This window comes from Agelaius phoeniceus, chromosome 1, assembly GCF_051311805.1.
Source record: "Agelaius phoeniceus isolate bAgePho1 chromosome 1, bAgePho1.hap1, whole genome shotgun sequence".
NCBI lineage: Eukaryota > Metazoa > Chordata > Aves > Passeriformes > Icteridae > Agelaius > Agelaius phoeniceus.
Window position 1 is genome coordinate 5,634,086 of NC_135265.1, and position 288,358 is coordinate 5,922,443.

Below are 288,358 nucleotides of genomic sequence, written 5' to 3' on the forward strand. Positions count from 1 at the left end.
ACTGGAAAAGCAGGTCAGTGCTGACAAATATCTTAAACGTGGGTTTGGCTTTATTTGGCTAAAGTAATTGGTTCTGCTGGGGTTCCAGCTCTTGACCTGAGGACATCATGGAGAATGTTTTCCACCTGGTAATTTGTTTCTCAGTTAATCAGCCTCACAGTTAAAGCTTACCTCTTCATTTGAATTAGCTTTAGTCACTGGTTCTTGACACACCTTTAATGCTACAATAAAATTTTATTTAGCACCTTCAATGAAGATGTTACTCACTATCACCTCTGTATTTATTATTTTCATGTGAGTGGAAGGAGCTCTTAAAACCTCTCACACAGGCATTTTCTCAACAATCAAGCAACGCTTTGGCTCTTGTCAACATCTTCCTAATCTGACAAACCAATAACCCAGCTGAGTTTGGCATGGTTGTTATAGCCAGGATGGTATGCAGCCAATATTCACCTCCTTGGGTGGAGCTGAAGAACAGGAGCCAACAGCTGGGAGCTTAATTGGATGTGCCAAGGAAGGGGTTAACATGTTCATCCATCAGGCAACAGCTGAAAGGGATAAACAATCAGGAAACAAACTATTTATAAGGCAGGAGAGGAGTGGGTAGGTCGGGTGCATTTGAGTGGTGATTTATTTTATTTTTTGTTTGGTTTTTTTTTTTTTTTTTGGGGGGGGGGATGTTGGTAGGATTTTTGGGGTGTTTTTGTGGATTTTTTTTATAATTTGTTTTTGGGCTGATTGTTTGGGTTTTTTGTTGTTGTTTCCTTGTTTTTAAATTGTTTTGGGGAGGGAAGGTTGGTGGCTTTTGTTTGTTTGGTTGGTTCTTGTTGTTGGAATAAGGATTAGAGTTTGTTGGTACCTGTGCTCTGAACCAGCAATAGCATTCATATCTACCAAGGTAGCAGTGCATGTATAGGAATATTTCTCTATTTTTAGAGACATTTTTGCTGTGTTTGTTGAAAGCCAGGCTTTCTATGTCTGTGAATTTGAAGAGTTTATCCTTGATTTTTTTTTTTTTTCTAAAGGAATGGCTGCAATTGTTTGCCTGTTTTATGGGATGGGTTTTGTTGTTGTACTTTTCTTTGTCTTTAGTATTCTATTTGTGTGAAAAGGCACATTTGGAGTTGTGGTATGTTTTTGGGGTGGGACTGACAGGAGTGATTTACCTGTTTCCATTTTTACTAGAAAAGTAATTAAATAGCTACCCTATGTGTAAAAGAAAATGGGGCCCATTGTCACAGCATTGAGAAGTTCCTGCCAGTATGTCACCTATGTTTGCTCTTCAACTTTTCTTTCAGTTTAACCAATGTGGAAATTAGGTTCTGTTTATCCTTTTTGTTTTTTCTACATGAACATGAGTACAGAAGGGGCTAAGGAGTGAAAATCAGTTAGAAAAAGCAATATGTGAGAATTAAAAGGTGGTGGGAAGTCCTTTTCCAGCTTCCATTCTTGCTGTTGGACTTCACAATGCCCTGAAAAGAAGGGGCTGTTTCAGGTCTCCTAACTCTTTTGGAGACCAGAGTCAAATGTTAACATTTTGTGTTATTTTCTGTGGATGGCTGTTTTTGTGCTGAGTAGAGCAATTCCCCTCAAAAATCCAGCAGAAGCCCTAATCCTATCCCATTTGCAGCCCCTCCCAAATCAATGCTTGAAAATAGACAAAAGAGTAAATAAAACAAACTCTCTGAGAGAGCACTCAAATATTGCAGAGGAGGAAAAAAATTGGACTTTGCTTCATGCTGAGGAGCATATTTAATACTCAGTCAGGGTCTGACCTGCACTCAGAGGGATCAGCTTGGAAAAGCAAGATGTGGTGGCTCAGTGTGTCGTTGATGTGCTTTGATGGGACATTTCCAGTCAAGGGCATCTGTTTCTTAAGGGCTCTGTTTGTCAGGGGAAGGATATTGCATTAAAGGTGAAATATGAAGAGCTGATGGTCTTGAGTAGATATAGGCTTGTATAAAATCTTCTCCCAAGAGGTAAAACAAATATTTGAAAGACTCCTCCATTTTTAATAGGTTGAATTTCTGGATGCTTGGAGAACCTGGTGACTTCAATGTAACTTTTCTCAGGAGGTAACTGGGCCTGCCACATTAGCTGCCAGATGTAGCCTAGTCTAAAATTACTTTCTGCATAGCAATGAGGGAGAAATTGGTGGTGGGATGTGATGGAAATATAAAAGTAGGAGTTGGGAGTAAGTAGGAGAGGGTGAGGAGTTTGCAGGCTGCTGGCAAACAAACCAAAGAGAGCAGCAGAAAGCCCAAAGATGTGATGGTTCATGTGTGACTCTTCACCTCTCAGACAGAACATGCAGCTGATTTTGTGCTTGGGGAGAGTTAATTTTCTTCTAGTTAGTAACTAGTATGGGACTGAGTTTTAGATTTAGTTTTAGATGTGCTGAACACAGTGTTGGCAATCAAGAGATGCTCTGGATATTGCTGAGCAGCACCTGCACAGCACCAAGGCCTTCCCTGCTTCTTGTACTGCCATACTGCTGAGGGGTCTGGGGGTGCATGACAAGCTGGGAGGAGACACAGCTGGGACATCTGACCCCCAGTGACCAAAGAGATATTCCAAACCACATGATATTATGCCCACTAAATAAAATGGGGGGATGTTTGGGGTGATGGCATTTGTCTTCCCAAGTCACCACTATGTGTGATGGGGCCCTGCTCTCCTGAAGATGGCTGAACACCTGCCTGCCTGTGGAAGTGTTCAATGAATTCCTTGTTTTGCTTTGCTTATGTGTGTGGCTTTTGCTTTATCTTTTAAACTGTCTTTATCTCCACCCATGAGTTTTCTCACTTTTTCTCTTCTGATTCTCTCCCTGATCCTGCTGGTGGGGGAGTGACTGCCTGGGATTAAACCACAGCAGACTTGCTGTCATGCTCAATGTGCAGCTCGAAGGGTTAGAGACAATGAGAGATTTGATTGAGATGTGCTAGATTGATTTAATAGCTGTTATTGCTATTTAGCTATTAATTGGCAGGCTCCTGTGCTTGCCATGGGGCTCACTTGTCTGGCTGTGCATTAGAGCCTCATTAGTGGCTCCTTTTTACAATTGCTGGTCAAGGTACTCTGCTGTGCCTGGGCACATATTGATAAGAGCCCTGGTGATGGTAACAGCCCTGCCTGGGCTGGCAGATGGCCAGGGCATCACTGGTGTGTCTGTGCTGCTGAGCTGGACAGGCTGGGGCTCCGAGTGTGAACTCCAGCCAAAGGGACTGTGAGCTGTGGATGAGCCCATGCTGGAGCAGGTTATTGCCTGAAGGAGGCTGTGATCCTGTGGAGATCATCACACCTGTGAAGAACTGCAGCCTGTGGGCAGGATCTCTGTTGGAGAAGTTTGTGGGGAGCTGTTTCCCATGGGTGGAACACCACTCTGGAGGAGGAGGGGAAGCAGAGATGCCCCTGAAACCTGTGGTGAAGATGATGGTGAGGAGCAGTTCCCTGCAGCTGTGGAGGAGTATGCACATTACAGGAATCACTGTACCAGGAGCCACATGGACCAGTGGAGCAAAAGCATTAAAACAACCAGTGGAAGAGCAGAGAGACCTGGCCTGAGATGGGTGTGGTGCCCAGTAACTCAGCACAACACACCATTCCTCCTGTCCTGAGTGGGCACTGTGACTGATGGAGCACAAAGCCATGGACTAAATGAACACAAAGAACCTTTTGGTGCAGACCTTGTTAAGGAAACTACTCTGACCATTGCTAAGACTCTCTGGCCTATGTTCCCACCACCAGAGGCTTTTACTGCTGGGACTGAGGCCTCTTCACAGCAGAGGGCTCCAGTGATATGATGGGGGCTCTGCTTGGCTCCCTACATACCCTTCTCATGTGCATTCAGACCAGATTTCATGCCCTTTGTGTGAAGAATTGGAAGTTCATGACCTTTCTTCTTGGGCTCTGGTCATTCAGATACCTCATCTGTTTATTGCTTTAGGATGGGAAAGGAAGTCAAGATTAAGTTGTGTTGGGTATTTTATCACCTGACCATGATGCCAATGATATGGAACAAGGAGTGGAATGTGCTGTTTGCCTGGGGCAAATTTTCTTCATGGTAACTAGTATGGGACTATTTGGATTTGTGCTGAAAACTGGTTTTGTAACATGGAGGTGTTTTTGTTATTGCTGAGCAGGGCTTGCACAGACCCAAGGCCTTTTCCGCTTCTCATAGTGCCTTGCTGGTGAGGGGAGTGGGAAAACTTGGAGGTAACACAGCCAGGACAGTTGACCCTAACAGACCAAGGGATTCCAGACCATATGGCATCATGCTCAGTGTATGAAGTGGGGGGGAATGAAGAATAATGGGGGGGATAGTGAGTGGGATGATTTTTGTCTTCCCAAGTGACCATTATGTGTGATGGAGCCCTGCTTTCCTGGGGATCACTAAACACCTGCCTGCCTATGGGGAGTGTGGAATTAATTCCTTGTTTTGCTTGGCTTATGTGTGTGGCTCTTGTTTTTTCTCTTAAACTGTCTTTTTCACAACCCATGAACTTTCTCACATCTGTTCTTCCAATTCTCTCTGTGATGCCACTGGTAGGGGAGTAAGCAAGTGGCTGTGTGATGTTTACTTGCTCCCTCTCCTCTCCCTGATAACAAGCATAAGGATAAGAGCAAATGGCCTCAACTTGCATCAGGGTAGGTTTAGATTGGATATTTGGAGAAAATCCTTCACAAAAGGGACATTCAGATGTTGGAACACATTCCCCGGAGAAGGGGTGAAGTCACCCTCATTTGGAAGGGTTTGAAAAATATGTGGCTATGTCACATAGGGACAGGATTTAGTGGTGGACCTGGCAGTATTAGGTTAATAGCTGCTGGGATTGATGATTTTGGAGATCTTTTCCTACTTAAATGATTCTTTGCAGTATTGGGCTAAGAATTTCAGAGCTAAAAGAGCTCGAGGGCAGCTCAAGCTGATCAGCTTGAAGATGCTAAAAAATAATAATGATAATCCCTGAATTCAGTCATAGAATCACAGAACCATTAACGTTGGAAAAGCCCTCTAAGATCATGGAGTCCAACTGACCCATGGTCATTTCCCTGTCTGTCCTTATGCTGTTGTCTTTTCAGAAGAAAATATTGTCACATCTTTATGCTCTGTGGGCACTTCTGCAAATAAAATAACATGGATAGTATAGTGAGAGCTGAGTAGACTACAAACCCTGGATTTAAAACTTAATTTAAGGATGAAAGGATCAATGAGAAGCATCTGAGAAAGAAGCACCACATCATCTTTGTCCTTCAGTGCCCTTACAGGAAACTCTACAAGAAAAGGAACAGGAGAAGAGCACAGTTTAATTTGCCTCAGATTGGTCAGGTTTCTTCAGAAATTCTGAGTCACTTAACCACTTGTGACCACAATTTGCCCAAGATCTGACCTGTGTGAGCATCAATAGCCTAGAGCAGTCCCAAGGAAGTCCCCAGGCCTGTTTCTGTGCTGAAAAACACTGTGGTCATTATTGCTTAGGTCTTTGTACCCTAAGCACTTCCCAGAAGCTGAAATGGTGGAGTCTGAATACAAACTAATAGGCATTGAAATGAATAAGGAGATTCAAATTAAAGAATAAAAAGGAAATGGTTCATGACTCATGTAAAATATTAAGTAAATGTAGTGGAAGGAAGTTTGCTTTTAATTAGTGTTAAAATGGAGCAGGGAGGGCATGATGGACTGCAGTGAAAAAAGAGAGTTCAGGGTATTAAATACAGAAAATTATCACTTGGTATTTCCCTGCAGTCCTTGTGGGGATTTTCTTATTAGCTGTGTCTCAAAGATGCTTCTTAAGGCTTGTTTCAGACTACAGGTTGCAGGTGTTTGAAACCAATCAATCAACCAGCTTACTCTGACTCTGTCAGAGATGATTTTAGTTCTGATGTTCTCTTAGAGAGGTGGAAGGGGTAAAAAGATTTTTGTGTCTTGAAGTCATGCTTTTGGCACAAAAAAGAGGGAATAAATTTGGACTTTACACTTTGCAAAGGCTCAGAGTGTGACTATCCTCTTTTAGGAGGCTTTATCTGATGTAGGGAAAGGGGATGCTTGGATATCTTTGCTTCCTCCAAAAAGCACAAAAGCTCTTCTGGAAACTCAAGCTAATCAGGAAATCCCATGTAAACGCTTTTCCCCTGCTAATGAAGCTGTGCTCCTCTGCTCTCTGAACTGCCTAATAACCAAATATTTGTGCTGGCCACAGGTGGCAAAAGCATGGTAATGGGTCATAATTCAGCCCAGCCCAACATAACCTTTTTTCCCCTATGAATTAAAATGCAGCTGTCTTCTGTTTAGACATAAAGTGGCCTAATTTTGGAGGGATTGAGAGGTGAGCTGTTTCAGGGAGAGGAAAATTAATTTTACTTTAATGATGCGAGCTGTTATGTCTATCAGAGCATTGAAGGCTTTCTTTACACTTGGACACAGCCGTTGACAGAGGCACTGCCAGCCTGTAAATTTTTTTCCCCCCCCCATTAAATTAGATAAGCTCACTTTAGGGTTCTATCTTTGAGTCTGATTGAACAAATGTAGCAATTTATCCAGGCGTTACAGGATTTCCCCGTGGATGCTTGATGAGAGCCGCTCCATGAGGATGATACACTTAATTAAAAGGCAGAAGCTGAAGACTGATACAGATGTATCCTGACACAGCAGCTGGGTTTGTGTCAGGGTCTCTTTGCTTATTGGAAGTGAAGTGGGGGGGGATGAGGAGGAATCAGGGCTCTCATTAGAGGGAGGAATAAAGCCAGATCCCAGAGTGTGTTATACAATGAAGTTTTAACATCATTCCCTGCTGTGATTCAGTGTGGGATCCACACAGGGTGTTTGGCAGAGTGGGTTTGTTCCTTAGCATGATGTGGTGGGGTCCCAGCCCTGCTGGTTTGGTTATTCCCTCTCAGTGAGGCTGAAAAACCATCAGTGAAGGGAGTTTGTGGGTGTCCTCCTTGAAGGGAAATCAATATGGGGTGTCCAAACCTCTTTTGCTTGGGTAATAAAAGAGCAATGTGTTGGTGACTGCCCTTTTTCATCCCACATGCCCCCAAATCTCCCATCTTTGGGCAGGAAAAGCCTTTGATATTCTGGCCTCTCCTTTTATTTCAAAGGAAATTAAAACAAATGACAGTATTTTTCTTTCCCAGTAGAGGGAAGTGTTGGCTAAACTGAATTTTATGCACTACAGCCTCATGGCACCTCGTGCTAAAGGAGCTTCTATCAGCACTTATCCCAGGTGGTAAAAGGGTTTATAAAAAGTCCAGGTCTGTAGAAAGCAAAAGCATTTCACTGAGTGCTAGCAAGGTGGGAGGGCATGGAGAAACCTTTCAAATTGTAAAGGAAAACACTACTACATTTTTTCCAAATTGAATTTTACAAGAAAAAAACACAACCTTTTTTTTTACTTGTTTCAATAAAAAAAAAAAAATACACAATACATTTTAAACTAAAAGTTTTTCGGAAGCTCAGGCTTTCATGAACTGCATATTTTTCAGACTCTTTATTCCCTTAAAAAGGCAGTGACAAATGTCACTGGGATAAAAGAAAGTTTCTATGAGCATCTTTGTGAGACCAAATGGATTTTTTGCAACCAGTACTGCTGTCTATAACCCCTTTAAGAATGCAGTGCTCACTTAGTGGAGAAAAAGGCTTTTTTTTTTTTTTTTGGAGAGAAGTGAAGAGAAAGATGACACCAACTGATCTCCCATAGTTTTTTGCTTTTTTTTTTTTTGCTGTTGGTACTTACTCCCACCTCACATGCACCTTTATTACGTTTCTGCTGACTTGCCTGAACTTTTTCAGACATTCAAGTCTGAGTGTCTTGTAAGCCAGCATTACCTGACTGCTTCTTGCAGAGAGGAAGATTTTGGCAAGGCAGCACAGGTTTAATATTTTTTTTCTCTGATTAGCTGGTCTATGGGGCTGCAATTAGCAAGGCTACTTTGTGATTAGTGTTTGCACTAGGAGGCCTCCTGTGCCAAGGGTGTTCCCCACTTGCTGTGGGATTTGGAGATGCTGCCTTCATTGTGTGCTCCTGGATTGCATTTCTGTGTCTTCTGAAGGGAGGCAATTTAAAAAGAGGAACCCAAAGAGCATATAAATGCTTGAAAAGTAGGGGAAAGGATTCTTTTTTTAGGGGGGTAGAAAATGGGGGGACCATATCAGTCCTGCTCCTGGCATGGAGGAAATTTTAAGGGTGGCTTTCCTTCTCTTGTACTTCTTCCTACCTTTTATTAATCTGATTTATTGCCTTTGTAAATATTGCTGTTTTTTCTGTAAGCTGAGTTCAGACTGAGCTGATTTCATTATCACAGGATTGAGGATTTTCTAGTATTATGAGTAATTTCTGTATTTGTAAAGACACATGAAACAGATGGGTCATCCTGGTGCTTCAATGAGGTTTTAGCAGTGTTTCCTCCCTCTGTAAAAAAAGCAGTAGAGTTAACAATTTACAGAAGAATTCTCTTATAGACTGCAAAAGAAAGACAAGAAATTATTCAGAACCAGGACATTAGGTGAAATTTTGTAGCTTTTCCCTCCTTTCCCTGGCTGTGTTACTGAATCTGTGACACTGAGATGCTGCCTGCTCTTCACCTTGAGATCACTGCTATTGCAGCTCTGAAGGAAGAAGGGAGGACAGAGGATTTACATACATAAATTGTGAGTGGAGTAAGAATGGGATGGAAGAGAATATAAAAACATTTTCATATATAATAGTATAAAATTTTTATTTATGTAAAATATATTTATTATAAAATATAAAAATGTTCTACATAAAATATAAATATATTTAATCTATATTAAATAAAAATATATTCTAATATAAATATATTTTATATTATATGTTAAGATATATATTTAAATATACATCTATTTATATTTTTCATGTAAAATAAAAATTCCCTCAAACTTTCTATTCAGCCCCAAAACACACACCAACACAGAGCACTGTGCTGCAGTCTGTGAATCACAGAATCACTGAGGCTGGAAAAGACCTCCAAGATCACTGAGTCCAACCATTAAATTTACTCCTCCTTCATAGGAAGCAGCTGTAGGTTCATGTGTCTTCTCTCTGTATAAGCCTTACTATGTCATGATAATATTTTTTAGCTTTTTGGGGCAAGAAACTCCATTTTTTGATGTCATGGCTCTGTGGTAGGAGTTTCTGAAGGTCTGGATACTCCCCCACCAGGGATGCTGGTTCTGCTGCCCAGGAACTGGGAGTGTTTCTGGGTGCAGAGAGCACGGATAGGGTGGGACCATCCTGTGACCATCCCAGTGTGGAGGATTTCCAGCAGAGCTCTGCTGCTGGCATGAGCAGAGTGACCCCAGCACCCATCTTTGCACATCTTTCTCACTCTGTTGTGAATTCTGTTTTTGGTTGAATTTGAATAAGATGTTGTAAATCCACTAAATATCACTGAAGAGATGTCGTTGCTCTTGCAATTTAGAGGTGTCCTGCAGAGATGTGTTGGCACAGTGGCTGAGATGCCAAGGAGTCACCATTTCCCTTTATGGGGTTAAAGATGTACCTACCCCATGATCTCTTTGTGTCCTCATGAGAACCTGCCTCCCTTTGAGCAGCAACTCTTCAGCCTCATGTTGAGAGGTTAACATTTGAGGATTTTTCTTCCCTTGTCTTCTGCCTCTTGCATCTTTCTGTGCTGCTCTAAGCTTTCATAGGCTCTGTTTCCCAGGTCCATTTTTTTCTGCCTTTTTTGGTCTTCATGCCCTTCCATCTCCCATTGTTTGTCATCTTTTTCCAGTGTCTGACCTCTACTCCCTCTTCTCAGCTCCTTCTCTCTTCTTCCTCACCCAGCTCTTTCCTATGATACACTCCATCATTTCCTGCATTTCCAGAATCTCTGCACATTTTCCATCCCTCAGTTGATAATTCCCTTGAGCATGAGCTTGTCCTAGAGTGCACACCCTGCTTTTCCTCAGTTGTCCACTCTTCTTGAGTGAACAACTGCCTTCCCAGAGCCACTGCAGCTCCTCAGTTTTTTCCCTCAATGATCTGCTCTTTTCCCAGCACCTTTCCCCACCCTGAGCTGCTGTCACCTGAGTATTTGTTACAGCTCCACACTCTCTCTCCAGAGTGGCAGCAGACACTTGCCAACACATTGCTGAGGCAGTAAAGCAATACCAGCCTCCCTTTTGTTTTACCTCAGTAATTTGAGGGTTTTGTCAATTTTTCAGAAGTTTCTTTTACTACCTTGAATACTTCCCATGGCTGGAAAATCCTTACCACTCCTCTCTTCACCTACGTCTTCCCATCCATGATCTTCCCAGTCACTGCTGGGCAGCTTATTTTAGGTGAAAGCTGCTGTTCTCACTCACCAGAATTGCTGTGCTGTAACCATGGTCCTTGAACTGTTCCTTGAGGCGGGGGGCTCTGGGTCAGGCAGCTGCAGGTACTCATTCCCACCTGACAAGCACATTTATTAAGTTTTGGGAGGATCGGGGTTTGGTTGGGGTTGATCAGAGTGTCCAGCTTTGGCACTGTTCACACCTCCCTGTGTGTGCTGAGGGATCCCTGGCTGTGTCCTGCTGCCAGTGCCTCTCCTCCATCCCCTCAGCCCTGATTAAAACTTCTCTCTCCAAGGTCCCCATGGCACTGCAGCTTCCCATGTCCTTCCCCATTCCACCTTTCTTCTTGCCAGTTGTGTTCATCCCACCTCGCTCTCTGTACCATGGCACCAGCTGTGACACTTGGGGACAGGGCTTAGTGGCGGGCTTGGCCATGCTGGATTCAGAGTTGCACTTGATGCTCTTGGAGGTATTTTCCAAACGAAACGACTCTATGACAATATCACTTCCTCACAGCGCTTCCCGCTGCCAAACTAAACGAGCCTATGACTCTAGCAGTCCATAATCTCGTTTCGCGGGGCCGTTTTTCATCCTCTTCTTCTCAGCCCTTCTCATCCTTCCTTCCTCCCCACTTCTCTGCCATAATTTTTCCTTCCCCGCCGCTCACCGCCGCCTGTCCCTCCGCCCTGCTCCGCTCCCGGCCTGCTCCCGCTGCCTCCCCGCCATTTCCCCTCACGCCGTGCCCCACCGGCGGCAGGGGGCGCTGCGGGCCCGCCCCGGCCGCGCTCGGCGGGGCGGGCGGCGCCTCCCCTCCCTCCGTCCCTCCATCCCTCCCTCCTTCCTTCCCTCTATCCCTCCCTCCATCCCTCCCCACTCCCCCCCGCCGCCCGCCCGCCTGCCCGCCCGGCCGGGGCTGCGCTGGCTCCGCTCCGCTCCCGCGGCAGCCGCACAGACGGCGCGGCGGCTCCGAGCCATGCGCGCTCGGCGGCGGGCGGGCAGCGCGCTCCGCGCACGGCAGCCGGGCCCTTTCTCCCCGCGGGACGGGACCGCTCGCGGACTAAAACTCTGTGGATACAATGAAGTGGCTCTGGGACTCTTGGTTTAGCAGGAAAAATTAAATAAACCAATGTAAGTTTCTCTCTTTTTATTTTGTTCCGTTTGTTGGTTTGCTCGGTAATAAAAGGATAATAAAAAGAAAGAAACGGAGAGGATGCCCGGTTCAGAGCGTGTCGCGGAGGAGGAATGAGCAGTGCCGGGGTTTTCCCTAACCCAAAGTTTCCCTGGAGGCGGGAGGAGCGGCGGCACCGGCACCGCGACCGTCCCGTCCGAGCAGGGCGCAGAGAGGGACCGGGGGCTGGAGCAGAGGGAAGTTGGCAAAGCAAAGCTTGCGCTGGGCTGTGGAAGCAGAGGATATAGAATCATATAGATAGAAATGCTTATTGCTGTTTAAAGGTAGTTCTGGCAGAGATTCGCTTTAGTTTCCATCTTGCTTCCGCACCCAGAAGTGCCGGGAAGAGCAAGCAAGGCAGAAAATACTCTGCAATTGTTCAGTTGATGTTATCTGGTGTCAGATGTGTGTGAGTGGAAATGTGGTGGCAGGTGTTGAAGGGAAGAAATAAGCTGGAATGGTCATTTCTGTGGCGGCAGGGGAAATGTAGCGTTTTTCTGTATGGCAAGGGTGTTACTGGTATTACTTGTTGTAAGAACTGGCATATTTTAAGTGTGTTTCTTAATGGCACCAAGCACCTCAAAGCTGTTTGTAGAACACCTTGGCTTAAAAAATTTGGAGTTTTACCTGGCACAAATTAAAAACTTGACTTGGCTTATGTAAATAAAAGCAAATCGGGGAGACCTCTGCTGCACTCCAGCAAGGTGATCATGATTTTATCAAGGCAGCCCTGAGGGGAACAGTGACATACTGGGAGCACCAGTGAGAGAGAACAAAAGCTAAATTAAAGCAAAACTTATGCAACCGAAGTGTGGCTGCAATGGGAATAAATCAGACCTTTCAGTTCTATTTTTCTTGGAGATTTGGGTGAGGAGGTGGAGATGAGCTTCTAAAAAGTGCATAAGCACACGAGCCAGGCACATCTATGGCAACAGGTCCCGTTTTGCCATGCAAAGGGTGAGCTGAGCCTTGCGAGTGCTTGAGCCGAGCTTTTCCAGTCGCAGCCGGGGCAGTGGCTGCTCCTGCAGACGAGCCTTGGATCCGGGGTTGGTGGCCCCGATTTCTGCCGCTGCCGGGCTGGCGAGCAGCTCTCCCCAAAACACAGGGTGGATGGTGGAATAAACACGGTGATTCAAAGAGGATTTGTCAATACTAAAAATAAACAGGCCCGCAGATGTGTCCTAGAGGGTCATGTCCAGGCACAGCATTTTCGGGGCCAATGAGCCGATTTCGGCGATTTTCCGTCTGTGTGTCCTGTCCAAGGTGCTGAAGTTCATTTTGCTGCAATTTCCCAGGATTTCGGGGTTTGGCAGAAGTTGTCTTGGAGGCTTCCTGTTGTCTTAAGCGGGCGAGGGGGTTCCCCCCCGGGTGGCATGAAGAAAAAGCAGGGATGTGTTTTCAGACACGTATATTTGATCCGTGCTTTTGGCGTGGGGAAGCAGACCAGGTGGAGACACAGATGGATCCAGCAGATCCCATAAGCTTGTGGTGGCAGAGAATTGGAAAGGTCAGAGCTGTGAGGCAGTGAGGAGTGAAACCCTCTGATTAGAATGGACCAAGAAAGTGGTGGTTTTGGATGTGTTACTTCTGCTGGTTGGGGTGCATTGCCTTGATGAGACACTGTTCCAAAAAAGTTGGGGGGAGCCCAGTGTCAGGATGGAATGGGAATGATACAGCTGGATTTGGAGTGATGTCCACTGGTTTTGTTAATATTTTTTTAATCTGGTGTAGCCTTTTCAAGTGGCGCATGTAGTTGACAGAGAGCTTCAGAGACAAAGGGTCCTTAATAAAAAATGTTATGTCTTTTTGGGGCAAATGTCTCAACATGTAAGCAATGGAAGTTGAGGTATTTTTAGATTAATGTGCCAAAAGCTCTCAGCCTTGAGTAGTGGAGTTTATGTAACTTTGGTAGGGGGCAGATCATAGTATTGCCAGAAATAATCACAGATTAATATTTTACTGAACTTGCTCATGTTTGGAGTTGGATGTTGTAACATGGTTTTTCTCAGCTCTTGCCTCTCACTCTGAATCATCCATAGAGCAGCTTTGCTCTTCTGTCTGAGGCTCTGAGGGTTTTACAGGCATGAAGGGTCAGCTTCTAAAGCCAGAGTTCTCACACAGAAGTGGTTTGTGCTGCAAGGAGCCCTGCAGATTTAAAGCATGCCAGGGCTCTGTACAGTGTGGCAGAACGGATCCTGTTTCATGCCCTCAATCATTCGTCAGAGGTCACAAAGGTATTCAGTTGCATCATTGGGTATGTAGCCTAAATACCTTGACCATGAAGGGGGTATGTAGACCACGAGACTTTGTGACTATGAATGACAGCTCATGGGTACAGACTTTAAAACTGCAACAGAGTTTGAGAGCATTTTATTCCTGGCTTGAACCAGAAAGTGGCCTCGGTTCTCGCTGTGATGGACTAACACCTGTGGTACCAGCTACTCCCTCCCAGGACCTTTAGATGTGACAGGAAAAGGTTGAGTAGTTGCTGTGTTCTTGATCTAAACACGTTGTCAAAATTATGTTCTAAAATTTACTGATAGGAAATGTCATCCTGACTGGGAGATTAATGAAATATAGCTACTTTTAATTCTTTAAATATCCTGTTTATGTTGGATAGGGGTTGGTTTAACTTGTCATTGCCTTTTTCTGTTTAGTGTGTTGAAGGTGTATGGGAGTAAAGAACATTTTGGGTTGCATGTGAAACCACGTTGGTGGTCATTTGGAAATCCTAGTCCTGCTTTTCAGAAGGAACTTGTTGTCATCTGTTATCACCTTTAGTGCCTTAGTTTTTGAAAGCTCAACTTGAAAAATATAGAAGGGACCTGTTGTTTTCAGAGGGTAGGTTCTCAGTTCTTCCTGAAAATTGCTACCTCATAAGTTGTCTCTGATTATTTACTCTGGAAAATTATAGCTCTGATTGTTAAAAGGTTACAACAACTAATTTCTCAGTTCTCTTAAATAGAACTTTGGTAACTCAGAAGAAGTATCAGTCTTAAATATCCACTTGAATTTCTGCTTTGTGTTTGCACATTGTCTTGAGGTGGGGCCTTAATCATGGTATAAAGCAATTTATAGTTGGAGTTCTGTCATTGCTTTTCCCTTCTTTCACCATCTAACCTGGAGCAAAATACATGAAGTCTGCTGGGTATATTTCTGTTTGCTTGTAGTGAATATCTCTTCCGTGGTGTCATGGATGATTGCAATCAGTTCAGATAAACATGTGTGTATTTATCCTTTAAAAAGGATCATCCTTATGAACACCTACCAAAAGGAAACCCTGGTAATGTTTCTATTGATCTTGGTTTATTATTTACTCTGCAGACCAAGCTGAGGAGCCCACTTTGACCTGGCTCCGTCTCTTTTGGTTTCTCTTGCAAAGTGACAGTTTCTAAATCAGGAAGGAAATCAGGTCACATTTCTGGCTCTACAGGATTTATCTCATTGCTCTTCTTTCAAAGTAATTAGAGTTACTAATAATGAGGAAAAGAAAACTTTTCCAGAACTGGAATGTCCCTAACTCCTCTCTCCTTCTGGCAGTTTTTGTGTCACTGAAGAGACCCAGGTAGTTCAGAAACTTTGTTGTGTAGGATCCTTTTGCTCTGTTACATACGCTCTGTCTTCCTTTCAATGCAGCTGCAGGTGATCTGCTCACCTTTATAAATGTATCTTCTTTCCCTTAGAATTGTGTTTTCTTATTATTTCCCAATAATTCTGGAGCTGGTGGTACTAGCTCCAGGCTGTTCATTTGTAGTGAGTGAGATCCCAGATTTCAGCTTGGGAGAAGAATAAGAACACATTTATTACAGTCATTCCCTGTCTCAGTCCCTCAGCTGGCTCAGGACAGAGTGATTTTGTTAAATTTATGCAGTACCACCTGTCATGACCGCTGTTGTACCCCTCCTTTTCTGGTTTCTAACCAGTCTGAGTTCATAGAGGCAAATTCCCATGAAAGATGGCAAAAGAACCACAAAAATTTTCTCTCTTCTCACACTCCCACCTTTGAGGAGGTGTAGCTTGGCCTCCCACCAGGAGGTCACCTTGTGAGTCATTAAAGTGCAAAATTTTGTCAAAAGATCCCTTATCTTTTATGGCAAAAACATGCCTCACTGCTCTTTGTATTGAACAAAGCCTTTGTTAATCACTGTTCTGCATAACAAGAATGGTCTGAGTTTTATTTTTATCATCATATTGCAAGAGCTTTTTGAATGTAGAGATTTGACACATCAAATAATGCTGTTGTACCAAAACATGCTGAAAAAAATTTAAAATTCTGCTAAGCTCCAAGTTTTCTCTTTACCCTTTTTTATTTAATTATAAAATTAGAAGTTTACTTTTATATCATGGAAAAAATAAGTCCATACTTCACTGGACTATTTATTTCATCTCTCATCTTGAACTGAGTTTTTCCAGTTTGCTAAACTTTTCCTTTTAGTGCAATGCTGAGAGCCCTGCCAACAGGTTGTAGATTATTTTTAAAGATTTCTGGATCCCTAAGGCACAAAAACTGCTCTGCATTCAAGTTATTGTTTGAAAGATATCTGCAATGTGTACTTTATTGGTTTTTAATCCAGCTCTAGTATTAAATATCTAAAAAAAGTTTTACTGATTTTATTTGCAAGTGTATAAAAGTTAGGTGGCCAAATGCAGACCATGGGCATAATTAAGGTGTGTTGAAAGAAATGAGTAATTTTCAATATTCATGGTGCTTGAAGGCTGACTGTGAACACTGAGCCAGGTTTTAGGGTTTTCAAGGGGTCTTGGGAGGTGGGAGTTGTGCCTGAAGTTTTTTCCCCTGCTGATGTTAAATCTTTAGAGAAAACAAAAAAAAAAAATCTGTGTTACACATAGAAAAACTTGTTCATGAGCAATTTTTTTTAGGATCTATTAGCTAAAGATAGATCAGAGACTAACTTTTTAAGCCAAAATCCATTCTTAAAGACTGTATTAGTTCTAAAATGATTTTTCTATGTTTCTTCTCCTTATCATAATGAAATGGTCGCTTTTACCCCCTAAAATGGACAGTTTTGTTAGAGGCTGAATACGCCACTGGTGCTCCTGGCTGGCTTGCAGCAAGTTGGGCCTAACAAGCTTTGCTTCAGGTTTAACAGAACTTTGGGCTTGGGAAACCAAAAGAGGAGAGTACAGAGGGATAATTTCTGGTAATTTCCAGAGAAAAAATCCCCCCTCTGTAGGAGCCAGCTCAGATTTTGTGCCCCACTGCCAGCCCATTCCAGCCCTCCGAGGAGGCGTCCCTGCTGCAAGGGCAGACACTGCCCCGGGAAACAAACTTTAAAGAAAATGATGATAAGGAAAATAAAAGCCCCCTCCTCATGGCTCATAAAGAGAAGCAGCTCTGTCAAGAAGTTTTTGTTTTCACGTGTCATGCAGCCGCCAGAAGTGGGCAGAGGCTTAGGGAGAGCAATGTTAGCGGGAAGCTATTGGGCAGAGGAGAAAGGAGCATCATTAAAGTGTTACAGCCTGACCTGTAGACAGGCACTTAGTGTTGTCTGAGGCCTGACACGCTGCTAGCACGTTACATAATGCACAATTATAAAATCACACTAAAGCCTCTTTAAAATACCTGCCTGATTATAACAGGGTAATTATGCCGCCTTTAATAGAGCCGAGTGCTGCGGGGAAGGGACCCCCCTGCACCAAACTTGTTCCTGCGCCTTCCACCCCGGATGCAGCCGGCGGTGCCATCCCCTAGGAAGCCCCAGAGCCTCCCAAAGCCCCCCGGGTGTGTGCCTGTGCCCCGTTTGGCTCTCGTGTTACAGGGCTCGTCCTTTCCTTCCGGACGCATTTCTGCCTGTCGCTGCTCCCCATATTAGTCCAGCCAGCGCGGCGTGACGCGGCCGCCCTCTCTCCCTCCCCGGGGCCGAGCACATCGCCTCCGGTGCATTGCCCAGCCCTGTCCCCAGCCTCCGACACGGCGCATCGCCTCCGCTGCGTGCCCAGCCCTGTCCCCCAGCCCTGTCCCCCGGCTCCGGCACCGCGCTGTGCCCCGCAGCTCCCGTGCTGCCCAGCCGTGTCTGCAGCGAGAGGGTCTGCAAAGCACTGCAAGTATCTCGACGACTTTTTAATTTTATTTTCCCCGCCCCCCCTCCCCTCCCATCCTCTTTATCTCTTTTCAACAGCGTCTCACGTCGGGAGGTCTGGTCCGGCTCGATGCGCGCGTGTAGTTCCCATTCAGCCGCTCCGGGTCCCTTGGGAAATCGCCCCAAGTTCCCCGGGTTTGCCGAGGTTTCCCGCAGCTCTTCCCTTCCCCTCGTCCGTCAAACGGAGGGATGAGTCCTCTCCTCGGCTCTGCCGGCGTAAATCCAGATCGATTTGTTCGACTTCAGCAGAGCTAATCCAGATTTACACAGCCCTTTCCCCGAGGACTTCCCCCGTTTTTCGCTCTGGGTGACCGTCAGTGGGCCAATGTCAAAATGCATCTGATCTAGGCAGATTCCCTGTCTACAGATATTAATTATTCCCTGGCAAAAGTTTCTGAGGAAGAGCAGTTGGATTTGAAAACAATATACAAATTCTGTGGCTAATTTTAGAAACTAAGGGGGATTTTTCCCCCTCCTGTTGAAACTAAATATAATTTGAAAGATAATGTACAAAGACTTAAATATAGCCTGCAATTATACATAGCATATGAATAGTTTCTCTTGGTTTTAACATATTTGGTTTATTTTTCCATCTTTCTCAGCAGACAGCTGTTAGATAAAGGGAGAAAAGTAAATAGTTGTTATGAAACCATACGTCATAACTACAAGGAATAATTAAGAAAAAATCATAATTATAAGGGAAGATAAAGACTAAACGAATCCTTTCTGTGCTTCATCCCCTTGCCCCATCATTTTATGACACCTCTGTAGTAGTACTTTAGCTAAAGTACTTGAGTGCTTCTAGAACAAATTTTCTGTAGGTCCTGTTCCTGCTGGGTTCAGGCAGTTTTGAACTGGGTCTTTGGATCCTTCATGGGAAGATAAAATTGGAGTAGAAGCTTTCCTAGGAAAATTCCTGGGTTCTTGAGTTCCCTTGCCCTTGGTGGAAATTTTACTTGAGTTATACTGAGTTTGCTTTTCTATGAATTTGCTCAACTTGACAACCTCCAAAAGTTTTGTTGTGTCCGCACGGTGCCTGAGCAAGCACCTGCAAGGAGTACAGATGTCCTGGCTTGAACAACTTGCTTTTTCTGGCAGTTGTGAAACACAGTTCTGCTCCTCAAGTGCTGATACATCTGGAAAAAAATTGTTCTTTTTGGTTAAAAGTTTCTTGGGTTTTTCCCTGAATTATGAAACCTGAGCAGTGGTGGGTTGGCAGGTCTTGCTCTGAGTGTTGTGTGCTCAATAGTCAGGACCTAGTACAGCTTTTTAGGTGCTTCTAAGGACAGGCCAGAAAGGGCCTGGGAACACTGCACTGGGTCACACATTGCCTTTTTTTACACAGGTATGGAGAATGGCATAAAAGACCCTCAAAAATAATAATAACAGTACTTAAAAGACACCCCAAAATGATGGTTGTAGACTCCTGGGAACAAGGCAAGTGGCTGCGTATGAGGCTGTGATCCAAAAACATTGAAACATTCTGGGCTGTGGTTTTCTTTTATTAATTAGTCTAAGTGATGTTCAGAACTGAAACCAAGGCTTTTAGACACATCTCTGGTGCCTAATTCTGCTCAATGTCTCATAACAGGGTGAATCAGGAGACTGTTTATTGAAGTCAGTGATGCAGTGTCGATGTAAAAGCGACAGAAGGGAGATGGAGGATTTGTTTACGAGCAGAAAAGTCCCCTGGACAGTTTAACACTAACAGAGAAAATTACTGAATAGCTGCAAAGCACAGAGCTTAAATGTAGCTGAAATAAGTCTTCTGGAGCATTTCCAGAACTATTTTAAGGGCCTGATCCAGAGACTGATGAAGGCAAAGGTAAAGCTCTTTTTGACTTCTTCAGATCCGACATTATATTTCAAAACATCATTCCCTCTCTGGAATTCTCTAAGACTGTCTCCTAGGTGGTTTTTAATTAACTGTTATGCCAGATGTAATGTCTTTTGTATCCCTTTAGTACTTGGATTTGTTAAGTATAAGAAATAATAGCATAATGCCTTTGTTGCACAGGAAATTCTGATTTTCTGTGTAGTCATTAGTTGCACAAGGCATTGAAGCTCATCTTTTGTTGCTTGCCTTGTCCATTGGTTTACCAGTGTGCATCTGTCTTATTCTGTAGCTTTTGAACCCACTGGACAACTTGATTCAGGGGTTCAGGACTAAGGGAGGTTTGGCTTTTGCAAGTGCTGTTAAAGGCTGTTGCTGGATTGAGAGTAGAGAGGCTCAAAAGAGCATTATATGTAAGAAGGTGACTGTGTGGTGACCCAGCCACACACATTACAGAATTTTTATTGTGTTATTCCATATTATAGTCTATTTTATGTTTAGTGTCCCATTGTTAGGCCAGTGGCTGCTTCACCTCCACCACCCAGGTCCGTGAGATCAGGTAATGCCAGGTGTAGGTTGTAATTGCATTGTTTTAAAAGCAGCTTGCAAAGCAAGCCCTTGGGGTCTCAGTGCATTTTGAAATAATCTGAAAAGGCTCCATCATGTGGATTCAGCACTGGATCCAAGCCTGCTGAAGACCCTCATTGGCTTCAGGAGGTTGTGGATAGGTCTTTGTGTCTGAGGAGGAGTGGGTGTCAGGGGTCGGGCACCAAGGGTGCCTTGAGGTGTGAGAGAGCTTGATCCTGTTGAAAGACTGGAGGAGGTGACAGAGGGACAAAGATGATGTCCTCCCCTCCTTCTTTAATCTGCCCCACGACTTTGCAGCTGAGTCTCTCTCTGTTCAGGGGGGATGTTTGACTGTATTGGCACTGCTGCCCACTTATGTGCATCAGATAGGGATTAATAACTACATGTAAAAGACAGCTTTTATTTGTCTTTTATATTATAAATAATATAATATAAAATTATATATTTATTTTTAAAAAATCAGGAATAAAGCAAGGATATTGAAAATGCAATTTCCAGCTCCATCAGGTCCATTTTGGTGGGAACTGGCCCGTCTGTTGTGGTGTCAGATGGGACGTGTGTGCCCAGCTACTGCAAGAAGCTGGTGCAAACCAGGCTGAGAGGCAGCAGGGATCTCTCTGAGGGTCCCCTGCCTCGTGTGCACCCATGCAGCGAGGCTGTGGCTGTTTCTCCCCCAGCCCTTGCCCTGCCCATCGCTGCGAGGAAGGGAAAATGGAGGGTGTCCCTGACCCCGGTAATCTCCAGCTGCCACCGAGCCTCCCGGGAGGCACCCGTGGCCAGCACAGATTAACACAGCCCACAGCAGGGACTGGCCTGCAGCCAGCATGGCCCTGGGATCAAAGGAGCATGGAGGTGGCTGAGAGCCACCTTCGGGCCCCTCCTCCTCGCCTCGCTCTGCAGCAGCCTTTGCCTTCCCTGCTAAATCAAACCCACCCTCTGCAGATCAAAGCGCTTCTTCCCCTGTGCCTTGTGTAGGGTGCTGGTGGCCAAGGTGTGCTTCCAGAGCTGACAACTGGATAAAGTCTTCAGGATCTTGCTTGGGGAGTGACATGGATGTGTGCTGGCTGCCTTTTTTCTTGATGGGCAGAAAGAGGGTGTTGTGACCCCAAAGGATAAAGGATGGTGGTGCAGAGCTGGGAACCATCATGGGGATGTCACAGGCAGAGCCAGTGCAGAGGCTGGGAACCACCTCTCAGAATCTCTGCTGGTCAGAGTGACTCTGAGACATGTACAAGCTTCTTTTTCCCAGCCTGGAAGTTGAAGAAGGAGTTAGGACTTTTCTGTTCTCATTCTCAAGGTTGTTAATTTTTTCTTATTTATAAAATTCTTTCTCTGACTTGCCAAGGTCTGTCTGGCAGGTCAGGTTGAGGCACAGTGACCACCCTCAGGGCAGTGTTATCTTTTTATACTAAAAACCACATGTACATTATTTACAATAATTTTCTAATACCTATCACCTGTTTTAGACAGTGAGCTTCTACTTCAAACTAATCTAAAAGTGCCAACATCCCAGCAGAAGATGGAGGCTAAGAAGAAGAAGGAAAAAGGCTGGACACACCAAGATTCTTCTATCTTGCTTCTTGAACTCTCATTCTGAAAACCTCAAAAAATCTTTTTTTTTTTTTTTACCTTGGGACAAACTAATTATTATTCTACTTAAATTTTCGTGGCTTGCAGATCTTCATATAAGGTTGGTAATTGCTTTTTCCAAGGCCTAAATCAAAGGCACAGGGTCTTGGGCTCTGTGCCAAGGTCTCTGAGCCCCTGGGCAGGGGCTTGAGTCTTCCAGGGTAGCCAGAGGAATTTTTTGGGTTCTGACATCCATCAGGAGGATGTCACAGGCAGACCCAGTGCAAGGCACAAAATGAGCTCTGCCCAGTTCTCTACAGTGTCCTTGCCAGCCCAGCCCAGCTGCCTCTAGGAGGAAAGGAGCAGGAGGGAACTTTTGCAGCATTATTTTAGAGTTTCAAAGGTCACAAGGAGCCAGGGAAAGCACAGAAACTGGCATCACAGCGTTGAAAATGGGGTATTTGAGTGGGAAACTGGTGCCTTGATTTGGTTTGCAGTGGGTGGTCTAAGTAAGAAGCTTTATTTCTGTTAGAAAGGTTCTTTTTGAGGGCTGTTTGTTTGCCAGGATCAGGAGGAAGGTGGTTTAAAACATATATTAGAGGGATTATCAGTGTTGTCCCCATCAGTTCCAGCAGCCCTCATTACCCCAAAACACAGAACCCTTTCGGGGAGGTCCCTCATCCCATGCACTCCCTTTGGACACCTTGGTTTTCAGCTTCTCACCCCTGGGCCCAGAGCAGCTCTGTGCTGAGCAGCACTGCACAGCCACACAGCTGCCAGCAACCAGCCCTGGGCTTGAGAGGTTTGTTTTCCAAGGTGGTGCTGGTGCCAGCTGCTCTGTTTTTATGGTGTGATGGTCCCTGGGGGTGGCCAGGGATCAACCCTGCCTTATCTTCTGTGCACCTGTTGTGTTACCCCTTCCCAACAGTAACCCAAAATCCTGCTCAGGCAGGAAACAACCTGAGCAACAACCTGGAGGAGTGGCTTTGCAAGGGAATTTTCTCCTCTTGCTTCAGAGGTCCAGAGTCCCACTCTGAATGCAGAGCACGATCACTTCATGCTCATTTTAAATTGTGCCAGCTGAACACGCATGCTGGTTTGCAGGACCGTGGGGCAGGACTCGAAAAGCAGCATTGCACATTTGGGTCTGTGGGATGTCAAATTTTTTTTTTTTTGAATATTTTCTTCCCAATGCCAGTTTGAAAGCTAGTTTGATAGTCACAGTTAGCATTGCAAATGTCTGAGTGGTTCCCTGGTACATGATTTCTTCCGGGAGGCTCCTACAACATTAATGAATGTGAAAGTTGTGATTTGCATGGGAGATCATTGCTTATAGCAGCTACACAATGTATTAGGCTACCCATCAGTCTTGCTGTTAGAGCACTCTGCAGAATTCAATAAGCAATGTTATTTACTCTGTTGTCTTTAGGAGCTTGAGAAACTTCCCAAAATGTCTTATAATCCAGGAAAAAGCTTTCCTGCAAAGCAAGTTTGCTTCATTGATTGCATTTCTTCACTTTGGTTACTGAATGGCAGGCTAAAAATAAAGTTTAAAAAAACCAAACCAGTATTGAGATCAATCGCTAATTGATTTTGACTTGTCATATCCAGTTAAAAGCAGAACCAATGCTTTCTGAAATGTTACTGATGTTCTGGAGCTTTGCAAAGCTGCATATGAGGGAATACATCAATAGCAGAGTGTAAGATCTCTTAATTTGGGCTTCATATGGAGTTTTAGGCACGTAAATGTCAGACTAAAGTTCAAGGGTTCATCAAAGTCCTGTGAGGATCTCCAGTGTCAATGAAATTGCTATTAAAAACTGTCCTGTGAGGCTTTGCTGCCTGCAAATGCTGGTTTCTTGAAACAAAAGTTGCATGGATTGTTGAAGAAAAGGCCTTCACAGGGTAAAGGGGTGGCTGAAGAGAGTTTCTGAGCAGGAAACAATGAAGGAGCTGCTGTGGGATCTGCCACAAGAGCCAAGCTCAGCTGCTTTGCACCTGCAGTGACTCGGCTGGGGACACCATCCTGGAGGGCAGGGACAGTCTGTGTGGCTCTGTCCCCACACCTCCAGTGGCACCAGGGGCTTGGGTGGTATCTCCAGTGCTAGAGGTGCTGGAAATCACTCTTTCCCAGAAGCAGGAGGGCAGGCAGGCACCGGCCCCCCTGTGCTGTGCTTGGCATCACCCCGACAGCTCCCCATCCTCACCTCCCTCTCCAGAGGCATCTCCCGGCTCCTTCTGCTGGGGCTGACCCTTTTCTGCATGGCTTTCCCTGGACTGCCAGCCTTGTGCCTTGGAGGGGGGATGGAGGGAGGGGAGAGCCAAAACAGAGGACAGCCTATTTTTAGGCTGCCTATCTCCCACTCCCTGGAAGGCCGGGTGCCAATTAGGTGGCGTGGCGGGGTGACGCTCGCCTGTCTGTAATGCAGCCCGCTGGCAGAAAGGGAGCCCAGCTTGGAGACATCTTCCTGAACCAAGGCACCCCGAGCCTGTCTAGGTTTTTGCAGTAATGTTTATTTTGTGCTGTTGCATCTGCTCATTTTTATCTGGATAGCTTCCTCCTCCCTCCCATCACAGTTTATAACAGAGCTCCGTGCACACCGTGTTGTGAAGGCCAAGTACATGATTTTGGCTTGTGCCTTTCTGTTCCTTTTGTAGTGGGATAAGAAAGAAAAGACTGGAAAATTTAGGTTCAACTCCATAATTTAGAGATTATATAGCCATGAAATAAAACTGTGATCATCTACTCTGTCTCCAGAATAGCAGAGGGCTCCTCATAATTAGTATTTTTTCAGCTACAGCATGTACTGTCAAGAAAAGAGGAATTGAGCAGGATGGATTTTTCATCCTTCAGTCTTTGGTAGGTTATTAGTCTCTGGTAAAGCATGGTTAAATGATTTTCTTTAAAGTGTGCACATTATGCCTAATTAATATTTCTTTTGTTCCAGTTCTTGACCACTGGATTTCTCCTATATTATTCTGACAGAGTGCAAAGTATTCTGTAATAAGAAGAGGAGTAGCAATGTTTTAACTGTGTTTGTCCAAGGGTGCTGGGACGGTGATTAATTAATCCCTTTCCATTTCCTTTGTTGTGATCGAGCTCTTTGCAGCGTTTACTATGAGTCTGATTTCCAGCCCATAATTGTCTTTAATGATAATTCCCTAAACCTTTCTAATTTATCAGCACAACTCTTGTGCTTTGGACATCGGAACCGAAACGGGGTAATGTTCCCATCAGTTTCTATCACTGTCCCCTGAGCCCTGATTAACCAAACCCTGCATCAGCTCTTCTGCTCTTTCCTCCAGAAAGCAGAAGTGTTTTCAGTCCCTCACGTCTTTCTGTTTATCCACATAAAACACTGCCACAATTGTGGTTTTCTTCTGGTGCTTCACCACGGTGTCCCAGTACTCTGGAAAGCAGCACTGATATTCAGAGTACATGTTGGCCAAATCTGTAGCAACTCTTGTGTTCAATTATCATAACTTGTTGACATAGAAAGTCTAGCTAAAGAAACCAGGGTATTTTAGACTCCTTTTGTACATCTTTATCGCTCTCAAATGTGAAATGTCATTCTCAGCATATTATTGCTCCATTGCATGGATTTTTCCCCAGTACAGAACAGAAATAGGTATTGAACATTCCTGCCCTTTCTGTGCTGTTGTGTCTGACGGTACTTAAAGGATACGTTTTGTTCCTCATGGGTTTGAAAAGTTCCTTTTTGCCCTTAAAAAGGCCAGCAATTTCTCTAGCTGCAGTTTTGTCACTGATTCTTTCTATTCTAACACAAACACCTGTGTTACGTGTTATCATGTTATTCTTGACTTCCTTTCTTTTTTCTTTTTTTTAAGAAAGCATTTTGCACTCTGGATTGTGTGCAGCATTTTGGTTGTCATAGGATAGGAGGTAAAAACTTTTTTGAGCTCTTTCAGGGTCCAGGAAAAGTGACTGCACAGGCTCTGAACAACATGGCCAACACTGGATTGGAAGGATGAAGTTGATATTTGGAGAGAACTGGGGAAATAGGAAAGGGAAAATTACCCTACCTCTCATTAAGGGTGAAATTCCTTCTCTGCAGAAAGCCTCAGCAAAACAGATCTGCTTCACATCACCAAAGGTCAAAGCATCCCTTTTATTAAGGGACAGACTAAGGGGATTATGAGCCTCCAGATACTGATACATGACAGTCTGATATAAGTTCCCACATCATCTCATATGATGGCAACTACAAATACCCTCTTTTTCCCCCACAAAATATGGTTGGGATATCATGCCACCTTCGTCTGTGTTTCTGCTGGCAGCCCACACATAACTGTGGCTTAGAAAAGTGACACCAGGGTTGAAATCAGAATCATCATCCTACAGCCACTGTCCTTCTGCAGCTGAGCAGTGAAGTGCTCCTCTTTGACTTCATCCTTAGCTGAAGACGGCAACAAAACAGAACCAATGGGACAGTCTGTCCTCAGCACACTCTTGCTGGGCTGAAACACTCAGCACTTTGGGAGAAGTTCTGTGCTCTGTGGGGAAAACCCAGGCTGGGAGGTGAGCTACAGCCCTGGATCACTGAGCTGACCACCAAGGTCTGTGAGGAGGAAGGATAACTTCCCAAATCACTGTTGAATCCCTGCAGAGCACTGAGGTTTTCTTTGATTTGCTGGAAGTATCAGAATTCAGCCTTTCAGACCTCCTGATGCTGGGGTCCATTAGCAAGACACACAAGTCTTGGCTGTGACTGAGCATGAACTCTGGGCTGATGCATATTTATTTATTAATATTTTCTATTTCGTGCTGCTGATTGTCCCAGATGCAGGGGAGGGAAATGACTTTCAAATGAGAAGATTTTTCTTAAGCCTAGAGCATAGCTGTACTTGGAATGCAAACTTTAATCAGTTGCTTGATGGAGAAATATGTAATAAAAGTGCAATCTCTACTGGGTTCCCTTTCATCCCAGTATCAGCTGTAGGGTTATGTCCCTTGGAAGAAATATGGATTGTGTGCAAAATAATTCAAGCTCTTTGTAACAATCTTGTTGCAGAGACCATCTACCTTTCTTGTGTGCTTATCTAATTTATCAAAGCAGTGATAAATATTAATAATAGTGATAAACGTGGCTTGGTGGGGAAGCTGTGCTTCACTGACTTTTTTGGGGCAGTATTTATAGTTTGGAGATTTTCTAAGTCTTACTCTTGCATTCAAGTGTCTGTTTCTTAAGTTCAGCAGCAGTTCAGGGCTCTCAGACACAGGAGTGCCCTTAACCCCAGGGAGGCATCACTTCTTCCAGCAGCCCAAATCCTCTTGCCCCATGCACCTTGCTGGCAGTCAGAACCCAAGCATGAGGAAACTGCACTCAAGAGGAGCAGTATCTCTCTGTGGCTTATTTCATGAGCTGTTGAGGGTCCACATTGTCCTTCCCATCCCACTGTGCCCAAGGGGCAGCCCAAACCCTGAAAGCTTTTGCTGTGCACCTAAAAAAGAATCCTGGCTGCCCCTGTAAATGGTTGCAGCAGAGAGCTACTGGAGGAGGGTATTTTTTTTTTTTCAGGGCAAAACCAGAGAGGCTACTTAGCATAGTTTTACATGCTGCTAATGTGGTTTTATTGCTTCTAGGACCTGACCTACTATCGTTATGTGCTGCTGTGGATGCTTTTACTCATTTGGAGCTGGTCCAGGGATCTCTAATGGGGCTGTGCACTGCATGACCTAGGTGTGCTCAGCATAACACCATCCCCTGCACTGGGAGAGCTGGTTTATCACGCTGCTGAGGACTGGGAGGACTGGGAAATTGGGCCAGCAGCATGCTGTGCCTTGTGCTGGGGTCTGGATCCTGTGGAGCACTGGGGGATGGAGGCAGGGACACCCCTGTTGTCCCCATCGCCACTCAGGCCATGGGTTTCTTAATGCTCTGCTGTGGACTTGCTTTGTGCACACACAGAGCACTTCAGTCCAAGCACTGGTGTGCAGGGGATGTGGTGAGCTGTGAATCATCCCCCACTGCTCCTAATGAGAAACCCAACAGATTCCAAGTTAGAAATGGACAAAGAATGGCTTTTGGGATTCACCTTTCCCTGCACTGCTGAGCCTGGGAGTCTGGCAGCCAAAGTAATGAGTCTTAACATTATCCCTTTAGCCCTATAAGCATTTCCCTCAGTGGTATATTTAGCAACATAAATTATGTTTTGTGTGTGTTTGGTGCTCCTAGTTTTGGCCTTCCTTCCCACTCTGCAGCCTTAAATTGCTGAAGTGATTGTGTGCTGTTTTTTGTGCTTTACAAGGTTTCTTGACAGCTATCAGCATTTTACATTTGGTACAGCTTTCTAATTTTTTTTTTTTTCACCTCCATGTATATAATGCTGATCCAGGCAATAACATCTTGGCTGCAAGGCCAGTTTCTTTCTGAAATACTTAAATACAGACTGAGAAAACTTTATTTTGATGAGCAGTGACTTCTATGCCTGAATAACTCATAGGGACCTAGACTGTATTTTGAAAATCTGAATGTCTCTCCTTTGTTTCCAAAGTAGTAATTTTATATTGGAATTGGCAAAAAAATTTGTATCACAGAGGTGAAATCTTTGGATGACAGCGTGATTTTACTGTTGGGTGCTGTGACCAACAGCCCACGTCTTTAGATTTAAGCTAAAGGAGAGGATCACACCTTGTGTTACTTGCCATGATTTTTAAATGTTGTTTTTAGGGGCAGAGCATTGATTATCCAGACTCTGTTCCTGGGTTTTATTGTCTGTGAGACTTCACTTGTTTCTCCAGGAGAAAGGAATGGGTGAAGTCACAACAGAGTGATCCCAGGGCTGGAGTGAGGGTCAGACAGAGCTCCTTGGAGACTGATGCACTTGGTCTGATCACTCTGCAGTTGCTCCCAGTTCAACCAGCCTTGAGGAAGCTTGGGCTGGCCTGAGATAACCTCCAAAGGAAGGGCTGCAGCAGCTGAGGCAAAGGGAATAATAATTTTGGAGGAGAGGAATAGCAATCCAGGGCAGAGAGCCTGTGTCTTCCTGAGAATGGGAGATCACCCTGAGAGTTGTGTTTGCCTTGGGTATTCTTGAGTTGTCTGAGTGAGGCACTTGGGTTTTGGATGACACTGGGCTGGAAAAACGAGGCACTGGATTTCAAAGAAGAGAAAATGAGATGGCTGGAAAGAGAAAACCCAAACCAACAAAGCAAAACAAACAAAAAAAAAACCCTCACCAAAAGGTACTTAATTGGACAGAAATCATTTAAACATCCTTTCACCACACAGAGCACAGTTTTTCTTACTTTAGAGGGGTAAAACTGAGGGCAAATTGTATGCCCCAAGTGTTGTTGGAATGACACAGCCTGAGGGATGCCCCTACACCATATCGTAGTAAATAAATTATTTGTCCATTTCTTCAAACCTCCACAGAGAGCTCCTTCCAGTCCCAGGGACCCAATGAAGGATCTTTCCACCCATATCTTTCCAGAACTTCTCTCTTCACCACCATTCATTTATTTTTCCCAAATCCTTCCCACTCCTGCCTTGCATTCTGCTTAGGTGAACATTCCCCATCACCTTGCTTTTGCTTCCTCCCAAGCAGAAGCACCTCCCACCCCAAGGGACAGCACTGGATTCAGTGTTTTCATGGTCAGGAGCAGTGTGAGCATTCCTTACAAGGTTAATCAGGTGTAGAGAAAGAGCACAGTGTGTGTGGCCTTGTGTGACCCCAGACATTGCCAGGAGGCGCCTCTGCGTTGGTGCTGTGTGAACTTGGAGCATCTGTGCTCTCTCCCTGTGCTTTGCTGAGCCAGGATGGCTAAAATGTGCTGCTTAGGTGATGAAACACAGAAAAGCTTTTGTCTTGCAAGGTCTGTGCTGCTCTCCAGCCCTCAGAATATACCTCTCCCGGGCTCTGCCCAGTATTTTCTCTTCATGGAGTTTGCATGTCAGAACTGTGCTGCAAGAACAGGAGAGCATTCAAAGCATGTTGGCATGAGTGATTCTAACCATGATCCTACCCCCAGACAGTCTCTGAAAATGCACGCTCAGCAAAACTACTGAAAATGTGCTGGAGAGCTTAGCCACAAGAGTGCATCTGAAATATTTAAAAAGTAGTCAAAGAGGGGGAAAAGTGAAGAGCAAATGGAGAAGAAAGTGTGCTGCTAGTTCAGCAGAAAAGACAATTGTACCTGCTGGTAGCAAGAACAACCTCATCATCTGATGCATGGAACTCTTCCAGCTTGTCACAACCAATCCTGCACACCCAGGGCTGTTTGTTGCATTAGCAATGAACCAGAGAGTGCAGGGAGCTGCAGCTCCTCTTGGCACACAGGTCAGGCACCAGCTCCTGCCTGTGCAGGTGCTGCTGCTTGGACAGGAGAGGAAAAGGTGAAGATGTGAAATGCCATCAGGGTAATGCTGTGTTTCCCACCTCCTCTGAACTGGGTGTTGATCAAGCCCAAGTGCAAAGTCAAGCCTCAAGTGTTATCTGCTATTTTATGAAGCATTTATGAGAATATTTACCAACATAGCCGGACGGGATGTGCCTGAACTTGTCTGGCCCTTGGTGCTGAACCAAATAGCAGCAACTGTGGTGTTTTCACCCCAGAGACACCTTTTGGCTGGCTGGACACTGCAGCTGGGTGCTTGGAGACAAGTCCAGGCCTGCAGGGGCTCTGGTGGTCCTCAGGTTTACCTCTGATGGAGCAGCTTTAAGGCCATGGTGAAGGAAAGGAGTCATTTCTGATGGAAGGTTTCAATCCAGAGCTTTATTCTGGCCCACAGACCTCTGAATCCAGCAACAGCTCAACAGAACTCTCTGAACCACATGTTGCTGGCCCTTTTAACCTGGGGGAGAGGAGGAGGAAAGGGGTAAGGAGGCACCAACCAGGTACATCTTAAAGCTCAGAGGACACCTGGATGGCCCAATGCCCCCCAGGGCATCTTTTGAATTCTACCAATCACTCAGTGCCCTTCTGGAATGCCAGGACTGACAAACAGCACTCAGCAGGGGTCAGGGTGTGGAAAGGAGGGATGACTGACACACCTGGCAGGGAATTATCAGGGAAGAACCTGGGGTATCTGAGGCAAACCATGACAACACACTGCAACAGTGAGGAGGACTTAAAAGGCACCGATCACCCTACAGCTGAGGTTTGTCTTGCTGTGGCTAAGACAGGACCAGTTTTTGCTCTTTGGCAGGGGAGGACACAGGAGCACCTGCCTTCAGATCCAAAATGGCAGCTCAAATATTGAGCTAAGGAGAAATCTGCATTCAGCTGTAAATGAATAGAAAGACGTCAATTATCTTACTCTGAATTCAGCCAAGACTGAGGGGAGATATTTTACACAGTATGTGTGAATTCCAGAGGCAGGGTCTGTCTTATGGGCACAGCTCATATCACAGAGTGCTGCATCAGTGCTGGTATAGCTGAGGCTAAAATCTTTCTTGGAGTTTGTTGCTAAGGACTTTCCTGCTGAATGATGCACAGGAGTGAATCAGCAGAGAGATGTGTATTTCATGTGTAATGTGCACAAGTGGTGTGATTTGTTCAGAAGGCAGCTTGCCTCACTACATTCTTGACAAAAGAGTCTTGAAAGTTGGAGCTCTATTGGGTGTGTTGCAATAATGCAGCCTTGCAGTGCCAGGGACCTGAATGAACTTGGTGTGATCTCCATTTCATATCTTCTGTATATCTGAAAGAAACTCCTCTATAGGCAGAAACAATCCTCCAGGTCACAGCTGACCCTCAGGACACATGCCAGATAAGGTGACAAAGAAAAAAGCCCACAAAACTTTTGTTTAAATCACTTGGATGAAGCTCTGTGCTGGAGTTCAGTCTGTTTTATCTTATTGAAGGTAAAATCATCTGACTTTCCTCAAGGTTCCTGTCAGTTCCAGGAGAGACAAGCAAGCTGCACCTTCTGGAAAAGGATTGCAAAGTAGAGTCATTGGCTTTCATGGTGGAACTACATAACCAACCACACTGGACTTTGCAATCCAGATTTTTCTCAGCATCTTGACCTGAACAGATCTGTTCACAGGATGAAGGAATACAGAAGTGACAGTAATGAGGGAAGAGCAAATAGATGAACTCTCCTGTGGGGAAAAAGTTTGTATTAACTTGCCTCCTGACAGCAGCACTGGGGCTGCCTTCAAGACAAGACTTGCAGGAGATGCAGACAGTAAATCCTGAATCCTAGAGATGGGTGAGCATGTGTGGCATTGAAAATCACAAGCTGGGTAATCATTATGGAGTTTTTGTTTGTTGTGTATACAGGCTGCATGGGAAGTGCTCATGAGGGCAGGAGAGAGAAACAGAGCACAGGGTTCCTAGGGATCGTGGAGACCTTTCACATCTCCACTGACCAACCCAGAAAAAGCAATCCCAAGTGTGATTTGGCCTTCCTGACACCTGTAGCCTTGTCCTTCCAATTTTCAAAGGCAGCAGCTTGAGTTTGCCTGTCAGGTGCTGATTTTTGAGGTGAGAGCTGCCTCCAGAGTCAGAGCTGACTGATGGGAAAGCAGCTTGGCTGTGGAGCAGGGAGAGGATCTCCCATTGTGGGCATAATTGCTGCATTCCTTCGCTGGGAGAGGAGTGGAGCAAGCCTGCCTCGGTAGGACTTACATGGAAATGGCATTTTTAGGGGAATCTTTGAAATGCATCTTACAGGCACCCAGTTAAACACTCCTCTCAGTCTGGCCACGGGCCAGTTTAGAGTCCTTTGAACTTCTTGCCCTCCAGGCAGAACCCAGGGTTGAGCTTTCCTGCCACTTCCAGGATGCCAGGTCATTGCTATCCTCAGTGGAGAGAGCCCAGCTGCCTAAAGTCTCACCCCCAGCTCTGTGTTTGTCTTGTTGGCCCTGATCGTGGTTTCTCAGTCTCATCCAAAGGCAGGCATTGTTTTCTGCAGCTCCTGTGGCACTGTGTCCACTGGCAGACCTCTGTTTTTAGCAGGGTTAGGAGTCAGACCACAGCTGGTAGCCAGGCAGTCTGCCAGTGTGCTGGGCACATCAGCCATTTCTCATGATATAGAGCAGCTGAGCTAGATTTTTTTTTTTTTTTTTTTTTGTGTGTATGTGTAAGCTTTGAAACACGTTGAGCTTGCCATGTGGGAAAAAGTTCTGTTAGTCCCGTGCTTGCCTGCATCCAAATGTGGCAAGGGCACAAGAGTTTGGGAGCATATTTCTACTCCTGGCTTAAAACTTGCTCCCATCATATCGTGCCTGCATGCACAAAACCTCCTGGTGAGACACCAAGGTCCTGTTTCTAGCTGCAGATCCTCAGTGTGTAGGCAGGGAAATGAAACTAAAAGTGTGTGTAAAATTCAGAGGTTGCTCCTGCAGCTCTCGTGCACCAATTGTGGCAAGGGCACAAGAGTTTGGGAGTATGTTTCTGCTCCTGGCTTAAAACTTGCTCCCATCATATCGTGCCTGCATGCACAAAACCTCCTGGTGAGACACCAAGGTCCTGTTTCTAGCTGCAGATCCTCAGTGTGGTGTGTGTAGGCAGGGAAATGAAACTAAAAGTGTGTGTAAAATTCAGAGGCTGCTCCTGCAGCTCTCGTGCACCATATGCTGCTCTCAGGAGAGCAGGATTTCAGCCTGACCACCAGGCTCCTGTGGGAGTGTTTCAGTGCTGCTTTGCTGCCCTGGACAGAAGCTTTGCCCCTGAACCAAAAGCAGAGCTGAGTGGCTTTCATGGTCTTGTTATTCTGTGTGGCCCTGCTTTAAGGGATTGATTCATGTTATCAGTGGTGGTTTCCTCCTCTTTCTTCAGGAACTAAGTTTTAGACTTTACGCTTTCAAGGCAGAAAAGGATGAGAGAGGAAGCCACAATATTAATACATGCGCAGACACACTGATTCTGATTTTCTGAGGTTATTATCCTAAGACAGGAAAAATAAAGCTCCCTTTGCTTTTTATAGTGTTTAGTTTTTAGTTTTGAGAGTGGCAAAACTAATTCAATGTGATTTCCTATGGGTCTGGCTCATTTGCCTTCAGCTCATCCTTCCAAGCCCACGGTTTCTTCCTGACCACATGTGGGGCTAAATGGGAATGTGTGCAATGGCTTTTGAAGATTCCTTTGCATCCCTGAACTATGGACATGCTGGCATCCAGCTCTCAGAATGGGTAAGGGGTTGGAGGTACACCACAGAGGAGGCACAAACTCCCACTGGTTTATGTTACTTAGCTCTCCATTTCTATACATGAGTTTAGTATGTCTGAAATACCTACATCTGTCTCAAGTGTGGTTGAAATTGGCCAATGGATTCAAAAGTTATTAGAAGGGATTAAAAGACAGACAGCATGACCAGATAAGCCTTTTTTCCTCAGGAAACTAGGCTAAAAAGGGAAAAAAAAAACAACTAGTGCAAGGACTCCTGTGATGTCCTCTCTTCATCTTGTTTTTTTCACTGTCTGGGGTAGTTAATACTAAAAGCTCTGAGTATTTACAGAGGATTGGTGCAGCATAAAAAGAAATGGTGCTCTCCTTTCCTCTGACTGTTTATTTACATTACACCTGCAATATTGAATGTCATCAGTCCACTGATGTGAACCCTCCCACCGAGTCCTCTGTCTCAACAGCTGAAATCTGGTGTGTGTGAAAAGTGGCTTGGAGTTACCCACATCTGAACCCTCCACTGCCCAAAACAGGATTGAGCTTCCAGGAGACAAACCCCATGGATTTGTCCCTGTTTGTTGAGGGGCTGTGAGATAAACCAAGTAATTTTTTTATTTTAGAGCAGGTGATGATGACTCTGCTGCTTCTTCTCAGTCAAGGTGTGAACGTGGAAATATTTTAATTGAGTGGGTAAAATAGGCTGTGCCTATCTCAGCCTCAAATACACCCTTGACTGGAACCTTTCACAATGGACAACGTTTTGCAGCCCAGAATCTGCCAGTGGTTGCAGACCTTGGGAGGTTGGAAAGCCCATGAGGTGCTTGGGCTCTGGGGCAGAGGATGCCACTCTGCATGCACAGCAAATCTGATCACCCTTTGATCCCTCTGCACATCTCAGAGCAAACTCCCTTGATTGTGATCCCATGAGCCCAGAGGAGTGCTGGGAAAGGCTTGGATTTGATGGAGCCTTTCATCTGAGAGAAGAGGGCTGGGGAAATATTTAGCCTCAGTTGCAAGAAGAAAAAGAGTTAAAGCCTGTGCAGGTATTAAGACTTGGAATTTAATTTCAAGCTAAAGATAGGTATGTTCCTGGAGATGGGTCTTGAAATGTGAAGAAAATGGTTGAATGAAGTTAGGATGGTTGGTATGAAGTTAGAATTTGGGGTTCTGGTTATTTTGGCATTTCTAGACCAATTTTCTGTGTTGCTGGTTGTATAGCACAGCTGGTACAGCTCTTCAAACAGACATAGAAATCCAGAAATAAAAGGAATAGCTGTCAGTGAACCTGCCACCCCCATACACAAGTCCAGTGAGGCAGCTGGGCTGTAATGTTCCTCCCTCCCTTCCTGCTCCTGTGACATCCCTGTTGTCCTGGGATGTCCTTCAAAGCATTGCTGGGGCCCACGAGGTGGCTTTGAAGAGCAGGATGGGGAACAACCTCCAGCTGACAGCCTGGAGAGACTGTCCTGTCCCCCTGCACCAGCAGGGCTGGGGTTCTGGTGTTTTCTGAGCATTCTCAAGGTTTGATGGCTCAGAATCAGTGCTCTGAACTCTGATTTGGAGGAATCTGGATGAGGTGGTGGGTAAAGGAGTTGCTTGAGGTGATGGACATCAGATTAAGTTCACACCTGCCAAGGAAAAGGTTTCACCTGGTGCTGTTTGGACTTTCAGACCTTCTGAGTGTGTCCCACCCCAGCTCAGCTGCCCTTTATATATGGGGAGGCTGAGGTTGTAGGGAAAAAGCTTTGGAAAGATGGGATGCTTTTGTCTCACTGGTGGAAGAGGTAAACAACCTCACACTTTTCTGCCTTTTGTCAATCCACAGTGCTTGTCTGGTGCAAAATAATTTCATCTGGTGCTACTGTCAAAGAACAAAAAATAGCAACAGGAATTTTTGGGGCTGGGCTTCAATTTAGAGGCTCAAAATGTTTGTACAGAGTTGGAAATCCTTCCTTGCCCTTCCCCCTCAGCTGGGCACTTAACATGGTGAAGGAATGTGTGATACCCTGCCTGTCCTCGGGATTAGTAATTTACTTTGTTGTCTGTGTTAATCTAAAGCCTCTGACCATGCAGCAGAACTTCAGCCAAGTTCCTCCTTGGAGGAGTTTGGGAGGAGGGAATTTATGTGGTGTGTGAAACAAAGCTCTGTGTTATAAAGGGCCATTTTCTGTTACCAAGCTGCCCTTACCCTGCTCCATCAGGTGTGCAGCTGGGGGGAACCCCCTGTGCCCTTACAGCCAGGAAAAGCAGCTCTGTGTCAAAGAGCAGCTTCCCAGCTGAAGTCTGGCATTCCCTCTGCTCCTGGGCACTGCAGAGCTGCTGCCTTTTGGTGACTTGCTCTCCAGAGGCTGAGGAGAGAGACTTTCTGCCCCTGCCTGTGCTGGTTGTGGGAGATGTGGGTGCATGGTCTGTGCTCCAGGGGTGGCTCACTCCCCACGCCTGAAGATTCCAAGATTCCTTACAAAGCATGCCTCTACCCAGGCCCTCATCCCTTGGCAATGTTGATCCTGTTTAAGGTTCTGCCAAGTGCTTCTCCCACCCCAAGCCTCTGCTGGAACAAGCTCACACCCGTTGTTTTCCTTTGCTGCCCATTTGTGGGGGTTTATTTTTCTTGCTGTGCCACAGGAGGCACTGCCTGACATAACCTAACCCTGACAGACTCCTGATAGCAGCTCCCTCCCACCCTCCTCATTCCCGTTCATCTTGTGGCTCATTTGGAAATTGCCATTATTTCATCCCTCTGGGGCACCAGCTAAGGCTGCCCTGATGATGGATGCTGCCAGACCAGATGCATAAATATTAAGAAAGCGGAAAGAGCCAGACCTGCAATTTCTTTGTGCAGAGCAGTGATGAGGATGCTCTTCTTACAGCTGACCAGCACAACTGCAGTCTGAGCTCCAGGTTTAGAAGGCTTTAGATGCTGGTTAAAATAAAGATTTAACTGGGGTTAACCAGCTTGTGGTCAGGCAGAGAAGCAAGTTATACTGGAAAGTTTTACTGGACTGCTGCTGGGTTTGTTCAGCCCACTGGGCTGGTCTCTAAATATATATGGTACCTTGTTTAAATTCTGATGCTGGTAGTGCAAGACACTTCTGTGACTAGATGATTTTTTCACAGTTTTCTGGATCTTGACATGAAAATATTGGATCCTAGAAATGATTATTCTATCAGTCTGGTGTGTAATGCTTGTAGTGCAGTGTCACGACTCACTTGCCTGTGTGCCCCCTTAATAAATCAGTATGGGTTTGCCTGGAATTGCCAGAGGTTTGGTGCTATCAGAAATATTCAGATACTGCAAGAAAAAAATAAAAATTCTTGATTAATGCTGAGTTAGCTGTCTCCCCTCTAATGCTGTTTCCAGTTCAATGGATGTCTTGATAATGGTGTTTGATCTGAAGGCCACAGACTTATTGATGGTCACAGATCAAAATACCATCCCTCCTAATAAATTATGCTTCTCTCTTTCTGCTAAGAAGCACAGCAAGGAGCAACATCTATAAAAGCAGGGGGAAAATCTGAGCAGTCCCAACAAAGACTCATAACAGCACTGCTCAGGGTAAGAGCCAACACGACTGAAGTACATTTCCAGAGGGGAAATTTGGGAAATGAAAATTGGATGCTGGTGCTGCATCTTTATTTTAGACCCCACAGCAAGGCTCATGGTGTTTCTTTTCCCTCCTGTCAACATCCTTCTGCCCATCTATCCCACCTTAGGTCAGCTATAGCTTTGGGAATTTGAGGATATATAGCTCAGAAATAGTGTTGAAAAGACACAGGATATTCTTCTTATGGCTCAGGGCTGCAGCTAAGAGTGCAAAGAGTTTTTGATTGACTAACATCAGCTTAATGCTCACAGTCTCCAAAACATCATCTCTTTGTTATTATCTATGAGCACTGAGAGCAAGGGCTTTGTGTGGTCACACAAAGATCTTAACAATCCTGCACCCAATCCCCTCTGAGAAAGCTGGAATTTTGTAAAATCAGGGACTATGAATGAGAAATAATCCTCATCTTGCTAGATGTGATCTCTCAAGATTTGCATGGAGTATGCTGGTGATATTGCTATGCTTCTAAGGATCTCACTTTGTCACTTCTCATACTCATCAGAAAAAAAAAAGAAGTTCATCAGTTTAACATTTTCCAAGACTATTAACTTTCACTTACAAAAAATGTGCAAATTACCTTCCTCTATTTAAAACTAGCAATCAGGACCATTATATTCCCTGTAGCAGGAAGACTGAAAGACATCACATTCCAGACCATACAGAAAACCGCCTGAATTTCCAAATTTCCTCACTTCAGTCTACACACACCACCAAATCCAGCTGTTTGTAGACCTCATGTGCTTCCTGAAGATGAAAACTTTTGCTTTGTGGCAACCTTTGAGCATCCATTAAAGCTCAGATGGTGGATGAGAGCAGATTGTGTGGTGCTGCCCATCTGCCCATCGGATGCCCGGGCTCACTTGTTAATAAGAGCAAGGAGCTGGTTGTAATGTCATGCAGTCATAATTCTTGGCAGTTGCTATAGTTCATATGTTTATTGGAAGCTGAAGCTTTGGAGCATTTTTCAGATGTCTTTACACTTCCTGCCTCAGTGCCTGGGATTTTTTTTTTTTCCTCAGCTGAGCTCTCAGGGTCCCAACGCTCTGTTTATTAGGGAAGGAACCACGTTCCAGTGGCATTTTTCATGGAGGGAGTGACTATAGTGAAAAAGGTGAACAAGTCCAGGAGCACCTGCCTGAGCAGTGCATGTTTGTAAACTTAGAGAGTTTTTAGATGTTTTGAAAAGGACAGGGAGATAACTTTTCCTGTAGAAGAGCCGGGTGTGGAATTTCGGGTCTAATCTGAGAGATGATGGACTCTCCCTTAGAGAGAAGGCGAGTTGTGTCAGACTGACCTGGGAGAAGGCAGCACTTTCTGCTGTCTGAAGTGGACTGCAATTAAATAATCTCTCAGGCATTTAGGGGTTGCACTGAGGCTTGGAAGCACAATTTGAAACAGAGCAAATTATAGGGCAGCTGCAGTCAGGGGAGAGTATCTAGCTGGCTCATCCACAACATTTCCTTGTACCACATGCTGCCTCAGCCACATGGGTACTTTAAGAGAAGGCTCCAGAAGTTCTGAAGGAAGTATGGAAGTCCCTCTCCAGTCCTATTCTCCACCTCCTGTGCCATGGCACTGAGTGTTCAGCACCCCTATTCACCTAAGTCAGGCTGGCATGTGCTCCCAGCCACGAAATGAGGGCAGTGCTCCTTGCTGTGCAGTGATGAGGGAGAGGAGATGCTCCTGGGGCTCCACAGCCCTTGGTGAGGGCTTTGGAACCTGCAGGGAGGATGATTTCCAGGCTTTTCTGGGGCAGCCCTGAAATGCAAGAGACAAGATTCACAAACCTCCCTCATTTCTTCTTTTCCCATTGCTTGCATCTCAATTTAGGATGCAGGAGAGCAATCAGAGAGGATGTTTGGAATCCCCACCCTCACAGCCCCAGCCTCCTGAATAAGCAGAGTAACACTGGAGTTTCCCCTCAGGAAGGTGACATGGTATAAAATTTCTTCTAGGACAAAATTCCTTCTCTTAATAAGACCCCCCCCATTGAAATAACCAAAGTCCCAGAGCTGAGATGCAGCTGGCCCATGTGCCCAGGAGAGCATTTCAGAATACTTTTACCCAACAGTTGGTCTGAGATCAAACAGACTTGGCATTGCGCTGTTTCCTGGATAACACGCCGTCATTATTTATTCATCTGAATCAAAGTGCTTGATGTTTTCATGCTATCAGTTAGACAGAGCCATATCGTCTGCCTCCCCTCTTTTTTTTTATTAATTTGTTGTCTTTCAAGAAAGTTTTGAAGCTGTTGCAGTGGGAAATCCATAGCTTAAGTGGCAGCTTGCTCATCTTTTATTTATTTTTGTAATAATCCCGTTGTTACTCATTCAAAGCTCCAAGAGATCCTTGTCCTCAATCAAAAGTTTCATGTTTGGATGAGACTGTAATGATGACTTCTAGAAGAGAAGCATGTTCTCCTGGCTTTGAATAGGTACTGTCATTTTTTTTTTTTTTTGCATTGTGATTTAAAGAGATACCATGTGTTTGGTCAAAAGCAAGTAATTTTAAAATTGGTTTTTATATTTGGATTAAGAAGACCATATAAAATTCCCGATTTTTAAATTTATTTTAAAAACACAAACACAGGAATGTCAAGCCAGTGGGAGAACCAGCAATGGGATGTGATTAGGGTGATTTCTGGCCTGTTTCCCATCATTCTTGGAGAGAAAGTGTTTTTTTCCCCCTATGAAAAATGGTGATTTTCTCTGATAAATCTGTTCCCTTTTCAGTTTGGAGGCTTCTTTGTTGCAGAAAGAAATTTGTAACTCAAAGTAGATGCTCTTTACTTAAAAGCTTCTCTATTGGAAAAGCATTTTTCCATAGAAATAGTTTCAATAGGAAATTTGCAGTCAGCTGTTCCACACGACAGGCAATGCTGCTCCCCCTTCCCCTCCAAAGGGTGGTTTCATACAGAACCTGCACTTCTGCAGATCCATACCAGCACTGTGGTTTTATAAGCACATCTCCCTATTTTGAAATGTTTTCCTGTCTCCTGTTTTTGTGTAAAACATCCTCACAAAGAGGGAGGATGATTAATTGGAAACTACAGAGGAAACTACAAAATCAATTGCACTCAAAGAACTGTCTAATGCAGAAACTAAACAAATAAAAACCCCCAGAGGATTATATGGCTTTTTTCTCTCTCCTTATTCAGTCATCAGGCTCTTACTTGTTACTTGGAAGATTTTTCTGACACTAAACTATAACCTTTTATATTTCACCTTATTGGTGCTCAGCTGCGCATTATCTGTGAACACAACAAACAATATTACAAAAATAGCTGAAAACTGTCTTGATGGACTGCAGAGTTATTGGGACCATTTACACCAAAAGGAGTGCTGATCTCCAAATTCATTGTGCTTCTTTATAAAATTAATCCATAAGATTTTCTGCTCATAAATAACTGTGAAATGACTGAACTTTAAAACATAAGACATCTTATGTGCTAAACCTCATGGAAGAATAATCTCTTGATAAATTTAGTTTTAAAGTAACGGAAGCATAGATGATTGCAATTCTATTTTCAGACATGCATGGTAAAACTTTTCTATTTTGTTTGTAGCAGTTTAAACGAGGACCTCCAAATGAAGATGGGGGTGTGAGAACAAGCAGGGTTGGTGGGGTGAACAGCCCTGGCCTCGGGTTTGGGGGGAGTTGTGTGAAGATGATGAACCCAGATTGTGTGAGATTAAATGTGAGATTTGAGCTGGTTGGTGCTGATGGCATCACCAGTCATGTCAGAAAGTCTGGAAGAGCAGGGCCTGTGTCTCTGCTCTCCATCTGAACACTCTGAAACCATCAGATCTGGGATCATTCTGTGTGCATTGAGGCAGCGATGTCTGTCCTATCCAGGCAATACCTAAATAACAGAGACAAGTAGGCCAGGCACTGAGATGTGCTTTGGGTATGTAAGGAGAAAGGAGTTAAGATAAATCAGCAGAACTCTATTTTTTAGCCACTGTGAGGCTAAATGTGAAGCATGTGGGCTGGGATTTCCCATTACTTTGTTAATGTGAGTATTCAATTTAATTTCGATTCATCTGGGAGAATCATAAATTGTAAGAATTGAGAGGATCAGTAATGCTTTTAATGGTCTGATCTTTCAGGCTTGATGTTCTTCTTGCTTGGGCCTCAGGGCTGGCTTGCAGGCTCTCCTGGGAGTTTTCTGATGGTGTTTTGCACAGCTCCCTTTGCCAGCAACATCCCTTCAGGGGACAAAAAGGTGAGGCAGAAGTCAGACTCAAGGACCTTAGGGGTCTTTTCCAGCCTAAATGATTCTGTGATTTTAAGTCATGCTGAAGGCCAAGGCTGCAGTGCAAAGCTCCAATCTGCTCTGCTGTGACCGTGTCTTCCAGGACATCCTTCAACTTCTTTGCAGCTCAGTGACTTGGAGAAAAGGGAGAGACACAATTTCCATAAAGGATGGTGTGGATTAACCTTGTCTGGCTACCAGGTGCCCACCAAGCTGCTCTCTAACTTCATCCTCCTCAGACTGGATTAACCCCCTATAGATGGTTGTTAAACAATCTAATACACAAAAGGTAGCTAAGGGGTCCTTGGAGGCTGTGAAATATATCCTGGAGACAGGGACAAGGGGAATCTGTGAAATGCCATCCAAATTTGCTTTTTTTCTTTCCTCCACTTCATTTCTCTCTCCTTTGTCTGATAGTAGAGATAGGTTGGAGAGAGCTGGGGTCTAAGACAGCTCTTCTGGAGTTAGGTGTTTTGGGAATAATTTTGGAAGAAAAGTAGAGACAGGAAAGAGTATTTTGGAGCCAGGCTAAACATTTATGTGGGGAGAGAGGAACAGTGTGATCCCACTTGTTCTGCCTTTAAAATCATGATATGCTTTGTTACAATCTGCAAGACAAGCCCAAGACTGGAATAGGAAAGTGGCTGTGAGCTAGGACAGATGTGCACTTTCAGCTCTGTTTTGGATTGTTTTGTCGTGATCCCTCAAAGTCATGGGTGCCACTAGCCCCCATTTCACTCTACTTTTAAAAATATTACCTCAAAACCACTGCACAGTCCAGACCTCAAACACCCCTTTAATTTGTAGAAACACAATGCAAAGCATTAAATATTTTCTAGATTTGTGAGTCTGTGGTGAGTCTGAGAGTATCAGGATAACCTGTGTGACCCTGTTTCTGGGAACAATGTGCTTGCCATTGACTAATTAAATGTATCTCATTTGTTAAAATTGAAGATCTATACTGTGTTCTAAAGTAATTGTGTGCACTGGAAAGTTGTTGTAGAAGTGTTGGGGTTTGCCACACACTGGAATGGAGCAGCCCCTTGGTCCATTCCTTTGCCATCATGTGGTTGGAGGTGGCTGGTCTCTATTTTTTAAAATAGTCAAGGCAGAATTAAAACTACCACACCTCAAACACTTTGCATCATATTCCACAATGCTCTGAATTTTGGGGGGAGACATCTCTCAGTCCTGATGCCCCTGCTCTGCCAGAGAGAATCAAACAGACAAATGTAGACACAGAGTTCCCAGGTACCTACAGGCACATATCAACACCAGAATTTTGGCGTCACAATAAACAAATTGAATCATCAGAAGCTTTGCAAGGGTCTAAAGCATAGTTTATCTCTCTGAAGTAGACATTGAAAACAGGAGAGATGACTCATGCCCTAGCAGTGCCTATTTCTCCCTGAATGTGTAACATCCTGCCCTTCTTTGGTTTGGCTAATCTATTCCAATCCATCAGAGAAGCTACATTTCAGTTGATTCATTCTATTCTGAGAATATGAGGCTATTTCACAAGAGTTGCATGTCCAATATATATATTTTTAGTCAAAATTATCTAGAATACATTATTTGCCCTGTCTAAGCTTAGGAACTACACTTTAGGATGGATAAAGATGGATGTAGAGAGGAGCAGGCAGTACTTGAATCATTAGACTCATACATGGCAGATTAAAAATTAACAGATCTGATCAAAATCTTCCATTGCCTTGTCAAATTTGTATTGTTAGTTGAAATTGTCTTGAAAAAACAAAAAGAAAATCTTAATGTTCAAGCAGTACATTTTGCAACATTTTAGGACCCTGTCAGGGTAGGTGATGTTATAACTCATAGACATAATGTCGTCTGGGGACTCTTAACCCCAGTATTTATATGTATATAGGAAGAAGCTAGGTCAAAATATTGGATGCTCTCTCTCTGGAATTGCTGTTTATCACTGCTATTAGTTATCACACAGTCATATCACAGAATGGCTTGATTTAGAAGGGACATTAAGGATGATTTTTTTCCAACCCCCTTGCCGTGGGCCATGACATCTTCCACTAAACCAGGTTGTTCAAATCCTGTCCAACCTGGCCTTGAACACTTCCAGGGATGGGGTGTCCACAACTTCTCTGGGCAACCTGTGCCAGGGCCTCCCCACCCACACAGGGAAGAATTTCTTCCTAATATCAAATTAGGAAACCTACTCCTTTTCACTTTAAATCAAATCCTCCCTGTTCTAATTCTACATGTGCCTGTCTAAAGCCACTCTCCAGCTCTCTGGGAGCTGCTTTAGGCACTGGGAAGTTCTGTCAGTTCTCCCTGGAGCCTTCTCTTCTCTTAGCCAACTATTGCAGCCTGTCTTCATAATAGAAGGGCTTCAGTTCTCTCTGACCATCTTTGTGGCCTCCTTTGGACCTACTCCAACAGGTCTCCATGTTTTTCCTGTGTTCAGGGTCCCAGATGTGGCTGCAGCACTCCAAATGGGGTCCCACCAGAGCTGAGCACCTTCTTCCACTTGCTGGTCACACTTCTCAGATGCAACCCAGGACATGGTTGCCTTTCTGGGCCAACCAATAATGAAAAAGTTATTTTTAGTAATAATGTTCTTTGGGTTATTTTGGTTTTTTTCTTACAGGAAGTGCAAGCAAGTTCCCAAAATATGGAGCTAGTGCATTTTCCATTTAGAAAACACTGAGCATTGATACCATCATTAGATATTTCCCTTTCACAGGCCACTTGATGTATTATTTTCTGGTTTGCTCATTGACTGTTTGGTCCCACAAGCTAAATTAAGCAAGGAGCCACAGCAGGGTTTGCAATACTGGGCCTCTATTGTATCCTTCCAGTGCATTGTGCCTCAGGCCCAGCTGAGAATTACCAACCACTCGAGCATGCACCGGTGACACATAAATGCATGTTTGGATGTAGCCTGTTAGTAAATGCAATGTCCCCAGCAGTTTTGTTTGGGTGATTATATTATTGCTAATTAACAGAAAATGTCATGACTTTTGGAATTGAATTGTTTGTGCAATGAGTTATTTACTCTGAAAAATCCTCCCATGGTGAAAAGATGAGGAAATTGTACAGGGGAGAATGGGAGGGATGACTGGGATTGCCATGGGGTTCTCAGAAGCGTGAATCTCATTGGCATCAGTGGGACATAGCCAAAACCACTCCTGGTAATGTGACTCACTCGTCTACCTCTAAAATCATCCACATTTACCACTCTTTAAATGCTCCTCATCATTTGCTCAGATGCACTTGGGGTTTTAGTTAGTGTCAGGAGAAATAAAGTTTAATTCAGCTAACCTACCAGCAAAATGTAGTAGCTGGAAGGCGGCAATCTTGGTGATAACATTAAAAGGCTACTAGATATTTAAAAAAAAAAAACAATGAAAAATCCCTGGCTGCTCTGCCTCCATGTTTTTGTCAGACTAATTTACATAATGGTTTAGAACATTATGTAATTCAAATCAAATCACTGTCAGTCAGCACCAGCATCCATTGCATCTTTTCCATGGAGCCACGCCGAGTGGCTGAAGTAAACTTCTGTGAAAGGAACAGCAGAAGACAAATAACTCAGTCTCTCCAACGCCAGGGGTCTGACCCACTGCCTATGGCAGTCACACAAAATATTCCCCTTGACTGACATGAGCTGAGGATTGCACCCCCAGAACCCATGTAAGCTCTTAACTCTGATTCCTAAACTTGGCAAACAAACCCAGGCGGTTTTCAATCGCAAACAGGGAGAATATCCCTCCCCTCTGGACAGCAATAATCCCTCTCTGTCTCTCGGGGGGGGGAAGGGGGTCAAAATCTCTTCCATCAGAGTAGAAGAGCCACCAGCTTTAGCCAAACAGTATTGCCAAATTTACAGTGCACTGAATAATAAATCAAATCTTTGATATATTCCAGCAAGCATCAACTCCCTGATAGATTCCTCTATCGTTCCTGAGTCTCCATCACCATTACCTGAGAAGATAATTTTGCCAGTGCACTTCTAAATCTGTACCTTTTTCTTTTTTTCTCTTTTGTTTTTTGTTGCCAAAGCAGTGAAAATTGTTGCCAGTAGCTGGGGCTCCATTAACACCAAAAATTATCCAAAAACCACAGACAGAGACCCTGCATCCTTGTCCAGGGTCACCCACAATCATAGACAGAGATGCTTTGCATGGAACAAAGAGGAGAATAAAGTAGTAGTGACAAAATTTCACAGAACTGGTGTGAATGTCACTTGAGAGTTACTGCTGTGGGCAAGGACAGGTTTGTGAAAGGTTATGTTTGCCTGGAATAAAGCAGGTGGGAGGAGGAGAGAATTTTCTTGGCTAAGGCATAGGAAAAGGATAGAAGGAGAGAAGGATGGGAAGCTGGGCATGTTGGAGGTGTATGGATAGGGTGGAGTTTAGTGAAGGCAGTGGCTTTGGAGCAAAGTGCTGTTGCAGACTGGCAGGACCTGCTGTCTCACCTCATATCAGCCAGATGCAGGAGGGGGACCTGCCACCCTCCAACAGCTTAATTTTGTATGGTTTGGGTCCGTCTTCCCCAGCCTTTCACATCCAATTTTTTCTTGACCCTTCACCTCAGCCTCTTTTTGTTGCTGTCCCTTGAATGAAGGAAAACCTGAATTGCTCTATTCACTATTAAAAATGAAGTTCGGTTGTTATGTCATGTTATGTCTCTTAATTCAGTTCTACCATTGTGAAAGAGGCCCTGGCTTTGCTTACAGAGTTTCATCCATCTCTCTTAATGTAAACATGTCAGTTCTGATGATTGGCTTTTATGAGTCTGTTTGTTTTCTGCTGATTAAATGTGTCTCCATAACTTAGATGGGAGGGATCAGGAAAACCTTACCTATAACTGTGGTAATACATCAGACAGCTCTCCAGACGTGGCTCCTTCTTCCCTAGAAGCATGCAGCCAAGATTTTGCTGTCTAGCCTAAAGCTGCCTTCTTTCTCTGGCATAACCATCCCATAATGGCACCAGAATATATTTTAATAGCTGTTTTACAGCTTCCTTTATCCGTCTTTATGTCTTTAGAAAACACACTATGAATAAAATGGACCAGATTTGATATATTTTATTCATGTGAGCATTCAAAGCACCTAGTGGTGTGAGCACTGTGTATTATGTTTGGCACAACATGGAGTTTTCCTGTAGATTTCTTATTTCTTGTTCAAAAGCTAGTGACTGCATCCTGAGCTGAAAACATCCCTCTTTCTTGGTAGCTCTCTCCAAGCTCTGTTGGTTCAGAGTAGCAAAGGAGAAATCTTTCTGTGTAGTTTATAGTAAAATAACTCTGAGGCCAATTTCTAGTTAATTAAAATAGACATGAAAAACTATTGGGTGCAAAGAATTATAATTCTCAGCAAAATATAGAGATCTGCATTGGTAACTATAATGTGCTGTTTCCCTCTTGCTTATTTATATCATTTGGTTGCAGATTAATTTGAAATAAAGACACCTGCAAAGAAAGCAGAATATTTTTAGCTCACTAAAAATATTTATTTTATCATAAGAGAAGACTTAGTGCCAGCATTTAATTCTTGGCAAAAAATTTATCATTCCAAAATACCCTTCCAATACCAGGATGAAATATTCTGAATTCATTTCCTTTAGCACATGTTGGCTTTCTGCAGACTTTATTTTTTCAGTAAGTCATTGGCAATGTCAGAATGCCATGATTCTGATGAGTGAGCAGCCAGCAATACCCATTAAACTGGATTTAAAAGAAGATACTGCCTAGGCAGAGCTGGTTGTGACAAAAGGCCTGTGGGTCTGTCACTCTGAAGTTTTGTTTTGGACATTTTGTGATGTTTTGGGTTTTCTTTCCCAACAATTTGAATTCAGTGAGTTCTCTTACATATTTATTTCTGCGCCTGGTCAGCATTCGTGGTGAGCAAGAGGGCTTGTTTTGGGAAATGTGTTAGGCAATGTCATATCAGCCTGCAGGTTGGCCTTGTGACACGGGCAGCAAGAGGAACCCTGGCTCACATCTCCTCCTGTGTCAGCTAGAACAGGTTTAAACACTGTACTTTGCCTAGGAGAGCTCCAGGAGCTGAACATTTCAGCCATTTCTATCAGATTTTTGTGGAATACCACAGTTTTCCCCTGCAGACCAGCCATGGGAGCCTGCCTGGTCCCCACCAGGCACTGGATTCTCCAGCAGATCTTTTTGCACCTCCACCTTGGAGCTCACCCAACAACATGTTTCTGGTTGGACAAGCATTTGTGGATTGCCTTCACAGGGTGCAAAAAGCTCAGGGTTTTCCGGCTCCCTGCAAGCTTGGTCACCTTCTAGGACTTAGTTTAATACCTGAATTACACACTATCTGTGGTGTTCATGCTCTGCTGTGAAGGTGCTCTTTTTAAAGAAAACATTTCTAGCCAAATATTCTGGGTCCTAAGAGATCAATTCCCCAGGTGTGACTTCCCCGGGCAGAGCTGTGCTGATTTATGCCAGCTGGAGTTGTGGCTGATTATGTGTGTTAAGAACATGTGCTGCAAAAACAAGCATTGTTTGTGGTCTTGAAAAAATTATGCCTGTTGGAGGAAAAAGAAACAAACCAAATATCAGCTTAAGCAGAAGTAACGAGTGTGCTGTGTAAATTTTTGAGGACTGCCTTGATGTGAGCACACAGGCCCTCAAAGTGTGTGCTAACAGCAACTGAAATTTTCCAGTTAAAAGAGAATTTCCCATGACACTTCCTCACTGTGGAATGTGAACTGTGGTATAAATATGAGTGGATTAAGTCTCAAAAGGTTGTTTATTTGTTCGTTTGTTGTCAGTAAAATTATGAAGTGTGTTTCAGTCACCTAGACTCCTTTAACTTCTTCATCTTTTTACAAAACTTCTTTATTTGATCTGAATTAAAAACAGCTCTTCATGAAGCCATTACTTCATGGCTGGAATAAAACTTCCATGTGATCCCATATCAACTTGTCTTTTTAAATCTGATTAGGTGCTTGTGTTTATGTGTAAATTTATGCATATGAATTTATTAATCTAGACCAGTGACATTAAATTAGATGTGTCATTGCTCTGTTCTTTATTTGCCTAGCCTACTATTCTCATGTTTTGCTGTGCTCTGCAGGTCAAAGGAAAATGCCAAAGAGATTATATGGAAAAGGAGTGTGTGGGGGGAAAAGATGACTGTGCTCCATGTAGTCTCAGACAGAAAGAAAACCCATCCACATGACTGTTCTTGTTACCACAGCCGTTAGGAACGCAAAATCGTTATTTAATCACAAACATTTCTTCAACAAAAGGAGAATTTAGGGCTCTGGGATTAGTATTCTGTAAGAGTTTGGACTAGCAGAACCGTAGTACAAACATCCCTCTCCCCAGCCCGTGGTCTGCAGCAGCTTCCTGAGTGGCAGCATGGAAATCAGAAATGATTTCCTACTCAAAATGATCGTGTCTGTAAAAGACACTTTCACAACCTTGATCTTCCACTTTGGTTCCTTTATTACCATTGCCAAGGGCCTGAAATATAAGCTCATGAGTCCTTGATACAACAGAAGGAGTTGCAGGGCACACAGGTGATGTTCTGAGAACCTGAAAGATATTTTGAACTGGAGTGGCTGAAGCCCATGACACTAAGGTTGAAACTGCAATGGAAAACAGCATTTATCTTTCTAAATAAATACCTAATTTGTTTGCTCTCACTTCTGGCCAGACCAAAGAAAGAATTCTTCTTGGGGCTTTATTTTCATATGCACGTTTTGTTTACAGAACCAGTGCATTTTATCAGCAACAACCAATGCTAACTGACCAAGCAAGAGGGAAATTTTCATTCTGTGCCTGGTGATATCACAGAAACAATGTGTTTGAAGCCTTGTACTTCAAAAATATGCCTGTGAGGAATGGAAAAATCCAGGCTCATATTGTAAACACGTGAGTCACAACAGCTATTATCTCTTAAGAAATGGCATTCCAGCCCTTTGATTCAGTCATTGATGATTTCCCTTTTTAACTTGTGGTGCTTTCTCACCCTTTTAAGTAACATCTGGGCTAACCCTGGCTATTTGTAGAAATGTTTGCAATTCACAGATTAAAAGAAATTAGACATAGAAAGGACCCATGAAATTATCTTGTCCATTTCCTGAAAGCATATGAAATTGAAAAAGAATTGTGCTAAATATATATATATTAAAATGTGGAACTTTAACTTATATACAATATGAAGACAAGGCATGTCACAAATTTTCAATTGTAAGGGTGCTGAAACGTACTTTTTTAAAAAGAAAAATTAAATAGATGACTAGCAAAAATGCTAATGAAGTTTGTGTAGGATTTTCCAGTTCTTTCTAAGCAGCTACCTTTCTGGAAATTGCAGATAAAACTGAAAAGATCTGGATTTGACCAGTTTGAATTTGATTCAGTTTTCTAACGAGAGAGAGCTTTAAGCAAAAATAATTCCCTTTAGAAAAAATAATTAAAACTTCTGATGCTGATTAGGTTTTTTGGGCTATTTTATCTCCCTCACCATCCCCTATCAGTTTGTTTCTCTTTTGAGGAAAAAATTGAGTGGTTCTGTTGCCAGAATGGCTTCTCCTGGAAGTCTTTAAGGACTGTGTGGACAAAGCACATAATTAGGTTTCCTTAGACTGGGAAGAGTGTTAAAGTAGGACCAGCATAAGTAGCTCTTCTTGCTTGCACCCAGGTTCCTGAGTCAGAGGCAGCAACTTGTATTTAAAATCATTTATGGACCTTTTGCCATTGCTCTGTGATTTCATTAGAAGTTTTTCCAGTCTCATATCACAACGTTCTCATCTCCAGTTTAGAGACCTCCTCTCTGCCCTTCCAGCAGTCCTGATCAACCACTGGATTTTGTTGTCCCCCTTCAGCGCTGAGACAGGTTTCAGTCTGGAGAAACAAAAATGGAGAGGACAAAAAAAATATCTCAGAGAATTCTCTGGCCACCTGTATTGATGTCATTTATAGAAAGTGAAATTCTATTTGCTGAGTCACATAGCGTTGGGCGTAGGAAACGCAATTTGTGGGAAAGCTTCTAATTTCCTGTTTTTCAGGAAGGAAGGGATAAAACAAATGGCATAGAGGGGAGAGGGGAAAGGAAAAAGGAGAATAAATCTAACAAAAGAAGAATCTCAGAATATCCCAAACTCCAGGAAGGATAATTCATTTTAGCCCTGCTTGTTCAAACCAGCTGTAATTCAGAGCATAATGTACAAGCTTCAGTAAATCATTCCTGTGTGATAGACTGTGATCAATGACAATTTAATGAATTCATTTTAAAATGAAGTCAGAATAGGAGAGACAGTAGTTATTTGAAAGCGTCCTTTACTCAGAGAAATTGAGTCAATAAATATGCTATTTGTCATGCAGAGTCCAGTTAGAGTCTTGTTTGCTAACAAAAATGCTGTCATCACAGAGCCTAATAGACGCAAACTATCTGGAACTATCCATTGTAAATAGACAAATTCCATCTGAAAGCAGAAAACAAACGTTGTGCCTGAACAAAGAGTGGGATCCTGCACACGTTGCTGAATGAAAGAAGGTAGCCCACCACAAAATCTACTATTTTGTTTGTCACCAGAGTGTATTCTGATGGTGTATGAATGGCCTGGTGGTGGCAAAAATACAAGGTCTGTGTTTCTTCTGTGAAATGAGTTTTAATTGTTGCGGAGTGAGGGCTTCTCTCGCTGGAAAAACATGCCTCTAAAGTGACTTTAAATTACAAAATGGGGCTTCAGTGAACTTGGATGGATTTGTGCAGGCTGCTACAACAGGGATAAGCTTCATCCTTTTTCAAACAGTAGTTTTACATTAATTTTCACAGCCATCCGTGTTGTTTAGTGCAGATACAAGAAGGCTTTTTGTTCGGCTGTGCTTTTCACGCTTGGTTTTATTCATGTAAGTTGAAGAGATGGGAAAATTCGTACTTGTTTTCATTCAGGCAGAGACTGGAAGTGTTAACATTGAAGTACCATCAGGACAAGATGATCAAGCTTTGCAGGTTTGGGTTAGAATCATAGAATAAAAGAATATCCTGAGCTTGAAAACACAAGGATCATTGAGTCCAACTCCAGGATATTCAAATTGGTCTTGGAAGAAAGAAGCCTGCTTTTCAGAGATGACAAGCTGGCAGCAGTGGCTGTTCAGCATCTTAGAAGCTTGGTGTGCTTTCATGAAGATCCCAGAGCTTTTCCAGGCACATTTGAGCTTCCATCATCCTTCAGATTTCAGGGTATGGAGGAAAAGAAAATGCTTAAAAGTCCTGAGGAGATATCTTGAAGATGGTATTTCCTGTCCCAAAGGAAAATTAAAATTATGTTACAGAAGCCTAAGACAGAGATTATGAAGATTTTTTAAAGGGATTTAAAAATCTAAACTTGACCCTTCACTCTTTAAATTTGGAATAGAACAGCTGGGGCATTTTTAGATTTTGCATCATGTGGCCAGACATCGGCTGATTTAGATCTGCCTTGCAGTCATCTTAGGAACATTGTTCATCCACTCCCAGAGCTGCGTTTTCAAAAATGAGTTAGGAATCTGAATCTCTGTGGCTTTCAATGAAACTTAAGCTTGTGCGAATCTAAGTTACTTCTTTGGATTTAGGATCCCAAATGACTGAAGAACTTAAGAATATTCCACAGTCTATCTATAAAGTCTTTTTAGATTTGATCATATGTTATTTCTTATTGAAATTACAATTTCAGTCATTTTTGTTTTCCTTGATGTTCTATTAACCACATAAAAACAGATGAAGAACTTCCTGATAATACATAACGAGTTCCTTGGGGGTTGAGTTTGGTGGGATTTTTTTTTTCATTCTGCTGGCTTTGTTCTTGTTGCTTTCCTCACACCGCTAACTTCTGATAACTTTTTTTTTTTTTAATTTCAGCTGTTTCCACTACTAGGAGTAAAGACCAGTAAAGACAGAGCAGGATGAAAAGATGGCTGACTTCTTGTTACCACCGGGTACTAACAGCTTCCACCGGTTCACGCCCGAGTCCTTGGCTGCCATTGAGAAGCGAATTGCAGAGAAGCTCGCCAGGAATGCCAAGCAGGAATACAGGGAGCAGCTGGGCGAGGAAGAGAAGCCTCAGCCTCAGTTTGACTTGCAAGCTTGCAAGAAGCTGCCTGATATCTATGGGACTGTTTCTCCAGAGCTCATTGGGGAGCCCCTGGAGGACATCGACCCTTTCTACAATGATCGTAAGGTGAGCACCAACCTAAAGCTAAAGCATGACCTCTGCTTTGGGTGCTCTGCTTGTTATCTTTCTACAAAAAGTAAAAAAATACTTCTTTCCCAGATTAAGGATCCAAATGTTGGCATGAACAGGGCTCCCAGAAAACATCTAAGCAGGAGGGCAAAGAGGGATAAAAAGCATAATTTAAATTTGTGTGTTTCCAGATAACCCTAAGAATGAATATACAATATCTGAAACGAGCAGAGCAGTAGCTGAGTTAATTTAAGTCAGAGGTTTTTATCTGCCCTATCTTGCCTTCTGCATGAGCTGTGACTTCACAGGTCTGTTGTTTATCACTTAAGCCCCTTAATGTTAAGGGCTTCTGGGTGACTTGAGCCTTGTGCGAGCACTCTGCACAAGAGCAGGAGGCACCTTCACAACCGTTCCTGGAGAGCAGCAGCTCTGCTCCTGCTGAGGAGGAGCAAAACTCCATTTCAGATGACCAAAGCAGAGCAGGAGGGAGGTGTGAGCAGCATGTGCAGTGCTGGCACTTTGCAGAATGGTGAACTTTGTCCCAAAGCGAGCATCACCTGATGAGGGATCACGTGCAGGCTGGACCAAAGCCACAGCAGTGCAAACAGCTTCTGTCAAAAGGCTGTTGACAGCAGAGCTGGGCTGGTTGCTTACTACAGTTCATTCCCCTTTCCAAGCATTTCACAAAACAGAGGACAAAATGAAGCTTGGAAGCCCTTTGTTTTTTTAGGCAGCTTCCAGTTTTTTCAGGTACTGCTGTTCCTGATTTTGGGCTATGCTATTTCCTGTAAACAATGAATTAATGTGACCATAATGGTACTTCTATTAAAACAGTGTAGAGGCAGGTGCTAGAGCTACAGAACAAAAGTTAAATGGATAAAGACAAACAGATTACTTACCTGGAAGGGCCAGAATTAATTTACCTTTTAATTTGCCTGCTATCCCTGGGCATAAGCAACAGGATATAGATTTGCAATTTTAGTGCCATGAAGTTTTTAGACTCAAGGTGTGTGAATTGCTTAGATTTTGTATATTGGGTGTCTCAATTCTGTCTCAGAGTGGATATTAGTTCCTCTATGCCTGGTGGGGCATCTTCAGAGCTCTTCAATTTGGGTCAGAATCCAATAAACTTTTGTTTTTGGTTTAAGATAACAGAGAATTGTTTTTCTCTGGCCATATTCATCTGAGCACAATGAGAGTGCTTCAGTGCCAAAGTCAGATCCTAGTCTGGAACTGTGCCTCCTACCACTTTTTGCTTGGTGAGACAAAATTGAGAGCAATAAAGTGTTCAAAGTAGAGAAGCTGTATCAACAACATAGTGAGATCTGCAGGGAAGAAGAACATAACATATTTTTTTCCACCACACTTCAGTCTCCAGGTAATTTTTTTATTTTTGAAGGTGATTCTGCTCTCTTCCCAGCCCCATGGTGGAGGGGGACAGTCAGGACAGTCAGTTCTGTAGGGAAGGCCTTGGACAAAACTTTTCACCAAGTGAGAAGGATTTTGGGGGTCTTGGGAGGGGGGAAAAGTATGAGATGCTGGCAGGAATTTCCCAGTGGGCTGTGGGCTGGAAAAGCTGAGCATAAATGCAAATACTGAATGTTCTCATTTTCTGTTTTGTTTTCCAGACATTTATAGTACTGAACAAAGGGAAGACAATCTTTCGATTTAGTGCCACTCCTGCCTTGTACATACTTAGTCCTTTCCATCCAATCAGAAGAGCAGCAATTAAAATTTTGGTACATTCATATCCTTTCTGTTGATTTTCCTCCTCATGTATTTTATATGGGGTTTAAACACAGATGGATTGAAGTCAGAAACCATTTTATTTCATTAAGCTGTTTTAAATCTTCTGGCTGAATTTGCCTGCACAAGCAGAAATGCACTTGGATTTTCGGTTTGTTTCATTTTATATTGTTATGTGAGCTATAAAAATGCCTGTATCATACTGCTGCCATCAGATAATGTGAACTGCACTGGAGAGTCTGGTGGGTTTACTCAGGATTAAACGATGGGAAGGGACTGATCATCTTTACTGAAGGGAAAGTGGGTGTAGTACCTCAGAAAGGAAGGAAACCAGGGGAAATTTGAACTGATGGAGAGCTTTGCTACCAAGCACTTCAGCAATCCCTCCCAGGGGTAAAACTCTGTGACACTGTCTGCAGACACAATTTAATTTTGAACTGCTTCAGATCAGAATTTTTTTTTTCTCCTGAAACAGAATATTTCAAAAATTGTTCTGTTGATTCTGTTCTAGTTTGTTTATTTGGATATGTTATCCAAAAAAGAAAAAAGGCACGGACTGTCCTGCTGGACTTTCCAATGGAAGGGCAATGCCTGATTTCCTGTAGCTCTGGTTCTGAAGTCATGCAAGACAGGCTGCAGTGGTTGGTTTTGGCTTGTTTTTTTTCACACAACCCCAGAAACATTATTTTCTGACATAGTCACATCTCTCTGGAAGGCCAAACTGACCCAAATGTTCAGCTTTGTGTGAACATTACTAAAAACACACCTTTTTTCATGACTTGGCTGCTTTCTCTGGGGTGCACATGGGAGACCAGGCAGTGATAATTCAAAGACTTCACATGCTGCCCTGATCATTCTGTGATGTTTTAGTGATGGAAGTCCCTCATCTGCAATGCTCATGTCCACCACAGAGAATAAATGAATACTAAGTAGGTAACATCTTAAAAAGATTGGTTAATTATTAAATTTCAGGGAAAACAAATAGGGAAATAAATTAGATTCCCACTCCATACAGGGAGGAGAAAAAAAAGGTGACACTATAGATATTCTAGCAAAAGGAAAAACAGGTGAAGCTTCTGATTGCAATAATTCTATGCAAAAATGAATATGTGTTATCAGCCAAGATATTATTATGGTTACTAAGAATACACTGTAGAATTCTGCAGAGAGATGAGCTGGTGGATCAGATTATGTGTGCACACAATGCAGCACATGCTGCTGCATACCCAGAGCCCAACCAAGTTTTTTAGGCACAGTTACCTCAGCACAGCCTTGCTGAAGTTAATCAAGGTCAATGCATTTGCCCAGGTATGGCTAAAGTAAGAATCTGAAAATTGAGCTGCTTAGAAAGAAACTGAGAGTGTTGCCTCCAGCTTTGGAGGTTTGTTCTGTCTTCTTCTCCCTTTTTTTCTACATTGTTTGGTGAAGCCAAGAGGTCACAGGAATGTGTAGCACAGGAGCTACATGCCCTTGGTAGCAGTTGAACAGAAGATAAATAATCAAGAAATCCTTATCACATTACTTCCGAGGATAAAGACCACACAGGAGAGCATTTGAAATGTCTATCAGGAAAGAAATATGGTCAGATAAGGAGTGTAAGATTTTGGGAGTGGCAGGTCTCAATGCAAACATGAGTTTAGCTCCAGAAAGACAGAAATTATCACCCTGTGTTGATAATTTTGAGAGAACCAACAGCCCAATCTTTGGCAGGCACAGGCAGGAGACAAAAACTCCGGTCCCAGTGAGACAACGAAGATTCTGCATTAGGCACTGATTTGTTTTCTGTCAATAAAGACCTTTTGTATCAACCTGAAATACAAAGGCCAAGTGGCCGAGCAGGCAGTCAATATCCCAGGCAGAAAGGAGCCCAAACCCGCAGGTACTGAAGCAGATAATATCCCAGACATGGACCTGGGACCCAGATCTATCCTCTTGCGTGACTGTAATCAAGCAATCTTTATTTTCCCCAGGGCAAAAGCCTAAAAGGAGCATTAGCAAATGCTGCCCTGTCACGTAAATATCTGTAGCAGCTTCTTTAGTGGATGCCATATTTCAATTTCCAGCCATTGAGTGCACCATGAAGGCCAACAGTGGAACAGAATAGAGAGGACAGAGTAAAATCACCCCATAAAGAAGCTGTGGGGGTCACATTTCCTGGTTAAGTGGCTGTATGTGGAGTTCTTCCTCTGAGATGTCTGGCAGGATAATTGCTATGTGATCACTGCTCATCCAGCCAAAACTGAGAGATACAGTCTTTCAAAAATACACCCTTCCAAGGGGAAAAACTCCCACAGCCTCTTAGTAATGTTTGTTGCAACTAATAATGTATCTTTAAACCCCTTCTAGGTATTTCTCCTCTTATTCAGGGTCTGTGAGGCCTCATGGATGGTCCAGGGCCCACATGGCAGCCCAGAAGGTGGCCCTGCTCCATTCCTGTCCCAGAGGACATGGAGGATTTTATCCCCAATGGGATGAACATTTTCTGTCTTCTGCATCATTATTAGCTGTTATTAACACCTTTATTAACTATCTCCACCTTTTAATGAGATTAAATTACTGGTAACATTTCCTTGATGCCTCATGTTTAAAAGACTCCTCTCCTTGCCTGCAAGCCAAGGATCATTTTGTGGTGTCCTTAGTTTCTCCAAGCAGTTTGCTAGCCTGTATAAAATCTGTAGCAATTCTAATTGCTAGTTTTTCTAGGTTTTATAGCTAGTTTTTCTCACTTTACCACTGATCCAGGCTGGAAGTTTGGTAAAAATGACCTACGTTGGTGCTAGAATTATAGATTGTGGCGCATCAGAAAAAGAAAAATAATCTTTTTACCGAATTTCCAATCTTTGTCCATATTTTCTGCTTGCAGCTTTCCTCCCATCCTATTTTACACACTTTCCATAAGGCAAAATGAGATCTTGTGAAGCACCAATTATGCATTCTCTTCATTGGGACTAACCTTTGCTTGCACATATTATATGTAATTTGGCAATGATCACCTAAAGAGCCTCTAGTATTCAGTCTGCTAATTAACAATTATCCATCATAATGAAGTCTAGAATAGAAGTGTGCTGCGTTTGACTCAGTATCTTTGTGCTAGGAGATAAAATTTATAACTTTTAGAATCGGTTTGTGCAAAGACTATTCTGTAACCTCAAATTGGAAATAATAGGTTTGATTTATTGCAGAAAGGATCCTGATGAGTAGCTTAGTATATTTAGTTTGTAGGCTTTGGAAAATTTGATTTAATAGCAGTTCTAAGATAGAGAATAGACAATGCTGCTAATACAGCTTATCTCAGTTTTATCTTCTTTGCTTTGTCCTTTCTGAGTAGATCATCATCATGGACTTTTTCTAATGCAAACAATTGCATTCGATTTCAGGTAGGAATGCTAATTTCCATTCTGTGGGGATTTCTGTTTTCTCTTTCTAATTTAACACAGACCACTAATTTTGGTGCATAACCAGCTGAAATGTTTCATTCTTTCATGTTCTTTGTAGTTTTCAGCTTGATGATGAAACCCAGATTGAATCTGTAGTGTGTTTCTTGTCCCAGAGCTGACCCTTAGGTTCTCAACCTGTGTTCTCTGGTTTGTTCTCTTTGGTGCTTGTATAAGGAGATGATGACACCTGCCTGTAAGAGAGCATTTGGGAAAGCTGTTAGATTCAGTTTGTATCACAAGGAAACAGAGATTAAACTAGTTACCCTAAATTCCAATAGAGGAGTTTATTTTCTTGGAATTGAAATATGCTATTTGTTTGACATGGTCTGAAGATAGCACTCTGCTTTCCTGTGCTTCATCCATAGCATTTCACTGGAGTTGAAAAAGTAATCCAGTGTTTTCTAGGCTAGCTGGAACTTAATAAATATGTTAACAAGAATGACAAAACTTACAGAAATATATCTGAAGCTGATGTGAGCAAATGTGAGTGGGTATCAGACATCCTTGCCAGTCCTTCTGTAGGAGGTGTTGGCCCAGAAGTGGAAGATGTTTGTGAGATGAGCAGTCCCTGTGAGTTCAATTACTGCCTTCTGTGGTGGCCCTGGGGAATCCTCAGGTTGGTTACTACCAATTTTACCTTGCAGTTGCTTATGTGGCCCATTGGAAAACATTCCACTCTGTATTCAGCAGAGATTTTGGCTCTGCAAGAGGATAAATTTAATGCAAACATTTCAGGACATAGGTTTGAAACTAAATCCTTCAATCACTATTCTCAAACAAAAAATAACACAAACAGAATCAACTACAGAGATGAAAAAAAACAACCCAAACCAAATCAAACCAAACTTTTTTTTTTAAAAAATCCTTTCAAAAAAAGGCAAAAGAAATTTATTTTTGTGTTTTACTTATATTCCCAGGGAAGGGTCCCTGCCTGTTGACTGGGTTGCAGGCTGTTTTCCTTTGCCTTATCTTCTGTAGTTAGATTTTCCTGGTTGCATGAGACCAGTTATTGATGCAGGAGAATCCCATCATATTTTGTAATTTTTTTACAGAAAGTGGCATGTGCTTTTAGTAGAGCCATCCAGTGAATTATGTTTTCAATTTCAGGAATTTGATTTAGGGTGCTTTTTATGTTTATGGTTTCAGCTTAGCAGCAAAGTGTGTGAACTGTGCACTTGGGAGGTTTGTTTTAGCCTCCAAATAGGGAATCTGGTCCCTCAGCAGAGGAGAGAGCCCTGCAGACCAAGGCTGCCTATTTGCCCAGCAGGTTTGCAGACCAAGCCTTAAAATTAATGCTCTGAAACTCATACTTGCTTTTGGTGAAACTTTATACTGAAAGTGAGACCTCAAGCCCATTAAAGAGATTAGAAAGACCAGATTTGTAACTTTCCCCTACTGCCTGAGAAATGTTTCAGGATAAAAAATGAAGTGAGAATTTGCAGACACAGGTTTTTCTGTGGATACTTAAATGAGACTAATCCCTCTTTTCATACAAAGTTGTGCACCTATGCACATTGTCATCTGACCAACACAGCTGTAAATTTGGGGTATTGTACTTTCAAAGGACTGCAGAGTCAGTACATTTGTTTACTCTAAAAAGTATGTTTAAAAGATATAGGAAAAGAAAAAAAAAGCAGGGAAGGTTCCCTCATTTTTCTATGTTGATATAATTATTTGTCTCCCAATGCACTTGCAAACAAATGCTTATAGTTCTTGAAGCAACTTGCAAATTGTGATTGAGCTGTCACATCTTGTGTGAAAAGACAGAAATTTATGAATTCTTGTATCAAATGCATTGTTTTCCTTAATTTGCCTCTTTACATTGTTCAGTATGTTTATTATGTGCACTATTTTAACTAACTGTGTGTTCATGGCACAATCAGAGACTCCGTCATGGAATAAATATGTTGAGTAAGTATCCTTTACAGCTGCCCCATCCCCACCTCAGCCTTCCTCTTCCTTTTGTTGTGTTCTTGTTTGACTCTTGTTTGCTATTGTCTAATTTCTTTCCAGCAGTACTGACTGTGGTGTGTGCCCTCACAAAATGTTTTTCCAGGTAGTTGTTTTAGCCTGTGAAAACTCCCTTAGTAAGCAAAGTAAACATTTTTAGTCCACGAATCTCATTCTTATTGCCAAAGGCACCTTTTATGCCACATCTGGATGAAATCACATATCGAGGACAGCCCTGTGTGAAACTTGTCAGCCTTCCACAGTTCCCATGCAACAGATTTGATGGTTGGACACATCACAATAGGCTGATGGAGCTTAAGTTTAATTATTTCAGAGAATAGTTCCTGAACTGACTTAGTTCTATCCTTGATCTGAAACTTAATGAAAGCAAAAGTTCCTTCTGCACTGAGCACAGCATGAGAAGTGTTCCCCTGTAATCATTGGCAGGATTACTTTATGAGCATCAAATTATCTGGGAATACCTCTATGAGAATTCCTGTCTTTTTTGCTTGACAAGCCTTCAGGGAAAATAGCAAAGGTGCTGCTTGAAGGGGGTTATTTTTTGTTGTTGTGGGTTTTAAAATTAATTTTTTAAAGAGGTTAAGGGACCTCAGTGAAATGAAAACCCATTTCATTTCTTTAAGTTGCTTAAAAATATTCCTTTTAGAAACAGATACCAGATGCACAAGCTAATCAACCTACAGTGCATTAAACAATTATTTTGGCTCATTGAACCAATCAGAACACACTTTTTATTTTTGACTGACATATGATAAATGCCATCTGCTGCTTCATAGCCTGGTGGTTGGTCTACTCAGGGCTGTAAGAAAATACAGTAAAATGCCCTTATTTAGGTTCCATAAAATCATGCAGGGCACATCTTCTAGGCCATAAATTACTAATTATAGGCAGCACTGAACCAAATATTTCATCCCATCACAATAACATCCTAATCCCAGGATGTTTCATGTATAGTGTGGTACCCTCAAGTATGTCTGTGCTGTCCTTTCCCCTGATGTTGTCCTTCTCCTATTGAAAACTTTCACAACCATTGCCATGATGTTTTTTGCTGAATCACAGACACCTCATCCACGTGATGATCTCATCAAAATTTGGCCAGCTGGTGTACAGCTGGAAATTCAAATATTCTGGAGGGAAATACCATAAATGATAATATTGTGCCTTCTGCAAGCAGGAGAATTTGGATGATTTTATCAGTGCATCAAGCAGAGCATGCAGAAAACATAGAACAGAAATGCAGATGGGCTCATGCAGCATGGAGTGAATCCTTCCATGTTTCCTCTTCTCCTGTGTCCCTTCATATCTCTCAGCTTTTCCTCCTCAAGTGCATGGAATGAAATCAAAGTCAAGTACTTTGAAGGAGCAAAATAACCCAATGAACTGTAATTCAAATTGATTAATATTGGATTTGGAGAAGATACATTTAATCCATTTTGTTCTGCTGTTTCAGAGACTCACAGGGGATAGAAGAATAACCTTGTGCAAATATTTGTCCTAGATCTTCCATTAAAGCATTTTTCTTACCATTTTGAAAAAAAGAAGGAATCAATTCAACTTTCCCCCACTAAAATTTTTTTTAAGAACCCTGACTTTTATTGTTAAAGAAGCTGTTCAGTTGCTGGAGGACTTTCCCCGATCCATTTAGAATTAGATGATGATTATACAATCAATTAAACCCATCTGACATGCTGAATAAATACAAGTGCTTTATCATTTTAATGAGCTTATGTACTGTTAAGTATTTTTTTTTTAGTTCTTTGCATGTGTTTTCTGTGTGTATTACTAAATACACATGCTTAAAGAGACTGTCACATGGGTGACCTATATTCGAAATACCAGAGCAAAGCTAAATAGGAGCTGGGAAAAAATTGGGTACAAGATAATGCTCAGGTATATGGTCAAAGAGGAGCTGTGAGACACATTTAATGCCCACTGCTGCACCCAAACTGTCAGGCTAATCCCCATTTTAAGATGAAACACACTGAGATTTTATAACATGTGAGTAGTACAACAGTGTAACACAATGGCAGGAGGGCATGATAACTGTGTATTTGACCAGTTGCAGTTCAGTGTAATACAGCTAAATATATTTTATACATAATGTTCTTCCTTATATTGCCACCTTCCATTGCTCACACCTTTTTTCTACCAAACAGGAGTCTGAACTGTTACAAATATTTTTAATGTGTGATGGCACCAACGGATGTTTAGGCACTGAACAGAAAACACAAGCCAGTGCTTCCAGTGACAGCCCTTCACATCATGACTTATGAGATTTGTGTTTTAGTGGATTTGAGGTGTTTGAGGTTTTTTAATAGGCTTTGGTATCATCTGCATCTTCATTAGGAGAAAAGGGGTAGGGAATGCCCATGGTAGACACTAAACATTTATTTCTTTTGTTAAGATATGGCCTAGAATACCCAGTCCATTGGGCTAGGTGTCTCAGGCAGCAACATTAAAAAAGAGCTGTTTTATGCCCTGAACTCTGTCTCTGATGGCAAGTAGAACCCTGGGTGAGTCCAGATCTGAGAGCTGTAAATCAGAGGCATTACTGTCCTCCACAGAGATTTGGCTAAATTTTATTACAAGTGTCATCTTTATTATGAAAGGTAAGATCTATGTTCTAGCCCAGATCGTCACAGTCAAGAGGCTGTTGGTAATAACTTAATTTACCAGAGGGGGAAAAACTAGCCTTGTGTCTCCTTTACTGTCAGGCAGGTAAAAATTATTACATACAGTAGTCAGATGGGAGTTTTTCAATTCTTTCTGGAGAGGGCATTTTGTTGTTTAATTCTCAGGGCTGGTGCGATTTACCAGGGACAGTGAAACACAAGGGAAGTTGAAGGAGAATTACCCTTTCTCGCTGATAAAAACAAGTGGTGGCATTTTTTTAATCTCCAAAATGTCTTGGGCAGGAAGAGATGAGAGGTATGAAGGGAGCAACCACCCTCCTTCCGACTGGAAAAGCAAGGAGTGTGGCATAATGCTGCCCAGAGAGGTTGTGGACTTCCCATCCCTGGGAGTGCTCAAGACCAGGTTGGATGAGTCTCTGATCAGCCTGGTCTAGTGGAAGGTTTCCTGCTCATGGCAAGGGGGTTGGAAGGAGGTGATTTTTAAGCTCTCTTCCCACCCAAACCATTCCATGAATCCCTAATCCACTCTTGGTCCACTGGAGATGGCAGAGGTTCAGAAGTCCCACAGCCCAGCTTAGCAGGGTGGTGTCCATGCTTGACTTAATGAGTGAAGATTCATCAAGGGACACCCTGTGCTGGAAATTATCTCCATTCTGAGACTGTCCTGAGTGTTTTGCTGCTCCTTACCTGTTCCTTGGTCCACACACAAGGCTGTTCATGCACAGCCCAGTGCTGCAGCTGTGACTCACACGAGCAACCCCAGAGTGGTGCCCCTGCAGTTTCAGCTGTCTGCTGCTTGCTAATTCTCTTTCTTCTTCGGCCACTCTGTTCCCCAGGTACACTTTCACTGGCATTTACACTTTTGAGTCATTGATAAAAATATTGGCAAGAGGATTTTGCATGACAGAATTCACCTTCCTTCGGGATCCATGGAACTGGCTGGATTTCAGTGTTATCGTTATGGCGTAAGTAGCACTCCTTTATATTTTTCGAGAGTTATATGCAATAGAACTTTTTAAATGGTTGTCTGGATGTTTTTTTTCTTTCAGTCAAATTTTACTGAAAATGAGAAAAGGCTGAAGTGTATTAGGGAGGAGGATTTTTATCCTGAGTGGTTTCAGAGGAAGAAGTCAGAGGAACTCTCAGTTCTGTTCTCTGAATTCACTACACAATTTTGGAGAAATTATTTACTCCCTCTGTGCTCCACAGAGAGAGCTGTTTGTAAAATATCTGTAATAATATCTGCCTATCTAATGTAGTTTTGGGAAGCTCCAGACCCCTGAATAGAAAGTGTTGTCAGTGTGAGTGAATACCCACGTATTTAAATCCCTATTTATACTCTATCTATCCATCATATCATCAGAGCTGTTTTCATGTCCCTGTTTTCAAAACCTTTTTCACCTGGAAAGTAATTACTATTTTACTACAGAGAATTAATTTGTAGTCCTCTGAAACTTGTTATATATCTTGGAAATAGAAATTTGGCCCCCACCATTATATTCCCTTCAGCTGTATGCTTCTGCCTAGATTGTTAGAGTTCATTAAGGACATGTGGGGTTCTGGTGCTGTGAAGAAGGTGATGGATTTGTAACATCCAGACAGCTAAAAATACACAGGGGTAGAGAAGCAGTCAGCCAGCACTCACAGGGGACTCAGGGTCAGCCCAAGCTCTAGCCAAAGGCAGAGGTCTGACACTGTCAGTACTCCAGCTACGAGAGAAATCCAGATTTCTTCTTAGTCACAAAAGAGAGAATTGTGCAAAGAATGAGTGACATCTTGAAGTGAAAGGTGGTAGAGATGCCTGAAAGGCTCCACTTCCTAAACACAGAAGGATCTGATCTGATCTCCCTGTTTTATTTTTTTCTGCGTAATGATACCTGTATTCAATTCTGGGTTTAGGTTAGTTCTTGCTGCTGTCTTTAACCCCCATAATTCACAGCATTAAGCGAGATTCAAGTGTGTTAACACCAACATCTGAGCTGAACTCCAGGGGCTGTGAAATTTGAATGGAACCAAAATCAGGAAAGAATATTCAACCAAAGTTAGCTAAAACACCAGTGAGGGACACTGAAGTTGAAAGCACAACTCTATCAGGGCACAAGGATCAAGACCAGTGTTCAAGGAGACTCCGGATGATGCTCTTGGTAATATGGTTTAGTTTTAGGTAGTCCTGTGAGGAGCAGCCCTCTTGATCCTTATAGGTCCCTTCCCATAGCTTGAGATATTTTATAATTCTGTGGTTCTTAGCAGCAGAACAGCATGAAGGTGTGTAAAACCTGAGTTTAAAAAAACTTCCTCAGGAGCACTCCCGGTTATTTCAGTAGGCTCTGGATCTAAGCCAGCCCTAGGCCAGGTCCTGGTATCTGTTGCTGCATTCCTATGGATTTGGCTGAACTGACATCTGGCCACTATGATAAGCCTTTAAAAAAACAAATCAGTGCAGATGGGGAGAATCTTTTGGAGGTCTGCACACAGTGTAGTATTTTTTGCAGCTAAACTTTTCCTCAAGCATTGCTAAGTGCAATTCTTCTGCAACTTTTAGTGGCTGGACAACACCACAGAGTCACCATCCTGCTCTCCTGTCTCGTGTCCATCAGGCAGGTGGTAAAAGCAGGGTATAATCATGCATCTGTTTGTGAGTTAGGATGTGAGTTTATTTGTGGGTCTCAGAATTCAGCACAACGTGGAGAATTCCTGTGCATGGATTCTCACTTTTCTAGAAGAAAGGAGGTTTCTGACAGTAGGGTAGAAAAGAGCAGAGAAAAGGACAAGAGGAGCCACAGCTTCCAGCTTTGATTATGAATCTGCTCCTCCTCATCTTGTCAGCTTGGGCAGAGGTTGAGGCATCTCCCTCAGCTCTGGGGGCATCTCAGACTGAAATTCAGGTCTGAACAGTCAGTGGGGGACACAGTCTGAGTACCCCTTAAATTGTCTCTACATCATCTCTGGATGTTTGGGATGTAGGGAGCAGGAAAGGTGAGAAGGTTTGCACAGACCTTGAGGTGGACAGTAACCCACAGGGGAATTATTCACTCCCTCTTGGTAGGAACCATGATTTGGTGCCCACAGGTTGTGGGTTTACCCCTTTTTTTTGTTTTCTAATTCTAGGCTTGAACGGCCACTCAGTGCTCCAGCCCAAGGATCATAAAAAATCCTTAAATCCTTTTCTTATGAGAGGCTTGGCATTCTGTGCTTTCTCTCCTAACCACCTTTTGATTTTCTTTCCAAATGATATTTCACATCTTAGTTAGAACATCCCTAAAACAGGGGGACCTACAACTGTGAACTGTCAAACTTCTTAATATCAAACTATTTTCTTAATACCAAACTATCTCTTCAGAACCAGAATCCATTCCTATTGTTTCTCACTTTAAGACATATTATACCAAGCTTTGAAAAACGGAAAAATAAATGGAATTCTGGAATTAAAAAAGAAATGGAAAAGTGTTTCCTTGAGCCCATGGGCAGCAGTGAGAGAGTTAAAAGTGGCTGCAATATGATCTTCATATGTACAATGAAACCTCCTTCCCAAGTATGCAAGCAGCAGATAGTACAGAGACTTGGATAATGGAATCTATTCTGATACGATTTAGCCTTCATACAAATCCAATTTGCAAGTAATTTAAAGTAAGATGGATCACACAGGTAGCTCTGGTGTTGTCTTTGCTTGTAGCCTGTGTGCTGCCAGAGGTATTTCTGTATCTGCAAACAAAGATGGGCTGGGAATTCAAAATGGAGGAGCCTGATAAGGGGCTATGAGATTCAGATGGACGAAGGGCTTTGAGCTAACAGAAAATACAATTATTTCACTGATGGGTGCTGCAGTGGGGAGAACTAAGAATTATTTGCTTTAGAGTTGTTGCAAAATAGCTTCTTGTCTTCTCTTTTGGGCAGAAACAGCACAGATTGGGCCACAGAGAGCTGTTTTAAATAGCACACTTGAGAATAAGACATGCTGCAGGTCTCCAGGGCTTTTCTCCTGCCCTGTGCCAGCAGACACAGCCATGGCTTGTGACCCTCTCTGGGGTCAGGGATGGGTTCAAAGGAAATGCTGAAACTGCCCTTGTTTAGATCCCTCTCTCCAGACTAGTGAGTTCCTCTTTCCAGGACAGATGAGGGAGAGGCAGCTGTAGCTCTGGGTTGGGAAGTGCCCTGTCAAGATCTTAAAGACAATAAGCAATTCCCTGGCTAATGGGAAAATTCAGCACAGGAATTCCAGCTACTTCTCACTCCCTGGTACAGAAGAACTGGTCAGCAGCATTTTAATCAAACCAAAAGACCAAAATAAATCCTAATTGACTATTACAAGCAGCAGTATTATCTGCTTCATATGCTTGTTCACCTATTTATAATGTGTTTTTACAAATCTCTGGTCAGCAAAAGCATTTTTCCATCCTAGAACTTCTCCCCAGATTATTTTTTCCTCCACCTTTCATGCTGAAGAAGAGTTTGGGAGAGAAGCACAGGGTAAAGCTGGGGGGGAAACAGGTAAATCATTGCCCAGGCTCCCCTGTGAGATTATGAAGAGAAGCAATGTTGTTCTTCCAGGCTATAATCTGGATTAGTAGATATGGAGAGGATGCTTTGTCCTCCCCAGGGGCCTTTGGACAAAGGCCACTTGAGCAGGCTTTTTGAAATAACCAGGTGAGTTTTTTCTCACCTGGTTAACATTTAGAAACAAAGGCCCCAAAGAAGTAGGGCAGTTGAATGAAATTGGGTAGAATTTTAGAAGTGAAATTCAAGGGTCCAAGATCTCTTTTGTTCTGAAGATAGAGTGGTAACTATGGTTTTTCTGCATACTGACTGGGAGGAAATAATTTTGTGCAACACTGATTAAATGAAGCTCATTCCATGACTGGAATGCTCCCTCCTGGGAGCATTTGGCTCGGATGTGATGAGTCTCCAGGATGACCAAGAGAGGCATGGCAGGGAACAGCTGGGACTGGTATTTTAATAATAAAGAACTTTTAGTAGGATGGCAGATATATTCATTTAGACTCCATCTTCCCACAGTTAAAGGGCATGAAATTGAAATATAAAACAAAATACAATTTAAAGCATCTCTTGAAACCAAAATTTGCTTTACCACAGAACTACAGCATCTTAAACTAAATAACCCAGTCGAAATGTTTGAACTATTTTGCTATGTTGTCCTATATGTAGTTTTCAGAAGCTATTATGTGAAAATTGCTTGAGTATTTGAAGCAGCAAAATAACTCTTAATATTTCCAATAATGTAAAGAATTTTATTTTTTTGTTCAACTACATGATGGTAAAATCTTTAAAGTATTTATGGCTGAACAGCACAATAACAGAGTTCACCCAGTAGTTTTAAAGGATGGATGCCTAATAAAAAAGTTTAATAGTTCAAGTGGCATTTGAAATGATGTGCACTAATAAAAACCTGGGGCAAATGACATCAAAGAGCAGCCTGAAAAGTGGATGCACCTCTCATTTGGCTGCGTTCGCTCCCACTGTGTATGAATGCTTTCTACATTCAGACAAGTCTCATACTCTATTGTATAATTCCAAATAACTGTGACTTAATTCTACAGGTATGTAGGAGAATTTGTGAATGTAGGCAGTGTTTCACCTCTTCGGACTTTCAGGGTATTGAGAGCTTTAAAAACTATTTCAGTAATCCCAGGTAAGACGCCCTGATCCTTACGTTTTGGCTCTCAGCTACAAGTGATTCTTTCTCTGTCTCTCTTTGTCCCTTTGATTGTTGTTTTTTTGGCTGGTGTTTTGTCATTGTCTGTGTGTGACTTTCCCTTGTTACAGATACATAACTGAATTTGTGGACCTGGGCAATGTCTCAGCCTTACGAACGTTCAGAGTGCTGCGGGCGCTGAAAACAATCTCAGTCATTTCAGGTGAAAATCAGGTTAAACACTCGGGCTGCAGTTAAAGCCTACATGCCATTTCCAGTAGTAAACACCGTAATTACCAAAGACTTAACCATAGATACTGATCAGGAAATGGAGGAATGTAGGGAATGTGACCTGTCAATAGAATACACCTTTTCTTACATGTTTTTCCAAAACGGTTTTTGTGGGCAGAAGGAATGAGAGTGCCTCCAAAACGGGAGAGCTCACAAGTGCTGCAGTAAGAACAGTGGCTCGTGAATCACATACATAAAGTGCTCATCTGTGAACCCTGTGAAGATGGCAATGAAAATCTTTTAAAACCTTCGTATATTGATTTTTAGAAATGGAAGGTTAATGACCTCAAAATGCATATTCATGTTTAAGAGCGATAGAGGAATCTAAATCTGTGCTATGAGCTGAGGTTTCAAGACTGCAGGCACAGATAGCCTAATTTGTCATGGTGTTTATCCATTTGCATGTGATAGAAACACTGCTGAAATTTTGGGCCTTGAAGAGATTGGAAAACATTTCAGTGTTTATTTAGGTAGGTTCAGCATTTCCTCCACTCACATTTTCTCAAATTTTCAAGGATATGATTTCTTCCCTCTTCACCCCCTTAAAGAAAGAAGAAAAATCAGTTTTACTACACATCTGGTATGAAAGAAGATCTTTATATAATCTGTTATTATTAAAACAAAAATATTATTAAGTAATTTATGCAGAGTTGAGTCCACTGAGGACTAACCATGCAACAAAACTTTCTTGCTGAGCATTATCTATGGACAGGTCTCATTCAGCCTCAGTGTTTAACATCTCCAACCTGCATGACAAGGTAGAGAAGATAGCAAAAACCATGCATGGTAGATCCTTTCTGTGATAATCCTGAACAGATGTTGGCAATTACATGTTAAAAATATTCAAAACATTGAGAGAACTGCTCAGATTCTCACTCACAGATCTTTAAGGTTAGAAAGGCTTTTCCACCCACTCTATTATACACTATAGTATCAATCTAAAAAATCTATGTGTAGTAAACTTGCAAGAATATGTATTAAAACTCATCACCACCTGGAGTATAAGCTAGAAATGGGAATTCAGGAATGGAAGTGTTAAGAAAAAATACATATCTGGGTCTAGAGTTTGGTTCCTCATTCCAATACCACAGTAATGGAAATCAGGGAAATTACTGGGAAAGCAAGGTAGTTTTCATTGGAAGTGTGTGTCCAAATACAGAATTTAAAGAGATTCATTAGGCCCTTGAAACAGGTACCTGTCTTAATTTTTGTCTTTAAGTTTTAAAGAACAATTGATTAGCAGAGATTTGTGGGGATTTTTAAGTTTTCTCTAACAGGATTTCCATTGAGAAAGGATTTTATTTTCCTGTGGAAACAGAGCTGAGCATCACTTTGCAGATCCTGTGAGATGACAGTGGCTATTCAGAGAGAAAGGCAGAGTTTGTTTCCTAGATTCCTCTGATAGCAATTTGAAGACTTAACTTGGAGGGACATCCATCTCCAGGGGACACCTTTCACCTTAGATCTTGTCTCAGGCTTGAGCCTCTTCAGAGCAGAGCATGTCCATTTTTCTGAGTTACATATACAACAATTTTCTGCTGCCCTATATCAGAGGAGGAGCTGAAGCTTGTTTTACATCAAATGATAAGACATGACTTAGCGCGGAAAAAATTGAGTGCTGAGATTCAAAATATCCAGACTCAAATACACCAAAACCCTTCAGTGGTATTAAAAACTGAGTTGTTCCATTTGTTAGTTAATAGGAAAAAAAAAAAGGAGTGTTATTTATTAAAGTAATGCATAATAAGTCACATTCTCTTTTTTCATTCTGACTGAATATTTGATTAGTTTTTTTGATAACTGCATTTTTATGTACAAGTTCCTGAATTATTTGGTGACATAACTGCACGTAACATGCTAATAGAATATCTGGCCTTTGATTTTATCATCAAGATTACCAGTGCCCTGAGTATTAAATTACAAATGTGGAGAGCTACAAATTGCCATAGCTGACAGTGAAAAACAGACAAGGTGGGTTTTTTTTTAAATATTAGCAGATAATTTCAGAGGAGTCAGTTCATGTTACAGTTAGGCATATATATTTTAAAAGATATATTGGACATGATGCTGTGGTTTCTCTGGAGATCAGTCTGAGTTTTTAATGATAACATAGGCTTATGCTGAGGTGAAATATTTTCCCCCAGCAGACTTAAAAATGAAAAGATGATGAGCATTATCATCTTTCATGAGATTTTTGGGGTTAATTGCCATAGAGAGGAGAAGGTGGTTGTTATTTTTGCTTCCTCTTTCACGTCTGAGGTGAAAAACACCAAGCTGTATTTTCCTTTGGAAATATCTGAGCTTTCCCTCAATAAAATTGATCACTTTTCCATCAGGTACTTCTATTTGCACAAACATGCTCGGACTCCTCGTGCTCAGTGAAATTGTTTACAGAAAGCCAGGGGCCAAGTCCTCAGTGGTGTGAGGCTTCTGTCCAGCAAAGCACTTAGAGGCTGCTTTTCAAAGGCATTCTGCTTCACTTGGAATCAATGAGTTTCTCTATCGACTCCAGAGGGAGTCAGTAAAGCTGACAATTAGTGCTTTTAAAAATCTCACCTACCTTTAATGTCTGGCTCTAAGTGCTCAAGCAGGCACCGGGATCTTTAGAGGGACACGGGCTCTCAGGGCTGAAAAAGATCTCCCAAATTCAGAGTCCATTCCCCTGGCCTCAGGCTGCATTTAGCACAGCTCAAGCACGGCATGGTATTTATTGCCTGACCTCTTTGAGAAGCCCTTCAAAGCTGGAGGTCCCAGGGTCTTCCTAAGAAGTCCAGGAACTGTTCCAGTGACTCATTGTTTTTGTTATTAGAAGATTTGTCCCAGGTGGATGGTTCAGATCCAGACCCAACAACACAAATGTTGGCATCTCCCAGCCAGCTTCCCTCTCACTGGAGAGCTGGGGCTCAGTTTGAGTGCCACAGTGCCAATATCTACTGCTCCAAATGTCCATGGACCTGCAGGTCCTGTCTCTGAACGCAGCCTCTCCCTCTTTTGCTTCATCAGATCTCTCTTTTTTTCCCTGGAGCTGTGTAAGGCATCAGGTCAGTGCCTGATCTCCTGTGGCAGCCCTTAACGTGCCAGAAGACCTCCATGGAACCCCACAATTTCCCTTTTTCTGCACTGAGCACACCCATTTCTTCCTGTTTTCCAGTTGCCCATGATATTGAGAGGAAAACAAGCTTTGTACAGGTTCGGGTGCATAGAAATAGGTAACATTTTCTCTATGGGAGCATTTTAAAACCTTTAACTCTCAGTGATTTGATTTACTAATTGGCATCTTGTGTGTTCCCATGGCAACTGGATTCATTTGTTTTTCTAGCCAGATAGGAACCATGGTCAGCAGCAGAACAACCCACTGAAGCCACTCATTTGTCTCCCATTAGCATCCCATTACCAGAGCATCCAAATCCCAATGAGCTCAGTAGGAACAACAACAGAGGGTCTTGAATCATACTTGACCCTCATGGAAATCACTGATGTTTTTGATAAGTACTAATTGAGATAATATAAACCCTGAGGTACACCCGCTCCATCAAAAGGCCACAAAAAGCAGGCCATCATCATCATCATCATCGTAATCCTCATCATCATCCCCAGGATTTTGAAAACTGCCTGTGTGCAGCTGTATCCAGAGAAGCTCCCCTGCTCTTTCTGGAGCAGGCGTGTACACCACGGACATCGCACACGAAACGACAGGGTACCGGGGAAAGGTGACCTCATAGAAAATTGGGCCAAGGCACTTTGGGGCCTGATCCAGCTCCCATTTAAGTTAGTGTGAGACTAAAGGCTATAAATAGTGCTGTGAATGTTATCCAGTGCCTCTGTGATAGCCAGAACAGAGCTCGGAGAACAAGAATTAAGACTGTGTGGAGGAGACTGACCCCCCGTTCACTGCACTGAAATCCTGCTGCAGGGAGATAAATGTCACCCTTTTGGTGGGCAAATCACTTAACTCAAGAAGTAACTACCCCAGAGGTGAGAAACACATGGCATATTTGTGTTTTCCTTGGAGACTGGCCTGTCAGTCACTTCACGCTAAGCCACCCTGCACCTGCAGGAATGCTGACACCAATTCAAGTTTGCCAACACATTGATAAGCTCTTTGCTGCCCCATGTCTCAGTAAGTAATGACAAAATACACTCAACAAGGGTGAGCCCTTCTCTCCCTACATGCCTGTGACTCATGCATTTACAGGACACAGGTGTATAATGGGCTCGATGAGGACAACCCTGCTGCAAGTCACACTTTTTTTTTTTTTTTTTTTTTTTTTTTGTGGTTTTTTATTTTTCTTCTCCTTCCTGCTTGTTTCCAGACTGTGCACGAACGTGTCTGATGTTCTGTAGGTGATTGCCAACATCTGGTATGGATGTCATACTGAATTATGCTAATACTTCCTCACATCTCACATAAGGAATGGATGGTGTTTTGGGATCCTGCCATTTCTCATTGTTTGGTGTTGCTTGCATTTTCTATGGTTTCTGATTTGCATTTGAAAAATGATTATTTGATTAACCTCTGAATGTGATAATTTCTACCTGCCTTAACAGGAACATTTGGGCCAAATTCTTTTTGCTCTCTGCAGATGTCAGGCTGCCTACACAGCCCTCATTCCACTGATTTTGGATCTCGTGGTTTTTTTCATGTCATGCAAGCAGGATTTGGCCCAGAGGTGTGGAAAGAAGTCAGTGATTCAGAAAAAGCCTGCTATTGATTTACTCCACAGGGAGTAATCTATAGACCCATTGTTATTAACAGCTGTAGATGTTACTCAGCTTTGGATCAGATCCTCAGGTTTTTTCCTGCATGCTGCCTGGTTTGATGTTTGACTTGCAAGAATTAAGTAAATGCCTTTAATGCCCCATAAATAATATCTTCTATTAAGCTATATTGCTGTGCTCTCATTGGCACTATTTCAAAGAAGGATTATTTCTCCAGAAGATTTAACCGTGCTCTAAATTTGAATACATCTAGCATTGCTTTTACAAAACATGGGATTGATTCAGAGAAATGCAGAGCACCTGCAAGAAGTCCTGAGTGTCCTTAATTCCCCTCAGCCCTTCTGTTTTAGAGGCACAGATAGTTTAAATGAGCAATGAATTAAATCTTTTCCTTAGCCTTGGCACTTAGTTGTGTCAACCACTTTGATGGATGCCGCTTAATTTTCTGAGAAAATTTTGGTTTTAAAGGGTGAGAAAAAAACAGTTCAGCTGTAAGTATAACACTCTCCAAATGGTTTTCCTGGAAAGTTTTAACAAAGGTCCAGGAGGCAGAGTACAAGTTATTTTTAAATGGTCTTTAATTACAGAAATTGTATTAGTAAAGAATCATCTTCTTAAATTGTTCAGAAGCTTGTAAGCTATGAAAACAAAACAAAACAAAAAGTTAAAAAGGAAGTAAAGCAGAAAACCCTCTCATAAAGAAATTATTTGATACCTGCAAGGAATGAACTTGTAAAACAAAGATTATAGAATTGCTATTCTATTTAAAACTCCAGTAGGTAATCTGGGAAAAACATGTTTCATGAAATGACCTTGAAATTGGCAATACTGAGGCCTGATTTTGAAAACAGAGTGTCTTTATTGGTGGCTAGAATTTTGTAGGGTTTTTCTCTAATATTATCCCTATTCATGTTAGGACTCCTATTGTCCTTGCCCATATGAGTAAGAATAATTAGTGCACTTAGATGGTACAAATACAGACTCCAAGTTTGTATTTGTATCACAAACAAATAAATATTCTTCAGGGATTTCACAGGGAGTATGGCAGTAAAATAATTTGTAGTTATTTTTCCTTAAGACCTTAAGACTCACTTTGCATTTGGATTTCCCAAGTTTAACCAACTACAGTAAAGCAACATCTGTGCATTCAAAGGACAACCACTGAAAAGAATCACTGAAAATATTTCAGAATATTAGATTTAAAAAATTTAGAATTCTAGTTTATTTGCAAATTTTTTCCTCACCTCACTACTTGTGTAAGACCTGGCTGTCTTAAAGGTCTTAAAATGCTGGGCAAGGGTGACAAGCCAGAAGTCCTTTCAGAATTGTGCTACATCTAAAATTAGTTCCTGTTCAGATAAAAAATTTACTCAAGGCTAGATTAGCAGAAGAGGTTTTATTTTATTTTGGCATAAAAACAGGCAGCCAAGCCTACAGATGGGTTCAAAAATTCAAAGTCAGCCTTTTTCTAAGTATCTGAGCATAACTGACCTCATTTGTAAAACCTCTTTCTGGTGAGGAGGAGAGGTAGCATGAAAATCCAGGTTTTGCCTGTTGTTTGTCCTGCAACAATTTATATATACTTTATTTTTGAGCAGAGCAGGGAGCTGTCTAACCTCACCCTCTTTACCATGCCACAAACTCATTTTGGAGAGGCAAACAAAGAATTTAGTGGGGAGAGCAGCAACTGACAGAACCAGGGGTCACAGCCTCAAGCTGCACCAGGTTCCCTTGGTGGGAATATGGGCTGGCTATCAGGAAAAAGTTTTTCACAGAAAGAGTGATAAAGTTCTGGAATGGCTGCCCAGGGAGGTGGTGGAGTCCCCATCCCTGGGAGTGTTTAACAAAGCCTGGATGTGGCACTGGGGGCCAGGGTTTGGTTGAGCTGTTGGGGCTGGGTGGGACTCGATGATCTTGAAGGTCTCTCCCAACCTGGTCATTCTGGGAATTCTGTGAGCTCCCCACTCCTGGTGGATCAGTGCCTTTCAGTTAAATGGGCCATTTTACAGATGTTAGTATCATTCACAGATTAGCAATATCCCATGCAGGAGTGGAGTATTTTAGGCTGCTGGATGCAGGGACTGCTGCACCTGTTGGCCATTCCAGCAGCTCATCCTCATCTGAGAAACCCTGGTTTCCACTCACTCTAACCAGAGATTTTTAAGCAAAGCCAAAAGCTAATTTTGCTTTCCTATGAGTCCTGAAGTACATTTTCACATTATTTCCAATTATGCAGCCCTAGCTTAGCCTTTGTGGCTGCCAAATTCTTGGGGTGGAATTCCAAGGAACTGAGATTTAATGTGTGTGTTCATATTCAGTGAGCAAATCAATGTGCTTCTGAATATTGCCCAGGAGAATTCCTTCTGTTTCCTCTTTGCATTTTCTTTTTTTTCTATTTAAATCAATTTTTCTTATTGCTGCCATACTGGTGACACAGATTATCAGAAGCACTTATTACTGCTTGCCAGTATTAAATAGGAAAGAAATGACAAAATTGCCACCAATGTGCAGCTGATATTAATGTCCAGCTGCAGCACACCAGTTTAGAAGAGAAGGGTCTTTTTTAAAAAAGGAATGGGGTTTTCTGTTGTAGTCATCTAATATTCAATCAGCTCAAACAGTGCTTATCTCCAGGAACACTTCAAAAGCAATAACTATCACTTGAGAAAACTGTATAATTATTTTTATCTGAATATTTATGGAAGAATAAAGTGAAGCTAGTGTTAAAGGGTGAAATAATAAAAGAGAAGCTAATTGGTGTGACCCAAGTCTTTGGTGTTATGCAATGGGATTATTTATCTACTTTGGCAGCATACTATAAAATGATTAACTTTGCCCAGGTAGTTTTGGAGCCTCAGGTTGTTTTACTCAAATAATTTCCACTGTATTTATTTGATTGCCTATATTTGGCTTTTTTTCTAATCCCAGATTCTTGTTGTCTTAAGCAAATGAATTGAAGGCAGAGGAATTATTCATATGAGGACAGCATGTTGGATTTGGCACTAAAATATGTAAAATAATCAGGGAATAAACAGCATTTCCATACCTCTTCATCTGTTTATGTGAGGGATAAAGTTATCAGAATCACCTGAGAGATTTAAAAGCAATTCATGTTCTGAAAATTCAATGGGATTTAGGCTTTACCACCATTACTGCAGCTCCTGAAAATATAAAATATTCCATATTTTCTTTATCCATGGATAGTTTCACATCTCACTGTCCCTCCATCCAGTTCTTCCCCTCCATTTTTAAACCAGTGTTTGTGCAATTCCAGGACTTTTGTACAAAACCAGGCCAAACTAGACATTCATAGTGATCACTTGTCTCTCGTTTCTGACATCCAGTTGCAAGCACATACTCAAAGCCCTTCAGAGTTCCCTTTCCATGGAGATTTTCATCATGAAAAGCAGCTGTCTGCAGACACATTTCAGTCTCTCAGTCTATAAACTCTTGGCTTTTATCTCCCTAGGGCTGAAGACCATTGTAGGGGCACTTATCCAGTCTGTTAAGAAACTTGCAGATGTGATGATCCTGACCGTTTTCTGCTTGAGTGTCTTTGCCCTCATAGGCCTCCAGCTCTTCATGGGCAACCTGAGACACAAATGTGTCAGGGACTACACCATGTTTAACTTCACCAATGGCTCCTTGTACTTGGATGGTAGGATGTGGAACAACTCAGAGGAATTTCTTAGTGATCCAGGTAAGCTCCTCTTTGCCCTGTAACTGGTTTCTGATTATTTGGGGTTTGGAATTTTTTGTTTGTTTATTTGTTCTTGGGTGGGTTTTTTTTTTGTTTGGTTGGGTTTTTTTTTTTTGTTTGGTGGGGTTTTTTTGTTTGTTTGTTTGTTTGTTTTGATTATAATGATGAAGATCTGTACCTGAATCAGCAAAATGTGACTACTGCCTCATCATGATGCCAGTGTGGTTTTGAAAGGCCTAGGTACCTTTCTCTGAATCTCTATGGTGCCTTCACAGTTCATGCTGAAATGACTTCTGCTGCTTTCCTGTGAAGTCCGAGCTGCCTCACAGATGATTTTCACAGTTTTAGGGGGTCTTATGTATTTTTAAAGCTCTGTTTTCTGGAATTGAGCAATCACATGAAAATTTCAGCTCTGTGTGTGTGGGTCTGGTTTGCATGTTGTTTCTCTGAAGACAATGTACAGCTCTTGCATTTTCTAGAAAAACTTCAACATTTGAGTTAATGGCCTTAAAAAAATTCAAAAGGTAAAGCAAAGCAATTCAATCTTTATTAATCTGAAAAATCCCAAGAGAATTTTTTTAAGGAAAACTTTTGCTGTTTGGGCCTAACTCATTATTTGGGTTGGGCACAAACTCATGACCTTTTGTATTTTATTTATTTTAAGGAGAAAAATGAACATAACCCATTAACTGGAGTTTTGGTTGAGAGGCAGTGCCATTCTGTCTTGGGGTAGCTCTGCTCTGACTCTGTGCACCCTGCAGTTCTACATCTCCAGCCACCTGCACTATAAAAACCCCAAACATGACTTGTGGGATTTGCCTGGCTTGACCCAGGGCTGTGTTGAGCCAGGGATTTTCCAAGGGCAGTCCCTCCATTCTCCACTGGTGACTTCTGGCCTTTCTGATCAGTTCCTCTCCCTGTGGTCTGAGAACCCTGGAAGCAGTGGTGTTAAGAAGGTTTCCTGTGGAAACCCAGGGCACTGGGAATATTTCCCTGTCTGCTCTGGGGTGTCCTGACCCCCAGGGGAGCACTGACTTTGACCCTCATTCATGGAGAAAGTTTCCTAAACTTCAGAATAGACCAGAATCCTCTAAGGTGTGAAATAGATTGTAGAGAGCAGTGAAATGGATTGTAGAGAGCAGTGTAGCTGTATCACTTGGTGAGAAATTGAGGTTTTGGGATTTTTAGTGTGTTGTGGATGGAAGCAAGATGGAGGGCACAGGGTGTCATCCTGGGTTTCTGCTCCATGCTTCTTCTTCCTCCTTCTCCATGGGTTTTGGGTGGCATTTTGTAATTGTGTGGAAAAGTCCACATTGTGGGCTCTGTGGGATCAGTGATTGGGTTAAAAGGGAAATAATCCAGGTGTCAGTTCTTAATTGGATAGTTTAGCCTTAAAAGCCCTTGTAACAAGAGATTGTTGGCCATTTTGTGGTGCTTTTCCAGTGCACTGAGCCTGGTGAGGACAGCGTGCAAAACTCTAGATAAAATCACAATAAACCAGAACCTGGAGACTGAAAATCTCCAGTGTGTCTCTCTTTCCTGACACAAAACCACTCCAGGAGGGTCTCCCCCAACAGAGGAGCCCCCTGGGAGGGCCCAGGCAGAGTCCCAGAGGTTGGGGAATCAGCAAGGGGTATCCCAACAGTTTCCTTCAAGGAATAGAAAGGTCACCATGGGTGTCTTTAGGGCATGATGTGGTGGATGCAGCATTAAGGAAGGAGAGGTCACAAAGCTCTGCCTGAGTGAGGGTTGTTTTTGGAACTGGCCCTGACCACCAGGCTTGTGTGTCCTCTCCATGCCCCTGTATCAGAGCCTTATCAGCTGAAAGGGGAAAGAGCTCTTGGAATTCTGCTGGATGATGTGGAACCTGCTGAAGTGTTATCCCATCCCTGCTTCCAGCGAGGAACTAGTAAAGATGTTTGTGCACCTGTGCTGGATTAAGGCACTTCAGGGCTCCTCTACCCACAGATAACTGAGACCTGTGTGAGGAGCTGCTTTCCCTGTCTCAAAGAGGCATTGAGGGATAAAACAGTGATGGCTGGAAGCACAAAGCCCTGCAAGAAAGGTGAGAGGGAGAAATGGGGCTGTGAAGATAGTCTGGCTCTCTGGAAATGGAAATAGGCTAAATGTGATACAGGAAAGTCTGTTAAAATACAGATAATGTCAGGGCCAGCTGCAGCATTGCTTTAAATGTGGGGAATTGTACAGCTGCTCCAGCATACCATAAGCAAGTTTATTTATGTAGTTCTGATATGGGGAGGAGGGCAGACACTCCCAGAAATCCATATAGGAAATCCAGCAATGGTAATAGGGTCATGAAAATATACTTGCTATCACTAGAGGAGATTTGCCTATTACAAAGATAACCAACTTGGTGAGATAATGGATTAGAGTGAATTAAAGGTAGTAATAATAATAATCATATTAATTAGTATTTTCATAATATCTGAAAATAAAGACATGGTGCATTATGCCAAACAGTTGTCACTTTGGATAGACAGAAATCACTAAAATTGTGAAAGTGTTGAGGCAATACAGCAGGCCCCTGAAGACCAAGAAGAATAGCAGATATATAAGAAAAAAGTAGTGACCTCTGAATAAGAACAATGAAGCTTTCCTCAAAACACTGAAGAAGGAGGCTTAGCTATTAGGCAAGAGAGAACAATATTAAGTAGGATTTTCATTTAACATCCCCTATTGCACTAAAGTGATTCAGAAATGGAAGGACTGGCTCATTTTGTGACTAGATGGGATAGTGCTTTGTATTTCATTTTGCATAAGTATTATGGTGAAATGAAGTGACCGTTTAAAGGAGAGGCACTGACCACAATTTAATAACAGTCCGAATTTCAAGTACTGCAGGGAATTAAGCAATACATACAGTTAGATTAAAGCGTAGGCAGACCAAATTAGATAAAAAGAGGAATATATTAAGAAACAGAATCATGTCAGTGTTTGTTCTGAAGAAGAACTAGAGAAGAAAATTGGCCAGCATGTTGAGATAGTAGAGTTCACTCAAAGGGAGCACAGAAAATTACTAGAGCTCTTTGGAGATTTCAAAACCAATGTGGCTGAATCATTTAGTTTGGAGCAGGGATACTAATCTAAAAAACCCAGAAAACAGAAACCTGAAGTACTGTCAGAGATCCATATTAATACTTTATAGAAAATGGGGGATGTAAAGATATAAAGGAGTCCAAACCACTGAAAATTAAATTGGAGAAATTCTTAATTCTGTTCATCAGGACACCCAAATAGATAATTAAAATGGGGTGATGTGACAGTTCTGCGCTTCTTGAAGAGCAAAAATTTACCTTGGATTCTTTAAGAACATTTTAATATTTTAAAGGACAGCAGGGAGCCTCTGAAATGGCATCAGCCTCCTCCTGTGCCTTATAACTGTTTTTTGCATGAATGAAAAAACAGAAATCAGTAAAACCCCTTAAAAGGGTAATGGAGGAAAGCATTGTTTGGTGCTGCAGAGGAAATAGTTGAAAGATTTAGTCAGGAGGTGTGAAGGAAGATAAGAACTTGGGTTTGAGTCTTTCAAAGCCCTTTTTAGTTTGAGATAATTGTGTGCTGTGGGCATTTGCTACAGGGGACATTCTGGTTGTGTCTCTGGGATGGCCCAGGATAGCTCCAGGTCTGCTTTTATATTCAAAACTTCATATCTGGACAAAGTTCTGTAATCTTTCCTTATCTGCTTTCAACCTCCAGGCAGGAAATTTTTTTCTCATCTGTCTTCTAGATCCTCTCATTTTGGTTTTATATACGGGGGAAAAAGTCAGTTTTTAAATTTTGTGTCATCACTGGCTTAACCAGTTATGTGGTAGCTCTTGATTTTTGGTTTATCCCTGAGGAAATAGCCACCACAACCACAGATTTCTGGAGCTCCTTCCCTTAATTCCATACTCAAGACATATGGGTACTTTCCTGTTCTACCGGTGTGTTCAAGAAAAGTCTTTTTCTATAAATCCTGTCAATCCTGCATTGCAAGGTTGCTAATGTTGTTGAGAATTGTTGGGTTTTCCTCTCCATCTGCCATGAGATGATCATACACTGAATCACATAAGGAATTCCTGCCTGTCCACCCAACATTTTGCTTGTTCTTGCCATCATTTCAGTGGCTTCTGCAGCTGGAGGAAGTGCCAGGTAACTTGGGAAGAAAGAGGCAAAATTGTAAGCATGGAGATCCAGTGGGAAGATTTAAACTGGCTCCTATTTAGGTTCACTAAACACTAGAATACAAAGTCCTAGAATATAGAAGTGTGAGCAAATATTACTGATTAGACTATCAAGAAGGGAAGTGTCCAGGCATTGTCATTAAAAGCTTAACTCTGTGGAAGAAACTTCTGCTAAGCTACTGTGGATGCTTCTGGTGTCCCAGCTTAATTACTTGGCACAGCAGTCATGGTAAGATGAGACAAATTTTTAGTCTTTCCTCAACTCACAGTGGAGATTCAGGTCTAAAATCTGCCTTTTGCTGGGCACCTCTCTTTGGGATGAACAAGAGAACTTTTATATTCTTTCTACCCATTTAAATGGCTCAAAATTTAAACAAGAACTTCTGTCACAGACATATTTTATGAAAAATCCTTTTGTTAGGATCTTTTCTCCTGAGAAGCTGAGAGGCCTCAGAAACAAAATGTAAACAATAATTATCTTCTGCTGTGGAATGCAACAGGTGCATCTTTGATTGGTCTCATGTGGTTGTTTTTAATTAATGGCCAATCACAGTCCAGCTGTCTCAGACTCTCTGGTCAGTCACAATATTTTATTATCATTCTTTTCTATTCCTTTCAAGCCTTCTGATGAAATCCTTTCTTCTATTCTTTTGGTATAGTTTTAATATATAATTTTCTTTTAATATAATATATATTATAAAATAATAAATCAGCCTTCTGAAACATGGAGTCAAGATTCTCATCTCATCCCTCGTCCTGGGACCCCTGTGTGAACACTGCCACAGAACTTTTAAGAGGAAGGCTTATCAGAAAAATTATTCCATTCTGGCTTTGTCTCCAATGAGTAATGCTTACCACTGCAAAGCTAGAGAGGGGGAAAAATGAAGATTAAGGGAGAAGTAGCTCATCAGGTCTCCCAGTTCCCTCTGTGCAACTACTCTTTGAATGAATGGATTGTGGGATGAGAGACAGCTGAGCATCAGATAAAATCAGGCTAAAAAATTCTTCATGTCAAGTGCCAGTGGTAAAATTACAATCATTCATCTGGGAAAATGGTGACTACTGATAGGTAATTATTTTCCTACCTGCAGTTCTAGATTTGGTAAGAGATTGCGATCAATAAGCCCAAGGAGGATTATTTTTAGACATTAATAATAACAAACCTGGAAGATTGGAGTTTTAGATACAGCAGTGATTGTACATAAAAAATGAAATAAAGGGGGAAAAAGGTTGAAAATAATGATAGTTTACATCCACAGCATTATGAAAATTATGAGATCAATATATCAATGTCAAAGTCATTGTGCTGTTGGTTATCATTAAGAGAGTTACTAGTTTAGAAATACCAGCTGACTAAAAAACTATAAGCCTAATTTCAATACTTGTAAAAATTTCTAGGAAAGCAGCTCCAAATAACATCTGGAAAGCCTGTCTTGGGTTGTGGTGTTTAAATTAAAGACATTTTTGATTAAGTGAAGCTTCATGAACGTACAAGTTAGAACGGATTAAAAGCTGTGGGATGTCAGATGTGTCACTGGCTTAGAGAAGTACCAATGGACTGGGTGTAGTTGGTTCATGTAGCTGGTGATTTTAGAATCTTTAATGTCATTTATGTATTCCATTATGAAAATGGATTATTGACTAGTCAGTAAGTAGAAATCTGAGTCCTTTTGTTGAGCAGGGTTTAATGTAAGGGCTGAAAGCATAAGAAAAAAAGCTTTAGAGTAGAACCTTAAAACTATAATTAAATTATATAAAGTCACTTATGGAATGATAGTCTTAAACCCCAGCATTTTCTTTTTCTTTAGACTAAATACCCTGTTTAAGACACTCTGAAAGAGTCTTGTTTTCAAATTGTTCTATATACTTTTTCCTCTCAAAATCAGAATCTTTTAAGGTAAAAAAGAGCAACCCTGTAATTTCCGTTAGTCTTGTCCAAGCAACTGATGTTAAAAAAAATTAACAAGTAAAATAAATGAATGTTTAAGCTTTATGAGCCTTTAAATGGGAGGAATCAGCTACTATTTTTATAGTTCAAAATAAGTATTTCAGGGTTGTTATTTTTCGCTTCTAGAGTATTTTCTGGCATTCATTTCATGGCAGTGATTTTTTTCTTCTGCAGTCAAATTGTGTGGTTAACAGTGATCTGGGGGAAAAAACAAAACAACTTTAAAAAGAAAAAATCCAGATCAAGATTAATATAACATTTTTTGTCACCTCCATTTAGACCTGGAAGCCTTAGGGTTGCTTCAGGTTCTGTATTTAGAAAGATGTACAGGGTATGAGAAGTTTTGGGGATACCCATCCAAATCATGGCATTGGGCACTTGAGAAGGGATCAAAGGCTTGTGTGGAAGAGATGCTGAGGCATAGATGTGTGAATATATAGAAATGTGCATCTGCATGTAGATGAGGCTGTGGGGATCTTCTCTAAGCTCTGTTCCTGATTGTTATCTCTGCCTGATGGAATCATTTTTGTTTCCAGAACCACTGAAATGGAGCTCCATGAACAGATACTCTGAATCTGCATGGGAACTGTAGAGAAAAGAATTTTGTGCAAGTCAGATAATAAATATGGCCAATTTTGGGAGAGCTGAAGTGTTTGAGGCGTTGTCTGAGGGGGTAATAGAAGACACTGAGTTCTTGATGAATAATTATGGAGGTGGGAGGAAAGAGAGAAGCAATAAATCAAGTTGGGACTGGAATAGGTGTTTTTTTTATGTATGATTGTGAATGAACCAGTGATTAAAACAAGGAACCTCTCTGGGCTTTCAGATGGTGCTTGCCAGCATGGAATCTATTGACATTACTCTAACTGTAAATATTGTGGCTTTGTTCAAGTACTGTGGGTCTTTTGATAAATAGCTTCATCAAAGTTCAAAACTTAATGCTCTGATGTGTTATTAACATGGGTATTGTACCTGTGCACTTTAATTTTTTTAGCTAAATAGAAAAAGAAAACCCCAACAGAAATGCAAGGATCATAGGAAAAAACATAGGAATTGAAAATGCTGAATCCAATACAGTCTTTTCCTGACCATCCAGTAAGACTTCTTTCAGCCTTGTGAAAGATGATGTTCTTATATTATAAATATTTGAAATATTTTGTGAAACAGGAGCATTTCTACCTCAGTTACACCTTTTGTTCTCATCACTGCTAATAGAAAGGAGAGATCTACTTGAGGAAAGATCTGCTATGGAAAATTCAGACTAAACATTTTCCGTTTTCCTGCACCTTCAAATTTTTCATAAACTACAGAATTAAAACACCACCTGGCTTGAACAGTGATGTGCATTTAGAAGGACTTTCTATGTGCCCATTAAGGTCTGTCCATGCTCCAGGTTCAGGAATAAAGTGATTGCAAAGGCAAGAGGCATCTTCTGCTTTTACACTGAGCACACAGCCCAGGTGCTCCCTGAGCAGAGAATAACTTGCGTTGCTGCTTGCTCTTATTGCACTGGTTTTAAGGAATAAGTAAAGATATATTTTCTCCTGATAATTCCATCAGTGTTGAACTCCCCCAAGCGTGGTAGCGATAAAATATGGGAATTCCCAGGCTCAATCTGGCCTTGGCATACCTAGAGCAGCATCTCTCTGTGCCACTGAACAGTCCCATTTGCTCCAGCAAATGATTAGTAGAGCTCAAAGTATAGGTATTTTTCTCATTTTCTATTAATAATAACTGTTGTAACTCAGGATATCCTTATCTACACAGGCAAAAAATCTTTCTTTGAATGTTTTGTCCACAGGGGCAGCCTGCAGCAGCAACTTCAGCAGTTCAAATGGGAAATACAGTGAAAAATATTTCCTTTATCTTTAGTTTTGAAAATTCTTCTTTTCTTTTCCCCTTTCCATTTTCTTAAGGCAAAAAACATTGTTATCATGTTCTTGTCACTAGGAGCACACAAAGCTCCCTGTTCTCTTTTTCCAGAATACATGCTATTTTTTCACTGTGATAGTCACCTTTTTTCCTAGGATAAAAGATGCCCATTTTTTCAATTGCTGCTCTTCCTAAATTTTACCAGTCATCCTCATTACTTCTCAATGCTTTCCAGTCTGGCAGGTACCCTATTGAAAGTGGTCTTTCTTAAGATCATTAAGACCAACCATTACTCCATCACTGCCACGTCCACCAACAAACCCTGTCCCCAAGTGTCACATCCACACATCTTTTAAACACCTGCAGGGGTGGTGACTCCACCACCTCCCTGGCATGATAGCCTTGGAAATATTTCATAATATCCAATCCAAACCTCCTCATGCGCAGCCTGAGGTCATTTCTCCCAGTCCTGTAATCACTCGTTCCCTGGGAGGAGACTGACCCTGACCTGGCTGCACCCTCCTGTCAGGGACTTGTAGGGAGTGAGAAGCCTTTCCTGCCCTGCAGGAGATTCCCACCCAGCCTGGTGTCATCTGCAAATTGGCTGAGGCTGCACTTGATCCCCCTGTCCCTATTGCTCCATCCTTGCCCTCCTGTATATCAATATTACATTTTCCTCTGATCACAGCTTTGTATTACATAAAAGTGTTGACTAAGAAACCCTACCAAAAAAAAGAATCCATCTCTCTTATCTGAACTTTTACAGGAAATTTAAGGGCTGACAAGGTTATGAATAGGTGAGATTTTCTCCTTCTCTGCTTTACTTCATTTTCTGACAGCTTAATATTCCATTTTGCATTTCTCTGCTCTTTTTTTTTTTTTTTTTTTTTTTTTTGTGGAGTAGGTGTCTCTAGTGCTCCTCATTCAGTCCATGGCTCAGACTTTATTTACCTGGAAAATACTGTGTACAGGAGATGTTGTTACCTCTCTGCTCACCCTCTCTTTCCCTTGCTCTTATAAATGTACCAAAGAAGTGCAAGTGCAGCCCTCTGTTAGCCCACAGAGATCCTGCACAATGACTTTTCATCTTAACCTATGCTTTCTGTCTCCCAGCCATTTTTTGATCCAATTCATTTGTTTTCTTTATCACAGTAAGTGCAGAAGATGTGGGTTTTTTTTCTAATTTTCCATCATCTGCCTGTAATCACAAATTCATTTGACCTTTGTAGCAGCTTTTGATTTTAATTCTTTTGTGTGAAACATATGAAAAAAATTCCACAAAACACAAAACCTCTACAAAACTTCCAGAGAGCACACTTCAGCACTTTGCTGCCTATTCATGTGGAGCATATGTCTAAACAAGTGGTACTAAATATGCTTTTAGTTACTATGCACCCTACAGCCCTAAGAGTGGGGGTCTGAGTGACTGGTGAGGCACAGAGGCATAGAAGGAGATTATCTGAAGATGTTTAAAAGCCAGCATGTGTGTTTATTGCTAGTCATTGTCTCCTGTCTTGTCTTCCTGGGGATGCTCCTGGGCTTGGCAAGATCTCCAAGACAATTTGAGAGCATCTAAATTCCCTGCTCTCCTCTAGTGCACACCTCCAAAAGCTCCTGACGTGCTTTTTCTCCTCTCCTGATGTGTTTTTGTTCCCCCAGACCATGTGAGCAGCACAAACCAGGTACTGTGGATCTCTGAGGCTTTCAGAGCCTCTTCCTAGTGCACGGGAGCCATCTAGCTCAAGAGGGCTTGATTGATGTTTTTAGTGGCTTTTTCACAAAGGGGGAAAAAGCTGTACTGTCAAAATTGGAGACATTTTCTGTGCTGTGGCGACTGCTGAGCCTGGCTGGGAAATTGTTTCTCTGACTTGTCTGGAGAGTGGGGAGAAGCACTAACAGGAGCTACCAGAGGGACTCAAACTGAAGGAGACCACTCTCCTCTCACCACCTGGTTGTATGATTTTCTACAACCTCCCAGCCCCTCCATATCTCCTGCAGGACAACTCATGCCCAGAATTCCGGGCTGTGTTTACCACAAAGTCATGTAGTTGCTAGTGCTGTACATAAAGTTGTCCCCTTGATCTCTGATCCCTCTATCCACCCAATCATCTTGGCCATAAGTCCTCCTGTTCTTTTTTGAACTGAAGTTTAGGAAATGTCCTTCCATGTGGTTACAGGGTATGGAGGCATTAGAGAGGTGAGCTAGAAGAGATTTCCCAGGGAAAGAGGGAGGATGGGAAGCAAGGAGATGACAGCACCCAAGAGCCTCTGAAACTCAGCAGAAGGGTCAGCAGCAGCAAATACCAGGGGACAGCAAAGAACACCCAGATCTCCTGTCAGGGGCTGAGCAACAGGAGAGCAACTGATTATTATAATTATTTACAACCCCTTTTTGCCAGGAAGAACTAACCAGCGGTTCCATTTTTTCCCCAAGCATTCTCCCCTAATAACACCCTTAATACAGCCTGTTCCATGGCTTTTGTGAGGCATGTTTTTCATCTTCAAACTCAATTTCATTTATTAGAGGCTTCTCCGTGTGTGACACAGTGTGCACACAGCAAGTGCAGCAAGGATTCGTTTTAATTATCGCGAATTACCGGGAGGCAGAGCGCGTTCGCGCCGGTGGGCGAAAGGGCGAGGAGGGGGTGTTGTCTATTTCCTCTCCACGCCACATATCACAGCTGTAAGGAGATGGAGCTTTCTGAGCTGCATTTTAAATTTGGAATGGGCACGTTGGGTGGCTGGCAGTGCTCTGTGCCAGCCCCAGCGCTGGGAGAAAGTCTCCAACCAGCGAGTGCCCGTGTGGCTGCAATAAATAGTCTGAGATAACAAACACCTCTCTGAAGTTTTTGTTAGAAAGTCAGCCAGAGGACTCTTCTCTGGGCAGTGACTAATGATATTTGAATGTTGCTCTTTATGCAAGTGTGATAATATATAGGGTTGTTGTGGTGGTTTTATTTTTAATTGGAATTAATTTGTTGTAAGATGAGTCAAAATAATGTTTCAGGAGGGCCTTCAAAGAAGGAGCAGAAACTAGAGGCAGAACATATATTTTCTAAGCTGATTCCAAACCTTTTTCAGTTTTCTGAATGAGAAGAATTTCCTTTCCTTCACACAGAAATGATGAAGGTTTCTACCCAGCAGTCTATGTACCCTACTGGTTTTCTGCTCAGTTGTGTGATAAAGGTGTGGAAAGCACAAGCTGGAGCATATTTTTAATTGGAATTTTTTTTTTTTTTTGAGGAAGTTTGCTTTTTTTTTTTCCCCTGTTAATTTGACAAATGGAGACATTGTGAATGTTTACTCTGTTGGAATCACCTAGTGTAGGAGGGAGCAATGCAGAAACCTGGAAGATATTGAGAAATCAGAAAAAGTGTAGAATGAAACAGACAAAATGATAAGGAATTGACTTTGGGAGGAAGATATTGCAAGAATAGACATGGAAAATTTGTGGTTTTCCCACTTGCACATAGTGACTTTAAAATTATGGCCATTGTTGTTTGCTTTGAGAAGTGTAGGAGGCAGAACAAGGACTTGAAGGAGACCTTGTTATTCAGACCATTTTTACTTCTTTTAATATGACCAGGTGGTTACCTTACTCTGGAAATTCCTGTAGAAAAATTCCTAAAAAGCAACATGTACCCTATGACTGTGACACCAACATTTTAATAAAGCTGGTAAAAAAAAAAAAGAAATTAGCATTACCTTTGGAAAGAATGGCATGTTGCATAAAGTTTATGTACACACACAGAGGTGCTACAAACATAATGGTTTTGGCTTAATTTCACTTCAAAAATTAAGAAAAAAAACCATAAAGAAGTACCTAAAATAGAGGTTTTCAGTTTTATTTTCCATATTTGTTTTCCTATTTTTTCCCCCACTCACAAGCTGATATTTTTCAGTGGAAAACAAAACAAAAATTAATTGCAATCTTCCAAGGCAATGAAAAATCATTGTGTTTTCATGCAGCGTTGCTCAGTTTGAGCAGTTTTCAGAGAGAAAATCCTGCTCTGCGTGAAAAAGGAGTTCCTAGTTCTTTGCCCAGGTTAGAGTTGGGAACTGATGGGAAGCTGAGGCCATGGGTTAATGTGGTACCAAGGGTGTTCATTCTTTAAGGCAGGAGTGATGCCTGTTTGGTTCTTGCAGCTCTCTGATTGCCCAGCAGGCTTGATTGAAACCCAAACCAACGGGCTTTGAAGCAAAGATTGATTGTTGTGCACATTTTTGATAATACAGCAATTTGTCTCCTTGGGTGTAAAGCTCTAATCCCCTTTTCATTTATCAGTGGGGCATCGGGAGCTCGCCTCTTCCTCAGCCTGAGTTTTGTCACTGTGGCTGTGGCACTCCCTGCACAGACCCCATGGGGAAGATCTGCCCTCCCAGCAGCACCTACTCACCAATTCCTCAGCCTGCATCTTATGGGGCTCTTTGGCACCTGCCTTGCTGCTTGGTTTAGAAATGTAAATGCTTAAGTCAACAGCAGACAACAGTATTTTGTGTTTTCGAGATTTCAGATTTCTTGTTTGCACACAGAGAATTCTTGTCGTCCTTAATTCTGTGCCCACACTCTTTTCTTATCTTCTGATTTGACTGACTAGGAGGAGTTGTTTTGGTTTTCAACCAACATTGTGCTCCAGGATTTCAATCAAACCTGGAATCATAGAATGGTTTGTGTTGGATAGGACCTTGATGACCATCTAACTTAGAGAGAAAGTGGTTTGGTGTGTTTGTGTCACTGACTCTGTGTGTCCCAAATAAGATGCCACCTGTCCTGAGAAAAGCACAAGTCCTTGCCCAGCAGAACTGGAGGGTGAAAGGTGATGCAGATATGGCATCTTTCCCTGTTTTGTGGTGATTGATCACCAATCCTCAACCATACCCAGTCCCAAGTGCTGCTGTCTACACAAGGTGTTTCTGTAGAAATCCCACATGACCAGACAAAGTGGAAAAGCATCCAGTGTGAGCAAGATCTGTGCTCTGATAACTTGTGAACACCATCACGTGCCCCTGTAACCACAAGCTCCTGGGCAGTAATTCCCTCCTGGCATGCAGCAGAGCAGGGCTTTTCCGCTGCTCCCAGCTTACTGAGAAAGCCACAGCACATCTGTTCAGTGCTTGAGCCACTGAGCATTCTCTGCATAGCCCGCCTGGATAAGCTGTCACTCTTGATTTTTAAAACATTTCACAGCAGAGGGTTAGCCTGGAATGGGGAACCTCTTGTGAGCAGCATCTGCAGAGGCCCCTCTGCTCACAGAGCCTCACCAGGCAAGGCTGCCACCTTCATCCCTTGGCCAAGAGGGGATCATGTCCTCTCTGCTGCAGCAAAGCACACTAGATTATTTACCCCTCCTCAGTGAGCTGCACGCCTCTGTTTTGCATTTTTTATGTTTCTAGAGCAATGCTTTTATCTGTTCTTCCCTGCTGCCAGCCAGGTTTTAGAAATGCTCCTTAGAACATCTTTTCTTCATGCTCCCTTCGGAACACTGACTTTGCTTATCCTTTTGAGAAGAAATTGGCCTCCTGTTCTGTTACTCTGCATGTTAGACTGGGTTGGCTGGGGAGAGAAGAAGTGTGTATGCAAAGTCTCTCATTAGCCTGGAGATGCTAATTTCCTTAAGCCTTATTGAGAGTCAGCCTGGGAATGATCCACAGCACTTAAATTTAGCTTGATCTTCTGAGGCTCCCTTGAGAAGTTCCTGTCTCTCTCCATTGCCATTACAGATGACTGCAGTGATAAATATTTGTCTTTGTGAAGACTTCCTTGTTTGTTTGATCTTTAACAGGGTGTATTTTTGTTTCTTTTGCTTTATACTGTGTGTTTCCTATGCTGAGCAGAATCCACCAGACTGAGGGAGTGGGCTGCTTTGTTAATATTGTTACATTCTGAGTTATAGCTGGTTACGCTTTTAACCTATGAGTCAGTAATTTCTGCCACAAACTTCAATTAATACGTGTCTCATCAGTGTAGAGACTAAAAGTTACAGGCTAGCATATGGTTTGGTTTCATTACATTTACAGAATTGAGTAACAATGTTCTTGGCTTGAACAGAGAGACATGGCTGAATAGAATTTCCTAAAAACATTGCCCACAGCCCACCATCACCTTATTCAACAGGTCTGATTTGGAACACAAACAGCAAGTGCTTGCAGGGATTTGAAAACATATATTTATTTTTTCAATTCATAGAAGTTAAAAGTAGCAAAACAAAGCAAAGGCATGCCATTCATCTCCCAGTTGCTGTCCCAATTGAATATGCTGGTTGGTGGATGATATTTTTGAATGTTATCATTCCCGGAATGTGTTTATTTAAAAGCCATTTCTCTATTTCTGTTGCAGTGAACTATTTCATAAAAAATGGTACAGAGGATGTGTTACTGTGTGGCAACAGCACTGATGCTGGGTAAGTACTTCAAAAATATCTTCAATTCTGGTCTGGTTTTGTTGTCTTCATTATTATTATTATTATTATTATTATTATTATTATTATTACATTTTCCTCTAGTTCTGTCCACTTTTCACCAGCATGAAGTAGCTATTTCAACTTCTTTAGGTCTAGGCATAATAGTAGAGAGGATAATGACAACATTGTGCATAGTAATACAATTTTCTCAACTGCAGGGAGGAGAAGTTTCTATGTGTCACTTAGGTTTAAAATCTTTAGGGACCTTATTACAGTTCTTTTTCAATACATTTGAATTTCTCAGTAAAAAAATAGTGAAAGCGAAGTAAAATTTTGGCTGAGTGGAGAATATTTTAATGGAAATGAAACAGAACACCTAGAGGGATTGAAACTGATGATGAATTCCTGGCTTTTGGCAAAGGAAGATAAACAAATCAACAAATGCCCGAAAAATAGCATGTTTTGGAAGTGGGAAGGTACTCAGGGTTGAATTGTGATCTACATTTGCACTTGATTTCCTTATGGACTACGTGTATTTAATTTTCTCATTTTATAGATGGTGAAGAGATCCAGGGGTGTACTAACATCCTCTGCATAAAGGACTTTATTCATATCCCTGCCATCTTTAGATGCCCATGGTTCCTCCTGCATCCCATCCCCAGGGTCCAAGTGCACTGTCAGAGCTCGTGATTTTATTTGACAGCTTCTCATGATCTTGATGGAAGTGGAAGAGTTCAGACAGGATGGAAGGAGATGGGATCTTCTGTGGTCAGAGGAAATTATGAGCCAAGCAAAGACTGCCGGCTGTCAGCAGTTGTATAAAGAGGAGGAAAATACTTTGGAGTAGTGGGACAGAGGAGCTTTTGAGCCAAATATGTGAGAGCATTTGAACCAGGGAGGTGGGTGTCTTAGGGCAAGAAAGGGAGGAGGTGAGATGATCTACTTCTGGAGGAAGATATTCTGAGCTGGTAGAACCAAAGCAAAAAAAAACAAAAAAAAAAGGTTTCATTTAGGAGGAATTGATTGAGGAAAAAAAAAGGCATGTATGTGCAGGGACACGAAGGGAAGATGAAATCTGAACTTGCTTGTGGACAAAAAGGCAAGAAAAGCCCTCAGGTCCTGGAGAGAGATGTTTTGCTTTCTGCTGCCACTGCCTGTATCTGTATTGACATGAGAGAAAGGGAAAGCTCAGTGTCAGCCTTCCCTCTGTAGGCCTGGTGTGTCTGATGTGTATTGCCAGCCTGAGTTAGACTCCAAGACGCTTGGGCAGAGGGCCATGCTTTCCCCTTTGTTTGTTCCTAGGGAGGTACAATGTCAGCATCCATTAATTAGGGCCTTTGTTGATTGTAATACATTGTGTTTATCCAGGCTCAGGCAGAACTCCAAGACTATTGGGATGTTTCCCGGGAATCCCAGGATCTGGCAATCTCCATCGTGCTGGTGAACCTCAGCCTTTGCAAAGCAATATTGGGAAAAAAACAAGTGCTCTGCACGGCAACAATATTTTGTGTGATGGAATATTCATTGTTCTCACTGATGACCTGAGCTGTGGTGGTGGAAAGCTGCTGCTCATGGGCAGTGCTGAAAGGGTTGATTGCTACTGCTTTGGAATTGCTCAACTGGTGGGAAGTTAAATACCAGTCCAATATCAATGGAGTGTTTATATATTGGCAGCCTGTGTGGATTTAAGGGTTAGTTTGTAGCAAGACAAATCAGCAAACTCACCCTCTTTCCTTCCTGTGAAAGTTAATAAATTTGGGTGTCAGCAAAAAGCCGTGGTTGCAGAAAACCTCTGGTGGAGGCACTGTGCCCACGAGAGAGCTACAGCCTGAAACAGCCAGGGGAGAACTTGCAGTTCCTGAGCATAAGAGGACAAAAATGACACCTTCAAACTGAGTGTTCTTGTACTTGTTTTGATAAATACATCAAAACTCTCAATGCTTGTGACATCAAGGGAAACCAACTTTCCCTTTATGCCTAGCTTCTTTCTTCTTCAGCCTTTTGCTGTTTTAGTTAAGTATTTAATACCACTGGGTAAGGTTTAAATGCCTAAAAATGGGTAATAAATATTCCTACTTACACTGGGTTTTTTTAGCTCAGAATTACCAAGTGTTGTCTCATCTGCTACACACTGCACAGAGTTGCTGCCAGTCATCCACTGCTGTTGTTTAAAGGCATGAAGATAATTAGAAAGATGATATTTAGGCCCCAGGGGATGTGCAAAGTCATGTATTCCCACCTGTTGGGACAAGGAGAGCATCATTTACAGGCTGACGTACCTAAGTGGATTTGTTTTCTCTCACCCTTCGATGACTGAAGCCAAGAGCAAGAGTGGTCAGCAGTAAACCAAAATCTGCATGCTTGGGACCTTCTGCACCACAGGAGCAAGGGAGGGGACTTCAGAGGAAGTAGATGCATGAGGTTGTGGTTCCCTCATTTATTAGTAATGAAATTCATGACTCTTGGATTGGGAACCCACCAAGGCATCAGGAAGGTGTGGTAGGGAAAGAGAGCTGGCAAGGCCAGGTCTGAGTGTTCTCAGCATTTGTGGAATGTGCTTTTGCTCACAGTTTGAATTCATCAGCCTCTGGGACACACTGAGGACCCAAAGGAAATTCAGGGAAAGGCAGTGTTATGTGTTCTCTCCTGGAAGGATTTGTTGTTAGAGTGAGGGATAGCTGTGTTGTGGCCAGGATATTAAATCTTGAGGTAATTGAAGAAGCCATTTCAGTGCATTTTTAAAAGCATGTTAATGACACTCTGAGGTTTGTCTGGTTGCTGCTATTATGGAAGAGTTAAAAACAAAAATCCAAATAAATCTGCTCTGGCAATTGTTAGGTGATGAGACTCAAGTGGTCTAATGTAGGAGCATGTAGTGATGGAGACTGCAACCTGAGCTGGAGTAGCAAGCCAAAATCAGCAGGGAAATGATCATCAGTGGATTCTGTATCACAGGCAATCTAATTATCTCCAAGGTGGGGGCTTTATTACATTACTAGGAGGGACTGTTTTCTGAACAAGCACCCAAGCTGCCAATAAAGCAGGAGGTAATGGATCTAGGTAATATTGATTCCAGTTCAGAAGGGATTTGAATAGATGTATGTCACTCAGCTGCAGCAAACATGTCTCTAGTACTTGACCTGGCAGGGAGGCAGGAAAAAACCCATTTATTTGCATTTCTAGATATGCTCAAGCAACCCCAAGAATCTACTTTAAAAAGCATGCTACAGAGACATGGTAGGAATGTCAGGGAGATGGCAAATTTCTTAGGTGCACAAGGGCTAATCTGTCTGTGGGGTTTTTCCCCATGTGATGCCTGAGAAACCTTCTTGAAACCTGAAATATGACTTTTCTTCCTTTAACCAAACAGAACTTTTTTGCTGCTTTTCATTTTGTTTATCCGACTGCATTTTCCCCCTTGATGTGTTGCAAGAAGTTGTTTTGTGCTTACAAGGAACAGAGTACAATAGAAACAAGAAGTAACTTTTGGAGAAGAGAGAAAATCAAATGATTGTGATCAAAGATATTCTTTGGCTCAAAATGACACCTGCTTGGTGTTTCACAACAAGCACATTCAGAAAACTACACTGATAGAAAAATTATTTGCTCTGTGTGACAGATTGGTCAGACTGGGAGCAGTGCTAACAGTAAGGCTCTCTTAACAACAACAAAAAAAAAATCCAAAGAAAAATATAGTGTATTTGCAGTTGTTGATGATTTTAGATGCATTTGGAGGTTAAATTTAGTAGTTCTTTTGGATGTTGCTGCACTGGGATATACACAAATTGTTTCTCTTTGCAATTTCAGCATCTTCTATTTTATTTGTTTAACATAAATGGAGAAAGCTCAGATAGTCTGATTTTTAAAAAGGATTACAAATTCTATACATTTGCTTTTCAATTTAATCCCCAGTACATATCTTATCCAATGTTGAACACCTTGTTTCAGCCTCAAGGAAGGTGCAGTAAAGATCCAGTGCAATGTTCAAATAATTGGGAGACCTTAGGTGGGAGCAGAAGGTGAGAACTGCTCTTTCCTTAGAGAAATCAAGTCCTGGGATCAAGTGGAGCATGATTTTGTCAGGGCTGCAGAGCAGCAGGCAACAGTAGGCACCACCCCATACTTCCTATAAAAATTAATATTTATATACACACATCCTATATGTCTGCCCTCCTGGTCCCCCCTCCAGATCCAAGGAGGCATCCTGCTGGAGCACACCACCACCAGAGCAGGTTCCAGTGTGTGGAACACATCCCTGTCAGGCCACACCAACCCTCCCAGGCAATTCCAGCTCTTGGTGGCATTTACCCACTCACTCTGGTGAGGTGACAGCACTGCAGAGTCCCCTTCTTCTCCACAGAGTAAAGACTTTCATGGGGGCTGGAGCGGTGTGGAATTATCTGTCTGTGAGAAAGGAAGATGCATTTCAGCTCTAAAGCATTTTCACTTTCATCCTGCTGGAATTTCACAGGGATGTTTGTCTGCTGTGCTTTGGCTGCTGTTTTTATTTCCCCTCCTGCCTGAAGGTTTGGTTGAGCAATAGAAACAGCAAGGAAATTTGTCCATTAGGAGAAAGAGACAAGATGTTGTCAATGTACAAGTAAACAGACACGAAAGAGAAACTTAAATTCTTTCTTTTCACTTTTTCATTTGCAATTACAACAAGGAGCTAGCTTTTCAGAAAAGTGTGCATGTTTTAAGTTAGTTGTACCCCCTTTGGATCAGACTGCTTAATTTTTTTTTGCCCTTACACATGATATGTCCTGTGTATTCAGCTCGTGGGCAGCAATAGTCTACAAAATCATCCTGACAATGAAAGCACATTTGCATCATGTCTGTACTGATATTACCAAAAAAACTAGTGAACAGGAAGGAAAAAGCAGCCAGTAAATCTACTTCAGGAACAAGAAAGCACCTTTGGCAACTGCATCCTAGTAATTGTTGCTATAGAAACTTTAGCTACCTTTATTCTTACTATGACCTTGATTTTTCTTAACAGGATACATTAAAATAATGTACACTGTGGGGCAAGATTCTCTGTGATTTGGTGAATTCTGTCACTGAGCTCATTGCATATAAGGAATGACCGTGTGCTGTAGTGCTCCTCAAAGTCTTCCTGTCAGTCCCAACTCTTTCTAAGGCATTATCAGAAAAAACAAAAACAAAAACAACCAAACAAACATTTGTTTTCTTCTGTGTTGTGGCATTTTACTAAGGGAATTAATACCCCCATGTAAAATTGCAGCAGATGCCTGTTTTCATGGTCTCCATGAGCACCAAAAGCAGAGTTTTTGTGGCAGTTTCTCTCCATCACCCTCCTGCCAGCGCGCTCGTTACACGTACAGCGATGCAGCACTTTGATCTCTCTGAGCTGTAGTAACATTCCTTTGCCTTTATGCATCCTCCAGGCAGTGATTTAAAGCCCCTTGTAAAGGCTTATCACACTCCTGAAGGGTGGAGAAGAAACATGCTCCGTGCTGAGGAGCAGAGCTGCTATCGGCTGCTTCCACCAGTGCTACTGCAGCTCTCACCCAGAACTTGGCAAGGGAGAGCCTGGAAAAATGTCAAAGAGCCAGAACATGTCAAACAGCATCCAGAAACACAGCCCCAGCTGCACCAGAAACTGGGGAGCTGCACCAGGGCAGGGTGCACACAGTTGAGTCTGTTATTCTGCTGCTGGCAATTAGGACCATTGCAGCTCTAAGTTGCCTTAACTCATATCTGTGTTAATATTATCATTGCTGTTGTTGTTGTTATTAATTGTTTTCTACAAGAAAGTCCTAGATTCAGGCATATTGTGCTGGATGCTGGACAAATAGGGTGAGAAGAGCTCTCTTGGCTTGGAGGTTTGGCATTTCAGAGGTGCAGTCCATGGATGAGTGGGGCAGAGGTGTTGCACATAGACACTCCTGAGGAGCAACAGCAAGACATGAAATTTGAATTTGCTTCACTTAATCAGTCAGAACTTTTTTGTTGCTTTTCATTTTGTTTATCCAGCTGCATTTTCCCCCTTGATGTACTGCTAGAATTTGTTTTGTGCTTACAAGGAACAGAGTACAATAGAAACAAGAGAGAAAATCTTCAGTTCAGGAGAAAATCCTGGTTGGAAGTCATGTCAGGACAACCCAGCTTTGTCAGGCAGGTCATGGTCTCCCAGTGTTTAACTTGCTGCAGGAAGGGGTCCATTCCAGGAAATGGACCCACTAGGAGCTTTGGCATGTGCCTAATGGGATTGGTGTGTGCATTACCCTAACCAAATGCAGCCTGATGTGGTACAGCTGGTCTCACAGGTGGGAGAGCCTGTAAAGGCTGCTTGAGTGAAGAAGGGAACACAATTTCCAAATGTGTCCTCTTCAAATGTCACCAAAGCAAGGGTGTTTTGGCAATAACTGTGTTGCTTAAACTACTAGAGCTAAAAAGGTAATTACATCCCAGATTATCAAGCAATACTAGTGAATTTGTTTCAAACCTTCAGGCTCTGCAGCATACCTTAAATGTATTTACCTAGATCCTGATGTAAATCACATAAGCTTTTCCATTTACTCTGAGCTGGTTACAGTGACAGGAAAGTGAGGATGGTCTGCTCATGGTGAGAAAACCTCCACAAGCAGAAAGCAAGTGTGACACCTCAAAGGTGCTACAGGGGCCATGGGCATGACTTGAGAAGAGATACAGGTTCAGGAACAATAATAACAGTCCCCATTCCTAGGGATCAGCAGTGTGTTTGGAAGATCATGTCTCTGGTCAAACAGCAGCAGTAGGGATTAAATCCAAATCCACTCAGTTCTTAAGGAGGGGTAATATTACCTCTTAGTCAAAGCTGTAATAAGCTCATCAGCCACATGAGAGGAGCAGACTTACTAGAGGCTACAGCCTTCATTAGGCACTAATCCACTATTATGTTTATGATGATAAATTATTGCCCTACATTTTGTTTGGTGGGTTAGACAGAAGCTCCACTGTCTGGCCACTGGATTGAGTCAGAAGAAACAGGATCCTGCTTGCCTGGCAGCAGTGTGGTGCCTGAGGAAGGTAGGCTGCAGGAGAGGGAGTCGTGCCCCTCTGCGCTCACGCGCGGTGCTCAGGCTGAACCCAGGGCTTCTCCATCTGCCTGAGCCAGCAGCCAGGGGGGGAGGCTGAAACCTTCCCTGGATTCCAGTCAGCAGCATGCACAGGTCAGTGGGTGCTCTGAGCCTCTGAGCAGGCCTGATCATGGGCACCTTCTTCTCTCTTCTGCTCCAGCCCCAACTCTTGGTTGATGTCGCTCTTTACTCTGAGCATTTCTTCTCTTCTTTGTCATCATCGCTTTTTTTCCTCCATTTCCCTGCAGCATATGGTTCAATTTGCTTGCACTTCCTTCATTTCAGACAATTGGTACCCCTTCTCTTGCTTTTAAAAATGTCATTCAAATTCTCTCTGTCCATTTGGATGCTTGGAGTGAGAGCTGCGGGGAGCTCCTGGTCAGACCTATCCAAGACAAAGCATGGCACTGCAAGTCAGATTTTGGCTTTTAGATGCTAATTAGTGAGGAATTGTAAGTCAGACACTCTAACCATGATTAGTCTTTAATATTACAAAACAAGAAAGAGCAGAGGAAGGAGAAAAACCTGTGACTTTCAAGCACATCAAGCACCCACTGACATCAATGGCTTTGGCTGAAGTGCTGCTGGCTTTTGGCCCCTTTCTCCTACATGCCCAGTTACCCTTACAACATTCATTTTTTAAAATATTTTCCTGTTTTAGAATGGGTAGTTTGATTTTTTTGGGTAAGAGTAAATGTTAGTCTAAGGATCTCTAAGCCACAGTATGATCTTCTATTTTGACCACTGTGTCCTCCCTCAGAGTCCAGGGAAAGGAGAAAATATGGAAAGTGCGGGGAAAAATACTCAAGTCAGTGGTCTAAAGGAAATCTAAGCCTCTCTTTTTGTGGTCTGTGGACTTTAGCAGGATGAGGCAGGTTGAGGAAGACTCTACTGTGCACATCAACCAGCCATGGAGGCCATGGGCATTGTCTGTCCTTCAAAGGCTGCCAGGCTTTCAAACCCCACCTTGGGGGTTCCATTTTCAGCCACCAGGGTGATTCCCATTCCCCAGGATTTAGCCACGTGTCAAAGACATCAGCTATAAACTTTTCAGCTTGATTTCTGCATTCTTAGGCTTAAGGTGTGACCTAAGCAGGGACACTAAGGGACTTTTACCAAAATAGGTGTTTGTTTTTTTAATTTTTGCTGTGTCTGTGGTATGTGCTTCACTGCTTCTGTAGTGAGCAAGCCAGAGTGTCCCTTTGCAGCCTGAACCCAAGGAAAATGCAGCCCCCACCTCACAGATGTCACTGATGTTGGCTCCTGGTAGCACATGGAAAACCCTCCCTATATTTTCAGGATCTGGATGTTACAATCCAGTGCACGGATGTTTTACAAATCTTCCTTTATTGCCCAACCCTATTGGCCACTGTAGCCTGGATCAGCAGGTTGCTTGGCTTGCCTAGATTAAACTCTTGAGACAGAGCATTTTGTAATTATGCCCCTCAGCTACAGCTCTCTGGCATTCCCAGCCTGTGTTATTTAAACCAAAGCTGTTTCTTATGTCCTTTAATTTCCTGTACCAATGCCAGCTTGCAGTGGTGATTACAGCCTGATGGATAGGTAGGTAGGCTGCTGCTTTTAACTTTTCTGAATCAATGACACTAATTTTATTGTGATCAATTGAACAGCATCCTGTGACACTCCTGTGGAGGATGGTATATTTATGTAGCTTGTTTTTGTTGCCCATCCCTGTGCATCAGAGGAGAGTACAAACCTCTCAAATGCTTCCCTGAGGTAAAAGAAGCTGAAGAGTTTGCTAAAAAATTCAGAGGGGGTAAGCTTAATGTCATACATGGAGGAAGGTTCAGTAAAATCTTGAGGCTCCTTAAAAAAATCCTCAAAGGAAATGGTGTCAATTGCAGAATAATGTTCTCATTTGAGAGCCTTACACCTAAATTTCTGTAGTGTTTTTCTGGGAAGCAGCATTTTGTTTTCCTCTCAGTGTTTTTAACACATTCCCATACCCTGTGGGTTATCTCTCTGTTGGTCACAAAAGAGGGTGAGTAGGAATAAGGAGTTGACAAGTACGAAATTCTGTCTCAAGGGTCTAGTTGCCATAATAAGGGTGTAAGCTAACATTAACAGCATTTTTGGGCTGGGGTTCATGCTTTCCATGCTGCAGCACCTTGTTTGAATGCTCTTAAAGCTGAAAAAAAAATATTAGAGAAGTGTGTTTTCCAGGTTTCAGCTGGGATGGAGTTAATTTTCTTCCTCATGGCTGCTACAGTGCTGTGTTTTGGATTTAGGATCAGAATGATGTTGGTAACACTGATGCTTTCAGTTGTTGCTAAGAAGTGCTTCCACTAAATGAAAGACTTCACAGCTCCTCATGCTCGGCCAGTGACGAGGCTGGGGGGGCACAAGGAGCTGGGGGGAACACAGGACAGCTGAGCCCAACTGGCCAGGGGGATATTCCAGACCCTACACTGGAATATACAAACAGTGGGGGAAAGCTGGCTGGGGACACTGCTTGGGAAATGGCTGGGCAGTGGTCAGCAAGGGGTGAGCAGCTGCACTGAGCATCACTTGTGTAGTTCAATTCTTTTATTGTTGTAATTATTAATGTTGTTATTATTTTCTTCCTTTTCTGCCCTATTAAGCTGTCTTTATCTCAGCACATGAGGTTTCTCATTGTTACTCACCCAGTTTTGTCCCCATCCCACTGGGGCTGGGGTGAGTGAGCAGCTCTCTTGGGTTCAGCTCCAGCTGGGGTTAAACCATTCCCTGTGGAGTGAGACAGTGGGAAATGACCCATGAGGACAGAACTAAAAATGTAAAAATTGTATTATGTGTGTGTAATGCTAATTGTATTATAAACATAAAATATTCCTCTGAGGTGCTACTGCTCACTTTCACAGTCAGAGGGGTTACATTTCCATGTCCTACAGATTCCCAAGCAAAGTGCTTTGAGCACTTGCTCAAAAATTCTTCTTCATCAAAAATTTCCCTAGAAAGCAGCATTGGCAGAGATCTGAGTGACTTTTTATCCTCTAATACATGCTCAGAAATTCCTATGAAAATTCATCCCAACGCTCCTAATGTCCCCTTTCTCCCAGGCTGTTGTTCAAAAGGGTGAAGAAATTAAGAGGAAATTCTCCCTACTAATTGAGATTCAGAGGAAAAGCTCACCCTTCTCAATAATTTATATTAATGGCAAAATTTCCATTTTGCCTAAGATTTTAGGTAACTTATTCTAGAAGAAGCCCGATTTCCAAATGACTGCCCTGCCTAGGCTGAAGTCCACCACTAAAGTAACCACCAGCAAAGTTTCTCTCAGCTGCATTGGGTTGTTTTAGCCATTAGTAATAATGTTAAAATAAGAACAATGAGACCAGACCAATGGAGTCACTCAGAATTTCTCTTTAGGGAGAGATCAAGGAAAGGATTCTGCACCTCTGGACACGATCACAAAGTTTCCAACCACACCCAGTGTGTGAGAGAAGTAATTTTCCCATGGCAGAAATAATCAGCCTTACAGAAATGTTCATGTCTTGTGCAGACAGGATGTCTTGCAGCCAGCAAAGGGAATTTCCTTCTCAGGAGCCTGGAGAATCCATTTCTCAGAGCTCCTGAGCAGCTGAGTGGCACATCGCGGGCAGTGAAGGCTCTTTGCTGCAGCAGATCAGAGGCAGAAATCTCACATCTCTGCAGCAGAGTGACAGCAGATGCTGCCTTTGGGAGAGAGGAGGTTTAGTGGAAATTCTGCCTCAAAAAAGGACATGGGTATACAAGCGACATTCATTGTGCATCTGCATATTTTAGGGGGGGAAAATGTGAGATTTCTGCATTTTAGTATCTCCTAACTCAGTAATGTTACTGGATTTTTTTATTGGAATGTGGCTCTTATTAGGAAAAAATAGGTAGTTAAAGTAGGAAAGATCTAGAAGGAGGCATTTCTAGACTGGCAGGGAAAAGATTTGGAGTGACTCTTTTTCTTTCTTTGTTGATATAATTGTTATTATCTGCATTCTCAACTGGTATAAGCTCACTTGGCTCTACCTAAGGTGACAGAATCACTTATTATACCCCCACTTGTGTGTAACATTTAATTCACTAAACATCAGCTGTTCATTTTTTATTGCTTTTTCTGAAAACTACTGTAAACAAGGATCTGCACACATTTTGCAATGCTTCAGCACTCCTTTTATCAGCGTTCAAAGCAGACTTACTTTAAAATTTGTGATTCACTGCTGATATTAAATTAAGATTCTAAAAGTGCTGTTGAATGTCTAATGGTGGTGGCAGACAACATAGATTTGTATAAAAACATATTCTCATTTTGACATGCAATAGAGGTTGTTATCCTGTGCTGTAAAATTTATTTTATATCTGTATAAAAATTATAGTTTTTAAAGAAAAAGAACACTGGTTTTCACACTGACACACACTCTGCTTTCTCCGGGATCAATTTTTTTTTCTGGAATCCTAAAAATTAGTTTTCTTTATTTGTATTTCTGCTTTGCATTTCAATTTCTGGCAATATTCTGCTTTTGTAAGAAAGTAGCAGTGATTGAGAAACTCTAACATATTTTTCTGGGAGAAAAATGAAGCTTAAAGCTATACAATCTACATGACTGGCCACATGTCCAAAATCCCTCATGTTCCAACCATCCCCAGTTATGGCAGCTGGAATTTGCAGGGAATTGTGCCAGGTTTATCTGTATCTGAAGGATTAGGAGAACAGGGAGAGCTGGTGTAACTGCACATTCTGCTGGGATCTGCTTCTCCAGATATTAAATGGTTCTCACCTAAAAAATTCCCAAATACCATAAGGCTCCAGGGCACTTGATCTCATATTCTCTTCCTAGGATACATGCAGAAGAAAGCCTTTGCATATTTCTATGTCTTCAGTTTCTAATGGGTCATACCTTATTTTTTGGAGAGTGGCTTCTGATGTGCAAGAGCTGTGGGGGTTTTTGGCTTATCTGTTCTGAGAGAAAGGCTGGAACAACCCAGGATCTTTTCCACCTTGTGTTTCACTTGATGATGCAGTTCAGTGCTTACACAGTACCACTGAGAGCACTTTTTATCTCTTCTGGCATATGGGGCTAGAAAATTACTTGTAAGGAGCCTCAAAGGTTAATGAGAGCCAGCGAAATTCATGCTATCTGCATGCTATTTAATACAGTAATCCACAAGACACACAAGGAAAGCAGTTCCTGGCAGAAATAGCAAAAATGTCATGACCCCAGACTGTGGCGGTGAGTGGAACAAAGGGCTGGGTTTCTTAGATTAAACATTTAATCCTTTTGGGGGTGACTGAGGTCAGGCAGAGGGAGCAATCAGGAAGGTGCTCCCATAGCACAGGCTGGGGGTGCCCAGCCAGTGTCAGACTGTGTAACCAAAAGAGCAGGCTCACCATCACAGTATCACCTGCTACTGTAACAGGAGACACCAGGTTTTTGATTCTTAATTAGGAATAAGTGCCAGGGAAAACATATATAGGCACCTAATTCCAGTCTATTCGAAATTTTTGAATGCCAGGTGATTATTTGCCATTGCAGCTCGTGCTATGGTTTTTATTTTCCTGTTTATGCTTTCAAAGGAAAAATAAGGTTGCCAAGACCTTGGATATTGTGAAGTAGCATCACCTGTTTAGTAAAGGAGCTTACCATGGATGACCTGTGCTCTTAACCAAGGCCATTGGATGTGTTTCCCTGGAAATCAGTTTCTCCATGTTAGAGCCATCTAAGATGCATCTCACAGATTGTATTTGATGTTTTGCAGCACGTGCCCTGAGGGATATATATGTCTGAAGGCTGGGGAAAATCCTGACCATGGTTACACAAGCTTTGATACTTTTGGCTGGGCCTTTCTCTCCTTGTTCCGTCTTATGACTCAAGATTACTGGGAACGTCTTTACCAACAGGTATGAGGTCATTTTATTACTGTTAAAAATAAAAATAAAGACATCATTTTGTTACAGTGGCATATACAACAGTTAAAGACAAGAAAGAATTGCTGGTTATTAGGTAAACTGTGCTTTGTCTATGTTCTAGAGAAGGATAGTCAGATGTTCTGGAGAAGGACAATCAGTTCTAATAATTAATTAATTTTCTTAAGAGGGATGATGCCTGAAGACATTAGGCTGGGTGTTTGGGGAAATTGAGAAGAAGTTGTACTGAGAGAAAGACTCTAATTCACCTGAGTCTAAATGAAGTTCACCACTTAAGGAAGATCATCACATCACCACTTGGTGATTTTTTGGTGGATGGTGTAACACAAGTTAATCTTTTGAGTCCAGCCCAAGAAAAGGCCAGAGGAGCACCTGTGTTCTTGTGATATCTGATTTTGCAAGGCATGGTGATTAACACAAATTCAGACAATGGCAAAAGTCCATGATGCATTTCAGTTCTCTCTGCTGCAAGCTCTTCACCATGGACACTCAACTCACAGTCACATGCAAGGTGGTCTCTGAGTAAATGCTCCTTCCAGCATGCACTTCCTGAAATGTGTGCAAACCCCAAAGAACTACACATGCCAGTTTGGTACTGAATTACATTCTCTGTCCATGAAGCCACTGACAATTTGCTGCTGCATCTCAAACCTACCAAAACTGGAAGGTGATTATATGGAAATCAGGGTGGGGGGATAACTTTGACAGAACAGCTCTGAAGGTACTGAGGTAAACATAGCTGAAGATTTGGGGGATTTCAGCTTCACATACAGCCAGTTATGCAATTTCACTTCAGGAAAATGTAAAACAATGAATCTGAAGATTCTTTAAACAGTTGCATTCACTTGCTTGGCAAAGAGCTACGTGTACAACTCTGGAAGACAGAAACTGTCATGGAAAATAAGGATGAACATCAATCCATTTTATTATTTGACCTTATACTATCACACAGAGTGTTTTGTCAGTAGTATCAACTCTCTGAGCATGGGACATATCTGTTACATATCTGTTACACATAAGCTGTCCCCCTAAATTCAAGCTATGCCAATAAATCTGGTGAAGAACCAGGGGATACATTCAACAGAGCCCAAGGTTTGGTTCTTCTCATCCTGACACAGATGTCTCAATGATATTTGGTTGAGTTGCACCCTAACATGTATTTTTCTCCCTGAAAAAGGACCTGGATTATAGACATCTGAAAGGATCCAACACGAATCCCACTTGGATGGTTTCAACACACTAGACAAAACCAGATTGGACTGTGGGGGAATTTTTCACTGCAACTGGCTCTAATATCTATTCTAAAAGAAAACCAGCAAAGATATTTGATACAGGAGGAAAGCATTGAAAGCATTATTCTTTTAGAAATTAATTCACTGCAAAGCACACAATTTTTGATTAAGGTATAAAAATTTATTGGTGAGGAGATTATTTCCTTGTATGTGGTTGTCATTTCTCATCAAAGGCTTTCTGTTTGAACTATTTAACAAAGGCTGAACTCAATTATATTATAAATCTAATTTTAAAAGAAACCCCTTCTTTTCTTTATTTGTTTTTTCTTTTTAAAAACACGATAAAGCAGTGTTAATTTTGCTTTTGCACGTACAGACTCTCAGATCTGCTGGGAAGATCTACATGCTTTTTTTCATGCTGGTCATCTTTCTGGGCTCGTTTTACCTGATCAACCTGATTCTGGCTGTTGTGGCCATGGCATATGAGGAGCAGAACCAAGCCACTATTGCTGAAACAGAGGAGAAGGAAAGAAAGTTTCGGGAAGCCATGGAGATGTTGAAGAAAGAGCAGGAGGTCAGTGAACAATGTGACATGATTAGCCTTGGGTGACTTGAACAAATGTTACCTTGGGATTCATGTCCTCTTTATTTTACATTTGTGTGATAACCAAAGTAAGAGTTTGCTTGAAAGCATTTTAGTGTTTATTGTACTGGACGAAGTTATTGCAATTTTTTTATTTTGTGTAAGAAAAAATATAGTTCTCCCTGTTAGGAGTGGGGCCATTTGGGGTTTACATAGCCAGAACTGTACTGGTTTAATCATGCCACATATGCCAGCAGAGAAAATTAATATAGTTTGGCATGTGAGATGTTTTAATGATGGCAAAGCTACATCTGCATTTGAGCACAACCCAGCTGTTTTGGTAGCTCAGCAAGAGCCCCAGCTGAACCTCCTTCCACCACCCCTTTAGCACACATTATTTTCTTCACTGTCTTGCTCCACCTGCTGTAAATATACAATTTTTTGATAACAAAGGTAAAGATGTAGATTAACCTCTTTGAAGCACATACAGCTTCATTCCTGGAAAAGTAAACAGGCAGACCTTGAGGTTAAGAGCTGCAAATTATGCCAAGGGTATGGATTTAATGTTATGTCATAAATTTAAACAAACCAGGGAGGCCAAATGGTAGACGTAGCCTTATAGCCTTAATAACAGTATTTAATTTGCATGTGGTTTGTGTGGGGTAGAAAGCTTTTATTAAACAGCAGAAAAGAACATTTTAGGCGCTGTGAACAAGAAGACAATAAGAAAATTAGTCTGAAATAACACGTAGCACTGTAGTTCAGAGAAATAAATCCTTGAAACACAATATAAACTAATATACATAATTTTCTTTTGGGTACATATGGCTTCAGGGCCTAATCCAAAGCCCATTTAAATCCTTGGAAAGAAAATAGAAAATGCAATTCACTCTTGACAAAGTGCTAGTAGTGGCTTATGAATCATTTAAGTCCTTTTAAAGATCCTCTTTGATAGTTTAAGTAATAGGTAAATGCAATTTAGTCCATATACAGCCACTTTGAACAGAGTAACTCTGCCATAACCTAAGGGAACAAGCTGAGCTCCAGCTCGTACCTATTTTGTACAAATTTTCATGTGTATTGACTCCAGCTGAGCTCTTCCTAATAACAGTCAACTTTGGTAGCCCCAACTATAATTAAAGATATTTAAGAATTTCATTTTGAAAGCTTTGATTTCAATTAAGCCTCTGTGTACACAAAGAGAAGGAACATTAAGCCCGGAAAGCATAATGTGTCAAAAAACAAAGCTGCCCCTGAAAAACGGAATTTTTCCCATTTGTTTATGTGCTTTATAATAGAGTCTTTTCTTCAGCCAGCCATTTCTCATCTTCCCTGTGCCCTGTTCAGTGCAAAGGGTGGACAGTACATGACTCGAGAGCAGCTCTTTGCTTTCTCATCATTTGTTTTGTTGCCTTAGGGCAGCTTGAGCAGAACTTCCCAGCTCAGGCAGTCAAAGCCTGCTTGGAAGAGGAAGGGACTAATGTCCTCCAAGGTTTTTCAGGGCCTCTTGCCACTGCTCAGACTCCATGTGCTTCAAAAATGCTCCTTTGTATTTGCAATATTCCTGGAGTATTATCCTAGTTTAATGGGAAGGAAGTTCAGGAGTGGAGTGATTTGGGTCCATGATGTTCACTAATGAAGTCCAGTAATTCTGCAAATCAACTTCTGGCATCTCAAAGTAGACATTTGGAAGAAGAGGCTCAGGAAAGGGAGTTGGGTGGCTGCACCATGGAGCTTTCAGATGTCCTGCTGAGATATCTCACTCCAGTTAGAGCTACTCGATTTTAATCTGGTTCTCCAAACCTCGATCAAGATTTTAGTTTTGACTTTCTCACTGTACCACTAAGTTCTTGCCTCAAGAGCTCTCTTTTGCATAATCCTCATATCAGGGCTCATGTGAGCTAAGCTTTCCTCCCATCCTTCAGCCATCACATGTCCTTGCCAGGTATGCCTGGTCCCACACACCTTTCCTGCCCCTGGAGTTGTTGCAGTGGGTTATGCCCTGCAGTGCCTGAGGAACAGGACATGGTCCAGCCACAGGAACCCAAACAGAACAGGTAGATAGGCAGGACATGGGGACATCCTCAAGCCTAGGCTGGACTGAGGAAACTGGTAAGGAGTCCCTGCTCATGGCAGGGGGGGTTGGATGGACTCTAAGCTCCCTTCCAACACAAGCTGTACTGTGATTCTGTGGTCCTCCATGCCATGAGGAATAATTCACTATAAATCCTTTTTCAATATCTGAGAGAGGTATTGAGCACAGAAACAATTCAAGCAATAGGTAAAAAAATGATAAGAAACTAAAAATTAGCTTATTTTGCAGTATGAGTGCAGCATGCTTAGTAGCACAACCTGCAATATTTTCTAGATCAACAAAATATGACAGCAATCAAAAAGGAAAACCAAAACTGTTCAGGCCAGCTTTTATAATGTTCAGTATAAAGAGAGCAGAAATATAATTGATAGACCTGCTTGGGGACTATCAGTCAATTTATACAATTGGTCTAATACATTCCTAAATCTGAGCTTAACACCAAAAGACTTGCCAAATCTTTATGAAGAGAAAGCACTTCAGCATAGCAATTAAATCAATTGACTCAAAAAAACCAAGCAACAAACCAACCAAAACAACCTAGACCAGTGTCTGAGCCCTCCTTCTCTCTGCTCTAAGCAGCTTGCTTATGAAAGATATTTCCCACAGGAATTAAGTTTTGTTGTGCTCTCAGCTTGATAGAGCTACCGCTACTCCTTGAAATACATGATTGATTCTTTACACGGCTGTTAAGTGCCTTCACTTTCCTTGGACTGATGCCTGTGGGAGGAAGGGAGTATTTTGCAGTGGAGAGATGATTGCCTGTTTGATTCTAGTGGCTTACAGACAATAGCATTGAGGATTCATCTGTTTCTCCTGTTCTGGGGAACCAGGAGAGGCTTTTTTTAACAATACGCTCTCTTCAGGTGTTTCAGCTGGGGGCTCTGCGTTGGGCTGGTCTCCAGGCCACTGATGTGGCCACCACTGGTTCTCCAGCACCTCCAAACCTGATCCTTGTGCCCAGAGTCCCCTCACTCCTCCTGCCTGTGCTGGGGACAGGGCCCCAGCTCCCCCAGCTCCTATCAATCCTTCCTCCTGCCTGCTCATTTTCTCCCAGGGCTGTGATTTTGGTGCTCAGGCTTTGGAACTGGGCTTCTGCAGGGCTCCCAGCAGCTGGTGTGTTATCAGCCTGCTCCTGCAGAGATCCCAGCAGATAGCCAGCACAGCATGGAAGCAGGTGGCACAGCAAAGGCCACCTTATCTCCAGTTAAGCCCATAGCTCTTCCTTTGCATCTCTGGTCGCAGCTGCCTGCGCTGTGATTGGGATAAGTGTTTACAGAAATGTGCCAGCTGAGCTGCCTGCTGCTCCTGGCATCCCTCTGTGGAGGGAGGGAAAATCCCAGCAGCCAGCTGGGCTGCCCTCCTGTCCAGCCTTTCAAGGGGCTGAGGTCCAGGGGGACTTTAATCTGAGGTTCCCCAGTTTGAGATTTTTTCTTTGCCTGGCACCAGAAGCGTTAGTCCAGAGATGTGTGCAGGTGTGTGCACACAGGCTGTTCCTTCATGACGTGTCAAACAGTCTTGTGTGGGAGCTCCACATAAAACCCATCCTTTTATGCAGCCATTCCTAAGTTTTATGATTACTTATGCCCAGAAATTTTTAATGTCTCTCCTATACAACCTTAAAATTTAAAATGAAAAGTAATTTCTGAGCTGTAGTGGTTTTCACTGATACCCTGAAATAACAATATTTATACCTTCTACAATCTTCTGATTTAGGCACTAGCAGCTAAAGGAATTGATTCAATGTCACTCAGCTCATTGGAAATGTCACCTAAAAGTGCAAAAGAAAGAAGAAATAAGAGGAAGAAAAAGAAATCCTTGGGGGGAGACGAGTACGGGGAAGACCAAAGGAATCCCAAGTGTGACTATGACGATGGTCAAAGGAGGATGGTAAGCCATGGTCTGAAACATCACTTGTTCCACACTGTACTTTCCTGGACAGGCCAGGCTCTGAGCAAGGCAATTTAAACTGAAACTTTTAGAAGAAACAGGTATTTAATATCTTAAATGATATTAACATAGCAGATACAGCATACAGTCTGTGCTAGATCCGTGGAAGGAAACATATTACCACTTTATTTTTAAAATGAATTTAAAATGCCCATTAAACATTTTTATAAACCTCTTTTTTTCAATTTGTTTCCTTTTTTTTTGCCTCAAGATTACCCTCAATCTGGTTTATTTTCTTTCATTCATCTGATTATATCTATCCTATCCCTACTAGAGATAAAAAAATATCTTAGTGGAAACCTACAAGGCTTAAAAATAAAAGAGAGGAGGAGAAAAGGAGGAAACTTGTCTCTGAGGGCTTTTTAAATATTATACAAAGACATTATTAACATTTTTATATTCTTTTGCTAGTTGCCTCCAAGTCAAAACTTTGTGGCACTTGTTTCTACTTTCTATTGCAGGGAAGAAAAACAGAGTGACAGTGTTATTAAATAAGGTTTTATGTAAATGTTCCTGACATGCATGAATATGAATCTGCCCATGCTGTATGTATCAAGGGATCATAAATAGCTCCAGATAATTTGTCTTTGTTTAACTGAGGGCAAAGTTTAAATCAGTTTGTTTTGTTGTTTTGAGTAGCCATGTAATGGGCTAAGTCCTTCTCTATTTTGTTGTCAGTGAATTTAGGGATACTTGGCAGCCATAAAAAGCTCATAAAAAACGTGTAAGTGGTGTAAGTAAATGTGACCAATTAATGACTCCCCAGCTCACAAAATTTACCCAGAGCTGGATTTCTGTAGATGACATGCATTTTTTAATCCAATTGTTTGTGTTGCTGTCTCATTGGTCAAGAGGGTTGTGTAACAAATTGCACCTTTTCTAAACCCAGAATTGCTCTTTAGCTTCATTCTGGATGGGTTCCAGGACACCACGTGCCAGAAGTACCGTAGATTGGAGCTGTGCATTTTCAGTTTATTTCTCAGATTAATATTCCTTGTTTTCACTTTTCGCCCCTGGATGTCATATATGCATGAGAAGCATGGGAGACACATTTCAAAGCTTATAGTAAATCTTCTCTGCAAGGCTGTGTCTGGCATGGTTGGAGGGAATAAGGCTGAGTCATCATTCAGATGCTATCTTAGCAGCTGGAAGTGTGTTGCCATCAGAAATCAGTCTCAATGACTGTGCCATGGAAACCCAGGCATGGATTTCTGACCAGCTGAAATTTGGTAGCAATCCAAAAGGGTTGTTTTTAGTTAGAAAGAGCCTGGGTTTTGTACTCCTCCATGTACCAGTGTCACTGAATAGCATCATTACATAACTCAGTGGTGTAAGCTACAGCACAGAATGAAATCAGGCTTCATTTGATTTGTCTGGTTTGTGGGTGCTGTGGCAATCTGACCTCTCTTCATAGATACTTGGCTCATGGGAAAGTTCTGAAGAAGCTGGAAATTCTGTGCAGGCATAAATTCAAAAATATGCTCTGCCTAAATGCTCTTACTCCAGTAATTTCCTCTTTAGAGAGAAGAGAAAGGGATAGACTTGAATTCCTCACACATTTTCTGAAGATCCTTTTTGCTCTGCCGGATTTTAGGTGTGTTTAGTCCTTGGCTACATCTTGCTGATGCTCTGGCAGAGTTGCAGTCTCACTAACTGACGTCAGAGTGGATCGTCAAGGCTGATATTTAAGTGAGGGAGATTGCTGTGTACTGAGGTTACCTAGCCCTTAAGCAGCCATGTGCATTGAGATAATCATTTTACAAACTAATAAACCATATCCCTCTTCTTGCTCTTGGTTTGTTTTTTGGTTGTTTTTTTTTTTTCTTTTTCTTTTATCACCTTCTTCCGTCGTATTCTGCTTCTTCTTCTTCCCTCTTCTTCTCATTTTCCCTGCAGTTCATTTCCTGCCCTATTTCTTTATCTATTCTTCTCCCACTGCACTGTTCCTTCCCTAGCTGTTATGAAGATGTGTGATAATGCAGTAGATTGGAGCTGGATCCCCCTTCCCTGCTCCTGTCTTCCACTCCTTGTGCTGCCTTCCCAGGTCCTCTGGCACTTGTCCCATGGGGGGGAGTAGAAGCAAAGGAAGTATCACACTGTGAGCTGAGTGCCACCTTGACCCTTCCTATTTCAGTACATCTTTAATTGCCAAGTGTTAGACAAGTACCTAAAGGCTAGGAATGACTGTCCAACCTCTTAACTTTGAGGAGCCTGAAAACCTGTAATTAAGTCTCTCTTTCTCCGAAGCGCTTGGTTTAAAATGGAACTCACTGCTCTCCCCCAGAACTTCCTCGCTCCTGAAAAACGTGTTGCAAAATGTTGTTTCTCTTTCCCCTTTTTCCTTTCTGGGGGTTTCCAGACTCTCCTTGGCATTAGTTATGGTCCCAGTGCAAACTTGGTGAAGCGCAGAACGAGCCACGGAAGCGTTTTCAGTTTCCGACTCCGTGGCAGAGACACTTGCTCCGAGACAGATTTTGCCGATGATGAGATCAGCATCGCTGGGGAAAATGAAAGCCACCGGGGCTCTCTCTTAATTCCAAGATCTGGGAGGCGTCCAAGCGTGCAAAGTCAAGTGAGCCATAGTTCTCACCCTACTACTCCCAACTACACCCAGACGGGCAAAAGGAACAGCTCAGTGGATTGCAATGGTGTGGTTTCCCTGATAGGAGGAGGAGGAGGCACCGGGGCACTCCACCCAGACCCTACTTCTCCTGCAGGGTTACTGCTCCCCCCAGTTATTATGGAAAAGCCTGGGACAGGCGACCTGGTGAGTACTTTATAACTTTTGTATGTGATTCGCGCTCTCGTTTCCTTCTAAATGTTGTTGGAGATTGCTGTAATTTATTTACACCACATGGAGTCTGTGGTGAGAAACCCAGACCCACCATTCCAGGCAGGGTGGGAAGACAACGAGTTAATTCACTGAGAAAGAAGGTTTCTGCCTTCTGGTGAAATTTTCTCTTCAGAGCTGTCAGGAGGCAAATACCTAAATCTTGAGTTTGACAGAGACTTTCTTTTCTTGAAGGGACAGATTTAAACTTGATTTCTTTTGACTTTTGAATACCTGACATTGTCTGGTGGATAGAAAATTATGGTTTTTAAATGATTCCATGAATCTTGCCATCTTGAAACTGTATTTTCTCTTGCTGGTTGGTCTCTGCATCTGACCTCTGGTCTTCTCTTGGGCCACTTGAGGAAGGCTGTTCCTTCAGTCCGAAGGGAATTCCCAGAAGGGTTTAGCATCCAGTTCAAATAACACCCAGGAAATATGAGCAGATGATCAACAGATTTCAGCCCTTTTGCAGATTGCCAGCATCTTTGTTGCAGAGCAACACCATGAGATGGTGTTTTTGGAAATAGCTGCTACACAGGCAGAGCAATCTGGACAGGTTGCTAGTTTGAGATAGTGGGAATTTATCTTTTCTTATGTAGATAATCTGTATTGAAGCTCATCACTTTCAACAGTCTTTAGAATGATGGAGGTCACTACTACACTCAGTGTGGGCAGGATTCATTTCATTTTAGGGATCAAAACCAGACCAGAATAATCTCTCTCCTTGGAAGTGCCTTTTTCTGTTCACTTTAACCACAAGTCTTAAATTAGGTAAGATAAAGCCCACTCAGAGTAACAAAGTGCCAAAACCAGGTTATGTTGGTGGGGGGAAAAAAAGCAAATGTGATTATAACATGTATTAGCCAAGGTATCTCCTAAAGAGAAAGGTGAGTGTGATGGATCCCAGCTGTGGTGTCAGATTATCAGTAAATTGAGAAGCAGTTTTTTTCTCTGGAGCCAAGCAGCTTTATTCCTTTCAGGGGTTTGGAGTGAATTTTTTTCCTCACCTATCTGGGCATTCCCTGTAGTTCTGCAAATAGACTCTCACACCACCCATGAGAGAAGGGGCCAAGCAACATGTGGGAAACTGGTTGGTGTGAGAATTATCTGTTTTGTTGACAGTTCTGAGACTGTTGCTGCTTTTTTGGATGTTCACATCTTCCTTCATTTAGGACTTTGGTAATCCTACTTTTACTCTCTGTGGACATGGATGACCGATCCTGAGACAATTCTGTAAACAACAGAAATGCTGTAGATAGGGAAGTTTTACTGCATTTAGCTTTGTGCAAAAAAAAAAAAAAAAAAGTGTGTATTAAGGGAGCTGGGGAAGAAAATTTGTGCATCTGTTTAAAAAAAATTCTGAACCAAAGTTGTAAGACCTCAGTAGATGAGTAGAGGATGTCCCCTTTTTCTCTGTAAGGAAAGCAGCTCTGATGGCTGCTGAGGCTGTCCCAGCTGTCAGAAAAAGTTTAGCAAAGCACAAGAGCACTCAACCCTTCACAGAAAATATCAGTATTTTACAGGATTGGGTCCTGAGGTGACAGGGAGGCTCTGAGCTCTGCTGGCATTTATTTTCATTTGTCGGCTTCCTGTCTTTTGGATAAATGGATGTTGGAAATGGAATGGCCGGGGTGGGGGAGCTCTCTTGGCACTCCCCTGCCCATCTAGGAAACAACACCCAGGCTCTGCAGTAACAGATGCTCATCCAGTGATGCAATGTGAAGGATGTTGTGTCTTTTGCAAAACAGGTTTGGTATCTAATCTGTCCAGAAAATGTGAGCTGGGGTTAAGGGCTAATTGGCGAGGGGCCCATTGCTGTACAGATGTATTCACTGCAGGAGTCACAAGCACTGGGCACAAACCTGCAGCCTCAGCTGTGGCTCAGGCACAAGGAAATAGCAAATCTGACCCCTCAGCGTGCTTGGAGATAAATCAGCATGTTTCTTGGCTTTACATTTGATGATTTTCACCTTTTTCGTGTTAAAATTTGTAGGTGAATTTGTTATTTGTTAGCAGCTCTGGTTTCTTTTTACAATTTTTCATATGTTTGGGGAAGGTAGAAGAAAGATTTGCAGTTACCTCATTAACCTCACTGACCCTTCTGCTGTTATTTATTTTGAGCAAGGGTGAGCCCATGGTGGAAAAGGACCCACTTGGGCTATCTGTTGTATCTTTCATGAGCAAGAAATGAAGGGCCAATCCATGAAAATGCATCAACATGGCTTAAGCCCTGGCTTGAAGCTTCCTGAGGTGTAACTGTGGCTTTGCTCATGCAAATGGAACACCTGGGTAGATGGAGCTGGAAAAAACCACAATTTACAGCATTATATTTTTGAAGATGTACTTTTTTTAGTTCATTACATGATGCTGAGTAGAATCAGATGAACACAACACACACCCATCAGACTGCTACTAAGGGGGCAGATCACTGAATTCTGATTTGGGGAAAGCTTGGAGGAGCATTTCTGATTTAAAAGACAGCAAACATCAAACAAGGTCTGACCATCTCTGGTTTTGCATTTTCAACCTGTAGGCCTCCAGTCACAAACAGTGACTTAGCCCATAGCTGTCGCAAATGATCCCAAAGTGGGTCCCCCTCAGGTTTCTCCAGGAAAGCACAAACAGTCACAAACCACTTCTGAGCATTTTAGCCTGATCAGCTTTAGCAATATTCACTCTGAACAGCAAAATGGTTGGGTTGGGACCACAATGAACAACTTCCATGTCTTTGTGTCATTGCACCTGCTACCCCCTGTCCCAGGCAGGGACCATTTCCCCACGGGAATGGCTGCAGGTGGCAGCTGAGCTGACATGAAAACATCTGTGCAGTTCAGCTGCCCTCTCCCAAGAGAGAAGTGGCTGCAGCAGTTTATCCCACTGCTCAGGCTGGTGACTCATAGGAGTGACATCCTGGCACTTGGCTGCAGAAAAGCATTTAAGATAAAAAAACCCAGTTTCAAATGCTCTTCAGATGGCCTTGGCTGCTTGGCACAAATGGATGAGTAGGTTTCCATGAGAAACCAAGTGTGTTTGCACCATCCGTCTCCTCTCCCTAATTCCTAAACCCAGCTGAGGAAAAAAGGAGGATTTTAGGTTATCTCAATGGGTGGTGCTAGAGCCCATCAGTCTCATCAGCTGGGGCAGTTTTGATGGCTATCAGGTGTGCTGACCATGGTCAGCATGGTCCATGCTGAGCAGCCACCTGCCCAGGAGCTCATTTCATCAAAGCAGTCCTGAAAGTCACCAGGGCTTCAGTCCCTGAGCAAGAGGAGGACATCCTACCCTCTACAGGGAGCATCTCTGTGCACTTGGGCATCCCCATGTCACAAGAGAGTTCCCACGAAGAGTTGATTTTAGTCAGAAAGTCTGGGGAGCTCTTGGGGAGCTGCACAGAGGGTTCAGTACCATGAGGGTTCCAGCCAGAGGGCATGCAGAGGTCATAGGGAAAGCAAAGTAGTGCAGTGTGAAAGTGTGGTCTGCAAAAACCCTTCACAAAATCAGGTCTGGGTCCGGCAGCCGTCACCCAGAGGGGAAGAGCAACAGGTGGTCAAGTCTGAGGGGTGCAGGGAGCTTGTCCCAGGAAACCCATGGCAAGTCCTGGTCACTCTTCTGGAAATGCAGGGGACTCAGTCAGGGCTGCCCTGTTCTCCCACCAGCTTTCTTCAAGTGGTGCAGCTGCTGATTTTATCAAACTTACCTCAGTGTAAATAAGACATAAGGAGGACCTGGTGACCATGCTAGAAGTCCTAATTGTTTGTGTCTTGACCTGAAACTGAGAGTTCTGAAAAATGATACATTCTTATGCTCCTGCTGATTGCTGGGTGACATTTTGGCCTTTGCCTTATTTAGAGAAAATCTGTATGTTATGTAAGTAACTTCAGGGCACACAACAACTTAAAGGTTCTGCACCTTCCTGCAGTGTTTATTTGTGGCTTTGCATTGCTCTGTTGTGTCTTGGTGTTTCTTAGTTAAGAGGTTAGAATAACACCTCCCTTCACAAGGTATTGATGTGCTCGGGCAGAATTTAATTTAGTTAATGAACTCTTACCTGGAGCTCAATTTATCCATGGATTCTGATGAGGCTGAGTGAGATCTCACCTGTGGCTGTCAAGAACTTCTACAGGGTTAAGGAACACACAAAACACCATCCCTTCTTGCCTCCTAAATCCAACTGGAGCCTTTCCTGTAACACTCCAGGGAAATCAAAAGACTTTTAATTTAACCTGACTTTACAATTGTTCCAGAGGTGGGAAGTGGAAGAGAAGTGGATGCAGGACTGCAGGTGGTTTCCAAGTGGGCACTGGCTGTTAGGTGGTGATCCCCACTGCTTTGTCTCCCTGGGGCACCTCCTCACCAGAGCTTCCCATCAGGGCAGGAGCAGGGCAGGGCAGCCTGTGACATGGGTTTGGGATGGACAGTCAGGCTGGAGTAACCTGGGGACACCTTCTTGCACACACAGCCTTTCCTGAATTCCCTCTTGGTCACCCTTATGCTTTCTTTTTAGGAAACTTGAAATGCTGAGCACTGCTAGATTGGCAGGAGGGAAAACACCTGGAGAGGGGCCAAGCTGTTTATCAAGGGACTGAAATAAAGATTTAGGAATTTATCTTTAGATGAAATTATTTTAAAAGGAAAAACAAACAAACAAAAAGACCCTGCTTTTTGTTTCAGCTAAGCATAAAAGGCTTTTGCTGACCACATTGGTTTGAGGTTTTCATGTTCATCCTAAAATCACCCTGAGGTAAAATTTCTCTCTTTCACTTTTTGCTTTGGCACAGGACTGGTGAAAAGGGAAAGTGTTAGCAGTTTCCCTGTTCAGAAATAAAGGTCAACAGAATAAGTCATCCAAAAATCCTCCAATAAGTTATGTGGATAAAAGCTCCCTCTGATGCTGTCACACAGAGTTGTCACCACAGCTCTGGCTTCTGCTCATTTCAAACTTTGCTTTTGTACACTCTAAGTGTAAATCACTCTGATTTTGTACAAATATTTCAAACTGCTTTAGTTTAAGGTGCTTCTCATTAAATAGTCAGGCATCCCCAAAATCAGGTGGTTTCTTTTTAATGCTGTGCTCTATTATGGCCACCTCCAATTTCATTAAATATTTGTGCTGGTGCATTACTGGGTCCATTGCTCATGGTGTGGCTTGCCCACCTTTTTCTGCTTGAAAAATTTTGAAGTGTACAAGGAAAATTAAACCTTCCTGGTTCCCAAAAATGGTCTTTAAAAATGCTGCTATGCTTAAGCCCATCTTCACATAATTGTTTTGACATAGTTCAAAACTGTAGGCAGTGAGAAGAAAATATCTCTGTTTTTCATCCTCTACATCTAAATTACTGGATAATATATTTGTCTCTGTAGAATTTAGCTAATCCAAAGGAGGAACTTTTCCAGTTCATCAGGGGGCAACAGAAATAATCTTTTCCTGCTGGAGGTGCCTATGTTTAACTCCACTGTGATTTCTCATCTGGATCCTAGGGACACTCCTTGCATAACTGTGGGGACTGCTGTTATTTTATGCTTAATTTCTATAGAAATATAAGTACAAGGAGAAACTGTGTTTGTGCGTGTTCTCTCAGAGATGATAATAGCCTTTATGCTGCCTGCTTGTCCAGTTCCTGGAATTGTTTCTGTCTCACTGCACCAAAGCTGCCAGTTCCTTGTGTGACTATCAGCCATCTCTGTTCTAAAAGAAATAAAAATAGTATAAACCCAAACCCACACACAACTATTCTTTACATATGGTAAAAGCTTATGACCTTCCTTAAGCAGCTTTAGTAATTTTAAGCAATTCACCTGGATGGAAACTTTCTTTCCTGGAAAAATTCTTCCTAGTAAGTGACAAAGTGTCTACGTGCTGGATTTACTGCTCTGTTGGCAAATCTTTGCCCAGTGGCACTGCCTGCCACCCACTGTGTCACCTGTGTCTCTGCTGTGTGCCTGGTGCCAGGGGGCTGGCAGAGAACAGGGGCTTGGTTCAATTAAATAAAATTTAAAAAATAGGAAGAATGAACCTCTGAATGTTTTTCCTTTGGGTTTCTACTTCTTTGCACTTGTGAATAAAAGGTGACTTTCAGACAAAGGACTCTTGGGAATGAGGTTGTCTGATGACATGTTGCTAGTACATCCTATGCTTTAGGTCAGATAGGATGGGGAGATATTGAAGCTTAAAAAAGACTGAAATAATCCACAGAGGTTTGAAATTTGAGCTTTTCTTATGGTTCACCAAACTTGTGGTTTGGGTTTTTTTTTTTCGTCTTTTTCTTTGCTTTTCCTTTCTTCTTTGTTTAAATTTATTCTATCTTAAAAAATTGTCTCCCTCCTGTTTTTCTTCACCCTGTCTAGCTCTTTCTTTTTGGTACCATGTATTTGTTATGTATTCCAAACTGCTGTGAATGATTATGCAATTTTGTAGATGCTTTCTTCATTAATAAAACATTTGTTGTTTCATTGGTTTTTATTGGATGTTTTTGAGGTGAAGGAAATCAAGCAAACTAATGCATCTGAAACACCATTCCTGGTATTCCCTGGCTCCTAAGCCAAGGAGAGAGTGTTTCTAGTTGTGCACAACTCTCTTTGAAGAGTTTCTGATTATAACTTTCCTTTTGAGATGACTTAGTCAGTAACTCAATGAGCAATGAGCAAATTCAGTTGAGTTTTTCTATAAAAGGACATTTTACAGGGGAAGTAAAGGCCATTTTGGAGCATCACTGCTTTTCTGGCCCAGCTAATGTTTTAAGTTCTTGCTTTCAAAGTCCTTACTCTTCTCTGGCCTTGCAGTGATTGGTGTTTTTACTGCAGTGCTTGAAGTGACCTGGGACCAGCATCCTGGTTATCATTGTCATGCTCAACCAGTGGCCAAACATCTTTGCCCTTTGCTGGGGATATCCCCTGCCCTGAAGAGGTCACAGTCCAGAAAGGCAGCTCATAGAGCTTCAGCACCTTTGTTTCTTGCTTTTCTCATGGAATTGCCTTTCTTGAAGAGCGTTTTTGGTAGAGAAATGGTGAAAAGGAGAGCTCCTGGGTCCCTGGGCACAAACAGCAGAGATGTGGAGCTGCTGCTTTTGGCACACCTCAGTTGGCATTCCAGGTGCTGATCAGGGGGTCAGGGCTATTTCAGACCCAAGTGATGAGAAGATCCAGAAGACTGAATCTAATTCCTGTAGCTCATTTGTCCATGGAGAAAACTAAAGCAGCTACTCTGATATCTGAATAAACCAGAGGTTCTCATCTTTGTAGGGATTTCTTCCTATTTCCTGTTTCCTTGAGCTATAACACAAGAGCCATTAGGATCCATCCTTCTACACCTGTCTTGTTACACAGTGTCCGGATGATTGGTGACCAGGGCAGGGGCTGTTCAACATTTATTTTGGGAAACTGAGGGTCTCAACCAGGAGGTCTTTGACAGAGAATGATGTTAAACCTGGCTTTTCCAGATTCTTGCACCTCAAACACTTTTCTTTCCACTAGTGTGGGATCTGGAGGAGTAAACCAAGTGGGATTTGTTCTCTATATGAAGTGGGAGCTTGTAATAATAAAAGCCTTAACATCTTGCTCCTATGAGCTGACAAAATGAAGTGTTTCATGCAGTGTGTGTCGTCAGCTATACTGTATTTCTGTCTGACTTCAGAAACCCAAGCCTACAACAAGCATAAAACTAATTTAAAATGAGACATTAAACAAAGACAGTTTGGGAGTTCTGTTTTTCTGGTATTTGATTTCTTTGGGATTTTTTTTCCTTGAGAAACATGAGAACAAGGGTTAGGTTATTTATTTTTTCCTGAGAAAAAGAAAGCGAAGTCTCTCCCCTAATTATGGAGCTTCAGAATCCATAACACCAAAGATCACCACAATGACAATATGTTCCTGAGATTTGGCAGTGTTTCAGAACAAGATAAAACATGTGTTGGGGAGTCAGTTTGTTTGGTATGATATCAGAGGTCTGCAATGGAGCTGTTACCCACGCCCTTTTCCTTTTCTAGCTGTATAATTAAATACTTAACACATTTCAGAAATAATGGATTAATTAATGTAATTAAGCAGGCCTTCTTTCACAAGAAAAGAGCATGGAAAAGCAGGACTGCTATTCCTCTGGCATTGTAAGCCTTCCTTTATTTTCACCCACAGCTTGCATGAAGGTGAAGGGCAGAGCAAATTCTCCAAAATTGCCCAAAGTGCCATTTTCAAAACTGTGCCCCACCAGCACGCCTTTAACTCAGAAGTCAGTGAGCTTTAGACTCTTCAGATGACAAAATTAACGCTTAGGCAGTTTTGAAATTTCTGCCCAAGTACCTGCCTTGGATTTACTGTGCTGATCCAGTGTGTTCCTTTGAACAGACCTCCCCCTCGGACGAGGCAAGCAAGAAACAGCTTTTAATGCCCCACCGGCCCTCAGTGGACCACTCAGAGGAGCCCTTTCAGAGACAGAGGGCAGTGAGTGCTGTCAGCATCATCACCAGTGCCCTGGAAGGTAAGAGACCTCCTCAGTTTCCCAGCTCGAAGTCATCTCTGTGTTAAAAGGCAGGGAAAAAGTGACACAAAATGCCCTGATATCGTTTTGAAAGAAGGCACAAAGGGTTGTTATTGCAACCCCTATAACAGAGGCAGCACAATCCTTATCTTACCCATGGACTTGTAAAAATCCAGAGAAAATGCCGTATAATCAGAATTGGAGCTGCAAGATTTAAGATTTTGTGCTGTTGTGGTGTTAGATGGGCACAGGGCCAGCTGGAGTGCAGGGTAGCAGAGCACCAGCCTGGTTTTGGGTGACTGAGTGTTCATGTGCTGGTGCCTCATCTCTCTGGGGCTGATGGAAAGCCTGGCACGTGCAGAACCTCCAAATTGTCAGGGAGGAAAGTCCCAAAGTCTCTCACAACAGGAACATTGCAGTGTGGTGTGTGTTTGAGTCCCACCACGAAATCTGAGGATGCTCAAAGGATGCTTTTAACCACAAAAATATTTCTCAACAACTTTTTCCAATATTTCTCAAGAACTGCTCTTCTCACGAGCTGCAGGAGAATTTTCCTCCTCTGGGTTTCCACAGGCAGGAACTTTGCATGTTCCTCTTGCAAATTTATTGACAGCAGGGCAACTCAGAGCAAGACCCCCACATTCCCAATCTTTTGACTTGTAGCATGAAAGGGCTTCCTACAATTTCTCATGTCTTCTTGCACAAAAAGGGATGAGAGAGGAGGTAGCACGTAAGAGCACAGAGAAATGTCAGTCAAGAACACAGTAACAAGGGAAATTGTGGGTTCTCTGTGTGACTGATGGACAGAGACTCACCTCACAGACAGGACCTGGACATTGCCCAGTGTGAAACCACAAAGCCCTTCCTCTTCCTCAGCTTTTTACCCTCCCCATGGTTATATTCAGCAGTATTGTGGCCAGAAGATATATTTGTGTTTGAATGAATAAAGAGCTGTGTTCTAAATAGGGAAATAATTGCTTTGGTGTATTCCAGTGTTTAATGTACTCTGCAATGGTTTTATTTGTTTTCTGTGGGGTTTTTAGCAATTAGCTTTGTGACTGATTTGCTCTTTGTTATGTGTTAAGAATGCCTAAAAGGTTTGGACTTCTGGAGTTCTTGTTTATTTAATTGTATTTTTCTATTCCTTTATACCACAGAGATAGAGACCATCCAGGCTAGGATAACTCAGAGGACATGGCACTCAGGAATGTGGTTTAGTGTCAAATTTGGCAGTCAACGGATAACAGCTGGAATCAGTGATCTTAAATGTCTTTTCCAACCTAAATGATTCTATGATTCTGTGGAGAAGAATCCCTATTAAAGATTTCCTAACTCCCAGACTTTGATTAGTCATTGAAACTGAATACCTGTTAACAGGGAATGTCAGATCAGAATAAAATATATCACAGGATTTAACCATATTCATGGCTGTAAGATTTGTGCCAAACCTTGAAACAGCCAGACCAGAAATCCCTTCCCCTTTACTTATTTGGTTTTTGCTCTTAGCTCTTGGGCAGTCAACAACTGTCTGTTTTTCCCAGACATTACAAAGCCTTGCAGACAAGAAAGGACCTATTTCTGTTTAAATTTAAAAATAAGAGGAAAACCATCACAATACTGGTTGTATTTTTCTGATCATTTTTACAGTAGCAGAAAAAACAGAGGCTAATTTTACTTTTTCTTTTGCAGATATTAGAAAGAAAATTAAATATCTTGTGTTTTTCAAATATCATATTTACTGGGAAAGGATGTGGATTATTAATGGATTTAAACCATTTTCATGCCACATCACTGCCAAAATACAACAGTCATACCCTGCTCCTTCCCTGTGTTCCTGCACTTTGTGTGATTGGTTTTCAGCTAGACCAACAAGCAGAACCAGCTCACCCAGAAGGTCCAGGAGCACAAAAGCTGGCAAAAGGACAGAGAAATAACATGTGGCTGAGGCTGAAGAGTGTGAAACCAGCCCTTTTAGCAGCAACCTGGACTTAAAGGGGCTTATGTGGTGAAGAATAAGGATATAGATCCATATGTTCAAGATTTACCTGGAAAATTAGATCCTTAAGGAATTGACTGCCCTAAACCCTTTGTTGCTTTCAGAGGCAAATTTAAAAAAAAAAAATTGCATTGAAATCCATGGTTCTCAAATAATTTTAGGGTTTACCTGTAATCTCTCTCTTTGGAGGCTGGAAAGAGTCATTTCTTGGGAGCAATTTGATTTCCCAAAGATCTCAGAGCAGTGTAGATGTGTGTGCAAAACCTCTGCAGGTAGGACACCATAGGGTATTTTGAAAGCTTGATGGAAGACACCTAATACCACAGTTCTGTTGTCCTTTGAAGAAAAGTGGGTAAACATTCAGAGAATCTGAGGAAAAATGCTCCAAGATCAGCAAATCCAGCCTTTGACTGAGTACCCCCATGCCCACCAAACCATATTGCAAAGTGCCACGTCCACTCAGTTTTTGAACATTTCCAGGGATGGGGACTCCATCTGTGCTTAACCACTCCTTCAGTGAAGAGATTTTTTTTTTCCCAATATCCAATCTGAAAGTCCCCTGGCACAGCTTGGGGCCATTTCTCCTTGTCCCAAATGCTTCCTGCCTTGGGAGAGGAGGCTGTTTATGAACTGATTGAAATAACAGCCTTGGCTGAAGTTTTCCTGTTATCAGTGCAGCTTCTAATTATATAGACTAAAACCATAATACAGCATTCCATGCCCATAAAGGAATCAGAAAAGGAAGGCATTAAGCAATTCTGCTGTTCATTGTCATTTAGCCATTAACTGTCTCTTTTTGGACTTTTCTTTTTTTCACAATTTAACACAAATTATACTTATGAAGCTATTTCAGTTCTTTTTGCATAGGTAAAATGAGCATGTAAAAGTGGTATTGCAGGCAATATTTTAAGACCACTTTTAAAAAGCACATTTTTAGTAGCATTTTGAAACTGGCTTATAGTAGCATTTTGAAACTGTTCTCCCTGATTTTTTCAGTGGGTTTTCAGAAAAATCAGATATTTAATGCTGTTTTGGATTGCACATCAAGGACAGAAACTCTGTTGACAGCTAGTGATACTCTGGTTCTCAAGCACTTAAATAAGCTTTAAATATTAGATTTAAGCTCTTTCATCTCTTATCTACTTTAAAGGTATTATTTAAGATACTTTGAAAATGTGAGCAGGGAATGAAAATTAGATATTCCAATCTAAGTTAAATGAAGATAGTGTGATCTTATCCATTTGAAATTGGCAAAATAGAGTAAGAATCCAAGCCTATATATAATACTAGACTTCACATATTTAGTGTGATTCTCACTTTTTGCCTATGACACTTTTAAAAGGTTTTTACTTTCAGAACAGGTCACTGTCTGCTAAGTGCAGGTCAACTGGCTAAAACCCCAAAGTGTGTAATTTGCCAGCCTGTTAGGACAGGAATATTTTTATCTTTGAAAAAAGTTTGGGGTAATTTGTGGGCCTTCCTCTGTGTAATGAGTAATTTTAAGTGTTCCCTTGTCGTATAACTCAGTGTGAATTGACTGTGACTTTGCTGCTTGTGACTTAGAGCTTGAGGAATCACACCAGAAATGTCCTCCCTGCTGGAACCACTTTGCTGTTAAATTCCTCATTTGGGATTGCTGCCCACTTTGGCTTTTAATCAAGAAATTTGTCAAGTTTGTGGTCATGGACCCGTTTACTGACCTCACCATCACCCTGTGCATTGTGCTGAACACGCTCTTCATGGCCCTGGAGCACTACAAGATGACCAAGGAGTTTGAGCACATGCTCTACATAGGCAATTTGGTAAGTCAGCCTGAACTTGAAGTGCCACCTGAGGGGTGAATTTCCTGCTTTTTAAAGCTTTGGCCATGGGAATGTCCCACTTTGATAACTGCCAGCATTGCTTTGCCTTTGTCAAGCAAGTCCTCACAGCCACCTCTTTCTGAAGAGAACTGAATGAGGAACAAGTGTCTATTTTTATCAAGCTAACATATTCTGATGTTATTAGTAACCATTAAAGCCATGGTTTTGGGCTCTTCCTGATAGATATCTGTTTAAGGAAATAAGAGAAAGGTTAATGAGCTTTATTCAGGTTTGCTGGTAAAGCACCCATAAGGCGGAAGTTCTTGGTGACTAATAGTGGCTTTTATGTTAAAACAGAAACTCACAGAAAAAAAAAAGCAAGGCAAGATCTTGGAGGGGAATGGAGTTGTGTTTGATCATGGGTTGATATCTATGCTGGAAGGTGTTGCTGTGCATCTTCTACATGTGCTGGGTCCTGTGAAAACCCTGGGGCAGAGGGGACAGGGAGCAAAGCAGAGTCAGTGCTTTGAGAGGAGATTTAATGTGCAAACCAGAGCAGGTGGGTGTAGAGATGCAAAGCAATCAGAGACCACACTTGTCCAAAGCAAAGCAGAGGGACAGTCCACAGTCAAGCTGCAGGGACAGCAGAAAAGCCTTTCCAAGGGCAATGTGATACAATTTGTGACCCAGGGGGCCACAAAAATTCTGCAGTTACAACAAAATGGAGTCTTTCTCTTTAATCATCTTTCTCTGAGTTATGTTTAAAAGTTGCCATGTGTTACTGCTTTCAGACTTAATGTTTAGAATCCTTTTAGTTGTAGAAGAGTCTGAATTAGAAAAAGCACAGCCACCTAGCTATGGCCTGGTGGGATTGCCCCTAGAATGTAATGGCAGCAGCAGAGATATCCTATAGGAACAAAAGTGATCTGGAGAATCTGGAAAGTGGATGCTGCTAAGTTTGCATTTGAGGAGCTCACAGCAGAGCTTAAAAAGGCCCTTTATTTCTGTAAAAACAGGGGCTGCAGTATCTCAAAGCTGGATTAATGTCACCTAATTTTAGGTATTTACAGTGTAGGAGTCTGTGCCAGTTGTCTTTGTCTCCTTTTAACGTCAGTGGAAAGTAATGGACAGTTCCAAGCCCCATCAATGTGATGTTGCAGTGACATTTACTTTTGGATAAGGTGAACAGTGGCCTGTAGGGCTGTGATGCAGTAGCCATTGACCACAGTGGGAGCACACAGAGACACTGCAGGTGTGGCACCTGCCTTTGGTGAGAAGCTTCTCATTCTGGCAGGTTTGAGTGGGTAGTAGGAATAACCAGGCATTTTGTATCAGTCCTAGAATATGGGATATAACATATAGATTTTTTTTCTTTACCCTGGTCCTTGTTATTTCTAGCTCTGGCCTTCCATGGGCAGGTTGAGGTTATTCCCCTAGGCTGTGGGACCTGTCTCCAGCTTTTCAGCTGATGTGTCTTGGTAAATCTCCTTCTGTTGCTGTGCTAAGCAGAAATCTGTTTGGGTCTCTCTTGCTCCAAACCCATGCTCTTGCCCTCTGCAGAAAGCAGTAGATAAGGACAGCTTGGAAATCATCTTACAGGACTGTACCCAGCTTCACTTTGCAGCCAACATTCCTTGTTGTTGCTCAACAATTTGTGGCCTTCTAAGATGACTTGAAAACATTCCTCTGCATCCATCAAAGCAGGTGGCAAAGCCTCCACTTCCCTCTCTGGCTCTTGGGATAGTCAAGGTGTCTGCTCCTCACTCTGCTTTTGGCAGATCAGCTTCCCCCTTTGCAGACCACAGGCAGTGAAACTTTAGCCCTTGGCTCCCCTCCTGCCAGCACAGCTCCTGTAGATCTGCCAGGGCTGGGCAGGGCTGTGCCAGGAGCCATCAGGAAATGAGACACTCAGTAGAGACAGGAATTTTTGCAAACAGGGATATTTTGCAGAGAGACTCCTTTTTTTTTTTTTTTTGGTTTTTTCTGTTTCCAGAGAGAGAAATTTTACAAAGCAAATTTTGCAAAATTTTGCCAAAAAAAAAGAGAAGAAAAATCTCACTGTGTGTTTCTTAGCACTGCCTAGAGCTATTTCTCTTCCTTGTGCTAAAGTGTAAAGTAAGCAAAACAGCCTGCCTGCATTTTTTGTAGCAGGCTGATGGCTTGGGGCTCCTCTTCTCCTGAGATCCCAGGAGTCTGGGTCTGTGAGAGCCCAGCCTGTCTCAGCTCACCCTCACCAGCTTTACTAAACCCCTGCATAACTGGATTAATTGTGAGCAGAGCAGGTCAGAGAAAGGTAACTCCATTTCGTGGAAGATTTTGCAAAGTCATTTGTAATGAAAATTGACATTTTTTGCAATTCCCTGTGAAAGGGAAGGGAGTCCCAGCTCCAGGGCAGGCTGCCAGGTGACTGCATCCCCTGAGCTGCAGACTGGCAGCCCCCCCTCTGCCCCCACACTGGCTGGCTGGCTGTCTTCCCATTACATCTAACCCTCTTTGAGTGATTATGCTAGCATTAAACAGGGGAAATATTAAACAGGGCAGGTATTTGGCTTTTTTTTTTTTTTCTTTTTTTACTCTGAGCAAATGTTTCTGAGAGAAATGAGAGAAGAAAAATGGAATATGGATTTTCTTTCTCTGGGTCTGCCAGTCACTGAGGCTCTCCTGCTGGGATTGTCCATCTACTTCATTCAGCATCTGCTACTTTCAGGCCCCTTTAGCTCATCCCTTACAGGGATGAACATTTTCAAACATGATCAGAAGGCCAGCTGAGCATGTGTACAGAGTTCATCTGCCCACACAGTGCTACCACTTAAAAAATGAGTGGAGAGGGCAAGAACTCCCTCAATTTCTGTTTTCCTTTAGAAGCTGAGGTACCATTATGCAACATTAAAGCCTAAATGGCTGAAACGACAGATAAAAGGGTTTGGTTTGTTGGGGTTTTTTTTTGAGACAAAGTGCTCCACATCAGCAGTGCCATATTTAGCACCAGTGGGATGTTAAGCTGTTTGTTTTCTTTCCAGCCTTTATCACAAGAAGCACCCAGCCCCTTGTGCAGGTGCAGTGGAGCAGGTGCTGTGTGGAATTTGTGGCTGGTACATACACACACACAACTGCTGATGCCTTCAGGAAGGCTCAGACATTTTGCTGCCTTGCTGTGACATTTCCTTCTCAGAAGGCTATTGATTAAAATGATTCAGGCAAAGAAAGTGATCCTCCTGAGTCATTTTCTCAGCAAGAGGGTTGCATAATGTGTGCAGCGTGGTCTCGTAGTTTTTTTTTAAGGCAGTCCCCTGGATAGAATTTCACAGACATCCAGTTTTGTCCTGCTCTCTGTCCCAGGAAAAATTTGAGCATTATGGTGGGAATCTTTGGTATCTCTAACCCCTGTGACTCAGAAGTTCTTTGCTAATTAGAAATATGAGACAGGTTGTTTGCTGTGTTCTTGATATGAGGTGGTGATGGGAAGTTGCTCCGTCCCAAGGTATTGCTGCAATCCAAGATATCATTTTCCTGAGGGGAAACAGAAGGTATTTTTCATAAGGAATTGTGTAAAATGGCATCTTGGAACAATTAATTCCTGAAGCATTACAGAGCAAAGCCAAGCACTCCTCAAATTCAGGCTATGATAATTTATTTTTATTTTTTAATACCATAATTGTATGATTTTGCTCTTTGCCTTTCACATCTTAGTGGGTGTTTCATCTCTGTTGCTCAGAGCTGATCAGTTTTGCTGGGCTAATGTTGCAAATATTCAACTTGTTGGAAGGAAAACATTTCTCTTTGTCTGTATATTAGTGATACATGACCTCTGGATTTCCCCCTCTGTTTTGACCAACAAAGTGCATTACTGTTGATTGTTTCACAAAAAAATGTGTATTTTAATTTTAAAGATATCAGTTTCTGCAAATGTATCTATTTCTATTTCAGAAATTCCAGAATTTTCCAGAAACACAAAGCTCTGGGCAGCTTGTACTAGGATGTGACATTAAAATAAAACATTACATGACAAACTTGGTGCCCACATTTTGTCATTTTAAGTTGTTTGTAGCATTGCACTATGCATTTAAAACATTACTTAAGCAGGACATGCAAAAGTACAAAATCTGATTCTCTGGGATGCTTTACAGGAATCTATTAAAAGTGAATTTGCTGTCAGCAGCCTTCCTTTCCCTGCTCCCTCTGCCTCATAGGTATATTTATATGTTGTTTTAAAGAAAAATGTTCCAATTAGAAGCTCCACCATATGACATTTGAACTGGGTCATAAATAACCAATGTGTTCCCAAGATGCAATGAGAAGAAAATTGCTGTGACTATTTGTAAAAAAAAAAAACAAAACAAACGCACCAAGACTCAAATTAGAGTTTCTAATCGTCTTTGCTGCCAGCAATAACCTCAGAATAACTGGAGGCCTGCATTGCCCTTCTATTGATAAGAAGAACAAAATAAAAAGGGATTAAACACCAGATACACTGCAACACAAACAGCTCTTAACACTCTCCATTCACTTAGCTTTCTCCACTGAAATATATAGATTTAACCTTTATAAAAGACACTTTTATACCTTTTTTTCTTTTTTTTTTTAACTACTATGATTATTCAGGTGATGGAAGGAGATAGAAATGTATGTTCCAGTCCAGATCCTGAAGTCAGATGTCATTATAAGTTTACAGCAGTACCAGGTATTATTGTGAAAAGACTAGACAAAATTGTAATACAGATAAAGAGTCAGCCACAAAAAAAGCAAGTATTTGTTTGAATGTGTGTGACTTTCTGCTGGGTTTACCTGTGACAGTGGAAACTCCACAACCAAGGAGTTGTGCTTAAAAGGTTTGTTTGACTTCATATTTTCTTTCTGCAGGTCTTCACTGGGATTTTTACAGCAGAAATGATCTTCAAAGTAATTGCCCTTGACCCCTACTACTATTTCCAACAGGGCTGGAATATTTTTGACAGCATAATTGTTATTCTAAGCCTGATGGAACTGGGCTTGTCCAGCATGGGAAACCTGTCAGTTTTACGCTCCTTTCGACTGGTAATGGTCTTATTCTGTTCTTAACCATCTTTTTTTAATTACATATAAACTCTGACATGAATGCAACATATTTTCTTAAAAATGCATCTGCCTATAATTGCTGCAAGCTGGTGAACAGTATGTGACACTAATTACTGCGGGATAAATGGAATTGTTCCAGATTTACATCAGGGTAAATGAGAACATAATTTGATTCTTTCTAGCTGTGCCAGGTACTTGCAGCACACTTAAAATATTTGAATTCCAATTTGTAATAAAGATCTGCCATTTTATACCTGTGCACCTGTTAGCACAGACAGTAGAAAATTGATAGCCCAAGAAATGCAAGAGCTGATAACTTGTTGTTTTAGGAGCTGTTATTCCTAAATTATGTTATAAACATGCCACTGTTCTTTTAGATGTTGTCAAAAGAAAATGATTTTTTTTTTAATTATTCAGAGAGAGGTTGTTTTTTTTTTTTCCTAGAACTGATCAGCATAACATAGCATCTGTCTTTCACGGGCACTCCTGAGCTGTCAGCTCCTTTGTTAAGCAGGGGACAGTGGTGTCCTATTAATGAGAGGCTGGCGACATTCTGGAACAGAAAAGTACTTTCCTTGCCAGCTTGACATTTGTGTTGCACTTCATGTACCAGGATGTCCATGCTAATTATTCTGGCCATGATATGGCTTCAAAATTTTTAAGATGGGGAAAATAAGTCCTTATGGTTACATTTACCAGAAGAAAATGATTTGTTTTTTCCCAAAAATTCTCTGCATTGCTCAAAAGCGCAAATTTTCCATCACTCTCCTAAGTGTCTCCCTCCAGTTTTTTGGAGCAATCCTGCTTCAATAGGGCTTAATTTAGACCTTCAGTTGAAAACACAGCACAAGGGCTAGGCACCATTTACATCCTTAAAATAGGTCTTAAGTGGGCCGTGGGCTGTGCACAGGCTGCGGGATCCTCAGCACAGAGGTGATTTTCACCCTGGGAGCTAACAGCTAATAACATCTGACTGAGACTTGCTCTGAAGCACAGAGGAATCCCTTCTCTCTTTTTTTTTTTTTTTTTTGTGGGACCAAACCTGAAATCCCTCCCTCCAGATGCCTGCCAGGATGTTTATTTTGATGAGGAAAAGCAACAAAAAAGAAAATACTAAGAAATAGATGTCATTCTTCCATCCTTTCCCCACCAGTGGGGGAATGCGCCATTAAAACCATGTCTATCTAACCAGGCAGAGCATAGCTCAGGAAAACTTAATTCTCATCTGAGAAGCCCAAGTGATGTTTTATTAATAGAAGTAATGAGGTTAACAGGAAGTATGGCTAAAATCACCTTGTACCACACGCACTGCGGCATTTAACATCTTTCACGTTTTACTCACTTGAATAATTCATTGGCTGAAATGGCTGATGCTTCTGTGAGCTGACACTGTTGTTTATGTTCTGTTCACAGCTGAGAGTCTTCAAGTTGGCAAAGTCCTGGCCGACCTTAAATACGCTCATTAAAATCATTGGAAACTCAGTGGGTGCCCTCGGTAACCTCACTCTCGTGCTGGCCATCATCGTCTTCATCTTTGCCGTGGTAGGAATGCAGCTTTTTGGGAAAAGCTACCTGGACAATGTGAAGAAGATAAGCACCACTGGCAACCTGCCACGGTGGCACATGAACGACTTCTTCCACTCGTTCCTCATCATCTTCCGAATTTTGTGTGGAGAGTGGATCGAGACCATGTGGGACTGCATGGAAGTAGCTGGGCAGCCACTGTGCCTTCTCGTCTTCTTGTTGGTCATGGTGATAGGAAACCTGGTGGTGAGTTCTCAAGATGTTTTGGGGTTTTTTTTTTCTTCCTTTCCTGGTGGGCATGTGCAAATGTACCGTTTTTTAATCCAGAAGCGGCAAATCTCACATTGCTCTACAATTGTAATTCAATGAACCGAGTTGTCACCAAGACAGATTTGCTCCTATCCCAAAGTTGCATTACTAGTTGGCTAGTTGGAAATGAGGACTTGCTGTTTTTTTCCAGAAGAGCAGATGTTTTACTAGAAGAAAGGCACATGGGTTGATCACAGTGATTTTATATTTTATGCTGTTCATGGGGCTGAAGGATTTCCTGATCTCTTTTCTGTGCAGGTGTGAGTATCACCTCAACTATCCCTGTTTTGGAATATTTATTTTTCCTTTCAATTTTACATATTTATATTTCCCTTCATTTCTGGACCAGAACACACAAACCATATCACAGCACAGTGTCTTTGAGAGGAGTTTTGAATGTCCTTAGCCTACATGTTTTAGGAAACTGCAGGTTTTGTTTACAGTAATGTCACTGGCTCACTTGCTGGTTTTTTAATAGACTATCCCATAAGCATGGCTTACATAAGCTCTGAACCTATTAAGACTGAGTTATATTTCCCTGTTGACATCTTAAGGAGCGCTTTGCTGGCTTTCAGTCATTGTGGAAATGCTTTGCCTGTTCAGCTTACAGAGCATCTTTGACATTGTGGCTCTAATGGCCTTACTGTTTATGTAGTGAGTTATTTAATAGTAGATGCTGCTGTGGAAAAAAAAAAAAGAAAAAAAAAGAAAAAAAAGAAAAGCTGTTTGCTTTTAGTGGTTGTTTTTCTTTTAAGTACCCAATGTTTTGGTACTCGGCTGCTGGGGTAGAAAAGTTCTTGAAAAAGCTTGTAAAAAAGCAAAGTGTGTTGCTTTGTTTACATTACCTTAAATTTTAACAGTTATTTTCACATGAAAATGTTGATTGCAAGAGCAAAGTATATTTTAAGGGGTTTTTTAAAATAAAAGTCTAAAGACTAAACTGTAATTACTCAGAAAGTGAGAAATTATTTACATTTTTTTCTATGACTTACCATTTCTATAAATTTTTTTTAATTACATTTGATTAGAAGAGCAGGGGCAGAATATTACTTTCTTTATTTAGGAAAAAAACCATTATTTATTATATCTTTTAGGAGAGTTTAGCCTGAGCTCTAGAAAGTTAATTTCCCCCTGCCATTAAGCAATGTGTTCTGTGTATGATGATGAAAGCTGGAAATAATATGTGTTTAATTCTGGGGAAAATGTTAACATTTGAAATATTCATGGATTATTAAAAGATGTGAATTAGCAACATCTGATACCCTTAGATATTAACACTCATTAGTGTGCACAAGTTCTGCTAAGTATGAAATCTGTCTCAGCAGAGACTGCATTAACATTATCTACGTATATTTAACCTTCAGAGCTCAAAAAAAGAGACTGTCCCAGATGTAAAAGCAGATATTGAAAAACTCTGTCTGCATGGAGAAGCTGAAGTTATTGGTCAGCTGAAAGAGAAAATCGCTAGCTTTACTCTTTTCAGCCAACAGTTCTGTAAGGATGTGGCAAAGACTGATAAAGAGGAATAATTCTTGTGTTTGGGTCTCTCATAGAAAAAAAAAGAAGGAAATTATTTGTAAGTGAAAGAACAGCAGATTGTGAATCATGAGACTCATCCAGTGCCAACATGGAGATTTCATGATGTCGATTAGCAGGTAGAGAGGAGGTCATCTTACACCTCTGGCACCATAAAAATTGTTGCTTTCTTCAGTAAGAGTGGATTGAACTCACCAGCTCACTCTCATAACATCACCAGATCCAAAAGTTCTGGTAGCTTAAAAGCACCACAAGCCCTTTCAAGTAAAAATACTCATGTGCATAAACTTTTACCTGTAACTCCATTGCCATCTGTGCCAGCAAAGTCTCTCTTTTAACTTGCTGAGATCCTTTTTCCTCCTCTGAGTTTCAGGAGTCAGTTCTGATAAAGAATATTATCCTGAGGCTGTATCTCATTTGGACTCTAAATTCTTCCATGGTATCTGGAGGCTTGGAGAAAATCTTGGTGTAGCATATCTGTGCATGCATCTAAATTAAATACTTTTATCTGTCTCATCTGCCTTATGGTGATGTCTGTGGTCTCTTTCCCAACTGCAAGTCTGAGGATTGTGGAGCAAACTTGCACCTGAACTCCTGTAAAGTCTGCAAACTGGTGTTGAAATTGTTACAGCCACTGCAATTCTGTGGCATGTTCAGTGATTGGTTTGCAGGTCGTATCCAGCCTCACTAACATGAAAATTCAAAGGAATGGTCAAGAGCCAGGAAATTTAGTAAGTGCCCTGGGCAACATTGTGTTATAGAGCAGTCCAGTTGTTGAAAGGAATTTTAGTATATCCTTAGTCTTTGGGTTGTATTCATATATCCTGAAAATGTCTGGGACAATTTGTGTGCAATGCCACACAAAACTATATTTAAGGCTGGTCAGCTGGTGAGTGAATCATCTTCAAGGAGCTAAACTTTACAATATAGTTGGAAAATGATGTGCAGTGTTACTGCTTTTTGCACAATAAAGTTGTGCTCCTACTGCCAGGTGGAATTTTAGAGTCACTGAGGCTGCTTTAGAAGGTAAAGCCAAACCAGACAGATGATAAGAATGTCTTCCTCATTTGTAAGAGAGAGCTTCTGAAATAGCTAAGTGAATAATTACTCTTTTTGTTAAGTTTTCAAAAGGGTTTAACATGTTTTTAAGGTATATTTATGTTACTGAGGTGAACAAGGAAAATCACCAAGACAGGAATCATTGAGATGATGTAGGAGAATTAGGGACAGGAGGCAGGTCCTGGTGCCCCCTGCTCTGGCCAGAGTCAATGGGACACCAGCCACTTCTCAGGGGACAGCTGTGTGTGTGCTGGGTGCTGTGGTGGTGTTTGTGGGTCCCCAGGATGAGGGAAGAGATGAGAATCTTGGCTGCACATTTCAGAAGGCTGATCTATTATTTTATGATATATATTATATTAAAAGAGAATGATATATTAGAACTATACTAAAGAAAAGAGAAAGGAGACATCAGAAGGCTAGAAAAGAATGAATAATAAAATCCTGTGACCGAGCAGAGTCCTGACACAGCTGGACCTGTTGATTGGTCATCAAGTAGAAACAATCCACATGGAACCAGTCAAAGATGCACCTGTTGGCAAGGAACCTCCAGACCACATTCCAAGCAATCAGATAATCATTGTTTGCATTTCATCTCTGAGGCCTCTCAGCTTCTCAGGAGAAAAATCCTAGCAGAAGGATTTTTCAGAAAACATGTCTGTGACAGGGTGCTAACAACGTGCATGAATAAAAGTGACACTTCCATCACAGGCAGCACAACCTCCCAGGCTCACTGGGTGTGTGTCACACATGCTGGCCAAGCCACACTTTTACCCTCTGGTGGCCACCAGGATGAAGGATGGATCCTGCCAGCCTCTCCTGACGTGCCACCAAGGGAGGGACAGCCTGAAATGCGCTCGCTGCCTCTGCTCCTGCTCCAGCTGGGCTGCAGGAGCCAAAAAGCATCTCTAAGTGTTCAACCCACAGAGCTGCAGTGCATTAAGTGGCCCTCAGGGCTGAGTTCTGGGCTGCTGTTCCCTCACCTCTGTCCCATTCACACATCCCAGCTCATCCATGGCACATCCACCCCTGTTCCCCAACCCACCACAAGCTGGCAAATCACTGCTGCATTTCCTTGGTGGTTCTTGCATTGCTGGAGCCACAAGCATGTGAACATGTAGGGTCTGCAACCAGGAAAGTGATACCTTAAGAATTTTCCTTAAAAGCAGAATATAAGAATGGAATTCCTCCTTTAGGATCAGTCCAAGCCTTTTTCTTTTTTTTCCCCTGTTGTCCATTCACTCAGAAAAATATTGATGACATTTTTTGAGAACACTAAGGTAGAAAGCACAACCAATTTCTAGGGTATCACACTGTCCTGTAGGCAGGATTGCATAACCATTATTGAATTAATGCATGATGCATGGAATTATGAAATATAAAGTGTAAGGTCATGCACTCAGCCCTGTTTAAATATTTATGTTATGATCCAGTAGCTTACCAGCAGAAAATGCTTGAGAGCATATGTATCAGTCACTGTGAACATCTGCATCTGAAATAATTACATGGAGGTGCCTTTATAGTCAGATCTGGTTAATGGAGTCTGTGAAGTCATAAAATATCTTACCACCCAAAAAATCTAAATATATCAGGCTAAATAGCCCCTAAAACTACGTATTTCTGTCCTGACATCCTAGGAGGCAAACAGCTGTAGAAATCCCCGTGTGGCTTGATATGTTGACCCAAGAGGACCTTCTGGTCCTGTTTTTTCCTATGGTAATTTCAGTGCCTGGCAGCAGAGCTGCTCAGCAGGGTTTGGATGAGATTTGAAGTGACCACTTTGGTTAAACTCAGTGGAAACTTTTCTCTGAAAAGTCAAATGTGGCTGAAACCTGTCTTTCTTTTCTGCTTCCACATCTCAGGAAGTATTTATGGATGTTTTTTCTGTTATAATCTGGCTCGTGAGACAGGCAGAAATATGGAAATGTCACATCCTTGGATGGAAGAGGTTTGTGCCTGCCTACATGCCTTTTCTACAATTCCATGTAGGAAAGGATACTTGAAGAGGTGCACTGGGAAAGTCCCACCAAACCTCCATCAGGTTAAAATCAATGGATTTTCAAGCTGGTCAGACACCAACAGAACCTCATTAGGAGTCATTCACCCCCATTTCCCTCTTGAACAGACAAAATCTGTTGATAAAATGTGTTACCAGAGCTGTTCTGACAGACACAGTTCTGCAGCTGGGCAAGAAAGAAAATTCAAATTACAGGATTTTGAGCAGCCTGGTTTACTGGAAGGTTCTGTGCCCAGTGCAGAGGGGTTGAAAATAGGTGATTTTTAAGGTCCCTTCCAACCCAAAGCAGGAGATGATTCTATGAATGGGAGCAATGCAGAACTTCTGGGTGCTTCCACTTCATCCTGTTCATTTACAAGAGCCTCCCTTCTGACCATGAGAACATTGTCCTGAGCACCACCAATGCAACCTGGATGGGAATAATGGCTTAGAAGGAGGAGAAAGGCAAGAAAGATGAAGGGTCAATTAGCACAGATCCTGGCCTGACAGATGTGCAAGAGAGAGATTTGGGATTGGGGGGATTGTTTGGGTGGGGAAGAGAAATGGCTACAGCTTTATGTGAAGCTTAATCTATGATAAGAAATTCACAGCAATTCCCTGCCCTGAATCACTTTCCTAAATAACAGAGCCTAAGCAATATAAGGTGTCACTGGGTCCCATGTGTCTATCTAATACTTTTTTTGTTTTGTTTGCTAAAGTTGCCTTTAATTCAATGTTTAGAGTGAAGAAAACAGATAAAAAACCACAAAAGAGGCAGCTTTGTGTGTGCTTGTGCAGCAGCAATGTGTAGTGCTGAAATGTGTGAGACAGGGATGATATTTGGATTGCATGGTCTTCAACACAGGGGCTTTGCTTCTTTATAAACCCTTTTCTAGAATTAATTACTGAGTTTCAATAATTGAGCACCACAATCTCTAAATGAGGAACTGAAGAGTGAGTCTGTGTGGCCACCTGTGAAGGAGAACTGGTTCCCCACCCTGTGGGAATCCATCAGCTGTATGGGAGCTGTGCAGGTCTATCCCAGCTGGAATATTGTGATCAGTGCAGAGTATGAAGAAGTTTAATAACACAGATTGAGATGTTCTTTTGCATTTGCCCTCAGTGCCAGAAAATATCCCTGAACACATTTAATTTATTAGTGTAGGAGTATCCATAAAGTCCTGTCTCACTCAATGCTGATGCTTCTCCATCACTGCAGATTTCTCAGCAGATCACGTCTGGGCTTGAAAGAGGCTTATGGTAATGTCAGATTTTCTCTTTGTTTAAATGAAATGGGTACAGAGAACTATCATTATCCCTTGTGGTAAAACCAGAAGTAATAGCAAAATAGCATCTTACAGGCCTGGGTAAAAGTGGATTACGATTTTGCATTTCAAGAGCTCAGACAACCAAAACATATTAGGATGGTCAAAGGTGGTCTTCAGATGGAGATTTGTATTTCTGCCTGACATGATAGGGCTGTCACTGAGGGAAGATACATCAAAACCCCAACGCTTTTAAAAGACAGGAAGCATTAAACCACGGAATTTCAAGGCTATAAAACTTTTTAAAGGGTGATGAAGGGCTGTTTTACCCCAAAAAGTACAAGGCCTCTTTAATTCAGACAACCTTTGCCAAGAAATGAATGCAAATGGAACTCTGATGACATATGATAGCCCTCTTCCAGCTATCTCCTTATTTTCTTTTCAAATTATATACAAATATAGAATACCAAAGCCCCATTTTTGTGGGTTTTACTGTCTATCCCTAGAGAAATGTTTAACTCAAGGGTTCCAGCAAGACTTGCTGCCATGAATCAAGTAATTATTTTTGCATTTAATGACAAACATGACTTACTCATGGGGGCCACTGAGGACGTCCACCATGTGAATAAAGGTTAATCTCCTTGGAGGAATATGTAATATTTGTATTGAATCTAATTATTAATAGAAATGAAGTGCAATTTTAAAATATTGTGTGCCTTCTAATTGCAAATCAAACTAGATTAGATCTGCTTGCTGGAAATTAAAGCAGGTTTTGGAAGAAGGTATTACAGCCCAAATTACAACATTTATGGTTGAGATTTTTAATTTTGGAATCACAGTAGAGGTCTGCAGTGTCCTCAAGCTTTACATGTTGTACTTCTGCCTCTAAGCACACACTCTCCTTGGGGTCCATAGGTTCCACTTCTTGCACAATGGAAGGAAGAGAGGATAAGGTGCAACTATGTGAAACCTGTGGAAAAACAGCTTTTTGCAAGGAGCAGGGAAGCCACAGGAGATTTGAAGAGAGCTCAGGTTGTCCCAAGTCTCACACAAACACTCCCTTCCCTCCCCTCTCTCTGCACCCCATTGCTCACGTCCTGGATGATGCTGTTCACCTTATCTGCTCTTTCAGCAGCTCCCAACATTCTGGAAATCTGCATTTGTGTTTTGGTTACATCAGCTGAGAGGGCCAGCAGATAAACAGGCAGGAATAGGCACGTCAGGAGCAGTCATCGTCAGGACAGACAAAATCTGCAAAGCAGCGAGCGAAGGGCACATGGGGCACCAGGGAGGAGGAGGATTGATCAGAAAGCTGCAGGAGCCATAACAAGAGCTGGGAAATACTGGCAACAAGGAGAGTTTGAGGGTCCAGAAGAAGCCAGGGAGCCCAAGGGATCCTCAGTGAGGAGTGGAAGTGTCGTTTGAGTCTGTCTCATCAGCTCGGGCACTTATGTAAGGGAGATGAGTTTCCTTTCCTGAGTCACATGTGGCTCTGCAGGAGAGCAGCCCAGAATCCATCAATAAGCTCAGCTGGGGATACAAAGAAAGTGGTGTCAGAACAACTGTCAGCATGTCACTGCTGTCCTCCTTGCTCCTACTCATCTGGCAGTGGGAATATTTGGTGTGATGCTGCCGAGCTCAAACCTCCAAGGGAGGCAGATAAACCCCAGCACGTTCCCAGCTTCTCCCTCCATCATTTCCATGCCAGCTACCTGAACACTCTGTGTGTCCCAGAGCAATTTTAGCCATTTGTATTCCCCATTATCCAGCCTTTCTTGAGAAGTGCCTGGGAAGCAGAGCACTCAGGTAGTCGATGCTTTTGGGCAAGAATCTGGCTATGTCTGCTTAAGTATTAAACATCCTCAGGGTTAAAGAAATGTCCCCCAGAAACAGATGGCATCATCTGATGCTTCAAAAAAATAAATCCTGACACCAACCATCAATCAGTCCAGTTGCCTCTGATGGCTCCTAGTAGAGATGGAAAGCCTCCACCCTCTTGTGGGCTACTTGAAATACAAAGCTTTTGCCTGACACTCCAGGCTTTAAAAGCTGTATGATTTATCAGCACCCACATAAATAACTATAATTTATTTTATTGGGTGGATATATCCCACCCAATAAAATAAATTATAGTTATTTATAATATACGTATAAACAATTATATATATAGTTATTTATACATATTTACTACATGTATAACACTGGATGCTGGTGCTAAAAAGTCTGGGGAAATTAATCTCACTGTATTTATGGTGGGCCATCAAAGACTGCTGGGTTTTCAAGATGTCATTCTATGGTAGATTGAGTGGAATCTACTCAAATCTGGGAGGTTTAGGGCTGCTTCCCCCCAGATATGTGAAGGAAATGCACCTGAAAATAAATAGGAGTGACTACTTTCAAAACCTTCTTCTAAAAAGTAATCTGCTTCTTTCTGTCACTTCAGATTTATGAGAGTCTGTATCTGCTACAGGCTCAGTTGTTTCTTCTGAAGAGTTGAGTCTTGGCACTTGGTGACTAAATCTGAGCTTGCATCTTAGGGGGACAAGTGTGTTTTCAAGGTATTACATGGTGTTTGTGTTGAATATATACTAAAATCTGGCAATTTTTTCCCTGCAATATTCATCCACAGAAAGGTAGATATTTGAAAACACAGCTAGCTCAAATCCCAGTAGGAGTTGGCATACATAGAGGAGTGAGCTTTTGCTTCGGATGAAGCTCAAAGGAGGCTGAAAACAAAAAGTGGACTAAAACTTTTTTTTTTTTTTTAATTTATTAGTGACATAAGGAATTCCCAAAGCAGTAGTCCAAAGCAGATTCATTAGTGGACTGTGACAGATTTTGGCATTTGGTGCAGATTTTCATCAGTAGAATTATAAATATTGCTTCTTGATCTATAAATTAGTCACTGGGATATATCAGAGAGAAATAAAATCTGTTAACAATGCTAGTGCTCTTCTGTAGGCATGGGTATAGGGGAACACAAAACTATCTTCCATTTCTTCCATTAACATTTATGGGTGTGAGGTGTCTTGGAAATATGAAGGAAGAAGAATGATAATACATTACTTCAATTGACCCAACCCTTTGTAAACCATCCTCATGCCTTTTGTTCTAATTGTGTTTCCAAATCGAAGATATTTCTCTAAAACCATTGTTGAAGCGTTGACTCCATGATAGGAACTACTGACACGATGGAATATTTTTAATAAGATACACCATATGTATGTTTTATGTTCTCACAGATATTTTACTTGTGAAGATTCTAAGGGAAGCTAAGATATTATTTGGAAAACTGCAGCCCTGGTAGCAGGTGGTGTAGCAGGCATGAGTAGGGTCAGCCTGCCCACTTTCTGTCCTACATGTGTCCTTGATTAGTAGTGTAAGTAGGGGTTTGTCAGTGGTTAAGTTCTTGCTAATAACTGGGTAGTTATTAAAATCTAGAAGGCACTGAGTCAAATTTAATTGGGCAAGAGTGTGCAAAGGTAGGTACAACTAAATGTGTCTCTTTTTATTAATGTCACAGTGCGAGTTGTCTGGATGTCACTGAAAGGGTAATGACAACAGAATTATTCCTAACATGTGCTCAGGGAAAGGCAAGGTTTTAATGCTAAAATAGACCAGGTGGTACAAAATTAATACATTATTCATGACTCCTAAACATCTTACACTTTTTTTCTAAAAAAATACTGTTACAAATATTTTTTTCCTTCACCAAAAATAAGCAGTGAGCTGTTCATTCTTACAGTTGCCTCTAGAAATATCTTGTTAAAAAGAATATGTGAAACAACCAGTGAGTCATGACAGACTTAACCTTCTTAGCAGGTGTATGATATTTAAGAGACACTGGAATTTATTTTTTCATGTACAGTGCACATTCATATCTGGATTCTCCACCCAGCACATGTGTGGCAACACAGTCTGTGGCTTCCCAAGGAAAAATGTTGAATAATGCATTTGGAAAATAAATGTAGTACACAGGGTCAGATACCAGTTTCCTGCTTTTTGGAGTCTTATTGAACAGTAAGAAATTCCTTCAAAGGGAATTCCTGCCTTTGGTCTCCTGCTACCATTCCACATTTCTTCATCTTTCTGAAATTCCATTCATCTGTGTCTTACTGTGTTAAACTTCTTTAAATTCAATAAACTGACTGACCCACACTTACTGAGGAGAATCTCCAATAGATATAGATCTATTTCATCATTTTTATATTATTGCAAACAATACAAGGGAAAGGAGAACCAAACCTATTGATTTTTCATCTCTCTTACTATTTTTGTTTCTTTGCTACTATTTAAGTCCCTTTTGTTCTATTTTCTTGACTCCAGATTAATGTGTTAATTTTTTTTCCTGTTTTGTTTGGGTCATTCTTAGCCGGAACCATGTTTAAATTAGTTCTAATTGAATATGAATCAAATCTGCTGTTCCTTTAATTATCTTCTACCTAAAATGTATTTTCTTCCATTTTGGTCAGTTCTGGGATTCATTGCCTTGGAATCAAAGAGTGGCTTATGTTGGAAGGGACCTTAAATCTCATCTCATTCCAACCCCCCTGCCATGGACATGAATGGACACCTTCACTATCCCAGGTTGCTCCAAGCCCCTTCCAACCTGGCCTTGAATTCTTCCAGGGATGGAACAGTCACAACTTCTCTGGGAAACCTCTCCCAGTGCCTCACCACCCTCACAGTGTAAAATTTCTTTCTTATGTCTAATATAAATCTCTCATTTTTCAGTTTAAAGCCATCATCCCTTGTCCTATCACTCCACACCCTTGTCCCAAGTCCCTCTGCAGATCTCTGGCAGCTGCAGTAACTGTAACATGATCTCTCCATGGGAATTTTGGAAGCATTCAGAAAGGTGCAGAATTACCCACAGCTCAGCCACAGACCCAAGGGGAGGGGCTGACCACTGAGGACCCTCTGGGGCCCAGGAGCAGGTGCTGGCAGATGAAATGGGTGGCGTTTTAGGACAGCAGTGAGGTGTGTGTGTGTCAGCACCTCCCGCCTTGCAGGGCATGGCTTTCACTGTGGAGATGTAACTGGCCCCACTGCTGCTAAATCCTCCTGTTTCTTTAATGAAATGTGGGGGTTTGTCCCACTTCTGGGTCATGGGGCTTCTACAAGAGGAGTCTGTGAAAGCCACAAGCCCAGCCGTGTGCTGTGAAGGCAGGAGATTTCACACTGTGCAAAATTACTGGTAGAAATCTTTTTTGGAGCTTTTTTGAGATTTTGGAGCTCTTCTGAAAGGGGGCCTCCTGGCTGGCAGGCAGCTCTGTCACTTTGTTCTGCCCTTCCAGGAATCTGCACTTGGAAAATGCACAAAATCAGAACCTCCTTACACCTCCCAAATTCACTGTAGAGGTATCCTTTTCACATTTCAATATCCTTTTCACATTTCCTACTTTTTAATAGGAAAGTGTGATTTTGTGAGGGAACCCAAATTAAAATATTAAACCTGGGAAATTGATTAGAAAGTAAGATTTTTAAAGGAAACCATGTTCTCCCTGAAATTAAAAAAAAAAAAAAGTGGGGGGAAAGATAATATTAATGATTTCTTGACTCTCTGATTTAATTTTCGAGTCTCTGGGCCTACCCTCATAGTGATTTTTCTTTGTTGTAATATATTGGCCACAGGGAGCCATTACTGTGCCCATTGTCACTGGTTTTCTTTCAATTTTACTCTGTTTCCATGTGGGATTTTTTATCCTTTTGGTTCTCCCTGGCTCTTACCTTTCCCCAGCTGTTTTCTGCCATGTGTGAATGAGAATTTCCTCTTTCTCTTGATCTCCAGACCTGACTGCCCAAGGGACACGATGGCCCTGAGATGACTGAGGGCAAAACTTAGCCCAGTCCTTGGTCACAACTGAGTGTCCCCCTCTCTGTGGTGGTGTAGGATCTGAATTGTAAGAGGATGAGGATCTGTGGAGGTGTAGGATCTAAATTGTAAAAGGATGATTCCAGGGATCCCACTCTGCCTGGACTGGGCAGTGTCCTCCATGTGAGCCTCCTAGGGCTGGATTTGGTCTTCAGGTAGAAACTGCAGATCTTAAGCATCCAAAATTAGAGGGTTTTTTCATTGTATAATCGGTAGAGCAGCTGTTGTTTGCATGCAGCCAGTGAAAATATTCCAGGGTAATGCAGGTGTTTCTCATTGATCATCACTCCTTGCAGGGAGCAGCAACAGCAAAGACTCCCCAGACTGTGCAGTCTGTCTTGCTCTCTGATTGTCCTGACATCCTCCTCAGCAGGGCAGCCAAACACTTTTTGTTGACTTAGCAGAAGGGTAATTGTCTCTTGGTTTGCAAACAATAAACTTTCCATAGTTTCCCTGGTGGTTTTGGGGTACCTTGAGCCTTTAACATCACGAACACAGCTGGTTTTGCTGGGAGAAGTTTTCAACTGGACTTGTCTCACAGCACGTTTTGTCTGTCTAGACAGTGCTTTGAGAAGTCCACAGCAGCTCTGATGGAGCCCTTGCTATTCTGGTGAATTAATGTTGTTTTGATATCTGATGAAAAACCTGCAGGAACATGTTTGTTTTTATGCCATGACTCCAGTAGTGGGAAGAATTTATCTGACTCCACTCACACTCTCTTCCTCCTCATATATAGCATTTGGAGACTTGGAATTTCAGAAATTTCAAGAAAACATTTGGTTTCCAAAGACTCATCATCTAATACTTCTAAGGAACATACTTAGGAAAAAAAAAATAACACTGAAAGTCATCAGCAACAAAAGAAATCCAAATTCAACAGTTCTTGACCAGATTTGGAGTGGTACAATTTGTCTGCACAGTTTCATGCACGTAGGTGAATAACAAATGAAAAAGTCTTGGAAACATGAGGCAAGCACCAGGTTGTGGTAAGAAGTGTCACAGGTTGCCTCAGATTGATGTTTCCAGGATTGTGTTTCAAGTGACAAGGACATGGGCACCTCGCTCTTCCAGCTTGTGGGGTGCTGCAGGACCTGGGGATGAGGAGAGGCAGAGGTTGGTCCCTCCTGTGCAAAGGGAAGAGAACAGGACTGAGGAATCTGCCCCATTAATCACAGATACCCCTTTAAACCCTGAAGTGAGAAATTGGGTGATCATTCCCCACCCCATCAAACACAGGTGAGCACAGCTCCCATCCAGCATCACCTCTCTGCCCTGCACTGCTCAAACAGCTGCACCAGGCACACCAAAACTGCAGGGAAACATAAAGTTCAGTCCCTGAAGAGAAGAACTGTCAGTAAAGCCCCCAGCTTTATTGTAAATACCACAAAAACATTCAGGGTAGGGGGAACACCCTCAACTCAACCCATTCCTGAAGATAGAGCTGAAGCTGCATCAGTCTCCCTGCTTGTTCTTCATAGGCCAGTGGTAAAATCAAGCATTGTTCTCCACTTTTTCTGGGTAAATAGAAATCATTCACAAAAAATCTCTGAAATTACAGCCACTTTTTGCATATGAAATAATTATTCTTACCATATTACTTACATTTTTTCTTTCCTAAGGAGAACATCCACTCTCATTGCCATCATGAAGTAGTTCAGAAATTTTACTTAGGAAATAGACTGTATTTGCTGAGTAGTTATTAAAATTCATTTTCTTCTATTTAAACAGATAAACAAGTTATTTCACCTAAGAGGCTAATACAGAGTTGATGAGAAAAAATTCCTGTTGGAAGAATTGGTATTACAGTGGTACTACAGTGCCCCACAACCCTCCCACCTGCAGCTGCCTGTGGGTTCAAACACTTTCCACAAGGGAAGTTGTGTGGCTGCAGGGCAAGAAATTCATATCCCCATTTCCATGTGCTTTCCTAGCTGGTCCTGGGCAAGAAAAATGAGGGAGATTGATGGTGTCCAACCTGTGCTCTCCCTCACTTGCCCCAGGCCACAGGGACCTCTTGCCAATCTTGTGTTATCATGATCATTTTGACAGCAAGAAACTAAGATATCAGTAGAATGGGATTATGAGATTGACTGCAGGATAAAGGGAAACTGGGCTGGGAGGATATAAGCTTCTTATCCAAGCACAAATAACTGGAAGAATAGGAAGGGAATATAGAAAATAGGTGATCATGTAAATTGCTTTTTGCAGGAATAGTCTCTCTTAGTAGACTTTGCCCTGGGATGAAAATGCACAAAAGATTGGAAAATACAACTCCAAGGAAGGAAATAATCCTCCAGAGAGACTGACTACATTACTGACCTATTACTGCAGATCTCTAACTTAGATCTATCACTTAGTGCAATGAAATCCCCTTTCTGAGCAGTTTTTCTTTGCAGCTTAGTGGATTCTGCTGCAGTAAACAAAATATAATAATTGGCACCTATTTTGTTAGGCTTGCTAGAAGGTCTCCAAAGAACAAACTGCATCTCTCCCATCTGTGCTAGTCAAAGAACAGTGCAGATGTCCACTGCCATCCATGAACAGGAAGGAAATCAGATATTTTCACTGGTCAGAGAGTGCCTGAAGAGCTTCTTGCTACTCTGTATTTACCAGGCACTGCAGGTAGATGGGCCCTGTTTGTCCACAATAAAAAAAGTATTAAATGAGTAGTTGAAAAAAGTATTCAATGGTGATCCTGGCAGGTACTTCACATGCACTGTCTGGCCTTTCCTATGCAGCTGAGTGCCAGAAGTGACAATGAGCTGCCACAGGGTTACAATTTGGATTATGGCTTCCTTTTTGCACGGTAGATTTCACTGATGGGGGTATTTTCCTGTTGTTACAGCAAAACCTGCTTGGCTGGCTCCTAGGAGATTTCTCTTCCCCAGGAAAGAAAGGTGTAAAATCCCTTCCCTCCTCCTGTGTGACACCAGTGAGGGTCCAGGGCAGTGGATGCAGTGCTGAGTTAATTCACAGGAGCTCAGGAGGCTGCACACTGTCTGACTGAATGACAGATGGAAGGTTAAATACATAAAGATTTATATTGCTCCACTTTTGCCAAATCAAGGCAAACAAAAAGGTGGAAGGGAAAGGAAGAAGCAGTCTCATGGTTTTGTTCCAAAAGTGTTCTAACTTCAGCAGCAGAGCTTGCAGATATATCTTCAAACAGGATTTGATGAGAAGGTGTCATCTGAATAGAAATTGTCTGATTTTGCCCTGTGTTGACACAAAAGGAGATGATGGAGCTGAGATACTCAGAATGCAGCCTACCACAGCATCATGTGTATCTCCCTGCCTAGAGCTTTTTGGGGAGGACAGGTGCTTCCAGCAGCCTGTTTCCCCCCCATGGATGGGGAGCTTGGAATCAGCCTCAGAGCTCCAGGCCCCTGTGCTTTTCACTTTCTGCCAGCACAGAATTGTGCAGCACCTTGCACAGTGCCTGGTTTGTTACCCTGTGCTGCTGCTTGGGTTGGGGCTGGAACAGCCTGAGCTCCCCTCTGCCCTGGGGAAAGCTGTAAAGGCTGGTTTAAAGGCTGCTCACCACTGTCCTGGAGTGTGATTGTCCCCAGGATGGGCTGCTGGGTGTGACAATGGACAGTGTTGTTGCTCATGTGATTTAGTTTTAGATAGGCCTGCAGGGAGCTGGACTTGATGATTCTATGGGTCCTTCCAGCTTGAGATACTCTGATTCTGTGTGGCTTATTTGACCTGCATCTGCCTTTAATCCAGCTCTGAGATACAAAATCCAAGCTTGCTTAGTCTTGGGTGGGCACTGCTCAGCTCTTCAACATCCCCTGGGATGCCAGACTGTCTCCATTGTCTGCAGACATCCTGGGAAAACTGCAGCTTAAGCACCTCAGGGAGGCACCTGCCACGGGGCTGAATTAATCTGATCATTTGTGCCTCATACTGGCACAACCAGAGTCACGAGCTTTGGAAAAGGCATTGGAAGTGAGAAGGTCAACGAAAGCATGCTGGATTGTCATTAGGCTAAAAGCTTAATATAATTATACTAAAAGAATTTGGGGTTCTTTGAGTGCATCTGTCATTTGATTCCCAACCCCAAAGACCAGAAAAGCGACCTGCTTTCACAGTCTGGCTGCTCAGTGTCACTGGAAAGCAGATTTCTTTCCAAGGGGATCCATATGCACATAGAAATATGCCATTGCTTTTGCAAACTGAGGTAATCTTTAGTTAGCTTTTACTTAAACTGAAAGCACTGTGTTAGCAGCCAGGAGGACTGGGTATTATTAGTAACCTTTTACAGGAAATGTGGTGTGTCATGGGTTAGGCATATTTTTTTTTTTTTCTGGAAAATGCAGTGTACAGTGAAATGTGGGAATAAGTAAACATAAAGTGCTTATTCAGCAGTTCATTCTGTTTGAATGCCCAGCAATGCAACTCTGAGGTTACCTGCTCATGAAGGAAGCAGGGAATGATATTTGAGATTTATTTTTGGCTCAAAGCATGAAGTGCAAATGGTTCTTTGTGCAAAATGTCAGCTGCATTTCTGGGAAGAAAATAAGATTGCTTTAATAATCCATGGTAAATAACAATACTGAGGATGCTACATGAACCTGCAGGTGTATCTAGACAAACATATCTGATGTATACATGTAGCTTGATGTCTGAAATGAGTACAGAAAAGTGAATCAAAGCGCTTCAAACCTTTAGTGAAGAGCAGAGTTAATGAAGTACAGGATGAAATTCAGCTTCAGACAAGGAAATTCCTGTGCATACAAGGAGATATTAATGTATGGAGATATCTGGGCTACAACCACTCTGCAGAGGTCTGGGGCTTGACTCAGTTTGGCCTGAGGACCTCTGGGGATACTGCAGGGTATCCATCCTGGCCTCCAGCTGGACACAGATCTCCCAGAATAGCTTTCTGATATTTTTTGTCCTTCTGGGCAATTGCCTGAGGGTGACTTGGGCATGGAAGGCTCAGATGGCACTAGACATATTGGCAGATGCACGTAGCCCTGGCATGGTCACCTGTGCTTGGTCAGTCTCTGTTGTCCACAAGATGAATTTCTGATTGAAATGAGGCTTAGGTGCACCATTAGACTCTAAGGGTTTGATGTTTGAGGCTGGAGGCAGCTGCCATCCTTGATGAGCAATTCAGTCCCCTAAATTTGGCCAATCTGTCTCCCCCTGCAACACATGGGATGCCCTGGTTGGATGGCAGCTGGAGCTTTGAGAGGTCACAGACCTCCTGTGAGATATCTCAGATACCCTCCAGCATCAGCAGACACCTCTGTTAAGGTAATTGAATTGTACCTACAGAGTCCAGAAGATTTTTATTCTGGCTCCCTTTATCCCCTCCCTTCCTCCAGCTGCTCCCTCTCACATACACACATGGTTATTTTCAGGACACTTGTAGAAGTGTGGTTATCTCTGAGCCCTCATCCTGCTGTCAAACTGGGTTGAAAGTGGCTAAAGGGGATCTCTCAGTGCCTCCTTCCCTGGTGGGCTCCCACCTGCTTGGCTGCACATCCACTGCTCTGGTTTCACACAGCATCAATTGCGAGGGGGATGTGAAAGGAAAAATTGATTACCACCAGGGCACCACAGTGATGAAGAGACCCACACAAGCTCTCAGTGTGGTGGACCAGCTAAGAAACAATTAGCTTTAATCCCACTTTACCTGGGAGCAGGGCAGTGCTGGGGCAGCAATGGTTTATTCACTGGTTCATAATGGACGGGGGCATCTGCTGTGCCACCAACTGCTTTTGTTTTCAGTCACAGTGATTGCAAAGGGTACTTTACAAAACAGCCCTGACAGGGCACTTCAAACACTGTGCCATCAGAGTGATTAGGACCAGGTTTTCAGAATTCTATCCCACATATTCTGAATATTTGAAATAAGAGGGAACAGGGTAAGGGGACGATAGCAAAAAGATTGTGGCTCTTTGGTAAGACCCAGTTAAATAGAGGTACTTTTTATGCTGTTTATGTTGGTCTAGCAGGTGTTTTCAACTTAAAGTACTATCAGAAAGAGAGAAGTTAGGAGGCTTGCAGGTATATCTGGTAGTATTAAGAGATCACAGAGAAAATACCTGCACAAAGTCCATTTTATTGCTGTAAATGGCAAGAGTGCTGCAGCACTGACCTCTCCTTGCCAGCACCCAGAGCTGCCACCCACCCACTTGGTACAGGCAGCAGCTGAGTTGATACCAGGCAATTTGGGATTGGTTTGTTTTGGGGTAAATATATTTTAGCAGATATTGGTTTGAGTCACCTTTGCCCTGTTCCTGTCATCCCAAGCATCCACCTGCAGTGTGAACTTTTTGCCCTGATAAATCCAGCACAAAAGCTGTAATTTATTTCTTCTCAGACCATAAGAGATGTAATGTTCAATATACAGCAACTGGTGACCACACTGTGAGATATATTACTGGGGATGGCCTTTGAGAAGAAGCTGGCTTTATTTATTGGATATAATGGTATTTATTCGGGGCAGGGGTGTAAAAAGAGGTTTAAACCATCAAATATATCACTTAAATGCCTAGTTGTGTCTAATCTTGCCACACACTGCCAGCAAAAGTAGAGAGTTCTGAAATGGCAAGAACAAGAGGAAGGTAACACACAATCTCAACTTCAGTTTGGATCTTTTCATAGACCTGTGAAAATCTTTAAACAGTTGTTTTTTTTTTTCCTGACTAGTAACAGCATTTTCAGGACCAAGTCTGCTTTGGGAGTGAGTCTTGCTCAGATTTGGCCACAGTAATCTGGTTGTGATGGCTTGTTTTAGCCTGGAGGGAGAAGTTTTTGAAGCTATATGACCTCAGAGGTGTTTATTCACAGTCACAATAGATTTCCTTCATGGCCCAGAGGATATTTAAAACAAGACTGTCTGTGAAAATGCATACAAATGTTTAGAAATGTTTCCAAATGTACAGTGTGGTTGAAGTGCCTTGCCTATGTACATCATTGTCATAGAATCATAGAAGAATTTGGGTTGGAAGGGACCTTTAAAGGGCACCTAGTGCAGTGAGCAGGGACATTTTTAACTAGATCAGGTTGTTCAGAGCCCCATCCAACCTAACTTTGAATGCTTCCAGTGATGGGAACCTGTACCTTGCCATCCTCATCTTCAAATATTTCTTCCCTAAATCTAGTCTGAGACTCCCCTCTTTTAGTTTAAAGCCATTTCCCCTTGTCCTATTACAACAATCCTACAAGATTTGTCCCTATTTTTCCTATAGACCCTGTTTAAGCACTGAAAGGCCACAGTGAGGTCTTCCCAGAGCTTTTTGGGGAGGTTTTTTTGTATTCTATTTAGGAGCTTTACATTTTATTTCCATGTTTTGGGATGTTGGGGGTGGAGAGGGAGGAAGGGAATGTCAGTGTGTGTTATTGTCCATGCTAAATTTTTGCACCTGAGGTCAATGTGTTTGAAAATACCTGCAGACTCCTTTTCCTGCTGAAACCACCTTAGAAATTAGAAACCCTCAGTAATTAGAGGGATTTCCATGATAGGGCTACAGGCCACAGATGAGATGAAACTCAGATCCTTCTGTTTCCAGGAGCAAACATGTCTTAGTTGGGATGGTCACAATACAAAGCAACACACTCCATTTTCAGAAGGCCTCGAACCTGTTTTTATTACAGCATGCATGCTTTTTATGCATTCTTACAAAACTCACAAGTTTACACTTTACTCGTTGGTCACGAGAGACAAAATGCTTATAGGAATAGGCATTTGCAGGTTTCTCTTATTTATCCTCCTTTCTTTCTTGGTTTCTATGTCAATGACCTTGGTAGAAAATTCTTTCAGGGCTGAACATGGATCCTCTTATCCAACTTCTCTCTGGCTCACAGAAGTCACTGTATCTTGGGTTCTCTAGCTGCTCAGAGTGACCTCAAGATGCATTAGAAAGTCTCTTTTCCCAGCCTGGTGGTCGAAGGAGCCAGAGCTCTTCATTTCTCAGTCTCAAGGTTCTCAAGGTTGTTTATTGTTTCTTGCCTATAAAATTCTTTCTCCTGGCCTGCCAAGGTCCACTCAGCAAGATAATCAGAGACACTCTGCCTGCCCCCGGGGTGGTGTTATCTTTTTATACGAAAAACTATGTGTACATTATTTAAAATAACTTCCCAATACCTATCATCTGTGTTAGACAGTGAGCTTCGACTCTAAACCAATCTAAAAGTGCCAACATCACAGCAGAAGATGGAGGCCAAGAAGAAGAAGGAGAAAGGCTGGACATGCTCAGATTCCTCCATCTTGCCCCCTGAAGCCCCATTCTAAAAACCCAAAAAAATCCAATAAATTCACTATCATTCTACTTAAACTTTTGTGGCTTGTAAATCCTCATATAAGGTTGGTAATTTTTTCCATGGGTTACAATCAAAGGCACAGGGGTCTTGGGCTCTGTGCCAAGGTCTCCGAGCCCCCTGACAGGGTCTCACATCCTCCAGGGCAGCCAGAGGAATTTCCTGGGTTCTGACAACCGTAAAACCTCTTACACACACACACACACACACACACACGCCCCCCCACATTTAAAACTCACCAATTTCCTTTCAACTTCACTCCTTGCAGGTGCTCAACCTGTTCCTTGCCTTGCTGCTGAGCTCCTTCAGCGCCGACAACCTCTCGGCCCCGGACGAGGACGGCGAGATGAACAACCTGCAGCTCGCGTTCGCCCGCATCAACAGGGGCCTGCAGTACGCCAAAAAAGCCGCCTGGAACTTCTGCTGCCACGTCCTCAGGCACCCCAAGACCACAGCTGAGAAGAAGGCCATGATGAAACTCGCTGCCCAGAACCCAGGAGCCCTCAACAACTGCGTGAACAGCCACGGCACCACCGAGCTCGGCAAAGACATGGAGAACCACAAGGAGAGCCGTGCTGAGGATGGGGTCAACAAAAATGGAGAGAAACACCCAGCGATTACAGATGATGATTTTATGACCAATCCTGACCTGTCTATTTGTGTTCCTATTGCTGTGGGTGAGTCGGATATCGAGGAGGAGGATGAGGAGCAGAGCACCTTTACGGAAATGGAGCAGGTAGGCAGTTAAAATGTTTGTTAATTTTGGCTTATTAAATGCCCTTTGTTCCCACCCTTGGTCTGGATCCATGGCTAGAGATGCAAATGTCCTATGGCCTAATCCTGCCTTTGATATGCTGCTAACTTCAGAAGAAGTTACAGATGCATATCCAAGAGCAAAATTCAGTTTCCAACAAGAGAAATTTCCTTTCTTTGTATTCTTTGCGCTTGTCTAGATTAATTCTTCTAACCAGAGCAATTAAATCCTTTCTCACACAGCAGACTGGTTCTTTTGCCTTTCAGCTGAATCATGGGAATGCTGCAGAACAAATCTTAGGTTAGTGGAGGATTTTTCACAAAATGGGCACACTGTCTTGGTTTAATTTGTGCAACAAGAATTGAGGGTCAGGTAGTTCTCTTTAAAATACAGTAAGACAGAGGATTATATGACAAGGCACCAGAGAAAGAGAGAAGATGTGTTATCATTTGTTTTCTGACAAGAGAAAGTTACTCGCCTGCTCTTTGGTGTGACATGGCAGATTTCTTTTTTTTTCTCCAGAGGACTCAGTAGTAAAGTCTGAAAAATCCTGTGCAGTTTGAAGTGTTGTATGAAATGAAGAAACATCTTCAGGGGAATGCTTTTCTTTGTCTCCTTCTCCCCCTCTCCCTTTTCTTTATCTCTCAGCTCCACACAGCATATCTCGCTAATGTTTTCCAGAACCTCCAGCCTTGATCCAGCACCTTCTGACACTGGCTGAAACCAGTGGAGTTCAGCAGGCACTGGATCAAAGCTCCTGCTTCAGATCCAGCTGTCAGGAGGGATCCTCCATCTCATGGCTGAGGGGAAGAAAGTTTGAAAACAAAATAGTTGTTAGAGAAGGAAGGACTGTCAGAAAAAAGCTCCAAGGAAGGATTCTGTGTCAGGAGCTGGGCACAAATCAGCTGCTTAAGGTTAATTTCTGCTGCTGTCTTGTGGAAATCTCTTCAGTGTCAGTGCATCACCAAAAAGTCTTTCACAGTGATCATCTCACTGGGGAGTGGAACAGCAAGAGGCCAGAAAACTTAATCACAAGCTCCACTGTCCAAATAGAAACCTAGGTAACAAAAAGACAAGTCTGTAATTTTTGGTGAACACTTTTAGGGTGGGTTTTCTGTGTCTGTTTAGGGACTATTTTATTGAAATGATCTGTGGATCAGTGTGGTAGTATGAATAATATCTAATTTTTCTCTTTGAAGTCCTTCTCTATTCCCCTGCTTGAACGAACAAGCAGAGAACATTTGAAAAGTGAAATAGGAATGCAGTAGATGAAGAAGAGAATTGGGAAAAAAAAAAAGAAGTAAACTTCATTAATTGAGATAAAGAGAGTTTAATAGGAAAGAAAAGAAAGATTTAATAATACTAAGAGTGGAACTAGAATATGCAAAACAAGTGATGCTCCAGGCATTTGCTCACCACTTGCTGACCAATGCCCAGGCAGTTCCCAAGCAGTGGCCCCTGGCCAGCTTTCCCCCCAGTTTATGTACTGAACATTTATTCTCATTCTCAATCCAAAGCATGGCCCTTCCCAGCTACTGGGAAGAAAAGCAACCTTATCCCAGCTTAAACCAGGGCTGTTCCCTAGTATCAGGTGAGCTGTAAATATTTCCTAGTGTATATGTGGATAATAGTGTATAAATATGTTTAATTATGGAATTCTGGGTTTGGTAATTTTTTTTCTTTTTGTTCTTTAAAGATGCCCACACCTTTCTGCTATGTCTGACAGATGGTAACAATCTCCAACACTCTCAGATTTTTTTTCCTTCACACTGAAAGCAAGAGCCTGTTGAAATTTTGAATTCTGGAAGTGTGTGCCTGTGCATGCTCAGGGGTGTGTGTTGCACCACTGTATCATTCCTCTCTCAAGATAAATAGTAACATTCACAATTGCAAGATAAATCCCAGCATAAGGCGTAGAGGGTTTAGGATTTTTATGTCTTCATGTGCTTTAAAAGTGTAGAAATGCAGATTTCTCTTTAGCTGCACTATGTGTGTAAATTAGTGGAAGAAGCAGGTTATCATTGCTGTATACCATAAATGTGGAACTAGAGCTTTAGTAAGATCTATTAGAGTCAGGAGAGAAAGAGCTGATGTAGAAAAAGAGGCATTTCACTGAAATAATATTATGAATAAAAGGTTGATTTGGAAATATTAAGAAAACTCCTAATAGTTTCAATAATATTGAAACCTCATCACATGAAATAGAAACATTGGGGATTCAGAGTGAAACAAAATAGGGGGAAACAGAACCCAGTAGGAGAAGCAAACCAAGATTCTGCTTTCCCACTGTATCTTTTAATGAAATTCTCAACAAACATTAGAGGAACATTGTCACATTACCACAAGATATTTGGATTGCAGTGAAATAATGTGGTTCACTGCTGGCATGTGCATTAAACAGAAGGCATGGAGTTGAGAAATGAATTAATTAGCTTTGTCATTAGTGCTTTCCAGGCTTGGACAAACAGCTGCTGCAGGTCACTGCTGTTCCCCTGTGCAGAGCCCTGATCAATGGTTTGCAGTTTTTATCTGCAGGTCTGAGGGGTCTACTGCAGAAAAGGTCCAAATAAGCAGAGAGTTCATCTACCCAGAAAGCAATTTTAACAAATTCCTAGAGGGGAAAATGTGTGTGTACAAGGCTGTTCCAACTCAAAAACTCAAAATACATTGGCATAATAAATAAACAAAAATAGGAAGAAGCTTAACAGCAGAAATTATAATTGTGTGATGAGCTTTGCATTTGCTTTTCTGCAAAACCCTAATAAATTTGCACAGCTGTAAATATCTCCAAAAGGAGCAGAGCCATGAGAAAGCAGATGCCAACAAATTGAAAGATCTGTCATTTTTACTGATGCCCATTCTAAAGATGTATGATCTCTGGACTCAGAGGAAAACTCTCTCAATCAACATGTGGGTTACTGCAGGAGAAATTATTGTATTTGAAGGCTGATATGAAATCCCAATTCCCTGGATACTGAGTTGTGGGACATTGCAGTGGGCTGACCCTTTAACCAAGGACATCCCTGTAGGACTGGGGGGAATAAATTTCCTCACTCACAGCCAGAAACTTTAATCCTGCAGGCCCCAGCTCCATGGGTGTCCTTACCTCCTCCCCTCCAGGATGTCCAGGATAACCAGATTAGAGCTCCCAAAGGAAGAACAACATGAACAAGAGCAAAATTTACATGATTGCACTGAGAGGGCACAATTAGGGTGAAGTATCATTTTGTGCAGAGGGCATCACGTAGAAACCAAACAAGAAATACCAAGGGTATGCTAAACATTCAAATCTATTCCAACTTTCCCCTAATTACAATCCATATTTTTACATATTTCAATATTTTAGTATGTACAAAGGGAATGTGTATGTACATTTACTTCTGAGGAGCAGACAAAGTACCCTGCTTCCCTTTAAAGTTGTTGGCTGACCTGGAATTGAGCAGCCCTTTGGCAGCACTGCCAGAATGTGTTTTCCTCCTCCTGCAAGTGGATTTTGGTGCAGGAGCATGGAAGAGGAGGTGACAGGAGATGCATAAAAAGGGATAACGTGGATGAATGCCTTTGCAGTGCACAGCTAGTAAACCTACACAACTCTTACACACCCTTTACACATTCTCTGTCAGTTGAAGATGCCAGCCCAGATATCCTGTGCTTCCATCAGTCTGTATTGTCCAGTCTAAAAGACTTATCCAATCTAAAAGACTTGTCCAGTCTAAAGGAGAGAGGCTAAAGGGATGCTGGTTTTGGGCAGAACCACGAAGTCATTGATCTCAATAACTTTGAGACTGGTGATGCCCCCTAACTTTGGGTGTTTTAGGGTGAGGATCATCTCAGCTTACAGCTCCTGTACCAGAAAGGGTACTTCCCAGGTTCTTCCCAGAAAGTCACAAAACTACTCTAAAATAAGCCATTGTGGCTATGAGAAATGGGCCCCAGAGCATTGCACACAGCAGCTTGAAATTTCAGATGATGAGAAAACTTTCTGTGACTGCACATTTTCCTCTGAGTAATGGAAATGTCTAAGTTTAAATTTCAGCTGCCATTTCTATTATCAAAGCTTGCACTGGCAGCAGCCATGCTCCTGAAAGCTGCCAATTTGTGGCACTGTCATTGAGAGAGTTTTGAAGGAGTGAGCCCACCTGATGGCTCCCAAATCTCCTTTGATTACTGAGATGCAAGTGAGATGCTCTGCCAGATCACAGAGCCAGGGTACCTGTACCTGTAGCACACACATCCCACAGTGAAAGAATCCAAAAGGAAAACAGAACAATGAAAGTCAGCACAGGCACAAGAAATGGGGAGTGAGGCTGAGAAAGAGCTGCCTTGAGCTAAATTAATTTGTCACTGCTGTGTGATATGTGTGCTGCTGCTGGTCACTGCAGCATTTTAGTTGTTTCTTTATCTAACCCCTTCTCCTTGACCTGTTTATAGTGCTGGGGAAGTCTCTCCCTCTCAGTCCTCAAGATTCCTTAAGGATTTAATGATTTTTAGCCTCATAATGAGAAAAAAAGAATAACTCTCTTTCAATTTTTCCCTGTCTTTGACATATAAAATATGGGCTTTCCCAGCAGGAAAGCAGCTCCCAAGAGCTCAGCAGGACCAGAGTAATGTACAGGCTGCATCTTCTCGAGGTTCTTTTGGGTTCTCATTTTGTCTGCCTAGATGATTAAAATGTGGAAGTTACCATCTTGGGCCTCCACAGAGTGCCTTGTAATTACTTTATGACCATTTTTCATATGTGGCACCACCTTTCAGTGCCCTGAAGAAGAAAGAAATAGATTATGGGGACAGCAAGGTGATGAGATAATTAAGTGGATACAGTCCAGTCCAACTAATGCAATGGATTCTACAACAACTTACCTGCAATTTAGCTACATTGAAGGTTTCAGACATCAGAGGGGTTTGTACCATTTACATTAGCTATCTAAGTGAAAAGCTTTTATCTTCAAAAACTTCTGCTTTAGTTTTGCTTCCCTTTCAAGTGGCCCAGAGTTGTAGCCCAGAACAGTGTGTGCCTTTTTCACAGTGACATCACTTTTTGGTTCAGAGGAATCCTGTGATAAATGGACCTAAAGGAGGTTCCAGATGAGTAATGCTGGGTGTCCTAAATCAGCCCCCAAAATACAACATCCTGCACTTACAGTTAACTCTATTTTGTACCTATTACCACAGTCTCAGTGAGGTTCAGGTTTTTGGGCTTACTCTCTGGAACCTTCTGTTCATCCATGAGTTCCTACAGCCAGGAAATTTTAGTAGTGCCACCTAAAGAAAGGGCTCTACTCTTTCCTTCTCATTTGAGTCAGTCCATCAGGGTTGTTACATCTTTCTGCCCTTCCTTAAATTGAGTTACTACACATGTTGCCTTACTCAAATCTCTTGTTAATGGCCACCCAGCATGCCACTGAAGAGAAAACCTTTTGTATTTGTTGGGTCCCCAGACAAAGGAAGGAATAATGAATCTGACTCCATGTTCTCAGAAGGTTAATTTATTAATTTATGATACTAAATTATATTAAAGAATACAGAAAGGATACTTAGGGAAGGCTAAAAAGATAATAATGAAAACTCCTGACTCCTTCCAGAGTCCCAACACAGCTTGGCCCTGATTGGCCAATGAGTGAAAACAACTCCCAGCAGAATCCAATGAAACAATCACCTGTGGGTAAACAATCTCCAAACACATTCCACATGAGCAAAACACAGGAGAAGCAAATGAGATAAGAATTTGTTTTCCTTTTTCTCTGAGGTTTTTCAGCTTCCCAGGAGAAATATCAGAACCCAGGACATCCCTCTGGCTGTCCTGGATGGCTCCAGCCCCTGCCAGGGGGCTCAGAGACCTTGGTACAGAGCCCAAGACCCCTGTGCCTTTGATTGTAACCCATGGAAAAAATTACCAACCTTATATGAGGATTTACAAGCCACAAAAGTTTAAGTAGAATGATAGTTAGTTTGTTACAAGATAGAAAAGTAGAATTTTGAGTTTTTAGAATGGGGGCTTGGGGTCCCAAGATGGAGGAATTTGGGCATGCCTTGTCCTTCTTTCTCCTTCTTCCTAGCCTCCATCTTCTGGGTGATGGTGGCACTTTTGGATTGGTTTAGGGTAGAGACAAACTGTCTAACATAGGTTATAGGTATAGGGAAATTGTAAATAATGTACATGTAGTTTTTAGTGTAAAAAGATAATACCACCTCTGAGTTGGGCAGTGTGCATGTGTCTGACCTGCTGGACAGACCTCGGCAGGCCAGGGAAAGAATGTTATAGATAACAGCAAATAAACAACCTTGAGAACCAGAACAGAAGAATCCTGAGTCCTGCTCTGGTTGCTGGGCTAGGAAAAGAGACTCTGACACATCTTAGGGTCATCCTGAGATAGAAAAATCCTGGGTGAAGGGATTTTTCAGAAAATGTGAATGCCACAACAACCCCACACTGCAGTGGCTAGTGGCTCTGTTGCTCGTGGCCACATCTCACATTGAGCCCCTCTGCAGTGACAGAACCCGCCTGGACACCAATTTTCCACAGAGATCACACCTTTGTGCCTTCACTGCCGAGCCAGCAGCACTGGCCTGCTTGTCTCCAGAAGATGCCATTATTGATTTGTTCCAAGGCAGTGGCTAATTGGGTCACACACAAAGTGCTGCCTGCCTGCTGCTGGGACCCAGCGCTGCCCAGCCCAGCCTGGGCTCCAGGCACGCACACCCCTGAGCCCTGGCTGGGCTTGCTGGGCTCCAGAGTCCCCCCACAGCCACTTTGTGCCATCCCGAGGAGGAATGGCCCATTCTCCTGCCTCAGGATCACCCCTGGCAACAGGAATCCTGAAACTGCAGAAAGTTGCTGCTGTGTCTCCTGGGGCTCACCTTTTCCTGACCTGGCAGGGAATATTGCCTGCAGGACTGTGTTTTTCATTGCCTCTCAGGCTTTGCAGCTCCACTTCTCAGTGAGATTTTCCTAGACCACTCTGGGACTGCAGCAGCTCTATTGTCATTTTTGGGATATTTGGAACTAGATCTGCACAGAGGACCCAAGGGCTGGTCAGTACCTGGATTTTGCACACTGGATGGGTATTGTTTGCTCCAGAGCACACTTTGCTCTCTCAGTCATACGTTATTTTTTCTCAGTTGACAGTTCCCCCTCCTTGTATAGCCTGGTCTGGACTTCACCAAACACATTTCTCAGGGAGAACAGGTTTCCAGCTTGTCTCAGTTTGGAAAGACAGGAGTCTGCTAAGGAAGGCAGGAGCCTCCCCTGAAATGGAGAATGTAAACTCTCCCCACCCCTCCAAATTGCTATAAATTTTAAATTAAGGAGCTCTCAGGCAAAAAATATGGGAGCAGGAAATAACAGTTCTTTAATAGGGAAGAAAATAAAAGGATAAAATAAACAATGCAGTACACATGAACAACCCTGACAGAGTCAGAACCCAGCCTGACACCCTGTGGGTCAGGGTGCTGGCAGCAGAACCATTGGAATTGTGGCTCAGCCCTCCTGCAGTGTCAGGGGTGGCTCTGCTGGAGCAGGGATCCTGTAGAAAGGTGCAGTCTCTTCCTCTGAAGATCCAGGGGAAGAAGAGGCAGCTGCTGCTCCTCTGGGGAATCCAGTGGAGAAGCTGTGCTGGTGTTCCAGAATCTCCAGATTATATCTGGGTAGGAATGTTTGGCTCCTCCCTCTGGGCTCATATCTCCCAATGGGATGCTGGAGTTCTTATCAGCCATGCAGTGACATTCAATGGCTGTTATCAGCAGGTGTCCCCTCCTGAGGGAGGAGTGACTGTGATCACTCAGAGAGAGATAAGGAAACTGCCCACTTGACAAAAGATAATCTGCCATACAGATGGTGATAGAATACATCTTGCCTTGCAACCTGGAACACAGCTGTAGATGAGTAACTGCCCCTGACACATCAAAGATAGAGCTGGCTGCCCTCGGTCTCTATTCCATTGGTGCAGCCTCTACACTGCCCTGACATGGATCAAAACCCCAAGCTTTTATTCTCTTCTTCCCCTTATATATTTCAGAATTACTAACTCATTTCATTTGACAAGTTGAAAATGTTCCTGATGGCTTTTCTTACAAGTTTCTACCAGTAAGAGATTCATAATTTTGAGGTCAGAAAGGACCATTAAATTTTGATGGTTTTGCTTTCTCATACCACTGAGTCAAGGACTACAGCTAATTTCTGCAGGGAACCTGTAAGTTTATTTTAGCTATGATGCATCATTTGTAAGATGAGAAAAAAAAAAAAAAAAGAAATTTCTCAGGTAATAGAAAGTTCACCATCTGCATGTGGACCCACATCTGTTTCCTTTGTACACAGTGGAAATTTTATTGTACAATTCCTCTTCATTACAAACCTGCTTCTAAACCTGAAGGGATTCTGTAAAAGTCAACAGAATTATTCCAGGTTGATGCAAGTGTAGCTGAAATTATTGGAAATTTCTATAAAAATGCCAGTGCACAAAGATTTTGTTATAGAATTGTTTGTGACAATATCTTATGCTCCTAATAATTCTAACACCTATAAATCAGAGATACCATGAAGCCATGTGTTTATTTGACAGGGTACATTAATTTCAGCCTTTTACTGCAGGAAATATACTTTGCTGTCAGGAACCCTAATGCCCTTTTCAAATAGTATTTATTTTCTGTCTGTTTGCAGTTCCAGTCTGTGGGACACGTTCTCCCTGAGTGTAACTAGATAAAATACCATTAAATCCTGCTGATGACTCCCCAGTTCTCACTGGGAGGAGAGTGAGCCCACGTGTGTACATGCATGCTGCACACAATAAATCTTACAGCATCCTTCTTGTCACCTTTATTTGGGCCAATATTTTTCTGATCATTAAGTAAGATAACAGGGGGATTTCATTATTATTCTGTACGTAGTTTGCCTGGATTTATCACTTTTTAAGCCGTATCTTTTGCTTCGTGTTTCTTGAAAACTGTGTAGAGCTCAATTATTGGCTAATTATTTTTGGCAATAAAAGAGAACATTTCTGGATTTATTGTCTTCAGAAGAATAGCAGCCAAGGCATTAAAAAAAGAAAACAGGACTGTAAATCCCAGCAGCAGATTTTAAGCACCTATGTCCTCATCTGGGATTCTACACGTAGGAAGGTGTTTGTGTTTATTTTGTGGCAGTAGAGTGGGGCAGAAACTCCCGTGTCAGATCTCTGCTGACGTGAGTGGAGCACTCACACCACAAACAGAGGTTTTAGGGTGCTTATTCAGGTCTCAGTGCCAGGCAAACATATTTTTCCGCAGCAAAGCGCCTAAGGTGCAGGAAATACAGGGAGCTGATGGAGGAGAGGAAGAAAGGAGAGGGGGGAAAGCCAGGCTGGCATTGAAAGAGCCTATATCAGGCACAGCAGAGTTGACAACATGCGTTTGGACAAGTGCCCGGCCCCGGGACTGCGCGTCAGTCAGTCACAGCTTGCTGGATGCCATTTCCCAGGATCCATGTCCCTCCCCGGAGCAAAAGGCTGACCAGAAATGAGCATTTCTCACTGTTCCTCCCTTGGATAAAGAAAATGCTGACATTTAGCATTTTGGACAAAAAGAGCAGCAGCCAGTTCCCCAACAGCTCCAGTGCCATGTGAGGCAGTGTGTGCGTGTGTTGGAGGGGTAAAACTGCTCCCATTAATTACACCCCAAAATAACACTTCAAATAATTATTGTTTTGTTGCTGTTGCCTGTAATAATATGAAACTTTCTTAATGATCAAAATATTAACATCTTAATTGGGTGAAAGGTTCTGGGTTATTTCAGGCACTCACACTGACTGCAATCCAAGGCAAATTTCCAAAATTTAAACTTCCATCAGAGAAGCCCATTAGTTTGAGTTTTTCATATTATACTGTGGAGAAATCCCAATTACCGAAAGAAACATAAAGTAGATTGTGATTAAACTTCAAAATGCAATTTAGCAGAAGGTATTAGCTTGAACTCTGAACAATGAACACTTATGAAACGCTTTCACTGCCTATTTAAGCCTATTGAATTGATAACAGTATAAATTAACTTTGGCAGTCCATCTTTTTGCCAAGTTCTTCCTCTCAGACAAGTTTTAAGAGTCGACCCTTGGAATAATGAATTTCTGTTTTATTATGGGCAGTGTGTTGCTCAGTGTGGTAAAAGATCTAGGGCCAGGAAGACAGAAGCCATTAGAAAAAAATGTGCCTTGCTCCTCTGCAGCCAGAGTTCAAAGGCTTAAAATTTTCTGGATTAATCCAAGAAGGAACAGTGCTGAACTGCTGCTTCTAAGGGATGACATTTTGCAAAACATCCAACGCTCATGCAGAGACCAGCAGTTAGTGGCTGTGATGAGGTTTGTCTGGCAAAGTTTGGCAAAGTTTTAGCTCCCCTTTATTCAAAGTAGAAGAAAACACCAGGTCAGGCTGGTTCCAGAGGAGGTTTTGCTGTTAACATGCTCTGCTGAGCAGCTGTGGTTCCTGGCCAGCCCTAGCCTTGGACATCCTGAATTGCAATGGCCAGATAATTTTATCTAGCTAAGTACTCTCAGGTGTGTTATTTTTCTGGAGCAGGTACTGGAGTTTTCTTACAAATACCCTGTGACTTTTTGGGGAAAAATGTGTTTCTTACGTCAAACAGGAGGAAAATACCTGTGTTTTACTTACATAGATGTAACTTCAGACTTCCATGCCCTTAACTCTGACAGGTGACAGCACACACAAAAATCACCTGGCACCTACAGACATCCAGGTTGAGGGTATCATCTGCCCAGGGGCTGGGCAACAAATTCTGCTCTTTCTGAACTCAGAGATTATTGCATTTAACCTGTTTTGCCCACGTGGCTCTTATGCATGTGTTAGTAGTGATTTGGATTTCTGTTAAGTGTGGTTCCTATAAAGGCTGAGTCATCAACAAAGTGAAAAAAATTGCATATGGATTCACAGAGCAAATGTGAGCAGCACCTTCTAATTCTACTAGAGTAGTAGGTTTTACTACTCCCTTTGCACCATTTTGTTTCTGGCTTTTGCATAGATGAATGACAGGAGCAATGACAGGGAGGGCTGGATAAATGCTGCAAAACAGAACAAAATCAGTGTCCTAAGCTGTGGTGTCTGGCTGCTCCTGCTGAAATGGAATGATGGACCAAGTGGCATAGGATGGAGAGGGGGCATCACCAGTCTCAAATAATCAGGTTTAGACTTTCCTGGCTTTATCCCCTCTATGAGAAATTTGCAGGTCTTAAATGATACATGTGTGTGTCAGCCTTAAGGTAGGACTTGACACACTTTACATTGGTATTGCAAATGTTGTAGTCTGCCAATAAAATGCTCTTAGAAATGAACACAGTGTAGCACAAGTCCTTTTTGTGTCTCAGCTGTAATCCTTGTGCTGTGGTGTGGTATTGCTCCAGGTTTTCCTGTGATTTCCCATTAAACTGAGTAGTGGTAACTCTGCATTACAGAAGCAAATCTTCAAAGCAGGTTAGAGAGATTCTTAAATGTGCACATTTAAAAGTGACAGCTGCTCTCCAGCCTTCTTTTATTCCTAGCAGAATAAGTGATACTAATCTTCCCCTTCTCACATTATGGAAGTAAGGAAATTTTCCTGATATATTTGGTGATCTTCATGCAGAAAGATAAATGCACTGATTTTGTTGGTGCTACAAGGATTTACATTTATTTGTGAAAGAGAAGAACCAGGATCATAAATGATCTGTTCTGGTAATAAGCACCAACGATTCGTTTCTCCGGTTTGTGGTTATTTATTTCTCTCCCATTTCAGCTCAGATTTTTCAAGGCTTTTCAGAAAGACTGAATTCAGCATATCTGAGAGTTGTCAGCTCTGCAGACTGCAGCCTCCTGTTTACTTTACACACAGAACAAGTGCCACCAAGGCAGTAATGCAAGCTCACCGTCTTTCAGCACCTCTGCAATCTGCTTGCTTCTCCACTTATGTGGAGGTAGTACATAAACAGTTCCGTTTTCACCATCATTTACTTGTTGGCTCCTTTGCAGAGGAAGGGTGCCAGTTACTAGATGCAAACTGTTGCTGAGAAAGGGTGCCAATTGCCACCAGGCACAGGAATTTTGTGAAATCCATAGTTGTCTGCAAGGAGAAACACAAACATCAACAACCACTTCACAGAGTAAACAGCCCTCGTGTAAAATCCCTGTCACACTGCTGAAGAGGGTTTACTACACATGAAAGGCTCTGCAGACTACCCTTATGGTATCCAAAATTTGGTTATAGGAAATTTTGCAGGTTAAAATGTGTTGTTATCTGTTAAAGGAGCTGGATTTCTTGAGGAGACTCAATGTCATAGCATCACTCATTAATGAATGGCTAAAGCAGAGATTCTTCTGCTGTCAGAATCCTGCTGCTCCTCTGGTGGGCAACATCCCAAAGTAAAGGGGATCCCCTGGCATGGCCCAGTGTGTGCAGGCATGTGTGTGGGGGAGCAGGACAAGCCTCAACTCCTGAGTCTGTACCTGGAAATGTCCTGACCAGCCCCTTCCTGGAATGTGATTGCAGAATTCAGACACCCCTGAATTCCTATTAGTGTCTCAAATGTGGGCTTCAAAGAGGCAGCTGGATGCATGAGTATGGTGGGGGTGGAGAACATACATGGCATCAAAGCTTCCCAATGGATTGTGACTTGAATAAAAGGCAGCTGGCATTTGCACTGTCTCACCAGAGAAAGGGAAAACCTTTTCATAAAATAGTAAAATAATTTGCTTCATCCATCCACATCATTTTTGCTCACTGGCTCTGCAGTACCAATGGCAAGGGAGGAGGGCCCCAGAGCCAATTCCCATTTCTTTCCTCCCCACCTGCTTGGGACAGGAAGCTTCCTGCTATCAAAGGATTTGCACATCTTTCTCACAACAGCCACAGCCAGAGAATCAGGGAACAAATGTCACAAGATAGGGTCATGATCTAGGGAGTGAGAGAAGCATCAGGAGAACCCATTTGAACCGATCACCACCCGAAAGGCAGGTCCTGGGATCCTCTTTCTAAATTTGTTTGCACAGAATGGAAAAAATGATATTTCCATGGGGAAGGAATAAAGTGAATCCACGTTGATGACAGGTATTTGCCTTGTTTTGCCAGCAGCAAGTCCTCTTTCCAGAGGAGTGGCATTTGCACTAATCCCCCTTTGAGCCTGGAACAATTAGCCGATCTGTGCTTTTCAGAGACACGACACAGTGTGGAGCCTTTGCATTTATTTGTGTCAGCAAACAACTATGTGGGTCCGTGCACCAGCACTCTTGAGATGTCACCCAGATTATGCCCTGTTTCCAATCTGGTAGCTGTTTTCCTGGTGCTGCAACTTGGCTGCAGTGTGAGAGGGGACAGCACTGTCCACCCCCCTCCATGTGCTAATCACTGGCATGGTGTTGGCACATCACCTCTTTTTAGGGCCCATGTCAGAGCAGAGGTCAGCAAACTTTTGGTTCATGCTGAGGTCAGTCCTGGGCTCCCCAACCCTCCCTTTGCATGCACAAAGTTTTAGTACTATCCAATGTTTTTACTTTACAAATGAAGAAGGCGACTGAATTGATAAATATTAACATAATGCGTATTGCCTTGGCAACGTGGCACTTGATACAAAAATTAAACATAAATTATGTAAACCACCCACGGTGGGAAGCTGTACAGGAGATAGACCTGCTGCCGTTGCCACCAGAAGAACAAATCATCTGGAATAAGGACAAAAGCAAACAGCCTGAAGTTAAACAACATAAACCAAATGCACCTTTCCCCAGACAGGTCTCTGCTGATTTTCAGGTGCTGTGTGCTGGAAGTGAGACTGTCACATCTCAAGAGAATGGTTCACCAGGGCTGTCATTGGTTGCTTGCAAAAACTCAGTTGATTCCCTAACACTCCTTTTGGGATCAGCCTGCACAACCATATTCTTTGGAACAGTCTATTTCTCTTTCTCATTTCCTCCCAGCTTATAAATTTAGAGGACAAGCCTGAAAACCCACGTTGATGAACCAAATCGTTGTCTGAGCACATGTGTGTGATGCCCCCATTGAATATTTTGCCAGGATATATTAATCAGTTTTAATTAACATTAATTAACTCATTGGACACTTGGTGCAAGTGTGATTTCTGGGGAGAAGCCAGGACCACATTTCCTGGAGTTGAGTCTCTATGAAAGCGTTGCTAAGTCTTGGTACCACACAGAGGGATTAGCAAATAGAGAATTGGTGTAAGTTTGGCATTTGACTCTAGCTTAACACAATAATTTGCTTAACAATTAGAATATTCATCAGATCAGCTGAGTTACAGGGTCTGTCCTCTTACAGTGCACAGTTTCTAGTGAATCTGAGTGCACAACCTTTCTGCATAAATGAACTTGAGACGTCACCTCAGATTGCGTTGCACTTTCAGCATGAAACAATTGTTTCTGTTGTTCCAGTGCTATAACCAATATCATGCCATTAAGATTACTTGGTACTAAGTTGTATGCACATTGCATTAAAAAAAAAAAAAAGACATTTTATGGCTGAGTGCCTTAGTTGTGTATACTGTGCCTTCCACATTGGCTTCTCTGCTGTATATTAAAATATTTCCAAAGATAAGGACTGCTTAAAAGCCTTAAAAAGTGTAACTTTTTGTCAGAGACATACCTGTACCTCTGTGGTTATTGGCCTATGAAGATCAGTGCTAATGTGTGACTAGAAATTGTATGTAGTACCTTCCTATGCAGAGGGTATAGGTTTGGACATGCATAATTTGATTTATTAAAATTGGAACATATTTTAGACCACGTGCCCTCTGAAGCAGGAAACAAGTAATTTGATTTTAAATTAATTTCCCAGAAACACACAACAACATTTGAAAAGACTGCTACAAACCTGACAGTCCAAAAGTATTTATACAGAGAGCAATTTGCTTAACCAACAGTTTCCTTTGTGTCATTTGGTCTTTCAGATAGTTACATTTGGAATAAAGTGTTTTTCTGCTCCAGGTACCTCTTGAGGGACTTCCTGTGGTGATGTGGCTTTAAAACTGAGGCAGGTAGTCTGGGGCTCCCTGGGGAAGGGAAATTTGCTTAATACCTGAATAACACTGAATGTCAGTCAAGTCGAGGGAAAGGAGAAAAAAAAAGCTGGACAAGTGAAAGATAAATAGGTTTAAATAATTACTGTTGAAATCTGGTTATGCTTGTAATTTTTTTCTCAGCATGGAAGTCCCTCTGTAAGCAATTCAGCACAGCCCTTTGAATCCTGCTGGAGTTTTATTAATATTTCAGTAGCTGCGTTAGTAATGGCACCAACAGTGGTAGTGCTGTGATGAGCTGTGGAGTTTTCAGTGAAATCCCTGCCTTAGGTGGATCAATAAAGCCACACAAACAGAGCACCTGGGCCTCCAGAGGGAGGGACCAACCCTGCAAACGCCCTTTCCTCTGCCATTAGTCCTGGGAGAACTTCTAGAGAGCTCAGCAGCAATAATCACCACCCCAGGAAGAAGCGGCTGGATTTAATGGCACCACGCATAGGAGCGAGCACAAGGTCTACTCAAATGTGTTTACTGAGAGAAAAAAATTATTGCTGTGCTTCCAGAGTCCATCCCCTTTCACGGAAGTGCTTCAGAGTGTGCTCTCCTTTCAGCTTGTGGTTGAGCCCCCTGTGCTTCAGTGGGTGCAAAGTGGCCTTAAGTGTTTTGCTGAATAGGAGCCTCATACATTTGCGTGTTTACCTGCAGCTTTTCCATATCTATTTTCAGATATCTTTTATCTTTTCCAGTGAACTTTGCATTTTCTTCCCCTGCAATGTGTGTCTTCTCTGAGTGTGGGGATTTTTCACTGTTTCAAGTAGACTCATAGAACAATGTTGGGTTTTGCCCTTGTGCCTTTCTCCAGCTTTTACATTGCCACCAGTTGATTGTGAATTTTCAGAGTACACTTATTGGTTATTTGACAGCCACCTCTCTCTGCACCTCAGGTCACTGGAGGAAGTTTGTGTCTCAAAACCAGGCTCAAAATGGAGATGGCAAGGGAATTTTCTTCCACCTCAGCAACAAAAGCTCAGAAAAAAAGTTGGCCTATTTGTATGTCCATTTTCCACAGCCAGATATCTTGGCATATCCAAGTTCATGAAGCTCAAAATTTGCAACATAGACTTGTGTAATCTCATTTCTTGCCATTTTCTTTAAGATGTAGTCCCCTGACGAGAATAGCCCAGGCTGTTTTCTCTTCTAGCTGGAGAGTTCTCCTTAAGAAATAAGCATGTTATCAAAGAGAAAGAAAATAAACCCATCTAGGATTATTTCCAGCAGGAAAAGCAGCTGCAGCTGAGGGGGCAGCGATGCCAAAGCCCAGGCGTCCGGAGTCAGAACTCTGAGATTTATGAAGAGTTAAGTGAGTTGCACGTGGATAAGCAGTTGAAGGCTGAGCCACCACCTCCAGTAGGGCAAAAAGAGGTAACACGAACAACTTTCCTACCTGATACTGCATGAAATTCATTGCACCAGCTCCGTAGTGCATGCCACTGGTTTATGGGGGGTTTATGGCTTGTAAAAATACATGTTTGTCAAGGGGTAGGAAAGCAATAGTGTGTAATAGGTATTACAGTCTTAGTAAAGAAGAGAGAGGATTTTGTCGTTATAAAAATAATTGGAAAGCTTGGAAAACGTGCATTATAAATTAAGATGGAATTGTAAGAGGCTTTTGGGAAAAAAAAAAAAAAAACAAACCACAAAATCATTTATAATGTTACTGTCTCATTTTAGGAGAAAATATGTGTGTGATTTCCCACTGAAAAGCAGCTCTAGGAATGGCATCTGCTGACTTGGCAGACCTGAATGTTGAGTTCACTGGAGGGCATCTGCTCTCTGTCACAGATTAACATTTCTTTTCCTGTTAACACACACCCAAGAAAGGTGCTGCAATTTAAGTAGCTGATGTGAAGGTACTAACTAAAGAGCAAGCCTTGGTATTATTTAGTTGATTTGGCCAAAGTGCAGCTCATTAATTGTTTCTTGATGGATACACATTGACATTTATTTTCAAGTTGTATGAGGATGTTGTCCTTATAACCATAAATATCAAAAATAATGTGTTTGTACTGTACACTGAGTGACTCCAGGCTGTGTAATTGCCTGTATTATCCTTGCTGACTTGTTGGGGGTTCTTCCCCTTCAGATTTAGTATTTTATTGATATAACTTTGCCTTTATTATTAGAGAGTGATGGATTCCTCTCTTTGAAATCAGGAAATGGAGGTTTGGAATGTCCTGGGAGCTTGGAGAACCCCACAGCTGCTTGAGATTGGATACAGGGTTTGTTGTGTGGGACAAAAATTGATGAGAAGGAAAGGATGGCACAGCACTCACACCCATCACACCTTTCCCAGTTCTGCTGTAAAACTGCTGGCAAGTTTGTGCCCAGCAGGAGCAATCCCATGGAGAAATCTGGACAGGACAACAGGAAACAGACCCATCCCAGAGCCAGAGCTCCCTTTCTCCAAGCCTGCTGATTCATGTTGTCATATGGGTGGAATTTACTGAACTAAATGTAGACAATCTGCATCTGGACTTGCCATCTGAGGCCTCTGTTTAGACAATGTAGGCAGGTAAATGTGTCTCCAGCTGAAATCAGCATTTACATTAGGTCAGATCTCATAAAAGTGCCCATTTCTCTCCATTAACTATAAAGGGAGCACTTAGGTTGCACATTTAGGTGAGATAAATTCCACTCACAGGAACCAGAAATCCTCCAGCCGTGAAGCATTTCTTTAAAGGGCGATCCTTGCCAGAGTACATCTTGGCATATTCATATTCAGAAAGAAAACATCCTGAATTTAGAGGAAGGAGACTCAAATATTTGATATCCTGGTCTCAGGGAAAAAAAAAATAGTATGTATATTTAGCAAAGAAATACAAACAATGTAAAGAAGCATTATAACTAGGAGGAATTAGAAGACCACGTCAGGCATTTTTCTCTCAGGGGATTAGGTATCCTTCATGTTTAAATATCTTCAAGACAAATGGACCCTGTGATCCTAACCAGGGAGGCCAGAAAACTATGTCCTTTTTTAGTGCTATAACAAAATGTCATGATAAGTCAGGAACATTCTAGCCTCGATATATTCAGCAACATCGTGATAAAGAAATAATCCCCATTTCCTCCCTCAGCTTTCAAAGGATCCTGAGACACAAATGCCACCTCTCTATAGCAGAGTATAATTGACTCTATTTGCAGCTGCTTAGAGAGAGGTGGAGGAACATGGCAATAATCCAGGGATGGCTTGAAATCGAGCGGAAGTTCACGCGAGGCTATGAATGCCAACACAAAAGAGCCAAGCCCAAAGGATGCTATTTTGGAAGGTCTCGTGTGGACACCACATACCCACGGTGCCCCTGTGCAGAAGCAAGCTTGCTGCCAGCACGCCAGGACACGCTCGTCACATTTTTTGATGAATGTCCCAAGAAGTTGCAAGTGGCCAAATAAAGCCAACAACTGCAAGGGAGTGACAGATTTGGTATGGCCAAGAGGCAGGGCTTCCAGTGATTGTCAGCAACAGGAAACGCTGGATGTGTTCCGAGTAAAACTCTGTGGGTGTCAGTAAAGGGTCCATTATATGATTAAAAATTCATTCTATATCAATCATCAGAAAGGCACCGTAGAAGTAAAATCATTGGTGTCACGGGTGGAGAAGACTTGGGAGTACAAACTGGTTGCTTTCTCTGCCAAAATGCTGACCCATAAAATATTCACACAGCTTTGTGGAATCTGGCTTTAAATGGGTTTCTGCCTTTTAACTTAGATTTCTTCACTTACCAATAGGAATAATTCACTTGCTAAAAAGAAATATCTCATGCCTGGGTAGATTTCCTTAAATACCAGCCTTTTCTCACAATTTTTTTCCCTTTCAAAGTGCCATTACATTAGAGTCTTTTACCAATTTTATCCATCAGTCTCTTTGTTTGAATTAATATCACTTACTTTAATAGACTGTTGCTTGCTTCCTATTGTCTGGGGTTTACCCCCTAAAGTTATGCACCATTGTTCTTTAAATTCATTATTTTTTGTAAATTAATATCTCTGAGCCACTTATCTGACTTTTTTTACCTCTTTCTTTGCAACTCCCTCAACTGTTCCTTTTCTGAGTTCTTTTGCCAAGGAGGAAGTGCAATATTCCAAATACAATTTCTACAGGACTCTAAAAGAAGAAATAATATCTCATTATTGCGACATGATGCTTTCATATGGTTTTCTACATTGTTATATCCCACTGCAAAATCACACCTATTTTTTTTTTAAATATTACTCCAGGTCTCCAAAATGTCCATTAAAATTTTCCTGTAACTTTCCCATTGGTACTTTTTTAAATCATGTCCCATTTTGCTATATTCTCTCCGCACTTCCCTTCTCTTTTCCCTTCTGCTTCCTCGATTTCAATACTCTCTCCAATTTAATATTATCAGCTAACATGAGGATTATATCGGTCAGGACCTCTTCTGTATCTTTAGTGAAGATAATGCTGACCCTAATCCCTGCAGATTTCCTCCTCTGAAGAGAAAGTTTGTGCTATATTTGGATCCTTAGAATGGCTTTTCTCCACACAGCAATGGGTGAACCTGAGCCAATTACAATTTAGTTTAAAAGTAGGCTTTTCTGTAACAGACATTCAACTGTTTTCTTAAGGTTTATATATCATATGTCAATTTGATAGATCAAGGCTCTGATTTTCAGAGGTGAGGCAGAGAAGAAGGGAGGTAAGAGGGCTAAGCCTTGAGCAAACATCAACTTTCGATGAGATTTCAGCCTCTCACTGCTAAAGGTTTTTTGAAAAACACTTTCAGATCAATTTGCTGCTATTACAGGCACAAGCAGTGGGTGTGGAAGCCCTGTCCAGGCACTTAAAACAGTCACTCCATCAACAAACACTTTAAAAACTGCCTTCTGCAGCATGAATTTATGCACCAGGGGAAGATTTTCCAAAGAGGTCTCTGACAGATCCCTTGCCTCTGCCTGGCACACTTGCTCCTCTCACCTATTCCAAGAAAGAAGGAGGAGATTATGAATTTGTCCTCTTTGCCTTCTTTTGAGCTCTTTTCACCCTGTTTGTGCAGGATTCTCTTAGCACACAGGAGAACCACCTCACTGCCTTTATGTCTATGACATTTCACTCTGAGTAAACTCTCTCCTTTTCTCCTCTCTGTCTTTATTTAATTTACTTTAATCACAGGCTGCAGCAAGTGTTTAGTGATCTGTGATTCCCATGATTATTCCCTTTCCCTCCTCTCTCAGCTCAGTGTTGTGTTTACTTATTGCTGCTCTCCTGGGCCGTTTCCAGTTTTCCATGAGCATTCACTATTGATTGCTAATGATGTGTTAACTGGGTGTATTGGATCCCTTTATTCTCTGCAGCGTGCCTTGCCTGCGTCTGCTGGTTTGTATATGTGTATATATAACCTTTCTGGCTATTTTTCTACTTACATTTATATTAATTCTAACAGGCTCTTCCCCTTCTTGTTACTGATCCCCTTGTTGGATGATTTTAAGAAGTGTTTTTTTTCTTAGACAACTGAATTTTGATTAGCTACATTCCCCTCATCAATTGCTCTTGCATCCCTGACTCTTCCCTGAGTTCATTAAAACCTTCTTAATCCCTTTAACCTTTCTGGCAAAGAGTAACCTTTGCTTCCTTCCCAGAGTCATCCCTAATCTTTTCCTTCTCTCTCATATGTCTGGTTCCATTTTCTAGTCCCTGTTTAGACCCTCAAACCTTAATCTATTGTTTTCTGAATCCATGTTCATTGCCTCTTCTTCTTTTTGAATGCTTTTCAGAAGAAAACCTGTCTGTTTGCCTTGCATGTTCCCCACCTCCCTCTGACACTGATGGATTCTAATATTTCCTGGAAACTCCTCCTGATAAATAACTAAATAGTCTGTGATAATTTCATTGTATTTTGTTCTGTGAATTTCCTAACCTGTCTCTGCTAAATCCAGCCCTCTAGTTGAAAATGTTATCAAGCTGACATTGCTCTCACAGTTTTCTTTGATTTCTGGCTATTGGTAAGAATTATACCCAACAAAGCTTCTCTTCTCATTGGAACCCCTATTTTCTACATCCTACAGCTGCATATGATTTAGGACTATTTCAGTGATCTCTGTTTTGACATCTTCATAACAGAACACATAATGACTAAATGCACTCCCTAATGAACAGCATCATAAAGTTCTGACTGTGCTAGAACTTGGTATGACATTTTTTCCCACCATCATAAGCTGTTGTGAGTCTGTAGGAAATGGGCTCTATACGACAGCTGCATTCTGAATATGGCTTTTCAGAAGCTTTATCCGTATCTTGGACCTGTTCTGTTCTTTCTGTTCTCTCTTTTTAAAAGGTCTCTTCTCAATTGTTTGCAGATCTTTTGCGAGCAGCATTAAAAACCCTAGCCAAGACTATGACCTTCTGGATGCTGCAGCTAATTGCAAACAAGTAGCTTCCACCCCCGCTTGCAAGCGCTGCTGGAATGTTCAGTCTTGCCCATTTTACCCCAGGTTCAGCAGTTCTCTGAATTCAGCTATAAATTTTGCATTGACTGTGTATGCTGGAAAACAGAGGACCCATTTTCACATTAATAATAAATATATAAAGCTGTGCCTAGTCTCTTACTCCATCACCATCCTGCTTATGAAAATACTTTATCTGTACGTGCCATCTCTCATATAACTATCTCACAGGCTGTTTAAAAGCGTGGGTAAGTATTATTGCCCTCATTTTTTAAAATGAAGGCAATAGTATTGCAAGATAAAGCACAAAAACTTTTTAAGTGGGAACTCAGAGACCAGAGCAAACCAGTTCACAAATGACACGCCTCTCCTGCTTGGAGCTATTTGTCATTGCCATGACCCACAGAAGATACCAGCTTTGGTATTGCCCACTTACACCAGTTAATGCTCTAATACATCCAGAAATAAACTGTGAGCAGGACTGGGCAAATATCAGGTCTTTCACTTTAGTGGCCAAGCTATTTAGCTTGTAAAATTTAAAGGTATATCAAGTAAAATTTAATTTTGGATTAACGCAAAATAGAAATTCTTCATTTTAGCTAGAAAAAGAAAATAGGGGGGAGATATTTCCTCTTTTCTTCTAAAAAAAGTGTCTTGATTCTGTTAAAGGAAAGTTTTACCTGAAATGAAATTTCTATTTCATATTTGGGTGACTTACTGAATTGTGTATCATATTTCTTTTAATCATGAGTTTAGCCTTCAAAACAGATTTTGAAAATAATATATTCCCTAGAATTTTTTTTTTATCCACATCTGCTTGAGAGTTCCTGCTCTAAATAGATGAGACAACCAGTGCTTCAGGGAGTGGGAATATTCTTGCCCCATTTTGCAGAGGAGGATGTGAGAAACACTGAATTTAAAAAGTGCACCTAAGATGATGGTGTCAAATATTTCAGGCAAGTGGTAGAGCCCTTGGGACACTTCCAAAAGCCATGTGCCCCTCCTCCTGCATCACCTGGAGATCAGAATGGTGTGACAGAAAGGCAAGGGGCCATGTCATGTGCTGAGAACAAGTCAGGCTCAGGATGAGACAGGAGGAAGAGCCCTCTCAACATATTTGTACTTTAGTTTCCTGTGGCTGGATGCTGGAGGAGAGGCTGTCAGCAGGAGCAGAGCACAGTCCTGACTGAGCAGGTGCAGATTTCACCCACCAGCTGTGGGTGAGGAACCTCAGGAATGAGGCCCAAAATACAGGAACCCAAGGCAGGTCATCCAATTGATCCTTCAGCATTTCAGGAGATAGATTTCACTTCTGGTACCCCCCACCCAAAGGCAGGAGCCCTCAGGATGTCAAGCAGATGAAGTCCATCATTCCAAGGTTCCACCTACCATAAACCAGAGCAACCTGATCTAATGGAAGGTGTCCCTGCCCATGGCAGGGGGGTTGGAAATGGATGATCTTGAAGATCCCTTCCAACCCAAATAATTTTAAGATTCTGTGATTAATATTTAATGGCTGTTCACTCTCTTTCTGTGGTTTGCTTCTCTGTTGTTTCAGAAAGTAAGTTCAGTGTGTTAAGTTCTTGTTGTTGATGGGTCAGTCCCTGGTCTCAGGGTAGGCAGAGCTGTCACCAAGGAGTGGCACCTTGGGAAGTGCATGGCAATGTCTCTGTTGTGGTGGCTTCAGCTGGGGTGCTGGTTAGTGGAATGACAACTCAGATCCTTCCTTCAGGGCAACTGATCAATTTGTTTTCCACATCTTTGCTCTTGTTGACAACAAGCTTGATGAAATCAGTCTTTCTGAAGGCAGCACAGTGGATTTGACAAATCCTGCGGAACTGCTGGAGCAGATCCCCGAGTTTGCTGAGGAGCTGATGGAGCCTGAAGATTGCTTCCCTGAAGGTAAGAGCCTGCATGTTTCACTGCAATGCTTGGGCAAGAAACCTTCTTTTCTCCTACTGAACATCTCCCAACCTTCTCACCATGTTGCTCTGGTTGCTTGCAGTGGTATTTCACTGGGTGCACTTTGTTTTTTAGGCACTATAATGCTCCAAAAACACATTCAAAGTCCTTTGTTACCATTAGTCTTTGGATTTCGAAGGTGAGATAAGCCAAGAATGTGCTCTAAAATGCTCTGCAGCTTCTAAAGTCTTAGGCTTTTAAAATCATAATTTGTGCCATAAAGAGTTTTTTGTTTCTTTCTTCGTTTGTTTTTTAAATGCTGATTTTTGTCATTTGGCCAGCGAAGATTTTTGTCTTCCAATATGTGTGCATGATCAAATATGGTAAAGAACCGACCAGATCAGAATGTTTACATTGCTTAAATATATCCAGGCAGTTCACAGAATCTGTCTGGAGGGTTCATGAATCTCAGGGACTCTTTTCCATTTATTTTAAAGTGTGTCAAGATTAGCACATCCAGTAACTTTCATCTAGTCAGAGAACTGCTATGCAAAGGGCATTTAACATAATTATCTTAGATAACAACAGACCACATTTACATATCTCTTTTAATACTGAAATTCACCATCATTTTATTAATATTTTAACACCAGCCTGCTCCAAAACACAGATGTAAAACCCAGCTACATCAGAAGATCTGTGTTAAAATAAATATATAAAGTAAACAGCATCCTAAGTTATTTCTTCTCAGAGTGAGTTCTATTCCAAATATTATCTCAGTCAAATTTTTTGTTTTCCTATAAATCTGGGTTGGGAAAAACAGGGTTAGCTGAATGTAAGAATAGTCCCTTGAAAATTCAAGCATTATTATAAACAAAAACAGAGCAGCTCAGATGGGATCAGACAGAGATGATTTGCTGGGTATATGAATGCCCCTGAAGTCAGCAAAAATGTGCATCTCTATATCTGTGAGAAAGATGATTGAATGAGGTAAGGGAGCCCTGCAGGGCTTACAAATGTCCCTTGGATCTAAACATTTTTTTGGCAGCTCTGCTTAAAAGCAGTAGCCAAAAATTAATGCAGTTGACGGAAGAGAGCATGGTGTAACTATTCAGGCCCATGCAATAACATTTCAAAATTAGATCTGGTGTTTTCGTTCTTTCACAATATATTTCTTAATGGGGCTAGTGAGCAGCAATCTCTGTTGTGCCCTGTAAAGTGATTATGTTATAGATGCTTAAACAAGCTGGTGCTGTGAGATCAGTGCTGTTCAAATGCCAGTTTACAAATTCTGAAACTGTGCTTGGCCACGACCACCATCCAGTTTTTTAAAAGAAATGGGACAGACACCACACAACAGGTTCCCAGAGCAGCACCACTCTGTAATTTGATCTCTCTTAAAATAACCAGACCTACCTGACACTCCATGGTGCAGGACCACAATGGAACCAATCCAGTCTGTCAGCTCTTCCTCAGGGCTGTCTGTGGGATGCAGGGCTCTTCCAGATGGATCACTGGAAGTATTTAACCAGCTTTGAAGCCTGCTGATCAACCTGGCAGCAGAGAAATGCAGAAATGAAGACACAGTGGGCTGAACCCCAGGCTTGCCTTGGGTTACTTCCACCCAGGTTCTGGCTCCTGCACCCTTCCTCCTGAGCACCCCTGCTCCTGCATTTTGCTTTTACTCTAAATCTCTCTTAGTTCCTCACCAGTGCCTGTGCAAGTCAAGGTGTTTTTCTCTTGTCCCAGTTTGCAGCCAGCTGAGCCTTGAGCTCTAAATGGGAATTGAAGGAGAGCCTGCTCTCTTGTCCAGGGACACCTGCAGGTGCAGGGGACATCCTCCTCAACACATCTGCTTTCCTTTCCTGTGCAGCACAGATTATCCATGCACATTTTTCAGACTTTACTGTTTTGGCTAAATGTGATCACATTGCTCATGGATTTGGCAAAAATGCACAAACACAGTGTGATTATTTGCTCATAAAATTTCCACTGAAATTGCATAAACTGAAAGTCCAAATGATTCTTACAGCAATGACATTAACATTAGGTTTAATTTATGCAGAGAAACAAAGTGTTTTCCTGTAATCAACTGCTATTAAATATTTCCAATATTTTTGCCCAAACTTACTATTGCAATTAAACCTCATGCAGCTGTCACTTCAGTCTAGTTAAAAACCAAGTAAGCCAACTAACAGCAGTCTAATTAGCTGAGATGACAAGACTTTAAACTACAAAAATGAAAATATTGAAGGGAATGCACTGGGCAGGTTTATCTAGTGCTGCCTTTAATGACTTTTTATAAAAAGATACAGCAATTTTTGGTTCATTCGGGAGTATGAAAGTTAATATTTGTGAAAGGAGATTATGAGAAAAAGAAGAGGGAGAGGGGAAGGGTTAATTTCTTAACTTCTTTAGCTATCTAAATTCAAACTATGACATTTCTCAACGCATCCAGCATAGGTTATGTCCTGAACAAATATGTTCCAGATTCAGGCCCCTTTTTTTCAGATAACAAAGGCAACAAAGATAATGCATGTTCTTGAAATAGTTGCTGAAAGTTTGCTGAGGTCACAGTTTTCCGGGAGTTGGGTGACCCAGATAAGCCATAGGTCGTTTTTCTTGGGGAGACTTGTTAATGTGTTATCATCTCAAAATAGCTTTGATTAGGGTCAACAGGGAACATTCTTGGGTCAGGAAATGTGAAGGCAAGGTAGGGTCACAGCCCTGGCAGCGAGCAAGTATTGCTGGGAAGAACCAGATAGAAATGGAGAGACCATTTCTGGTTGCCAGTTGATGGGAAAGGAACATTTATCCAATGCCAGCTATTTGGGTACTTTTTCCTCCAGATGCCTTGCAACACTCCAGTCCTGTTACCTCCATCGGTATGTGTTCTCTGCAGCAAAATTTACTCCCTGTTTGGACATTATCTTCTGTGTCTCACAGAAGGTCATCCAAAGAGAGCCCTCAGCCCACAGGGCTCTCCTCTCTCCCAGACCCTAATAGGAGAAAGGTTCCACCAAGTCCTCAGGCGTAATTCCCCGCTGGCAGAGGTTTCGAGGGTCATGAGGGAATGAGCAACCTCGCTCAGCGCATGGTTGGTCGCAGCTCGTGACATCAAGGACGCCCAGAACCTTTCCATGGTTCTATCTTTCCATGTGACCACGGGGTAGGAGCCATTATCGCTCCTAAAATGCCCAAATGTCAGCTGGAAAATGCCGCGTGCCCAAGTGAAGTTGGTCTGATTAGCGGTGGGATCTGTGTCCTGCCCTTCCCAACCGCGGATAGCGGCTGTTTGGAAGCAAAAAAAGGAATAGAAGAAAAATACAGACCATTAAATGGAATAATTCTGAGCAGAGTTACAGGGACTGCCACTAGATGAGTTTTAAAGGCTGAGTAAAACCAAGCCAAACTCAACAAAATGCGTTCATTGGCATCCTAGGAAAAAAATCATGGAACAAACCCAAGTTTTAAAGTATCGCTTCCCTCTGGCTGTCATACCTGAGATACTCTGTGCTTTTCCACCAGGAACAGCGTGCTGGCATTATGTTGTACACAATTCTCAGGCATCATAAGAATCTTACAGCCCTATTAGGCATTCAGAATTAAACTAATACAGGTTGGACAGGCCCTCTAGATTTAAAACTCATCCACCCCGTCACTCAAAGCACAGATGACATCAGTGGTAGGCCAGGCTGCCCACTGCCTTTGCTCCAAGGCATCACACTCCTTGATGATGGGTTTTGAGGAGAGTAGAAGAAGATAAACAAGAAATGTACCCTTGTTAAGCCCTTGGAAGGGTAAAAACACCTGGCTGTGGTTTTGTCAGATGCCCTCTTGGCAGCCCCCAATTGTATCACACAAGTGAAATCTCAGCTCTCCTGATGTGTCTCAGGTACCCAAATGCTGGAGATAATGATTGTTAATCTCTCATTCACACTATAAAACCCAGCTTTGTAGTCACAGAATCATGGAATGCTTCAGGTTGCAAGGGACCTTAAAGGTCATCCCATTCCAACCCCCCTGAGTGAGTTAGTAGTGGGGCCAGAAGATGAGAAAAGAGTTAAATAAGAAGAGTCTGCTGAGATCATGTTCCCTCCAGCATGGGGAGAGAGTTGGGGTCTTTCAAAGGGGGTACAGTTGGGTTTGCTCTCTTATTTGTGCATACCCAGGTAGCCAGACTGGTCATTAGAACCCCATCTTGGCATATATATATATATATATATATATATATATATATATATATATATTAAAAGCCATGTTATGAATACCTGCCTGCTTGAGTTCATGCTTAGGAAGCTGTGTTTTGTGTCAAACCAAGCAATGCTGTAACCAGCGTTCAAAGCTAAGGAAAATACTGTTTTGTTCTAAAAATGAATGTCCCAATAGTTGAGAACCCTTGTGTAAAGGCACTCACAAAATTGCTGTGGTTTGAACACAAGGTACCACATTTGCTGGACAACAGAATGGGAAAAATGAATTGGTGTTCCTGGTTTATTGAGAGAACCAGCAGCCCAATCCATCCAAGGCAAAAATAATAATTTTATGAAAATTTAAGTATATATATTGGTGTGAACAAGCAGTGAACTTATAAATTCTTTGCCCATAAGCCTAAAATCAGTAGGCTTGGCTGTCAGGCATCGAGGAGGAAGGTTTTGCAGTGTAACTCCCACATTTACAAAGAGATTTTTTTTTTTTCCCAATGCAGCAAGGTAATGCAATCAAATCTAAGAGCTCCATGATTAGAGTGCACCAGGCTAGAAAATGTGAATATGGAACAAAAGGGATATTTACACAGAATGCATTGTATATTAAATTCCTTCTTCTTTTTTTTTAAGATATATTTTAATCTTTAATTTGTGCCATGGGACACCCTAATGACTGAAGGGACTATTTCCCTTGTTATGAAATATGACTGAAAAGTAAATAATATCATGGTGTATTAATGTATTTGGAAAGGCTTCTTGGTAAATAGGCCTCTGTTTTATGAGAAATGGGATGAAATATCCGAATGTCAATTGAAAACAGACATTGTTCTTGGACAACTTGGCCACAGATGCAGCTCAGAACAGCTTCACAGATTTACCAGTAAATAATTCAGCCCTTTGGGAGGACTTCTTCCACTGTTTTTGTTCTGATGAGCAGTAATCTACCAACCAAAAGACCGTGGTGGAAATGAATCACTTTGCTCTCAAAAACGATGCAGCCCAACATGAATTACAGTGGCAAAACCAAGCCCTGGCAACATCACAAGGTGGTCAGAGTCTTCTGCACAACCATTTCCCTCCCAGCACCGATTTCAGTGGCATAGCACAAATCTGTTGGACCAGGCAAGATGAGTAACTGTCATAAGAAATGCCAGAGGTTTTATTCCTGCCTCGACACTTGGTGTGATAAAAGGTGTTAATGAATGTTCTCCTTCATGTGGATAAAAGTACACCAAAGCTGAGCTTTGCTGACCACCTGCCTTATTATAGGAACAGCTGGAATTAGGATTGCTCAGACCCTCTCCAGGTCACGCCTTAGACGCATCAAAATTATTTTGAGATTTTGATTTCACAGAAATGGGTAAAAAATAAACCAACAAAGCATTAGACTACAGACCAGGGTCAAGTAAACTTTTTCTGTTTGGTTAAGTGAAGTTTCCAACTCAACAGTAAGCTTAGGTCAAGATGACCAGAGCAGTAGGTTACCAGCATTAGAAAGAGTCCAGAAGGCGTGAAAGAATAGCCAGAAAGGAAAATCACAAAATTTAAATAGAAACAGGTTTCTACTAATTCATTAAAAGACCTGTTTGGGGTCAGGTTTTTTTCTTCTTTCCCTTTTCTCTTTGTGAATAGTTAAAAGCAGCATTTCATCTGAATTGCAGACAGCACAATTATTCACGGAAATACTGCTTGACATTAGCAATTGTAGCAGAATCTGGTCTAAACATTTCTGAATTGGACCCAATCAAAAGCATGGCATTTAATAGCACTGTGATTTTAGGCTGACTCATCTGATAAGCTATTTTGGATTTTTCAAGGTATTACTGTCAGTAACTAGGACTCTTTTTTCAGATTGAAATTGCATGAAAGCAATCAAAGAGCATTAAAAAAAAAAAAATTAGTGGTGCTACCTGGCTTTCTCTCTTTAAAAATACCTCTTTGTACTTGTAGACTATCAGATGGAAGCCAACTGAATCAGTAATAACCTGGTGTTGTAAGTATTTCCCATCACAAATGAAGTGACTTTGGAAGCCACGGTGCCCTGTTCATTAGTGTCTAATATGAAGGTGATTCCTAATTTTAGCTGTGCCTGGGCTCAGGTAATCATGTAGGCTCCCTGTGTAGTGGAACTCCTCCAGGGAATGATTCATCCAATTTTCTTACAGTGGGGAAAACCACTTCCTGGGAGATTCTAACCTTTTCCAACAGTATTTACAGAGCATTTATACTCTGTAGGAGCATGGCAGAGCATTTCATACCTGTTATTGGCTGGGGCTAAGCATTTGTCTAAGGGACTAAAAAGTCAAGTAACCATCTAGGTAGAAACTTATGAGAAAAGACTGAGGTGTTTCTGTATTAATGTTTTAAGTAAGAAAAAAAGCTGATTTTTTTTTCCAAATTGAAATTAGTTTTGGGAAGGAGATTGATGCAAGGAGAGATGCAAGCAGTGGCTACTTCCAGTACAAGGGGGGATTTCTGCTTAACACAAAAAAATCCACACTTAAAGAGTGAACAACCTGCTCATTAAGCCATTCATTTGATAAGTGAGGAATTTCAGCCCAAGCCTTTGATCTTCCTGATTCAAAGCTGGGGTGACAATGAGGTGGGCAATCTCCCTGAATTATAAACCCAGAGAGTGAGCCAGACACCTGAAAGGTGGTGGTGACCATGGGGGCTGTGGGGTGAGAAGCAGTGCAAGAATTTTCTGGCAGAACTGCTGAGATGCAGGTGATGGTGCCCTTGGTCATGTTGTGCTGGTGGGATTCTCCTGATGGGCCTCTCTCAGCAGAGAATCTGCTTTGTGAAGTCTGTTCTGTGTACCTACTTCCTAAAATACACCCAAACCCACATGCAGTGCCAGCTGTGAGCATTGTACTGGTTTTAACAAAAAGTAGTGACTAATATGATGTCCTTTTATCGCTTGCCTCGATTCTTTAGTGTTTGGGATTGAAGTGCTTAGAAGGATAATTCTTGCCTTTGCTGAAGTGGTACCTGGCCTACAAAGGGATAGAGAGCTGGTTCTTATATTTCTATCTTCTCCCAATATTATGCCTTTCTAAAAAAGTTTGAAAAATACAGTGTATTCCAACTGAGCCCAGAATTTCTCTGAGTTCCAGAATACAGTGGTAAACTGGGAGATGCTGTGGGTCTGTGTGATGCAGGCATTTAGAGAACAAGTTGTTATGTGCTATGACTACCTTTACATAAATAATGTAATTATTTAATAATAGTTAATGGTTTATTGTCCTTATAATAAGATTAACCATTATAACCTTAAAATGGTTTACTGTCCTTTTAGTCCTACACCAAAACCTACCACAGCCAAGAGCCCACACCTAACCAAAATCTCAGAAATGTGAGGGGAAAAGTTCTGGGGGTAGATCCTCTATGAAGGATCCTACAGTTCCGCTGCTGCATAGGAGGGATCTGGGCCAATAAAAACTCACAGAAAATGCCAGGAGCACCAGAGCAGACTTAGCAGCTCTCTTGCTCCTGGCAGAGCCCCGTGCCAGCACAGCCCCAGTTCCAGCTGCTTGGGAATCCCAACATCCCAGGAGCTGCACTTGATCTCCTCCCATATCACAGTGGCTGAGGTGCCTCAGCTGGGCCACCTTGAATGAGCAGCATCTGCTCTCTCTGTAGCCCTGGCACTCGCCCTCTTTCCTCCCCAAGCTGCCTCCCCTAAATATTATTTCTACTCACAAAAACACTGCATTGCATCACCATGGGAAGACATCCATCCTCCCTTGTCACTTCTCACCACTGGCTGTGTGCTTCAGGACATGTTGGTGACTTTGGCCACATTCCAGCTACAGAAGCAGTTGGCCTGTGGCTTTTTTTCTCATGATTAGGCTAATAAACCTGCACAGTTAAGTTTCTTATATACAACACATGGACTAAATGTAGGGTAAGAAGCCTGCTTTTGAAAATAAAATAGTTTTTGAGGGTTATTCTCATCAGCAAATGTGAAGTTTGAGATTATCTGATGTAAGACTGACTGGCCGGGACAATTTCTGGCTCCCAGGGTCCTCTCACACCATTTTAAGTTCTTGCCCAGCACAAGGAAATGCACATTGGTGTTTTTGAAGAGGGAGAGAGGGATCTGTCTGTTACCAATGACAATATCTTTTTGCTACAACAAATGAGTGTTGCTAAGGAAACTAAAAATGGCCATGGTCTTGCCTATCAGAAATCCTTATGTGGGCCCCATTACCAGCACAGCACTTAGCTATCACACACTATTTGTCACTGAGGTCAGAAAGTGCATCATTGGGGATCCTGCTATGGAGCAGATATCTAAATTTCTGTGACATCAAAGGGGATTTAACTGCCTCAGTGTAATTCCAAGATTGTTCTAATGCCTTATTTAAGCTAATGAGAGTCCAATAGATCAAAATCTGCTCCTGCTTTTGCTGCCTGAGTCTCTTCAGCACATTGGTCCCATCTGCACTGTAGCACCTCCTCTCATCATCTCTCTTTCATCAGATTGCCACTTTTAATCAGTAATTCCAGTGGTATTGTACTAGCAAGAAAATAACCTTCCTCCATTCAAAAGGATGTGGAAGCTATCACTAATAACCTCCCAGAGTTATTAGTCCTGATCAGAAGTGCTGCCTGAGCTCAGTTAACACTTTTTGAATGACCTAGGGCACTGGTGACTCATGGCCAATATATTCTGCATCACAAAAATCATTGGGAGAACTCCCTGGGACACATTTTAAGTGATTTTGAATGTTTTTTAATAGAGGAGTGAGAGAGGGAAATGGAAGGCAGAGCAGAGAGATTTTGTGAGGAAGGAAAGACACTGTACAGCAATCTATTGCTAAAAGAAATTTTCCTTAGCAGCTTTTTATTTATTTTACTTTCCTTAGAAGCTTTAAGAACTAAATGGGCTTTTTTTTTAACAATTCCTTTGGTTTTGTTTCATTTCTTACAGTCTGTGTGAGATTCTTCCCATGCTGTTCAGTGGACATCACAAAATTTCCAGGCAAAATTTGGTGGAGGCTGCGAAAGACCTGCTACAGAATCGTGGAGCACAACTGGTTTGAAACATTCATCATCTTCATGATCCTGCTGAGCAGTGGAGCCCTGGTAAATGTGACAGCATTTCCTAACTGGTTATAAGTGGGCATGGGTCTCCAGTGTTCTCCAGTTCAGCTGTCTCTAAGATCTTATGGTCATTTCTCAAAGCAAAGCATTTTAGTCTGGGGCTAAAACAGGTTGTCAGCTTTTCTGATTTCACCTGCCAATACCATATGGTGGGGAATTTTCTTCTGCTGTGACATAAAATTCTGACTTGCACATGTTTTGAAAAGAAAATCCTTGAGGAAGTCTGTGTGAGGAAGTTTGCCAGCACTGCTGCTTCAACATCCCATAGCTGCTTCTCCATGAGAGTTCCCATCTGGAGGCTTGCATTTTGCTCCAGGGGTGGCTTTGTTTTTTCCTTTTCTTTTCTTCTTTTTTTTTTTTTCCCTTTTTTAGCACATTCTGTAACCAGCAAATCAAAATCATAAAAGACACAGAGAGCAATGAATCAGTGCTATCCATGGAGCTTGTGTTCCTGTTTTGAATGCACCTTAGGTTAACACTCAGTACCTTCCCTGCACAGGTCCTGTTTGTGCCCAGGTGAACGTGGGTCTATGGACACTGGTTTGCAATTGCCCAGGACTCTGACAGGGAATCCTCTCCTCCTCAGATCCCACTGCATTCTGGAATTATCCTCTGTGCATTTTCAGCCCTGTGCTCTTCACAGGGATGTGTTTATATTTCTCTTTTGCATATCAGGAATGTCCCTGGAATTGGTGGGGTTTCTCCCAGGTTTTTATCTCAACCTAGAGCAGAGATTTCTATCAAGAGTTCTCCAGGCTTTAGTCTGGTGGTCACCAGTGATCTCCTTTGTGATGGAGTCAGACACACAGTTATTAAATTTGCAGGCAGTGCCAGGTTTGGACAGGTTATCCATGCATTTCCAGAGGTCAGGATTGATTTCAGCCAAGTGGGTAAATCTGCCTTAAGCAGAAGGCAAACATCGTCTTAGAAAGCTGCCTGCTTCCCCTCACCTGGAATAATCACAATAGGAAGGTGTGATGAAGGATGGCTGTAAGGAAGCAGATTTACTAAAAAGAACTGGAGAGGGAGCAGGAAAAAAACAGAATAAACTCCATCACAGCCCTGCACAAAAGCCCACCACCCCACTGGACTGTATAAATTATGCTGTTCTTCCACTCCAGTTGGCATCAAGGAGGCCTCAGCTGGAGCACTGGCTTCAGCTCTGGGCACTGCACTTTGGAAGACATGGGCTAATTGAAGAAACTCCAGAGAAGAGCAACACAAATTATCAGTGGCCTAAAAAAAGAGGAAAAAACACAGAAGTACTGAGTTTTTATGTAGCTCAAAGAAAGTCTCTGAAGGGAGAGGTGAAGGTGGAAATACATAAATGTTGATGCAAAAAGGGAAGGAAATGGATTTACTGTTCTCCTGGTCCACCAGAGATGGGCTGAAATGTCACCCAGGGGGTTTTATTTTATTATGAAAAATAAGAGGCTGAAAAACTTGGGTAAATAGTAGGCTTCTGAAAATTGTCACAGCTTTGCTGAAATGAATGGACTCTGACAGTTTTTGCACCAGCTTGAGCATCAGAATGTTAATTTTTGAATACATTTTAGAGGGGGAATGTCGTTTGCTATAATATGCTTTAGATGAATACACTTCCTTACATATGTAATTAAAAGTGCCTTAGATAACTGAAGACTGCAATATAAAGCTCATTTAATTTAAATTGCATGCATTCATTTAGTTTTTGCAGCTTTCAATTTAGCCAATGCAGTTCTGTATAAGGGCAAATTATCCTGCATTTTCTCACATATCAGCACCGTGCTTCAGTATTTGGACTGGAGATGTTGGAGGCAACACACAAATTTCAATTTTTTTTTTCCTGGTGTTCTGGGTTGCTCTCTTCCAAAAACTGAGCTCATCTGGCTGCATCTCTGGGACACCCTAAGTTCTTAAGGGAGAAGAGCTATATATACCTTTAAGCCATTATATATATATATGTATGTGGTTAAACCATCAAAATATATCTTCAGCTTACTGCAGAAGATCCAAAAACCTTTCTTAAGATTTTAAGCCATAAGCACCCAAATTGGAAGCCTACTTTTTAATAGTAATTCTGGATAACACTGCAGGTATCCTGCTTAAATCTTTTTTAACACACAAAGCAAAGCAGAAAAAAAAAATAAAACCCCTTCTTGATATTTTATATGGCAGAGGTTTCATCCATTGTCACCGTGAAAAAATGCAAAGCACCAGAATTTTGTCATTTGGGTAATATCCATAGCTTGTCCAGAAGTACAGAAGTGTCCAGGTAGCACATTTTTCATCCCTTAATAAGCTGCTTCCTTGACTGACAGTGTGCTTTTAGTAGACAAAACACAATGTACTTTTGGACAAGCTAATAGAAAGTAGGGAGAGCGAAAGAGGGAGAGGAGGAAATCACTTTAAATGGTTTGTTGTTATTTTTGCAGTAATTGCAAAGTACAGCAAGTCATCTGACAAAGTGAGTGAGCCCCTAGGAGAAGTGATAAACTCCAATCTGTGCATTGTTTTCAGGCTTTCTCCAACAGCTCTTTCACACCCTTGAAATATCATTTTTGAAGGCAAGATAGGAGACAGGGTTGCAGCGAAAACGTCACCCCAAAGTGTGGGGACAAATAGACAAGCTTTGGCACGGGCTGCCAAAGCTTTCTTGTCAGTTTAATTACTGTTCCCTGGCAGGCAAAAGAGCAGTGTGACTGCCTGAGTGACAAGTACCACACTTCTTGTATCTCCAGGCACTGGGTGTTTGCTAACTTTTTGAAGCTTCTCAGAAAGTAGCTACCAGATCTGGAAATATGTAAATGCAGATAATTCAGATGATTAGCACAGACCCTCTCAAATTATGTTTCTTGCTGCCAAGTGCTCTGGGTCACACGATGGGATGAGAGTAATATGTCACAGCTTGGGTTATCCAGGTTACAGGGACTTGGGAGCAGCTTGTGTAACAGCAAAAGTAGCTGGGGAAGCAGAGCATAATTTGCCTTGGAAGCCTCAAAACAGGTTGCATGTTGGCAAACCTGACACCAGGATCCTGCCTTTTATTTGACTTATGTTATAAAGTGAAGGCTAAATTATGAGACATCATTTTCTTTCTTTTGGGAAACATATTGGTTTATATCTTAAATATTTTAAAGGGGCTATTCAGTTGCTCGTATTTGATACAGACACTGAAACTCTTTTCATAATGCTCTGCATGAGATTAGTTGGAGAGACAGATGAGATGGGGAGATAGATACCTTGACCTTTAAAACATTATTGTTCTGCTAAGTGAATAATAATGAGCATTTCTTGAAGCAGAGAGCTGTAGCCACCTGAAATGTGATGGCTGAACAGAAGCCAGGGAACTCCAGTACTCCATAACACAGGCAGGTTAATAACCCAATTTGTCATCATTAGCAATAAGATCTATTTGGCTAAATGCAAGGGTCATATTCTGCCTCCTAAATATAGACATCCTGTGCCCTGGGACATCTGAGGTACCTGGGTAGCATTGGCACAGCCAACAGGAGATGAGGCAGGATAAATGTGGAACATTTTGGGGTGGCACTCTGCTCATGGGTTCACATTCCAAATTCAGGATGCAGAAGCTTTTCCTACACTCAAAGTCTGTCCAGCCAGTACAGCCAGGAGAGCCTGGAGAGAGACAGCCAAGCCTGTGTCCATTGTAGGGGAAAGCTGAACAGATCTCTCAGGTCAGGGCCAGTTCTGTTTGTACCTGAAAACTCTTTTTAATTGTAATGTTAAAATACATCAGAAATCACAGACTGTACGTGATAATTTATCAAATATAGACCTGCAGTGCAACACCCATGCTTTCCAACAGGGCTCAGGAGCAGTTATTAACCAATCCTTTGTACTTCCAGGCCTTTGAAGATATTTACCTTGAAGATCGAAAAAACATAAAAACCATGCTGGAATATGCTGACAAAGTATTCACTTACATCTTTGTCCTGGAGATGCTCCTGAAGTGGGTGGCTTATGGCTTCAAGAAGTATTTCACCAATGCCTGGTGCTGGCTGGACTTCCTCATTGTAGATGTGAGTATCATTTTGGAACTACAGCATTTCTCATGTTGGGTTTCGCAGTGGGTGGGAAAGGGCTGTTAAGTTTGGCAGCTTTGCATCTGTGAAATGACAGCTGTCACTCTGATTCTGAGCATCAACCCTAGGCAGAGCCCAAAGGAGGTTTGGATGTGTAACTGAGCATCCCCAGAACCCAAAGCAAACAGGAACGCTGTCAGCGGTGACGTGGATGTGTCACGCTGCTAATCTGAGGCACATCCATCCCCTTCCCATCCCCAGGAATTCTCCCTTTCCTTCAGCATTTAACACCTCATTCTGTTGCTGGCCATGGGTTTATGTACAAATCCACAAATGGGATGGGACTGCTGAGGAACCGCTGTTTATTTTCCAGCATCAGCCTCATTACATGGTTATGACAATGGGAAGATGCCAGCAGCTCACATCCCAGGCAGCAGACAAAGAACTTCATGTTACAGTTTACGTTAAAAGTTTTTTGACCAATCACACAAAGCAAAAGCACATTGACAGTAGATTTATCCAACCACTATAAGCACACGTACCCTTGGTTAAACAATGCTTGCTTATTCTGAATACAATACTTGCTTGTAAGCCTTAAAACACAATGCACAGAGCTCCATTATTAAGCTTAAAACTTCCTAATGTCTTGCTAGATATACTTTTCTGTAGCTTAGAGATTTATTCTAGCCGAGTGTAAATACACAGATCATTGTTTTATTTGTCCTTACTTTCTACTTCTCATATAATTTTTATAGCTCTAATTGCAGCTCTGCTGTTTCTGAGGCCTGCCTTTTGCAGCTTTCCCAAAACCCTCTGATTTTAAGGATTTCCCCTCTTGGTACAACTTAAAAGAAACTTTCATAACCATGTCATTTATTAACTACCTTGTGTTTCATAGCTTTACTATAGTCTGTGTATTACTTGCTTAAAGGATCTTTTTTGCTGTGGAGAGGTGAGCTTACTTTTGAGGACTAACTGCACCATTTTTTGCCACACTAAATGACATTTAAGGATTCCCACATTCCACACTCCCAGCTAGCACAGGGTCCAGCTACCCCAGCCTGCTCCGCACATGACCTGGGCACAGCAGTTTTGAGCAGATTAGAGGAGCTGTCCTTGGCCGAGCTCCTGGCCAGGGTGCCAGCAGTGTGTAACAGCATGTTCAGTTCTGGCTCCCAAATATTTACCAGTGCAGGAGTCCAGGAGAAGGTGTGAAAAGTCCTCTTGGCAAAGCGTCTTCACTACTACAAAACGTCGCAAAATACTCCAAATCCTTGAAATACCACCACGATTACTTCTACTGATTTAAGGATAATCCTCAGAAGTCTGAACAAAAGGAAGCTCATGCCCTGGGAGTGTTGCTAGTACCAGATTGGGCTCCTTCAAAGATTCTCTTTGAATTGATGTGGGATCTGCCAAATCTGGGAAAAGTCAGCAACACCACGTCCCCCAGATGAAGTCTAACATTTCATCTCAGTGTATCAATGAGGCAATAATCTCCCTGAGGCCACTTCTTATTAGCTTCAGGTATTAATGTGGGAGGCTGGCAGAGCTTTGCCATGATTATGTAATTTATTAAACTTCAGAGAAATTATTTTTCCCCATTTTACATCTGAACCTTGACTCCAGGGAAGAACTGCACTTTCTTTGGCCCCAGCCCAGGAGAGCACTTCAATGGGACAATTTGCTTGTTTGAAGTTATGGTCATGTTTAAGTGCACTGCTGGATCAGAGCCTTTGGAAACTTCTCCAGAGCTTTAATAAATTGATTTATGAAAAGGAAATTCTTTACATAAATTGTAGGCCATAAATTCTTCTTTGCATATATGCTTAGAAACCTTTTAAAGGGAAGGCACTCATTTTTCTCAGATTAGCTCCAGCAGAAGAGGAAGGCCTGGTTTAATTATTTAACCACAAAATTGGAATCTACCTGTTCCTAAGTTGTGGCCCAGCTCTGAAAACTGTTCTTACTGTGATTTAGGTGACATAGCTTTTCTTTTCTTGTTCCTCCATCTCCAACTCCAATAGGACTCACCTAAAGTACTGGATGGGCTTCCAGGAATTTTTTGTTCAGTGAGCTTCTGAAGACTGGAAGGGCCAGATGAGGGATGAATAATGGCACAACCATAAGCACAGGTCTTCCTGATGGGAGCAACCCTGTGCAGAATCAATTCACTGAGGCAGCTTGGAAATCTGTTGCAGTTTGAAATTAGCCATACACTGTAGAATAACATTTACACCAAAGGGAGTAAACCACAAAGCTAAATTCTGTCCTTTGTGTGCAAACCCCCTTGGAACAGGAGCCACACAAGAAAACAAAGTCCAAATGTAAATTAGGTGCATGTTTGCCTTTTAATGGTGGAGTTTATAAAGACAGATTGGAGAAGCAGCTACAGATGGCCTGGGAAAGGGGCTTCACCATCCCCTGTCACATCCTGTGGCATAAAACAGGGGGGACACCAGCCCTGGGACTCCCCTTGTCCCCAGAAAATAAACCCCAGAGCCTTCTTAGTGACTCAGAATGTTTTATTATCTCAACCCACATTTAAATGTTCCACCCACATTTAAATGCTCATTTTGCAAGCTCCCAGTCCAACCAAAATTTGCTACACCCTTGAGTTGTTTTGGTTGTTGATTGACTCTAGGCCATCACTTGCTCTTTAGTGTTCTCAGTGAATAAATCTTTTCCCCCTGCACTATTCTTTTCTTAAAAATGTTTTCCCAGTGCAGATTATGAGAACCTGGTGTTATATTTTTAGCAGGTTTAACAGATGCTTTTCTCCTACCCCATTGCTAACCCTGCCACTCTGAATTGGCACAGTAATATCCTATAATTTTTCCAGCACACTTTTTATTTCAATTTACATTTTCTTTTTGGTGCTTTGAGAACCAAATCACTGCAACTGAGCTGCAGAAGGCAGTGAATGGGTGAATTAGCTGCTCCAAAAGAAGCAGATGAACCACTTGTCTGATTTTCTCAAATTTATTTGTTTAAAATTATTCACTTAAAAATTCCTGATCTGCAAATTATTCATTAGTGGTTTGGTATCAGTATTCAAAATTCAAGCTGCAGTGGTCGATTTTTGATTGGACATGTGAAACCATCTCTCATCTGTGTTTTCTCATTGTACAAATGCAACTCTGAATCTATTTTCTGTTTTGAATAATTCATAAAACCAGCTCAAAATTTGCATGTATTCACTATTTCTAAATAGGATTTGAACCCAGAGGGGTTATAAGCATATTGCTTCTGAATTTATTTTTTTTTTCTATATATCCTGCCTTGTGAAAGACCTTTGACACTGATTTGGGCCAGTGGAACAGCAGTCTCCATCTGACAGTTGTGGATTACTAAAGAAAATTCTGTTTTGCAATGCCTAAACATCAAAATACAGAGTAATCCACAAACTGAGCTATTTTTGCTGGATGTAGAATCCCTAAAGGATGATCTCTGGTAATGGGCTTCTCAGCATCCCAAAGAAGTGTGCTAGGGGAGCAGAGAGTGCTTTCACATACATTGCAACACAATAATGCCCTCTCAACAACTCTGCTACAGATTTCTCTGGGAGGAAAGAGAAAGGGTTAATCAAACCACAAAATGCAGGCTCATTTCAGCTCAGGGCACCTGGGGAAGATGCTTTAGATGTCTGCTGGAAGTTGGGCATACTGAACAAACATCAATGCACATCCATACGAGTTACCCTGTGAAAAAGAAGTGCACTGCTAAAAGTAATGCCCTTCTACACTGCAAATATCAGCTCTCTGTGCTCATGAACTGCAGAGGTAGCCCTCAACCCACAGCTCTTTCCACATGAGGGAAAGTCAGATTGCAGTATATCTGTGCAGACAGATAGAAGTGTAGACAGACATCAACATCATCATCAGGAGTGACATTTATGCACAATCCTCTTTCCTTGGATGCATGGGCAAGTATTTCCACAAAGAACAGATATTTTCCAAACATCCATTCAATCAAAACCTCTTTGAACAAAGCAGATTAAGTGAGGAGCCTGAACTTGGCCAGGGCTGGAGACAAGTGGCACCCAATGTGTTTGTGGGAACTGCTCTCCGCCAAGCCTGTCCTGCAAAAGCAGACAGAGCTGGGCTTTGAAATAAGGAGCAGAGAGACTCCACCAGCTGTGCAGGCTGGTGTCATGCTTGATGTTCCTTTCAATTGTTTCCTCTGACCTATAAATATTATCTTGAGCTTATCTAGCTTGAGCTTCAGCCAATTAATTCTGAGCTATGTCCCAGTCTCTGCTGACAGCGGATGGATTATTCCATTGCATGGTCAGTTTGGGAAAGACATCAGTCTGGGCTTAGCATCATTCAGAGTCAGGAGGTGTTGCAGTCAACAGCTTCTTCACTCACTGCTCATGCACTGGAGGCAGAGGTGAGAGGCTGGAACCCCAGAGAAGCTGTCACAGAAAGCTCATGGGAAAGAGGTGCGAACTCCCAACTCATTAGTGAGAACGCTCAGGAAAAAAGTCACAGTCAAGTTTCATAGCCTGTGGCATTCACGAGAAATCCTCTTAAACCTGGACTAATGTCATCACTCCACAAAAGTCCATTATCACAAATCCATCATCTCCATTGCAGCTTTTGTGCTCAGTTTAATTGACCAAATTAGTCTCAATCCAGGCTTACAAAAACCCAGCCTGATTGTCCCGTTCTGATTTCAGAGATGAGGGTTTCTCCACCAATTCTTTCTAAGATTATCCTGTCTTTCAAGTCTTCACATGCAGAGAAAGCTATTTTCTTAAACAATTGCTTTGTTATGGATGTTGGCAGCCTCCTTCCCCTCCAACCATCTCCAGCAATGGGTGGTCCTTGCACTGTGTCCTGCAGCAGGGAGGGGAGGGCATCTCTAATTCTCAGTTTTTGCCCTGATGCCCCACTAGTTTCTCTTCACCAGGGATGAAGATTGTTCTTTCCACCCCTTTTCCATCTCCCCTGCCTTGGAGGGAGGGGCTCACAAGAGTTTTGGGTGGTGGATCTGTCTGCAAAACAGCTCAAGCATGGCTCAGCAATGGATTTGAAGGCCAGGCATCTCAAAAAATTATTCAACAAATCCACTAGGCAGGATTTTGTAGATGCTTTTATGGAAATGAAATTATATGTATTTTTCACTCTCCTCAATAACTTTTGTGAGTGATTCTAACACAGCATGTTTCTGGTGTTTGCCTGGAGCTGCTCAGTTGGTAACTGGAGATTTGTATTCCCCACTGAGCAGCTCTCCAACTTTCCTGTTTGCTGCCAAATTTCCTGTTTGCTTGTTTGAGATCTACTCATGGATGTTCAGGCATTAAATGCACCATCACTTTCCCTGAACACTTAAACAAAAATAAAGATATTATGTTTTCCAAGATAATTCCTGGAAAGCACTTGCTCTAAGATTTCTGCTTTAAATACTTCACTGTCAGACAAGTTAAAAAGCAGCCAATCCTTGAATTTGAGATGAACATTTTGAAACAGTCTTTCTCTCCCTAGTTAAAATTGAATTGAATTAAATTATGCCCTTGTGTCGGATTGTCTTTAAGTGACAATTAAAAACTTGCTGTGTGAAGTAAATATTGATGGCTTATGATTACTTTAATTGTTTTTTTCCATCTGTATTCCCTGTTGATTAACAAGGTGATTTCTGTTTGCTGTACCAGTAATTACACAATCTGCTGTAATGAGTCGTTCCCAAACAGCACTGAAATCCAATTTGTATTCTTGGGACATTACCCTAAGAGCATGTGAATTTTGTCTAGTTTCTGTTCAGAAAAGCACAGAGGAGCAGAATGACAAAAATACAACCGAGGCAAATTAAAGATAATATGTCTTGTCACTTGAAGCAGCATCTTAAGAGAGAACTTATTAGTGCTCTCTGTGAGCTGTCAAAAGTCCATGGGTACAGCAGGGTATTATAACTTCAGAGTTGAGTTTTTGACTGGCTTTTTCCCAGTTCCTCACAGCAAATGCTCACGTAGGATTTTTGAAGTTGTCTCAGTGCACATTCTTCTGAGCCTCCCTGATGGCATAAACCTCCCAGATAACCAATAGGAGTGAGATTCCCTCTCCAGAAGCCAGGGAGCTCGGTTTTGAAGAGAAAAATAAAAAGGAAAAAGAAAGAAAGAAGGAGAGAGAAAAAAAAAAATGCTCTTTTAGTACATATTGGCTAATTGAGGATAAGTGACAAGAAAAAAAATCTGCATGAAGAAAGGTGGTTCTAATGTGTGTTAGCAGGCCAGTGGAGGCTGTAAATCTCCCTGCTGCCACCCCACACTTTATCTCAACACAGCACATGCTAAAACATCCTAATGTCTGGTCTTATCTTGGTTTGCACCTCATGTTTGTTACCACATGGGTGCTAAAAGGGGAGAACCCAAGCTTTGCCAGGAGGAAGCACAAGCTGAGTTTCAGACAAGGCACAGCAGGACAAAACATACTGCAGCTGCAGGAAAAGGGGTGGAAAACAGAGGTGAGGAGAAAAGTCCACTGTAAGCCTAGTTCACCATCTGCCTGCACCTTGCAAAGTGGTTGGGAGATGAATAATTACTGCAAATGCTGAAGGATTTCAATTACTGAAGCAGATTTTCAACTTTCAAAAGTGCTGTAAAAAAACCCATCTCCACTCAGATCTTGCTGAGCTAGATTTACCAAACATTTTTGTTTCTCAAAGTTATTTAAAGATGGAGCACTTTGCAGTCCTTTTTTAGAAGACTATGCTTAAAATGAAAATAATTAATAAAATCCTGGAGTTCTTGCATGCAGCTTGCTTGACCCTTTCCATCACTGGGAGCGGAGCTGCCAAATTCCATACACAGGGGTGTTCTCCCTTGCATGGAAGAGCTGAGCTGGGAGAGACACATTGGCTGTGTTTACCAGTCCAGAGTCTCACAAACTCTCCAGGGACAGAGGAGGATGGGGAACTGTCCCACAGTTCCCCTCCCTGATGACCAGCACCTTTGAAACCCCAGCTTGCAGATCAAAAAAACATCTTCCCACCATCCAGGATGGTCAGGAGCTCAAGAGACTCCTCCTGAGGGGGAGGGAAAAGGAACAAATGAAGGGGTAGAAGCAGCCTGCAGAGGGACAGGGATCCTTTATTAGTGAGGGAGAGATGAGAGGAATTGGGATGAAACTTGAAAGCTGTGCCTTGGTGGTGTGGAGACTTTGTGCAGACCTCCTACCCTGGTATGGCTGACTTTGGGATGTTTGTGCTAAGGCAAATGAAGGTTAACATTCCTACTTTTGGTATGTACTCCTTCTTGTACATTATCCTTCCTGGAAGAAGTCAGGGGTCCTACAATTCTTCAGAGTCCTTCTCCCTTCTGGCAGATTTAATACAATATGGACATACTCAATACAATTCAGGATCAATCAGGTTCAAGAACCCAACCAAATTGAGTTGATTTTCAAGCCAAGGCTTTCCTGTTTCCCACAACAATTTGTTATTTTTTCATATTGATTTGGAACATCTGGTTAAATAAATGCTTTAGGGAAACAAGCAAATCCAGAACAGCACCTTGAGGAGGCAACACAAACACATTTTTTCTCTTTTCGTTGTGCTTGCTGGGTTGGTTTCGTTGGTTTGGGGTTTTGATTTTCTTTAGGTTTGGGGCTTTTGTTGGGGTTTTTTGTTTGCTTTTGTTGTTGTTGTCATTATGTCATATTTAAGTAGGGTTCATTCTAATCCTGTCCAGAAAGAAACTTGCCTTCACCTCAGCACCTCAACTCCCACCAGCTGGGATGGAAATGCAGCAGAGTCTATGGGGCTGAGCCCCAGGGAAATGTTCTCTGCCAGGATCCCTGTGTTCACCCCTGGCATGGTAACCCTGCCTTCACAAAATAAATAATAACAAAGTCCACTCCTGACTGCAGCATTCAGCATCAGGAAAGCTCCCTGGGATGAAACAGGAGGTGGCTTTGGAGACCTCTTTTTAGGGGAGAAAGTCTTTTCTCTCCAGCTGCCCTGAATCCAGGCTGTCTCCACACAGCATCTGGATGAGAAGCAGAACATAGTTGCTGATGAAGCAATTGTTTTGCTCTAAATCATAACAGAAACACCAGACTTTTCAAGGCACCTGCACCTGCACAGCCACTGCAGAGGGAGCCCTTGGGACTTGGCCAAGCTTTGTCTGATCAAGTTACATCATGTGATCCCCAAAATTCACAGGAATCCCTAGCAGCCTGCCTGGGAAAGTGGCACCAAGCCTGACAGAGTTTAGACAATGCTCCATGGCACAAGGTGTGACTTTTTGGGTGATCTGTGCAGGTCCAGGAGTTGGACTCCATGATCTTTGTGCATCCCTTCCGGCTCAGCAGATCCTGTCATGCCGTGATCCCTACCCAGTGCTAATAAACTGGATGTCAAGGTGTGGCAAAGGTGCCTGTTTGCAGTAAAAAGGTGAATTGAGACGAGCTGAAAATCCATTTGTACGTGGTGATGGGGGAGAAAAGTGCAGATCAATAAGTCAGTTTGCTGCCTGGCTGGATGACAGCTCACAGTTGACTCGCCCTCGGAAATTAGCTGAGGTTTAATTCTTGATTCTCAGCCATCTGCCCTGGGAATTGACTGGAGCTTGTTAGAGAAGCCTGAGCAGGTGTAGGGGAGGTGACAGATTAAGAGAACAGCAAGACATAAAGAGGTTCTTCAGGAAACCGCCAGGAAGCAATTAGGATGCAGGAATGATTTATTTAAAAGCATTTAACCCAACAAGAGTGGCACATGCTGTTTGCAACAAGGCTGCCCTCTGAAAAGGAAACATTGCCTTGAAAAGCTTGGACATGAGGACCTGGAGACAAGCTGAGAACATGGAATATTAACAGAATTTTATAGCCTTAGTCTCAGTAGTAGATGAAGGGAAAAAAAAAATAAAAGGTGGAAAAGTCCTGGAGAAACAAAAAAACACAAAAAAACCCTCCCAAAAAAACTCCAACTCCAAAAAAACCAACAAAAAAAGAAGTGTATGAAGCAAATGAGTTTTTAAACCTGAGTAATAGGAAGTAGCACTGGGCTTTCCAGGAAATAATTTTTGTTTATAATTAATCTAGGCACTCGTGTAGCCCATCATGTTATAATACATGAGAGCACTCCAGGAGCAGTAATGAACTGCTGCAGTGAGGGAAGCCCTTTGATAGCTCATTTCCAGACACATTTTTCACCTCCAGGCCATGGGCAACCCCAGAGCAGCCTTAACAAGTTTTTAGTCTTTACCTGAACATGAGGGCTGTGATTCAAGGAAACAGGGAGCAGAGATTGGAATTTAGGTCACCTTAGTGTCTCTCTAGTGTCCTATTTTTAAAGACTTTCCTTTAACTTTATGCCTTTCTTTCATAATGTGCAATTTCTGGATTGGCAGGTACAATCATAGAGTTTGGCATCTGTATGGAAGAAAATGCAGTGTCAGAATGAAAGGACAAAGGGATATTTTAAAAAATAAAATAACATTAAAAATCTGCTCAGAAAGGGTGGATGCTGAAAGGAATACCAGCCTCATTACAAGCTCCCTTTTCCCAACCATATTTCAGGGAGCCAAAAGAAGTATTTCCATGTATTTCAGTTTATTTGCAAAGCCCCATTTCCCTGCAGGTTTTCCAGCTTGTATCTGGGGTAAGACTGAATTTTGTTCCTTTTCAAATCAAGGGGAGAAACTTTTAACTTCAGGCCTGGCTCTGAAAGATGCTGGACAGTGAAGAGGTCTTTAAGTGATCCTATCCTTGGCAGAAAAAGACAGTGTTAGTGTTCAGAAACACATAATCACATAAGAGATTATATGCAGGTGCTTTTATCAAGAGCTCTGGCTGTCAGGAGTATTCAACTCAAATCTGACTCCGACCATACATTCGAGATGATCGTGTTTTTATATTCTATCATTTTATAACTTTCATGTTAATTATTAAACTTATATTGCTCTATTGTATACATAGATTTCAGCTAAGCATAGCCCCCCTTGAATTTCCAACATAGTTTCTCATGATTCTTCTTATGATTATACAATAATTATATTTAGTTACTAAACAATCATCACATCTAACAATTATATCATTTATCATACTGCTTATGCAGGTGCAGTGATCTGAGAAAACACAAAGCCTAACATTTTCAGAGTCTATCTTTAACATTTTCCAAGGCTCCACTATCAACAGGAGAGGCCAGGCTGGATTGAAAAGAGGCACCCACAGCAATCCAAGCACTATTTCTTCTATTTTTATTTTTTATAAAAGGCACAATTAGAGAGGGAGAGACAGGTGTTTCTGGGGCACACAAAAAGCTATTTGAAAGCACCAGGGGCCTGCATTAGCTGGAACTGCTTATTTAAATAAGTGGCCAGAGCTTTCAGCTCAGCTGCTGTGCTTCCATTCAGATGTCTTTTTTTATTTTTTTTTTCCTGCTGTTCCCTCCCCTCCAATTTGAGCAAGCAGGTTAATTTGATGAAATCCCTGGCTGCATGAAGTGTATGCTGTTGCCCATACCAGGAAGGAGGTCCCCCCTTCTCCCTGAGACAGAGACTCACAGGGTCTCAGATGTGTGCAGCAGCAGGCATTTAGTGCAGATTCTGGTTGGGTTTAGGATTTATTTGATTATCCAAGGATGATTTTTGCTGTCGTTTAGGCAGAATTCCTTGCTTTCAGGGCTCTGCTATTAATTCACCTCAGTGGTAATCAGGGGTTAATTAAAACATGCCTGCCTTGGGATGGTGCTGCTCAGGTCTGTCTGCTTCCAGCCTGGTCCAGTGGATGCTCCCAGGTTATCTGAAATCATGTGCTTTTAGGAATAAAAAAATTAAAAAAAAAAAAAAAGAGAGAGAGGAGCAGCCTTTTAGCAGTTTATTTATTCCAGTTTTTTCCCTGCTGTAGGAACCTCACCAGCCCTGGGTGAAGCACTGCTCCCAAACTCTGTGCCCTTGACTCCCTGTCACCCCCCATGGATGGGAGTCTGTGGAGGCTGCTAATATGATATTAAAATGTGTTCATGTAGGGAGGAACTCACTGCTGTTCTAAATGCAATCAATCCTTGGGAAAAAAAAAACCTCTATGATCTTCTAATTAAAGGCTTTTTTCCCTCCTTGTGCTGCATTACCACACTCCCTACTTTGTAATTGTTTTTCTGCCACCTTAAAATTCTGTTCTGGTGGCTTTACTGGGTTTACATTGGTTTACAACTCTGATTGCTTAGGTCACTCTCAGATAATGAAGGTACATAAAATTACTGTAGAATTTTATCTCTGTGTGTTCATGGTGAATAATTTAAATAGTCAGACAATGCTGCACATCTGTAACTGGTGAATGACTCTGAGACCAGCATGAGCACATTGGGAATTTAACACTCCTCCAGGTACCACCTGGACACATACATAAGTCATATTTCTTACTTTAAGAATGACAGAAATTCTGCAAAACAGTGAAATTATAACAAGAAATTGGAAATTACTGAAAAAAATGTTCTTTTTCCTATACAAGACTTTGAAGTGGATTTTCAAAATTAAGGCATTCAGAAATTACTCTCGTTAGAGTTATATTATGTATTTATTTATATAATTTATACAGCTATCAGTGAGGCTAACCTTTCATCAGAGATTCTCCCCTGTGTTCTAACCCTCTAAATTCATTGATTCTTCTTGATTTTGCCTGGAAACACATATGAATGTCATACAGTGGGACACTCCAGACCCCAGCTAATGCCACCAAGGCACAAAGATACCAGGAGATTGGCTTTCAAAACACCAGCCACAGGTTTGTTCACCTCCAGGGCTGGTATTTCCAGTGCCCAGTGCACCAGAATTAAAAGCTCTTATTTTTCCCTTGATCGTGAGACTGAAAATGGCAACTATGAAAGCAGTGGGGCCTCATTTATCTCTCCCTTCACCCAACCCCAGGCATCTGTCATGGAAATTATTGTAAAATTTATACAGATAAACTTGTGTCTAGGTATATAGAAATATGTGGGAATATAGAAATAATGTGGGAATGTAGAAATATGTGAGGATATAGAAATACAGGTCTGTATTTATTGACACAATATTCTTATAGATAGATAAAGATAAAAGATAAAGATCACCAGATCTTTAAAGATCACCAGATAAAAGATAAAAATTACCAGGTAAAGATAAAGATAAAACTATCTCTGGGCAAAGAAAGTTGGGAACAGGGGGGAAAATCTTCCCTGAATTCCAGGATCAGAGAGAGCTCCACCCTCTCTGCCTGTCTGTGATAGCAAGAAGTTGAATGGTTTAGGTAGGATCCACAAGGCTTTGCCAGGAGCCTGAGCTTTGCTGGCAAACTCTGCCATTGAGCTGGGCAGTAAATGCTGACTCTTTCAGGGTTTCCACTCTTTTGGGCTGGAATAAATTTTGGGAAGTGTCTGACAGTGCTGAGGCTGGGCTCTTGGCTGTGCTGAGATGATCCAGCATCCAGATGATGGAATGCAGAAGGGAAGAGTTAATGTAGGAAAGGAATTGAATCACATCCTAGTCCATGGGGTTAGTGAGACCTGTGTCTCATTTATTCTGATTTATGAGGACCTGTCTCCCCCTCAGGGACCCTCAGTGCTGGCCAGGTTGTGCACTGGACTTCAGGTTAGGCAGAAAATTCCAGTGACAGCTCAAATATTCTGCTGGGGACTTCATGGACACCAAGTGAGCAGCAAGCCAAGGGGATAAGGAACAGTCTAGACCCAACACAGGGAAACTCTTCCCTGATTAAGTTAAAATGGAAAGCTGTGAAAGCTTTAGTAAGATCTAGCAAGCTCTGGAAAGACCTCCAGGGGAAATGCTGGAGGGAAATGGGAGCTGTGATAAATCTGCTTGGTTCAGAAGTGCACAGGAGGATGAGGGATTCCACAGCTTGCCTATAACCTGCTGTGAAAAAGGTGAAGTTGAGGTGAAAGCTCAAGGTCAACAGCAAATTGGGTGTTTTATGGGAAATGGTTCCAAGCAATAGTGAATCCTTAGGATTCACTGTCTCCACCACATTACAGTGCTGCTTCAGGGGTAGGTTTTTACAAAAACCTACAAAACCCTTTGCAAACAGGTACTGAGAAGATTGGAAATGTGTGTGTGACTTATTCTGAATCTGGAGGTTACATTGACCCTAGAGGTGTTTTCTGGGTGCCAGCACATTTTTGATTCTGAGCATAGCACAAAGCAGAACTTTGGAGCAGCTCTGGGCTGCATAGCCTTGCAACAGTAAAAAAAAATAACAGAAATAGCTGACTTCACCTTTTGTTGTGATTATGTGGGGCAGTCAGCACCAATTTTGAAAACTGCTTGATTTTTTTCCTAAAAATAACCTTCTGGGTCACTTTTAATCAAGTCCAAATGGCCAAGTCCCTGCGTTGGTAATTCTCCTATAAATAAAACTTGACAGGGATACCTTCAAAACCAACATCCAAGCATTTAAACAAGTTGTCTCCAACTCTGTTCTGACTCCAGCCTTGTAAATCATTGCCAAATATCACACAGCTTCATGACCTAATCCTCTGCAGAGATATCTAATGCTGTGTAAATCTGTGTCAGGAGGGCAACACCACCTGTGATGTGTCTCAGGGTGACATTGGTGACTCTCAAAAGAAAATGGGAACCCTCTCAGATCCACTCCAAAGGAAAGGAGAACCCACTCAGATCCAAGTCTGGTCTTGCAGGATTTGAACCAAAAACCTTCTGCCTTTGCAGAAAGGGCAGCTATGGGACACAAATCCAGGATGAAGGAGGAATTGTGCAGATGCTCCAACCACAGCAGTTTGAAATCCTTGATAAGATCTGACTTTGTCATAATGGGTGACACTAGCAAAGAAGGGTGTTGGGTAGCCTGTATTTGATTAATTTTCAATTAAATATCTACATTCATTTTATGGATCAATTTTATATATTAGTTAGCTTCCCTTAGTGTGTGAGTGTATGGATCTTGGTTTCTGTCTCTGAGCATACAATCATTGAGCTGTTCTTCTCATTCCTTCAGCCTTTCTGGATAGAAAACTCCAAGGCTTTGTGAGGTTAAGGCTGTTTCCAGCAAAGACAGAAATATGTGCCACAGTGCTTCTCCTATCATGTATTCCCCTTCATGCCAGTTATTTTTTAGACTTTTAAGATTACTTAATTGAATGGCTTTAGTATATAACTGTGGTGCACATTATATACTATATTAGTAATTATAATATTTAATAATATAAATTATAATATTATATATGTTATATAATATTGTATATATTATATATAATATATAATATAAATTATATTGCATAATATATCATAATAATATAAATTATAATATTTAATAATATTTAATAATATAATATTTAATATAATTAAAAATACTAATATATTAGTAGTTATATACTAATTACACATTTGCTTAGTGCTGTTAGACAAATCCTCAGCCCTTTACCATTATTTAGTGGGAAGAGTGAATAAAAGGAGGATTTGAACTCTGTGTTGATGCAGCTTCAGAGTATGAGATGTAAACCAGGCTGGTGAGAAACAGGGAAGGCAGAAAATGGGTGCATTAATGAGCTGAAGGTGGTTTTTAAGTTAAACCCAGATTTTCTTCTTCAGCTGTGAGCTTTGAGTGAGCAGGATTGAAATCCCATCACTCCTCCAGGTGGAAGGAGCATGTCAAACCTGTGGCATTGCTTACTTTAAAATGATTTAGGCATCATGCTCAAGTCACAGGTTCAGATCTGCTGTCCCAGAGATGGAAGCCAAGGATTGCTGGTGATTTTTATAGACACTTCCTCAGTGTCTATGAGGCCCAGGACATCAGACCTTGAGCCCAGTCTGCCTGTCTAGTGTGATGTCCTTCCAGGGCACTCAGCCCCGAAAGGCAGAAGTGTTTACTGAGCCCTTTGCTCTGCCCCAGCTGCTGGGGCTGCACACAGGAGGTGAGTCTGTGTCACACCTTGTTAACGAGTGACAAGTTCCAGGGTGACAGCCAGCCTCTGTGCCACTTAGGCATCTGCAGGAGGGGGGCTGACTGATCCTGGCACAAACCCCAGCTCAGGCTGCGTTTCTCTGAGACCTCCTGCCCTTAGTCCCCCACATGACACAATAAAGCCATCAGCAGGTAAATAATTTAACAAATTGAGCGAGTTTTGACAAAGTGCTTGGCTGTGCAGGCAGCACTGGTGTGTAAATAAATGCATATTCAGGAGAAAAGCTGCTCCACAGGGGACACTGTCTTGGGATTTAGGGACCAGGTCTTGCCTTGATTTATCCCAGACCTCGTGGGTGATGCTGGGCTGGTCAGCCAGCAGTGGGCTTCAGACTGAAAATCACCCCATCCTAAAATTAAAAGGAAGGTTTCCCTCCCGAGCTGTCAGTGTTCAAGGAGGTGCTGGGGTTTCCTAACAGCAATTTTTTATAATGTAGAGGAATCCCTGCTTTTAGGCTTAGCTGCTATCTTGAAAATGGCAACAGCACCCACTCCTCACAGATGAGCTTTGCACATTCCCATTGGTATGAGATATCCAATACTGTGATAACTGGGGCTGTGAGAATGGTAAGTAAGAAAAATAAATAAATTAAAAGGAAGATAAGTAATACACACAGGCTTCTCCTTCTAAAAAGATAGCATTTTATAATGTGGTGATTGATTCTGGTTGGGTTTTTTTGGTTATTTTGGGTTTTTTTAAAACATGCAAATTGGCATGATACCTACAGTGTTGGAGAGCTTTGTTTGTTTTCACTCTTTGCTCAGTAAGATTTCAGGCTGTGAACACTGATTTGAGCATGCAGAACCCTATTGCTCCATATGTTCATAATCTCCACTGCCACTCAGTTAATTCAGAGTCCAATCCAGTGCCTGATACCACCCACATATCCGACCAACTAGGGCACTACTGAGTGTAGCTCTGAGAACACGAAGAGCATGGGAACCCCTCCATGCTGCTCCCAGATTCAGGAAGTTCATTTCAAAGGAATAGTCTTTGAAAGGTGTGAACCTCAACACTGAGCACCTGTCAAATTTCCATCTCCTTTAGAGACTGCAGAAACCAGAAAAAGTGAGTAAGAGCAGAATGGAAGAGCCATGCCCATCATTCTTTTAAGGTCTGTGATATAATCATGTCTGCCAGCAATGCAGAAGACTTGTTTCTAATCACTTAGTTGAAGACTGGTGATTAAATGTAAATACCAAAATCCTTTTTCTCTGCTGGAAAGGGTTAGATGTGCTTTCTTCCAAAAAGCTCTAAATTGTAACACTTATCATTTTTGGGTAGTGGAACATACACACGCCTTTGGGAGTGCACATAAAATAGCACAGAGTGGTGGGTCTGTTATGGTGATCTTCTTCTCCTCCACTTTGTGAAGGATCATCTTCTGTGTGGATCCAATGTAATGGCTCCCATTTAAGATTTTTTTCCCCACTGTCCCACTAACCAGCTGTTTCTTTCCAGGGAGGAAAGCCAGAAGAGAAGGAAATTATAGTGAATATTTTCACCCCCTCCATGGGGGAGAGAATGATGCATCTGACTCCATCTTATCAGAAGGCTAATTAATTACTTTATTATACTATATTATTCTACATTATATTACACTATATTACATCTAAACTGAACCTGCCAAGCACTCAACTCTGCACACACTGCACAGAATCTCATGACTGTCACCGACAGTCCTGACTCACACACACACCTGGCCCTGATAGACCAAGGAACAAAACACCATCACTGTGGGTAAACAATCTCCATATTGCATTCTACTTTGGCACAAACACAGGCACAGCAAATAATTAGAATTGTGTTTTTCCTTTCTCTGAGGTTCAGAGGATGTGAAACACAGAAATATTCTTGGGAAGAACTGTGCCTTGCTTTTCTCTGTGAAGAGAAATGTGGTGACAGGAAAATATCAGGAGCGTTCTAACAGGTTGAATTTTCCCTTTTTTGTCTCCATCCAGGTCTCTTTAATCAGCCTGGTTGCCAACACTCTTGGATACTCTGAGATGGGTCCCATCAAATCCCTGCGGACCCTGCGTGCCCTGCGGCCACTGAGAGCCTTGTCACGCTTTGAGGGGATGAGGGTAAGAGGACACAAAACATCCCTCAGAGCTCACCTTGGTGTGCATCAAAGGGTAACAGGGGATGGCTGCACGTGGCTTTGTCAGCCAAAGCAAATGAATGGCGGTGCTTTATCACGGCAACAAAGAAATCCCTCCTGGGTCTTGGTTGTATCATTACATCTTTATCCTTGGGTGGATTTAGTGATAAACTAATCCTGGTGCCTAACTTGTCACACTACACCTTAAAAAAAGCAGGTTTTGGATGAGGAAGCATCTGGTTATCAGCTACCTCTCCATTATAAGGTGTATCAGGGGAGCAGCCAAGCTAAAGTTTGCTCCCTGTTTTGACATGTGTTAAAATGAGAGTGATGAGAAAGTTCTTAAGAACGTTTTCAAATAATTAAGGCAAAACTTAGAAATGCTCACCTTTGTGTGGATCAAAGTGTAACAGGATTGCTGCACATGGCTTTGTCAGCCAAAGCAAATGAATGACAGTGCTTTATCACAGCAACAAAGAAATCCCTCCTGGGTCTTGGTTGTATCATTACATTTTTATCCTTGGGGAGATTTAGTGATTTAGTGATAAACTAATCCTGGTGCCTAACTTGTCACACTACACTTTAAAAAAAACAGCCTTTTGGGTGAAGAATCATCTGGTTACCAACTACCTCTCCATTATAAGGTGTATCAGGGGAGCAGCCAAGCTAAAGTTTGGCTGTTTTGACATGTGTTAAAATGAGAGTGATGAGAAAGTTCTTAAGGATGTTTTCACTAATAATTAAAGCAAAAATTAGAAATGCTAAAGATAGGGAAAGCAAATGAATGAATGATTTTTTTTCCCCTTTGAACAGATTGCAGTTTTAATCAAGAATGTTGGGATTAACATTAAAATCATGCAGCTTGTGCTTGTTGCTCCATCTTGTGCATCCATCTCTTTCTTTCCTGCATTCCTTTGCCACCATGGCTATATTCCCACAGCATACCTGTTTATTTGTTAAGCTTACCTGCTAAGAAGAACCAATTATTGTTTAGATAAGCACTTTATTTAATTCCTCCCACCATGCATGACATGCAGGTGGTGACAGCTGTGTTCTTACTGCTAACCCTGCAGATTGCATAGCAAGGTAAAGCAAGCAAACCTGTGACAAAATTCTGTGTCAAATTATATCAGTGACCCCAAATCTCTCTGCTAGACCAAGGAAAATGCTTCATATTTCACAGTGATGTATATTCAGGGTAAAGCTTTCCTGCAGACAAAATTTTGGTCTGAATCATCAGTGACTAAATGTGTATTTCATGCACTGATCTCCCAGCAATGAATTATTCTCATTGCAATGCTCTCACAGCAAGAGACTGAAGGCTGGAGGACCTAACATCTGAGATGAGCCAGGAAATATCACCACATAGCAGTGTAGGAAAACCCCACATCCATTCTTTTCCTCTTCTGTGGATGACCAGATTTGGCAATATAACACTTTGCTCCAAAGATTTTGTGATTAGCTAAATCGTATTATTTTTGTGGATGAAGATGAGGCAAGTATTGTTGCAGACCACCTCTGTGTTGGTACTAGGACCAAAAAGATTCAAAAGGCTCTGTTTATCCAGGCACCCAAACCTGAATTGCCCACAATCTTTCCAGCAGTCAGGCAATATTTTGCAGGTAATTGACCAAATAACACAAAACCAAAGTGCAAAGACTCAAAGTGAGGTTGCGCTACTGACAATAATTAAAGCTCTCACTCCTGTCATTTGATGACCTCACTCTAAGTCTTTATTAAACATTCACAGATGGAACTATTTCAGCATTCAGTATTAGCAAAAGCAGGAGTTTAACTACCAGAGTGATTTGGGCACAGATTCTCTCAAATCAGTTTAGACTTGGCTTATGAAGGCTTAGCTTTTACTGGTGGATTTACAAGCCCAAGCAAAACTCAGTGTGTTCTAAGCTCACATACAATTGTTTGCTCATAATTTCACATCAGTTTAACTAAATTGGATTCAAACCTGAATAGCAGTGGGGAAATGAGCCAAAAACATCAGAAAAGCATTAGTAGAATAGAGAAAAAGTAACATGAAAACTCATTTTTCTCTGAGAATAGCAAGAGGCTGGCTTGATGAAGACTTTAATGTGGATCAGCCCAGCAAATTTCCTTCCCTGACTCAATATCCCCTTTTCTTTCCTGTACCATGGCTGCAGTTGAAACATATTCAGTCATTCTGAGCTATCAGAGGTGGTGAATTAGCTTGTAAACCATGATAAAGTATAATTGAGAATACGTGCTATTGGAAAAGCAAATCATTTTAGTTTTAGTTTGTCTAACCACACTTAACAAGACTAGGGACAGTTAGACCTTTCATTATTAGGAGTTCATATGCTCCAAAATGCACAGGAAAATTGCCAGCACAGGGATGGATTAAATAATGATAATGTTGAGAAGCAAACACTGACAGTGAGAAAATCATTAATAGTTTGTTCTATTATAATGCCTCTTTCTTGAATAACTGAAACATCTCTGAAGGGCTAGAACAGGAGCAAGAAAGTTCTCATTTACTGCAGTAAGAGACTTATTTTACCATATTGTTGTGCCTAAATTTTGGAAGCAACTTTTCCTGAGACAAAGGCACAGAGTAGCACTTGGGTGGCCAAGAGAATCTGTTGCCATCAGACCTCAATTCTTTCCCTGAATTCAGAGAGTCCAGTGCAAGTTTGACACAAGCCTCAGCAGCTCCTGTGCCATGAGAGGTCTGCAAAACAAGGGTGAACTGGTGCCATCCTGCCCCTCAATCCTCAGAGAAAGACCCCAGAAAAACCAGGATCCCACCTGACAGAGGCTTTTCACTCATGAGCCCAGAATAAAGAACCTTAGATCTGCCTGTCCCCAATAATGACATCTCTTTTGTCTCCCCATTTGCTGTCCATCAGGGAATTGTTTCAGAGGTGGCACTCCCCTGCAAGGCAGGTTATTTTAGAAGGATGTATTTACAGTGTTTTAGGCAGTATTTTAGAAGGATGAAAGGGATGATGAGAGACCATTTAATGTGAAAATGATACTGGGCAAAGTCATGGTGAGACTGCTGCAAGATGTATGCAGGAAAGAAACAGCATAATTAATGCTAGTTAGCATGATTTCATGGGAATAGTTCTTGTAAAACTGATATGGGCCTTTGATTTGATTACAAATTATGCTGATGACAGTAACTGTGCTGATACAGAATCCTTGGATTTCAGAGAGGAATCTGATACCATGAGATATTGTGATGCAAACACGAGCTTTGTACCAAGACAAGTAAACACATTTTAAAATGGGTGATGGATCCCCAAAAGTAATTGTAAGCAGTGACCACCCTGTAAATTTGGTGATGAGCATCTCAGGGTGAGGAATTGTTCAGAATGAGAACTGTCTTTAATCTGTACTTTAACAGCATCTGGAAGAAAATATAAAATATTTGCTGGCAGCACTCAAAATCAGTGTAAGTGAAATTACAGATAAGGGAATTATGCTGGCTGATCTGGATCCCAGTGAAAAATAGATCTGTTGTACAACACACATTTTAATGAACCCACATACATTGGCTACCTCAGGAGGAGGAATGCAGGTCACTCTGGGGGATGTTTCTTGGAAAACAGCAGCTGAGGAGGACACAGGGATCAGGATGACTGTTCAGCAGGACACAGGCTTTGGGGCCAGTCTGACCAATGAGGTGACTGCCAGAATCCCAGAATATGCAGGGGAATAACCCAGGAAACAGAGGGACAGTGCAGTGCTTCAACACTGGAATTCCATGAAAGTGCTGGAAAGGGTGAATTAAAAACGGGAAAGTCTCTGCAGGGAACTATGAGTGTGATTAAAAATCTGAAAGAAACATGATAGCTACAAGGAAGCTCTGATTTTTTAATTACCCAGAGCAATGTGCAGTGGTAACTCCCCCCCAGTGAAGATGGGAATGATAGGAGAAGACATCTAAGATAAGATGCCTCAAGTTCAACAAATTCCACCCAAAAATGCAGCAACTGTTTCTAAAACTGAGGACAAAGGGCACCAGGAACAGATTATCTAATAATACATTCTTTCCTCCATTATTTGACATCATGACACTGTAAATTAGATGTCTTTGCAAAAGCTGTGCCTGAGCTTCACTGGGAGTTTTAGTCTGGGCCTGAAATCACTGGGGGGAGTCTGATGGGCTCTATCAGAGCAAAGGGGGATTAACTCATCGTGCAAGTCTATTTCTGGATTAAAAATCTGAATCAGCTTTGGTTGAGGAGGTGGCCTGTGGGATCAGGGGAGCTGGGGACCAAACACAGGTTATCTAGATTGCACCACTCTGAGTTAGGGCAGAGGGTGGCTCAGTTTCCAGGATGTCCCCAGAGAAGTCACCTGGAAGGTGGTTTCACCTGTAAAGGTACTGATGGAAACCAGCAAGTATGAAACCTTTTCTTACACATGGATTTATGTGCTGCTGTTCCAAAGTGCAGCAGAAATTCCTCCTTTTCCATGGCAAGATGTGCAACTTTTAATATGAATTTATGATAATCACCTGCCTTTATGTATCCAGGTCTTCCTCTTACCTGTCTCAGTGCAAAACTTCCACCAGAACAAATGGCATCACCCTGGTGTAAGAGCAGAAGCAGGGAGGGAAGAATGAACCCTCCTGTTAATAATTAATTCAGAGAGGTGCTGCAGGATTTGCTCCAGCCTCATGCCTTGTTTTGTTATCTACAGGCCATTGAACATAACTCAGCAGAAGGGGAAAAGCAGGATGTGGGCATGGCCATCACTTGTCCTGCTGAAACCTGGGTTCAGCAGCACATGTAACACAAATGCATGTGGTTTTTACTGGCATGGGTTAAAAATGAAGAAAAATATTGTTGTGCTGAGAAGCAAATGAAAACTTCTTTGACAAGAGCCAAGGCTATATCCAAACAGGCCCTTGATTTGGAAATTATTTGGCATTTTGGTTAACACGGTAAATTTGGTCTAAAAATGATGAAGTTAGAAATTGATTGACGTCCAAAACTGAAAGATAAAATTAGCAAACAAACAAAACAAAAAAAAAAACCCAAGAAAAGTCATCAGGAATGGGCCTATACAGAAAAAACAAAACAAAACAATTGGTCAAACAGCTTTTCCTGTGTGAAAATCAGCTTCATTCATAAATGCACAAAATATAAATCTGAGTTTTGGAAGATCTACATAATTTTGTATTGTGTGCTGTAGAGGAAGCTGCTGCTATACATGCATGAAAACCATTTCACTCCTCTGGGTATTTTTCTTCCACAGCAATGCAAAAATGATGGAGAAGGGAATGTTATGTTATTAGCTTGTCAGAAAATTGGACACTAACACAAGAGGAAAGAAGAGCTGACATTTCCCATAATCACATCCACCAATTGAATAAAGTTTAATTTTTATGGATCAATATCACCTTGTCTCAGTTTCAGAAATGTAGATGGAGAAGAAGAAGAGCTGAGTGCCCTCCTATCAGATTTTAATCTCCAAAGCATGAGACGGGGATGGAGAGAAATTCTTGTTGTGGGGCTGGTTGTCTGCATCCATCTGGGAGGCAGCATTGCCTGGACCATGCAAAGGCAGCATCTCCAAAGGCTGTGGTTGGCATGGGAAAGGGGAAAACTACACTTTGTGACAGAGTTCTTCCCTCAGAAAATGTCTTGCATGGTGTGACTCTTGGAATGTCCCGTGCAGGATTGGGAACTGGGACCCTTCCAGGTCAGGATATTCTGTGATTGATTCTTTAGTGATCTTTGCTGATTTTTCAGTGTAAGGTTTGATGTGCGCAGATGCCTTTACCACCTTAAACCCCAGCAGCTCTCAGAACAGCAAATGATGTGCACCTTGCCTCTGTGATGTGGTGGTACCAGAGCACTGCATTCAAACCTGGCTGTGGAGGGTCTGTAGATGGTCTGAGCTTTGTGGTTTTTGCTTGGCTTCAGCGTGGTGTCCATTTCCAGTGCCATCATTCACACACCTTGAAAGCTCCTTCTGCTTTTTGTTGCAATGTATGATTTTATGCAGGGGCTTACAGCCCTGCCTGGGTTAATGTGTAGGAATTTTACAGCCTGACACAGGAAAAAAAAAATTTTGTTAAATTAGAATGATTTTGCTCATTTAATCATGCATACTGATCAGATAGGGGAAGCTGGCTTAGTACAGTATGTCTCAATCTGTTATTATTTAATTAAGCAAAATTTATCACAGCCATAGTTCACAACCCACTGGCTACAGAGGCCTGAGTGGATTTAAAGACTTCAGAAATCTTTTTTTTCTCTATTTTGAGTCACTGTAGTGCACCCCAGCCATTTCCAATTAATCACATTATTATTTTAGTTTGACTGAAGTGTACTATCCAGAAAGATTTGAGAGGTCAAGATGACTTCTGAATTCAGAGATTCCTCTTGAAAAAGCATCAGCCCTAGGGTGGGATGCCAACAGATTCCTTCTTTGAGCACCAAAAGGAAAAAAAATAGTCATGTTTGAAGCCTTTAGAGGTGGTCTGGCTCCTTAGGCAGTGTCAGTGCTTATCCCCCTGTCACCATGTGAGGGTTCAGGCTCATTAATCAGGGGTGCACAGCAGCTTGTTAATGAAGTGTCCATACAAGTGCTGACATTAATTCTGTTTTCCCTTTCCTGTTTCCCCTTAGGTGGTGGTCAATGCCCTTGTGGGAGCCATCCCCTCCATCATGAATGTTCTGCTCGTCTGCCTCATCTTCTGGCTCATCTTCAGCATCATGGGAGTGAACCTCTTTGCTGGGAAGTTTGGGAAGTGCATTAATAAGACAGAAGGAGATATGCCTTTGGACTCTAAAATTATTAACAACATGAGTGACTGCATCCTTTACAACGTGTCAGGCACATTTTACTGGACAAAAGTTAAAGTTAACTTTGATAATGTTGGTGCTGGGTACCTGGCTCTGCTGCAAGTGGTAAGTGTGACCCCCAGAAACTCATGGGCAGATGTTGCTGGTTCTCACTGAAACCATCAGTTCCAAAGCTCAGGCTAACCTCTGGGCTGTTCTGGGTTTCTCAGGATAATAACTTTTCTCAAGTGTAAATAAATCACATTTTGCCTATTAACTTGGCCTAGAGATATTATGGCAGTTATGGTTTTAATTTGGGTTTCTGCTGCTGTGTCAATAATACAGTTCTCTCAGAGGTGATTGGACTATTGAGGTGAATTAAAGATCATTTTGTCAATATTGTAATCCAGAGAAAAGTTCACTTCCAGAAGTGAATTTTGCTCACTATGAAATCTATGATACAGGAAGGACTGTCCATGCAGACAGGATGTACTGGCCCTCCTGAACAGCCTGGGATTTCACTGTATTCTGCTGGGGAAAAAAATAATTTCTAGTGCCTTCAGTTTCCCAGCTGAAGTTACTGCATGAAGCTGTAGTCTTAATTTATGTCCCTCTATTCACTTTCCATTTTTGAGAAGGACACTGGTGCATCTCATTCTGATTCCTCACCTTGTGTCCACCTGCTAAAATAATGATTCAGATTGAATTTAACTATTGGTCATGGTGGGGATCAGGTTGCTGACCACCCCCAGCCCAGCCTCTCTGGGAAGGTGGCAAGGACATAGCAGAAAAGAGACTGCTGAGGTTCAAAGATGATGGCAATATTTGAGCTATAAAAGCAAAAGGAAGCCACTTCTACAACCTTTCCCACCATCACATGTAAAATATGGATAAATGGGTTGTATGCACTGATATTCACAATGTTTTGACACAGGACAACCTAACAGAAAGAACTACAGGGGACTCCACCTTGTCCAGTCCCTGCTGCTGGACTGCTGAGTGATTTCAGACAAATTGTTTTGTGTTTCAGTTCCACAGGGCCCTCACATAAAGTGGTGGTTATGATGCTTATTCCAATTGTTCCTAATCTGGAGCCAAATGATGGCAGGTGCTGGATGTGCACTTGCAGTATTTGCTCATTGCAATTTTTGCATGCAGAGTTAAATAAGCTCCTTGCTACATTTTTGGGCAGGGAGGTTTATTTCTTGAAACACCTGTGATGGCATCCCTCAATTCTGGGATAAAAAAAATTATGTTCTGGGAGACCAATTCATTTGTCACCCACAGAATCCACCCTTTGCAACACATCAGGGCACTGCCTTCAGCCCCCTCCTGCCCTTCCAAAGGGGCACAGGCATCCCACAGGTCCCCATCAGATCTGCCAGACCTTCTCCTTCCCAGGAAGTGAGTTTGTTTTTCCCAGATCTGCTTTTCTCTGTCACAGAGGCATGCAACAGCTCCATGAAACAATTTTCCTTTCTGGTAGAAATCCTTGTGTGCAGTTCCTGGTACACAAACACTTGAGTTTGAGATCTTCTGGTCAGTGTCCATTGAGTTTTTCTTTCACACCCTCTGGAAAGCAGAAACTTTGGAATGGGCACAACCACTTTTGATTCTTTCCATGACACAAACTTGCTGAGAGTGAGAGCTTTTATCTGTTGCACATAATTATGATATTCAGCTCAGCCATGCAGGGTAGATTATTTCACTTTGAATGCTTTTAATTAGATTTTCTGTTCCAAACAGTGTTTTCTTTGTCTTTCATTTAAACATCCAATGTAGAGGAGCAAGAATTTCCAGGTTTAAAATACTGTGCCTTACCTGAAGTTTCTTAATTCTTCTGATTACATAACAATTGTCTACTTTATGGGGAGGAAAAACTCCATCAGAGAGATAACTATTCCTTCACCATTTCTTTTATAAGAATCAAGCTCCAGTTTTCTGAAAATCTTCAGCTGTTCATAAGTTGGCATTTCCTAAGGAATATCCTGAAGTAGTTGCTTCTGTTGGGATCAGTGGTGGCAGAAGAAACATAGCTGGTTGTAAGGTGGATCTCAGCATACATTGGAAGAGAATGGGCTCTTTTCCAGTTGAAAATGGGAAAATGGTTTCTTTCAAACCTGTGATCCTATATTGGGTAGGAGAGAAATAGATCTTATAAAGAAGTCTTATAAACCTAGGCCTGGTCAGGCTGAACAAACTGGTTTTAGCAGGAAATCAGGTAGGATTTCCATGACAGGTGGCAGCTCCTTCTTCACAGAGGAAGAGCAGGAGCCAGTTTCCATCAGGGGATTGATTTTGGCTTTAATCCTGCACCTGGAGCTCTTATGGCAGTAAAGTGAAAAGGTGCCACACACAGAGAAGGGGCCCAAACATCTGGATCTCCTTTGCCAGCAGTGTCAGTGACAGGTGCCCCTTGCCAAATATTCCCCATAAGGGCTCACATTTCATGGGCAAACCCCCGTGGGAAATGCAGGGGCCCAGCTGACAGCCCAGCTCCCCTGGGGAGTCAGACACCTCTGTGCATCCCTGTGCACAGCAGGGCCAGGGGGAGATCAGCATTTGGGTTACAATTGGGATTTGCCAGGATCCCAAACACAAGCGTTTGGCTGCTGACATTTTCATCTGCCACAGCACGGATCCGAGTGGCTCTGAAGTTCCTTTGGAATACCTGCAAATCCAAATGGAAATGGGGAAAACAAATCTGCTTGATGTTCTGCCTTCTTCAGCAGCACATTTGAAAGAAATGAAAGTTTTTACTGTGGAAGCTTTAGGGCATGAGTCTTCCCAGAGGAAAGTTTTCTGCATGAAATTTGCCCCAGATATCTTCTGCTCTTTCCCTGCCTTGATTGGGATCCATTGTGGTGTCCTGAAGTTGCCACTTTGGGTTAATGAGCCTGAGAAAATTCATGCTAAGTGTCAAGCTCCTCCAACTAAAAGCAGGCTGTCCCAAACCGGGTTAGTAAAATAACAGAGGTAACTGCTCTGCTCAGCCTACAAGCAGGAGGAATGCTTCACTCATGGGGAGGGAAAGATCTTTGTCATCACAGCTTTTTGACTTGCAAGAAGGGTGATTCCCTTTCCTGGTGATTTAACACTCCTAAAACCCTAATCTAGCAGGAAAAAGGTCTTGCTACCACCCAGTGCTTCAGGAATAGTTTTTCTGTATTCCAAAGTATCACAGCACCTGTGTTCTATAAACACAGGTATTTGAACTGATCTGTATTTGAACTGATCAAAGAAATATCTTAAATTTCCAGTAGCAGTTTTGCATTTCCCTTGCAAAATCCCATGCTTCCACCCTGTGATCACCTCTGTGTATTTTTTTGAAAAGTATTTTGAAATTTCAGCCATCTACTGAAGAATATCCAGGAAATAAGTGGTCCTTCATGCAGCATCTGGCTTGTTTGGAAAAGTTCTTCTCAGAATGGACTTAGATTGACTATATCCCACTTATATTTGAATTTGTCCCATTAACTCTGTCACTTTGGGGCTCCAGATGAGGAGTGGGGAGATTAAAGCACTTCTAGACCAGCACAGCAAGCAGGAGCTGCAGAGTTAAAGCAATCCCTCATGTCAGGTTTGAAGTCCTGACTGAGCCCATAAATCAGGCACAAAATGGTCATGAGGCAGAGCTGTGTGTCTAAAGTTACTGCATTACACCATCTCTTGCACTTCTGTGGACTGCAATGCCTGATTTTACTGTCACTGTGCATGCAGAATGTGCAAGAGAATCTCTGGTTTAGCTTTCAGAAATTTCTCTCATCAACAGTAATGCCCAAGGAAACATTTCAGCAGTGTGAAGGCCAGTGTTTCAGCCACAAAAAGCAGACATTTTTATTGAACAATTTCCTTTCCTGGGGGGAAAAAAATTAAAGAGAAAGAGAAAGGGAAAGAGAAAAGGAAAGGGAAAGGGAAAGAGAAAGAGGAAGACAAAGAGAAGGAAAAAGAGAAAGAAAAAGATAAAAAAGAAAAAAAAGAAAAAGAGAAAGAAAAGGAGAAAAAAAAGAAAAATAAGAAGATGAAAAAGAGAAAGAATAAGAGAAAAAAAAGAAAATAAAAAGAAAAAGAGAAAATGAAAAAGAAAAAGAGAAAGAAAAAGAAAAAGAAAAAGAAAAAGGAAAAGAGGAAAAGAAAAAGAAAATGAAAAAGAAAAAGAGAAAGAAAAAGAGAAAAAGAAAAAGAAAAAGAGGAAAAGAAAAAGGGGAAAAAAAAAGAAGAAAAAGAGAAAGAAAAAAGAGAAGTAAATTCCAGAAGCTTACAGATTTAAAGACTTGCTTTACTTCAAGGCACCATTTGGTTTGGGGGCAGCCAGTGCCATCCCACCTTTCCCCCTCCCCACTAATTTGCTGCATTGCAGCTCTAACCAGCAGTGAAATAACGAAATGTAATCCCATCCCAGGATGAGTTTATCAGTAGATAATCTCATCACATGACAGTTTCAGTAGAAAATGGTGCTTCTCTGGACAGCTTCCAGGCAGGATAATATCACAAACACTCAAACACAGATTTTGTCACTTCCTTATCCAGGGTGTAAGTGGTTACTAATTCCAGATAAATAATTTCTTTTCTCAGTGTTATATTTCTTTCATTCTCGGTATCTTTTACCCTCTGCAGGTGAAGTGTCCTGGGAAGCTTTCCAGATGTCCCACAGATTTTTAATTCTCTTGCTTCTCGACAACTGGGGGAAACAGAAAATCACAGCAGTTCATTCTCTTAATATTTATTTTTGTCAGATCACTTCATCATCCTTTATCACTGCAAACCCCTGTGCTTTGCAGGAGAGTTGCTGGAGTCTGTGGTACACACTGAGGGGTAAAATAGCTGCTCAAGAGAAAAGATTTCCTCCCAAGTGGGAGAAAAGTACAGGCTAAGATCCAATCATTTTGTGCCACAGGGAAAGGATTTCATGTTTCATCCCAGCCTTCCTTCCTGAGCAGCACTTGGAGCTGAAAGCTGTAATGGCAGCAATGAAAGTCTTTCATCAGATTAGAAAGAGAATGGCAAAGAAAGAAAAATACTAGGATATTTAGGGAGTGTCAGCATGACAGGTTCAAATAATTATTTGAATAAAAATGCTGATTGTTCCTGTAGATACTTCATCTAAAGTGATTTTTAACACACAGCACCATGGAAGAGATTTTCCAAAGGGTTTTGATTTGGGTGACTGGGTTAATCTCTTTCAGGCAGTAGATAAGAATAGGTGCAACCTTTCAAACACCATTTTATGTATACTTTTGTGAGAAATATCACTGATCTCTTGTACATTTTCCTTTGGCTTAGTAGCATTCAGAAGGAATTGGGCAGGCAGCATTACCTCCAGGATTTAATATAATAATAGAGAGTTTATTAAATATAATAATAGAGAGTTCTAAAGCCACTGAATGTGCCCACCTCAGCCCAGCTGCCTGGGTTTCTCTTGGTTACCTCTGGCCAAATTCCTACTGGAATTTTCTGGAACTGTATGCCTACACAATAGGACAAAATTCAACTTAAGTATCAGTAGGATGTAAAAAAATATTGGGTGTGGGTCTTACATGTATGACAGTGTAAATCTGATGAAATGAATAAATCTAAAAATGCCTCATTATCTGCTCACTCTGACTCAGGTCAGGGCAGGTCTAAATAGGTCAGAAGTCAAATGAGAAACAACTCAGGAGAGCCCAAATGAAGTCAGGGGGGCTTAGGGCAGAGTCAGACCTAATGCCAGGTGTGCTTGGCATCAGCCTGTGCCTAATAAGAGGCAAATATTGGGATCAAAGAGTCATGGGTTTGCTAGAGAATAGTAAAAAATCATTTCCCTGTGTTCCTCCTAGGAATCCTGTCACTGCATTGAACATTCCAATAAGAGACACTGACATCTGTGGAATCTTTTCTTCTTTAAACAATTATTTTAAAAAAACATATTAAAACTACCGACTTCATAAAGCTTAATAAAAAGAAAATCTGAACAGTAAAGCAGATTGATTTTCCAGGGCCAGGCTCACAGCAGGTGTTGATTGCCTTTGCCTCTTTCAAGTCAGCTGTGATTTATGCAACTCCCTGGGGTTTAATATTGTTGTGATTTGCCCTGGTTTAGAAGAGGGCAGAATCCAAGCAGGATGTGGATGGGATCCATCTCACCTGTGCAAGGCTTGTGCAAGACAATATCCTTTAATGTTATGTGTAGCCATATCTCTTCGTTACTTGAAAATTTTCTGGTCAAAACTTCCAAAGATTTAATTGTTATGTTTTCTTTCCTTCTTAAAATCTCTACTAAAAACCTCTCCTTTATCCCTGCAAGTGCAGAAAGTCAAAAAACAGAAATGAGAAAATCCAGGAGAAAAGCATGCTGGAATTAATTTAAATATCTAAATGAGCATAAAGTCAAGGACACATGTTAGATTGCAAGGCAGGCAATGTATTAATTGTGAAGTACATGCTCAACATTGCATTTTGAAAGTTCATCATGGAGATTATATCATTTCAGGGTGTACTTGTTTAATATGCTTATGTCTTATGTGGGATTTTTTTTCCAGGCCACATTTAAAGGCTGGATGGATATTATGTATGCAGCAGTGGATTCAAGAGAGGTAAGTCTCTGCAAGGAAATTAATAATTTCCTGTTCTATGGCCTTTTGCAGCACTGATGGTGCTTAACAACAAACACAACAAAATTAAATACATGCAGGGTGCCAGTCCCTGCCTTACTCCGGCTGGGACATTGCAGACCCTCATTGTTGGTGGCTGTACTGGAGCATGATGACCCTGAAATTAAAGTAAATGTGGCCCTTACTCCTACAAAACTGATTTATCTATTCCTGCTGCACAACTCCCAGCACACAGAGGCACCTCAAGAATTAGTCTGAGTCCATCAAAGACTTAAATTGCTCTCTATATTTCTTCCCCTCTCCCTGTTTATTGCCTTATTTTCCAACTTCTGTTGATAACATGTCTTTAAAAGTGCTGTGTTCAGATTGAACTGCCCTGTGAGACAAATGTTTAACCCTCCCTACAGCTTCACTTTGAGCAAGTGTCTTTTCTGCAGCCAGCAGCTCCTCTGGAGGAGCGTGGGGAAGCTCCTGGCAGACAAAGAGGGTGCTGTGAACTTCCAGCTCTGCCTGGGATGCGCTGGTGACTGGTGACAGCTCAGCTCTCACCTGCATCCTGTTCAGCTTTCAGCTTTCCATAAAAGCAAACAAACAAAAAAAAGCATTTCCCTTTTTTTTCTCCTACACCATGTGTGGTTTTTTATCTTTTTATTGAAAGACCTACAGTATTCTTTCCTGCTTTTAATTGTATGAGAATAACAAGTTTACACTTACAGTTAATTTTTGAGGCAGCTCTCTGGTACTAGGAATTTAAAAGGCTGAATTTAGGGCAAAAGTTGAGGCCTAAGGGGAGGAATAAGGGGTGGAAAAACTTCATGTCATCACAGGAGCAGAGAACTATCCTTGCATAGCATAGCTCATGGTGGTGATTTGTTCTGGTACTACATGTGCACAGGTATCCTCCCTGCTGCTGAATGAAACTCATGGATTACCCACAAGAAAACATTCCCTGCTGCTGAATGAAACTCATGGATTACCCACAAGAAAATATGGCATTTAGGGAATGCACGTTATTCAGATACCAGGAGCTGATGGGGCAAATCTGAGCACTGTCACCAAACATGGCAGAGGTGACTTGAGGTTATCAGACTCAAATCAGCTCTTTCTCACTTCTTCAGCAATAGACCTTATTCCATTCCACTCCTCACTAAAAAAAAAAAAATTGCACTTAAAAATGCAGTGTTTTTCATTAGGATTCAATTATACTGCAATCATACTTCTGTTTTATTGTAAGTACCATCAGTTCATGGAGGCATTAGGATAATCAGAAAATGGGTTCTTTTCCTCTTCTGTGTTCAGACTGAGAGCATTTGGTAGGATTTATTCTGGAGTTGCACGTTCTGGAGCAGTGTGATTGCTGTGACACTGTTGTGAAGTGTTGCTGAAATGACTGTGGCATTGCAGATATCAGTGGTAAATTCAGACGAGAGCTGACTGCTCACAGCAGTTACAGTATTTTTCTCATGTTTCATAACTTTTATTTCCAATGGACAGCTTTGTTTTGACTGCATCAATATTCTGATGTGTGCAGAGGTGGTGCCATTTTCACACTCTCCCTTTTCCCTTTGCAGTGCGAGGAGCAGCCTGAATGGGAATGTAATTTATACATGTACCTTTACTTTGTGATTTTCATCATCTTCGGGTCTTTCTTCACATTGAACCTCTTCATTGGTGTCATCATTGACAATTTTAACCAACAAAAGAAAAAGATAAGTAGTGCATATGCTACACATCACCCTGTGACTGCTGCAGGGACCAAGGCCAGGGGCAGGTTTATCAGCCATGGCTTTGCCACAGCAGCCTTGACATCAGCAGTGGCATCTGCAGAAAGCACCTTCAGGACTTCTACAAAGGCTCAGCTGTAGCAGTCCTGGTGTCCCTAGAGCATGAGCATCCTGAAAATATAGGGTGGGGGACTCTATTCCCCACAGAATGCAGCAAAGCAGCTCAGGCAGAGGGGATCTCTGGCACAAAATTTGACACAGGAGCACAGACCGGGCTGCTGTCCTCTGTGCACCAACACCACTGTCCCTCTGAGCAGTCCAACCTGATGAAAGCTACATTAAAAAGGAAATTAAATAGGAGAGGATTCACCCTTTGGAAGGGGACAGAGGCAAGCTCTCTTCATCAAAGGTAATAGTGTTGTTCTCACCCTATACTTAGGTGGCCAGGACATCTTCATGACAGAAGAACAGAAAAAATATTATAATGCAATGAAAAAGCTGGGATCTAAGAAACCTCAAAAGCCAATCCCAAGGCCACTGGTAAGAACAGCATAATTCAGTTGAATATTGTGTAATAGTTGAACGTTTATTTACTAGAATTAGCACCATTCCACTCTCCAGCATAGGAAGATTTATTGCTCCCAGATGAAAGGCACTTAATAATTATATGTTTTGATTTTGGATGATATTTACAAGTCCAGTGACCTGTGGTACAACATTCCCTCTTCTGCAGCATTGACTAACATTGCAATTTACATGTGCCATTTACATATGCCAGTGGCCACCTGCCTGCACTGAATAAATTCATGGCCACAGTCCAGTGTCTTGTTTACAGCAGTTTCAAAAAGCATTAGGAGCAAATGGGTTTGAAAACTCCATCAAAAAAATATTCTTCATTTTTAAGTTTATGAAGTTCCAACCAGATGCAATATAATCTCTGTTTTCCTCTAGTTTCTGATCAATCAGGAGACAATTATATCATTTTTACATGGCTCAGATTTCCCCACTAAACCTTTTCTTTCCCCCAGAACAAATACCAAGGTTTTATTTTCGATGTCGTCTCAAAACAAGCCTTCGACGTCTCCATCATGATTCTCATCTGCCTTAACATGGTTACCATGATGGTGGAAACAGATGACCAAAGTCAAGAAAAAGTGAACATCCTCCACAAAATCAACATGCTTTTTGTTGCCATCTTCACTGGGGAGTGCATCTTCAAAATGCTGGCTCTGCGACACTACTACTTCACGAACGGCTGGAACATTTTTGACTTTGTGGTTGTGATTCTGTCCATCGTAGGTAGGTGACCCTGGATTTTCACCCAGACTCCAAGGTTAGAAAGGTAGATGTAAAATTAATTGGCAAAATTAATTTTGTGCAATAATATATGCTTTCAACTCAGAGAATTGAATCCTAAACACAATTTTAATATGTAATTATGACTAGCATACTACTGCCTAACAAAGACTGGTTTGATCAGAAAAAATAGGAGGCTTATCAAACTCTACACTTAATGATTCATGGTGATAAAACATGAACTGCCTGCTACATACACTTAACACCAGATCTGCATGACCAATGACAGAGAAATAAAAAAGCCACATGAAAGTGGCACACATGGATTGCTATTGCTTTGCTAATTTTTTTTATTACAAAAGTTTGAAATAGTCCTTCAGGGCAGGTTTGGGCAGTGCACTGAATCTGACTTTTCTCAGCCTTGTTATCAGAGCTCTGCACCCTGATACATCCAGGTATGAAACAGAAAGACACAGTTTTATTGTTAACTTGTGCCATTTGCTGTTCTGGAGATATTTTTAGGTGCTAAAGAAGTGCAGGTCAAATGAATCCAAAATCCTACCGAAAGAGTTTTCACTAAAGCTGGAAGTAGCAGCAGCTGGAAGGTGATCAACTGATCCAGTGAGCAGAAAGAGCTCAGAGATTCAACTCTTCTGGAAAAAAAATTTCAATTTTGAGGGAAGGAGTAGGTGAATGAAAAAGTGGTAGGAAAACATCAGCTGATGCTCTTGCTGCTCTGAACACCCTTAGTGGACTGGGGAAGCTGCAAGATCCCAGTGCAGATCTCCGGTGCTCAGACACTCACTTGTACTTTGGGGGCATTGAACAGCCTGGATATCACAGGTTTGGGTCACCCAGGGAGCGTCACAGCCACCCAGCTGTCACCAGAACCTTGATGTCAGAAGCTCTGGAAATGCCCATAGCACACAGTTAACCAGAGCTGTCACTCTGCTCACAGTGCTGTCCCATGACCAGGTTGTTTCAGTGTCATAGGCCTTGGGCCATGCCAGTTTTCCTGTAGGAATCAGGAGCTCAGCAGGGCTCAGTGCAGCCAGGGACTTGGCATTAGACTTTCTGGACCAAGTGCTCTGCTCCTGCAGAAGAGTTTAACACAGGGGTGCAAGCTCGTTTCCTTGCTAGCCCAGCCTTAGCCCTTAGTTCCCTCCCAGCCCATCAGGGAAACTGGAAAAATTTATAAGCAAACAACCAACTAAGTGGATACACAGTAAAAACCTGCACTGTTCTGGTGGTAGCTCAAATAAAACAGGCCAAGCACACCAGCATTTCTGACTCATTATTTTACAGACAAAAATGTTGTCATATCAGACAAATTCTGACATCTGCACTCACGACAAATTTCTCAGGTGGGTCACGGTCAAAAAGCTGAAGTTATCTGTGTCTTGACTTGATCTTGGTTTCTCATTACCAACAGAAATCTTTCCCCTAATAAAACTGCCACTACCATTCTTTGCTTACAGCCTCACAAGTTCTTATGGATTAAATGGGCATGAAAAACCAACAATGCCCTTCCCTTCATTGTGAGCCTTCCACTCTGGGCAACTTTCCATTTATTTTCTCAATAATCCTGACTGATTGCTTTAAAAGGAAAGCCTGAGATTATTTCCCATGTACTAACTTGCTGTCTGTCTCTTTTCTTTTCAAGGCACCGTACTTTCTGACATCATCCAGAAATATTTCTTCTCTCCCACACTCTTCAGAGTCATTCGTTTGGCCCGGATTGGCCGGATCCTGAGACTCATCCGGGGAGCCAAAGGAATTCGAACTCTCCTGTTTGCCTTAATGATGTCCCTTCCTGCTCTGTTCAACATTGGCCTCTTGCTGTTTCTGGTCATGTTCATTTATGCCATTTTTGGCATGGCTAACTTTGCCTATGTGAAGAAGGAGTATGGGATTGATGACATGTTCAACTTCCAAACCTTTGCTAACAGCATGCTCTGTCTCTTCCAAATCACCACGTCAGCTGGCTGGGATGGTCTTCTCAACCCCATTTTAAACACTGGACCACCATATTGCGACCCAAACCTTCCCAATGCAAATGGCTCAAAGGGAGACTGCGGGAGCCCTGCCGTAGGGATTTTATTCTTTGTCACATATATCATTATATCATTTCTCATTGTTGTAAACATGTATATAGCCATTATTTTAGAGAACTTCAGTGTAGCCACTGAGGAAAGTACAGAGCCTCTAAGCGAGGATGATTTTGATATGTTCTATGAAATCTGGGAGAAGTTTGACCCCGAAGCCACTCAGTTTATTGAGTATTCTGCACTTTCAGACTTTGCAGACGCGCTGTCAGAACCTTTGCGCATAGCGAAACCAAACAAAATCAAACTCATAGCGATGGACCTGCCCATGGTCAGCGGAGACAGGATTCATTGCTTGGATATTTTGTTTGCTTTTACAAAAAGGGTGCTAGGAGAATCCGGGGAGATGGATGCCCTTAAAATACAGATGGAAGAGAAGTTCATGGCAGCCAATCCCTCCAAGATCTCCTACGAGCCGATAACAACGACGCTCAGGCGGAAACAAGAAGAGGTCTCCGCCATCGTCATCCAGAGGGCCTACAGGAGACATTTGTTCCGGCGCTCCATGAAGCAGGCATCCTACCTGTACCGGCACAGAACTTTGGAGAGCAGCATCCTGGAGGACGATGCGCCCGAGAAGGAGGGTCTCATTGCGTTCATGATGAATGAAAACTACGGCAGGCCCATAGACAAATCAGAAACTCTGTCCTCCACCTCCTTCCCTCCGTCCTACGACAGCGTCACCCGAGGCACGAGTGAAAACCTCCAGCTGAAGATAACGGACGTGAGCAAAAGCGATGAGGCTATAGATTGTCTTCTCTCACCCGACAAGGATAAAGAATCAATTGTTTAAGTGTTTGTTTAGAATGCTTTAAAACATTGTTTACAGAATGTAATGCTGTAACTACACAACGATTGAAGCAGCCTTCTTATTAAAAATTAGTTGCAAAAGAAAAAAAGTGGAGTTTTTACCCTTAACTACAGGAGTCTAATAAGTCATATAACATTTGACCCTGCTCTTTTTGACTTGGCTCAATATTTATATTTATATATGCACAGGAAGATTCTCTGCAGGGTCATAGCTGTTATATCAATGGTGTGAATAAGAATAAGCTAGACTGTAAAACAGTAAACACAGTGTATATCTATCCACAGATAAAGCCTGGCTGTATACATTCATTTAAGGTCTTACTCATATTAGTGTGTTTACTTATGGCGATGTATGACCTTGCATTCTAAAAAGAAAAAAAAAAAAAATCACAGCTGCTGTAGCAAAATGTAACACTTACTGTATATGTTGTGAATGGTCTTTCATAAATTTATTATATTTGATATTTTTTTACTTAAAAAAAATGAAGTCTCTTTTTCCATGGAGATTAATGATCCTTACACTCTTCATGATGAACTCTGAGTCAAGGTAATAGAAACTTGCGGGATCCCCATCACTTGAAGAGGAAAGTTGTTGATAATTGAAGTATCAAATTAGCAACATTTAAACTGTTGATTACACTAAACTAAGCCCTCCCTCTTGGGACTTGCAACTGCACATCAGCAGAAACACACACAAAAAAAAAAAAAAAAAAAACAACAAAAAAACAGAGAAGCGAATGATGTCAAAATAATGAGAAAAATGGCTTGTTCTATCCTTCAGGAAACTAGACAATAATGGATTCTGTTTGTAAAACTGTTAATAAAAGCACTAATTTTTTAGTATGTTTCAAGAATCTGCTTTGAAATCTGCAATCAAACTCGCCATAGAAGTAGTGCATCACGTTTGTGTGTAGTGATCCAAAGCACCATCTAGGCTGGCAAAGTTTCTGTTAAGGTAGTGGGATAGGTTACATTTTCCCCAGGAACACTGAGCTAAGCAGCCTTATTTGGAACTCTGTGCATCGATATTACTCTAAAAAAAATAAATTGCAAATACTACTACTAGTAATAAATCAATGCCAACTGGCCTGTGCAGAACGGCTGTGACAGTGTGATCAAGAAGGTGGGAGGGGAATTACCTCTGGATTTGTACACAAATTTTGAGGGTTTGAATCCTTTTTACTCAAGGTCCATCTTTCATTTTCTCAGCTAGTACGGTTAGATTTCTGGGGAAGGACAGGAAATACAGGAACTGATAAAAAAAATCTACTAGATAATAGCTATATCCTCATTCCTGTAGGCAAAGTAATATTTACAGTTGATGTGTCCTTCAGCTTCAGGCCAAAGAAATGACAATGTGGTGAAAGGTGGATGTGTGGCTGTAGAAAAGTATTAGAGGTTTTACGTGCTAACATAGGTTATTATTTATTATCTTTCAGCCTCAATAGAATGTGAGAAATTATTTATGGAATTATAGAGACATGTCCATCATTACAGACAAGTTCTTCTTGTTCACCTTCAGACTGATTGTACTTGGGTTTGGTTGGACTTCATGGAAAATCTTGAGATTTCTGTAATGAGCCATTGCACTTTAAAGGAAGAGTAATTGTGCTTTTCACCTTGGAGAAGCAAAGATATCAAGAATGTATTTAAGGTGTATTGTCATTAACATTTAGTTACATCCCAGGTAGTGAAGGAGTCAAAAAACCACATGGGGTTGGCAACAAGAATTAAAGCAACACATTACAGTCAAGTTTATCTATGGCCATTGTTATCTGTCCTCTAAACAAGTCAGAATATGTACGACAACATGTCAAAAGGATGACAATGTATCTGTGTAAATATGGGCTAATATATTCTCTCCATTCATTGAGAGGTGTCTCAGGCATTCACTTGAGAGTGGTCTATCGGTTAGTTCAGAGGATTTGCCATCAGGATTCCTGGGGTCTATTCCTGATTCTTACTACATGATTTTTAGGCAAATAATTTAACCTATCTGTGCCTCAGTTTACCCATCTGTAAAATGGGAATAATAATACTTACCTACCTCACAGGGGTGTTGTAAGACTTTCTGATTGCAAAGTGCTATAAGGGAATGAACCATACTATATAAGTATTATTATAATCATGCTCTCTTGCCCTTTTAACCCCATGTCTATGGTGTATAACATAGGGCTGTTCCTCTGGGCATTTTGTTGCCTTTAAATCTTGTATGTAATTAGATTCTAACTTAAGGGGACTACTCGTCGTTCCTTGAAGTAAAAACATTCTTTATTCCTCCCCCCCTCCCCACTCCTCACCTCCCCCAAAAACTCAGAATTGCTCAAGGCTTCTCAAATTAGAGAAACTTTATATTCCCTGTGTATTTATGCTGTAATGTTATTCTGACTGTACATATCACCCAGAAAGAGTATGCGATTTTTATATTTATATGCATATATATATATACACACACACATACGTATATCTATACATATATATGTACCTTGTGAGTTTATAGAGTGGCTGACACTCGGAGGACACGATTTACTGATTGAAATGTTTTCTCCTCAATGGGATTTATCGATCATTAGCAACAAGCTGCTGCCTATAATGAAACTGTTTAATTAGAAAATAGTACATTCATTACTTGCTGAACAAGCATTTATTGGCTGACAAGTAGCAAAATTATTTTCCTTTCAAAGCTTTAGAATATTAAAAAAAAAAAAAGACGGAAAAATGCTAAGGAAAAAGGAGCATTTCTCATGGGATTTTTTTTTCATAAATGATGTAAACTGTCTGAAACCCAAGGAAAACGCCAGCCTGCACTCAGAAGTGAGTTGTTGGTTATGCCGCTTTAAAAATATTTTAGTTATTTGCAACTTATATAAGAAAGTATTCAAGAGCTGTTTTTATTAAGAGTCAGGCCCAGTAATGAAGGGAATGTAAAGAGACAATTAGTTGGTCACTGATTTTATTAGAGAAGAGCCCTTCCTTTGGTCATTTCACCCTTGAGTTGGACATTTGAGTGTCATTGCTGTGAGACCCTATAGTACTGATGCAATTACAAATGGTTCTTTTACCCAAAACCTCTATTAAAAAAAAAAAAAGTAATGCAAAAAAAATCTGAAAGAGGGTCTTAACTCTAGATGTTTACGTGCAACTTTCTAAAACTGAATTGTAAATTGCTTTCAAAAACCTTTGTAACTGGAAGGTCGGTTTTCTATTGGGTTTTCTATTGTTCTGTGGTGTGTTTCTTTAGGGATGAAGAGGGAATGGTATCTTTGTATGGTACACAGAACTCCCCTCAAAAATGTCAAATAACCTCACTTGTAGATCTTTGTTACTGGAGATGCCGATCCAAATCGAGCCATGATACAACCTCCCAGTGCAGTGATTTAGTTTAAGACACAAACTCAATAGCTGGCCCACACTGTCTATAAGCATGGTGAGTGCTACCATTTTTTTCCTGTTGATTTGTTCAATAAAGGCTACCACATGAATCACTCAAGCTACAAAAAGAGCAAGGAAAATATCAGCCAATATCATAGGACATATTAAGCTGTTTGTACCTGGAAAAATTCAAGTTTATTATGTTTCTTTATTAAATAAATAAGGATAACAAATATTTCCTCCGCATTTTTTTTGTTATGTTGTCAACATTTATGTTATTATTTCTCTGACTCTTTTTCTATATATTTATTTGGGGAATGCATAGTGAGTTCTGCTAGGAGGTTTGTTGATGAAAACCCCTCCAGTTCACCTTACATTGGAAGACAACCTACAGAGAATTAAAATCTTATTGAAATCAGTGGAGAATTTCTGGCTACATCAGATTAATTCAAAGCAGATTCAAAAGTCTCTCTTCAAACAGAATCATTTAGAGGATGAACCCAACATTGATATTTCAACCCATCCTGCCCAGTAGAATTAGCTGGAGGAGGGAAACTAGTTTGAGCTGCAATGAAAAAATTCGGTCAGACCTTTGAATTAGTTTAATAAAAATCAGTTTATAATTATGTTTTAAATTAACCTGGGGCAGTCTGACTTGCGGAGAAGAGGTTTTTTTAATAAGCATTTGCTAAAATATGTCATACAGTAATTTGACTTCTGAGTCAACGTGTATAGAATGAATCTGTCTGAAATTCAGGAAGATATTTTTGGTTTGGAAGAAGAAGTTTGCTGAAATTAGAATTCTCCATGGAGACATGTCAGGTTAGTTAAGGAAATTCCTGTTGAGAATTTGTGGTCAAAATTCCCGTGTAGAGGAAATTCAGTGTCATGATCCCCACTAGGAAGATTTTCACATCTAGATTTTTACTATAATTGCCTAACTTCTATACATCTATTCCCATCACTGTGCCAGGGACTGTTTTGGGTTACAGAACTCTCCTTATCTTCATGCACATCTTGGGAAAGTTTCTGAAGGATTTCAGATTTTTTTTCATTTTCAGGATGAAATTTATAAAACCCCAAAATTTGCCAATTGGATTTCTTGTTTTCCAGCCCTAGCAAGGAACTTGGAGGACTGTCTCCTCTGAAAAGGTGGATTTTTATACTTGTTTTTTTTAAACATGGAATAATTTGGGTTGGAATGAGCCCGAAACATCACCTAGTTCCAAATCCCCCCTGCCATGGGCAGGGACACTTTCCACTGGACCAGGTTGTTTGAAGCCCAATGCAACCTGGTCTTGAATTCTTCCAGGACAGGGCAGCAGTAACTTCTTTGGAAAACCTGTTCTAGTGTCTCACCATGAATAATCTTCCTAATATCCAATTTAAATCTCTCGTAGTTACCCTCTTGTAGCTTAACTACATTAATAGGTAAATAAAGCTAATTTTATAAAGCAGCAGATCTATTAAATCAAGCCTAGGTGCAATCCATGAGGTTGGAGTCTGGGTCTGCAATTTCTAGATGCATTTTGAGATTTTTTTTTCTTTAGTGGTTTCTGTTCCTTTTTACTTTTGATGCAATTTTTCTGATTATACATCAAGATCCCTCTGGAAAAAGTCAGCATTAAGAGAGAGAGCTAACAGCAGCACAGGCAACCCAGTAAGTTTTCTCAGGAAAAGTTACAGATTAGTAATTTGCTTGAGATTGAAAGAGCCTTTTTGAAGTCAGAAAACATTGCTGTAGGAAGGGGAGAAATACAGAATAAATGCTCTGCAGCGCAAAGCCTCCTCTGGGCTCTAAAGGACGCCCATGTAGGATGGCAATGTTGTGTTTCTGGCACCAGGAATGCATTTTCCTGCTGCGTGCCAGGGGTGGGGGGACTGGAGCAGAGCTGGGTTTATATCTGGAGAAAACAGGAGCAGGGCACAGGGAGAGGAAGCGCCAGACGCCCGTGGAGCGGCTGCTCCTCCGTGTCAATTCTCCCGTCGAGCCGCGAAACACCGTCCAGGCTGGGTGAAGAACAAACATGGAAATCCTCCTGAGTGTTTACATATTGCAAAGAAATAGCAGCCGTGTCAAAGGGAAAGCATGCGAAAGCAAATAGTCCTGGGGGAATAGCTACTGGCAGCCAGCAGAAAAATGCTTCGCGGTCAAACGTCACCGATAACCCCGCGAGGGCTGGAGGTGTTGGGCTGCAGCACAGGCATGGGTTTGTCAGCACCTCCGCCTGAGCTATTTTAGCCAGCTGACAAAAGGGGCTTTGGGCAGCTCCTGGCCCACGTGCCTTTGCCATGGCAGAGTTTCTGAGACTGCTCCTGCAGTTGTTTTTTTCCCCTGGAATTTCATTTCATTCGCGTTGGGTTGGGAGTTGCAGCTGGGTCAGAGCATTAGAGGTGTTTTTTCCCTAGAAAATAACTGCAGTCCTAGAAACCTCTAAGCAGTGTTCAAACATCAGTCTAGTGGCCTAAATAACGAGATTTTAATTCAAAAGAATTGTTTCATTTTCTTCTTCTTCTCTTTATTATTATTACTACTACTACCACTACTTTATTTTTAATACACCAAAACTTCAAGTTTATATGATCTGGTCATATTTTCAAACTTTCTGGTTTTTATTTGAGTCAAAAAAAATGGGGCTTCAAGAGGAAAAAACAAAAGACACGTACAATTATGATAAAACCATGCATGGTTCTAAAAGGACATTAAAGGTGACTTGAACCTATCTCTGCTTTAGAATCCCTGTGGCTTCTGTGGAATCTCAGTTTCTCTAAAGCTAAAGGGAATTTAGCAATTCCCATAGGGAAAACAGGTTTTTAACACTTATTTTTTCATCTAGATAGACAGTCCCAGTTGCACAAGTTTGTCTTAATTCTCTTGCAAAACTTGCAGACCAAACAAAAATGAAATAATTTTCATTTTTAGCTCAGGGACACACTGTGTTCATTATAAGAATAGCTACAGAGGATACAAATCTGGAGTGACAGGGCTCAATGCAATATGGGACAGCTCAGCCCTTGGTGGCAGTCTTGGTGACACAGACTCATTGAATCTTGGAGGAGTTTGTGTTTGAAAGGACCTTTAAAAGCCACCCAATCCCACTGCCCTGCAGTGAGCAGGGACACCTTCCACTAGACCAGATTGCTCAGAGCCCCTTTCAGTCTGGCCTTGAACACTTCCAAGGATAGGGCAGCCTCAGCTCCTCTTGTTCCAGTGCCTCACCATCCTCATTGTAAAAAATTTATTCCCTATACTATTCTGAATCTCCTATCTTTTAGTTTAGAACCATTACTCCTTGTCCTATCACAACAGAACTCCCCTAAAACAATTATCCCCATCTTCTTTATGTGTTCCCTTTGAGTCATCAAAAAAGCCATCACTTGCAGCCACAGCCATGTTAAACCTTTAACAGGAGAGGACATCACCTCCCCCTGTCCTTGCCTTACCCCACAGGCCAGAAAAGGCAGAGAAAGATCCAGAGGGAGCTTCAATCAAATTCCTTTCTTTACTGCAGGAGTGGGGACAGAAGGGGTGCTCTGGGGCTTGGCTGGGTCTGTTGGAATCTGGATTTTCTGGCAGATTTGCTGGAAAACCTTAGAGAGAGGCAGAAGAGAAGGTCCTCCTTGTGAGGAAGTGGGATGCTGTGGTTTGAGGTGGGTTGCTCTGGATGTTGCAGGAGGAGCTTTGTAGCTGTGCCAAGAGCTTCAGCAGGGCTGTGCTGCACATGTGCAGGGTCTTCTCTAAAACCTATGGTTGCAATGGGGTGAAGATGACTGAAATGGGGTAAGGATAGTTGAAATGAGGTAAAGGTAATTTAAATGGGGTAAGGAGAGCTATTTCTCCTGTGCAGTAGGAGAAGGAGCTTCTTACCCAGGCAGGGAAATACCAGCCCTCAAAGGAGGGCAGGTGCCTCTCAGGCCCTACCTGGCGACTGCTGTAACAATAATAGTCACAGGGTCCATGCACCTCTGCCCCTGTCTCTCCCTTGGCATATTTCAGTCTGGTTTGGTTGTGGGATGGAAGTCTCAGAGATAAATTAATTCCTATGAGTTTTTCAAAAATAATCAACTGAGGAGGATGTGAAAATCTGGCAAGCAGGAAAGGTTGTAAAAAGAGGTCAAGTCCTAAGGAAAGATAAAATATTTTCCCACAGTGGCACAGGTAGGTCATATATTTGCCTCACAGAGGCAGGTCATATAAATGACTTGTGTTGTAGGAGAAACAATTAATTTGCATTTGGTTTGCCACCAAGGACCAACAATTCCATGGCGCAAAACACAGAAAAACAGATGGTTTTAGTTCTGGTGCCCTGAGCTTTGTTTGGATTGCCTCCATTTTCTCCATTGCCTCAAGTACCTACCAATGGGAAGGTACTTGAGATGGAAAGTTGTCACCGTGATATTTTCTGAAAAATCCTCTTTGCCCAGCATTTTCTCCTGGGAAGCTGAGAAGCCTCAAAGAGGAATGAAAACAAAAATTATCTGATTGCTGCTCCTGTGTTTGCTGCTTTGGAATGTGGCTTGGACATTGTTTACCAACAGGTGAATGTTTGATTTGTTCCATGTGAATTGTTTTAATTTAATGACCAATCATGGTCCAGCTGTGTTGAGGCTCTGAGGAGTCAGGGGTTTTTATTATAATTCTTGTTAAACCTTCTGATGTATCCTTTTTCTTTCTTTAGTATAGTTTTAGTATACCATTCTATAATATAATATAATATAATATAATATAATATAATATAATATAATATAATATAATATAATATAATATAATAATAAATCAGCCCTCTGAGAACATGGAGTCAGATTCTCATCTCTCACCTCATCCTGGAGACCTCACAAACACCACAGAAAGGATTTTACTTTGTGTTTTCCAGGAGGAGCTGGGAGGACAGCTCTGCACCTTAGAGGTAAGATCTTCCCTGTACCTCTCTCCACAGTTGTACAGATGTGAAGTGCTTCTCAGAAAAAGCTGGAGGAAAAAATGGGAAAAATAAGGTGGTCTTGTATTTGCAGGGTTCCCAGACGAAGGAAGGAAATGATGAATCTGACTCCATGTTCTCAGAAGGCTAATTTATTATTTTATTATCTCTATTAAAATAAAGAATGCTATATTAAAAACTATACTAAAGAATACAGAAAGGATACAGAAAGAAGGCTACAAAGATACTAATGAAAAACTCGTGACTTTCTCCAGAGCCTTTTCACACCTTGGCCATAATTGGCCAATAAGTAAAAACAATTCACATGAAACCAATCAATCAATCACCTGTTGGTAAACAATGTCCAAACACACTCCAAAGCAGCAAAACACAGGAGAAGCAAATGAGATAAGAATTTGTTTTCCTTTTTCTCTGAGGCTTCTCAGCTTCCCAGGAGAAAAATCCTGGCGAAGGAATTTTTCAGAAAATATGACAGTGACAAGGTGGGGATTAGAAGTTTGCAAGTACCTTGATTTGCTTTGGTAGGAGCAGCTGCTGAATAGTGTGGTGGGCAGGTGAAGGGGGGAAGCTCAGTGGTGATGACACTGGCATAAATCTCTCACAGTAGGTGACAGTCACCTGGGTAGCATCAGCAGTGATGCAGCTTCTGTGCAGTGCCATGACAGACACCTCTGTGTGTGCACAGCACTGATAACTGCTTATCTGCAGGCCTGCTGCTCCAGGAATCATTTATCTCCACAGAAATGCTGCAGGGCTGAGCTGGGCAAGCTCTGCAGCCCCAGGGTTTCGCTGCACACTCCTCTCCAGGCAGTGAGAAGGTGCAGAGGGCAGCAATCTCCATGTGCTCCTGTCAGTGGGGCTCCAGTGCTTGGATTCACCTCCCAGAAAGTTCATCACAAAGCACTGTGATACAGTAAGTCAAAACAAAAGATGTGGTGGGCTAGAGAATACATCTGCTGGAAATAAGATTTTGTTATTTGCTTTTTGAAACTCATGTCTGTGTTGGGAACTTGGACTCAAGTCCTCTTTCTCCTCACTGTCATAGGAAAGCCCCTCAGGAACCCTGTAATATCCAACCCTAGTGATGCTACTCCTATGAGCAATTATTACCCAAGCTGTTTCTCTCCTTTCCTTACAGGAGGGCACACTGCAGAGCTGGATGTTAGTATAGGATACAAAAAATAAAAACCAAACCCAAACCACAACTGAAATGTCCTGGTTTAAGGCCAAAGTTTTTTTGCCATTCAAGCCATGGTGATTTTTTTTTTTTTTTTTTTTTTTTTTTTGTTTTTTTGTTTTTTTGCCAGGAGTGGCTGCCTGGGAATAAAGCAGCTCCTTGCAATGGCATTTGCAGTACAGCTGGACTGAGTGAATTATCCTATTGTCCACTGAGAAAACAGCAGAGGCCAGAAAACACCTAACTTCTCACTCACAGAGGCTTTCTAGGCTTCAGGGAGGACATCTTCCCTTCCAGAAAGGGAAATGCTCAGCTGAAATCACGTTTCTGACCCTATTCTCAGCCTGACACCGGACTGCCTTAGTGCAGCCAAAGATACATTGTCCCCCTTGAGGTCAGGGGTGCACAGGTCAGGTGTGACCACCAAGGATAAAACCCCAGTTTTTCCCCCCACTCTTGTTCTAACTTATTGCACCATGAGAAAATCTTGCCTTTCGCATATGGTATGCATATACCAGGAGCCTGAAACCCACAAAGGCTGCAAAGCTCACTTTTGAGTAGGGTCTTGAGGACTAAACAGCTCCAGGAGGCAGAGTGTGAGCCTGCCACCCAGCAGCTGTGATCCCCTCTCACCTCAGCCTCCCTGGGAAGGATGGGGAGATCAGCCTGAAGATTAGTCAGCCTTCACATTCTTGGAGTGTTTGGCATAGAAACACTCCTGGACACTGACAGGGGAAAGGTGGAGAACTACCCAGGCCCCAGAAGGTGGTAAATGTGGCCCCAGTCCAAACCTAACAGGGCTGGTAAGGCTGTTGCTTTATAAGGATGCAGAGACACGGGGAGGGATGACTTGCTGCTTTATGTCAGAACCCAGGACACTCCTCTGGCTACACTGGATGGCTCAAGACCCTTGCAAGGGGGCTCAGAGACCTTGGCACGGAGTCAAAAACACCTTTGCCTTTGATTTTAGCCCTTGGAAACAATTACCAACTTTGTGAGAAGATTTACAAGCCACAAGGGTTTGAGTAGAATGATAGTTAATTTGTCACAGGGTGAAAAAGTAGAATTTTGGGGATTTAGAATGGGGGTTCAAGAGGAAAAATGGAGGAATCTGGGCATGTCCTGTCCTCCTTCTTCTTGCCCTCCATCTTCTGCTGTGATGGTGGCACTTCTGGATTGGTTTAGAGACAAACTGTCTAACATAGGTGATAGGCATTGGAAAATTATTGTAAATAAAGTACACGTAGTTCTCAGTATAAAAATCTAACACCACCCCAAGGGTGGCCAGTGTGCCACAACCCAACCTGCTGGACAGATCTCAGCAGAGAAAGAATGTAATGGATAACAGAAAATAAGCAACCTTGAAAAACAGAATTGAGGAATCTCGACTTCTTCTTTGGTCGCAAGGCTGGGAAAAAAGACTCTTTAATACCTCAGAAGCCATTTCAGCAACAGAAACCCGAGAGCTTTACCCCTCTCAAGTCAGTTCAGTATTGCAACCTGTATTGAGAAGAGTGGACAAAGCACACTCCTTCGTGCTCACACTGGACTCCCCTCCGTAGTTCCCTCTGAAAGGAATTTAGTTCAAGTGCTCAGAACTGGTGGGGGGTGGGGGATTTTCAGTAAAATTATATTGTCGCCTCCATGTAAGCAAGCAGGACATGTCATCCTCAGCATCCTGTCCTGAAGTAAACTCCAAATGAAGTTAAAAGAACCTTCCCAGAGTAAAGAATGAGATGAAACATGATCCTGCAGCAATCTTTTTATCTGATGATGTTTGCAATTATCAATCTGAGCTTTTTTAATCCTCTCCATTCTTGGTGTAGGCAGTTGATGCTTGCAAGTATCACAGTTCTGGTCTCAGAGCTGTGTCCAAATCCCTCAAGCCTGAAGCTTAAGGTCCTTACCCAGCTCTAATTTGAGAGCTTTGACTCTCACACCAGCTGACTGTGTGGATTAAATGCATGCAAATACCTTCATAGTGACTGGCAAAACAAACTTGTGATGCTATCCTAAATTGGGATGCTCTCCCTCCAGGGGTGTCAGCTTGATGTTATCACCTACTCAGCAACTAAATCCCTTTATTGAAGGAGGGAGAATTCCTGCTCTCCATCAGGCCCACAAACTGCTTCTTTACCCTATAAGTCTGTTTTCTCCCCTGCCTTGGGATCACCAAAGCTGGTTTTCCTAGCACTGTGAAGATGCTGTTATTAATACTTCAATTACATCTCAACTTGCTGTGACTCACCCCCATGTTTGCACCTTGGTGCTCTGTCTCATTGGTCTATGAAAGATCCAGGATGAGAGTTTCCATTCCAAACACTCATCTCCCTCCCAAGCTAATGGGGCCAGACAGGTCTGTCTGCAAGGCTCAGATTTCCTTAAGGGCATCATGTCACTGACAAAAGCAAAGAGAAGGTGGTCCCTTCAATGTGAATAAAATATTCCCTGGCTTACAGCTCTGTCTATAAACCTGGGCACAAGGCACACCTCACATCCAGAATGAGACATGCTGCATTCCCTCCCAGCTCCAAAATGCTTGAGATGCCCTATGTTGGTTTCAAACACTAGTTTCCTGCTAATTTTCCCCTTTGTAAGGATATGCATTAACTTCCAACTATTGAGTTTGGGTTTTTTTTACTCTGTCTTTACCTTTTAGGTGAGCCAAATAAAAGCCTGCCCCCTGTTAACTCAGTCATCAGTAGTTTTGGGGCAGTGAGACAGTCAGGCTGGTGTGCATGGATCACATCTTGGGCTGTGTTTCCAGCTCATATAAGTTACACTCCTGCTGGATACCAAAATCAATCACAGGTTGATTATTGTATTTGGGTTGCCCCCAGACATGGGAAGGAAGGAATGATGCATCTGACTCCATGTTCTCAGAAGGCTCATTTATTATTTTATGATACTATATTATATTAAAGAATTCTATACTATACTATACTAAAGAATACAGAAAGGATACTTACAGAAGGCTAAAAAGATAATAATGAAAACTCCTGACTCTTTCCAGAGTCCTGACACAGCTTGGCCCTGATTGGCCAAAGAGTGAAAACAACTCCCAGCAGAATCCAATGAAACAATCACCTGTGGGTAAACAATCTCCAAACACATTCCACATGAGCACAACACAGGAGAAGCAAATCAGATAATTATTGTTTTCCTTTTTCTCTGAGGCCTCTCAGCTTCCCAGGAGAAAAATCCTGGGCAAAGGGATTTTTCCAGAAAATGTGAATGCCACAGTTGATTTTCTTGCCCAGAGGCTTAATAGGATGGCAGGACTAAACTTTGGTCCTTCTGAGTGGAGTCTCACCTTCCAACCTGCTCAGCTGAAGCAGTCCTTAGTCAGTCTGAACCCTGAAAATCGTGTTTGGGAGACTGATCTAAATCAGAGCTGTCCCAGGGCTCTTTCCCTGTTCACCTGTCAGTGCATGCTGCTAGATCAGTGCCTCCCAAAACCTCCAAACCTTCCTGGAGGCTGCTGGAAACAGAAATGTTGGTAGAACAGGCAGCTGGAGATGGGAGACAATCAGAAATTGGGAAGGGTATGAGGGTGCAGAGGGATGAAATATGGGTGGCATGGGATGACCTGGAGACAGCACCAAGCTGTTAACACGACCAGGAAGCACACAGAGAAAAAATTGCTGCAGTGCTCAGAACAGCTTTGTAGTCTGGATGATGGTGTGGCAGCACTGAATTCTGTGTCTGGTCTTGTCTTGTTCAGTGGCATAGGAATAATCATTTTGACAAAGGGCTCTTCCAGCCAGGGAGAAGCCTGGGAAGTTCCCTAGGACAGGCTGCTTCTCCATCTGTTCAGTCCCAGTGAAAACCTGGCTGGCTTGTCAAGCCACCAAAAAGTGTGATAGATGCTGGTTTGAGAGCTCTCCTTGGTAGGCTCCTAGAAACTGGGGGGGCTTTGAGGAAAGGATGTCTGCTGTTTTGTTTTTTTTTTTTTTTCTTTCCCTTTAAGTCTAACCAATCTCATAATATTTTAAAAAAGAAAACCAGAAAAGCAGAGCTCTGCATTCATGTGTGTGTATACATAGAAATACCTGGTTTCAGGAGGAATTTCTGAAAGCAAGTCACCTGGAAAGGACTCCTCATCTCCATCCTGAGCTTTTGAGGATATTTTGCTGGGCCAAAACCTGTTCTGCATTTTCTGAGGATGGAAAAGGTAGACTATTTCATACTCTAAAAATGAGTGCAATATTAATGAGGCCAAACCCACAGAAGGGCTCAATTACACTTGCATTACAAAGTAACCACAAAATCTAATGGTGGTGGGGTTCAAATATCTGCTGGCTTGCAAGAAGATGACCACAGGGAATGCAAAGAATGAGCTGGCCACTTCTGTCACCACTCCTGGGGAGAAAACCTTCTGGGCCAGAATGCCATCCCAAGCAGACAATGACAGAAGGTGTGAGTGTAGTTTGGTGCTGCTGTTAATTCCTGCTTGTTAAATCTCTTTATGTTTATCAGTGATATTCCTTGTGCTAGGGACATCTCACTTTGCTGTGAGACAGCAACATCACCCCAGGACCCAAGGCCAGAGTGGGACAAATGCAGCTGACTCAGCAGTAAATCCACTTTCCTCCTCTCCCTGTGTGCAGCATGAACGCTGCTGAGCCACAAAGGGTGCTCTGGGCAGCTCTCCCAACAGCAGCTGTCCCTCTGTGCCCAGCAAAGAGGCATCTAAGAAATCTTGGTATGTCTCCTGCCACGCTCAGCAGGAAGGCTCAAACTGCACCGCAGGCTAAAAGTGATCTTGCAGCAGAGCCAAGAGGTTCAACACCCAGCCGTCCTTGTCATAGCACATTAAAAGCTGGTGATCACTCAGCTGTGAGCAAGCAGAGGCTTTTATGCAGAGCAAATGTAGTTTCTGCCACAGAGAAGCAGTGGGCAAGTTCCAGGAGTGAGCTTTCTGCTGACACTCGGAATCTTTATAAAGATTGCATGCTCAGACCTCTGAGAGGGGAAAACAAGTCAAGGATTCCCCTTTTGCTCTCAAGATGCTTTCTGAAGAGCAGTGGCAGTGGATGTCCTCCAGCCATGGGGCAGACTCAGTCTGTCCTGCTGCCCATGGCTGTGTTTGAAGCTCAGAGGCCATGGGATGCCTCATGGGAGTATCAGCCATGCCAAGGATCTCTCTAGAAACACCACAGCTCCTCGCCCCTTTCCCTCCCTCAGGCATGGAGGTCTGCAGCTGATGGGGTCTCTGGTGTCGAGATGACCCCGAGGTGTTGGAAAGTCTCTTTTTCCCAGCCCTGAGACCGAAGAAGAAGACAGAATTTTTTGGCTCTTGTTCTCAAGGTTGTTTATTTTCTCTTATCTAATACATTGTCTTTCTCTGACCTGCTGAGATCTGTCCAGCACGTTGGGTTGAGGCACACTGACTGCCCACCTTCAGGGCGGTGTTATCTTTTTATACTAAGAACTATGTGTACTTTATTTACAATAATTTTCCAATACCTATCACCTATGTTAGACAGTCTGTCTCTACTCTAAACCAATCCAGAAGTTTCACCATCACAGCAGAAGATGGAGGGCAAGAAGAAGGACAGGACACGCCCAGATTCCTCCATTTTTCCTCTTGAACCCCCATTCTAAATCCCCAAAATTCTACTTTTTCACCCTGTGACAAATTAACCATCATTCTACTCAAACCCTTGTGGCCAACGTGCAGCTCCTCACTGGTAATTCTTGGCCAGGATTTTTCCTAACTTTCAGTGAGAGTAGTGCAGCCAACAGATGGTTTACTTTCAATAGTTGAACTAAGTCCCAAATTCAGATCGTTTGGGCAATTTTATGTTAAACATTTTGACTGCACCAAAACTATGTTTATATTCATTAAGGGCAGTTTTGGCTGAAGACACTACATTGAAATATTGTGCTCAAGCATTTGGACTCCTCAGTTTTCTCTCTGAATGTGCTGCTCCTTTATCTGCCTTTTGTTTTATTACGATTCAGGCTACAACTTCAAACTTTGGTCAAGCTTGGGCATTCAGCTCACACCAGATGTCTCTGGCACTGCTGGCAGAATTTAATTCCTCTCTAGTAGCTGTACCATGTCCTGGAGGTGGGAGCCTCCATTTCCCACTGGGGTTTTTGCAGCACCTGGAAGTGCCTCACCATGGTTAATGCAGCAGCGAGCAGAGCTGGGAGCTGCTGCAGCACAGCACTGTGATTGCAGAGGCAGGAAAGCTGCCCCACATCCAGCCTGCTTCCCTGAAAATCCATGTCAAACCCAGGCCTTCAGCAAAACCAGCCTTTGACTCAGGTGGCTGATGCTGCAAAGAACCAAGGTCACCTAATATCTCTTCAAGGTATATATTCTTAATATGCTATTGACAACTGAACGATGTCCAGCCTCATGCATATTTGAAAAAGGGGTTGAAAAGTATCCTGCTGTGCATCAGCAACTAAAAGCTGTTACCTGAAGCCTGCTTGATCTGCTGGAACTTTTTTTGGCTCCTTTGCCATGTTAGCTTTCCCTGGAACAGCCCAAGGAAATGATCACTGTCCTAGAGGATTTTGGTGGCAATGGTGATGTCAATAAACTCTATGATGACTTGCACAGTGTCCTTCCAGCCACACAGTGAAATATTGCCCTCTGGGTATTGCTGGGTCTGTGGGACTCAGCTGTGGAGTCATGATGACTTGCAATCCCATCTCCTGTTGCTTTCCTACAGGAGCTGGGTTGAGGACACATGGCATGGATTTCCCAGTGCCAGCAATGCCATGGCACCATGGAGCTGCCACTCTTCTGCTACAATCAGGCTCATTAAAAGGTCACTGTTCTTCCTCCTGTGGTTCAGCACCTCTAATATCCTTGATTAGGTGACTCCTTGTCAGAACCCAGGGCATCCCTCTGGCTGCCCTGGATGGCTCCAGCCCCTGCCAGGGGGCTCAGAGACCTTGGCACAGAGCCCAAGACCCCTGTGCCTTTGATTTTGACCCATGGAAAAAATTACCAACCTTATATGAGGAATAACAAGCCACAAAAGTTTAAGTAGAATGATAGTTTGTCAGGGGGTGAAAAGTAGAATTTTGGTGTTTTTAGAATGGGGGCTTGGGGTCCCAAGATGGAGGAGTTTGGGCATGCCTTGTCCTTCTTTCTCCTTCTTCCTAGCCTCCATCTTCTGGGTGATGGTGGCACTTTTGGATTGGTTTAAGGTAGAAACATACTGTTTAACAGAGGTGATAGGTATTGGGAAATTGTTGTAAATAAAGTACACGTAGTTTTTAGTATAAAAAGATAACACTGCCCTGAAGGTGGGCTGACCAGCAGGAAGGACTGACCTGCTGAATGGGCCTCAGCAGGCCAGGGAAAGAATGATATAGAAAACAGCAAATAAACAACCTTGAGAACCAGAACAGAAGAATCCTGACTCCTTCTTCATTTGTCAGGCTGGAAAAAGAGACTCTCTGACACATCTCAGGGTCATCCTGACCACAGAGACCCCCGAGAGCTACTGAACCATTTGTGGTGGGATTCAGCTGGCAGCTGCTCTTAAACAGCAAATCCATGATCACCTGCTCTTGCACTCTGTATGAAGGAACAAACCCCATGTGACCATCCAGCTCCACACTTGCATCTCTCACTTTAAGGACACAAACCCCTAAGGACAGCCTGCCCACACGTCTCTGGTGGGTTAGAAAATATTTACATTGCAACAGCCATTGCTGAAGTGTGGTCACTTCTGGGAAGCAAAGCAGCTGCTGTTTACCAGGAGAAGGGAGGCTTTGTGGTTTGGACAGTGGCTGGAGCCCAAGATTTCATTCTGGTGACGCCCCTGCTGGGAGCTGCAGCACTGTGCAGACATGCCTTTGGAAATGGGTATTGCACAGCTCAGGTACTGATGGCAGTGTCTCCACAGACATGAGGCAGAGCCCTCTGAGCACTGATTCATCTGCTGGCTTGGGGACATGTTTCAGCACATGCTGACCCCCATGCTGTTGCAACAGGTTTAAAATGAACTCAGGTATTGCTTGTAGCCAGCCCCAAATGCAACCAAAGGGTGACAATGCAGAATAGACCCTTGAAGGATCTGTCAGCATCCTCTGCCCTTTGTGGTGTGGGTTAATGGATGGAGTGTGTGTATACAGATGAGGTGGAAGGGGAAAAAAAAGGTATAATTACAGTGTTAATTAGAAGGGAACACATGTTTGCAGCCCAGCAAGGTCCCATCCTCCCTTGGTTGAGGCTCCATCTGACCTGTCACTGTTCAGGACTGTGAGAGGAGAGGTTGTTACTCAGATGGGACTGGAAAGTAGGAAGAATCTCCTGGGCAGACCTTCCCAAAGGACATTGTGAGGCAAATTTTTCTCAGAGAAGTGGTGGATACCCCACCCCTGGAAGTGTTCAAGCTGGGTTAGGTGGGGCTTTGATCAGCCTGGTAGAGTGGAGGGTTCTCTGCCCATGGCAGGGGAGTAGGAATGAGATGATCCCTTCAACCTGAAGGACTCTATGTATCTATGATTCTATGAAGCCTAAGGCACTTGAACAACTTTCAGATCTCCTTCTAGTTCCTTTCTCAGAAATGCCCCTTCTCAGTGTGGGTTTAGGAAATGAATGAGGTAGATTGGGAATTCTCCCACATCTCCACACAGAGAGATGGGCTGTCCCATGGTGTAAGCCATGGGAATACAGCTCTCCCTCTCATCTTCCTGCCTGTCCCAAGGGCAGGTAGAATAGCAAAAGGCTGGTTTTGCCAGATAACAGTAAAAAACCAGAAGGTGTGAAGCTGGAAATGACCAAAAAGGCAGGAGTAGGAGGTGGTCTGATGATTATTTTACTTAATGAGGAAAGGGATCCTGTTGGATCCTATCCCTACTATGGCTTAGCCTTTTCTGTAAAGGCAGCATAAGGTTACCACTGGTGGCACATATCTCAAACCAGACAACACCAGTGTTACTGGAAATGTTTGTTCATTTAGTCTTACACCTGGATGAGCTTTATTTAGCAACCAAACTGGATAGGTTTTTTTAAAAAATCCAGATGTGAAGCAACCTTTAAGCACTAACAAAGAGAGGTTTGAATCCGCTGGGTACAGCTCTTCCTCATCCATCACTTTAACACAATGTAGCAGCCCAGGATTTTGGAGGGATGTGCTGGGAGTCAGCAGACAGCAATGGCTGTGTCTGTCAAACTGCAGGACACTGGTGAGGCTGTGTTTGCAGCCCCCTGGGGATGGCAGGGACTGGCATTGATCAGTCAGACATAGAAAAGCTCTTGAGGGTGGGGATGGGAAGCAGCGCTGTTGTGGGCAGCAGCTGGAGATTCTCCTTCTCCTTCCCTCCTGTTTACCTGACTGGAAAAAGCTCACCCAGAGATGGCTCATGGGATTTCCTGGATGGGAATCAGAGCAGATTTGTATTGTTAAGGTAGCCTTTTGATAGTGAGAGGTGTGAGAGCCTCTCTCAGTGCTGTCCCCAGCACACTGATCAGGGCCTGCTGTCCCACCCCCATGGTGGCATCCTGCTGCTCATGCCACAGCACCAAGTCACAGCCCTGGGAAAGGTGATGAGACACTCAATAAGCCAAACATATGGTGAATTGTTGGGAAGGATGAAAGTTTGACAAGAAAGTCTCACAGATATGTGTGCTTAGCAGAAAGATTTTTGAATGTACAACCTGAAGAAGGAATAGAGATAGAAGCAAGTTTTGATATAGAAGAAAAGAATTGCTGAGCCAGTCTCACTGGCTAACCAACGAGGCAAAGGGTGTGTTAGTTAGAAAGGGTTTTTATGGCTTAGAGCAAAGGATAAACACACCTCAAACAAGATGTTTTTACCAAGCAGAAAGATAGCACAGGCAAACAAGTCAGCAAATGTTGCAAGTAGAAAAAAGGTCTCAGAATTTTCCACTGCAAGAAAACTGAAAAACAACTTCTAGCTTAAACTGTAATGTACTAACTTTTAGTGATTGGAGAATGGTAACATGAATATGGTAATTATAGTAGTTATGATAGGCTATACCTTATCCTATATATATATATATATAAGGTGTGAATATATATATGTATAAATAAGGTGTGTGTGTGTATATATATATACCTTACACTTAAAAGTTAAGGTATAGATTGGTTCTACTGTATTAAGGTGCTCAGCAAAGGAAAGTATAGAATGCATTGTAACCAAAACCAAAGGGTTTCCAGGCCTGCCTGCAGCTGGAGCTGACAGCTGTAGGCACAGGCTGTCACCCATGACCCTGGACTGCTGTAACTCTTGGATGTAATAAACTGCATTTGGAAGAGCTGCCTGGAGTCCTGCATCTCTCATTCAGGCTGTTACAGTGAATCACAACAGAGCATGAAGAAATGCTCAGTCAGACACTCAGCCACAGGAACACCTCGACCATCCTGGGTGCAGTAGATCATCTCCCCCAAACGAGACACCCATGTCTGACAGCCCTCAGTCACAGCCCGCGGTGCTCCTCCAGCCACACATGGGGTTAGCAAGATTTGCTGAATTTGCTGGGGTGTTTTTTTTTTTTTGTTGTTGCTGTTTTTAAGGCTGTTTGCTCCTGCTACAGCCTCCAGTCCCTGTGTCCATCCCAGCTGCACGGGATTGCAGGGAAGGGACACCCGGAGCTGCCTCCCTGCAATCCCTGCCCGACAGAGGCGGCTGCGTTTGTCAGAAAGCTCCCATTAGTCCTGCATGCCAGCTGTAATCTCCCAGCCTGAACACAGCAGCATCTGCTCCAGAGCCAGGATTATATAACCACAATTGGCCTGTCCAGGGCATGTTAAAGCCACGGGCAAGAGAGAGCCACTGGCTCCACTGCAGAGCTTGTCTTTAGTAAGAGCATTTCTGTGACTCTGCAAGCTCACACTGGTGTTTTTTTATCCTGGTGGAATCTGGGGGCTGTATCTCTTGCAAGTGTTATAAATCCTAAATTCCCAGTCCTGGGCTACAAGAAATTGAGAAGAGTTTTTAAAAAAAACACTTAGAAACAGTGACAGTGAGGACACACGAGGGAAACTCCACTGTGTCAGATTTGTTGAGAGGCTAAAAATATGTCCCTTTTTAGAGAGAAGGGAAAGTGACTGGCAAATAGAATTAATCTGAGACACTCTGAGGCAGATAGAGGGATTATACAGCAGCTCATTTAGGACTGCAGCATTCATTTTCAGTCACTCCTTTGCAAAATGCTCAGTGAGTCCTGTGCACCCAAAGGAAGGTCTCTGAAAGCAGTGTGAAGAGCCCAGGGAGGAACTCCAGCCCCATTATGCACAACTGCAAATCTCTGAGTAGAACATCATTAACTGTACCCAAGTGGCAGCCAAGATTAACTTGGCTGAAAGCAACCACAGCATAGAAACATGTAAGACTAAATTCAAGGGTGCCTCAGAAACTGTGGGGATAATCCACCACAACAACAGCTTTAGGCACGAGAAGCCAAAAGGTCCAGATGGAATTTTCTGCTGTCCTGTGGAACTGGTGCACAGGTTTTTAGTGGTTCTCTGTGTGCCTGTGCACAGCACACATGCACAGATATGCACACAACCTCTCCTTTCCTCCTTGGGGTGGTGGAAAACCCTCTCAGGGTGTGACCATGGTCAATCACTCAGCCTCACCCACCTCCTGCTCCTGCAGCCAGGGCTGCCACGTGGCTTCGTGAAGGAACGTGAACAAAATCTCAGGATTTCACACACCATCTCTCTCCAGGATGCTTCAAGCCTGAGACTGCAAAGGAAGGTGGTTTTACACAGCCTACCATCACAGGAAGGGGGAGTGCCCAGGGGAAAAGGCCAATCTGCCTGAAAACACACAGGTCACTGCTCAGGAGAAAGGAGCCAGGGGAGAAGAGCACCTTTGGCTTCCAGCTGCCACGTTGGCTCTTGGAGGGCACCAGCAGCACCCTCTGGTGACCTGAGCTGTCCCAGACAGCAGCAGCTACTGAGGAGAAGAGGTTGGACTCTGCAGGGCTTTTGCCATTAGTGGAATAAAGCATTGAAACTCTGACAGTCTGCTGGGGGAGTTTGAGGTCGGGGAAAAGTGATGGGGTAGGAGAAGAAAGAGCTGCACGCTGAGGCTCATAGGAGATGGGTGAAGGTTACCTTTGTGTAGTCATCCTGTACCAAGGCTGTCCTAGAATGCAGAGGTAGCTGCTTAAGCAGGTCACAGTGATGTGGGCAGGAGAGCTGTTAGTAGCTGCTGCCTGCCCCAGTTTCTGCCTGCAAAGAGCTGGTGAGAGGTGTTCAATGCTGCAGCCTCTTGGAGGGACAAATCTGTTGGTGCCTTAGAGGCTCCTCGGGCATGAGGCAGTGTCCTGCTATGAGTAACACCTGATAAAGGCATGAGCATCACCCAGAAATTCTCTCCTGCCCAAATATCCTTTTCTGCTGACCAGAGAAGCTGTTTGTTAATTCTTCTTTAACCTTTCAGGTGGCACAGTGCAACATGTCTGGCATGGGAAACCCCAGACAGCAGCGAGCTGAGGGTGTCCCTGGTGGCATCAGCTCCTGCTCAGGCATTAGGACTCCTGTGCCTCAGGGACTATCAGATCAAAATCACAGTCCTTAGTCCCAGCCTTGCAAAGCAGATAAAGTATGGACCAAAATTATCTGGAAAAATTGCCTGTGGCAAAGTTTATAACTTTGATTGCTGCTGGGTAAGTCAGTAATGTGCCATGAGATCATAAAACCATTCAGGGCCTTGGGAGGTCCAATGCCCTGCTCAAGCAGGGTTCACTCCAAACATTTGGTGTTCAGTCAGGTGGGTCAGAGTCCTGTCTCCTCAGTTTCAAATTTCAGCAAGGAAAGGGATGGCACAGGCTCCCTGGGACCCTGTTCCAGGCTGCATCACTCTTCTGGGGATTTTTTTCTCTTTTTACATGTAATTTTACCACAAATTGTGCCATTGCCTCTTAATGTTTTGTTGTGACCCTTGGGAAAAAATATGGCTCTATATTCTCATTAATCCCACATGAGGCAGGTGAAAACAGCAGTGTGGTGTTATCAGGTGCTCAGTCAGGACTGCTGATTTTGACTGACAGATCTGAGGTGGGTTTAGCTGTCACCATGGGCAATGGCACAGCGCAGTTTGCTGAAAAGTTCTTAGCAAGATTAAGCTTAAGAAGATGGTGATGTTGGTTCTGTACTCTGAAAAATTCCCTTTCTTTAGCCTTGCTCAGCTTGTTTACTTTGGAAAAGGGAGCAACAGGAGTGAATTTTACTCTTCCCTGCTTGCATTCAAAGCAGGATGTCTCCCCTTTGGGTTTTTATATCACTGGCTCTTATGTATTTAAAATGTAATAAATATTAGCCATAAAAGCACTGTCTGTTATCTTCTCTAATCTATTAATTTTATTGTGCCTCAATTTTTTGCTTAGTCTCTTCTTAAAAGGACGACAAAGCTCTGTTTGTTTTCCACCCTCCTGTAGGCCTGGAGTAACCAGAAAATATTGAAAATAGCTTGTACATATATGTTTGCATACACAGGTAGGAAATAACTCATCTTCCTTGCTCATGTCCAAAAGCAGACCCAGAGTGTGATGCAGGAAAGCTTGAATGGCTCAACTGGGTTGGCCAACATTTGGTGGAATTCATTCTTTTCCTAATGTCCATTAAAACTCCTCTACCCAAGGCATGTGAAGTCAGTCTGAGGACCAGGCCACTCTAGAAAATGCACCAGCTGGTCACCCTAACTGAGATGAGAAAAGTGACTTTGCAGCTCAAATAATGCTTCATCCATTTTTATATCATCATTACCTAACCATAGAATCACTCATGCTGGATCTCTGAGAGCACAGACTCCAATCATTAACCCAACACTGCCAAGTCCATCACTGATCCATATCCCCCAGGACCACATCTACAGAGCTTTGAAATGACTCCTCCACCCCAGTGGTGTTCCAGTGCTTGACAACCTTTTCAATGAAGAAATTCTTCCTATATCCAATCCAAACCCCCCCTGGTACAACATTATACTTTTTTTCTTCTTGCCTTATCCCTTTTTACCTGGAAAAAGACACCAACCCCCACCTGGCTACCACCTCCTTTCAGGGAGTTGTAGGGAGTAAGAAAGTCTCCCATAATCACACCTGCAGTTCTTGACACACTTGTGAGTGAGGCTGAGCTCTGGGTATGCTCTTCCTAAGGAAGATTTACAGGAGGGATCATTCAGGGGTTGTGGCCAGGGTGGTGAGAATTTCAGGGAGAGTGGGACTGACACAATGTGGGTGCTTTTCTCTCCAAGTTTGGTTGTCTGTGGAAGAGGCTTTCACTGAGTTGAAGAAAAGTCTTTTGTTCCAATTATTAAGGAGCTGAAAAACTCAAATCATCCTTTCAAGTGTGAATTACCTTCCATCTGCAGAGGGGTGTATTCTGCTGCCAGGTCACCTCCCTCTGGTGGGTGAAACTGTGGGGGAGGTCTGCATGAGTCACTGCTGGACCAGCATCCCACTGATTGAAGTACCTCAGCAGAAAAGCTTCCCAGAAAAATGCAGGCTCTATGGAGGGGTATTCTGCTCTCTCCATGTGGGGAATCTTTAAAAAAAAGTGTTTTGAAGGGAGAAATTTTAAATACGAAATGGGGAAATTTTGGGAAAAGACCAAGATTGTGATGTGGACATTGCTTTCACATTGCTCTCCTCATTCACAAAGGGTGAAGCTAAAACCTGCTTTGAAGTTCTAACATTGGAAATATGACTAATTGAAACTGAAAATTTTATTTAATTTTAACCCTAACTCTTTAATTCAGAGGCTGAAAAATCCTGTTGGAAGTCCCCTAAAATAGCAAATCTTCTCTTCCAAATTCTCCATTTGGGGTTTCATGCGAGTTAAGAAGACTTTTGTTTCCATGCAGGTGGAATACTCCAAGTATTTTTGAGAGTCACAGAGCTACACAATCTCTGCCCCAGGATAAATGTAGAAACCTGAACTCACAGTGCTTAGGTCAGCAGCCTACTTCTGCAGCTGGGGATGGAGGATATTATTATTTTGAGTGTGCCGTTATTATTTTTAGTTCACGTTGCCTTGCCACCTTTCTCACCTGCTTAATCTGATTTCCAGCTGCTTTTGCAGATGGGGTGATGCACACAGCCCCAGAAGTGAGCAAGAGCCAGCTTTACACTGCTTTATTTACCAGCCTCTCCTGACTGCTGAGCTGGCTCTTTGGGTGTCTGCTTTGCTTGGCCTGCAGGATGGAACTGCCCACATCTCTGCTGGTACAAAGCTGCTCCCTCCTCCATGGAATATCTCATTCCTGCCTGGACCTGTCAGGGAGCACAAGGCTCTCAGAAGGAGTCAGAACTCCTGGCCAGCTCCATCAGGGTGCTGCAGAGCCTGGCAGGCGTTCTCAGCAGGTACTGCAAGGCAGGGTGATCCTAACACTTGTGACCCAGAGCCTGTCTCAATGAAAGCAGTTTTCTTCTGGGTATGAAGCAAGAAGAAAAGAAAGGAAAATATTTCCCAGCAGGTTTGAAGGAAGAGGGCAAAATAAAGCCCTGCTAGAGTGCAGGGCCTGAGGTTGGCTTCCTGTCCAGAGCCGAGTGATTTCCTTTTTAAAAGCTGATTAATCCAAATGCTTTTCAATTTAGAAGGCAGAGATCAATCAATAATTATCCCATTTAATCCCAACATAAATCCTTTAATTTTTTTTTAATTAAAAGCAGCCAAGCACCACTGGCTGGGATACACCAAATTGCATTAAAACCCTGGAGTGCCAGGGGAGAGGCACAGGCAGCAAATTGTGCATGTGATTTTCTTCTTTCACTGCTGGGTTTAATGGCCGTTCTCTCTGCCTCCTGGTAGAAGATGATGAGCTTGGGATGTGTCTGGCAATGAGGAGGCAAATTAGACATTTCTTCCAAGCATTCAATGACTCACAAATCAGAGAAGTGTCCCCTTTCTGGAAGGAAAGCCAGGAAGGGGAGAAATTTATCAACACCTCCTTTCCTGCAAGTGTCCTCCAACAGAGATTAAGGACTTCAGCCATCCAGGATCCATGAGATTTAAATTTCCCAGCTGCATTTGAGCAAGACTCAGGGATCTCCTAAACCTGCCTCTTGGTCTGAGAATTGCCAGGGAACCTAATACTAAAGTACATCCTATTTATTACCTGCCTGCCTACAGCAGAGGCCTCTTTTCTTAGTAATTATCACAGTGTAATTGTAGGTCTAATCAATTGTTCCACCTAAACAAGGGCTGTACCTCAGCTGTCGTGAAACTGCACAGGCACCATGCCAGTAAAGGCTACATCCACAGGATGTACAGCAAATGCCTTTGTTTGCAGCCTTCATTTGGTGCCAATTCTCAGATACAACCAAGTTCTACCTCTGCTGGTCTAAGTAATTAAGCTGGAGTCACACCTTTCTTCTTTGATGCCAAGGAAATCTTCATGATATTTTTATCTAAGTATGCTCCTGCTACAGCTTCAATGATAAAATTTAATTAAAAGCCTCTCTAATTAAATCAAGCTGGGCTTTGTGGCTGTACCTGCATTCCCTGCTCCTTACCTGCTGCAATGAGTCATGTGAGGGACACAACCATTGGAAGGGTCAGAGGTTGGGGGGTCCTTTCTACAAACAAAAGCCTCCTGTTCCTCCAGCTTGATGTGAACACAAGCAGGGTTTTAAAAAAATGTAGGAATTGGCTGAAAATGGGGATGCTGCCTTTTACACAGCAGGATGGCAAGGTATCCCCAAGGCACTGGGCTGGAGGGGAAGATCTTCCCATTTGTTTCTTTGCAGAAGAAGCCTGGAAGAACCCTCTGTGACTGACTGCAAGACAGAAATGAAGAGAGAGGATCATAAAAGCAAACAGACTCAAACCCATGAAACATTCCCCCTGGCTTGTAGAGCAACTTTCAATGTAATATGGCAACAATTTTTCTCCAACCCTAATCTGATGGCCTTTTAAAGACTTCTTTGGATTTTAAAAGGCTGTTCATATTGAGTTAAAAATATAAAAAAGGGCTTTGCATCACTGTCCAGTAACAGCAACTACAGAACAAAGGACCCTTATTTAAATACCTCCTTTGTGCTCTGCTTTTGAAGTATGGGTAATTTAGATTACTCTGTAAAAGCAACCTTTCCTTCCTTTCTTGCAGTTTGAGGGTTTGTTGCAGTGTGATGCAATATCCTATCTTAGCTATCCCAGCCCTTTCCCAGGTGTGCCAATACCCTCTCCCTTCCCCTCCCCTTGCCTCCTGCTAAGTGCTGTCCAATCTATCTTAACATTCCAGCAAGGGCATCGTCTGATTGGCAAAAGTTCAAAAGATGCCCCTCAGCCCTGGGGTCATTGGGCTACCCAGGTGCCACTTCTCTCCTGAGCCTTCCCCCCTCCTTCCTGGTTGGTGGCACACCTACCGCTTCCCTCCCCTGTCCCCAGGGCTTAAAAGGACCCTGGGACCATGTGGTCGGGATTCTGTTGGAGCTGTTACAAGATTCAGAGACCTGTGACCCTGGAATAAAGCTCTGGATTAAACCCTCCAGCAGAATCCATCTCCTTTTTCCCTTCACCATCGCCTAAAGCCCTTCCACCAGAGGTAAAACTGAGTTCCTGCTTGCCTGGACTTGTTCCAAATGCCAGCTGCAACATCCAGCCAGCCAAAGGTGTCTCTGAGGTGAAAGCCACCTCAGTTGCCACCTCTGGTCCAGCACAAGGGTCAGACGAGCCCAGGCACGTCCCACCCGGTTATATTGGGATCTTATTCCAGTAAGGGTTTATTTTCTGCCAGCTGTTCTTTGAAAGCCTTTCAATAGAGCAAAGTTTAATTATCCATAGAAAAGAAAAAGAGAAATAAAAAGCCTAGTTATTTTGAAATGATTGAGGCTTTTCAGAAAATAAATTGTCAAATAATGTCACACCTGGGGAAAGTGAAAGCTCTGGTAGAGCCATGCCATGCAGGCATCCCCTGCAGTGCTAGGCTTTACCTAAGGAGTACTCTGGGAATGTTTTGGATTGCAGCAAAGGCTACAGCATCACAGAGCTTTGCATTGTGGGCTATTAGGGGTGTCTTAAAGATCAAGTCCATTAATTTGAGTATTATGTGCTGGCCTGGCCTTCATCTGTCTCAGCTCTGGAACATGACATTACCCAACACGGCACCTGCTGGAGTGGCTCAGGATGAGGCTGTTTCAGCAATGCTTCAGTGGAATGACCTGTGGGAACAGACATCTGACATCTCCACATGTGTCAGCTCCCTGAAAGGAAAGTGTGAAGGGGAATTCAAAACTTGTTGGTGGTGTCTAGTGCCATCACCAACGTGTAGAAACAGAGCTGTGGATGTTGGAGGAGGGGTTGGGCATTTTTCATGATGTTGGCATTTCAGCTGCTTTTGGAACTGCAGGGGGTGGCTGGGAGCAGCAGAAGCTATCAAGACCTGTGGTCAAGATGCCAAACATGATCAACATCCAAATCTGCCTTCCCTAACCTTTGGGCCTGGGCATGTCTGGGCATTCCCTGGACATCCTGATGCTTGTGAAGGCTGACCTAGAACAGAGGCTAGATGGAGCTAAAGAATAAAGTAGGGATTTATTGAGAGGCCTCAATGGATCCACCTTGCACAGCACAACCCAAAATGGCCACAAAAAAATGGATGCATGGTCATGGGGTCTCACACTTGTATAAGTTTTTTCCATTTGCATATTGGAGTTAATTGTCCAATTACAGCTTTAGCCCATGAAGTCCCATCCTTGTTTTCTCTCTTTGGTCCACCATTGTTTGTGCTCTTGGGCCTGAGATTTGGATCATTTGTCCTTGGTCCCCAGCTAGAGAAGGAATTGTTTTGTCTCCCTGCTCTGTGCAGAGAGCTCCCCATCCCCTGATGTGAAGCCCAGACCCACACATTAAAGCAGCACAGAATCTGAAAAATATAAAAGCTAAAACCTGAGGCATCAATCCCACTTCCCTGGACCAGTCCTTTGCTTCATGAAACCTTCTCTTAGATCTGCCTGAGCAGCAAGTAGTTTGGTTTGTAGTCACTCCACCCAAGTTTGCTGCATGTAGAGCCACCATGGCTCCTCTTTTTGAGTTTTATGTTGAGGGTGGGAATGGGAGACACCCCTCCAAATTCTGTCCAATCAGCAGTCTGTGTCTCCTCCAGTTTCCTTCTCAGATCCCTCAGGCCCCAGAATTAACAATTCTGCCAGCTCTGGTGGCTGGGGAGTGTCCCTGGGATGGACTGCACGTGCTGCTGTCATACTGAGGGTGCTCTGCAAACTCATGGTCCCTTATCAGCACAGCAGCACCACAACAACACCAGCACTGGGTTTTCTCAGCTGTGTTTTGAGGATACCAAATGTGGGTTTGTGTGGTGGTGTTTGCAGGGGTCCCAGGATGAGGGAAGAGATGAGAATCTTGACTCCATGTTTCAGAAGGCTTGATTAATTATTTTATGATAAATTTATATATGAAAAGAAATTGGTATATTAAAACTATACTAAAAGAATAGAAGAAAGGACTTCATCAGAAGGCTTGAAAGGAATAGAAAGGAATGGAATGATAATAAAATCTTGTGACTGACCAGAGAGTCTGAGACAGCTGGACTGTGATTGGCCATTAATTAGAAACAACCACATGAGACCAATCAAAGATGCACGTGCCACATTCCACAGCAGCAAATAACCATTGTTTACATTTCATTTCTGAGTCCTCTCAGCTTCTCAGGAGAAAAGATCCTAACAAAAGGATTTTTCATAAAATATGTCCGTGACAGGTTTGGGCACCTGCTGCTGTGGGTAAGCAAGGAGAAGGAAGGATGTCCTGCTCTGAGCAGAAGTCATTGAGATTTGAAGTTTGATCAGCTCCTGGGTCACATCCCTGCTGAACTTGGGCTTGGCCTCTGCTGCAGCTTTTCCTTGTGCTCTTGTGAGCATCACCCTTATCACAGACAGCTCTGCAATGCCTCCGGAGCACAGCTGTCAACATCCAGCCTGTGGCATTCACATTCTCTGATAAAATCCCTTTGCCCAGGATTTTTCTCCTGGGAAGCTGAGAAACCTCAGAGAAAAAGGAAAACAATTCTTATCTCATTTGCTTCTCCTGTGTTTTGCTCATGTGGAATGTGTTTGGAGATTGTTTACCCACAGGTGATTGTTTCGTGGATTCTGCTGTAAGTTGTTTTCACTCATTGGCCAATCAGGGCCAAGCTGTGTCAGGACTCTGGAAAGAGTCAGGGGTTTTCATTATTATCTTTTTAGCCTTCTGTAGGTATCTTTTCTGTATTCTTTAGTATAGTTTAGTTTAATATTCTTTAATTTAATATAATATAGTATCATAAAATAATAAATTATCCTTCTGAGAACATGGAGTCAGATTCATCATTCTTTCCTGCCACAGGGGACCCCAAAAATACAATACCAGCCCTTGGACTTCTGATAGGGGGAGGGACCTGCTGGTCTCTTGGAGATAAGGACTGAGAGCTTGGTGTATTTGGTGCTCCCTAGGGATGCTGTGCAAGAGGGATTTTCCCCTGTGCAGGAGCAATGTGCTATAACCTACTACCTGCTAAATTTTCCAGGTGAAACTCACCAAAAAGACAAATTTTAGTCCTTTTGCACAATGTCTTTGAACTGCAGCAGGCACAGGGTTTGGCATATGAGGAGTTCAAGCAGTAAATCCACAGTTCCAGGGAAACCCATCTGTGGCTGGATCCACACCTTCAAACAAGGGCCACGTAAGCCAGTGGATGCTGGAGGAGAGGAGAACTTCACTGCACTCTGTGAGACACCTGGGATCTTGTCCTCCAGAGTGAGGTGGCAGCAGGGTGTTGCAAGAGAGGTTGGCAGCACCTGTATAGAGTGGATGTGGTGCAAACCCCAGGGCCACAAAGGCTGTGGGAAGGTTCTCTGGGGTCTGCCAGAGGAACACCCTGAGTGAATGTCCATTATCCACACTGGCTGGCAGCCAGGGATCTGGGTTATGCTGCTGCACACCAGCACTGACAGCCTCTCCCTACCCTTCCAGCCCAGCGCATTAGGAATGACTGGGAAGAGCTACCACACAGCACAGGCCATAATTAAATATCAGCCCTGTCAGAGAAGCCACATGGAAGGAGATGCACAAACCCATTCTTTATCCTTTAGCCTAAAGCCTATGGTTTAGGTAAGATATGAGGAAGAATATTTTCCTTTTTTTTAACTTTGAGGGAAGTGAGGCCCTGGCACAGGGTGCCCAGAGAAGCTGTGGCTGCCCCTGGATCCCTGGCAGTTTCCAAGGCTGGGCTGGATGGGGTGCTGAGCATCCTGACCTAGGGAAAGGTGTCCCAGCCCATGGCAGAGGGGCTGGAACAAGATGATCTTTAAAGTCCCTTCCAACCCAAACTATTTGATGATTCTGTGTTTCTATGTCTTCTAAATGAGTCCCTGCTCCATGTATGTTATTATTAATGCTTTTTCCTGCCACTGTCCTGTGGTAAGACAAGCTCTTACAAGGGCAGAAAGGAACCTCCTGTTTCACAATCATGAGTATCCCTGGGGTGTATCAGAGTGTGGGGCAGCCTCAAGTTACCTTTGCCCTGGCAGTTCCAGCATCTTTTCACTTTTTAGCATGTTTCATTAATCAAAGAAATCCTTCTACTGTGTGTGTGACCCACTCTGCAAGGATATCAGATAAGTTGTTAGTGAATAATGATGTTAATGAGTTACAGTTTCACTGCTTCTGGTTTTGGATCCCTTTATTGCAGCCCCTCAATATTTAACTTGTGTTGAGCTGGAGAAATATCCCTGGGTCTGAATAGCAAATTCACATTTTAATTTGCCTCTTGCCTCAGTATGGATTGTAAGCTTCAGAAATGGACTTTGAAAAAAAATTATAATTTTTCTTGCTGTAGTGATCACACCTGCCTTCAGATTATGTTCAGTGACTGACACCATGGCTGTGTAGAAAATGAGGACAGGAGCTGATGTATTCTGGAAAACTGCCTTATTCCTTTGTAAACCTTATATTTTCATATTATTCAGGAAAAATGTGAGGGAGTGAAGTTCAGAGCAAAATAGTATTTCTAAATCTGCGTGGCAGTACAAGGGCTGTGCTCTTCTGGCATATTCTTGGTACCAAGCTAGTGAAATCCCTGTCATTTGTCATCCATCAGTAAAATTTGTCCAAGTCCTTCAGGTTGCTTCTTCCACAGCACTGCCAGTATTTTATGTAAAGGACTCAGATTTGTGGGCAGAAACTCAGGACAATGTCCTATTTTGGATTTCTACACATACAGCTGAGGGCAAAGCTTGTTCTGCCTCTTGGTCCTGGGGTCATCTCCGTTCCAGTCAAACCCCAGCTGCAGTGGGAGGGCTGCAGGACACAGTCCTGTCCCCACATGCCCCTCTAGGCTTGTTAGAGAAAATCCCTCTGTGGGATGGGGATGTGGAGCTGCTCCCTGGTCTCATCTATGGCCAGGCCTCCCAAGAATGGGCTCAGCCCAGAGAAGACTTTTGGATGCTACTGGTGCAGGCACCTCATTCAAGAGCCATTAGCAGCAGGGCTGTGGGAAGATTTTGACAGTGATAAATTGCTCACCTGGCAGGACAGGGTCTCAAATCTCCTGATCCTTCTTCATACTTGTTTCAGGTTTTGCTTTCTGCAGCAGATTTGGGCAGGAACAGACTTGTTGAGTTTGTGAGGTCCCCAGGACGAAGAAGGAATTGAGAATCTGACTCCATGTTCCCAGAAGGCTGAATATTATTATATTATATTATATTATATTATATTATATTATATTATATTATATTATATTATATTATATTATATTATATTATATTATATTACATTATATTACATTATATTATATTACATTATATTTATTATGGAATGCTATACCAAATCTATACTAAAGAAAATCAAGGATACAGACAGAAGGCTTAACAAGAATGAGTAATAAAAACTCATGACTCCTCAGAGCCTCAACACAGCTGATGGTGATTGGCCATTAAGTAAAAACAATTTACATTAAACCCATCAAACAATGACCAGTTGGTAAAAAATGTCCAAACCACATTCCAAAGCAGCAAAACACAGGAGAAGCAAGTAGATAATTATTGTTTTCATTTTTCTCAGAGGCTTCTCAGCTTCCCAGGAGAAGAAATCCTGGTGAAGGGATTTTTCAGAAAATATGACAGTGACACAGATTTCTTTCTTTCCAGTCTTTTCCCTAGGACAGGCTTGACAGGATAGGGCTGGAATACTCAACCTTGATATTGCTCTTCAGGCTGACCCAAACACAGCGAAGGAAAACTGTGGATTCCCCATCCCTGTAAGTGTTCAAGGATAGTTTGGACAAGGCTTGGAGCAACCTGGTCTAATGGAAGGTGGGGGTTGGAAATTGATGAACTTTAAGGTCACTTCCGAACCCAAACCATTCTGTGAGTCTGTGATGATTCTATGAAATATTAATAAATTGGGCAAATGTCCCTCCACAAAAAGCTGTTGCTCAATGACCTTCCTTGTGCAGCCAAAGGTGCGGAGCACTGCAGGCAGGTGTGAAGGAAGGTTCAGAGACCTGAGCCTGGCAAGGGCTGGGTTTGGGTCCTGGTGGAAACCCCACAGCTGAGCACCCCTGGAAGCACTGGCAGCCTAAAGCATGAGCATGAATTTTGCCACAGATATATTCAATCTAAAATCAGCTAAAATCAGCTTGCACCCAAGCTTAGAGTCCACCCCAAGGCTGGTTTGCCTTGGGATGCAGCTCACACAGCTGAAACATTTCTGACCATGTAACCCTCATGCCAGTGCCCCTGTACAAAAGGGAGAGGTTAGGGAAAAGGAAAGCTGAGCACTGCCTGCCCATCAAAATCTCCTTTCACTGAGAAATTGACTCTGCACTGAAGCCATCTGTTCTGAGAAGTGTTTGCTTGTGATTAACAAGTTTCAGTCTTGTGAGGAAACCAAATCATTTTATTAAAACAAAACCAAGCAAAACAAAACAAACCAAACACCAGAAATCAAACCAAATCAAACCAACTTTTTGAAAAGGAAAAAAAAACAAACCAGTAAATATTTTTTGGGGGAAAAATCATAATTATTCTTAACTTGTGTGTAATCCATATGTTTAGGAATATCCTCCTGCCCAGCCATGAGTGATTCCAGCCCCGGAGAGCATCCATCTCCATGGGATCCCATTCCCCTTGGCTGCTGGAATTACAAATACAAATGCTCCTAAATTATGACTGGCTCCCACTTTTTTCTCCTTTCCTGCCCCCAACAGCAGGGTGGAAAAGGAAACAGTATTAAATGGAAAAAAAAAAAAAAAAAACCAGAAAAAGTTCAAATTCTCTGTTACTTTTTTTCTATTGTTTCTGACATTTCAGCATCTGCAGGTCACATTTTCAGGCTACAACATGAACAGCATTTTCTCCCGTGTAAGACAAAATACTTTCTTTTTCAAAATCCTTCCAGAGGAAATTGTTTTAAACATCTCATCACTACATTCCCAAAGCCAGGACTTTAAGGAAGACACAAGCTACAGCAAAAAAAGTAAATTTAGGAGCAAGCCCTAAAAGGGGGTCTTCCTTCATCTGTGGCTCTCCCACAGACCTAAAGGTTTTTATCACCTCTCCCCAAACTAGGACAGACCTCGTTTTGCTCACTGAAATAGTTTTATCCCTTTATTTGGTATCTGAAATGATTACTTTTAGCATGCAGTGACAGTACAGCATGACCACACCCGCAGGCACTCTCTGCCCTTGGGCTGCCAGCATTTTCACAGGATGCAGAGGGAATTTTTCCCATTTTAACACTCGATACCCTGCTCCTGGTTTTGCAAACATGTGCCAGGGCCGACACAAATATGATTTGCATCCAGTAACCTTTGTGCCTGAGCCTCCTGAGAATACATTTCTCATCTCTGTATCACCCTGTAAAATACTTACAGTGAATGGGCAGTAATACACAGATATTACTCCATGGAGCAACCATCTGATATGTAAAGTCAGGAGTTCAAAGAGGATTAAGGATTGCTGGCAATGAGCAAGCTGCATTGCTTGTGGATGTGGAAGCAGCCACAGCTGCTCTCACTTTTCAAGCACTGGAATTATTTCAGCGTCAGGAGAGGATTGCTCTGGAGTTTTTCCCTCTCCAAAAGCCATTGACCCATATTTGTTGTGTTTGGCAGAATGAAAGGTCGTGGGGTGAGGGAAGGTGTCCTGCCCAGCAGACATGAGGAAGCTGTTAGCCACTGAATGGGACAAACCTCACTGCACGGCTGCAAGGTGCAAGGCAGGCTTTCTCCATCTGGAAACCTTCCTTGTACTCCAATCAAAACAGGTGAAGGATTTCCCATCCCATTCATGTCACCCCTCTCACGACCACTGGCTGCTTGTTCTAGTATTTGGGCTGTCACACAGACAGGCTATTCTGGCTCATTTCAAATGCATGTCTATTTTTACAGAATAGAAATAATTAAGAACAGAGGTGATAGCACAAGAAAAAAAATACTACAAGAGAAATATTACTTGGATAGTTATGTGTACTCAAGAGAGCTGCTATTTGGGACTATTATAACAATATATATATTTTTTCAATCTAAAGAGGTGAAAGATTTCCCATCCCATTCATGTCACCCCTCTCATGACCACTGGCTGCTTGTTCTAGTATTTGGGTTGTCACATCAGACAGGGTATTCTGGCTCATCTCAAATGCATGCCTATTTTTACAGCTAAGAATAATTAAGAGGGCAGAAGTGATAGCACAAGAAAAAGGTACTTCAGAGTAATATTACTTGGACAGCTATATGTAGTCAAAAGGGCTGCTATTTGGGACTGTCATAACAATACATATATATTGTTATATATATTGCTATACATATATAACAATATATGTATATATTGTTATATATATTGCTATATATATATATATCTTTTCTATGTTGTTAATAGAATAGTAGACACAGGTAAAAACCTCTTGGATGCCCTCTCCATATCCTGTCTTCAGAGCACCATTTAAATTCTTGTGGATAAAGTAGGGCGTCTGGAATTAGGACCACCTCACAAGACATGAGAATTGCCTCTTGCAGAACCCATAATTATGGGAACAGTGATATAGATCCTAATTAGCATGAGCAAGTATTACAAACACCCACTGGCTGCTGAGGAGAAGGGCCATGGTATCTCAGAGTGCCATTTGTTCAGGAGGAGCCTGGCTAGGTGACAGCTGCCAAGGCAGGGCTCATTCCTGCGTGGGTTGCCAGCTCTTCCCATCCTCCCTTCCCCAGCCCCAGGGATGTGCCCCCAGCTCCCAGGGACACTGCCCCTCTCACCCCTGAGCCAGGGACAATGAGCCTTTCCAGCCCAGAGATGCTCTTGGTGCCAGGACAGGCTGCTCCCAGCAGGGAGTGGTGGCACAGGCTGGCCCAGCAGCTCATCTGTGACATCTCTCTTGCAGATGCAGCCAGACAAGAGCTGGTGCTCCATGCAGCAGCTGCACACAGCTGTCCATTCTCCAGCTGGGGTTTCCTGAGGGAAGGGTCAACTATGCAAGAAAAGCCACACTGAGGGAGGCCACCTCTTGCTTTGGTTGTGTTTGTGGTGTACAGGGCTACTGAACAGGCACAGTGTTGGGGAAGATGAAACAGGAAAGCCTTCTAAATATGATTGTCTGGCAAAAGATTTTCAGAATATGGAAACTATAAACGAGATTGAAATGAAAGCAAGCTCTGAGATACCTTAGTTACTGAACAACTGGAAAACAATGGTATGGCTGGCTGAAAGTAATCCCCTTTTGATGGAACAACACCCTCTGCTTGCAGACAGGCCCAAGGGTCAGAGCAGACCCTGCCAGCTTGGCAGAAGGGGCCCAATGAGGAGTTTTTAGGGTTGAAAATGTAACACAGTATGGTAATATAATGATTCTTATAGGCTGTATGTAAATGCTATAGGATTGGTACCTTGCACTAGATTGGTTAGTGAGAATTAGAATATTCAGCACAGAAGAAGATTTATTGTATTGTAACAGGAACCTCGCTCTCTTAGCTCTTGCCTCTTACCCTGTTTATTCTCTTACCCCTTTTACTCTCTTACCCTTTTACTCTCTTACCCTCTCATCCTCTCTCCCCCTCTCTTCTCTCAGTCTGCTCTGAGCTGTGTCTGGCAGCTCCCAGCAGGGCCCTTCACCCAGGCTCTTTGCAATAAACCCCAAGTTCCCCAACCTGGCCTCAGAGATCTCTCATCTCCATCCATCCTGACCGTGCTACCCCCCGACGCTCCGAGAGTACAGGCTGAAATAAGTTCTGCCAATGTAATAATGCTGGCTCCTGGATGCAGAACAGGGAGTGCAGCTGTGCTCATGAAGTATGGGACATTTTTTAAATTTAATCCTAGAATTAAACTTTGTGCCAGTACATGTAATCTGGAAATTTTTTGCCCTCTGTTACAACTCCTGCTGGAAAGCCCTTAACTGCCTTCATGGGATTAAGTTGTGGAAAATCTTAAAGGAATTAAAGAATTCACACATGGATCTTGTTTCCCTTTGCTGCTCTTTTTAAGGCTGAATAGCTGAGTGTTTGTGTTCAGGGATGCTCATGGCTCATGGGTTATGTCACTGCAATGCAGCCTCTTCTCCTTTGGAGCTTTATTTGTGATTGAGATTCATGTGAATGTAAACCCAGAATATTTGTTGTGGGACAGTTTTGCCTCTAACTCTGCTAATTTGCTTGGCAACAAGGAGTAATGGTAGGAGGAAACCCTCTAGAAGGCAGGTAAACCTTTTGTAGATCTGCCCAGTGTCTCCCCAATGTAATTTGGTTTAGCCATAGAGTGGCTCTGTAGAATACTCAATTTTAACCAGCTGCTTTGAGGTAGGGGGTGATGTGCCCTGGGTGTTGCAAAGCCATGGAAAGGCTGCTCCAGGGGGTGGTTGTCACTGGCAGAATCCAGGTCAGATCCTCTCTCTGACTTTCTCACCTAAAATGAGACAGAGACAGAACCTCTCAGCTCCACTGGAAGTCAATAGAAACAGGCAATTTCAGAGAGCAATTCCCCATGGACAGCCACATCAGGAGAAGATGGATCACTCTGCTGAGACACCTATTTCTCTCCATTAACTTAAAGACAGCCTGGAGCAATAGTTCAGACGAGGTCCCTTGGCAGCAGAGCCTCACCCTGGCTCTGTCCACCTTGTTGTGCTCTTAGAGAGGCCACAGGCACGGCCACAGGCACAGACTCAATGTCTGCTCCTTGTCCTCAAAGGGGCAATTCACCACAGCCACCACAAGAACAGCCTGTCCAAGTGGTCATGTCCAAACACAGGAGGGTCTACACTCATGCCCAGAGTTTGTTATCTGCCCAGCTAAATTGCTCCATTGGGGCTTCAAAATTCCAGATTTATTCTTCCAGGTCTCCGCTCCCAGCAGGTAAAGTAGGAATGATTTCATCTCTGCTCCTTTTGGGGTTTTTGCAAGGACAAGCACAGTCAGGCCTTGAGAAATCCAGCTCCCATAGGAGTTGTGGGGAGAGATGGCAGAAAAACACCTACCTGGCATTTTCAAGAGGGCCTGTGACAGAAGCCACTGGCATTCTGTTATTTGGGAAAAGGTCGCCTCATACCCTAGGAAGAAATTCTTTAAACAGCTCCATTGGATGTTGAATTAAGTTTGTCATTCTGCTTTTTCAGATTATGTAAAGTTTAAACAAATTTTGAACAGAAGGAAAAGTTTTAAATCCCTGTATTCTTCTCTTGCTGTCTGTGAACACAATCTGAGCCCGGATAAGCCTCAGACAGATGTTTATCTTAAGTGCATTCTCATACAAGATAATACCAGAGGCTTGGAATGAAGATGTCAAGTGACCTTAGAAAAAAAGCCTCAGTGTGGGTGTTCAGCTCTCTGATCCTGGTGCAAGATCTTTGTTAAGATGAAAATCAAAAATAACCAATACAAAATGATGTGAAAAACCCACTGCAAGAGCATGTCCATCTGGTGCTGAAAGGAAATTGTGACTTCTTAGAACCATAGAATATTAGAATGTTAATGTTGGAAATTACCTTTAAGGCCATCAAGCCCAACCATCAAGTTCACCATTAAACCTTCAAATGGTTTATCTACATATGATAAACCATTCAATGGTTTATCTACAGGTCTTCAAATGCTGTATCTACACATTTTTGAACACTTCCAGGGATGGTGACTCCAGCACTCCCCTAGGGAATCTATACCAATGCTTTACAATTCTTTCTGTGAAAAAAAATTCCTAATGTCTAATCTAAACCTCCTCTGGTGCAACTTGAGGCTGTTTCCTCTCATCTTGTCAGTCGTCAGCTGGGTTAGGGAAGAGACACACAAATTATAACTCCTTTCAGGGAGGTTTAGGGCATGATAAGGTCCCCCCTGAGCCCCTTTTTCTCCAGGCCAAGTAACCCCATCTCCCTCAACTTGTTTAAACAAATTTTTAACAGAAGGAAAAGTTTTAAATCCCTGTATTCTTCTCTTGCTGTCTGCGAACATAATCTGAGCCCAGATAAGCCTCAGGTTGCCCTTCCACCCCCAATCAGAGGAGGTTGTGGACCACAAGAGCCCCAGAAGTGTCCTTGGCCATGACAAAAGAGAGCCCTTGTGACTTTGGAGACTCCCTGGCATGTATGGATTTCTGCAAAGATTCAACAGGCAGGAGAGGGGGTACATGATGGACAGGCAAGTAGGAAAAAGTAGAAGACAGAAGAGCTAAAAAATACACCAGGATTAAGCTGATTTATGTAAGATGACAATAAAGATTTATACAGGTGTGCTATGAAGAGGCAAGTGTAAGGAAAAGTGAGTTATGTTATATTATGTTATATTATGTTATGTTATGTTATGTTATGTTATGTTATGTTATGTTCTTTTGTACACATATCTAAACTCATGTTAGGTACTGAGGAACAGGTTTTTGATTCTTAGCTTGTAGTGGCTGGTAGGAATGGAGATTGCTTCAGTTAGGATAAAAGGACCTGGAAATTTTAAAATACCATAATATAAGTGATGAAGGAAAGAAAAGAGAAAATCATATCTAAACTAAACTGATGATAAAATTAATGGTGTTTTATGCTTGGATTTCTGGTTACAGAGACACATCCCCAGCAACACCTTTGATACCCAGGAACATCACAGCAATGCTGGAGGGACTGTGCCATCATGTCCAACTCCAAATCAAGCAGAATAACACAAAAATCAGCCCAAAGTGCAATATTGTAGCTCTGATGACTCTTCAGACCATTCATTTTTCAGCTTTCATTCAGCCACTGGGTCCTTCACCACATCACACAGGTGCCCCAAGAGGAGCTTGGCTGCAAGCAGCAGCAAAGCAGGCTCAGAGGAAGTGTTTGCAGCACCAAAATTGCAAACATTCACCAAAAATTACATCTGCCTTCAGGGGAAACAATGCTGGAAAGAAGGTTTGAGAAGCAATGGGAAGATGAACCCTTTACTCCTCACAGTCTTGTCCTTTCTGCTTGCAAGCAAGTATTCTTAGTCTCTATTTTCAAGGCTGGCTGCTGTCAAAGGCCAACAATGTTCCCTGGTCATTCTGATCTTGATCACAGCTCTGTCTTGAACCAGCAGGGGAGGTGGGGGCATAATTCAACAGACCTGACGTGTCCAAGCTGCAGAAGAGAGTGTAGAAAACAGGAATGTGATGTCAGGTCTTGGGTTTTGTGTTGCTGAAATGGCTCCTGAGGTATTAAAGAGTCTTTTTCTTTCCCAGCCCTGTGACCAAAGAAGAAGTCGAGATTCCTCAATTCTGTTCTTCAAGGTTGTTTATTTTCTCTTATCCATTACATTCTTTCTCTGACCTGCTGAGGTCTGTCCAGCAGGATGGGTTGAGGCACACTGACTGCCCTTGGGGTGGTGTTAGCTTTTTATACTAAGAACTACATGTACTTTATTTACAATAATTTTCCAATGTCTATCACCTATATTAGACAGTCTGTCTCTAAACCAATCCAGAAGTGTCATCATCACAGCAGAAGATGGAGGGCAAGAAGAAGGAGGACAGGACACACCCAGATTCCTCCATTTTTCCTCTTGAACCCCCATTCTAAATCCCCAAAATTCTACTTTTTCCCTCTGTGATAAATTCACTATCATTCTACTCAAACCCTTGTGGCTTGTAACTCTTCACACAAAGTTGGTAATTTTTTCCAAGGGCTAAAATCAAAGGCACAGGTGTTTTTGACTCTGTGCCAAGGTCTCTGAGCCCCCTGCCAGGGTCTTAAGCCATCCAGTGTAGCCAGAGCAATGCCCTGGGTTCTGACAGTCAGGCAGAATCTCTCACCATGTGTGGGAGTTCACCTGGAGTTCACATCTGACTTTACTGTGGAGCTGGAGCTGATGTGTGGGCTCACATCCATCACATCCTCTGGCTGGGGGGGTTTCAGTGGGGGAGCTTGTTTTGGTGGAGGAAGATCACAGGGATCTGCCAGCAGGAACTGAGCAGCAGCAAAGACTCCAGGCAGAGACAGGAAGGAGGAGGAGGAGGAGTTTTAGGTAACACCATACACGTAGGTGTGAAACATATTGATTCTCCCAAGCCCAAATTGCAGTGCCTGAATTTCAGTGTGAGCTCCCTGACTGTACTCAAACAAAAGCTGTAAGAGACTTGTTGAAATATAGGAGCTTATTTCTGTCTCTGGTGCTTTTGAGCTCTCCAAGTCACAGCAGTGGGGTGATTTTTTACAAACTACACAAGCACTCATGAATGTACAGCAAGGACTGAGGCTAAGTTTATAATATTCAGTGCAGGCAGGTTTGAGCTTGCTTTGACAAAGCTGGGTCAAACCATAAGGGAAGCCCCAAGCCCACACTTGCACTGCCAGCCTGGTTCAGCCTCTTCTGGGCAATGTAAAGGGAATGGGGGCTGCACAACAAACTCAAACTTCCCCAAATGCCATGCAATGCAGCCTTTAAGCTGTGTGCAGGAAGCACAGGACTCAAAACTGTCTCACATTCCCCTCTCACCATTTCAGTGGATGACCTGAGTTGCTTTTCTCTGCCACCACCCCCGTGAGACAACTGGCTGAGCTTTTTTGCTGTAAAAGCACTCAGCGATACGAGGTTTGGCATCAATCTCTGCAAAGCTTTATTCAGCACTCTTCTGACAGCCCTGCAGAGCATTCCCTGTTAGAGCAGGATGGCAAGACAAAGGAAAGAAGCAGCAAGAAAATCCTGCAATCCTCCTCCTCATGGCTGTTTGTGAGCTCTGACTGTCTGGCCTGAAACGTGTGTACAGGCTGCGTCCTAAGTGCCCTGATAAGATTGGGGCTCCAGAATGTGTTGTCCTGAGAACATTTGCTGCTGTTTATCTGTGAGCTGAAAAACTTTCCAAAGTCCCCCAGCCATCAGCCCCGACACCCTGGCTCAGAGCAGATGACAGGCAGAGGCGATACCCAACAGCTTTCGTGCCACGGGGTGATACAGAAGAGGCTGAGAACCCAAAAGCTCAGCCTGAGCTGTTGAGTGGGGTCTGCTGACACCCTGGTGGCTGCTGATACCCAGCACTGCTGCTCTTGTGGCATCCTGTGGGAAAGTGTGGGATCTGTCCCCTCCCCAGACCCGGAGCACTCCTCATCCTGAAATCCTCCTGGAGCTGGTAGCCAGGAGGTGACAGCCCCATCCTCCCTTCTGCTCCCATCCAGGCTGTCAGATCCAAGTTAGGGGTGGATATATGCATCACCAGCAGCTTATGAGCACATATAAATATATAAATATATATATATATTTCTCCAGCACAGATGTTTTTAATGTGATGGATGTGGGAAAGGTGCCAGAGGCCCTGTGTGTGGGCACCTGTGTTTTTCTTCTTTGCAGTGCCAGTGGGCAGGGGCTGTTTTAAACTTGAGGGGATTGACATCAATCAAGCTGTGCCTACTTTCCTTCGATGTGCAGGGTAGGGAAAATGTGGGGAAAACTCCCAGTGTGGTGCTCACTGATGTGGTCCCAAGACTACCCACCCACAACCTGCCTGTCCCTGATTTGCTGATGTTATCCCAATATATCAGATGTTTAAGTCATTTCTATAGAAAAATAGTTTCTGGATTTATTTTTCCATTTTTCAGCCAAAACCCCTCCCAAACTACTAGGAGTAAAACTTAATCTTCTTACTGTACACATCCCTATAAATCCTTCCAGACTCGGTGGGGTGTTGTATGGTTTAATGGCTTAATTAGTGAATGTTTATGAAGCACTTCTGACATCTTTGCATGAAAGATGCTGTAGAAGCACAAACTTACAGTATTTTCATCACCCAATTAAGTTCAAGCAACATATAGGGAAGAGATTTATTTACGTAACTTAAGAATTTTATAATTCTTACAGAGCTTGCAAAAAGCTCAGAGAAGACTTCAGCTCCAGCTCCCAACTGCTGACAGTCCTGGAGGTTTCTGGTAACCTGTGTCCTGTGGGAAGGGAAAGCATTTTCCTGAGAAATTGGGTTTTTTTCCAATCCTGCACAATCTGCTGGTTGGTGAAACATGTTTGGCACTGGGGCTTCCCCCTATAATTTGAATTCCAGGCAGTAGTTGCACTAGAGAAACCCTGTGAAGACTTTGGAGTTAGGCACTATTTCTGGAAATCCTCATCAAACAAGTTAAAAATAATAATAAATGCCCCAATTTTTTTGGCATGGGGGCAGCAACCAGGGCCCATCATGCCAAGCTCCCACCTACACAGCTCTGGAGTAAAGGTCTACATGGAGATATTTGCTTCCTTCTCATCCACACCCCTGATGTCTGCTAGCAGCAGTGGTTTTAATCAGTGATTTATGTGCTTTTTGTGTCCAGAGCAAACACAGAGACATTGATTTCCTCCCATCTGTGCTGCTTTGCTCATGTGACTTCAAGTTTTGAAGTCTCTAATCTTCCCTGCTGAGTTGGGAATCTGGCTTGTGCCACCACCACACAGCCAACTCCAGACAGAGGTGGGCAAAACCCCTCTATTTTGGAGAAAGAGGTGCAATGTAGAAAATAAATCTGGGAGGTGAAACAGGTATTCTAAGAAAATATCAGCTGAATGGGTGGTCTTGAGCAGCAAAACAACTTTTAGGCACCGGTGGGAGGGATACCAGCATGCTGCTCCATAAATTTGGGGTGTCTTCAGCAGGTTTCCATCTCCTCCTTGCCCAAAAGATGCTGCTGAGTTGGTGCAGAGAAGGGTGACAGGCAGGATCAAAGGTATGAGACAGCTCTTGTGTGGAAATGGATTTAATAGAGGGCAGATAAAGTGAAGGAGGATGTGATAGAGGGGTATAAAATCATGACTGGCCAGGAAAAAAATGAACAGAGAAGGAGATTCTGGCTCCTCTGATCCAAGGACTAGGGAGGTGTCAAATAAACCAGCAAATGTGGGATAGAAATAAAATGAGATATTCTGCACTGCCTGTGCACTGCAGCCTTGGAGCTTGGACCAGGGATGCTCTGGATATTCTGGGGTTTTTTGGTGGTTTCAAAGTGTGACAGTGCAAAGCAATGAATGAAAGATCCCCCAGGGATTGCCAAGCACAGAGAGTTTGCTGGGATGGCACAGGGCACTGCTCCTGTGTGCCCACCCTGCCCTTGCTCACAGTGACAATGGGACACTGGGCAGGACTGAGCTCTGGCTTGGCACAGCACAGGTATTTTTGTGTTTCTGTTATGTGGCATTAATTTGTCTTAAATGAGCAGTTTCCTGTTAGCAGCTGCAGACAACAGCTCTGTTTTAACACACCAGGACTGAGCCCAAGACACAGAACTCAGGGTGAGATCTGCCTGCTCTGGAAAACCTTCTCTGTGATGGTTCTCACCCAGATATGTCAGGGCCCTCCAGCACATGACCAGCCAATGTAATTTCCATATTTTCTCCTCAAGGGTTTCTGAAAAGAGGTTTAGCAACAAAACCTGAGCAAATGCAGGAGCTCAACACTGATTTTTCCCTTACTATTTCTTCCTAAACACAAAAACTTCTTCCTGCTTTTGATTCTGTGATTAAATCAAAGTTCATCCTTCATCATCATGGGAACATTACAAAATCCTTACTGATGTGCTTCCTGACTCTGCACGTCCTAAAATAACCCCCAAAACCAGAGTGTGGAATTTGCTGGCAACCCCAGCAAGGGAAGAGATGAGAATCTTGACTCCATGTTTCAGAAGGCTGATTTATTATTTTAAGATATATATTATATTAAAAGAAAATACTAGAACTATACTAAAATAATGGAGAGAAAGGAGACATCAGAAGGCTAGCAAAGAATGATAATAAAAATCTTGTGACTGAGCAGAGTCCCACCACAGCTGGACCTGTGATTGGTCATCAAGTAAAAAAAAACCACATGAGACCAATCAAAGATGCACCTGTTGGTAAGCAACCTCCAGACCACATTCCAAGCAATCAGATAATCATTGTTTACATTTCTTTTCTGAGGTGTCTCAGCTTCTCAGGAGAAAAGTCCTAGCAAAAGGATTTTTCAGAAAATACGTCTGTGACGCCAGAGGACACCATTCCCCTTTGTGGTGATCAGACAGCACTGCCTTCTCCCTTTGTTCAGCTACAGTTCCCATTTTGATGGACTTCTAAAATGCAGAATCATGGAACACCTCGAGTTGGAAGGGATCCATAAGGATCACTAATCCCAGCTCCCTGCTCCTTGCAGGACCCCTTAAAATTAACCCCATGACTAAGAGCACCATCCTGTGAATTCTGGCAGGTTTGGTGCTGTGACCGCTGCCCTGACCATGTTCTCAGTGAGGAACCTTGACCTAATATCCAAACTGAACTCATCCTGGCACAGCTTCATTCCATTCCCTCACATCCTATCGCTGGCCATGTCATGAGTCTGCTCTGATCTTCCCCCCACCTAAGCCCATGTAAATTTGAAACATTCCCTCTGCCTTTGATCCAGGTTGCCAGCATGAAGAATCTGGCTCTGAAGTCTGGACAGAGGATGTAGCCAGAAGAGCTGATAGAATTCCAACCCCAAAGTTATCCACAGGACTGTCTTTGTCTTCTGGCTCGCTGGAGACCTGGTCATGTGCAGCTCCACGTGTTTCTTCAGTGTTAGTGAAATTTGGAGAGATACAATGCTCTGCTTTTAGCCTAGGCAAAATGCAACAACTCAACAAATTATTTCAGTCTTATTTACAATATTTTATAGCTGTACACCACTGATCCTCTCTCCTTCACTGGCTGTATTTTCACTTCTCTGTAGAACAGGCCTTTCAAACATTACAGTATCATCATTGCTTCTAATTCAGGATTATTTCAGGCCCTTACATCCCTGCGTACACTGGGAGAGCACAGGGCTCAGATAGCAAAATAAATCTTAAAGCCATTTTTTAGTTTATCATTTTATTTGGAGATCACTCAGGGTTTCCCCTCAGCTGTGGAATTACAGCCTGTACATTACATTAGTAGTTATTTTGTCCCTCAAAACACCTTGTCACTGAATTATTTCATGCAGGAACCTTCTTATAACTTATCTCCTCCTCTGACTTTTTCACACTTAAAGGTCACAGTCCTCTGCCTCTGATATCACCAGCTCTCACTGCAGAAAGGGTAAGAGTCCCAACATGTGGCAGGAATTTGAGGAGGAGACAAAGCACTGCAGGAAGAAAAGCCGCTTCTTTTTTCTTTTTCTTTTAACAGATAATTAATGGGCTGTTAGAGAGGACAGAAAAAAGAGGTAAAAGGAAAAGGAAAAAAGCTTTTGGTTGGAGCCAGGCAGGGCAGACATTGCCAACCAGAGCACATGGCTGCACACAGACGTGGGCCCCACCTCTCCCTTGCTCCCTGTATGGATTTTGCTGTCTACCTCACCACTTCTGAGTGATATTATTAAAAAAAAAAATCACCTGGGTGGCACCCACTCTCCTGCCTACCCAACAGCAGCAGGGTGCCCTTGTAACAGGCCTTAAAAATAAATACAACCTGCAAAATGCTCAGTGGAGGATCTGTACCTACAGCAGGAGCCCAGGGCAGGGGTGAAGTCAGCGTGAAATCACCTTGAACTGAATTCCTCCCAAAACAGCCCTGGTGGGGTCCCAAATCTCTGATTTGGATTTTATTGGGGTACGAACCAGAACAGAAAGATCTCTCAGCCAAAAGGAGCAGGGACTTGCTGGGTGAGACAAATGGAAATAAAGCATTTTTGGAAATGGACAAATGGAAATAAAGCAGGCTGGGGGTGGCTGTAGTTAACCCTTCTGCTCCTGGAGGCCTCTCAGCTGCTCAGACCCAGGTGTGCTCAGGGACACCCACGTGTCCTGCTTCAAGGTCAGCACCAACTACGAAACTCCCCATGTCCAGATTTAGACTGGAATCCAAAACACATGAGGGACAAGTTAATTTTGCCTCTGATAAAAGGGAGGGGGGGCTGGCCAGCAGATTTTGCTGTTGTTTCAGTAGCAAGTGGGAAGGAAAGGCAAGGACTATCCCCAGAGGAGGCTTACCCAGGCTGCACAATTTGGGTTTCCATTTGGCAGAAAATATGTTAAAGATAAATGGATTTCCTCTGGAAAAGTAGAAGCTTAACTGAGACAACACACTGTTTTAACACACTTTTAAAGTAATAAAAACTGTTGTAGAGGCTCTGCAAAAAGCCAGAGCAGCAGGTTCTCCCAAACCAAACCATATTCCACCACGACATGTTATGCAAGGAGCAGAAACCCAGGCAATGACAGAACAATGGATAAAGAGATGGAAGGGCATTTATAGATAAATAGGGATTTGTAAATATTAAATTGAGTCTTAATGGACTTGCATTCTGCACCAACATATTTACAAGGAAAAAGGATTAACAAGGAGTTTGGCACAAAGACCTCCATCTACAGAGCAGTTTTTCAGGAGGACCTGCTCTTTGAGAAAAAAAAATTTATGTGAGTAGTCTAAAACTACTCTGGAAAAATCCATCTCTCACACAGATGCTGACCTGTAAAATGTTTGCTTTTTTCTTTCCATGATGAGCAGAGTCTGAGATCTGCACTGCTGCTCTAAGGTAAATTCTGCCTCTGGAAGAACTGTTTAAATGCCTTATTATTAAATTATACAGATGTGCTTGACTTTACTATTGATTTCCAACAATGGTTTTGCTCTGTGTTGACAAAGGAGAAAACTTAGAGGGGGAAGCAGAATATTAAATAAAAACTATTTTTCATGCTTCTTCTAACTCAAAGCCATGATGTGCTTTTAGTTCTATTATCTCCTCAGTGTTAGTCCACTGCAAACTCATTGGAAAAGTGAACAGCTCTGTTCATGATTGTGCATTTCTTGGGGAGGAGTCACTACATCTGTAACCAAACAGTGGGTGAAGGATGACTTGTGTGGGGCTGAACTGAGACACTGGGATTGAGCTGAGACACTGGGAGCTGTCGTTTCTCCCACAGCACTCCTGGTTCTCCACACCTCTGAAATAACTTGCCCATTACAATCCACCTGAACACGGTCTCCATCTCAGGTTGCTGTAGCAACTTCATTAATTTCAAGCTGAATTGAGCTGATTAGGTCCCAGGATAGCATCCACCTTAGCCTGCATTCCCACTGCCTGGCACAGCCGTGACCTTTAAGTAAATTGTTGCTCTTCTCAGTGTGAGCAGAAGCAGCCACCCACGAGCCTCACAGATGAGAGTTCCCTATCTTCATCACAATATATTACAGAAAAGTTCAGTCTTGATTCCTTCCCTGCACCATGTGAACCATCAGCATTACTGCACTATTCAGGAGTATGAAATGCTTGTGCACCACAGTGGATTTGGTCTTTCTATTCCATTTTCATTCATTCCTGTCCCTCATCTTTTCCTGACAGACTCTGTCCATCCCAGATAGGACTCTGCAGCACAAACACCTCCCCTGCAATATTGGGTATTTTCTTTATTTTTTCTCCCCCAAAGTCTGTTTTTATTCTGATAGCAAATTAAAATTAACAATCTCAAATCAAATTTTAACAAGTTAAAGCCAAATATTTTGCAGCAAGAGTTTCTGGTTTAAGTGTAGAAACCTGGGGAACAAGGAGTGAATGCACTGCCATGTCTCAAACTCTGGGAGCTGGAGAAGGGCCTGTGAGGAGATAGGACAGCATTTCCCTTGGGACCAACTTCCATTTGCTGGTCCACGGAGACCACCCAGCACAGAACTGCACAAGCACAGGAATGGGATTGAGGAGTGGGAAAGACAGCTAGAGGTGCATTAAGGTCATCACAGACCCTCAGAGCCCTCTGACCCATTTCCAGGAGGATCCAAGTGAATGGACTGCATTTGCATTTGCATTTGCATTTGCATTGTATTTTCATGAGAAGTGAGAAACCTCACCTGTGAAAAGGTACCCCCATGAAACCTGGGCCTTGGACATCCTGTTGGCTGGATCAGTGCTGGAACCAGGACTTGTGATCTCCTTTCCTCTCCTACCTGATCTCCCTTTCACTGTCTCTTTCTTCCTTCTTTTCTTTTATAGTTTTATACCTCTTATTATTAGAGGGCAGGGGCAAAATTTACCACTTTCCATGCTGAGGGTGTAGCTTGCTATAAAACTCTCTGAGCTTTGTTTTGGAGCCATTTTGGCTTTGCCATTCTTTTTCAACCACAAACATCTACCATTCTTGGGTTTTCCCTTCCACACAGGAATGGGACACAACAGTAAGGGGAAACTTCAGATCTGCCCAACTTAAACATTTACATTTATTTGGGTAGTTCATGAAGCCCTAGATGAACACACCTGGATTGTGGGCAGTGAACAGATCAATACTTTACCCACCTACATTTACCAATGCAAAGTTCATAAAATCATTTTCTCATTTTCTCATTTTCTCATTTTGATACTTGCTTTTTAAGAAACCACTCAAACAGGAGTTTCAAAACCAACAAGTATCAGTTTGTTCCATTATATTAGGACATCATCATCATCATTACTCCAGTGCTGTGTTTGGCTGCTGTTGTTATTAAGTCCTCTGATGTTTGTGCAAGGAAAGAAATCACTGCACTTCAGATTATTTAACACCTAAATGAAAGGGAGCTGGTTCATCCCACGGAGTTGCTAGGCAGCCATGGCAGAGCAGCAAGCAAGGACAAATAAACAGCTCAAGGAACACGAGCTGCAGCAGGGTAGACCCTACCCCTGCAAGCGTGTGCAAACCACACATTTTGTGAGCAGAAAATTACACAATTAGGAGAGGAACAAGGCAAACTGCTTGTGAGGCTGTTCTGAAACTTTTCAGCATTTTTTTTCCTTTCAGAAATTTCAGGCAGGAACAAGTCAGTACCCAGGTTCCCTCCTACTCTCCCCTATGGAGCAGAGACACAAGGGACTGGCTCCTTTTCTATTATAGGAAACTCTCCAGGATAAAAATTCAGCCTGGGAATTTTAGAAACTTGAGAGCAGTTCAGGTTTTTCATTTTACAAAGAGCACCATACCTGTAATTATCAATTAAACAGGGAAAAAAAGTAATATATTTCACACTGGCATAATCTTTCCAGAGGCTCAAGAGGACACTGTATCCAGTGTCAGAAGAAACTTCGGTTTATCAATAGACCAGCCTGATATTCTGACACCTGCTTTTTGCAAAACTGACCATATAAATCCTGATTCCACTCCAAAAATTGCCAGTGGCTAAGATGTCCTTCTACAGCACCCTCTGACATATTTCATGCTGGTGCATGAGCAACAAGGTAGAGGTTATAGTCATGAAGGAACAGAGATCATGGAGGAATCCCAGGTGCGTTCCTCTCCTGGGAAGAGGAGAATTTCCCCACTGGGAAATTCACACTGAGCCCTCTGAGTCTGTGTAGTATATGGTAGAGATAATTCATGCTATTTATGTATAAAATATTGTAAAATCCAAGCGATGTCTCTGACCACCCCAGCCGGGAGCAGAGCCTTATTTTTATTCAATTAGTTCCCAGGTTAAGATAATATCAGTCCTGTTAAGGTATGAATGGAACCTTCCTGGGCCATGATCACTGACTTCCCTGGAATGCCCGAGCCACTCAAAAGTGCTCTGCTCATCGGAGATTGCATCTACTACCTGCTGCCACACTTTACCTGTGGATACTGACTTCTCCTGAGTGCTCTGACACCATCCAGACACCTGGATTGGACTTTTGTCCACCCCTGCACATGTATGGCCCCGGTTCTGCATGTGAAGGGACACAAAGGAGCATTCTCGGTCATTTCTGCCCCAGGCAGAATAAACTGTATTTAAGCTCGCTGGGAGAAGCAGTCGGGGTGAGCCACAGGGGAGATGCTGACACTTTGTGGGTCTGATCCAGGTTCACCCAGCGCCCATCCTGGGGTTGACGCTGCCTTGGCTGTGGTGGTTGTTTTTCGAAATTCTATTTTGCTGATGGTCTAATAAAGCTTTGCTAAATTTTCTTATAAATTTGGCTTCCGATTTGATCATTTATAACAGTCTGCATCCTTTGGTAGAGCACCATGGGCTTTATGAAGCTGGATATATCCAGAGCTGTTCTTCAGCTGCACAGTGACTAGAATAAAGTTCAAAAGGAGATGTATGTCAGAAAATGTAGCAACCAGTCACTTTGTTTTTGTTTTTTTTGCTTTCAAATGCAAAATAGCTGTTTTGAGTTGAGTCTGACAAGTCTGGAATTTTGTCACGAATTTACAAGTTCTTGACTTGGAAAGAATAGTTCATATTTATTAAAAAATCTTTCAAGAAGCTTAGTTTTCTGGATACAAACAACAATCATGAACTGCCTTAACAACATGTCATTTTGCTCTGGAGTACTTACATGAAGTGCTTTTCATCTATTTGAAGATGAAAGAATGCATTTATTAAAACAAACAAAAAATAAGGCTGAGTAATTATTTTTTAAGTGGGGGTGGGAAAAAAATATCTAAAGATGTGCCAGGTTTCACATGCAACTGATGGGTTTGTTTGTTTAAGTGAGAATGTCTGGATCTGGTGGGGGCACCAACTGGTACAGCCAGAGAAGAGTAAAACACTTCATGATCTCCATGGTGTGGCTCCAACCAGGGCAGAAAAACAGGGCTAGAAGTGCTCCTGTCTCTATAGAGACCTCAGTGGGAGTTTACAGCATTTCTGCAGGTGTCTGCATGGCAGACACCTTAACTGAAATGAGATTAATCCCCTCCCAAAGGTGGTTACAGCAGGCAGAGAGGCTGCGCTGCTCTGGGATCAGCTTTTAAAGGGAGTGGTTGGAAGATGAGCTCTGTCTCTGCCCTGGGGCTTTCTGCCTGCTGTCTGAGCCCTTACAGAGCTGCCTTATGCACCAGATATTTGGGAGATCTGGGCCCATCCAGCTCTGCCATATAAGGGATTTCCCAGAGCGTGTCTCCATCATGCCTGTTGGGTATTATCTGTATAACCCCTCCGGGCTGGATTATCTCCTTTACTGAAATCTGCTCCATATAAGGGGCTGGGAAAGGGCTGTGCTCCTCCATCTGCTCGTGCCTTGGAGTGGTGAAAGGACTGTGTGCCTGCAAGGGCTTGGCTCCAGCCCCAAACCCCCCCATGCTGACAGGGCTGGAGCAGTTGGCATGGGATGGGAGCTTGCTCTCCCTGTGGTTTGCCACCCTCCAGACCTTCCCTGTGAAAGCTCTTCAGAAATTGGGCAGTTTGGTTAGATAATGGTCCTTAGTGCTGGGCAGGTGATGCCCAAATGCTGGTACAGGGTAGGAAATCAGCTCTGGAACGTGTCATCCCTGGGAGAAGTCAACATCGAGGAAAGTGTGGTCAGTTTTGTTGTCATGAAACTGCTAAGATTCATTTTATTTGTGGCAAATGCACTGTTCAATCTCCTTTGTAAGTGCTAAGATGCAGGAGCTTTAGGTAAGATTGATATAGAACAGCAAATGAGAAGCAAAAAGGTTTTCCACCCATTCCTGGGATGCATAATATTAAGTTAATGGCACAAAACAAGCCATGGTCAAAGCAACTTTTACATCCCCCCCATGAGTATGTGGTCTGTTTTGTATATGAGTGATTCTTTATAGAATTTTACTCCCATAAAAGCTTTTCTTTCCTCATTTTGTACACGTGCCAAGTGGCAAGGAAAGCCAGAGGCAATTAAAACAAATATGGCTTGAATTACAGGCCTGTTCCCACGAGACCATGTGATAAGTAAATGGGTTAAGATGTGCAACAAGGAAAAGTAGATGCTGTAGAGAATCCACTTTCCCAGCATTGACGTTGGCCTGGTTTTCTTGTGCTCAGCCCTCTCCCTCTGAGCCAGATTCTCTCCAACACCCCTCCATGCAAAGGGGATGAAAAGGGCTGCACCTCCATCCAGTGCCTTGTCCCCATCATCCTGCAGTGCAGACCCACATCTGCTAAAAGGCCAAGTTTTACCTCCCCAGCCCAAATTCCAGCACCTAAATCCGTTGTGGTGTTTTTTCTGTGGGTGAAAGCAAGTAAAGAGCTTCATGTTCCCAAAGAAAAAGAGTAAGAATATCAAAATACTGAAGGATGGGGGGAAATGAAAAAGATTGTCCATCTTAGACATCCTATGTTGTCCATCCTCTGCTGTCATATCAGACCAAGGGAAGGCAGAAAAGGTCAGAATATTTATTATTTCAATAGTGCATTTCCTCTGGTGAACTCTTGGTAGTGCCACCCTCTTCACTGTGACAAAATAAAAGGACTGGGATTTGGGGGAATGCTGAGTCCTGCACTAGCACTGAGGAAGGCCAAGTGCAAGCTCAGTCACGTTCAAAGAGACGCCTTCAAGGGGTACCAAATCTTTCCATTCCTTTTGACACAGATTTGAGAAGGAAATGGAAGGAATGCTGCATGCAGAATGACCCCAGTGCAAGTGTTGATCAGGGAAGTATTAATATGTGTGCTCTGGTCTCTAGAGTAGAGCATGAGATTCCTTCAAAAGGTCAAGGAGGAGAAATCATCCGGACATCACTGGGGTGCCCCTTTCTTAAGACAAATTTCTGTCCCACACAACCTCAGTCCTTTACACTGTTGTGATTAATACATTAAACTTTGTACTCAGCCCTTTTCCATTAAATTCTGGGCTTAACCCTACATTTCCATTACATTTCTGGTAACTGGGATGGACATGGGCAGGTCTTGGCATCACCAAGGGTTTGAGTCACAGGAACACCATTAATCACCAGGGAAAATGATGGCCCAGTAGAGAGCTTTAAACAAAGTCATACTTCAATATCTTCAAATTATTTAATGTCCTCAAAAGCCAGGGCTTGGTCCACATTCCTTATGCTGATTGGTCTGGCACAGAACCATTTGATTGGATAACTGGTAATTCCCCTCTGGCTCTTGGCCAAAAGTCTTCATAAGAAAATTTTATTCAGCTGACTTTTTTTTTTCTTCTTTTTTCCTTTTTTCTTTTTTTCTTTTCTTCTTTTTTCCTTTTTTCTTTTTTTCTTTTTTCTTTTTTCTTTTTTCTTCTTTCTTTTTTCTTCTTTCTTTTTTTTATGTTGGCAACATAATTTTGAAAACTAGGAAAAAATGGTGCCTTTGGAATGGCGCCTGTGCTTCCCTGAGCTGGGGGGATTAGGAGAAAGAGAAATCTTTCTTGTTTTGCTATCAAGGAAAATTAACCAGACAGCTTACTTTGAAAATTCCATCTAAAATTATGCTATATTAACAACTTTTGCCATTTTTTCCTTACGAAAAATGTTTATTAGAATTTTTTCTTCATTGTTCTATCACTCATAAAGGAAGGAGTCTCTGGGTGGAACATGTTGAGAAACTTGTTGCAAGGTAGAGGGGAGAGGTAGCAGGAGGAACAAGGTGGCTGTATTTTTTTGCTCTGTATTTTATACTGCAGAAAAGAACATCCCAGACTTTAATTGGGCCAAAGTGAAAAGGGGACCTTATAAACAGTGCAGCTTGAGATTGCAAAGCCTCAGTTCAGGGCTTTTTACCTTTTATATTTTCATTGCATTCTCCTCCTTCTATGCACACTTTTGACCCGGTATTTGCTGATGTCAAACACCTACCAAGGCTTGCCAAAGCTGGTGTAGGTGACACACTGCAAAGATCCAGATGAATTCTTTGTTCTTGTGACAGGACTCGAGGAAATGGCACAAAGCAGAGTTGGGGAGGTTTAGGTTAAATATCAGGACAATGTTTTTCACCCAGAGGGTGATTGGGAGCTGGAACCCAGGGCAGTGCTCACAGCACAAAGCCTTGTGGAGTTCAAGAAACATTTGGACAAAGCTCTCAGGGACATGGTGGGATTTTTGGGGTGTCCTGTGCAGGGCCAGGAGTTGGACTCCATGATGTTGATGGATCCCTTCCAACCCAGCATATTCTGTGAACAGAGAAGAAAGGGGGGAACATGTGAGTATCTGAGTTAGAGCTTAAGTCTTAACACAGACCACAAATTTGGACAGCTAGGAAGAGGTGAATAGCGTCAAAAAACTGTTTAGTTTATAGTTTAAATAGATAAATAAATATAACATATATCTATATATATATATATATAAATATATCGCTTAAATAGACAAATAAATATAACAACACTGCTGACCTGTTTTCCTTGCCAGATCTCGTTGCTCATTGAAAACAGTCACTAATGTTGAGTATTTACAATACATACATCAATTTATGAGCCTTCCTTCACCCAGGCTGCTGTGCCAGAGATGTTTTTAAAACTTTTGCTTACAGGGGAAACCTGTCCTAAAAGGGAATTTGTGAGCTGCTCAACAGATGCTCTAGGTCTGACCCCCCATAAATTCATGGCAGTATTATTGAGGGTAAACAGCCATAATGCAATTTCTCTTAACCCAGTGCAAATAATTGTGCAATATTTTGCTGGCCTAAGAGGTCAGACTGTCCTCATCTGCCTCCCTGTTTTGGCAAAATGGTCTGGCTTAGCCCTGTATCAAACATGGGTGAAGGCTCAGGTTGTTACAATTTTCTCTTAGGGACCCACCTCATCTCAACACTGTCCCTACACACTCTTCATCCAGTCCAGCAAGAGGGAAGGGAAAATCCCCTGGGAACACAGGTCTGTAGCACAGGTCTGTCCAGTGTGAACTTCTTGTCAATACAGCCCTGTATGATCTGGGGGGGGGGAAAAAAAAAAACAACAAAATTTTCTCACGTGTCAAATCCTCTTCTGGTGACGAACACTCTTATTTTACCATATTTGTGCCTTTTAATGATCATGTTATACTGAACCCCACAATGCTGCTGCTTTAATCAGTCTCTAGGTCAGTTGTGGGTCGTGTGTGGGTGAACACAAATTGTCCTGAGCCTCAGCCATGCCTCTTACAACAGAGGCAAAACTGGGGAGGATGAGCACCAACTAGAATTATCATTATCATGACTGAATGAGCAGGCACAGCCCTCCTAAGAGGGTGGAAAACATTGATTTTTACCTGATTTATTGCTATTTATGCACATGCTTATCCTGTCTCCCGGAAATGGATACAAAGGCTTTGAGTGATCTACTCATGTGAGTTAAGTAGTTCAGAGTTTGCAGGATTTGGGCCTAAATCCATGACAGCAAAGCATCTTGCTGCATGCCTTAAATTTATCTAGACCAGAAACCTTTATTTCAGCTTGAAACTCCCCAGACCCTCTGCCTGTGCTTTCATAAGAGGATGACCTTAAGCCCCCGACATATTCTGTTGAAATGTGATTTAAAGTTCTGGCAGAAAGGCAAAACTACTTCTTTTTTTTTCTTTTCTTTTTTTTTTTTTTTCCCTAAAAAAAACACAATAAACAAGCATAAGCTGCTGCCTTTCTCTGGCCCTTTACTTATTCTAGTAGATGGATTCCTCGGTCAGACAGGTAAGACACAATTGAATTTGTGAGCCTAATGCATATCAGTTCATGCACCCTAGACTAGCTCCCAAAACTGCACATCACACCATCTGTCGTGACTAGGTGGAGGGCAAATGGCAAAAGAAAATCTGCCTTGCAACACAAAAGAAAATCATTAGCACTGGAAAGGGGAAAGGGTGCTGTTACCTGAAAAAGAAAGGCAACACATGCCTCAGGGAATGAGAGCTCATTAGAGTGCTTGTCTCTGTTTCCTTTATTGTTAACCTCGGTGGGTAAACACAAGCCCAAATGTTCATTTAAAGGATTTTAATGCTCAGCCACACGTAATTTTCAAGCACTTCCTAGATGTTTGTTCTTGCCACCAGCTGTTTTTTCTCTCCTTCCTTCCCAGCATTTGGGCTTCCCCTCCATATTGCTCCACATCTCAGCCTGTGGGACTCCATAACAGCCTCTCTGTGAAAATACTCCATTTTCTCAGTGCACCCCCTCACTAAACACCACCAGAAGCCACCAGCTTCCTTCCAGAGCTGCTCTCCATCGTGGTGCAGTGCAAGGAACAGGCTGAAACAAGATGGTTTTGAGAGGAATAGCGAATTTTTCTTTACAAACAAGCTGTGGTAGATAAAACTAGCATTGGGAGATAAAAGAAACAATGGGAAGGGTTCCACTGATTGATGAATGGAAAAGGATATTTGCTTTTACAAATAAACTTTAGGTTTGCTGATAAATGAAATTAGACATTGAAAGATGAAGGAAATAATGGGGATAAAAAACCCCAAAATTCCATTAGAGTTAAGAATTAAAAGGAAGGGTTATACATTAGAGGGAAATCTTTGGTATCAGGTGTATTGGGAAGTCTGTACCTCTCAGCCATGGGGAAAGAGAGAAGGGAAATGCGGCTGGGAAATTGGGATAAAAAGGGAGGCTGGGTCCTCCAAAAATTTGAGAGATCCCAGGGGAATGCCCCATGACCTCTCCCTTTATTCAAATAAAGTAAAAGGACTCCTCTGTCTCCTTTTTGGACATACACCTCTGGTGTTTGTGGATTAATTTTCCTAACAGTTTCAAGACAGTTTGTACAATCAAGGGTCCAAATTACATCCATTAAACATCATCACCACATTCCCCAGGGTCTCCCCTAATTCCAGGTTAACACAAACAGTTTTGTGATTGAGTTTGTGCCTTCAGGGAGGTTTGGGCAATGGTCCTTCCATATGATACAGGGGTGCTGCCATGCCAAAATCCCCCTTTTATTTTCACTCATCAGCCTAGAAGATGACAGCATCCCCTTTTCATTTAAATGATTCAATTATGAACCTCTCCAGTGCTCACTCTGTAATGAATTCCTTGATCAGAAATACTCGAGACGTTGCTAGTCCTGGGTATAATTGAATCTTTGTTCTGTGGCTTGAACCTGCTATCAATACTTATTGAAGAACTGAACACACACTTGTCCACTGAGTGCTTAAAAGTGACTCAGGTTATTATGTTGTGGTTGATTTACAACAAAACCCTCTGAATTATGAACTGTGTGAGGAAGAGCTAATTGAATTTGAAATGTTAAGGCTGATGGTGCTTCAGACTGTGATTAATACCAAGTCAAAAGCCTTCCCCAGGGATGTTGGCATCAAGAGATGTTCAACAGTTCCACAGACATGTTTTATAGTGGGACAAGCCTTTCATTGGCAAAATGGGATTTATCTTTTTAGAGGTGGTTAATCCACAAGTTAAACCAGTTTGAGCTGCAAAAGGTGACAATGGGAAAGTTGTTGAATTGTGAGAGAATTTAGAAAAACAATAAAATCCTGCATCAGGCTGATTTTCTTTATTTATATTTTAGCTCTCAAATTTATGGAGGCAGTTTCCACCAGGTGCCTACATGCAACATAACTTGAAGATTTAAATGGCAAGAGCAAGTTTGCTGCTATTGCTACTGCTCAGCAAATGCCAAACTCTACATTATTAATGGAACTTAATAAATAGTTGGTGAAGAGGGATAAATTCCTCCAGAGTCTGATTCATCCCACTTACCTGAGATATCTAATTTAAGAGGGGCATAATTGTCCTTTGTGAGGCACCTGTGTCTCATCAGAGACTTCAAATGGACCTTTTTGTACCTAATCTTGGGAGAAATTATGTTAAAAGAAATGCTGCTTGGAATGGAAGAGGGGACAACCTCTTGTTCAGTTTGTGTGACCAGCCCTTGCTTCTGTTTTCTCTGCTGCACATGTGTGTATTTTCCTTCCAGTGATAGGACCTGGGTGCACATTGTCTGGTCCATCAATGCAGAGAACAGAAAAGCTACAGAGGCACACAACATGCAAGATTAATTCCCTTCAACTTCAGGCATTTGCCATCCAGGCTCCTGCATGTCATCAGGCCCAGCTCTTGTTGTAGTCAGTGTGGAGGAACATTCACTTTGTGGACATGATTCATCTGACCAGCTTCAGAGGACAAGGTGAATTGTGCTTTCAAATCCATGCACTCTTCTAACTCCCAAACTCCATTGTCTATAAGAAAAGCAGATAAATAATTCATAAATGGGTGTTTCCAGCAGTGCCAGATGTTTAATCACATGTGACCCACTTTCATTACCACTGGTAACTGGGATGGATCCAAATCCCAGACCAGAGCAGGAAAGGTTTGGGTGGATGCTCCTTGAGCAGGAGAGCTGTTGAAATGTTCAGGATAAGTGCTCAAATTAGATTAATGCACTTAATGCCATGTATTTTTTTAAGGTCCACCACATCCCTTCTGAAAACATCTTCATGGGGTTGCTTCCCGCAGTACACTTTAGTCCCTCCTCAAACAGGTGATGGATGAGATACTTTCTTTCACTCATTTATTCTGTTTCTCTAAAAACAAGTCAGCTTTTAGGGGAAGGAAGGCTTTTGCTCTGATTCTGGTTCCCAGAAGTCTTATGCTGAAGAAAGATAAATTTTCAAGGTTTCTTTCAGCTCTGGGAGTTTTTTTGTTTGGTTGGTTTTGGGGATTTTTTTATGAATAGCCGACTTCTACTTTCTATGAAAAGGCACATTTGTCATAGACTTATCACACACAGTTGTCAAGATTACAAGGTCTGTTCCTACTGCTTTTGGTGTTGGCAAAAATAATTCCTAACTCCAGAAGAGTCAGTTATTTGTGGGCAGCTTTAAAGGATACGTTTGTATTACTTGCTGAATTAATAGCCGCAGATGTGGAAGCACAGAAAAATTTGAGTCCTTAACCAATCCTACTTCTGCAAATACATAAACCAGATGTTCTTGTGATTTCTAAGCTGACATATATTCACTTCAGGGGAGTTAAAGGGATTTCCTTGGTGGATAAGGATTTAAGCCATTAACCCTGGTCATTCCCTCCTCCCAGCTTCCCAAAGTATCAGTTGTCCTCAGTGCCTGTCTCCCTGAACCCCTCTCTGTTGTTTTCCCCCTCTTCACCTCTGATCAGGTTTTCCAGCTACACGTTTTGATGGCTCTTACTGCAATACTTGTGCAGATGGCAAAATATAGAATAAATATTTTATTCTCCAAGAACTCCATCATAAGAGCATTATCATGTGCCTGGGGAGGGCTTTGTCATGCAGTGTTCCTGCCTTGCCTGGCTGTTAAAAAAAAATGCTGAGCTTGCTGAGCATGGGATGACAGATGCCTTTTCTTCAGAAATACCAATATTGCATTCCTGACTCAGGGTCCCCTTGGACTGTGAACTGATGCAGAGGAATGTGCCCATGTCTGCAGCCCCCACCACCATCAAAAGTGGGGTTCCCCTCTCAATAATCAGGTTGTGATATTGGCATTAAGCTTTGGTGATGGCACAGCATTAACCACTTCATGTGTGATCCCAACAGTGAATGGAAAAATGTTCAGACTGAGAAACAAGCTCAGGGCAGAAATTTTGTGTCTGCTGCAAGAAGGCAAATATAGAAGAAAGAGCAAATCCAGGTGAGAAGGAAAGTGAGAATAAGGAAGGTATCCTCAAATGGATTGACACAAAAACCTTGAGCTCATGCCTCACCACACATTTTCTGGTGAAGGACACATTCTCCCACTGCTACAAACCAACAGTGGTGATCACTCTGCAATACGAGATGGAGGAACCTTCCTTTAGCTTGGCCTACAGAATGTTAAATATAAAATGTGATCTTTTTCCACAGGCAAATGTGATGCTCCTTGACCAGAGAATGATAGAAACAGTTTTCATTAATTTTGTAGGCTAAACCACATTTATACTCTTTGGAAATTCCTGCAAATTCAACCTCCCCCCTCTCCCTCCAGGCTTCAAGTTCCTGTCTAAATCAACTGCAGAAATGGAGTTTTCTCTCTACCCATGAGCAGCTGAGACAGGCTTTGCAATAAGGCTGAGAGGAGAGTAGACCTCTATTAAGAGAGGTGGCAGCAAAGAACAACAGAGTGATTAAATGCAAAATTGAAATCATAATGGAAATTGGGGCACTGAAAAGAAATTTTAATTAAGTAAGCAACTGTAAATCAAACAAATGTATTCATTATTTAATCAACTAGTGAGTGCAGAAATCTCAACTAATCAGGAAAGTCTCAGGGAGCAGATAAAGAAACAAATCAAGAAACCAATTTAAAAGCCATAAGAAAATAGCACACATTCACACTACAAAAGACTGTTTGTCTGAGAAACAGAAGGGAAGCTTCTTTTTTTCCCCCAAATATCATATTTCTTATCTTTGTAAGGCTCTATTTTTTATTTTTTGCTGGGATTTGGGATGCTATTTTCTTGCATAGTTGCTTTTAATCTGTTCCATCACAAAAGATTGACTGTAGAGTGATGTATTTCTTTGCCTACTTTCCCCCATTTTTCACCTGCTGCACAGGCCCCTTGAAGTGTCATGATAAATGAATTTTTACTACAGTAGATAAAACACTGGGTGCCCCGAGCTACTGCCCAGCTCCATGTCTGGAGTGAGACATTGGCAGTGCAGAGCACAAAGGGGAGGTGGCTGGGCTGATGTGAGCAGGGCCAGCAGAGAAATGTGATTTATTATTAACCAGAGCTTTGCCAGAAATCTGCCACCTTCCTCCTGCTTAAGCAAAAAAATGCAGTGCTCAGAACCTCATCTGTGTGGTCCAGAGGTGAGATGAAGGAGGTCAGATCACTCTCCTATGAGGAAAGGCTTGAGAGAGCAGGAGCTGTTCATCCTGGAGAAGAGAAGGCTCCAGGGAGATCTTGGAGCCCCTTCCAGTGCCTAAAGGGGCTCCAAGAGAGCTGGGGAGGGAGTTTAGATAAAGGTGTGGAGTGATGGGACAAGGGGGAATGGCTTTAAATGGAAAGAGGGGACATTGAGATGAAAAATTAGGAAGAAATTTACAGTGAGGGTGGTGAGACACTGGGACAGGTTATCCAGGGAAGCTGTGGCTGCCCTATCCCTGGAAGTGTCCAAAGCCTGGTTGGAAAGGGCTTGAAGCAACCTGGGATAGTGGAAGGTGCCCTTTAAAGTGCCTCCAACCCAAACCAGTCTGTGATTCTGTGATTCAGACCTGCATGAGACTGTGCCCCTGGGCATGTTTCCACCCTGAATTTTTTCTGACTGACCCTTGTGAGTAGCAGAGCAGGAATTCCCTTCAATGAACTCCTTGCAAAGTCAGCAAACAGCTCAGCATGAGCACAGGGAGCCCTTTCAAGCCTCAGAGCTGCTTCAGGGTAACCAAATGAGTCACAAGCAGCCATGTAATTACTTTTTCAGGCTTCCTTACTTAAGGATGTGGATCTGTGTACAAAAGCATGAATCCTGAGAGAATTTGTCATCATACCTTGTGAGTGTAGACATGTTTGCACTCAAAACAGTTGGGTAGGGGCAGGAGATAAGCTAAAGAATAGTACAAACAAATCATTTACCTCACCATCTTGTAAGTATAGCCTGTCTACAGTCTAATAAAAATCACATATTTAATTAGTGGCTTCATTCAGCATTGTGTGAACAGTGATTCACTACTGTGCCAAGCCAGAAATGGATAAAAAATAGACCTTGCATGAGATAGCTGAGAAAAAAAAAAAAAGCTGTAAAAAATAAAAAGAGTAAAAATCAGCATTGTAACAAAGATATATGAAAAAATATGGTGGGCCTTTTAAAACACAAGTGTAGGAAACTCCTATATAGAACAAGTGGAAATTGAGTCCACCTTTGCAGCAAAGGGAAAGGAGTCTGATTTTACAACCAGACTCAGGGACTGGGAACATATTTGGTTTCTTATTCTTACTCTGTGACTGGAGCACAGCACAAACACATTTTGTATTTCTGCTTGCCTGCATTATTTGGTTGCTCCTACTGTGAAAAGAGCCAAGCCCTTCACACTCATGGAGTTTTTCACCTGATCACACACCTTTTGCAGATAAAAGTGCACACCCTCTGCACTGGGGTCCCCATGGCCTCCACAGCTGCTTGGGACTGTTGG

At 42.4% G+C, this 288,358-nt stretch overlaps 1 protein-coding gene across 4 annotated transcripts; it reads left to right on the forward strand.

The window, feature by feature from the left end:
• Positions 1–11,197: 11,197 nt before the first annotated feature.
• On the forward strand, positions 11,198–229,443 carry LOC129118645 (sodium channel protein type 5 subunit alpha-like). 4 transcript variants are annotated; one of them, XM_077188165.1, is made up of 28 exons: positions 11,198–11,428; positions 52,370–52,688; positions 54,320–54,437; positions 59,695–59,785; positions 63,315–63,443; positions 68,034–68,125; positions 76,608–76,838; positions 91,180–91,243; positions 104,056–104,197; positions 105,833–106,030; positions 109,848–110,021; positions 112,441–112,848; positions 121,252–121,384; positions 124,944–125,182; positions 130,043–130,216; positions 131,651–132,007; positions 152,344–152,811; positions 169,085–169,231; positions 176,053–176,173; positions 185,318–185,472; positions 189,339–189,512; positions 206,393–206,515; positions 213,156–213,437; positions 219,830–219,883; positions 221,473–221,614; positions 222,065–222,165; positions 222,654–222,924; positions 224,585–229,443. In XM_077188165.1, exons 2-28 carry the CDS (start codon positions 52,422–52,424, stop codon positions 225,817–225,819), a joined length of 6,090 nt encoding a protein of 2,029 aa, XP_077044280.1. In that variant the 5' UTR covers positions 11,198–11,428; positions 52,370–52,421; the 3' UTR covers positions 225,820–229,443. The 4 variants fall into 4 exon arrangements, with proteins under 4 accessions (XP_077044280.1, XP_077044232.1, XP_077044333.1 ...); XM_077188117.1 differs by lacking the exon at positions 68,034–68,125 and adding an exon at positions 68,260–68,351; XM_077188218.1 differs by lacking the exon at positions 68,034–68,125 and adding an exon at positions 68,260–68,351 and having other exon boundaries at positions 169,088–169,231.
• The last annotated feature ends 58,915 nt before the right edge of the window (positions 229,444–288,358 follow it).

Bases quoted from the DNA above. Each gene is read 5' to 3' on its own strand.
- LOC129118645 (XM_077188165.1), top strand. From the start codon at position 52,422: ATGGCTGACTTCTTGTTACCACCGGGTACTAACAGCTTCCACCGGTTC. The intron at 104,198-105,832 runs GTATGAGGTCAT...TTGCACGTACAG, and splicing joins GGGAACGTCTTTACCAACAG to ACTCTCAGATCTGCTGGGAA. The intron at 185,473-189,338 runs GTAAATGTGACA...TTGTACTTCCAG, and splicing joins TGCTGAGCAGTGGAGCCCTG to GCCTTTGAAGATATTTACCT.